At 37.0% G+C, this 288,358-nt stretch overlaps 3 protein-coding genes and 2 long non-coding RNA genes across 6 annotated transcripts in view; 3 read left to right on the top strand and 2 right to left on the bottom strand.

Moving 5' to 3' along the window:
* irx4a (iroquois homeobox 4a) overlaps nucleotides 1-633 on the bottom strand; it is a 3,341-nt gene extending 2,708 nt beyond the window's left edge. Inside the window, exons 1-2 of the mRNA XM_051131990.1 lie at nucleotides 589-633; nucleotides 1-179 (exon numbers count right to left, since the gene is read on the bottom strand). The exon at nucleotides 1-179 is cut by the window's left edge and continues 61 nt beyond it. Coding sequence (XP_050987947.1) covers nucleotides 1-179; nucleotides 589-633 — 224 coding nt within the window. The remainder of the gene's footprint in view (nucleotides 180-588) is intronic.
* Nucleotides 634-125,697: 125,064 nt separating this feature from the next.
* On the top strand, nucleotides 125,698-128,010 carry LOC127179159 (uncharacterized). The gene is made up of 3 exons (XR_007829487.1): nucleotides 125,698-125,736; nucleotides 126,379-126,475; nucleotides 127,914-128,010. It is a non-coding gene; the product is annotated as an uncharacterized LOC127179159 (long non-coding RNA).
* Nucleotides 128,011-135,194: 7,184 nt separating this feature from the next.
* LOC127177882 (uncharacterized) lies at nucleotides 135,195-138,828 on the top strand. Its single transcript, XM_051130403.1, has 3 exons — nucleotides 135,195-136,377; nucleotides 136,504-136,569; nucleotides 138,710-138,828. Exons 1-3 carry the CDS (start codon nucleotides 135,276-135,278, stop codon nucleotides 138,826-138,828), a joined length of 1,287 nt encoding a protein of 428 aa, XP_050986360.1. The 5' UTR covers nucleotides 135,195-135,275.
* A 25,504-nt stretch (nucleotides 138,829-164,332) lies between these two features.
* Nucleotides 164,333-215,291, bottom strand: irx2a (iroquois homeobox 2a). Of its 2 annotated transcripts, XM_051132103.1 has the most exons (6): nucleotides 215,261-215,291; nucleotides 214,088-214,201; nucleotides 166,627-167,029; nucleotides 165,700-166,350; nucleotides 165,294-165,363; nucleotides 164,333-165,030 (listed from the first exon to the last, which is right to left on the bottom strand). In XM_051132103.1, exons 2-5 carry the CDS (start codon nucleotides 214,124-214,126, stop codon nucleotides 165,314-165,316), a joined length of 1,143 nt encoding a protein of 380 aa, XP_050988060.1. In that variant the 5' UTR covers nucleotides 214,127-214,201; nucleotides 215,261-215,291; the 3' UTR covers nucleotides 164,333-165,030; nucleotides 165,294-165,313. The 2 variants fall into 2 exon arrangements, with proteins under 2 accessions (XP_050988060.1, XP_050988059.1); XM_051132102.1 differs by lacking the exons at nucleotides 214,088-214,201; nucleotides 215,261-215,291 and adding an exon at nucleotides 168,046-168,449.
* Nucleotides 215,292-215,576: 285 nt separating this feature from the next.
* Nucleotides 215,577-286,541, top strand: LOC127178919 (uncharacterized). The gene is made up of 4 exons (XR_007829454.1): nucleotides 215,577-215,744; nucleotides 216,553-216,654; nucleotides 284,846-284,878; nucleotides 286,417-286,541. It is a non-coding gene; the product is annotated as an uncharacterized LOC127178919 (long non-coding RNA).
* The last annotated feature ends 1,817 nt before the right edge of the window (nucleotides 286,542-288,358 follow it).

Here is a 288,358-nt window from a genome sequence, read left to right as displayed (position 1 = left end):
CCGGTGTACGGGCTCCCGTAGACTCCCAGCGCGGCGGCGGAGCTCAGCTCGTGTCTGGCGGTGGCCAGCAGTCTGCTCTCGTACACGGGACAGTAAACGGGCGTCTGCGCGGACGAATCCGAGATGGATCTGGTGCTCGACTCGCAGCAAGATGTCAGAGAGTTGGTGGTCATGAGGAACTGGAATATTTGGAAATGTCACAGCATGAATCACACGGCAAGCCGCAAACCTGTACGAGTTTGCAAAACGGCGAAAATGCAGTGAAAGTTGTTGTTTTTTTTTTTTTTTTGTTTTTTTGGCAGTGGCCGCCGTCAGCCCCCACAGGACAATGCATTTTATGGATCATGGCCAAAAAACAACTGTTGTCGTCCTTCCCCCTGTCATCGCATCTGCACTTTTGCATGTGTCTGCGGCTCGAACGCGTGTTAGTAGATTTGTAAAATGATAAGCGCAGAGGGAAGCCCTGAATTACAGCGCAGAAATCCGATTAAGCCTTTATCTGTATCGCATTCAAAGCCGCGGCGCGCCTGAGCGCCTTTCCCCTTCTAAAAATCTGAATCGGTGCAAGAATAAGCGCTCGACTCTTACCTGAGGTGCAGAAGAGTAAGGATATCCGAACTGAGGATAGGACATTGTAGAGCGATCCCCGTTTGCCGGAACGCAGGCGAGACTGCAGGTCTGCTGTGTTTCACTGTACCGATTGATTGGTAAAGCATAAAGCTGCCGGACGCTTATAGGGCGAAGCGCAATACTACCATGTTTAATTTGCTTAAACGCCTTCCTGAGAGTGTTCGATGGATGGATGCTCTCCTGTCGCTCTATTAAACTTCTAGAACGCAGCCGCGCGCATCCTAAAGCATTTGGCGAATTGCCGTCTTTGATGTCAGAAATACATATTTTGCGTTATAAAAACTAGTATTAAACACGTCAGCCCAGATGCGGGTTGTTTTAAACGCCGGTGGCTCTGACGTCAGAAGAAACCCAGTCAAAATGACCAGACTCTAACTTTAATATGCATTTCTCTGGATAAAAATCCCAACGAGTGACAGAGGGGTGGGGGTGAATTTTTAAGGCACAATGGACTCGTAATTGAGCTTATCAATTAATCCGAGTTTTGGAAAAGAGCCCGCACTTGTAAAATCTGACGATCAAACCGTATCTTTTGTTATATCGCATCTTTTGTGATATCGTTTTGGTGTTTTTGCCCCGCGTGAACAAACACCTACACTTTTTTTCCGCGAAAAAAAAAATCGAATTTTGATTCAGATATAATAAATCATATCTATTATACGATCAGCTACAATCGTGGATTAAAACTGACAATTTAATTTAAAATAATTAGTTTCACAGGCCACAAAGAAGATCTTAATTCTAATTAGTATGCATTTAGTTTCATGAACAGATGCCTGGAAGTGCTTTAAATAAAGCTTTAAGGAAAAAGTGCAACATTTCTGTATATTTTAAGATTTGTCTGTTTATTTTAACACTGAAATAATAGCTAATATTAAATGTTTGGCGAGATTAAAAAAAGTGGTTCATGTGATAACATAAAAATCTATCTATGTATCTATGTATCTATCTATCTATCTATCTATCGATCTATCGATCTATCGATCTACCTATGTATGGTGTGTCAGTGTGTCTTCATGTAAAGCTCTTGATTTCCTCCTCCAGTGAGATGAAGTGCTGAAGGTGTGTTGCTGACTCGCTTAGAGAAGCCCGGGTTCAGACATGTGAGAAGCCCCGGGGTCACAGTCAAATTAATGATGATGTACTCCTCTTTTCCCCAGCTGGAAAACTGCCTGCTAGAAACGAATCTGCCCGCAGTGACAGCTCGATTGCGGGTGATTGATGACTATCTTGAGACCGGCCAACATAATATAATATGGGCCGCATAATTGCTTTCATTTACAGATGAAGGTACTTGTCCTCAAATTGAGTTAGACTTTTATCAGGCAAGTTTTTTTTTTTCACCCTTTCCCTCTCCTTTGGCATGCGCTGGAGTTTGGAAAATAAGTGTTCTGTGAAATTAAATTAGTCAGACAATAAGCGAGCAAATGTCGCCGTGTGTGTGTTAATAGAGGCGAGGTCAAGCGCCTGACCCGCGCCGCCTCAGCACTGCCTTCGTTCTCATTCATTTACTAAGTGACGATTTGAGGAAAAGCTATTAATCAAAGCAAATAAAGTACTAATTATTTGAGAGGATATCCACTGATAAGGCGTATCTTTTACAGTATGTATCAGGCTCAAACGCGAGCGAGCTAAATGAGTCCTTTTCTTTCTCCCTGAAAATAACCCGTGACATTTTATCTCAAGTAACATCAACTCTATGATTGATTCCTCCTCACACACGCTAGACTGCAGTGAAAACAGGTAACGCATCCGTGAAGTTTGATGGGCAAGTCCACAATAGCTTTCCGTATACATTTACATTATCTTTTTTTTTTTCTTTTTTTCTTGCTGGTGTTATTTGGGTCCCTATGAAATATTAAGACGCACTAGTATAAGCTTTTAGAGGATAATGAAGTCTGCGCTGGAGTTCGTGCTCTTGTTTTTCGTTAAAGATTTAAACGAAGCTCGGCTCTTTTGGACAGATGGATCAGATATGACGGGCTGTATTTAATATGGAAATACGTTCAAAACGAACGCAGTGCTTGCAGAGGTGCGGTCCGAGACGCTTAAACATGATTTAAGAATAGCTTCGAACAATGAGACAAGTTTTGCCAAATATCTGATCGGATAAGCAGGATACTTGTCATGCATAAATCTCGTAGGAACGTCTCATCAGCATTATGAGCTGGATGAATTACACCTTGAAAGGACATGGCATCCTTTTGTTGTCTCCGACAAAACCAAGCGCAAATCAATCACCGGACGGCATGTTTCAACACCTCCTCCTCCTCCTCCTTCTCCTCCTCCTGGTCCAGCTCACAGGAGAAGTGCAGGTCTATATATCTCATAGCTATACACACAAGTCATATATCTACATCCATTAGGACCACTACAACCTTTACAAATTGATTTAATTAGGGCAAATAAAATGCAATTACCGAAAAAAATGATCCAATTTGCGCAAATTCATTGGAGGAGCAACACTATGATTAATTCATGATGCTGATTATCAGTTGCTCCTGAAATCTGCATCTTTGCAGAACATGTTCCATCACTGAAAAAGAAAAAAGACAAACATTACTTGGATGTGGAAGGTTTTGATTAATTACATATGATTAGATGCATTCATTGATTCTCAAAATGTGCCATTTACTCCCTTTCAGTTTTTTTAAAAACACACCTTTGACTCAAAATCCAGCAGTCGTAAAACTCAACATTATTATTTATTTATTTTAGAAAGATGATTGTCATCCAGTACAGTAATGTGTAAAAAAATCACTTTGTAGAAATAAAACATTAGTTAACACTGTTACAAACAACTTTGTATTAAATGTAAATTAATTGCATTTATTCATGTTTTATATATGGGATCTCTGATACTAAAAAGAGCAGTAATGCATCCTTTTTCATAGACAAAGTGTGTTGTCAAATTTATATTTCATTCATAATCAGTTCTCATATAGAGGACAGTAATTGCTCTAATAAATGGCTCTTGCATCTTTCAGACCCCAGTCAGAATGTGAGCGTTAAATAATCACATAATATTTCTAGGATTTACCTTCAGGTGAATACAGCACTGCTCTGTGTAAATCTCACTTTCAGGAATGATCCTGTAACACGTGAGGAGGTGTGAGGAGATGATTGGTGGCAGATTTCAAGCAGCTCCACATTCTCCTGTAAGTGTCTTGACAAGTTCATACACTTCTATTTTGAGTCTCTCTCTCTGGCGAAGCAGATTAGAGCTCTTCTGTTCTGAGCGCAGGCATTCGCTTCATATTCTGATGCGGCGCTTCACAGTCGTGCTTTTCAAAGGTGCTCAGTGAATCGTGCATCTTTGTTATTTTCATTAATTGTATGATGAAAAATACACAGTCACCAAAATGACAACAGCCTCTGTTTAATGGCATGCTTTGCGTTTGTCTTTCCAATAATGGTCAGCCGTGAATAATTGCTGGCTTTTCAGAGCTGGATCGAGTCTGGGATGAGACAGGTACAGCTGATGATCATCACGCCGCGAGCAGATCCCAGGCTGTCTGCAGATGAAGCTCTTTCTGCATGCACATCTTAACCTGCCGTAGGTGCAAACTCCATCCAGAGTCACTGATTTATGACTGACCTGACCACAAATGTGTTATTTCCTAAAGAATAAGGAGCTGTGCTCTGTAAGTTTTCATGATCACTCTATATTAGTGCATTTTCTCTCAGTGGCTGACAAATGACAGAAAACACTATAAAAACTGCTGCGTTTTCCCCAAAGACGCGAGTCCAGTAACCACTACAGGGAGTGTAAAATTAATCAAGCAACATAAATGTGGAGTGCTGGTTTCTGGCACGCAGATAAATCCCAAACGTGTAGGAAATTACAATCAATGAGCATTTTCAATCTTAAATGCACCGCATTTACGTCCAGCAGGTAACATCAACAGAGCAGCAAAGGCTCATGGGAGTGTGGTTGATATGATGTTGAGTTGATGTAATTACCCTTATGAAGCTGTTTTCTCAACTTCATGCTTGAGCATTTGCAGTGAAGTTCCATTAGAAATCTAATTAAGCGCTCTTTGATGAATGTATTAGTGCTCAGGGGCGGGTTAAAGGTCAGGGGTGTTCGGTTTTGACTTGGGTTAAAGGTAAACAACTTAAATGACACTTTGGAAACATGGACGATCATAAATGCATGCTTTCTGTTATATGGGATTTATAAAGATATGCAGTTCCAGCATTCATCTACGTGTAATGATGTGTTAAAATGTGGGTCAAAGAAAGTGTCGATCATGTCTGACGTGTTCTGGTGTCTGTCCCGGCCGATCAAAGTCTCAGCGATGGCGTCTCTGCTCTCCTCCGCTGCAGTGGCTAAGAGGTTTAGCATGTTGCTGTTCACTCTCCATGCATTATTGATCACGAGGGTCAGCACACGCTCTCTCTCTGCTCAGTTAAGCCGAGCAGGTGTTCCTCAAACAGCTAGTTAGAGATGCAAACACTCAGCTGAGAGCATCTGACCAGCTGCTTTAGAAGCATTTTGTATTATCCTACCTGTATTTTGTTAATAGTGCATGGACACAATGATCTTGAAAGTGTTAACTGTTAATTATACACATATAGACATAGACGCACACTTTGTTATTGTGCAGTTGTGTGTTGTACATGCAGTTTGTTTTTCACAATTTTGAGCTTAAATTATTTGCTTTTTTAGAGACAAGTGTTTTTTTTTTTTGGATGCCATTTTTAATTTTTGTTTTTCAAGTTGTCTTCACTAGTTCATTTTAAATGGTCTTGCATTGTGACAGAAATGTTTAAAAGTACAATTAACCCATGCAGTTCATCAGTTAATGCATTAATCAATAATTATTATTATTCATGCAATAATCAATAATAGTGGCAAAAATGCAATAATTTCATAGTCTTAGATAGAGTTTAGCATGTCAAACATGGGATACAAAAATATACAATATATAATATCAGCTTTCCAAACTGTCAGGGTTGTTATCATCAACAAAAACAACAGCAATAACAACAACAACAATATTAATAATAATGAAAATAATGATAAAATGAAAAATCATTACGTGAAATGAAACAAACAGTAGCTGAAATAAAATAAAATATTTTAAACTTTTCTTCAATAAATTAAAGCTAAAAATGTTCTACAACTATATACAAAAAAAAAAAAAAAAAAACATAATTACTAAATCTAAGTATACTAAAATATAAGCATAAAAAAAATTAAAATTAAAATAAAAAAATGTGAAATTGGGATAATCAGGATAATTGTCACATTTTTTTCCTCCAGGCATCTCAATGGCAAAAAAGAGTCCCGATTTAGCTGAATTCACCCATATCACTGATACTGAAATAACACTGGTGTCTGTCAGGATCTTTTCACTGTAATGCTGCTCCAGTCTAGCTGGATAAATGTCATTTTGCAGTAATTCTGTTTTTGGGACTGCATTTCTCACTGGGTTATTTCATAGTTGTGACTGACTGTTGGAATCTGTGTGAAACACATTATCATGAGATGAACATACTGAGAAATAACGTTGAGACAGTGTTGATTTGTCTCTATTTCTAATGTATCCCAGACCGTAATGAGAGACACACATCTGACTGACTGTCACGGTACAACAGAGGAGATGTTTGCTTTCTTAAATCCTCCTCTCAGGTGCGTGGGTGTTTGTGCGGCGGTTGAATAGATATTTAGGAGAATGCGAAGCGCCCGAGGCGATCTCAGCTCAAGGATCTGCTTGTTTACCAGCGGCAGAGGGAACGAGACAAAGGCAAGTAGAAATTCACAAGTCAGTGACTCCGAGCAGAACAGATCAGGAAGAAGTTCCCGGTGGAAAGAGCTTGTCCTGCTCAAAACTGCCAAGAGGATTCCCGCTTTACCTGCCCGTCTTTTCCTTTTTTCCAGCCAAATGCGGCTAAAAAAGCAACTACATGTTAAATAGCTATTAAAATTGTATAATTTTAATACGTCCAGGTAAAAATATTCAAACGCATCCCTGTTTCCCATCCCGTGATTGAAGGGACTTGTGATTGAATTTCCACACCGTGCTCCCGTCTGCGCCCGAGAGCCTATTCGCTTTGATATTAACATGGCTCTGTCATTAGAACGCATCCCATTTGGCCGATTTATGGGTAAAATAAGATGCTGAATGAGACAATACAATGCATTTGTGTTCTGAAGCAGCGTGATGAATTAATAATCGTGAGTGCCGAGGCTCCGGATAATCGCAGCCTCACGGGCTCTAATGTTCCTCACAGGCCTAAATATGAGGCAGACTATTGTAAAAGTCATGAATAATGTCTTTTTAGTGTTTTGCGCAGAGAAAAGTGGGCCAGGATGGAGAGAGAATGCATGCGCTGCATGGGTTATTTGGGAAAATGCATTTTTCCCCCAGACTGTCCGTCTCTTTCTGATGGCTTTCTGTTCTCTGCTGATTATTCATTCATTTGCGTAATGAGCTGAGCTGGTTTTAAGGTCTCGCCTGGCCTCGGCCCCGTCCGGCTTCATGGTTGGTGGGGATCTGGAGCGGTCTGGACCAGTGTCAGTGTCATTTGGGACACACAGGCACAGAGAGATGGCTCTGATTGAGAGGAGACTTTGTTAGACCTATAGGCCGAACACATGTGTTTCCTTACACACACGCACACAGTGAACGTTAACGGATCACTCACTCAGGTCCAGGTGGAGTCTGGAAGACTGAAATAAAGAAAGTCACAATGTTTTAAATTTGAAAAACTTGAACAAAGTCAGTGTGGTATAACCAGCCATTCACTTACCATGTGACCATTCAAATGAAAACATTATGGTGTTCACAATTTCATATATTTATAATATTTATAAAACATTTTATATATTTTATATCTATCTGACATTTTTGTCAAAATTGAGTTATTGACATATTCTTATTCAACTTATTTACATTATGTGATGTTTCTTTTGTAAGCTGTGTACATTTTGGGCCTTTTTTTAGAAAACAAAAATGGTTCTGTCTACAGAAGTCTATGGAACGCAAAAACTTTGAAGCTCAATATCTCAAAAGTGCTCAGAATACAGATATAATCTTACAATTCTAAGGCGACGATATTGTATTATATCTACACTGATATATATATATATATTTTTTTTTAATAATATTATTTATATTTCTTTATAATATTTATTTTAGTTCTAATATTTATGTATAATATGCTATTATAGTTTGGGTTTTTAGTTTATTTTATGTTTTCTCTTTAATTTTAAAGTTTTAGTAATTTAGTTGCTTTTGTATTTATTTATTTATTTATTTATTCACTTTCTGTTTATTTATAGTTATTGGTTTTAATACATGGATTTCACATACATTTATGAAGTTTACATGAATATATAACGTGTGCTGTATAAATAAACAAGAAAATAAAATATTCCCGGCCCACTTTGGCTGAATTTGTTAGATAAAGTGGGATTCAGGTAAAGCAGGCTGACCTTCAGTAATTACACTCAAATTAATTAAATAAATCAACATTCATTGGTTATGTTATGGCTGACATTTAAAATGAACTTTTTTTGAAAATGGAAATAAGACTGCAGTCAGGAAATTCAAGTTAGGGATGGAAGAAAGGAAAGAGAGAATGGAAAGGAAGTCGAGGCATGAAGTCGAGTGAAGAAAGGATGAGAGAAGAAATATAGATGCAGAATATAAAGCTTTAAAATATAGACACAATTAAAAACAGTTTAAAGTGTTTAGAGAGAGTAGACAGAAAAACATTTTTACATGGTTTTCATTTCAAATGTTCGTCTTATTAATGTTTTAGCCTGTTTGTTGTTGTTGTGTTATTGCAACATCTTGAATATATTGTATAGTTCATTTTATCAATATTCTGATTTCTGAATATTCTCATATTCAGATTTCATCAAATTTAATGTCAACACAACATGGTCTTTCAGTTGTTTGGAATTTAGATGTGGATTTACATATGATTTATTTTATTCATAACCTGCAGGATATATATATTTTGAGTTTGTTAAATATGTTGTTAAATATGTTTATCTGGTCATACGTGTTAATAATCATGTGTTTTTAATTAAGACAGAGAAATACACGATGGCCCACTTTACCTGAAAAGAAATTTGTCAGGAGTACATGACCTCAAAATGTTGGTATATATCTTGCAAGTAACACGTTATATGAATTCTACTCAAAGTAAAATATTATAGCTGGACTTTAAAGTTCACAAAAGTATAAAGAACAGAAAAATAACAAGAAAGAAAGAAAGAAAAAAAACCATCTAGGAATCGAAATTACACATTTTACAAAAAGTGTCCCACTTTACCTGAGTTCACTATATATAATGATTTAAAATAATATGGTTATAAATTCTATATAAATTCTAAGATTAATCTATAAGATATAAATTCTAAGATTCTGGTATGCTTGTTCTTCTTTTTTTATCTAAAATGTTATGTGCCATTGACTGATAATCCAGTTCAAACAGTTATTTCTGTGAAATTTAAACCATTAGTTATCACAGATCAGCACATAAATCACATACTAAAGATCAGTTCATATACACATTCAAAGCTGATTTAGGGCAGAGTCGTTTCCATGCTTTGCAAATGCATTGCATTGAATCCCTCTGGATTGTAAGTGGCTGTATCATGGGAAGGGTTGCTGAAACTGTGCACAACTAATGCAATATTCTGCACTATAATGACCATTTCAAATGCAGTTTTCCAGCCTTGTTGTTGAATGTCATTGTCACGTGTGTAAAACAAAGTTGTATAAATAAACTGAGCTTCAATGAACAAAAAACTCCCACAAAGGTGAGTTTGAAGTGTGAAGTTGAGGCGGCTGAAGGGAGGATGGTGAAATGACATTATCTGGTGGATTTTGGAGGACGCTGTGCTTCTCCCTCACTGCCTTGTTTATTTTCCACCTGAATAAGCACATTTGAATTGATTTGAGAGGAGTGCTGATGTTTACATTAGCATGCATTACTGTGTCACGCTGCCTACACTCTCACAACAATGACGAGCGGCCATCATCAACTTCCCCTTCTCCTCAACGCTGCTCCAAATAATATTCATAAGCCGCACGCCCGCGGCCCGTAACCGTTCGGCTCTTCTGATCGCTGTCTGTGAGATCTGAGGGTTGTGACTGGCCTCTGTCCAGGATCGCTTTGTTTTTTTTCTGTTTTTTAAATCTCCTACTTCTTCTTCCACTCAACAAACAGCAGCGGGGAATGCAGTGTTCTTGGTGTGAATCCATTTGTAATTGGATCTGTCCTCACTTCTGCTTTTTTTGTTGAACTTGACACAGAGTTCAATGGAAATTTACCTAAATCTGCCAGTCAAAGCCTCAAACGTTTCAATTGAATTCAGTGTTTTAATGCCAAGTTGATGAAGAATGAAGAAGAAGAGCATTTAATTTGGAAGCACACACAGAACTGTGTACCAATCCACAGACGGATCCATTAAAAATCCAATAAAAAAAAAAAAGCTTATTTTAAAGAAAAATGTCAGATGGATTTAGAGGCTTTTATATATATAACTTCTGAGTGGTGACATTTTCTCTTTTGTTGATGTATCTTTAAATATGACTGTTTTTGCATTTTGCTAAATTTACTATTAGTAGCATTTACTAAATATTTGAACAATGTGAGTGTAATATGTATCATCAGTATCTTTGGTTCAATCTGCTAAAGTTTAAATATTTATCTGCTTAAACAGTACATGAAACTACATAAAAAAAATCAATCAATAAATTAAAAAGAAAAAGAAAAAGGTCTACAAAAAATAGTATACAGTAACAATGCTGGTCTAGTCACGTAAAGTTAACGGAATAAAAGATGTTACAGCTATTGTTGGGCTTTTGTGATCTCATGATTTTCTCATGATTTTTTTTCATATAGTTAGTCAGTCTTAGAAATGTATAAATATTCAGCATTAACACTGGGATGCAGTCAGTTCAGCAACTATTTTTCAAACCCATTTCAAGACACGCAACTAGTGTTTGTTGTGCTCCCGTCTTGAGGAGCGAGTGCTGGTTGAAACTCTTGATGGCTGCTGTCTAATGGAGCATGGAGAGATGTTCTGCTCTTCTCAAGGTTAATGCGTTTAGAGTGAAGACACACTGTAATCTCCTCATAGATCAAAGCTTTGGCCAACATCTCCTCAGTCCACAGGGTTCTCCTCACAAACTCCACAATCTCAGCGTGAGCATCTTACTGTAAGAATCTACACACTCCTATACAAAAGCCTTTCTATTCGATTATTAATTCGTTTTCAAACAACCACGTTCTCATTTGAAATGTCTAAACATAGTTATGTTACTACATATTAGTTTTTGTTATTTAGATTTTTTTTCTGTATCTATATTAATATTATTATTCAGTCTGAGTTATACTTATTTTAGTATGTCAAGTTAAACTAAATGAAACTGAGAAATGTTGCTTTGGCAACAACACAAGTCATTTTCATCTACCAAGTAATGTAAAGTAAAGTTCAAGTAGAGTTTGTGTTTTATTGTTTTTCCTTATGGTTTTAGGTAATCATAATAAACCTTAAACATGTTAATTTAATTGCTTCTTCAGTATTTAAAATACATTATATACCCTTACAAATCATCTCATACCCAATAAATGTCCTGTTTTTCACCTCAAGCTCAACTAAATGTAGTCTTATAATGTACAAAGCCCTGTGTTGTAGTGAACAGAGTAGTTTGGAAAATGAATGGATAGTAGTGATTGGTAATTACTAATATTACAAATACTTGAGCCTCACGTTTTCCATCCGGAGGTAATATGATGCTCTTGTATTATAACAGTCCATCTACACCTTCATCCCCTTCTTCTCTGTCTCTGAAGCGGCACGGCCTGAGAATACATTCAGTGATCTTCTCCACTGTGAAAATCTGCAGAGAAGCTCATTTCACCTGACTTTTCTTGAACTACTGTAACTTAACTTAAATTTAATGAATACATTTTTGATTTGAACAAAAGCAGTTAAACTAGATTTGTCAGATGGACAAACGGTGAAGTTCTTTCTTCAAGTGTCACTCATGTCCTTCATTATATAAAGGTTCTTACAGGAAGTGCATGAGGAGTCCGGCTTCTTTCCGTAGGCCGATTAATGGAACGGAGCCGAGCGGAGCGGAGCTGAGACAGGCAGGACTGATGGAGGCCTGTTCCTCTGGGCTTTACACCTTTCCTACCTCCACCTCTCAGCGTGGACTGACATTACACATAAATGCCCCATATCCATGAAAGAGACCTCAAACACACACACACACACACACACACACACACATATGGCCTCCCTAAGCCCCAAACCATTATTCCTCCATCTCTTCTGTGGCGTTGAGCTTTAAATCCAAACTCTGCCTCTCTCCGTTCTGTGGAAAGCGAGGTAACAAAGAAAAACAAAGAGAACTATCAGATATGCTTTTCCCAGTCGTACCTTAAAGGTTATGACCTTCCTAAACTAAATGACACAATGATAAGCTAAAATATGCTTAAGCAGTAATATCTAAATGAACTATTTTTCAATACAAAGTATTAGTTAATATGACTGAATCAAGCAGAGCAGATTAGTTTACACCAACAAAAGTCATTTTGAAGGGTCGGTTGATGTGGTAATGGATCATTAGAGCTCATCAGGTTGTGTGTTACCCATTTATACACAATGGCACAAACAATGTCACTGAGAAACTATACACTTCTGTACTTTATTTATCCTTAAATGGTGCACATTAGTACCGTGAAAGCACATATTAGTACTCTTTAACAGGTACTTATACAAAATGTATTTTTTATAAAAAAGAAAAAAGGTTCAATGATGCATACAGAGATTAATTCTACAGTAAGACAGCCCTAAAATAATAATAGTTTCATTATTCTACAGTATAACTATGCAAAGATCATTAGTTATGAAATTAGTTCACTTCAGCTGTAAAGAAGATCATCCAATAGTGTCAATGCAATAATACTGCTGAATATTAAGTGTCCCCAACTAAACAAGCCAGAGGCGTCAAGAAACACATACTCCATCAAAACCAGCCTCAGTCACAGGAATAGTTCTGGCCAGACAAACTAAATTAAACTTACTTTATTTAAGTACTATTTGTGCTACAAAAGAAAACAACAACAAAAAAAAAACAAGAATATTTCCTCCAGCATCATTACTCCAGTCTTCAGTGTCACATGATTCTTCAGAAATCATTCTGATATGCTGATTTGACGCACAAAAAAAATTCTGATTATTATCAGTGTTGAAAACAGTTGTGTTGCCCAATATTTTCTGTGGAAACTGTGATGCATTTTATTTTTCAGGACTCTTTGATGAATAGAAAGTTGAAAAGAACAGCATTTATTTAAAATAGAAATATTTTGTGATATTATAAATGTCTTTACTGTCACTTTTTATCAATTTAACGCATCCTCAATGAATAAACAAATAAATATAAGTATGTTATCATTATATTCAAGTATTTTATTATTATCATTATATTTTGTGTTCATTTATTTTAAATGTTTATTTTGTTTGTTGCTAGAAAACAACAAATCCAAGCAGAAGTGTTTTTTAGACACTTTAGAAATAAATCTGTTTTGTTAACATGAGGGCAAAAGTTGCAAGATTTAAAGCAGCTCATGCATTATTTAGTTCGACCTCCGCAGGCGGACGATCAACATCTTCTGAAGGTCGAGCACCTCCTTTCACTGACCGCTTGTCGAAAAAGAAAAAGACATTATCTTCTTAAGAGCTTCAAGCCCTGTTTTATTCCTTATTTGTGGAAAGCGGCAGTATGAAGGACAAAGGAAATAACAGCGAGTCCAGGCAGACAAAGCACATTAGACATCCGTCCTGCTTTCTGGAAGATGGACCGGAGGCCGATGCCTCTTCCTGCCTCAGCGAAGCCTCGTGTCCCAGGGAGGGAAGTGTGTGAAAACACAAAGTCCGGGTCCCCTGACGCGACCGCCGCCGAGGCCCAGAGTGTGAGAAGAGGCCTACATTTGATGCCTGACTGCCCAAATCTTCCACAGAATAGTGGGCTGAATTCCCCGGGGCGTCCGGCTGCGGGGCTGGGAGAGCAGGAGATGGAGACGGGAAGGCACAGTAATTGTACCAAGGTCTGTTGAGATTTTCTTCGGAGCGGCTCTCAGTAAAAGGAAAGCAGTCCCCTGGTAGCGCCTGCAACTTGGGCAGAATAACCAAAAAAACAGTGTGCACTCACATATGAGTAACATTCAATTTACCACATGAAAGCCCATATGTTCAATACAACACATCGGTCTGCAGCAACCGGTGAGCGACCGGCTCTAGTCCTAAAAAATGAAGGAGAAATGTAGACCTGTTCCTTTTGATTTCAAACGGCTCCCGGACTGCTAATCAACCACTGAATGCTGCATGACCTTGTTATTAAAATAAGACCTAGATACAGAAAGAATTTATTGTATGAAATTAATAGACCTAGCACTGAAAATCAGTTTGATGTTCTTTTCTTACATTTGAAGCCACAGAATCATCAAATATATGTCATTGCACATCAGTTAGACTCTTATCTGTTGAATGCTTGTTACTGCAGATGCGCTGTTACTAAGTTTGTCCACCAAAACTGATAATCAGTTGATGAACAGTTGACAATCCCCATATCGACAGTTTGGTTTTCAATGCTGCAGTATATATATATATATATATAGTAATGTGAAAAAGTTTTAAGCCACTAGTATTTTCACCAGCTAAAATATGGTTTAAAGTAAGTTATTTCTATCTTTTGCTGTAGTGTGTCAGTAAAAAATATCGGTTTACATTTCCAAACATTCTGTTTGCCATTAATTGTAATAATCTAGTGAGATTTTTGTTTTCACAAGGAGTTTGATAACAGCCAGTGCTCCACACTGATCTGATCTCATCATCATCCAGTCTTCCTGGAATGACATGAAGACACAGAACAAACTGAAACAGAGTAAATCCAGAAGAACTGTGGCAACGTCTCCGAGATGCTTCAAGAGACCTACCTGAAAAGTTACCTGAAAAATTTTGCGCAAGTGCACCTAGGGCAAAAGCTGTTGTAAACGCAAAGAATGGTCGCACCAAATGTTGATTTCATTTAGTTAATAGAAGGTAATTGATAAAGAAAATCTATTTATGACAGCATCCTCATTTTACAGCATTTTTACACAAGTGCCTAAAGCTTTTAACAGTGCTGCAGCTTTGCAGGTAGGTTTCTTGAAGCATCCTGGAGACTTTGTCACAGTTCTTCTGGATTTAGTCTGTCTGAGTTTGTTCTGTGTCTTCATGTCATTCCAGACAGGCTGGATGATGACGAGATCAGATCTCTGTGCAGAGCACTCGCTGTTGTCAGACTCCTTGTGCAAACAAAAATCTCACTGGATTATTACGGTTAATGGCAAAATGAATGTTTGGAAATGTAATCTGATATTTCCTACTGACACACAACAGCAAAAGACCGACTTTAACTGACTTTAAACCATTTTTTAGCTGATGAAAATATTAGTGGCCTAAGACTTTTGCACAGTACTGTATATATATATATATAATAGAACACTGGAGTTTCCTTTGATAAATGCAACGTTAAGTGACATATTGATCATAAACTGATTGATTGATGCATTTCAACACTTTGTGATGTTCAGTCATGTTTATTTTGGGCTATAATTTGCATTAAAGTGGAGAAAATGACAGAAAAAAAATGGACCTGGCAACTTTGGTTTAACCTACAGGTGATTTGTAAGGTCACATAACCCCTCCGTTAACTGCACTTAGATTGCGTTATCACATTCTACACAAAAGACATTTTCTTCAGAAGTTGCAGTCTGGCACGTATCTTCACCCCCTTTTACCTTACAGGATATAATCAGCCCTGATTTTTAGAGAATCACCTGATGGCCAATAGTGCAGATAATTGCTTTTATTGGCTGATAACGATTAGTGGCCAATATGTTGGTTCATCCCTACTTGTTATGACATTTCATGTTGATTTATTGCCAAAGGTGGTAAAACAACTGCAGCATACAGCCTCAAGTAGCTTTTTGTTGTTTAAAATGGTAGAATTGTTTAAAAATGACCTTAAAATGCTGGGTTTAAAAACAACCCAACTTGGGTTATTTGGCAACCCAGCGCTGGGTAAATATTGGACAGAACAAATGCTCGGTTATTTTGACCCAGCTGGTTGGGTTAAATGTTTTTAAACTCATTTAACAAGCATTTTAGACATAAAAAAAAAAATAACATTTAAAAGTGGAATTTTATTTTTAGTGTACTCAACCGTTCTCTATATTCGAGAAATAGCACTAATTCTCATGATGATGTGTCGCCAAAATTTGAGCCGGTGAAGGGCTGCTGTTCACCAGGTTAACTGCAAACTTCAGACCGCGGCCTTGCGTTTCACTCGTAGCTGAAAGATGCCGTAACTGACTCCAAAAACTGCTCATAAACAAACAGTACTGAGATTAGACAACATATCTTAAGAATTAACTCAGTACAATAATGAATAAAATCCATTTATTTTATGCAAAGCAATAAAAGCTGCTGATGCAGATGACTGACATCTCGTCCTTACGTTGTGCTGCATGAAGTAATACATGTTTTAGAGCATACAATTGTATAATAATAGTAAAAATGTCCCTTAAAATAAATAAATAAATAAAAAAAATGTTTATAGGTGTAAATAATTCATCTTAAAATAAAAGAAAAAGGTAAACAAATGGTAAAAATGGGAATGAAAATGGAAAAAAAGAGGTCTAAAGGTAAAAATGGTAAAAATAATAAATATAGTAAAAAAAAAAAGTAAAGTAAGTAAATAATAATAATAATAATAATAATAAAATAAAAAAATATATAGGTATAAAGTGATGCCATAGAAGATCCATTTTGGTTGCCCAAACAACCTTACAGTGAACAGTTCCGTAATATATATATATATATATATATATACATATATATACATGTATATATAACAGAACTGTTCACTGTAAGGTGTATATATATATATATATATATATATATATATATATTTTTTTTTTTTTTTTGAATTAAAGATGTCTCAACTGCTGTATGTTGATGTTTGCATTTCTGTGTCTGTGTGTGTGTGTGTGTGTGTGTGTGTGTGTCTCAGCACTCAATGTCAAGCCCATCTGAAGCAACCTGAGCTCTATTTCATGAAGGACCCCTGCACATGTGTGTGTATCTGCATATATATGTATGTATGTACGTGTGTGTGTGTGATGCAGATCAGCTCCTGGTGTTTTAGATGGACTGTCACAGCCTCGGCTGGACTGACAGGATGTGGGAAGGGGAGACAGGAAGGTCAGCTGAGGGACAGATAAAGGAATTCAGCAGGGTGATTTCTGCCCATCCGGACGCTCTCGTCGCTCTATCCCACAATGCATCACAGATGAACATTCTGATGCAATGAGACATCCAGAGGAGATGCTGAAATGAGACAGACAGAGGCTCAGAGCTCATGAACAGGCCTCTGTGTGCTGGAGCTTTCTTTGTGTACGGGACCTTAGACTGCTTTACTATGAAAACAGAGTCTTACACATCTTATGTCTTAGACTTAAGTGGGTTGATGTGTGTTTGTGTCTTAATTTTGCTTCCTGACTGTCAGATTTACATCTATGCTCTTTACAGGTAAAGGTAGTGCTCATCACTGCATCAACTACAGTAGATGTATGCTCTGTTAAAGATGCATTCAGTTTGGTGCTGACTGTAAAAGTTTTACACTTTAAAAAATAGTGTTTTTGTAAAACACTATGAGTCATCTGATAGGTGCATTCACATGAGATGAAGACTCTACTTATATGTTTCTATACATTGATTTATATATTTCAGGTCACCTCTCTTGAGTGTATTTTGCCATGTTGAAACGATGTGACCTGCTTCACCAAAAGGATCCTCACACTCATTGGCTGCTGGTCATATGTAAACAAGCCCTGAACAGGGATTGCTTTGCCCTCTATTTTAAACAATGAACTATTTTATACAATGAAGCAATTCCCACAAACAAGTACACCTCGATATGAATAAATAAATTAATTAATTAATAAAAAAAACATCTTCTGATAACTAAACCATTGCACTTGCAACAGTTACATTTAAATAAATCAAAATGAGCCTAAAATGCAAAATAATAAGCACAATTAGTGATAGTTAAGATTCATTTCCAAAAGCACAAACATAACATCTAAAAGGTTATATATATTCACAGTTTATTAAAATTAAAATATTACATACACTTAGGACATATTAAAATATTTTATTTATCACATATTCACATATTTATTTTGTTTTATATTTGTAAAGTCACAATTTTGTTATAATATAACACTGTTTCAATCTCTTTTTGCAATGGTTTAAATTTACTATTTTTCATAGAGTGAGATTTTGGAAATTTGCTCACCTTTACTGAATATTAATGCCCAAATTGCTTCTTTTTTTGTTGGACAGGTAAGTGTGTTAATTATTGTATATGCTGTTCTCTAAAACTTACTAATACTAGTATCAATTACATTAATCTCAGAGGTGATGGTGCTGATCCACACAGATAGATGGCAGTGCAGCGTCTAACACTATTGTGCTAGCAGTATTAAAAACATAAGAAGACCAGCGTTGCGAACACTAATGAACTACTGAATGCACCTTTAAATGAGAATTTAAGTGCAATTAATCATATTAATCACTGCTCACACCATAATCATCAGGGATCACAGGTCCAGATTTAGGGCATGCACTTTATAACAGCACCTGTGGATTCACAAACTCCAAATACACAAACTGATTTTAGACTTTGAGTCGAGACTAGACAAAATTTTGAGAAGTCTAAAACACAATGACTTTTTTTTTTGCATTACGTTCTGCACAACTTCATTTACATGTATCTCCTATATCTTTCCATGAATACACTCACAGTTTACTCTTATACGGCCACAGACAGCACAAGCACTCCCAGTTATACGTACATGTTGCCCTGAAATGATGCAGTAACACACGGTCGCGTCCCATATTACTTACATGCCTATGAAAAACAGAGCCCTGGTTGCCTAGACTAGTGAGTTACAGCCACAGGCAGCCTTTCTTTAAAATGAGCATTGCATGTATCATTCATAGATTGGGCCATCCCGAAATACAATGTAGGTAAAATTTTAAGGCATCAAAAGTGCAGATGTGATGCAAAGCTGTTTTAAAAGGTAGAAATACCATCACATGTATATATGAAATCAATCCAGTCAAACCTGCTAAGAGAAAGAAACATTGATTGTAAATATTTCATGAAGTACTGAAAAGCATTGTTAAAAACAGTTCAGTCTGAATAAAAGCAGACAGTTTTACTCAATATGTATCATTGCGTTCACTTAGAAGCATGCAAATGGCAAACTGCTATGATGCGTACAGAGTGTAGAGTGTCCAAATCATGCAGGCAGTGTTGCAGTGAAGCTGCCAATGTAGGCAAGCTCAGCGAGACGGCTGGGTATCAGAACAATCAGATGGTGCATCTAGAGGGTTAACATGGCTATTAATAAAGTCTCTCCCAGAGAGTCAACTCATCCTGACCAGCTCAGTTCATTACGCTCTAACCAGCATGCATTAGTCTGACTCCTTCTCCTTCTGTCTCCTGGGGGGAATGTAATGGTTGAAGCTTTTTAACCCATTTGAAATGTTTGATGTCACTGGAGAGCTTCTGTACTCATGCAGTTCACTGAGGCAGACTTCAGTTTAACCGCCCAGTTTAATACCATCAACCCTGAGCCATATGTTAAACACTCACTGGGCTTTTAGAAACCCTTTTAATAAGCTCTGCTTCTGAACTCTCTGAAGGACAAGGAATGGTTTTCATTGTGAATGATGAATGCTTGTGTGTACATGCAACATCTGAAGGTTTTGAGACTCTTGCTGTTATATTATAACAATAATAGTTGCAGCCACATACAGATTCTCTCGACATTGACTCATTCTCATGTTGATCTCATGTAGGACTTTTTTTAGTAATTCTTGAGCTGCTTTTACTTTTAGTAACTTACGCAATATTGAAAGTCTTCTGAAACCTATGATTGCTTTGTGTGAGAAACAGAATGAAATCTGCCACCAATTTAAAACAAAATAAATGTAGAGTTTAATTAAAGTTGAGGAATTTCAGTATTTTTTTTTTTTTTTTGTGTCAGCAGAATTATGTGGGCTTCGCATAATATAACAATAGGATATCATTTAAAAAATAATAGTAATAATAATAAAATGTTGCTTAAAATCATTAATGAGTTGAGTCTGTTGAGTCATATGGACTACTTTTTCACTTTCTTGCATGAAAATAAGCAGTGTGAACATGCTGCTAAACATCTTTCATTATCCACTGAAGATAGATCGCTGATGATGACAGCTTTTTCATTTTTGGATGAGCTATTACTTTAATTATTTTGTGGTGTTTTCATTACAGTATAATTCTCTCTCCAGTAGGATGACATGTTTACGTAGCAGGCGATATAATGAATATCAAAATGATGAAGAGTTTTTAAGTTTAAATACTGCACGTTGTGTTCTTTGGTTCTGCGTGCCGACTCTCCTCAATGTAATGATGTATGCAGATTCTTCTATAAATCTTCATTGTATCCGTTATGATGGACTGTGAGAATGTTGACACACGTCCACGTGCAGGGTCCACGTGTTATTGAAGTTTATGGTGGGTGGCACACACTCTTGCTCCTTGCTTTGGCAGCTAACAGCATGTTATGATGCATTTGACAGACTGGAATTCTCTAGATCCATTTGTCTATGCAGGTCTGATTGTATCTTTGCACCTGGGACGGCCCGAGGCTCAGTTTGCCATCAGTGTTGGACCTGCATTAGGGACATTATCTTATTATGACTTACTATAAATTTAAACTCTCACACTCTTGAAACATCAAAATAAGATTTGCCATATCTAATCTAATAGCAGTTCAGATTCACAATGAACAAATGATTTAAGTCCAAAAATGCATGTTTAATTATGACATTTGTTATTTCAGTGAATAGTGTTTCATCCTGCAGATCACTGCTGCTCTGTGTTTGTTGGCAGAATCACAGGGCCTGTTGTCACTTGATTGTTTGAGTTGAGAATTGAAATACTTAAATGTGTATGTTACTTTTTTAATTAAAAAATAACTAAATAACAAAAGGATATTACATTTTTTATTTTTTTTTTGCTCACATATTTCTATCTATCTATAGAGAGAGAGAGAGAGAGAGAGAGAGAGAGAGACATACTATGGTGTATGGTGCATAACATGAAGCAAGTTGAAAGTTATTTGTCACAAAAAGCAAGAAATATTGACCTTTGATTAGTGATGAGACAAAGGAGCCTTTTCAAAACTTTCAATCGATTTGTTCAATCGATTTGTAAAAATAAAACCACTAGGTCATGGGTTTGATAAGATAGCGAACTATTTAAACATCTAGTGAACTATTTAAATTTAGAAATGTTTCAAAACCAACCCAGGCTCACTGGAAACCCGTGCCCCTACATGCATTTCTGCAACACCGTAATTACGTACCTTACTGCACGTTTCAAAATGAAATATCTAGAGAGTGGCGCTAAAACACGTTCAATACGTGACCTTGGTTTGTTTTTATTATGTTGGTACAGGCACGTATTGTTGCATTTTTATTACGTTGCTTGTGATACCTATTGCAGCTGTTCAGAATTCAAATATCTGAAGCATGGCACTAAAGGTTAAACTCAACCCTAAACCTAACCGACAGTGTTACCAAATGCAAAAGTGATTAAAAATGTGTATTTGGTGACGCAACGATTCCTCATGCAGATATGAGCTGTTTTGTTAAACCATAGTTTCATGGTGTGAAGCTCTTCATCACGCAAGTGCACCACCATATCGTGTGAGCTACTGAGCAAACTGACTGCATTAAAAAAACTCATGCATATGAAGCTGTGTATGTGACGACAACCTTAAAAAGTATCAATTTTCAAATCGCACAAGATGTTAAAATTGTTTTGAAGCCATAATATATAATCTTCTGCAGTAGTAATTGTGTGAAAATTAGGCCTTGCTAATCAAAACTCTGTATGTAAATCATAAAAGTGCCTCTAGGGTTAATTTCAACTGGAACCTGCGGTGATTTGTATATATAGGTAGGTTTTTACAGGTTTGCAGAAATGTATGTAGAGACACGTATTTCCAATGAGCCTATGTTGTTTAAAACATTTAAGAGGCAACAAAGTTTGTGACTTTGGTGGTTTGATATGCACTCTGAATCACTGGCTTAAATCAAATATTTTGCAAAGGTTTCAAAACTTCACAAAGCAGTGTCTACAAGCAAAAGAAGAAAAACAACACAATCTGCAATAAAACCCGAATCAACATGGGCTCGGCTTTTCAGAGGTGGCAACAACTCAGAGATGTGCAAGAATTAAGCAACCCCCAAATTTCCATCGTACTCAGGAGGTAAGATATTTTATTGATAAACAATAAATAGCCATGCAGCTGTATGAGCTCTCTAACACCAATGTTTCCAGGTACTCAAAACTTTAGAATAAACCTGACATTACCTGTTTTATGATTTATGTGTACATCAGTGTTGGGAATCACATTCATCTGTGGAGAACTGAAACACAACCAAAACAATGCTCTTCCGGAAGACGTGTGCAGGTATTTATGCTTTATTCAATCAAGTTACACAGTGTAGCTTTATTCTTATTCTCATTCTGCTATCCCTACTGTAAGAGTTTACTATTAATCTAACTATGTCCACCTTGCCTATAGTGTGGACAGATGAGAGATGTAGGGTCCTATATAGTGATGCAAAACTTTTATTTATATTGGATTGGTCATTCAAGTTATACATTATGGCAAAGAGATGTGTGTGGTTTGCTCCTGTGTGTACACAGATGTTTTTAAAGAAATAGTTCACTTCCAAAATGCAACAGAAAAGATGTTTAGTGAATGTCCAGGCTTACTTTATTATTGATTTAACTCAAAGTGGCACATCGTGCTGCGATATCTGACATTAGAGATTTTAACTAGACAATTACATGCTTCATCCAGGATTTAAAAAATCCATCTTCTGAAGGCTTTTATATAGCCTATGAAACATCTCAAAATCCAGTCTTGTACAGTATTTCTTAAACAAGCACAGCAGAACACAGTGTTTTTATTAGATAATGTTTTCACTTTAAAAAAAAAAAAAAATACTTATTAGCGTATGCATTATTTTGCATTTGAATTGCGATCTGTATGTTTGACGCTACTTGAACTGATGACCTGTAATTAACCTAAAGTGTCTTTGACGAATGAGTCTAATGTTAAGAGGAGGCTGATCCATCGATTCAAGAGGGACATATTTTTGACAGTCTGCTAAGTAATTGGATGTGTTCTTCAAGACTGTGTCAGCTTGACAGCTGATGATAAAAAAGATAGAGAAATCTGAATGTATGTGATAGAATGAGAACATGTCCTGCTGTTTGCTGTTAAATCTCAGACACACACACAATGTTCCACCATTAAAAGATGTGTAAGTGCATGTTTGGTAAGTTTAGCTCTATAGATTGAAAGGACAGACGTACAGCTTTATTAAAGCAATGGTTCTGTCCAGACTGAACTGATTACTAGATGTTGTGTTTGTGCAGCACAGTTCAGCAGGTTCAACACAACATCATATGTTTTAGAACAATATCCTTCTCTCCACAAGGGTCTGACGGCTCACAGCACACGTATGACAACAGCTTCTGACATGAACATAGGAGCTTGATTGATGTGGTGGAGGAGGAGCAGCTTATGAAGTTACTGCTAAATTTATATAATGCATATCATTGTCTTAATGATTTTTAAAGGCCTCTTTTCAAATGATGATTCATTAAGCCTTTCGTCTGATTCTTACAATAATGATAGCATTATTAAAGAAGAAAGAAAAGAAATGCTTTGCTCAATAAGAAATGTTGTTGTTTATTCATGCCTATTAATACAGGAATCAGTTGAGATCAATAGTGTCGAAACATATGCATTCAACAGTCAAAGATCACAGTGCGTCTCTCGTGGACATCTCTAAAAGACTGCAGTTCAAAAGTTGGGGCTTCAAAGAAATTGTTTTTCAAAGAAATCTCCATTTGATCAAAAATACAGCAAATATCTGAAATGTTTTTTTTACAATTTCAAATAGCAGTTTTCTTTGTGAATATGTGTTAAAATGTAACTGATTACTGTGATCAAAGCTGAATTTTTCAGCATCATTACTCCAGTCTTCCGTGTCGAATGATCCTTCAGAAATCATTCTAATATGCTGATTTAATGCTCAACAAACATTTATGATTATTAGCAATGTTGAAATATGTTGTTTTCAGGATTCTTTGGTGAATAGAACCTTCAAAAGAACAGCATTTATCTGAAACAGAAATCTTTTGTAGCATTATACTACTACATATATTGTTAAAACGTTAATTTGGTGTAAAGTTGCTTTGCAACGATATGTATCGTGAAAAGCGCTATATAAATAAATTTGAATTGAATTGAATTGAATTATAAATGTCTTTACAGTCGCTTTGATCAATTTAATGCAGGCTTGATGAGTAAAAGTATTAAAAGTATAAGTCTTACTGACCCCAGACCTTTGAACAGTAGTCTAAGTCCATATGAGTCTGTTTGTGTGACTTAGCAGAGGTTTAAGGATTTATTATTATTATTATTATTTTATTTATTTATTTTTTTTAAGATTTTTGGTTTAAAGGCAGTTGCATGTTTAGTTTTTGCAATGCTTCAGTGTTGTTTTCGTTGCATCATACATTTAAATTCTTGTTGTTGTTGTTGTTTGATATATATAGATATATATATATATATATATATAATGACCAGAGGACAAAGATGCGTTTGAGTGTTTTGAGAGACTCACGTGTGAATGTGTGTGTCTGAAACAGTGTGCAAAGCAAGTTGAACTCAAGTGGCGAGGTCAGACAAGGACACGCACACACACACACATGTGCTGCACTTTGTGGTTTGTGGCTCAGGTTCATGAAATCACAGAGAGCATTGTTACATTAGCAGCAGAGAGGAGAGGTGGTCTGGAAAAGACCCTCAGAAAGAGACAGCGCGAGCGGAACAGGAGAGGAGAGTGCGTTCATGAGGGAATTTCTCTCTCTCGGTCAGTCAGACACACATCCAGACTCCAGGAGAGCAGACTTTCTCTCTTTCTCTGTCACTCTGGGACTCCGAGAGCCGCATAAACTCAATGTCTATAAAAAGTGCTGGAGATTTTGATTGTCATCCTTTATAATGAAGGTGCAAGCCAATCGGCAGAAAAGGTCATTCTATTCCAGTTGACCAGAGGGGGATTATGGGTCGGGAAATTGCAGTGCATTGCTTTTGTGACACTGGAATGTAAACCGGATTCTGGGAAACGTGACCTCCTATAAGAGGACTGGATACAAAATACCCTTGGGAAGGTTATGAGTCCGACTGGGCTTTTGCTTATTTATTTTCTTAGTTGCATGAAAGTATTTGGCCTCAAACCAGAGAAAAGGAATGCAGAAAAACTGTTGTTTTTTTATAAATTGGCCTGTGCATATTTGTCGTAATATTAGTCACTGTTTTAAATAAATAGATTGGCACATACATTAATCTTGTATACAAACAAAAAACCTTATGTGCTACATCTTAACTTTCTGTTAATGATATATCCGTTTACAAGCTGCAGCACAAAATGATTTTAAAATGGTTCAAACTGTTAAATAAGATTACCTTTAAGATATCAAATATACAGTTCTTGAGGTTACACAGCGTACCTCCATTCTGTTGAAGGGAATCATACAGTCAGGCATTTCTTGACATCAGGACTAGTTTAGCTGAAACAGAAGAACAGTCTCCACCTGCTGGACAATCTGTGGAATGACAGCGTTCATAAAAATAAAGAAATCAGCTGCTTAGATCCAATGATACACTGATTCCAGAGCACTGCTATTTTATTTAAAACATACGATTAATTTCATTAATTTTACTATATGTTTTATTTTTATTTTAGGAATGCTTTTATGATTTTAGTTTTAATCATAACCCTGTTCATAGGCTTTGGTTTTTATGCAACAACAATGCGTAATATTAATATTAATATTAATATGAATAATAATAACATTACAAATTAAATAGTAAAATGCAAATTGAATAGCAAACATTCTGATGTCGCTGTGATGAAGGTGAAGGATGAATTTGAGATGAGCAACACTGAAAGGTTAGTTAAGGATAAAATGGTGTTTGTCTGCTTGTACTCTTGGAGATTTCTCCTCTTAAAAAGCTGTTAGAAATCGATCAAAACTTTAGATCTGTCCATCAGCAAAAGATACAGATCAAACGACAAATGGCAGTAAAACGCAGCTTTAATGTGGATAATACAAGATCAGAAAATGAGTAAACATGACAGAGAGGTGATGTGTTAAACTAGAGAACAAATAATGTCCAGTGTTACTGCAAATCCTTTCAACCACATTTACAGAGGGATTACGCAGTGATCTGAACACACACACACACACACACACACACACACACACAGCTTAAACGTATCTGTCAGTCTGTGTTTTTTTGAACCACAAACACGCGTTTGTGAATTTAAAGGCCGTGTGTGTGTGTGCTTGTGCATATGACTTTTGGGAGGGTCTTTCTCTCTCTCTGCCTGTGTGTGTGTGTGTGTGTGTGAGTGCAGAGCTGTAGTAGTACACAGGTCTCTGGGGTTGGGCTGTGAGTCTTGTATGACAGCACTACAGCAGCAGATGCCAGAGATGCGCAGGCAAACGTCCTCGTGACACCGGCAGCATTATCTTTCAGCACTGTCTGCTGAGTGTGTGGAAAAGGGCCAAGGGCGCAGAGCACACGCGTGCACACGCTAACTCACTACACATGCACACGCCGCTCACTTTACTACATTTTCCAGCAGTTGTTTGCAAAACAGCACAGTCTGTTAGTCACAATCTACTTTTGCACATGCAGAGTTGAAGGCAGAGTCATTTTATTGAATCGGTTCATTCAGAAGCTTCATGATTCATTAACACTTTACAATACGGTTCATTAGTTAACATTAGTTAATTACATTACACTGTAAAAAATTTTAAATTCTGTCAACTCAGATAAGCATAGTCAACTTAAAATGTTACGTTGTACTAACTGACAACTTAGATATTTGAGTTGACTTAACAAAAAATGTGGTTTGTTAAACTTGAAAGCTATGTAAGTTACCCGACTGCCTTAAAATTTGAAGTTGAATTAACTCAAACATCTAAGTTGTAACTTAGTACAACTTAACATTTCAAGTTGACTAAACGTTTTTGAGTTGCCTGAACTTAAAATTTTAAGGCAGCCAAGTAACAAATTATTTTATGTTGACTTGATTGTTTTTACAGTGTAGTTAATATAAACTAACAATGAAAAACACTTCTAAAGCATTTAATTAATTTATCAGCAATTACTAATGCATTGTTAAAATTAAAAGTAATATCTGCTAATATGATTTAATGGACCTAAGCTAACATGAACTAACAATGAACAGACTTTTATTAATATTAATAGAGATTAATAAACACAAATGTACTACTCATTAATAGTTAATTTTATTTAATGTATTACTAATAGCACTTTAAAGTGAAGTCTTAACAGTGATTCAAAAACAGTTTGAAAGATTGATTTGGTCTTGCACGCAGTTCATTTATTGTTATATAGTGAAATATTTAGTTACATGCTGCTGTTTAGCGCTGTTTATATTAATTATTTTTATTTATTTATTTTTAAATAGTTTTGTTTAGTGTAAGTTTAATTCAATTTAATGAGGTCACAAGTTATTCAATCTTGATGATAGTTTACAGGCCAATGCAGATGGCTGTTTCTCCCTTAGTTTCCTCAGGAATGTACATTTTCAAGTAACTATGTGTGTTTTCTTTACTAGATGTAACTTGCTAACAATTCATTACCCACATAAACTCACGTGCTTGTGGTAGTTATAGTCCATATAAAGCAACACAACAACAGCTTCAGAATTCACATTTGAGGTCTGTGTGTCATTTATAGCATCTCTTCAAGTCGTGTAAACCACAAACTTTATTTTAGTCATAAATCCAAAGCCGTTATTCTAAAAGTCCACAGGACATTCCTGAGGGAACTGATGGCTCAAAGATGGAATTATTTTCTGGCTTTCATAACTTTAAACCAACATAACAATGTTTCTTTTGACTTCGTCTCAGATGTTTCTCGAGACATTCTCATAAAGTTGAAGTATGTAATTACTGCAGCACTACAAGGCAAACGGCAAAAATAAATGTTCTTCTAAAACAGCTGTCTGTATACGGCCTGCATCAGCCATTGGTTGAACAAAGCGATAGTTCCGCCCCCAGCTCATGCCATTGGCTGACTCTGTGTTGTGCAGGACTGGAGGAGACACTCGGAACAAATAAGGGAATATTCTGGTTCTTGAGATAAATTAATCTATTTATCATCTTTGCATATTAAGATGGGAATGGAAGAGAAAGTAATTTAACACTGAAAAAGTTGCATACTTACGTTTTAGCAGGCCTTTGGAGAAATACAAAGACAGTCTATATTACCATACAGCAGGAGTATAAAATTATGTGGATCATTTGATCTTGGAAGAATTTGATAAGGAATGTTTTAGAAATGTTGGCAAATCTGAGCACAGGAGAAACAGTTGAGATCTCGAGTGTAATTTTGTTTTTCCTGTGGGTGCATCCACACTCAGCCTTTGGTCAATTTTCAAGCAAATAAGGTCTAAATAAGAAGTGAATGCACAAGCAGTTCCATCGCCAGCAATGTGTGCTGTAATATGTGTCCCCTCTTCCCATAATGCCTTTCATTGGCATCATTTAATCTAGGAGATGATTTAAATGGATTTGTCCTCCTCTCAGGGATCGTATGAACCTCGGGGAGCACTTTATGGATCTCATCATGAGATGAGCAGTGAAAGCGGCAGAATGAGTGTGGGCAGCTTTAACCAGGCATGGGCCGAAGTTCAGCCGTATGGACGGCATCTGTTAGTCCACTCTCTAATCAATAATGTAATGAGTAGAGCCTTCATCCCCTCAAGACCACTCCACACCTCCGAAACCAGCCTTCTCTCATTCTCCCTCCTCCCTTCATCTTTAGAGTAACAGAATATGAAAACGCAGTCATTTATTTACTGCCATTTTGTTTGATGCAAATAGAGACATTTTAAAGAATATCCTTTTTTTTTTTTTTTTTTTTTACCATGTAATGAAAATAATGAAGGTCTGGGTCTGTAAACATTTACATTTATGCACTCACAACCTTGGTGTTGCAAACTGTTATGCTCTTTGAAAAAAAAAAGGTTAAGAAAAGGCTAAAATAGATGGTAGTAGACAATAAGATTATTAGTAAAATGTTTCTGTGATGTACTGTCCTTTCTGTCCTTCTTCTTGCCTTTTTCCCCCTTTTGCATTCAGTTTTTTTTTTCTTTCTGGCTATATTGGCAGATTTTTATATATATTTGTTTTATTTTTTTTTTTGTTTCCAAAAACTCAATAAATTTTGACAATTTTCTCTTAAAACAAAACAATTTGTCTTATGTATTTTTGCTTCTCCAGTAAGAATCTTTAGACATTCACACTGGAAAACAAGACAAGAATACTGAAGAAGAACAGCAGTTTTTTTGCAGAGTGATCAGGAGGTACATTAACCCTTTAACTGTCACTCCCTGTCTTGAACATAGACATGAAAATGCACTATCCAAAGTTACATTTTTATAATTCATGAACGAAAACATTTTGTAACATGATTTTGATGTACAATTTCCATGGTAATGCAATGTCTGATTTTAAAATAGATGAATTTTGTGATTTTAAGTTTTCAGTTCATATATAATTTCTTATATATTTTCTTACAGGAGTCAGAACTCCTGTTATGATGTAGATTGTTGAGGTGCATTCTTGTCATGAATTAATCTAGTACTTTTCCCACATAATTTGTAACACAAAATATCTATTTAGGAGTCTTAGACCTTCCCAACGATATATAGTTTGTCATGATTAGATGAGGATTTATTTGTACTATGGTGAAGTAAACTTAGGTGTCAGAGGGGACGGTGACATTTAAAGGGTTAAAAGTTATTCCCATATACTAGTGTTTGGGAACAGAGCTATTGAAGCCTTGTTTATTTATTTATGTATTTATTTATTCATTTATTTAAGTAAATTTGACTTTTTTTAAGTTCAAAGTGTCTATTTAAAGTCTATTACAAGACATTTACATTTACAGGACAAATACATTTATTCCTTATTATTTATAATTTTATTTTATTTTATTTTATTTTATTTTATTTATTTATTATTATTATAATTTTTTTTACTTAAAATGATTTTTTTTAAATCTTACACCTAGAGAATATCTCCCTTTAATTTGGTCCAAGTCCTGACTTCAATGGAAATCTCTTTTCTCTCTCTTTCTCTCTCACTTATTCTCTCTCTCTTTCTCTCTCTCACACACACACCCCAGACCTCCTCCGTGGCGTCCAGACGCACAGGCAGATTGTCCAGCGGGTCTTCAATCCCCAGGCCTGTCTTTATGTTTCAACCTGTGTTTGCCGGGCCATAGATCAGCTCAGCATTAATGACCTTCAAGTGCTTTGGACAGTTGTAGACAGCTTGTTGAAGAGGTATCTGCCACAACCGTTATCGCTTCACTTCTTCATCTGTTCCCTGATTAATGCCTGCCAGAGGTCAGAGGTGACTGGCTAACCCATAACTCGCTCCACCGCTGAACTGACTTTCCCTTTCGACCAACTCCGTTCCTCCGACCACCTGTCAGATAGAGAGACTTTCTATGATCACGATCGATCCGACGAATAAAGTCCTGCCCTAATTCTTTTTTGTTCTCATTGAAAATCCTGTTTCTCTCAGAAATAGGGCGCATTACAGAAATAAAATGGATGTGAATGCCGTTTCATGTTGATTTTAACAGATCGCTTACGGAGCTGTGACAAATTATTTCAGCTTACGATTTATTGCACTGCAAATTTATATTTGCTGCCATTGTTTGGCGAATGTGATAAAACAATATTAGAAATGATGCTGATAAATTTGAAGTTGGATTTGTCAGCGTTTTTGCTCATCATCTGCATTTTTTGAGCATTCAGTGGAATGAAAAACACTCCAAATATCACATCTATCACACAGCGTGTCAGATTGCGTGAGAATCACGGGCGTCCTCTCCTGAGTGCGCTAGACTGGCAGAAACGCTCTTTAATCAAATGTCAGAGCTTTCAGACTCAGACTGTAACATTCAATTAAAACTAGCTGACAACTGTATTTACCCTCTGTATATGGATTCAGAGGAGACGTCCTCATTTCACAACTACACAGATGTTGCACTGAGTAAAAACACAGGACTTGAATGAGTCGTTGAGGAATAGGCCTGCTACGTTTTATACGACTCATGATATTAAAGGACTATGTGAACCAAACCGACAATTGTTGTTCCACGGTCATACGGATTTATGGAGATTATCATTTTAAATTCATTTTGAATTCTAAATTCATCATTATGCAGGTTAAATCACCAGTAGATGGTGACAGATGACTGTCTTTATGAGTGAGTCATTTGAATTGTTCACTCAGCTGATTCATTCAACAAGGCTGATTCATTTAAGAGCAAAACAAAAGTTGCATGCAAAATCGAACTCTGCCCTTCCATATAATGTGTAAAAAACAGTATACCAAAAGAGCAGTATGTCCGAGATATATATTTACCAAACAGCATGTCCCGGATGACCATGACCATATCAACATGGTGGATGTAGTACATTCGAATTTCATTCATACTACCCATATTCATACTATACTGTTTTTTAATGGATGTGAAGTAAGTTCACATTTATGAGTAAGTCACTGAATCATTCATTAATTCATTTTTTGAGGCATGAATTAAGTGACTTTGAGTGAGTCATTGAATCATTCACTCAATCGACTCATTCAGGAATTAATAAGAGTCGTTGAATCGTTCACTTAACCTGTTGCTTGGAAACACAGTTTCCTTCAGGAAAACACTACTGTGTGTTGCGGAGGTTATACTGAGCTTTTAATTGGAACTTTTTAAGTTGGTGCAACAAACAGACAAACTAAGTGACAACACTCTGTCTAAAATGACTGAACAGAGAGCATGGTTTGAAATGTCTCCAAAACAATGCAGTTAATACACTCTAATGACCATAAAGCCACACTTTTGATGGTGGCAACTTACTATAGTCTTTGACTTTGACCAGAGTCTGTATTTATCCTAAACGCCTCTGAATATCAGCTTACATTTCATAAGATTTGCTTATTTCTGCTTGTGTGCTGACGTGAGCTGAGTGATCACATACATTAATCAATATCCTTATTTAAAGGTGCTGACAGCAATCAGACAACGAGGACAAACTGAGGGATGGATTTCCAACATGAACCTTATTTGAACAGGTTTGCTGAACTGATGTTTTACTTTGTGATTTCTTTCTGAAAAAAGCGACTGTTCCCATGTAAAATGTAAAAAACAAGAAGGTCTCCACATGGAGTATAAATAGTGGTAGATACTGTTTACATCAAGTATAAATAGCAACAAATAGGATCTGATTACACTAAGTGCACATACTGACAGCTGCTGTTCACACCAAGTGTTAACAGAATTCACTAAAGATAAATTATAATGAATAATGGTGGGCGGAATTAGTGAAAATAACCATTGCCATGTAGGTTCACTATTTGCACTAGACATTATTCTGGCATCATCTGAGAATGTAATCTATAATAAATCATTACAATAATAAATGTTATTGTCATAATTATTCTAGGAACAGCACTTTAACCTTTACCCCACATTTGATAATTCTACATTAAATGTGTGTGGTTGCACAGAAGACAAAAGCAAGCAAATGATTAACCCTCCCCTTCCCAGTACAGACCCTATAGGGTACCAGGGGTTTTACTTGGGTTTCTAAATGCTAGCTAAAGAAAAAAAACAAGGTTGTGCTAACAAATTCATAGGGGCAGGAACTCCTGTTTTCTGATTAATGGCAGGGTCAGAGGCTGACAAGTGTTTTAATTTGATTCGACGGCCAGATAAAAAAACCCAGTGCTGTTTGAGGGCCATTTATGGAGGCGGTGCAGCACACCGACTAAATTCCCCCTGATGGTTCCTGAGGGACCTGCTCACGCCGCACAACTCTCTCTCTCTCTCTCTCTCTCTCTCTCTCTCGCTCTCGTACGTCTGCTCTAATCCTCTTCACGCAAGCGGAGTGCAGGTTTACCCGCTTTACGTCAGTGGGCTGTAATAAAATATCCCCGCTGGTTATCTGATCAATGCTTAGAGGAGAGGTCCGACTCGGCCGGGTTAATGGGCGCCATTTCACTTAAATACCAAATTATTGACCCCGGGCCGAGACCAGGGAATACTGCGGGCCGGATCACATGACACAGCAGTGAGAGGGGAATCATGGGAGGTCTGTGACTGCAGATAGGATGTGTAAAAAGGGGCTTGGGTCACAGACGTGGGCTCGAGTAACACACAGGACTGATCCTGTGAACATGTCAATAGCATTAATGACGGTTTGCGTCTGCTCTGCATTGTTTCAGCACACGATTGGTTGAAGTACCTAACCAATCAGGTTGCACAATGGAGTAAAAGGACATTTTCCATCTAAATCGACTCTTCAAAGTGACAAAAGTGTGCTTGTCTTCATTGTGCATCTGGATATATGGTGTCAGTGAATATATTATCCAGATGCTGAGTGGTCATTGATGGAAATGTGGCAATGAATGGAGGCAAATGAGATGGCGATACACTCATTTGTGTCCAATGAACAACAACAAAACAGTGGTTGTTTTAAAGGGGTCTTTGAGAAGCTGAAATGGTTCTTCTATCAGTCACTGCAAAACTCTTTTGTCACCTTTATATATATATTTTTTTTTGTATTATTATTTAGGTAACACTTTACAGTAAGGTTCATTAGTTAACATTAGTTAACTGCTTTAGTTAACATGAACTAAGAATGAACAATATCATGTATTAATCTTAGTTAATGGTAATTTTAGCATTTACTAATGCATTATTAAAATCAAAAGTTGTGCTTGTTAACATTAGTTAATGCAATGTGAATTACATTAACAAAGACTAATAAACACTGCAATAAATGTAATGATTGTTTGTTAGTGAAAAGTTAACTAACATAAACTAATGAAACCTTATTGTAAAGTGTTACCTATTAAATTATAATAATCAAAAAGCATGTCCAATTAGTTGAAATGAAGATTTTTTTTTAATACTGTTAATACCAATACTACTTTAATACCAAGAAGTGTTTTAATAAGGGTTTTGTAATAATCATAAAGCATGTCTAGTCAGCTGAATTCATACAAAAATAGAAATAAAAAAATAAATGAAGAAAAATGAAAGAAGAATTAGATTTCTACAGTAAAAGGGCCCTCTGAATTTTATTTATTTATTTATTTTTATTATTATTATTATTTATATATATATTTTTATTAGTAGTATTTTTTTTTTCCAAAAATTCTGGCAATTATATAAAGGCATAAAACATTAACAATTTAATATTTTAATCAATCAAACAAACAGACAAACAAATGAATAAATAAATAACCTTTTTTTTTTTGCCGAACAAAGTGCTGTACAACAGAGGTTTACTGTTAGAATTTAAACATGTAAGAACATAATGTGATTTGTTTCTTAAAAATAAAGTTATAATTTTATTATTATAATTATTACTACATTAAGTGCATTCTCCTGTACAATAGTGATATATTTCTGTCATGATTTGTTCAAGTTAAGCCGTACTTTTATTTTGGCGTGTTGTAGTGCAGATTTTTGAGTTTCTGTGTGAATCTGCTGATAGTTTTTCTCAAATGAAATGCTGCAATGCTGCTGAAGTGACTCTCAGATGAAGTTTATGTGCTCCTCGTGTGTTTCAATGTGTGTATTAGAGCAAACTGACAGACACAACATGCAGTACACTGCAGTACTAGTCCGTATCTCCATTTGATTAAGTGAACAGCTCTAATTTGATTTATTCATCTATAATTTGTCAAATTCCATGCTATTCAGAAAACTACATTTCTGTGACTGGATTCTGTGTATCACAGGGCCCTGTGTAGAGACGTATAACAGAAGGTAAAACCGTCTACACAAGTGCGACTCTGCGAGAGAAGAAAAGAAAGAGACGTCAGGAAGGAGTTCAAGGACCCGCTTTCCTCACGTAAGCATTCTGCCGTAGCCGGATCCTCGCAGCGCATTGATCCGCAGGCCTTTGTAATGGACTCAAATAACAACTCTATTACCGCACGCCAGCCGATCGCCACAAAATTAGCGGCAAAGGAGCCGGCGTGTCAATATTCACTGTGCAGCAGAGATGACCGGTTACAGGAGAACAAAGGTGTTCCCCGGACAGCCGGAGTCGCCGGCCTTCGATCGGGATCCTGAGAGCCTCAAAAACCGGGCGGAAGCGTCCGGGCGGCAGCTCCGGCTTGAGACCGTCCCCTCGCCGGCGTTCGCCAACATACGGCAAATTAAATCAATGCGCTCCTGCGAGCAGATGGGTGTTTTAACAGTCAGTTAGCCTTTAGATAATTGAGGCGTCGACTCCGGAATCATAAAACGGATGACTTGTTTATACATTTCGCCGGAATAGATCACGGAGGTTAAATAAATGAAATCCCATTTGTCAGGCGGTAATAAATGGCAGCGGCTCCCCTCCCCGCAAACAGCCACGTTTGGCCTAATAAATACGGAGGGGCCGACGGAGGCGCGCGTCTATTGATAGGGTAACAGCTTAATGAAACGCTCGCTCCCCGCGCTTGTTTTCCCCTCTCCTCCTGCACCCGGTGATAAGTAGCAAAGCAACCAAGCCTGTAATTACAATCTTACAGAGAACCCGGCCAATCTGTATATAAATCTCACCATCCAATTACAAGATGTAATAATTTTGCAGTCAAGCTGGTAATGAGGTCTAATACTCATGCATGTGATAATCCCCCCTGGATGCTGACTCTATCAGATGTTAGCTTTGTAATTATACTGGCAGAAAATCATTATTTCATGTTCAGCAGAAAAATGAGGTTGGTGCTGAAGTTAATTTTCTCCATGCTCCGTGAAGCATAGACAAAATTTTAATGATTTAATCATTATCCACGATGCTGTCTGCAATTGACCCGTGTTACTCGCGTGTGGCTACATTTGCACAGTTAAGAGTCCCTGATACATGGCGAGGCCTGCCAGGTAGACCGCCGCGCGCACGCGCTTTCTTCCCGTAATTGTGCCACAATAAAACTATTACCCTAATGGAAAGGAAATCTATATCGTCAAAGCCGCCGTCCCGTTTAACGGCCGCACGCATCAAAATTTTAAATGCGCGTGGTAAACGTTCAGCTGGCATCCTTGAGGTGTTTTTATCTCATTGTTGACCTAAACCAGGCGGGAAGAGGTCACTTGTGTTGGGAATGTTGGACAGATCAGGGATCACTCTCAACTTTAACGCAAAGAACGCAAAAAATGAAATTGTCATTAATTACTCATCCTCATGTCATTCCAAACCTGTAAAACCTTCAGATTATATTTTTGATGAAATCTGAGAGCTGTCTGACCCTCCACAGACAGCAACACAACTGACACTGTCAAAGCCGAGAAAGTACGAACTTCATTAAGATAGTTCATGTGACATCAGTGGTTCAACCATCATGTTATGAACCTGCAAGGATACATTTTGTGTGCAAAGGAAGCAACAAGAACAACTTTATTCAACAATTTCTTTTGTGTCAGTCTCCTCCACCATGTGCATTCCTCTGCTTGTAAACAAGGCACAGTGCATCCGGGTTCTACATCACCACACCTATGCATTGTGGTATTCTTGTGACTATAATGATGATTCACGCTAGCATTGATCTGACTGAAGCACAGTTAACTCTTGACTGTGCAGAATGAGCCAGACTCTCACCTAAAGCTGCAGCATGTACTGCAGGTGAATTTGCAGCTACTGCTGGTGTTAAGTATTGGCGTTATGGTCAGATGAAGGAAAGGCTGGAATCTGCTGGTGATGTTATCTGCGCTCTGCTGGTCTGGGGTCAGTGCATGTGGAGCGTGAGATAGGCCTGTTAATGCAGCTGATTGATGAAGGCTGACCTGAGAGAGCAGCTCACACGGGATTCGGGACAAGATTTGCGTCTTTGCTAAGATGTTAACTAATCCAGAGCTGAGAGAAGATCTGGTCATGGATGTTTCATGAATGAATGAATGAACAAGATGTTGCACAGGGCCGCAACAGTAAATCGTATTTACATTACACTGTATTTACAGATTGCAAGATCTGGAGATGTTTCCAATGTTTTTGCATACATTTAGGGGTGCGTTTCCCAAAACCAACTATGGTCGCAAGTTCTGTCGTTACCAATAGAGTTCAGTGGACCTAACCACCATAGTTAGCTAATGATGCTTTTGGGAAACGCACCCCAGTGTGATTTTAGTATCATTGAGATACTATTTTTGTTCATATTTATCATTTATAATAGTTAATATTTATCATAACAATATTTAATATGTATTTTTTTAATATATTTTTATTACTATTTTATTTCAGTTTTAGCTTTAGTTATTTTAGTCCATCTAGTTAAACTATTGATCTCTATTTCTTAAATTCAGAAATAATTCTAAGTACTTTCATCTTACTGTATTAAATAAATAAATAAATAAATGCTTATGTTTAATTTCTTTAACAACACTAGGTAATAACTAGGTACTAACTCTAAACCTACCACAACCCATGTTGTTTGTTGTTACCATATACTATCAGTACTTTTTTTTTTTTTTTTTAGGTAAGTAAACTGTAAGTACACATACTGAAAAATACAACATGATAACAACAACAACAACATTAATAATAATAATAATAATAATAATAACCTCACATGAATCTTTTTTTTTTTTCAGTTAACTTTTATTTCAAATAACAGTTTTTTTTTAGTCTCTCTCTCTCTTTTCAGTTAACTATAGTAAGCAGAACTCTAGATGACTCAGGTCATTACTTTAATGTAATCTGATTTTTCAGCTATTTTATTATCCATCATATAAAAATCACAACAGTAATTAAGTCTAAAGTGACAACCTCTCCTCAACAAGATGCATAAAAAAGGAGTATAAATTAAGTGTTTGATATATTTACAGAATGCAAGGTTTGGAAAGATTTCTAATGCATTTATTTCTGAATGATTTTTTATATATTTAATTTTTTGTAGTATTTATTTATTTATTTATATATTTAAATATCTTTTAACATTATGTTTAGTATTAATTCATAATATTTTAAATATTCATTATATTCTCAAATAAACAAAGGTTTTTACATTTTACATAGAAATGGGTATAAGTAAGTGTCCAGTATTTTCAGAATGCATACATTTTATTTAATAATATTTTAAATATTCATTATATTCTCAAATAAACTAAGTGAAATCAAGTCTACAGTCACAACCTCTCCTCGACAAGACACGAAACATGTATTTTTATAATAATGACTGCCCCAGTGTTTTTCATCATCAATAATTTACAGTATGCCTGCCTTGACGTTGTTGCTTTCTGTTTACTAAATCCTCCATTCATTCTGTACAAGCTTAAATCACACCAGCGATACGATCCCGATACGAGATGCGCCGATAAACGATTCTATCTGGCGTCTCTATTACATAATTGATCCGGAGTGTGTCTCTCTCCAATAGCTGCAAGTGTATTATTTCCCCGCATCTCATAATGTGATAATGTAAGATCCGCTGTTGCATTATATTTGTAATCAGTTCCATCTGAGCTCAGGCAGAAAATCCGTGTTGGGGATCAGACGGCGAGCACAAAAGGCCTGTTTTAAATTCCTGAAGGTGTCAGAGGATGGCGAGCGGGACGAGAGGCTGTTACTTTTGCTTTTTCCCATTAACTGTTATTTAAATGTTGTCAGTCAAACTGCCGCCTGCATCTGGCATCCATGCCATGTGAAATTTATTTATTGAGAGTTTTGGTCACACATGGAAAGTTAAGCAGATGGTGCGCAAACACACACACACGCGCGCGCGCCGCGCGTGCGGGATGTGACAGGAGGATTTCCTCCCCTCCCCGTCCCGTTTTATGTATAATCTTTATGCCTGTCTGTTTCTGGACACGAATGGCGTTGTTTTGCCATTTTAAACCGATCTAATCAGTAGGGTGTTAAACAAGAGGGGATCTTTTATGCATTGGGTGTTAGGACAAGCAAATCACTGCTGTAGATCACCAGAATAAACAACTCGAGCTGATTCAATTACAATGGTCAGGCCGCCTTTATCTGCCTCTGACATCATTTCAATCAAAATGTAAAATAATCCAATGCGGTCGATGCAATAGCTGAGATAGGCTAGATCGGATACAGACTGCTGCTTTTAGTCATTTAATAAAAAATAAAAAAAACGTGAAAGGGGGGGGGTGGATATATAAATAAATAAAGGGCGAGGCATTCTTTCCCCTGACAGCTGTGCGGAAGTTGCCCGAGCCAAACTCTATTACCCGCCGTAATTGTATTCAAAAACGAGGCGCGCCGTGAGATTGTCTATTACTTTTCTTTTTTTATGAGTCCTCCGTCGTTACTGAAGACGCAGCCCGCCGATTGTTTCCTCATTTAATTAACAAACGCATACAATTTATCCCTTCGCTTTTGAGTTAGCGACAGCCATTACCGGTCGCTCCGCATTTGCCGAAGCATTGAAATTCCTCCGGCGGCTGTAATAATCGCAGGTTGCTGTAAATGTGCTAAATTATGGATCCGATTGAAATAGGATCCAGGCCGCTGCCCTTTTAGCCTGTTTAATTAACAAAGCGAAATCCACTTTAGCAGAACCCGGGAATGTCCCGGCTCCGAGGAGAGGGACTTTCTCTCAGCCGCCGGAAATTGAATGTATGGGAATGTACGACAATGTTAATAATTCGACGCCGGCGTAATCTAATAGAAAGCAATTAATTCAGGACACAGGCTGCTGCGCTTTTTAGTCGTTTAATTAAAGCGGCTTTCGTACGGGTGCGAGTCTAAAGGCTTACGCCCTTTGTCACCCTTGAGACGCAGGTCGGCCGGCGGCGTGTGATCTGTGTTTGCGGCGCGGCTTGTAAAGCTCGCTCGCTCGCTCGGTCCGCGGTCGGACGCCGGAGCTCGGTGCGTGACGTATTAAAGGATGTGTTGCATTACAAGTATCAGGACTGTAATGAAATCCAGCCGAAACTTACTCTGTGCTTAGAGTACTAACAGCAGCCCGTCTGAAGAGCCTCTTCTCTCTCAAACTCACACAGATGATACACAGCGACACTCTCCAGTCCTGCTGCCGCTGCGGGTTACTTTATAAAGCCGGAACAACAATCACTTTCATATAGAGAGTACGTCAGTTTTTAATGGTGCATCAGAAAAAAAATCTGCTAATATTGGCAGCCTTGGTAAATATGAGCACAGGTGTCAGTGAAAATAAATCTGCATTGTTTATCCTTGTGATCTTTCATTTAAAAAAATCACAAAATTCAAACCTATCATTGAAGGAGAACCATGGAAAGGGAGGGGGGAGGAAATCTCATTACGAAATTGAGTTTTTCTCTAGTTCACGTTGGACACAATTATTGGCACCCAATTATTGCAATGTGCTTTTCCAAACACAGCATTTCTGAGCATTTTCCTATAATGCCTGATGAGTTTGGAGAACAGAGATCAGAGACCATTTCTTCATCCACTGTAAAAATAAATAAATAAATAAAAAATAAAGTGTTTGTGCTGCCTTAAAATTTTAAGTTTACTCAGCTCAAATTTTCAAGTTGTCACATACTACAACTTACAATTCACGTTGACTAAACTTGATTTTAAGGCAGCACAAACACTTACTTTTTTAAACTGAAACAACTTTTTCAGTTTCTCCAGATCCTTCAGATTACCAGATCCATGTTGAAGCGTCTTCTCTTCAGTTCACCCCTCTCATTTTCTATATATTTAGATCAGGGATCTGTGACGGCCATGGCAGAAGCTTGGTTTTGTGCTCAGTGACACATTTTTGTGTGTTGGTTTTAATATTTGTTTGGAATCATTGTCCTGATAGAAGATCCAATCATGGCTCATTATAAGATTTCTAACAGAGGCCGTCATGTTTAAATTTTTTTGTTATCTGTTGGTATTTGATAGAATCCATAATGCCATGTATTTGAACAAAATATCCAGGACCTCCAGCAGAAAAATAGTCCCACAAATAGTTAAACTGAATATGCTGGAGTTTGTTTTTTGGATGAGTGGGATCCCTCCCAAACAACATGTGGTGATGTAGGGGCTGTTTGATATATTTTTTCTGACCTCAAGACTCAACTGATCTCTGCAGTTCTCCAGCTCTGATCTTTGGAGAGTCTTTGGCCACTCAAACTCTCCTCCTCAGCGTGCATTAGGACGATATAGACACACGTCCTCTTCCAGGCAGATTTGTGACATCTTAAGTTGATCGGAACTTCTTAATCATTGCCCTGATGGTGGAAATATATATATACACTACCGTTCAAAAGTTTGGGGTCAGTAACACTTGTAATAGTCTTTAAAGAAGTCTCTTATGCTCATCAAGGCTGCATTTATTTGATTAAAAATATAGAAAAAACAGTAATATTGCAAAATGTTTTTACAATATAAAATAATGTTTTTTATTTTAACATACTTTAAAATAGAATTTATTCCTGTGATGAAAAGCTGAATTTTTATCAGCTGTTACTCCAGTCTTAAGTGTCACATGATCCTTCAGAAATCATTCTAATATGCGGATTTATTATTAGAATGATCAGTGTTGGATAATATCAACAGTTGTGCTGCCAAATATTTTTTGGAACCTGTGATTTTTTTTTTTTCAGGATTCTTTCATGAGTAACAAGTTTAAAAAGTACAGTGTTTATTCAAAATATAAATATTTTATAACAATGTAAATTATTTATTATTAACTTTTAATAAACTTTTAATTATTAACTTAATACATCCTTGGTGAATAAAAGTATTAATTTCTTAAAAAAAAAAAAAGAAAAAAAAAAAAAAAACAATAAAAATGTACTGACCCCAAACTTTTGAACGGTAGTGTATATCAACCCAATATTTTTTTTTTTTTTCATAATGTGAGTTTCTCCCCACTTTTCACATTGTTTCACTTCAATGAAGGATGAATTTCATGACTTTATGAATTTATTTAATGAAAGATCAACCAGGTAAATGATGCAGATTTATTTTCACAATTAGGGCATGATGTGTGTGTGTGTGTGTGTGTGTTATTTGATCCGAAATACAATAAAACAGTGAAATAAATATTACAATTTAAAATAGCTGTTTTCTCTGTGAATATGTTATACAATTTAATTAATTCCTGTGATCAAAGCTGAATTTTCAACATCATTACTCCAGTCTTCAGTGTCACATGATCCTTCAAATATGATGATTTGCTGCTCAACAAACATTTATGATTTTTTAGCAATGTTGAAAACAGTTGTGCTGCTTTATATATTTTAGTTCAAACTAATTATGTTTGCCATTGGATTTTGGTCATTTGTTTGGTGTAAAAGTGGTTTGGACCTGGCCAAACTGCATCTGAGTGATTCAGTGTGTAAAAGTGACGTGGTGATCTTCCACATCGGTTATGAAAGCTAAAGTAAAGTGCTGTTGATGACAAATATTCTCACATATATTTTAGTTTGATTCAGCTCCATTCTTTTGATCCCTTCCAATGCAGACAAATGCAAGTGTCCTTCTGTTTTATGAACAGAATGATGGTTTAATGAAATAAGATTTAAATGAAATGTTGTACTTTTATAGCAATCACACTGATGATGCTCAGCGTATCTGTGAGTTTCAGAAGTTTTCAGAAGTTAGTACGTTTTCCGTGTGTCTGTTATGGCATTTAATGGATTCCTCCAAAATCCCAAAGTTTGATGATGATCGTGACATTCGAGGCGCTAGAGATCAGCGATAATAGCGCTGGCGCGTCCACCTTGTGACGGATAAATGTATTAATATCAATATAGCCATGTTAGCACTGGAAAATCCTGTAGCCATCAACTTTGTCATGTTTTTTTTCCATTAAATGCATCGGCGAGCACTTCACACAGCATTATGAGATAATAACATGCATAACTCTGTCGCTTTAATGCGACGGAAAGTAGTTTTAGCTTCCTCCGGAACAGTAAAGGTTACTCTTGTAAGGTGAGCAGAGGAGGGAGTGACTTTCTCCTTCTAAACAAGCCTTTTATAATTCATCAGAAGCGTTGACAGATGAGTTCTGCTGGAGAATATTAGAAAATGTCTCAAATCTCATATATATGCTAATAGTATGCTGAGACCGGTTGGAAGTGAGGTGGACTTTTTAATCTGCCCTGACCAGTGAGGAAAGTGGAGGAGACAAGTCATTGCACTCAACAATTTATGATCAAACAAGCCGACTGTATAAAAATCTGCACAGGATGCAGGACGGGGGGAGAAAGACATTTTCTCATTTAGCCCTTGTGTAATAACAAATAACAACAGCTCCCGCTTCGCTCGTCGGCCGAGGCCTCGAATTAGTTTTCCCTGCCTTTTATTTATTCTCACATATATGTATTATTCTTTACATGCGTCGCGCTTTGTGTCCGACATAACTGCACAGTCAGTTTAAAAGAGCGCTCTGTGCTAATGATTTTTTGCATCGGATGTTTACAGTGAATGTCTCCATAACATTTAATGCATTATTAAGAGCGATGGAAACACTTGCAGGCTGTGCTTCTGTAATTCTTCAGGATGAGTTTGTGCAGGTCCAGTGTCGATTGTTCTGCGTCAGTGTTGTGATGATGATCTCAGTGACACCTAATAGATCAAGTGGTTTCTCCCCACAGAGCTGCACAACTAATCAAAACAAAACCGAAACCGTGATACGATTATCAAATCACAAGAACTGTGATTTAACTCAGTAAAACATATGTTTATATATACATTATATACATTTTGTATGTATTTGATAATGTATATAATAATGTATTAATGGTCTATTATTTTTCCTTAAATACACATTTGTTATTATTATTATTATTATTATTATTATTATTTTACAGTTTTATGCAATAATACAAAAGTAAAATTATGTATGTATGTTTGTATGTATGTATGTATGTATGTGTGTGTATATGTTTGTATGTATGTACATTTATTTGTAATAATAATAATTAATGATGATGATGATGATGATGATGCATTTATCATTATTGTTCTATAATATTTCCTTAAACCCTCGTTCTTAATGTAATTTTCTTATTTTAATTATAATACTAACATTGATTGATAGATAGATTGATTGACTGATTCATTCATTTATTCCTACAAACAAGCACAGCAAACCTGGATTTTTTAATTTAATTTAATTATTATTTATTAATTATTTTATTATTATTTTATTTTATTTATTTATTTATTTAATCACATTCTACATTTTTAAACAGTTCTGGACTTTCACTAGATTCTCCTGCATCTCGAATGTTTCTCCTGAGAAAAGACTTCAGAAATCTCTCATGTTGATCCTCAAGAGTTTCCAAAGATGTCTCAACGCTGTCTCAACCTATGCCCAGATTTAACAACACCATGGTTTCACATGCATTTTATTTGATAAGTTAACAGGCTTATTTAATTCTAAGCATTGTAGGAGAAACGTCTGAGGTAACATTCAGCCTTCGAAGCTATGAAAGAGCAACATTTGAGCAATAAAATGTTTATCTGCTCGAACTGTACATGGATCAGGTTGATCGTAATGAAGAAGCTGATTGTACAGTGCATATGTGTATCTTCTGATGAGGGCCTGCTGTATTGGAGCACTGGGTTCCTTCAGCTCTTTGCCTTGACTAACACTGGCACATCGCAGCTCTACTCTGAGACGTCTTAGACTATACATATACATTTAAAAGAAACAATAAACAGGGCTCTCCAGATCAATGAGCCTGAATCTGTTGTGTGAGAGAAGCATCCTTCACTCCGTTTCAGAAAACCTGAACGTATTTATGCAAAACAGTACACTAAAAGTGATACCATAATCAGTCAGAGGAGCCGATTCCCTGCTCTATTGGAGCTTGTGATGAAGTATTAATGCTTGGTAGCTGGTGCTTTATTTCTCCTAAATTACATGTGTCAAAGATAAAGGCTTTGTTTAGACCGTCGCCTCGGCTTGGGAAAATAAGGGCGTTTGCTTATGGCTCGGTGCTCGAGAAGGAAAGTTTGGAGAAGAAAGCCTCGTGTTTTTCTGATGGTCTGTCCAAAACAGGCCTAAAGCTGCGAGGAGTTTATGCTGATCATGAACATCTGCTTTAAGCTTCATTTTGACTTGCATAAACCTGTTAAAGCAGAGCCAACTATTTGATAAACACCTTCTTATAGGCTTTATTGCATACGGAGGATGGCGTTCGATGCGGTCGGGTTTATTTTTGGGGAGGGACTGGAGATGAAGGAGGTGTTTTGTATCAGGATATGGGGAATCTGCTGCGCTTTGTGTGGATGAACTGAGGTTATTTTTGTATAAACCCCTGAGTGCTTACCGGAGCGGGACGATCTCATGACCTGGTGCTTCTGTGAGGATTAATAGACCGGCAATAAAATTAGTGTGGACATTTCAAGCTTTTCCCAATTCTATCAAATTCCTACACCTGTTTCCTTTCAGGGCGGCATTAGCGTCTTACGCTTTTGTCGGAGGAAAAGCAGAGTTTTGGTGATTTAGCAGTGTTATTTGATTACGGCACACTTCCCGCTGGGGAAACTCTCCACATCCTCCGTCCGTTAGCGCATCACTGACGGAAAATTATTACACATCATTACGTTTTTTTAAAGCGCAATTTAGCCGGACTCCAGAGCTGATTCTCTGGTGAAAGGCGCGAGTAATGGAAAGTGTCTCGTCCGCTTTAGTTGAGCAGCGTCTCCCGTGTCACAGCGGTCAATTAGCTGTCTTCAGCCGACTGCCATATTAAACATGCTCAAGTCAAACACACCATCGTCGACTTTATCAGGAGGATGGAAATTAAAAAGAGAGCCTAACATGTGTTAAATTTAGTGTTCATTCATTTAAGATTTGTCTGAGGTCATGTGCTGTGTCAGGATTCCTCTTTGGAGATGGTTTTGATAGTGTTATATGAAAAAAAATTTTTGAAACACTTCTGAAAATACACTGCTGTTCATAAGTGTGGGCCAGTATGATTTTACAGCTGTAAAATTGTGAAATATTATTCCAATTTAAAATATGTTGTTTCTATGTAAATATCTGTTAAACTGGAATTTATTCCTGTGATGCGCAGCTGAATTTTCAGCATCATTACTCCAGTCTTCAGTGTCACATGATCCTTCAGAAATCATTCTAATATGCTGATTTGCTGCTCAGCAAACATTTATGATTATTGGCAATGTTAAAAACAGTTGTGCTGCACAATATTTTTGTGGAAACTGTCATAAATTATATTTTTCAGAATTCTTGGATGAATAGAAAGTTCAGAAGAACAGCATTTATTTGAAATAAAAAATCTTTTATAACATTATAAACATCTTTAATATCACTTTTGATCAGTTTAATGCAGCCTTGATGAGTAAAAGTATTAATTTCTATTAAAAAAAAATAAATAAATAAAATCAAATCTAAATATGTCACAGTTTTATTATCATTCTGTTATCATTTACATGCTCTTATGTTCATCCAAACTTGCATGACTTTCTTCTGTTGAAAACAAAATAATATATTTTGAAGAATGTTGGTCAACCTGTTTTGGTAACCCTTGACTATATGGACAATCAATCAGACGTTTCTCAAAATATTTTCATGTTTCACAGAAAAAAGAAAGTCATACAGGTTTGGAACAACATAAATGTAAAATTTAAATTTTAAATTATGAATTTTGAAATTAATGTCTGAATTTGGAATGTTGAAATGAATTTTGTATTTCAAACAGGTTTGGAAGAACATAAATCATTTTTTTTTAACGTAAAATGTAAAATGTAAAATTTAACATTTTTAAAGGAATTTTGTATTTTGAATTTTTATTCCATGTTCCACAGAAAACAACAGGAACAACAGGTTTGGAACAACATAAGGGTAAATAAATTTACATTTTACATTATTTTGAATTTTTAATATCGAAATGAATTTTGTATTTTGAATTTTTTGAAACATGAGGGTAAGTAAATTTTTATTTTTATTTTTGAAATAAATTTTGTATTTCAAATTTTGTATTTCATTTATTTCCTGCCCAGAGGGCCTTGATTACATAAGCAGTATGAATTCTAATGAGTTGATGGATCATGTGCTGTAAGATCAAATTTATTTAGAAAGTTTATGAAGTTAATGTTGATTTCATGATGTTCTCCAAAAGCTTATGAAATTACAAGTCTTTCTCTGACAGGACCAACAAACATTGATACCTCATTCCACATTTCTGTTCAGTCAGTCCAGTGTCCCTCCTTGTGAAGCCGCCTGATAATGACCAGCGTCATGTTGATGGCTGAGATGTGAACTAACGGTTTAAAAACAAGCCATTAAAGCAAAAGGACAAGCCGTTTGATACAGTATGATGTAGACGAGGCCGCGCTCATCGACTCATTTCACACGCTCTTTAATGGCGTTTCTCTCCTGACGTACAGCGCACACAGTAAAAATAGATGGGCTATTTTTTTAACCCAATAGATGGGTTACACATATTGGGTCACTGTGTTGGGTTATTTTCTAAAACGTTGGGTTATTTTTTTAAACATCGTTGGGTTGTTTTTAATAATAACCCAGCGTTGGGTTTAATTGGTTCCCGCGGCGACAGTTCAAATTTTAACGGTCGACAGTGACTGACGACAGAAGAAGCTGCTGCTGCATCAGTATGAGGTGAGTAACAGGGTTTTAATAACTCTTATAACAGTATACTTATACGAAGAACGTGAAATGCACTTCAAAATTGAACTTTTGTTGTTGTATGTTTGTTTTTTTAACGAAGTTGTAGTTTCCTTTAGTCAGTGTATTGTAACGTTACTGCGGAGAATGAGCTCCATTGTAAACGAATAACTTCACGTTAACTTAGCTGTCCCAGTTAGGTCGCTAGCAGTAATAAATTAAATAAACATTAGCAGAAAGTTGTAAAACTGTTAAGAGATGTATTACAGTAACCTAAAGTTAATAATGTATGGTGGAATGTATATAGGACTACTTATGTTACTGAAATCACCGTCTACCATTACTACAGGTTTAGTATTATTTTACAGCTGATGAAGGGTTGTAGACATACGGTTTCTGAATACAGTTTGTTTGGTCGCATTAATGGTTATCACATTTAACTTTATATGGGAAATGGCTAATGTTAAATGAGACATTGTTGATTTAAACCGCGCCGCAGGAACCTTTCAACTTTGGTCCAGTATATGTAACGTTAGCTCAGCGGCAGCTCAGAGAGATGCGCTCAAATTCAGTTAATTCTCTGTTTAGAAAAGTCTAAAAATAATCACATTTCCCAAAAGCAAGACGTGATGGGAGAAACGAAGCTTTTCAAAGTTTCGAATCAATTAAACGAATCGCTTCGCAAAATGATTCACTGCTTCCAATCGTTCGTGACACAACGGCGACGCCTGCTGGTCAAAACAGGGCAGGCGTCAGTTGTTTGGAAAGCGAGCACTAATTGGAATAACACTAAATGTGTTTTTATGGTTTATTTATATTGAATATTGTTATGCATATATTAGAATCGCCTCTAATTACAGCCATTTCTCTTATAAAGCTATGACAGATTTGCATGTTTTTTTTTTTTTAATGTGTACTAAATGTGTTTATACTTATTTTTAGACATTGCGTTCTTCAGTGAAGGAAAAACTACAACAGTGGAATCTCATACATTAAACATCCACATGCCAATTAACTGAAATATTTCAAGGTAAGTAAACTATTTATATTAGTGATCCATATACATTACCAGTCAAAAGTTTTTGGACAGCAAGATTTTTAATGTTTTTAAAGAATTCCCTTCTGTCTAAGCCTGCATTTATTTCATCCAAAATACAGCATTTAAAATAACCGCTTTCTATTTGAATATATTTAAAATGTAATTGTCCAGTCTTTTCAAAGCTTTTAAAATAGAAAGCAGTTATTTAAAATAGTAAAAATATTTCACAAGATTACTGCTTTTACTGTATTTTGGATCAAATAAATACAGGCTTAGTGAGTAGAAAAGAATTCTTTAAAAACTTTAAAAATCTTACTGTTCAAAAACTTCTGATTAGTAGTGTAGGTTTTCCAACAATTATGAAAAAATGTTTCTAGTTTATCTGTAATGTTTCTTCTTCTGCTTCATCTTATCACAGAGGAAGGAGTCAATGAAGGAAGTTTTATGCGACCGGATGACACCAGCATTGCTGCACTAACTCCAAGAGAAGAAGTTTTTAGCATTTTCAACGGTGAAACAGTGGAACAGAAGACCTTACTACAAGCAGTGGATCTGTGTTTCAGACATTTCTACATTTATGACATCTACTACCCAAAGCTCCTCTGCACCCATTTGCAGCACACAGTCTTTAATATCCCATGAGTTCTTTCAACACATTACCTCTTCCTTAGAAACTTTGTATTTATTGATCCATAAAAACTTTTTATGTTGCTGATTATCAGCAAGTCCAGCAGCCAGCAGATTTACTTTGTTTTATTATTATTATTTTTATTATTATTTTTATTATTATTACTTGTGTTTATGATTTTTTATTTTTGTTTTATTGATAAAAGTTTGTATGTTATGTTTGTTTTATTTGTGCACATTTGTGTATGTGTTGATATAAATAAATATGAATTGATACACATTTATGACCCTGGACAACAAAACCGGTCATAAGTATCATGGGTACATTTGTAGAAATAGGCAAAATTGCATTGTATGGGTCAAAATGATCAAATTTTCTTTCATGCCAAAAATCATTAGAATATTAAGTAAAGATCATGTTCCATGGAGATATTTTGTAAATCTCCTACCATAAGTATATTGAAACTGAATTTCTTATTAGTAATATGTATTGCTAATAACTTCATTTGGACAACTTTAAAGGCAATTTTTTCAATATTTAGATTTTTTTGCACCCTCAGATTCCAGATTTTCAAATAGTTGTTCTGTCCTATCAAACCACATATTAATAGAAAGCTTATTTATTGAGCTTTCACATGATGTTTATATTTAAATACAAAAAAACTTGACCCTTATGACAGGTTTTGTGGACCAGAATCACATTTGTTGGTTTTGAATTCAGTGTACATCTTGAAAATATGTCAGTTGTGTGTGCATATTTGTGTTTTGAATCTATTATATTTTCACATTCTTGTACACTTATTTTGTAAACATTTGCAGTATGACTGTTTTACATTTAAAAATATATTTGTAAAAAAAAATATTTGCATATTTAAATAAAATATTTATTTGAAAACAAAGTAGTGTTATAGTGTATTTTTATAAAAAATAAATAAATAAATAAATAAAAACTGATATAAATGAATCTAAATAATTAACTCAACTGTTGGGTTACTTTTAACCCAACTGGATTTTAACCCAATTCATTGGGTTAAAATAACCCATAGATGGGAAGGTGCTATACCAACCCATAGTTGGGTTACTAGTTGGGTTATTTTTAACCCAACATTTTTTAGTGAGCAGGGAGTGGAGACGCTGCGCTCACAGCGGCAGCCCATCTTTAAGACATTTGTCTAGGTTTTGTCACGAGTCATTTGTGCGACTCTGAAGGTTCAGGGAGCGAAGTGGATGCGGTCAGGGAATTAGACAGGGCCTCTCTCAATCTCCTGTCCTCCTTTGACCATCTCCATCTCTTTCTCCTCCTTCTCCATATCTCGTTCAGCGTTCGGTGACCGGCGCTGTCGGCTCCATTATGCCCGAGACTGAGAATGATGATGAATGTGCCGGCCGGAGCGGGAGGACGGATCGGCTTCGAGCGCTGGGAATTGGTTAAGTACTTCTGCAGCGCTCTGACCTCATAATCGCTCGTCGCCTCTTGGCCGGCTTGATTTATAAACTGGATGGTGATTAATGCTTTTTTAAGTGGCTGAGGCACGGCTGGGACGCCCAGACCGAATCGCTCAAACATCACAGCTCGTGTCACGCCACCATGCTGGGAACAATAGCGGCCGGCCTTTCGGTAGCGCCGGCCGTGTTTCTATAGCGTCATTCACACGGACTATAAATCACGCGCTCCTGCCGTACGGGAGCGCTCGGAGGTCGCCGCTGTTTTACAGACGTCCTGTCAGGGGCTTGTCGAGGGGCGGCTGCTCAGGTTTGGTCATGTGACGGAGGGACAGGTGCACGACCCACAATGCCTTGCTCTCATTACAGCTCATCAAACACACGCTCTGTCTGTTCTAATTCAGACCCTCAGCACACTCATTGAGGCCTGGATTACATCAGAAGAGAATTAAGGAAAGGCAAAAGGGGGGAAGGACCAGTGACTCAAACCCACAACCTTCAGGTTACAAGTCCGATTCTCTAAACATTAGGCCAAAACTGCCCTTTACAACTGCCCGTGACTGCCCTGAAACTATATGTTTCTTTAAAAACAAACAAACAAAAAAACAAATAGTTAATAAATAAATAAATAAATAAATAAATAAATAAATAAATAAATGACGTCCATGAGTGGCCGACGCAACAGAGTGGACATTTTGGAGTAATGACAGGGTGGACATTTTTAGCTTCAATTAGCATATTAGTTTACGACAAACTATGACTAGCTAGTCAGTCTGGTTGTTGAAGAGAATTTGGTATATTTAAACGTACATATTTTAAAAGTACTGTATTTTAGTCAATTCTGGCATATTTTATGCTGACAGGGTGGACGTGATAAGCTTAGGAAAAGCAATTAAGGAAACTCATACAAAGAAATTTTGTCAGTTTAAGAGTCACCAACTTACTCACCTCAGCTGTTGAGATTCCCGCCACTGAAGAGACAAAAAAACCTGTTGTCCAGATGTCACTAAAGGGGGACGGCCTTTTCTTAAGGTGACGGATTCCCCAATATGACAGGGTGGACAACCATTCGAGGGACATGGGACAAAGTCTTCTTTTTTATTAAAATAAAAATATCGTTTTTATTACCGAATGATCGATACACTCAAATTGAGTAATCTCTTATTTAACAAAATATTAACAGGAGAACTAAATTTGAACAAAATATTCTACTCTCATTCAAATGTAATGAGCAGTGCATGGGACATAGCAAAATAGCACACATCCTCCTACACAAAAAATCTAGAAAATGTATCTAACGACCCAAGTAATGCTTTTGTTATGAATATAAAAACGTATAAATATAAAATATATAAAAATATAAAAAAAGACTAATATAGCACACCCTTTCATAGTCATTTTTATGTTAAGGTATCATGCAAATTAGTTATTTATGTACAGGCATCAAAACGCACTCTACAGTGATATTGACCCATTATTATTACGCTGCATTTTACAGTATGTGCACTTACAGTTTACTTACAGAGTACTTAACCCCAACCCCCAAACACACACACACACACACACACTCACAAAAATAAGTTCTTCTTCTTCTTATATGAGACATTTGTGACAAAGAAAATATACATGTAAATGTTTTAAGTTTTAAAGTATTTAAACATATGCATTTATTTATTTATTTATACACCAAGAAGAATTAAAGACAGACAGACAGACTAGATAGATAGATAGATCCTATGTTTATGTTTAATTATTTTACTATAATTGCATAGAAAAGAACCTATACATTGCCAATAACATATAGGAACATATAGGAGTCTGAAAAAAATGCTCAGAGGATTTTTCATCTGAACTCTTCATATTGTATTTCAGGATATATTTACTTTTTATGTATTTTAATGTATATATTTTGATATAAATGAATATATTTAAGTTTTAAAGTATTTGTTCTTCATGATAGAATTTGTTGTACAGCCTTTAATTAATGCCAATATAAAACAAAAGCATTTTGTAAATCAGGATTTTTTTTATTTATTTATTTATTTTTTTTTAATACAATACGGTAAAGAGAATGTATCGAGAATTACCTAAATAATAATAATTTAGACAAAAAAAAAAAAAAAAAAAAAAAAAAATTGGATGCTTATGCATTTTAGTATATTCTTGAATGTACCAAAGTCACATTCTTTGTATTTTTGCATAATTGACTGATAAGGAGATTTGGAAACAATAATTGTCTTAAAATAGTCTCTATTATCCAGCAAATTATTATTATGATTATATTATTATTATGTTGGGCTGAACCGTGAACTGTATGCATTTGGTTCTGGACAGCAGTGTCCATACAGGTGAATCTTCAGCTGTCCTGCAGTGAGCGGCTGGCATTTAAAGTTTGTTCGACAGCGGCTTAACTTTCTTGTTTTCTTCATTCGGGGCCGAGATTGACAACTCACTTTAGACTTTCGCAGCGAGCGCAGTTTTGTGAGGAAATTTGTTTGGACTCGTCTCTCCTGCGGGCATCTCTCCCTTTCTCTCTTCCGTCTCTCTCTCTCTCGGCGTGGGCGGCCGCGTGCTGTTCTGCCCGCTACACTGGAAATGGCAGTGTCAATTAAATATCACTTTCAATTTCCCTGTTTTATGATCCCTCCACTACTAAGCACCAATAATCCCGGCCCTCCTACCTTGTCATGAAGATGATTGATTACACTTGTCTCTCCCTATATAGAGACATTTACATGAAAATAAGGGAAAGCAGGCTTTTGTTTGCATGGAACCGAATCAGAGGAAGCAATTGAAAATTTGATATTCATGTGTGGAGCTGAGGTGATAATAACCTGGGTGTTGGGAATCGGACACGTTTGGCTGGATTTGTGTGGAGAGACACTGTAGGGACTTGTGTAGATTTTATTAAGCGAGTAAAATGATTTTCTCCCGTCGTGACAGAAAGCACACGTCGTCTGAGCTAACATAATAATCTCTCGCTTTCCGTGTCTCACGGCGGATTTTTTCCTTTTGCAATCTACGCATTTTGGATTAAATGAAAGCGTACTCATGCCTAACAAAGCTCTGCTGATGGTCCTCTACGCTTCCCGTATGATTATGTAATCAAGTCCTGATCAAATCTGTCATCGCCGCGGTGGCGAAACTGCGACCGTAAGTGCCTGGGAGAAAAACCACGCCGTTGGTTCTAGTTTGGCTTTAGTGCCGCGATGACTGAAATCTAATATCGCAGAGAGACTGTCATCAATCATGTGCTTTAAAATGACATTTCCCATTCGTGTTTTCGAAGGCCTCGCTCTAATTACGCGGGCGTGCCGCCGACGTCGGCCCGTGGGTTAATGGGTGAACGTTGGAGGGCAGAAGCTGCGTTGGTTGAACAGGTGCTCAGTGATGGAGGATCAGCAGCTGCTGCGATTCCCAGACGCGCCCGAGGCTCAGAGGATCCGGGGCCCGAGGAACCCTGCTGTTCAACCAATGCTCAACCAGCCACGGGTCTGACAACCCTCAGATGTATCCATAAACACACATGGAAACAGACATTAAAACTTGATTAAAGATGCATTAAAGGAGAAGTCCACTTCCACAACAATTCACAGATAATGTACTCACCCCCTTGTCATCCAAGATGTTCATGTATTTCTTTCTTCAGTCGTAAAGGAATTATGTTTTTTGAGGAAAACATTTCAGGATTTTTCTCCATATAATGGACTGATATGGTGCCCCGAGTTTGAACTTCCAAAATGCAGTTTAAATGCGGCTTCAAACGATCACAAATGCGGTTGTAAACGAAGAAGGGTCTTATTTAGCAAAGCAATCAGTTATTTTCATAATACAATTTATATACTTTTTAATCTCAATTGCTCCTTTCCCTGAACTCTGTGTATTCTGGCTCAAGACAGTTAGGGTATGTCAAATAACTTCAATCATATTTTCTCCCTCAACTTCTAAAATCATTTCAAAATCATCCTAAATCGCTGCAGAAGTACAGTGTTTGCAAAGTGAACATGCAAGGAAGATCAAACACCCTTAACAAAAAATAGGATATAGGATGATTTTGAAGTTGAGGGAGAACATGAGATGGGAGTTTTTCGACATACACTAACTGACATGAACCAGAACAAAAACAGAGGTCTGGAAGTACAAGACAAGACGAGCGTTTGACATTAAACAGTAAATATAATATATATTGTATTATTTTTATAAAAATAATCAATCGTTTCGCTAGATAAGACCCTTCTTCCTCGGCTGGGATCGTTTACAACCGCATTTGGGATCATTTGAAGCTGCATTTAAACTGCATTTTGGAAGTTCAAACTCGGGGCACCATATCAGTCCATTATATGGAGAAAAATCCTGAAATGTTTTCCTCAAAAAACACAATTCCTTTACGACTGAAGAAAGAAAGACATGAACATCTTGGATGACAAGGGGGTGAGTACATTATCTGTGAATTGTTGTTCTGGAAGTGAACTTCTCCTTTAAATTGACAGTAAAGACCTTTGTAATGTTAAAAAAGATTTCTATTTCAAACAAATGCAGTTCTTTTGAACTTTCTATTCGTCTGTGTATCCTGAAAAATAAAATATATGATGGTTTCCACAAAAATGTTGGGCAGCACAGCTGTTTTTAACACTGATAATGATAACTTGAGCAGTAAATCAGTATATTAGAATGATTTCTGAAGGAAATCATCAGATCCTGAAGCGATCATATGAAGTCTGGAGTAATGATGCTGAAAATTCAGCTTTGATCACAGCAATCAATTACATTGTAACAGATATTCACACAGAAAAAGCTACTTTACATTGTAATAATATTTCACACTATTGCTGCAATATTAATGCAGCCATCTGAAATGACTAATCCTAGTTCACTGTTTTTGTGTGATGTTAGGAGCAGGTAAATCTGATATCAGTGATTGCACACTAATGAGCAGCTGTGATTGGAAGCTCATTCAATGGATGACAAGTGTTGACAAGTGTTAGAGTCAGAAACAGACTGTGTGAAAAGTGGTGTAGACTTTCTGTTCATCCAGCTATAGTTGGCATGCTCTGAGGCCTGTGTAAATCTCAGCACCATGATGTAAAAGTGATGATACACGGGGCAACTTTTTGAGTTGTGTTGCTGGGCAATGTTGCCTTTAAAGAGCATCCAGGTGAGACACAGTGCCCACAGTCAATCCAGATAGAAATTTGTTGGCCATTCTCAATGAGAAAGTGCCAAATTGCAGTTTCAATGCAACTGAGGAGTAAGGGTCTTATCTAGCGAAACAATTGATCACTTTCTAAAAAGAATAAAAATTTATGTCCTTTATTAACCACAAATGTTCATCAAAGGCCACAACGTGGTTAGTTCTTCATCTGTGTACTTCTGTTCAAAAAGGTAGGTTAGGGCACAAAAATCTAATTTATTTCCGGTTCATGACAGTTAGGGTATGCCGAAAAACTCCCATCTCATATTTTCTCACGTTTCTCATGTTTTCCATCAACTTCAAAATCGTCATGTATCGCTGTTTTATCTTTTTTGTAAAGGGCGTTTTACTTTCTTTGCACATGCGCATTGTAAACACTGGGTCGGTATTTCTGACCATACATTTTTATTTATTTATTTATTTAAAAAATGACTGATAGTTTCATTAAATAAGACCTTTGTTCCTTAGCTGGGATCATGTAGAGCCCTTTGAAACTGCAGTTTGTACCTTCAACCCATTGGCTCCCATGAAGTCCACTATAAGGAGAAAAATCCTGCTTTCCTTAAAAACATTAATTTTTTTTTGACTGAAGAAAGAAAGACATAAACATCTTGGATGACATGGGGGTGAGTAAATAATAAGAACATTTTTATTCTGGAAATGAATTAATTCTTTTAGGGCTGATTTTTAATGTATGATTGTAAGGTATGTACACACTGTAAAAAAAAAAAAAAAAAAAAAGTTTCAACTTAAATGTCTTTTTTTATTTAATTTATTTATTTATTTGGTCAACTAAATTATCCAAGTTGTCCCTTAAATTAACATTAAGTAACTTGAAATTTCAAGTTTACTAAACTTAAAATTTTAGGTCAGTAGGGTAACAAATTATGTTAAGCTGAAACTTGTTTTTTTTTTTTTTTTTTTTTTTCATAGTGCTGCAATTATTAACAGGCATCACTTACAGTAATATTGTTCAAGAATATATTTTTTACCTGCTTACTGCCTCAAGCAAATCTTTCATCTTTTAAAATTTCAATCAGCAAACCTAGCAAATTTTGTCAAATATACTAATCACTATCATTATAAAAAGGATCAGTACACTTAATTGTACTGAATGTGCACTTGTAGTATACCTTAAAAGTATATTTTTAAACACTCTATTTGTAGATAATTCAATATTAATATATAAAAGGGTGTTTAAGTGACTATAAGAGAGACACTTCCATGACTTTTAAGAAGTCCACATTGTAATAATTGCTAATTAAAACTTTAAAGTTAATTTTAAATCAGTGTTTTAAGAATCTTGTCATGTTTTTAAGAAGTACACTTATTTTGATGTGTTGACTAACATACTAGAGCACATGTAAAGCACTTGATTATAATTTTAACTGTAGTGTGTTATTCAATAGTACATATCTTTTAATTGTACTAAACTGCAACTTCATCATCATAAATATTTAATTACATATGAAGAGTTCAGATGCAAAACCAGCTAAAAGCCATCTCGATCAAAAAAGAGATAATGATACTGACTGAATGCTGAATATTATACGTCCATCAAATACTTTTACTTCAAACTCATCAAATTCCAGCCTCAGCCCAATCAGAAGTACCAGCACTTTCACAGAAACCTATACAAAGTAGACAGAAAGAAATGCTCATTTTAAATAAAAACGTTGGATGGATTTAGAGGTTTTTGCATCTGAACTCTTCATATATACTTCACATCGTAACCGTATATTTTTAAACACTGTATCTGCAGATAATACAATATGAATGAAATAAAGGCCACTTAAGTCAACTTCAAGTGCACTTAAAGAAGTACAATTAGTTTGACGTGTTGACTAATATTAACTAAAGCACATGCAAAGTACATGATTATAATTTTAACTGTAGTGTGTAATTTTCGATTTTTCAAGTTAATGTTTTAAATGTACTCAACAGCAACTTCATCACTACAGATGTGGTATTACAAATATATCTAAATGCATCACAATGTGTATTTGAGTGGTTCAGACCTCTACTTGCATTTAATACAAATTTAAACTATAATGAATTTATAGTTAACATGCAAGTAAGTGTCTAGAAATGTTACATTAGTTTGTACACATACATGTGACTTCAGTAATAAGTGGTTCTTTTAAAAGCAGAAAAGTGCACTTCTTAGATGTGTTCATTGCAGCAGCCTGCTAAGTGCTAAAGGAACTTCTGATAGAAACCTGTGATTCCAGGAAGCAGCAGCAGCCAATCAGAATGCAGCTGGCGGTTTTTGTCAGCTCTTGCCATTTCAGTGAAGAATCCGCTTGAGACCGTCAGTAAGCGTTCCCGGGGCGGGCAGTGGGAGAGCCGTCTGAGGCTAAGACCAGATATGACCTTTCTGTCACAGGCCTCAGTCGTTCTCCCTGTGTCTCCTGCACGCTCCGCTGCCCCTAATGGCCTCCTCATTACCACCTCCAGAGCCGCAGCTGAGCCGAGAGAGAAACTAAATCACACGGCGGACACCGTGAACAACCTGGACACTCTCCCCTGCAAGCCTCACCCCCAGATAAGAGGATGTAGTAGACAAACGCAGGGCTAATTTAATTAACCGGCTTCCCGGAGCCCCGGCCATAAGCTCGCGTTCAGGGATTCCTTCAGCGGAGAGCTGATGAGATCGTACGGCCGCGTGCAATATGACTCACTTAATCTTTAATGGGACGCTTCATCTGTGCAGTTTCAATATTATTTCACACAGGAGGCTGCCTCTCAGTGGTCAATTTGAAGACAATCACTCTGCTAAACGTCTCTTCGGCCGTGACCGGCCCGCTAATTGCGTTTAATTCCAGGTGCTGATTGTGGTTTCATTTAGAAGCTGCCCGTCAGGCAAGTCTCTCTGAAAAAGAACGCCGTTGTCCAGCATTAGCGTGTTTTATGGCTCCGCGTCGCCGTGTTGTTTCGCATTTGCATTTCCGCTGATAGGAGACGCCACGATAGGAATGCAGATGTATGAGGCCCGCTCTTTTCGCATAAGCGTCTAAGTAAGAGTAATATGCAGATAGGCAGTTCTGTGACAAAGTGGAAGAGGAGGAGAGAGATAATAGCAGAAATCAGATAGCAAGCGCAGGTATTTCTCAAGCGGAGCTCTGTCTCGCGATAGCCCATGCATATATGGAAAACAGCAGATTAGCCCAGCCAAATCTCCTCATGCCCCTCTGAAGTCCTTTGTCGAATCGCAGAGGGTAGGGGACTAAGCCGGCGAGCATGTTTACATAGCTTGTATGAGTATCGTTGTCCAATAAGTCCTGTCTCCCATGGTCTACACTTAAACAAGGTCAACCCTGCAAGGAAACAAATGAGAAGTCCCATATCACGCTTTGAACGCCGCCGCATTACCGGGCCTCTCTCTGTGTGCGAGCGGCGATAAGCGGAGCGCTAATACTGCGCGTAAGGCGCTAATAAACAAACACTGGCTAAATTGCTTGAAAAGGAGCAGCGACGCGTAGGCTGCGACTGCCGTCTGAATGGCTTAATCTTCCCTTACTTTACATTCTTATTCAAGATCGGCTGTTAAATGGGGAAAGATCGTGCGTGTTTTCCTTTCTCCGTTCCTCCCACCAGAATCAAATCTGTCCTTTCTTCCGCAATTTTCGCCAGGAGATTACGTCGCACGTTCGGATTTTGAGGGGCATTTTTTTTTGTCTGCACGGGATATGCGATTGTGCCCCCGTGTTAACATTTTTTCAACAAAGAGCGAGTCTTTGAGCGATATTAAAAGCGTTTATCGCTTGCACATTCCTAAGGAGACCATTTTTAAATCTCTAATTTGTCGTAGGAGCCAAAGACAGTCGTTCAGGCCTTTCTCTGCGTGAATCGGGTTCGGCTAAATGGCTGCCGCGCTCGCATTGTTTCTGCTAATGTGTCATGCTGTGAGATGCGAGTAAAACACTCTGCACTTTGACTGTACAAACACTACACAAGTACAGCTTTGCTTTTGAACCGACTTTACAATGAAGCGCAGTCAGAAGAAAGCAGGCCTCTGTTGGGTTGTATTGGCAGCAGCAAACCTCACCAATCAGTCTCAAACTCAAGCACATTTTGGTTTAAATTAGTCCAAAGGATGATAACTATAAAGTTTTAATAATCAATCTAATTCCTTGAGAATACGAAAGTCCACAGCAGAATTAATAACAAGCAGAGGAATAATATCATTGGAATCATCACCATTGGCCTTAACTACAGACTAACATTAAATATCTGCAATGCTATGAATGTTCTGGACAATTCCCACATTTACTGCTAATGAGTTTGAGGTATGGTTAGGTTTTGGACTAAGGGCAAGGTTAGGGTTAGGGTTGTAAGGGTTATAGTTTTAGGTTCTGGGTTACGGTAAGAGGCAAAGTTAACAGTCTACAAATGTTAATTAAATGGAGGTACTTTGAATACAATGCATCAGCAAGCATGTGCATAATAAGTATATTGCATCAAATGGTTATGTACATAGCAGTTAAGGCCACCTAATTTTGCTGGAGCATTTAAAGCAGCAGAAAACAACTACAGTGTGCAATTAAAATACACTTTATGGTCCATTGATGTGGATGTTATCCTTATAACTATAATTTTTGGTGTAAATAGACTTTAAAGTCTATTCTGCAGTGCAGTACTGCAAGTAGTATGCCTTCCTGTAGCTCAAACAGTAGAGCATGGTGCTAGAAATGCCAAGGGGTTTGATTCCCATGCAAAAACTGATCAAATGTAAAATGTGCAATGCAATGCAAATCGCGCTGCAAAAAAGCATCTACCAAATGCATAAATGTCACTGTTTTATGGTCCCCAAAGATTGAATCATTTGATTTTTCAAGTGCATATCGTACGACGTATCGTAATGGCCACTGAAGAGCTGAAATATGGCATTAGAATGAACATCTCGACAACAAGAGTTTCTGGGAACGTCGCTTCTTCGAATCTCTCCCTCTTTCTCGCTCTCTCTTTGTCCACTTCTCGAACAGCACTCAGTATTCTAGTGCGCTGATCTGGCTTACGGCGCTGTCGGACCATCTCTGGCATGTGTTTAGACTGTAGCGTCCATTGTGGCCCTGAAGAAGCCACACAAGAAAGGACATTGTTCTTCCGGGGGCCGATTCAGGAGGTTTTTCCCAGAGCCTCCCGGGTCAAGTTTTTATAGGGCCTGTTTGGTTTTCAAATGCTCGCCCCCTCCCTCGCCGGGGCTGTAGTGTTCAAACTTGTCTACATTTACTCCTTGTGTTTTTGTGCATGGTCGATGGCCTTTTAGAGAAAAGTGGCTGAAATAACTCTTTATTCTCCTTTTGTTGGCTCATATTCGCTGTTTTCATGAACTCTGGCCCCGGCCATGGCAACAGCAAGAAAAATGTTAACAGTGATTGACAGGATTAAGGAAACCCCCCGTCCCCGTACGCATTTCAAACACCGGCAGAACAATGGCGTCGGGTGTGATTGAATTAATGAGCTAGCGTAGACTGTCAAAGGAGCACACATACTTTACATAAACCTGATTATCTTTGCATGGCAGAAACTGAAGAAAAGGCGGGGTGAGGGGGAGCGGGGCGGCCTTTCATTGGGCACCTCTAACGGAAGCATCAAAGTGTGGGTCGGGGCTTAGAAAGTGTTCTGGCGAGGCGAGCCCGCGTCTGCATGGGCTCCGCTTAGCATAAATCAACCGTGGGGTTTTAACAAATCTATTCACGGAGACGCTCGGGCCCGGAAAACAACGCCGTTCCTCTCCTTCTCCGACGCTCTTCGCTCTCTCTCCCACACCGAGTGCTTTACCCGGTGCCATTGTCGAGACCAAACGGATCTCAGCGTTTCTCCTGCCCTGGCCTGAGCCCATCGAAGGTGATGAAGGTGACGAAGCTGACATCATGTGGAGCGCTGCCTCCTCCCTCCTTCCTGGAGCTGCCACGTCAGCAGAATTAGATCTCTGGGAGAATATTCTCTGCTGTTATGTATTTTCATACAGGAGAGACATGCCTGCCCAAAATGGCACATGCCCTCCGGCAGATTTTTGTGTCAAGTGGATTTTAAATGCATGCACTAGCGTTCAAAAGTCTTTTGAAAGAAATGCAGACTTTTACTCAGCAAGGATGCATTAAATTGATCAAAAGGGACTTTTTACATTTTTCAGATATATTACTGTTTTACTGTTTGTTTGATCAAATAAATGCGGCCTTGATGAGCAGAAGAGACTTCTTTCAAAAACACTCCATGTAAAGATGTTAAGATGTTAAAACCGTAAATCACATATTAGCGTGTCAAAATTTGGTCAGTTAAATTTACACAGATCAACTGCTTTTTCTGTCATCATCTACATTTGTGACCCTGGACCACAAAACCAGTCATAAGTAGCACAGGCCTGTTTGTAGCAATAGCCAAAAATGCATTGTGTGGGTCAAAATTATTGAATTTTCTTTTATGCCCAAAATCATCAGAATATTAAGTAAAAATCATGTTCCATTAAGATATTTTGTAAATTTCCTACTGTAAATATATCACAACTTAATTTTTGGTTAGTAATATGCATTGCTAAGAACTTCATTTGGACAACTTTAAAGGCGATTTCCTCAATATTGAAATTTTTTGCACCCCCAGATTCCAGATTTAAAAATAGTTGTATCTTGGCCAAATATCGTCCTATCCTAACAAACCATATGTCAGTAGAAAGCTTATTTATTCAATGTCACAAAACTGACCCTTATGACTGGTTTTGTGTAGGGTCACATTTATGCATCTGGCAAAATTTTGTAATCCAAAGTGACTTGCATTGCATTAATTGTTTATCTATCTACAGACACACAACATCAGGGATGGGTAATTCTGATCATGGAGAGCATAGCTCTGTCTGTAATTTCCTATTCATCCTGAACACTTTGGTTCAATTTTTCAGGTATGTTTGATTGGGGATGGAGTTAAACTCTAAAGAACTGTGGCCCTCCAGGATCCATTTACACCCTCATATCTCTGCAAACTCATGACTTTTTTCAAGCTACAACAGTGTCGGGAGTAACTAACTAAACTTTAACTACTTTTTTTCAGTAGCTTGACACGTTTCTCCCTAAAATAGTTCAGCTTTTCCAGAAACAAGTCATAGTGTAACCAATAAAAACTCCAAATCACCATTTCTCTTTGTCATATTATGTTGCACACATAGTGGCAATGAATGGAAAATTCAATAATAAAATGTACTCTTGTGAACTGTGTGCCTTTCATTTGTAGTGTTAGGATTTATTCTTAGAGAATCTGTTCTTTTGGATGGTTCATCCAGTACAAAAATGGCTCACTGGTTCATTTGAGGCCATGAGTGGAATGCGATGCGTTTCCCGTCCCTTGTGTAGTGAGATATTACTCTGCTGTTTATCACTGTTTGAATTTAGAGTGAATTATCACTCTGATTTTGTACCTGAAAACATATTATATCATCTGACGGTTTTATATTTAAAAATCTGATGCCTTTTTAACTGCTTCAAGGTAATTGTTTTCTTTACTTGCTGGAACTATGTGTAACTACGTCTAAAGGGTCTATTTTGTAAAAAACGTACAAAATTAATATACTTTAGCTGGATATTTTTAATGTGATCCCTCTCACTCTCAGAAGTGTCCTTGAATATTGGCGTCTTTTATTTTCCTCCTCATTCAGCTGGCTGAAGAGTAAAAGAGTAAGTCAGTGACACAGAAGCAGTTCAGTCCAAACCCTCTCAGCATTCAGGTCCGGGTTCTCAGGCCTGGCCAGGTTCTGCCCAGCGCCGGTTCACCCGCGGCCGCGCTCGGTCCTATCTCTCTAATGTATTGCTGATGCCTTGCATATTGAAAGTTATAAATTGTACTTGGCACTGCGAGTTGAGGTGCATAAATTGGAATTGTGGGATGTCAGAGAGTAATATACTTAGCATTATTCATAACGGAGCAAGATTAAAGCTCTCTACAGAGAAAGCCTATGTGTGTCTGACATACGAGCTAATGCAGGCCTTTATCAGGCCCTTCTGTCAGTAATAGATATTCCTGTGGGTTCTGTGCACTGTGTTTCACTCTGCTGATAGAGCAAAATAAATTAGGCCACAATAATGTTCTTCAGGCCGCTGTGTTTCCCCTACAGTCTTTGCGCTTGTTCCCATCGTGTGTACGAATATAACGCTATGAAAAATAGCTCCATAAATCTCAGATAACGGCCAGAATTTTGCTCTGTTAAGACATATGTTAGGGAGAGACCGGAGCGGTGCTCCTCTTCAGTTTGTGAAGCGGGTTTTATTTGGCTCCAGCTCTTTATTGTCCTCTCATACTCTGACCTGAGGGAGAAGGGTTGCTTTCCACACCACACTAGGTGTTTCTGAATGTAGATTTTGTCCAGATTAGTGAAAATTCTGTTTCTCATAGGATCAAACATTGCCGACAGTATGTTGGTTTGTTTTGCCTGCACCCAAACTGTTTGTTTTCAATGTGTATACCTAAAATATAATGCAGTCAGGGTTTGTTTGTTTATTTGTTTTATTTTTATATTTTATTTTATTTATTTATTTTTTTTAAATAGTTTGGCATTCCTATAATATCGTGTTCTTTCTCTAAATTAAACGAAAATAAAATGGTAGAGGTAAGTCTAAGACATCTCAACATTTGCCAAGATACTAAAGTCTACAATCAAAAGTCAGAGATCTCAGTATATGAATTCAATATGAACCTAAACATTTCTTATAAAACTGCTATAAAAGTCTCAGTCCAAGATTCCAAGACTATATTCTTACTGTATGTCCACAACAGTCTCGTTTGTTATCTTGTATTTGTTTTGAGACTTACATGAACCATAATTCCTGTAGTGCAATTGGTAGAACCTGCTCGCAACACACAGGTTTGAATATTCTGAAATTTCACATGAACAAATTTTTATGAAAGCACAACCTCTGATCAGTCCACATTTGTTTTTGTTTTTATTGTGATCACAATTTCTTCATATTAGAGAATGGTGTTTCACTACACCATCCAGCAGCCAATTGAAAGCTTGTAGTTGTTCAGCAGATCCAGTCGTTCGCTGCAGTGAGCAAAGCTCTTCATTCACAGTCTGCATAGGCAGATTCATTAGCTCAGCGTTACTCCATTCATTACCGTCCCATTAGTCACTACAGATTGATCAATACATCATGCATAGAACATCTTGAGCGTGGATGTCTGGAGCCATTGTGGCCCTGAAGATAATGACTTCTTTATTCAAAACAACTTGTAGGAACAGGCAGATAAAGGCAGGCGAAGAGAGCATTATTGTGGCCCGGCGCTGGGGGAGGATTCTGTGAGATTATAAGAAAGGAGTCTGAAACAGCTGACTGCATGAAGAAAGATCTGAACGGCTGGAATCGGAGCTGCTTTCTGTCTCCAGCAGCCTCTTCAGCGTCTCCGAGAGCTCTGTGTGGGAGGCACTGAAGGGGCTTGAAAGAGCGAGCAGACGCGAGCAGTTCGACGCCGCTCCTCAATCTGAGCAGAAGACGTGTGGAGACGTCAGCAGATACTGAGCTGTTGCTGCTACTCAAGTCTTCCTGATACACTTAGCTGTTAAAGCTGTAACTAGTGCTGTAAAATTGATCTAATCTCAATTTATTGACTGTTTTTCTAGTTCTGTCTCTGATTTAATATTTACTGCAATGAAACGCAGTAACCAAACCGCTATAAATTCTCAGGTGCGATTATCATTTCAGACGCAGATGTTTGGATATGTTTTCTTTTTTTTTTTAATAATTGATCCATTCTGCAGTCTGATCCTGCACTTATTCTGAGCTCAGAGAGTTTCATTGGGCTTTGGTTTACTATCTTTTTGACTCCATGGACTTTTAAAAACAATGCATTTCTGATGTATTTTCCTTATTTTTTTTTTCCCCATGTACAGAGAGACCAAAAGACAAAATGATTCTCTTTTTAAAAACATCATGTTGTGTTTTCCATATACCAATATTGCACTAGAAACAGTAATTTTTTAATTGAATGGAACCTTTAATTTCATTACTTTTCAGTGCTGAATAAATGAAGGCGTCAATATGACTTGATGATGTTTTTGAAAGAAGTCTCCTCTGCTCACCAAGGCTGCATTTATTTGATTAAAAGTCCATTTTTTGCTTCTAACAAACAATTAAAAATGGCTTTTGCCTCAATAAACTCCTAATTTGCTGTTTATTAATAGTTATTAAAGTAGTTGTTAAGTTCAGGCATTGGGTAGGATTAGGGATGTAGAATATGGTCATGCAGAATATGTGCTTTATAAGTACTAATAAACAGCCAATAGGTTAATAATAGGCATGCTAATAAGTAACTAGTTACTGAGAATTGTTCCCTATACTGAAGTGTTACCGATCAAGCACAGAGTAAAAACAGTGAAATATTATTCCAGTTTAAAATAGCTGTTTTCTATGTGAATTCTGTGATCAAATCTGAATTTTATTCCAGTCTTCAGTGTCACATGATTGTTCAGAAATCATTCTAATATGCTGATTTGCTGCTCAAGAAACATTTCTGATTATTATCAATGTTGAAAACAGTTGTGCTGCACAATATTTTTGTGGAAACCATCTTCACCTTCATTTTTGTTTTTTTCAGGATCCACAGTTGAATTGAAAGTTCAAAAGATTAGCATTTATTTGAAATAGAAATCTTCTGTAACATTTTAAATGTCTTTCCAGTCACTTCTGATCAATTTAATTCAACCTTGTTGAATAAAAGTATTCATTTCTTTCAACAACAACAAAGTATCTTACTGACCCAAACATCTGAGTGGTAATGTACTTTGGTTTAAGATCAACATTTCCCTTGAAAGTTTTCATTGATTTTGCAGTGCATTCTGGGATTGCTTTAAGCCTTAAACTTTTGGCCAAAATGAAGTAATTTTAAAAAACACTGCAACTTTGTTGCCTGTATTGTTTGAAACATCAGGAGTATTGTCTAGGTAGGCAGCTGTGATGGTTTTGTAACAGAGTTATTGGAATCCAGACACTGCTGAAGCGATCACAACGCTCACTGGTTTACACTCGTGCCTACGGGTTCCAGCATCAGTGTTTACCAGGGTGTTTTTAGTCTCTCTTTAGCATGACACAGTTGTGCGATCACCTTCATGGTTGCCCACGGTCCCAAACCAACTATTCCCCACTCATCTCGAGCTGAGCAATGGCAGATTAGACGACTCCATCTGCAGCAATTACAGGAATGAGATGCACTTCATGGCAATTTGAGCATTTCGGCAGTCTTCTCTGGGATTAGCCTCAGTGGCCCGCTGAGGTTTCTACGTGCAACGTACGTGGTCTGTTCTTTGATAGTTGATGATGTTGGAGATCAGGGTGAAGACAGTCTCATTGTCTTTCAGTTGCTAAATGTGATGTTGGAGCAGGCTGTGAAGAGGAACATGCTCATCCTGTGAGTGTTACGCTCATTTTATCGCCCATAAATAAACATTGAGAATCAAGGTTTAATTTTTTATGAAGGTGATCATGCGCGGCTCCGTCTCGTAAACCGTTCTAATCTTCACGCTGCGCTACCTGAAATCGGTCAAGCTGTCCCAGTGGACCGTTTCGGTCGAGGCGAGCGTTTTCGGCCCCGCTCGCGAGGCGGCGGAGGCTCGACGAGAAATAGAAAGGGGGAAAATGAGTGAAGATGTAATTCGCAGGTGCTGGGCAACAAAGGCTCGGTTTTCTTCGGACAAAGCCTTTCAGCGGCGCAATCGAAGAAGCCGTTGGCTCACCTTGACAGCTCCTCTACCCACAATGCACTAAGTGGATGATTAAAAAGAAATGGAGGGTTTTACTGCGGGGTATGCGTGGCCTCCCTGGAGTCCCTGGAGCCGTTGAAGCGCGGAGCTACAGCTGTCCTCCAAACAAGCCCGACATTCTTTATTTATTTCTTATGAAATATTGATGCGTGTTATGAAAGGTTTAAAATAATGTGTCTAGCCTCCTCTGGCCCGGCCACGCTGTTTTCTAATGCATAAATAATTCCGGGCCCTCGGACAGAGAGCCGGCACATTAGGTGGGGATGTAGCCGATGTATCGCATTCTTTCTGCCTGAGAGCCAAAGCGGCCGCTCGTAATTTCCTACATTTATACAATCGCTTAATAATTGATGGACAAATTTAGGGACTAAAACTCCGACACAATATGACTTTATGTCAAAGGGTTAGTCCCTGCAGATCGGGGGCCGGGCCGGCGCGGAATCTCGTTTTCGATTTCCCGGCGTCCCGCGCGTGCGCGCGTCCTGTCCTTGATGAGGTCTGGCCGTGCATGGCTGGAGATAAGCGAGCGCTTTAGCCCATTATGAGGGAAGGGGGAAATGTTTTGTTTCTGAACACAAATGGGTTTTTCACACTGACATGAACCCGGTTTGATTGCCTGGCCGACACACAGATGTGATGGGGCGACCTCGCGCTTTCTCATCTTAATATCGAGTGTGATGTACAATTACGCCCGCGATTGTCAGCCCGATCTATTCGCCCGATACGGGACCGAAGGCGGCGAGGGCCGTGTGGCAATTTCGCTCTCGGTGCTTCAATTAACACGCGGCGGCCGGCGCGGCTGCTCGGACAGCAAGAGTACAGTTCGCAGTGGCCACGCGCCATCCTGCCGCCGCTGCCAACTTGAAATAAAAGAGGTCATTTAGCCGACAGAGTTTTTAAAATGCTCCAGGCGTTATTGAAATGGCAGCGCTAATGCTTAAAATGGCATTTCGGTCTAATAAGGTGAGAGGAAATCCTCCAGATGGGATGCAAAGCGAGTGCAAAGATGAAGGAATTTTCCATTTAACCTCTAATGATGCAGAAGAATGCGACGGAGGTTTTAAGTCGTCGGTGCGAGACGTTTGTATCGACTGTCACCACCTGAGAGACTGAGAGCCGGCGCTTCCGTCTTGATGACTCTGCGCATTGATTTTGGAGTTGGAGTTTGCCTGCGCTAATGTCTCCTCTTTGTCTTTTCCCTCCTGGGGCGCCACAGACTCACTCGAAGGCCTTACTCTAAATACAGGCTATAGCTTTAGATGCTCGACAAGTTTGTTGCTTTTTTGAGGCTGATGAGACATTATGATGGATTGATGGATCATTAATAAAGGAATGGACCCACTACACAAACTCCTAGCTTTGGAAATATGGTTTATTTATTATTATTATTATTTTAAATAATGTCATTTATGGCTGCAAGTTAAAAAAAAGTGTCAATAAAAATTATTATATTATTATTATCATTATTACATGCTATGTGAGTATTAATATTAATTTAAATATTTATTATTATTTTTAATTAATTAATGATTTTATTTATTTAATAAATTTGTTTATTTTTATGTTGAGACACTTTAACATATTGCCAAAGCTAGAAATTATTTTAGGTTTTGTTTTAGGTAAAGGTAAAGTGTCTTTGGTTCATTCATTTATTAAAAGCATGTATATAAATGAAAAATTAAATACTTGCAATTTATTATTATTATTATTATTATTATTAATATTATTACAACATGCTATGTAAGTTTTAGCTTTGGCAATATGCAAAATACATTTTTTTAGGCTTTTATTATTAATGACGTTCAAGGCTATGAATAAATAAAAAAATATATATTATTACTATTACTACTACTACTGCTGCTGCTGCTGCTGCTGCTGCTACAACATGTTATGTGATTTTTAATATTAATTTGACATTTGAAGATTTTTGATGAGGTTAAATTTTAAAAATTTCAGGGTAACAGCTGATATTGATTTTTGGCATTGTGGTTTGAAATGTAACTGCCTTTGGCGCAGCATGTCAATTAGTGCATGTGACATACAATGAATACAAAAATGAGTACGGCACCTTTGTACTGGAGAGGTTGACGTTCTCTGGCATATCCTTTGGGTTTTACTCAAGACCTTTCCATAAACAGAGATGACCTCAGGACCCCGACTGACCTCTTCAGATCAATGACAACTTCTCCTCTTCTCTCAGCGCTGCCTGTGTAAAAATAGCGCTGGAGGCAAAGTTTGTCATTTTCGGTTGTGAGAGCTCTTTTATAATCAGTTGACCAATCTTTATGATGACCATCCACAGCTACACACACACACACACACAGACATACGGCACTGAATAAAGCTCGATGAGCCCAACCTGCAACCCACCGTTTCTAACCATGATTAATCTGATAAATAATAAATATATCAATCTAGCCTTCAGACAAGGACAAATTTTTAACAGCAGGAAGGCACAAGACCCCCTTCAACTGCTGCCTGTAGCTGCAGAATTAATTATTTAATGATTAATTTTTGGGGAAATGAGAAAAGTTTTGATTAATGCTGTCCGGTCTCAGTTGTGTGTTGTTTGATATATGTCAAACGCATCAGCCTTCCTTCCCCCGGCCGTCAGGCGCACACCTCGCCGCCACGTGCCATTTTTTTCCACGCTTTAAAAAAGCCTACAGGCACTTGACACTGGGATCAGATGTTGATCATCTCAGGATAAATTAAAGTAACAATTTCCAACACCTTGTGAACATGGTGGCTTTGAATAACCTCCATTCTGTCAGGGTTCACAAATGTTTGGTAATGGAAGCGTCCGGAGCTGTATGTGCATATGAATTTTTCATCAGGTCAAATTCTCATCTGCTTTTCAGTGTTTGTTGAACAGAATTGCGTCAACCGTTTCTTTCTAAGTTATTCCTCTGAGCAGATTGAAATGTAAATTCCATTTCCTTAAAGCTTTGCACACGTGTGTCCTTGGACAAATCTAACACCTTTCCTACAAGAATTGCAGTCTTAATCACAAATGAATGGAAGCTGCTTTCTGGCAACAGGATTGAAAAAAAAACATAATTTGGACTTTATATGAACTTGCAAAAAAAAAAAAAAAAAAAAAAGTCAGAGAGCAAAATGTAATTTTTTTTTGTTTGTTTGTTTGTTTTAAATCTCACAATTGTGAGATAAAAAGTCTGAATTGCAGGATAAAAAGTAACAGTTAACTTTAGATTTTTATTCTTGTTGGAAACAAACAAACAAAACAGAATTGTGAGACATGAACTCAGAATTCAGAGACAAAAGTCAGAATTGCAGTTGTGAGTTTAAACCTCACAATTCTGACTTTTCTCCTCAGAATTGCAAGTTTATATTATGCAATTCCGACTAAAAATTCTGAAAAGTCAGAATTGCAAAAAAAAAAGTGAATTGTGAGGTAAAAGGGTTATTTTTATTAGCACTGTACATATTTGCATTATTATTCATAATAATAATAAATGCCTTTACCATTATACATTCATGTTGGCAAACAGTGTTGGGGGTAACGCATTACAAGTGAGTTATGTAATCAAATTACTTTTTTTCAAGTAACTAGTAGTATGCATTACTTTTTAATTTACAAGAAAATATCTGAGTTCCTTTTTCAAATAAGTAATGCCAGTGACTTTTTTTCCCCATTTATTGACTGACTAGTCTTCTGTCCCCATGTTGAGAGAAATCAGAAGTACAGAGGCGTTTTGTGTGTTTGTGTGTTGTGTGAACAGAATGATACTGTAGTTCTAGACTAAATGTGAATTTGCATTTACTCATCTCATTTGCAAAAAAAAAAGAAAAAAAAAAAGAGATTCAGTCTTCATCAAAATGAATTAAAACAGTGAAATGCAAACTCAGAATATGATGCAAACTTGCAATAATTCAATGTTAAATAACACAAATATCCTTAATGTATTTAATCCCATGTTATTAACCAATGTCTTTGCTGCTGACCTTTGATGATCCAGTTCAAACATAACTAATAAGAAAAATGACTTTAGATAAACAAACATTAGTGCTTTAAATGTTTGTTTTTTTTATTGCTGAAGAGTGTTGAACTTCTTCTTCTGCGTTCTACTGTACAGACGTGAATTTACTTTTCCTTCAGCCTGAGGCTGATTCATTTCACTTTTGGTGTGAACGGGCTTTTACTTTTGCCAAAAATAGAAAATTTCATATTAAAAACAAGCAAGCCCTGTCCAGATTTTAAAAGTAACACAAAAGTAATGTAACGCATTACTTTCCATAAAAAGTAATGTAATTAGTAACTTTTTTAGGAAGTAACACAATACTGTAATGCATTACATTTAAAAGTAATGCAAATGCCTTAACTGAATGTAATAAGAATATTATATAGCATGACAAGCATAAGCCACTGTTTATCTAAAAGAAAATCAGATTTTGCTTTGCATTGCATTTGCACTTAAGAGGAGTAGTCATGATATTTCAGTGATGTTGATATTTTCTGCAGTGTTACTGTAAATGAAAACTGAGTGTTTACTATTGTCCTTTTACATATTGACACACTATTTTCCTATTTATTACTGTAAAGCTGCTATGACGCAATCTGTATTGTTAAAAGCGCTATATAAATAGAGGTGACTTGACATGACTTGTTACATGCTGCTCCATCTAAACCACCTTGTGAATTTCCGTGTACAGCACGGACTCTTTCTTTGCTCACGATCCTCACGCAGTCGTTTGTCCCATTTCAGTCCGTATAGAAACACAGGCCTGCCCTGAAGGCGGGTCAGGGGACCCGGGGTTTAATAGGGCCAACAACCCAACAAATCTCCCAAGGTCCTGCATAATATATTTCCCTGCCCAGAATGAAATAAATAAATGAGCAAATATCTGTTTGCGAGCAGGGCGAATCAGTTGCAGACTGACAGAGCACATTGTCTGAGGCAGCTCTACCGGTTGTTACAAGCGTCAAGACATTAGGCCAAACAATAGCTGGATTGGCAGCATCATCAATCACACGGCCTGACAGTTGACTTCAGTTTGTTTATTCCTCTCTGCATAATAAGCGATCAGATCAGGTTTAATTAGATATTGGGTAATCAATCATTGCCAACAAGGTACTTGGCTAGCAGGTCTCAGCACGTGGCGTTGTCAAAAAATAAATGACAAAAGCGAAACCCGCACGGCAACAGTCAAAAAGCAACGCGTGCTATTAAGAGGTCCAAGCGGCGCTTCTGAGACGCAGCCTGATGAAGACAACCACGTCGGATGCAATTAACTCTGCCAGCAGCATAGGCTATTTACATAATGAATGAGCAAATGCAATTTTAATATGTTTGGTTCGCACTAAAATGCAGCCGCTACAGCGGAATCCTTGAAGGAGTATTTACATGCACTGCATGTGCGCATCATGACGATTGCCACAGACATTCTAGCTTTTTACTAGAGGTGAAGTCTGGATCTTCTCAGAGCAAGATTAGAGCTGGTCCAAATCACATCTTAAGGATGTATAGCTTGTGTCGCAAAACCACGAAGTGGGAAGAACCCTCAGAAAAGGTACTGCGAAACGAAGCATCTGCGTTCGTGCCTCTGAGCGCCGCTGATGAGACAGTTACAAGTTTACAACATCTGCCTACTAATGTTTGATCAGTGATAAAATATGCCAAGGTGACAACATCACGCTGCCCTGCATTCGTGAGCCCGGGGCCTATTAAAATTTCAGCGGGCCCAGAGCGGAGCCCTGCTGGACCCCGCGCTCCCCGAACAGTGCGCGGGATTGAAACGACTTCACGAGATGTCAAAAACAATATCCGGTGCCGTTTGTCGTGCGTAACCCTTCTCTGACGTCTGTGTTCGCTCTGCTGCGCCGCTGAGAGTTCGCTTGTGGAACAAAGAAAATCTCATCCGAGAAGCAGCGCTTCAGGTTGTCCTGCGCAGTGGTTTTTGGAAGGGCTAAACGAGCGAACGCTGGCACCAGGCCATCGCAACAAAAGGCTGCTGTGTGGAGACTGGTTACGTCCTTTGGTGAGCCGCTCCCAGGTCTGCTTTGTTGCGGATCGCACGAATGCCAAGCCCATTCTCCAAGCAAATGTCAACTGTCAGCGTACGGTTCATCGCTTCAGCTAGGTGCATCAAGCAGAGATTCCTCTCGGGTGCCCGTGCCAGCAACCATATTGCGTTGGGTGAAAGAGCATCTCTTATACTATGAGAAGACGCTCGCCGGCCAGATGTGATGCCAACATCTATATCAGAATAACAGTAGTTAATGTGCAGCTTGATCTGGATGTGAAATGTAAGCACTAGATGACCTGTTTATAAGGTTTAAATCAAACGATACATTGTATCCATCCTGCGTATTGATACGCTATACTGTGATCACATGACTAGAGCTACATTTGCATGCACTCAATCAGTTTGATAACTCAATTGGAATGAAAACCCAAAGTAAGCACCTCAACCAATCAGACTAAGCTCATTCCGAATTCAATTTTGATCAGGTGGAATAGAAATAATCTAAACAACAAGAAAAAATGAAGCATGCAAACACTTTAATTTTCTCATTCGGATTCAAAAATACCTTGCACACATGGGCAGTGCCACAATGCCTATGTTTACACACATTTTACGTCTTAGAAATCTGCATATGTTTATTTTTACGTCTTTTGAACTGGATGGAGATTAGATATTTACTAAAAACAAACAAACAAACAAACAAACACAAACCTCTTCTGACATATATTTCAGTTTCTTGCAGAAGCTGTAGTGACATAATTGTGCTGGATTTTTGCAGTTGTGAATGCAGTGACGGATGTACTGCACATATGTTGAAGCTTTGCTTTTGAGGTACATGAGTTAACAAATATGTGAATCATAAAACAACTTTTAGGGTTCATAAAAGTTTCAGAATAATCGGACTTGGATTGTGGAAAATTAGTGCATGCAAATATACACTGTAAAAAAAAAAAAAAAAGCTTAATTTTAATTTAATTTTTTAACGTTTAGACTGTATAAATTTGACAGTAAAAACCTGTTAATTGGTTAACAGTAAGTTCCTTTACTATTTAAGGTAAAAAAAAAAAAAAAAAAAAAAAAAAAAAAAACAAAGAAAGAAAGAAAAAGTAATCTGTAAAGTACAGATGAATATTTTTGGAAGTAAAAAATATATATATTAAAGATTTAGTCATCTTAATAATTTTCAGTGAAAAAACAAACTGACACTCCTAAAATCTTGTGTATGACAGTGCACATTTGATGGTATTTTGTTTAAATAATTAATTTTTTTTTTTTTTTTTTGTCATCGGTTATGTACATTTAAGGCTTTGTTACAGTTCATGATGTTAAATATGACCCTGGAGCACAAAACCAGTCTTAAGTATCACGGGTATATTTGTAGCAAAAGCAAAAATACATTGTATGGGTCAAAATTATTGATTATTTTATTTATTTATTTATTTATTTTTTTGTCCTATCCTAACAAACCACACATCAATGGAAAGCTTATTTACTGAGCTTTCAGGTGATGTATAAATCTTAATTTTAACAAATTGACCCTTATGACTGGTTTTGTGGTCCAGGGTCACACATATTAGTATTGACCTCAGCTTGTGGAAAAGCTTGCGACGAACTCATGATGAACATTCTTCATGTACTTTTCTCTTTTCCACCTGTGTTTTATATAGGTTTAGGTTTTAGGTTGTTTAGGTCATTTATGTTGTCAGTATTAGTATGTTACAGATATGTTCAAAAACAACAGTGTACGTACCGATGAAAATGGTTCAAAGAGGAAATGTATGTTTCTTAGATGTTGCATTTTGAAATCGTGTTCGGGATTGACTCAAATTCCAAACTGTAGGGGACGACTACAAACCGCAGGTGTGTTGAGAATCAGGGACACCGGTGTTGATCGATGGTGATGAAGACGGCCCGTCTCATTTGCTTATCTTCAGCACATGGGTACCGGCGTGAGCGCTCACCGTCTTTTGTTTGTCCCTGTTTGTAAGAGAGGACCAGCAGCTAAATAATTCAGCGTGAGTAAGAATCAGCATATCTTAGCGAATGCTTAATGTGCCAGATGCATGCGAGGGACAGGTTCATTTCAATTAGGTCTATTGTTACCGACAATGAGTTGACAAATTCATTTCATTACCGGGCCAGACAGTCCGCGTCTCTGCTTTTGTACCTGGCTTGTATGTTTACCTCCTTTTTGTTTTTTCTCTCCGTCTCTCTTGACATGTTTCTGTCGTTTTCTCCACCCACTGGCATCTCTTTCAGCCCTCCCTCTGTCTTTTGTGCTTTCCCTCACGCAGCAGAGCGAGCGTTCGGCGAGGCTTGCGTTACCTGAGATCGAGTGACTCTCGGGTCCGAACACAGGAGCGTGTTCTCGGGGTCAGCGTGATCTCTCCGGCTAATTGGATGGGTGTAAGCTAAGCCGGCGTCACGATGACTTTGATGTGACACCGTAGAGGCCTGTGACTGTGAGGACGGGCGCTGACTCACCTCCTCCGCCGCTGTTGTTGAGCCGCGCGCTAATAAAAGTGCTGCTAATCGCGCTGTATTACAACAGGAGACTGTATAGAGGGGGGGTCATTAATTTTTCACACAGTACTTGGGCCGCTAATGTTTCACGTCTTTTTGAATCGGCGTTTTGTCCTTCTTGTTCATGAGATTGGTAGGTTTCCATTCACTGAGTCAGCCAGCTATGGCTTTATCATGACAAGTGGAGGGGGGGGGGGGACTTTTTATGTTGGTTATTTATAACCTGCATATTTTGAGGGAAAAATCAGTGTTTTATTTTATTATATACATATATATATATATAAAATAAATAAATAATAAATAAATAACGCCTTTAACAATGATTAAGACATGTTAAATTGCCAAATGATTTCTGTTTCAAATAAATGTAGTTCTTTTGAACTTTTGGAACAGTTTCCACAAAAATATATAACTGTTTTCAACATAATAATCATACACTTTTTTTGAGCAGCAAATCAGCACATTAGAATGATTTCTGAAGGATCATGTGACACTGAAGACTGGAGTAATGATGCTGAAAATTCAGCTTTGATCACAAAAATAAATTACATTTTAACAGATATTCACATAGAAAACAGCTGTTTTAAATTGTAAAAATATTTCACAATGTTACCGATTTTACTGTATTTCTCTAACTGAATTGAACCAATTGTCTTTGGTAGAGCTGCATTGGTGAATTAGTTTCATAATTGATAAATGAACATGTTGTTGCCTTGTTTATTACTGTGAAGATGCTTTGAAACAGTCTGTATTGACCTTGATCAAATAAATGCAGCTCTTTCAAAAACATTAACATATCTTACTAACTAATCTGAATGGTACATATGAAGTTCATTGGTCATTATGAGTCTTTAGTGTCAAGGGTTTTCAAAAAGTGTTTAAGCAGAAACAAGCCCACATCTGTTTGCTGTTTTTCATTCAACCTCTTGACTGCTCAGTGTTTGGGTGTATAAACAGCCTCATCGGGCCGATTGGATCAGAAGAGCTCTCCTCATCTGCAGCGCTCTTTAATCTCATCCGCTCGCGTAATCATTCCAGAGCCAGTAACCACAGGACTTTTGATTCGCCCTGCTATTTATTAGCTTGAAGCATCTAGAAAGAATCTTTGATTAATTGGGGTTAGTCACCCCATATAACAAGGTCAAAGCTCCTGAGCTCAGTGTGTTTTTTTTCATTTACATCAATTAGAAGGGGGAGCCGAGGGCTAGTCGGCACCTCTCAGAGACGCTCTTGTGTGCGCTGGCCGGGACTTGTTTAAATATAACTCTAAGAGAGCGGTAATGAAGTTAATGCAAATGAGACATTCTCTTTTTCCCTGCCACTTTCTTCTCTCTCTTACATTTCCTCAGATACTGAAAGCCAATTACAAGCTAGAAGGCGAAAGGCGGACACAGAGGAAAAGGCCTTTGGAGAAACTAATAATGGCTGAAGTTTGTATGGATTGAAAATGAGATGAAAGAGAGGAACTTGTCTGAACCGGTCGTTTGTCGTCACATATTAATGCAGAATGAAGTCATACTCGCTGACCGTATACAGGAGATCATATTCCAGCCTTAAGACCCGTGTGTGTTGATGTCTTACAGCAGAGGATTTGAAGGATTTCCCATGGCACAAAATTCAGATTTAAAAGTATGTATCCAAAAATGACCTGCTGAAAATATTTGGACATATGTCAAAATGCATTAGTGCAATTGTTTTAGATAACGAATGCCCCTTACATAAAATATTTTTTTTTACTAAAGAAGGATACATGACAGACACACTAGCTCTGTTGCTTTACACTGCAAAAAAAGAGGCTTGTCTAACTTAGTATTTTTCTCTTGTTTCTTGTCAAAATATAAAAAAATTCTTCAATTAAGATGCATTTACTAAATAAGCAAAATGGCATAAATTACATAAATAACTAACTAACTAACTAACTAACTAAATAAATAAATAAATACATACATACATACATACATACACACATACATACATACATAAAAGGCATTTTGCTTAAGATAAATTATCTGCCAGTGGGGTAAGTAAAATGTTTTTTTTTTTTTTTTTTTTTTAAACAAGAGTATTTTACTTACTTCACTTGGTAACTACTTATTTTACTTATTTTAACCAAAATGCACCTCTGGAAACAAGATTACATATGTTATGTCATTTTGTTTATCTAGTTACTATGTCTTAATTTAAGATTATTTATTTATTTATTTATTTATTATTTTTTATTTTATATTTTGACTAGAAACAAGACCATAAAAATCTGAGATGAGCCTTTTTTGCAAGTGTAGCATTTCATACAGTCTAAATTGATAAAGCAACAGTGCTAAATAAATAAATAAATAAATAAATAAATGTTTAACCCAAATTTCTGGATAGTTTTATTTAACTCAATTATTGCTATTGTTGAATTAATAATAATTAAATAAGAATATTAATAAATGTTCACCTTTTGATTCTTGCTGATGCCTCAATTAATTTAAATGCCTGATTTATTATTATTATCATTATAGATTTTATTGTATTATTATTTATTTATTTATTTATTTATTTATTTATTTATTTATTTATTTATTTATTAATTTATTATTATTATTATTATTATTATTATTATTATTATTATTATTATTATTATTATTATTATTTTACAACCTATTTTGGGCTTATTTTAATCCAGTCATATAGTAATTTTTAAACAATAGTTCAGTTAAATAAAACTACCCAGACGGTTGGGTTAAATATATAACCCAACCGCTGGGTCTAAACAATTCAATTACTGGGTTTGTCCATATTTCACCCAATTTTGGGTTGTTTTTAATTCAGCTTTTTTTTAAGGTATATATATATATATGGACTAATTTGGTAGGATTTTTGGTCACACTTTAGTTTGGGGACCAACTTTTACCTCAATAAAGCCTAATTTGCTGTTTATTGATAGTAAGTAGTTGTTACGTTTAGGTATGGGGTTTAAGGATTAAGGGGTCACGCAGAATAAGGCATTAATATGTGCTTTAAAAATAATATCAAGCAGCCAATATTCTAGTAATATGCATGCTAATAAGCAACTACTTAAAAGTGATATTTGGTCCTCACAATAAAGTGTTAGCAAATTTTCTAATCATACGAGCCCTGCTGTAATGCTGTTGTTCTTTTTGTGGTAAAATGACATGATTTGTGAGTGTGGATGAGAAGAAAGAGAGAGAGACTGAGAGGAGATTTCATGGTTTTCAGACAGAGGGCGGCCTTGTGTCACCAACACCTCTCATGGCCCCGCCCCCTTATATGCAAATGAGCTGTAAATGATCACATGCTGCTTCAATCACATATTCAACACAGAGGGAACTGCTTACTTTGGGATATTTACATCATCATTCTCATTCTCCAGCCCATTTCAGCCCATTTTCAACTTCTAGCACATCTAATGATCTAGAACTGCTTCCAGTGAGCTTTACAGATGAAAACGCAAACATTTAAATACCACTACTAACACGACTTATTTCTTTGCACAAGCGGAATCATAAAGATCCCAAAAATTGACATTTCTCTACTTAACCAACCCACCATCAATATATATCAACATCTACACTGCCTTCCAACACCATCCAGAGAAAGTTGTCTCGATGTGATGCTAACGTCACACGCGCTCCCTATGAAGGGGGCGTCTTTGACGAGCGTCCGGAGGACAGCGCTGACCCAGCAGACAGCAGCCTGATAAAGCGGCAGGAGGAAGGAGAAACGGCTGACCACAAAGCAGGCGGCATCAGATAGAGTGACAACACACGGATGAACACATGTTCTGGGCCGTAGATTATGACAGAGCACAGTTATTTCCTGTCCAGCTACATTTTCAATTTCCTGCCCAGCACTTTAGTTTTATTACAGTGATAAGCGGATAGCATCAGCCGTATCCATGGGGACGGCGCTGACAATGGCTGTAGCGCAGCGGCCTGATAACAACAGTGTGGAATAATAACAGATCTGCGCCTCTGAGAGACACTCTATTGTAGCCTGCTTTATTGTGTGTGTGTGTGTGTGTGTGTGTGTGTTAATGAAAATAATAACAATTCAGCTGCGCTTCTGATAACTAGATCATATCAATATTAATAATCAGGCCTAATAAATGTAATGAATTCCGTAATATAATCATCAAAGTCACAATAATGATTGACATCCAAACTTAGAGCATACAGAAAATATGTTCTCTGTACAGTGTATGTACACATAAATTAAGATTTCGTAACATAACATAAGCTTTCTGGGTTTATTGTGTTATATCGATATGTTATAATAGTATTTGTATATTCCATTTTCCTTTTGATTTTTAATTTGATTTTTTTCATTTTATTTGTTCAAATAATCAAATAATGATCAAATAATACTAGTATTTGTTTAGATTTCTTTTTTGTTTTAATTTTAGTCTTAGTGATTTTGTCTTGTGCTTTTTGTCATTGTAATAGCTTTTTTTTCTTCAGTTTAGTTTTAATAATTGTAACTTTAGTCTTAAACTTGTTTTATTTCAGTTAGCTGCCAAGGAAACATTTCTAATTTGCGTAGACGTTTTTGTTTTAGCTTTATTTTCAGTTAACAAACATTTAAATAGCTTTAGTTAGTTAACAATTACAACAATGAAATGAATATTTCAGAATATTCTCTTCCTAACTGATGTCCATTTATTCCTGTTAAAGGCTATCACGTGTCTACAGCATTAAATTATATTCTAATTTGGCAAAGGGATTGTATTTTTCAGTGATTGTTCTTTTATTAGATGAGTTTGAGCAGAAGCACATGACAATAGACAGCAGTCTCCATCTGTCATGTTGAATTTGAAAGCGATACAAAGACTGAGAGCGGCCGCTCCCTCAGAGTCTGACCTCTGTCATAAAACAGCTCATATTGTAAAGGACAGTGTCTCATTCAGACGCTCAGGCCTTTTATCAGCCCAACACACTGACTTACACCCCACATGCCTTTCATGGGAGAATTTGGGAAGTCTGTGTGGACCCAAACCCCTCCAAATCAATGAAAAGAAGTACATTTTCCCTTAACATATATGTTTATAAAACATCATTTCAGTCGGGCTGAATGTATATTTTCAGTTTTGTGCCAAATATAAGTCATGAGCTGCGTCCAAAAGGGCATTCTGTCTAATAGGTACTATGTTTGTTTTAAAACTTACTGAAACTTATTGAAAGTATGTTATATGTCATATTTATAAATGAAATTTGCATGTACTAATTTCACCATGTTGTCAGTGTCTGTTGTGGCGCTTCAGTGTCATTCACGAATCCTCTCCAAAGGCCTCATCGGATAATGAAGTGTCGATTAGATGCACACTTCAGAGTCTCACCAGAAGTAGTAGGTCATGCTGGTCGTTTTTGCCTACTGTTTTATGAATACTGTGAATTCAGACCTGCTACTCTTTTCATGCAGGGTACAACAGGGCTAAAGGCACACCTTAAGAAAAAAGGTGCTGTTCACTGTGCCTAAAATGTATAATTTTATAGTAAGCTTTTAGGCTTACCAGCATAGGGCAAAAGGCACACAGTATTGATATAAATAGGCAAGGCAAGGCAAGGCAAGTTTATTTATATAGCACATTTCATACACAAAGGTAATTCAAAGTGCTTTACATAAAAGGAAGTAGAATAATCATAAAAACAATAATAAAAACAACAATCACAAAAAAGGAAGTACTTTGGCTAATTTTTATTTATTTATTTATTTAATATTTATTTATAATAAGTTTATACTTGTTCAAAACAATGACTTTAGTTTGTACTATTTTCTGATTATTTAAAAAAATAATAATTATTATTATTTTTTGTTCAATAAATATACTGTCATTCAAATATGTTAATATGTTAAAAAATATTTTAAAGTACAGAAACAAAATCATTTTACAAAAAATTAAGGATTCTGAAAGATCCCATAATACTTTAATATAGATTTACAGTAATAACAACAAATGATATTTTATTATATGATATGATTAAAATCATGTTTTTAAATATGATGGTTTCATTCTAAACATGGTGATTATCTCTAAGATGGACACCCAACATAATATTTGAAAATGGTTGCTTTAATTATCTTAAACAAAACTGAAAATCATTAAGAAGACCTTTGTCTCAAGATATATTCAAGAATTTTAGTGATTCTCATTTGCTACTTAAATCTGCAACATTTTTTAAAACATCAAATATTAGATTAAGTAATCACAGAATCGACTTTGCGCTGCTGCCCGTGACCGTGTCAAAGATCAGACAAGTTTGCACGTGCATCTTGAAAAGCGAACATTTTGGAAAGTGCTGCCTCTAGTGTTTTAGAGGAAAATAATATCAAGGGCGACCTTTTACCCCGGGGTGCCTTTAGCCCCATTGTACCCTACTGTTTTTCGCCTACTATTTAGAAATAGGCATATTCAGATGCAGCGATGGTCACCTAAGGAGGTGTAAAAATTATTTGGATTTTACAGTCGCATGACTTTGAAATTACACATTTCTTGTCTCATTGTGTACAGTTCATCTTTTGTCTGTATTGACTGCTGTTCTTCTCAAACAACTTTCATTTTACACTTACAATGTCATTTTGGGCATTCAGTCTACTGGAAATAGTTAATTAGTGGTTAAATAGCCAATAATATGTTTGTTAGTACTTACATACTAGCTGACTCCATTCTGCTTTTTACAACCTATTCTATTCCCAATGGACAAAATTCCTTTTGTTTTGTCTTAGAATATTCAGGGTTTTTTTTAAATGACAATTTATGTGTTGCCAGGTCTGTGGTTTTCCTGCAAATTTAGGGTACTTTAATACTGGCATGGAAGCCTTCTGAAAGGAGGTTTTGACTCCCCAGGGCAACTGTGATAGCCAGTTTGCACTGGAATGCAATTGGGCTAATTTTGGCCTTGATTGGACTAGTTTTGAGTAGCAGTTGGGCTGGTTTTGTTACGTGGACCTGGCAACCCTGATTCACTTTCAGATTCTTTACTTTGAGATAGTAGACATTTGACATTTAGTTGAATGTAATTTTGGACGGATTGTGTCACACACTGCAAAAAAAATATATATATATTTTCCTCCTTAGCATTTTTGTCTTGTTTACTAATATAAATGTCTAAGAATTCTTGAATCAGGATGCATTTACCTGACAAGTAAAATGACTTAAGATATGTCTTGTTTTCTGAAAGAAATATTCAAATTTTTTAGTTTTTGCTTAAAACAAGTTGAACTATCTGCCAATAGGGTAAAAAAAAATAATCTTAAATCAAAGGCCAAACAAGATTATTTTTCTTGCCCCATTGGCAGATATTTTTGCTTGTTTTAGCAACATTCGGGTCATTTTTTCAGAAAACAAGACATAATATCTTTTGTCATTTTACTTGTCAGTAAAGGCATCCTGATTCAAAAATTTTTAGAAATTTATACTAGAAAACAAGACAAAAATACTAAAGAAGAAAATCATTTTTTGCAGTGCAAAAATCACCACTATAACTACTTTTGAAAAATATAGACTTGTTAAAAGTCATTGTATGAGTCACTCACTGTTCGCAACTAGTGCAGAGTGATTAAGTGAACTAGTTTGCTCCTGTTATAATCCTGTTATAAAATGCTACTAACAGAAGCACTCTAGTTCAGTGGTGCCATGCCACTTGTTTACATTGTTCGATGGCGTGTGTGTTGTGTGAGGTTTGTTTCCGGCTCGAGCCCCGCTTTCTCTGTCTGTCCACACCGGGTCCTGATCTCCACTTAGCCCAATTCAAGTCAATTTGTTATTGCAAATATAAATGTAGTGGACGGGTAATATCCAGTGGCCTGAGGAGAAATCCCAGAGCGCTCCCCCTTCACTCCTGACCTCTCATCCCGACTGCCCTCTTTTGTTAGTTAAGCCATTCAGCTGCCAATCATCCCGGGGCTTTTTCATTAAATTCACTACAGCGGTGAGTTCCAGCTATCACAGGAATGCGTCTGCGCGCTTAATATCAGACACGTCCGCCGCGACGCCAAGAGCTGTGGTTTGTTGCGGTTTCGTTGCGCGACAGACCCCAAACCGATACGACGAAGAGAGGGTCTTTTGCGGGAAGTGCTCACCTGACTCCTCGGGCCCCCGGGAGACGTACGGGCACACAATTAAAAACCGCACACACAGACGGACTCGCAAACGGAGAAGCAGAGATCTTCCCCCTCAAGCAGTTGACATTTACCCCAGTTGGATAATTGAGGAATAACATTTGCGTTACAATTTAACATGACCCCTGCCTTCAAAAGCCCTTTCATATTACCTCTCTGAAATGACTGCAGACAGGCACGGACACGGCGGGAGGAGGAGACGCGGAGGGCCGCTCGCCGATGGGTTACCGTTGATGATATAAGAAAGGGAGAAACCTTATTATGACTGTGGCAGAGTCAATGTCAAGAGGAGGCGAGTTGCCCTTTTCATTCACGGGCGAACAACTATTAAGAAAAATGTATTAAAAGCTGCGGTGGGTGGGGGGGGCGATGCAGCGACCTGAAGCCTGAGTTAAAAGCAAAGGTTAATGGATTGACTGTTACCTGCGCGAGAGGCTTAACGGCACGCCGATACACAGGGGGAGGAAAGCTCCTCGTGCAGCTTGTTTGTCGGCCGCTGAAATTAAAGGGCTCACACTTATTTGTTGGAGAAATTAGGAGGTTGATCTGTTTATTTCCATCAGAGGAACAAGGTCAAGGCGAGCGCTTAATCACCGGCCGCGTGACTGATGTCTGTTTCCTCAGCACTTGGCGTTTCGCACGCGTTACGTGGCCGGGATGTAAGCAGGTTTATTTCAGGTGGGGTGTGTGATCGTGTAGCTATACATATGTATACGTATACGTGATCCATTAAATACACTGTAAAAGTGATGCCATGCAGCTGTCACTTTAAAAAAAAAAAAAAAAAAAGCATTTCTACCTCAGTTAGCCCCCATAAAATTTTATGTCAGTATAAATGAATGTATTTTGGGAGATTCAGTAGTATTACTTGAATAAAACCAGTTAAATTGGATGTTGCCAATATTGCAAACTTTGGATTTTCAGAGTTGGAGGCATCACTGACACTTTTCATTCACAATAAACCTACATTTGCATGTAGAAATTTAAGTTGCATGTACAAAGTTTCATAGTATTGTACAATTACAATAGAATATATGAAGATAGCACCTTTTAAAATTTGAGTAAAAACAAAACAAACAAAAAATAATAATAAACACACTCAGTGCACATTTTTATTCATTATTTTGTAGATGTAGAGTTAAAGAAATCTTGCTGAATTTCATGCAGAAAAGCTGCATCGCCATCTTGCTCCAACCAAAGGTATTTGAACACATCAGATGTTGCAGTTGCGACTTCTGAAAATATAAATGTGACCCTGGACCACAAAACCAGTCATAAGGGTCAATCTACTGAAATTGAGATTTTTGCATCATCTGAAAGCTGAATAAATAAGGACTGGCTTAGGACTGGTTTTGTGGTCCAGAGTCACAAATGGAAAGTTCCCAAAAAACCTTTCTTTAGAGCATGTTGCTAGCAACGCCAAGGTTCCTTCCTTTATTCATTCTTTTGTAGAAGTACAGTTATAAATTCTTAATGTAGATTGTTGAAGATCTCAAACCAATGTTATTCGAACACATCTGATGTCATAATTGCAACTTATCAACACATAAATAATCATTTCCATTTACAAGAAGCAAAAACTGATCAAATGTATACCTTGAATGCAAAGTCACTTTGAATAAAAGTGTCAGCCAAATGCATTAATGTAGATGTGTTCCCAATAGGACATGAGCGCACCATTACTGTAAGATAGTTTGGTCAAAACAGGCAGAACTTGAAAAAAAAGTGCCTCATGTGGTAACATCTAAGTTAACTAGTTCATTCAAGCCACAAAATGACTGAATTACACTAGCAAAGGTCATTCTTAAGGCTCAATTCAGGTGGAAATACTTGATGTTTTGACTTTTTGCAGGGTTTTTTTTAGCAAATCTAATTCTGTAAATATATGCCACGAAGGCATTTAATCTTCAGAGGTGACCGGCCTGCAAGTTTGAGCCATCTGAAGTCCTCCCAGCGAGGCTGAAGATGATTTCCCCCGCAGCTCTTCCCTCAGCGCTGATGTTTTTATGCACAGAGCCATATTTCATGTGTCTGCCCCTCCACTGCGCGGGAAAACGCCGTCATCTGACTGAGCTCCTCTGATAAATGACTGACGAGCGGCTGCTACACTTTATTAAAAAGTAATAACAATTTTTGTAGGCTCCCTTCATGTTGTAAGGGGCCCATGAATCAAGGGACATTGGCTGTCTGTATCTGATAAATGCATCGTTTACCATCTGAGGAGTTATTTAGGACCGGCTATTAATTTAAATCACATTTATCTCCTCTGAATAGGGCCGAGAGCTGTGATAGGACTGCAAACGACGCCTAACTGAGGCCTTATTTATTGCTACAGCAGGCAAAACAAAAGCTCAATATGCTAAACAGTGTCTGCCAATCACTCTAGTCAATCTTGACCCACCAGTTAGACAATCTTTTCCTCATAAAATATACATTCTGCTTCTCTAGTGCCTGTAGCGATGAGGAACCGAGGAGAGAAAAAGATACGGCGAGATGGGGCGGTTCTCTGAAAACGCTGAACTGAACTTCCAAATGTTTTCTGGATATAAAACAACGTACGCGTTCAGATCCTGTACATGCAAATGACAACGAAACAGAAAATGAGGAGGCGTTGCGTTTCGACGTACTGCTAAGAATAAGATGCGGTGCATCAGACGGATCTTAAAGAAATATGTTTTAACCGTTCAGGGTGTGGTGTTACATCCAAAGCACCAAGGATTTGACCTTTGACCCTCACTCCTAATTCTATATGACTGTCCTCTTGTGCTGTTTTTTAGGACAACGTCAATTCAAAATGGTAACTCTTGCAAAATATATTATAAAATGGCAGTAGTCTTGTTTTGAAGTAACAGGAAACATTATGATTATTCATTGCGATTTAATAATTCATGTGAGTTTGTTTGGCATTTGATACAATTACATTCCGTAAGGCTCTTCTGACATATTTACCTGTTTCCTTCTTAATTCCCATGAATGAGCCTGAGGCTTGAGGTTTCTGGGGTTTGGGGTGGTCTCTCTCATATCCTGACAGGGGTTATGAAAACATCCAGCGAGACTCATGGTGCTTGAGTAAAACCCCCCTAAAATCAAATAAGTGCACAATTTTCTGCCTCTAAAGATTCTGAGAGTTTGCTTTTGGCCCCTTATGTGTATGAAAACAGGCAACAGTGTCATGTGATGAATATTTTCCATGTGGGTGTAACCACAGGTGCAGTTTATCACATTAACATCAACATCATACACTAACCACAAACACGACTGCTTCATCTTCAACACTACTGCTATTGTTTGAACATGTCAAACCCAATTCAATTATTTTGTCAAATGTTTCTTTAGAATCTTCAGATTTTTCTTTAGAATTAATGACACTTGATATGTTCAAGTACTTTTTAAGGAGGCACTGTAGGCATAGCTACAATATATTTTTGACACATTCATGCTATCCAAAACATACTTTCTAATGTTCCATGCATAACAGGACACATTCTTAGAATGTTCTGCCAAGGTTATCTGAAAGTTATGAAAAATATGTGACCCTGGACCACAAAACCAGTTTTAAGTAGCACAGGTATATTTGTAGCAATAGCCAAAAATTAATTTTATTAGGATATTAAGTAAAGATCATTTTCCATGAAGATATTTTGTACATTTCCTACCGTAAATATGTCAAAACTTAATTTTTGATTAGTAATGTGCATTGTTAAGAACTTTATTTGGAACTTCAAAGGCGATTTTTTTAAATATTTTGATTTTTTTTTTTTTTTTGCACCCTCAGATTCCAGATTTTCAAATAGTTGTATCTTGTAATATATTTCTAACAAACCATTCATCAATGGAAAGCTTATTTATTGAGCTTTCATATGATGTATAAATCAAAAAATTGACCCTCATGACTGCTTTTGTGGTCCAGGGTCACATATTCTTCCATTAATACTAATAGAATGTTCATTCAAAGTCTTTAAAAATGTTCTCAAATTGTTAAAAAAAAAAGTTACATTTGTATCAGCCAAAGTGGTTTTTTGTTTGTTTGTTTGTTTTTTTAATCCTACATTCTCGTGATATTAAGTGTTACATTCAAACGTAACATTCCCATTTTCAAATCAGTGTTATTTTGATAGTGATGCTACTACACTGTAAAAAATTTCCCTGTAAAAAAACGGTAATCTACTGGCAGCTGTGGTTGCCAGCATTATACTGTAAAAATACAGTGTGCTACTGTTTTTGAAATTAACAGCAAAATGTCGTTTTGTCATATACAGTATACAACTGTAATTTAGCAGCATATATTTGTTAAATTACATATTACATTTTATTACCTTTTAGTTCAGTTTTAGTTTTTAGTATATCAAGTTAAACTAAACTAGTTTTTTTAGTTAACATTTATTTTAAGTAATGATTTTTTTTTAATGGTTTTAATTTTAGTTAACTATAATAACCCTGTTTTAACTATTTAAATGTTCATTTTAAAACAACATTTTCCTAACTTAATGGGAACGTTAACAAAACATTCTTGTTAGCTGGGTCATTTCACTCCTTTGAAAACATCTAAATCAGAAGACAGTTTAGTAACCTTCAGGCGGTGTGTAACAAGGACAGTCATAAGCAGGGCCAGATGCAGGAGTCTGGATGATTTGTTTGTGACTGTGATGAGGTCACGTTTGCGAACGACCTCTGAACTCCAGCAACCAACAGCAGTTTCACATCTAGCATTGATCCCAAGGCTTAGAGAAAATGAAAGCGCGAGCGTGCGAGATGCGTTCGAGCCGAACACCTCGCGCGCTACGTCATGTTTGCGTAACCCCGCGCTGGACTCGGTAATTGAAACACAACAGAATTAAGTTACAAATATCTGACAGGACTCTGTGTGTACAGTAAAACCCCAGACGCTCCTCGGGTTAGCACATATTTTCTTTTAATTAGTTTTTCATTCGCTTCCTTACGTCTTGAATCAATACGGATAAGTGTGTCTTGTGAGGCTGTTCTGTGTGCTGCTAAACGTCTGTTATGACGTGCCTCACACAACGAACAAAAATAATTCATCAAAAGTCGCATGACCTGACTGAACCTCACACATGATCACAGACACACACTGATACATGTGGCTCGTGACTCAACTCCTAGGACTGAATTCCTGCCTTAATATGACCACAAAATATTTGATTTACCTTTAAACGAGTGTGAGAAAAGATGGAGACAGCGCTGGTTTCATGATTAATGGTGTGGGTCTTGACAGCAGGCCAGGCCTCGTGTTGCTCCGGGCCGTTGGGTGGTTCTCCAGCTCAGGTGAAGGTGCTGCGGGCCGCTGCTCGCCTGCGGGATGCAGGTGCGTTTGAGGAGCCCTGCATGACTCCAGAGCCACATGACAACACGCAGACTCAGAAAAAACACTCAGTGTTTAGTGCTTCAGACCTGACTTTGAAGTCTTCATGTTGTAGATTGCACACCTTTGTGTTGCTTTAAAGCTACATGTTTATGTAAATCTGTGTGCTGCTGCTTTAAATAACCTAGAAACCAACACGCTGATCTGAAGAACCTGTAGTGTAGCATTAAAAATATTTTTTTAGCACCTTTTAGAAATCCTTCGGTGAATCTGATGAGGAACATTTACTGTTCACACCTCAACAACACATCAGCTACACTGATCACTGGCAGAAACATACACTAGTGTTCAAACGTTTGGGGTCTTTTCTGCTCACCAAGGCTGCATTTATTTGATCAAAAATACAGTAAAATGTGAAATATTATTACAATTTAAAATGACAGTTTTCTATGTGATTATCTGTTAAACTGTAATTTATTTCTGTGATCAAATCTGAATTTTCAGCATCATTACTCCAGTCTAGTCTTCAGTGTCACATGATCCTTCAGAAATCATTCTAATATGCTGATTTGCTGCTCAACAAACATTTATGATTATTATCAGTGTTGAAAACAGTTGTGCTAACCAATATTTTTGTGGAAACTGTGATGCATATTATTTTTCAGGATTCACAGATGAACAGAAGATTCAAAAGAAAAGCATTTATTTGACACAGAAATCTTTTAAAACATTAGAAATGTCTTTACTGTCACATCTGGTCAATTAAACACATCTGTGTTCAATAAAAATATTATTTCTTTAAAAAAAAAATCTCATGACCACAAGCTTTTGTGTCCTAGTGTACCTTCCACTCGTGATAAATCAGAAAAATAAATAATGATACAAATCATTTTGAATAATAATAACTAAAAGTAAAAGCAGTGATGTCACATCTGTGATAAGTAAATGAAAATGATGGCTATTGTGCATACTGTTTTCGATGCTGTTACTCTGTAGAGATCATGTGTGAGATCTGAGTGTTGTTCATCTCTCAGTGCTGCAGTCTAGAGCACAAAACAGACACTAGATGGCTGCAGATAATGGAGTTGAGCACTAATGAATCGCTCAGTCCGCTGAGCTCTGGACTGTACAACACACACAACACACACAGTCAGCCTATCCCGTGATTCCCTTCTGCACGCTCAGCACACGTCTGCAGACGAAGACGGTGACCTTGTTTGAGGTGCTTTGTACTTAAAGATAGATATTGATTTTAGGTTGTCATTCACAGAGCACAAGATTCATGCAAATAAATACGGTATGATTTAAACACACCGTGTTTTTAACCTTTTGTATAATTTGTAATGGTAATTTGTTCTTCAGCACCAATTCTACAATTTATTCTGCATTATGTATATAAATATACTCACCAATAAGTCAAAATTGCTTATTCTCAGGTTAACTTCTTCTGTCAAACACATATTTACAAGTTTTTTTTTGTTTGTTTTTTTCCTTTGCCATACAATGCAAATAAATGGTGATCAGGGATTGTCAGGCTCCAAAATGAAATATGTTTTTAGAATGTAAATATCCATTGTTAAAATGCTTTAAAAACTTTTTTTTTTTTTTTGATTAGGAACATTGCAACCTTCCATTTTGCAAACATTATAGTAACATTATTTTTAAATGTTTTCTGAACATTCCGAAAATAGTAACACAGTGATTAAAATGTTTCAGGGGGAAAAAGAGGATTAATGTTTCTGGAGCTCATGTTATGAGAACATTATTAAAAACCAGATTACATTCAAAAAAGAAGGTTCTGTTAATGTTACTGGAAACCAGAGCATTCTGAGAACATTCTTCTTACAAGTTGTGCTTTATATTCCAAGTTTTCTGCAAGTATGCATTGTATGAAGAACAGAAAGAGGTTGAAGTTCTGGTCTCAAATGCTATACGTGTGATTTCAAATCTTTTATGAGATACATGAGAAATAATAATGTTTGGCATCAGTGAATATCAAACCTGGTGTACCATATCATGACAGAACAATATGTGACCATATATTGAATGAGAGTTTGAACAAAACGTGATTAGAAACAAGAAAAGAAGATCATTAGTAAATAACTTTTCAATTTTCTCTCAAAAATGTGTGTGAATGTTGTGCTAAAGTTCTCTGGAAGAATCACCATGAGGGCGAGTGTGTGATATCGCGGTCCTGAATGGTTTTTAGCCGTTTAGCTACAACTCACACGGAAGAAAAGAGCATGAAGGAGAAGCGGAGGAAAAAGATTTCCTAGGCCGCCATGACTTATTTGAGGTTGCGGTAAAACTATATTGGTGTAGAAAATGGGGATATTCATCTCTTTCCTTTGCTGGAGATTACGCTATTTCACAATCAATAGAGCAGTCCGAATACATTTTTAGTGGGCGCATTACACCGCAAATGAATTGTAGAGCCGGCCAAAGCCAATCGGATGCGTGATGGAATACGTGCGGGCCGCGCTTTGACAATGCGTTACATTTCCAGAACATGTAGATTAATGGCGTTCAACACATGCCACATCTCTGGTATTTATTAGACTCCATTACAGCACGCTCACGGCCCGCGCAGACGTATCAAGAGCAATTGATTATCTTTAAACTGAGAGGAGCCTAATCTCTCCACAGGAAGTGCAGAGAGCGCTTTAAATATGTTCCACTTGGCTCTGTAATATTTTTCACCTTAAAATGCAATTGCTGGCTTTATTTATGGCGCCGATGGCGCGGCGCTGCGGAGGTCTTTATCTGGCTGAATTTAGACAGTTTTATTAAGACTCCTCGAGGATTTCGGTGGATTTGTCTGCTGCTAGATCATAGCATTAGCATCTTTGAGAGATTACATTCAAGCACAGCAGCAGTAAATACATGTTTATCTCATAAAGCCTTCATTTATTCGCTCTGATTCCTTCCTAGTTATCTGTGCGAGAGAAGAAGCTCTCAGTGCAGAAGAAGGCCAGAAGATTCCCTCTGTTCAGAGTCTGTGAATGTCTGTCTGCTCTCCATTGTCAGATCAACTCAATTCAGTGTAACATCTCCATTTTGTCCTTGGATCGTGTGTGTCATTTTGTTCAAAATATAAAGCATTTATTTGATCACAGATTATTAGCAAAATTTTTTTTTTAAAGTTGTAAAGAATAAAAAAAAATATATATATATATATATATATATATACTTTTTCAGTATTTATATTTCAAAATCTCGTGTTTTAGTAAATGTCTAACTTGCCATTTCTTTGTAATTATTTGTGAAATTTACTAGCAATTACTGATTGTAAGTTTATTTATTTATTTCATTAATTCATTCATTCATTTTGTGAGATTAATTAAATCCAGTTTAACATCTGCATGTTATTTTGTTTAAAATGCAAAGATGGTGGGTTTGTTGAATGTAAAACCGAAACAGCAAATATTTTTATTCATGTAAACATAATTTTTTTTAATGTATTTTTTTTTTAATCTGCTTGTTTGATCACAGATATAATATATATATATATATATATATATATTGTTTGTTTGTTTGTTTGTTTGTTTTTGTTTGTTTATTTATTTATTTATTTATTTTTTGCAAATACATTGTAAATAAGACATTATTGGAGTACACTTTACAAAAAAAATACCCATTCAGTCAAGTTTCATGGGTTTTTTTTTTGTTTGTTTGTTTTTTTTTTTTTTTTTTTTACCAATTTACTAAAGTTTGAGGTCAGTAAGATTTCTTAAATGTTTTGTGTTGTCACATGATCCTTCAGAAATCATTCTAATATGCTGATTTGCTGCTCAACAAACATTTATGATTAGTATCAATGTTGAAAACAATTGTGCTGTTGTTTGCAAAAAAAAAAAAAAAAAAAAAAAAAAGGACATATATTTGTTCAAGCAAAACATTATTTTCTGTGGTAATCGACATTATACAGTCGTATAGAAGCAGAAACTAATTTTTACCCCTCTTACAGCAAGGCCGTTCCCCGGATGTGTGTTTAATCACGTTACAGATGTGTGTATTTCACACGCGCTGCACCTGAAGCCCTTCATCCGTTTCTCTATTGCAGTGGAGGCTCATGGGAATGCTAGCATGTAAGCGCCTATGGGATTAGCCAGCCGTGTCGTCTCTCCAGCCCCATCCTGCTACTTATCTCCTATCTGCAATACAAATGAAGCACAAACTTAATTCAATTTGATGTGATATACTTGCATTTTAAAGGGAACTTTCTTCCTCGAGTGCGTTGGGCATCTGAAGAGCAGCGAGAGAGAGAGAGAGAGAGAGAGAGAGAGAGCAGCCTGCTGTGCTGGAGGAGATACGGCCGTCCCCCGGAGTCAGATCTGTATTCTCTCACTCCCCCTCCACCTCCCGCAGCTCTAAATAGGATTTGGCATGGAGTTGTGCTCCTGCATACACTGAGGAAGAGCCTCCATCTGATCTACAGGAGCAAAACCTTCATTTAGACCTTCAGCTCTTTGTTTTTGCAGAATACGCCTCTTATTCTGCTGCTCTCTGTTGTCTGCTGTTAACTCCCATGTTCACATGTTTTTCTTGTTGCTGCTGTCTATTCGGATACCAGAATAGTAATCTGGAGCAACATTGGTAAAATTTGGTAAACACACTCAAACTCTTAACAGATCCATTTCTTCCTTTTCCTGAAATGTTTTGGCAGCTAAGCTCTGCTGGCACATAAAAAAAGGTTCTTCAGTGATATCCGACTGTAAACCCTTTTTGCTTCCTTCATTTTTAAGAGTTTTTAAGTCCAAAGTATACTTCAGTTTTGACATGAACGCTTAGAGAATGCATACAGCCAAAAGCGAATTCCAACAGACAGCATGTGCAAACACAGGCGGCTGACGCATGTACACTAAAAACTTAAAGTCTTTATATATAATGCATTACAAAAATATTTTAATTGCATTAATTATGCCTTGTAATGCAGCTCATAATGCATTGTATGATCTCATGAAAAATTGTAACCACAGTTAAAATACATTATAATACTTATCTATTCATTGCTACACTTGAACGTTTCCATTAGAATAATGCATTACAACATATGACATACAAACAATTTCAGATCTGCAGATACGTTAATGCATTTTAACTGGTTACAGTTGTTTCTGAAAAGATTAAAACATACAGTACATTATGAATGCATTATATGCTTTCTAATGCATTAAATGTAAAGGTTTCAAGTAAAGTGTTTTTATTTATTCATTTTTCCCCAGTGCCTGTGCTTTTTATAAAAAAAAAAAAAAAAAAAAAAAAAAGCTAAATATCAACCTACAAAAATAAATGTGTCTGTTGCCCACCTTAAAAACACAGGTTTATTTTCCACAAGCTGAACAGGGAAATGAATAGGAAACTTGCTTCTTGCGTCAGACCAAGGCTGCATCTCATTGCTAGTTTTACTTGATCTTATTTCTGCGTTCGACACTATAAATCGGGACATACTCATAGACCGATTACAACACTATACAGATATTCAAGGGCAGGCTTTAGGATTGTTTAGATCCTGTCTGACCATTATTAATATGTCTATTTAAATGGGGAATAATCTCAATTAACCCCAGTAAAGTATGGAGTGCCACAAGGATCTGTCTTAGGTCCTCTGCTATTTTCAATATACATGTTGCCCCTTGGTAATATTATTAGAAAATACGGAATTAGTTTCCATTGTTATGCTGATGATATTCAACTACTGGATATATTTTAACAAAACCAGATACAACTTCTAAATTATCTAAGCTAACAGAGTGCATTAAAAATGTATCTCCTATTAAATTAAAACTCCTATTAAACAATGTAATCTCCTATTAAATTCAGATAAGACAGAGATTTTACTTATTGGACAAACAAACAGAACACAGAATCTCTTAGATTGCAATCTACAACTAGACGGATGTACTGTTACTTCCCCTACAGTCAAAAATGTGGGTGTTATATTAGACAGCAACTTCCCTTTGAAAATCATATTTCTCATGTTACAAAAGCAGAATTCTTCCATCTTAGAAACACTGCCAAACTACGGAACATGTTAGCTGCATTCATGAGCTCTAGACTGGACTATTGTAATGCACTACTGGGTGGTTGTCCTGCATCTTCAATAAACAAGCTACAGATGCAAATGCAGTAAGAGTCCTTACCAGGTCAAGAAAATATGATCATATTACCCCAATTTAATGGTCTCTACACTGGCTACCTTTTAAGTTCCAGATCAGTTACAAAATATAACTACTTACTTATAAAGCCCTTAATGGTTTAGCTTTTGGTTGTTGTTTTCTGTAGTTTGTTGTTGAAGTTTACAGCCTGCACACTGTACACATAACTATGCAGAAAAACCATGTATGTTGTGGGCTTAATAGTAACTTGTGTATCTTGTTCTGTACATCAGTGACTACCTATTGATTTGAAAAGTTTTCCTGATTTGAAAAGTGTGTCTACCTGTGTAGATTCCTGTAATTAGCAGTTTGACATTCATTGCGTTTGATGTTAGAAAGATGCAAATATCTCGATCCTGGAATGCGCCGCTAACAAAGGCTCTGTGTTTGGCCCATTATTTCCGGCAGCGAGGGCAGAGGAGATGTTTGTCCTGTGGGACGTGTACCAGTGTTTCCAAATCTGATCTGGGTAACAGAAAACAATGCGAACGGCCTGCTGCTTCAATACGCCGTGCTTTCTTAACTCTGTAAATATTCATGTTTCCTTTCCTTTTCTTTTGTTAATTGACACGCAGGGCTCATTATTTCGGGTTTGAATTCATTTGTGGCGAATGATCTCGAAAAGACATGACGCTCTGTGATTGTAATGATGCTCTCAGATCGCTAATAGCTGCTTCTGTGAGTCTAAGAAAAACAGTTTCAGCAGCATCATCCCTTTCATCGTAACCAAACCGAGATAAGCTTCAAAGAAAACATCCCATGCTGCTCTTCCAGCGGAGCTTTAACGTCGGAATAACAGACGCACTGGAGAAAAGACCTGTGCTGTGAAGACTCCTCTGCCCACGAATGCTTCTTTGCACTGGAGAAGTCCCTTACTGGTTTCATACAGTTCATTGGGTTTTGGAGCGTTTTCAAGCAGCAGCTCCTGAAGACAAGAGCGTTTATCTGTGGTGCAGAGTCAGGGCTCCTCGAGGGGCCGCCCGGGGCCGCCTGAGGAAACAATTCCCTTCAGTTCGCTGGCCGCAGGGCGTTCAGGGCGTTCAGGGCCACCATGCAATAGAAAAGACAAAAACCATCTCTTTTATTGATATACTTCTGCTGTTCTTCAGCATACAGACAAAGACTGACAAAATTCATTGTGTTCGGTCTCTTAATGAGGCAGTTCACCCCAAAATGAACAGTTTTTCTCACCCTTACGTCAGTTCTTTCTTCTGTGGAACACAAAGAAGATAGTTTGAGAGATGTTTTGTTTCTTTTGTAAATTCAGTAAAAGTTCACGGGATTCAATGTTATTATATTTTACTAAAATTAAAACTATAAAAAAAAAAAAACTTCTTTTATTTAATTTCTCAACATCATTAAGTTTAACTAAATGTGTTAAAATAAAAATAATAAAAATCAATTAAATTAATTCAAATGAAGACTTTTTTCTCATTTCTCTTGGGGTGAAAGAAACACAATTTTTAACGTTGAGAATCCAGAATTTAGCTTTTTTTTTAATGACTATACTGATTTCTGTTTCTGTTTTGATTTATTTATTTTTATTTGTGCCTCTATGTTTGTTTGTTTTTTGTCATTTACGTTTATGTCCATATTTTTGTTTATTTGCCTTGTTAAACGTACAGATTATATGGATGTTTTGATTTTTTGAAAACCCTGTTCATATCAAAACCTACAATAAAAATAAATAAATTAATTAATTAATTACAAATTAAAATAAAAAATAAAATAAAATATATAAATAAAATCTAATTGAAACTAATTAAAAACTACAGTAGTATATCAGTACTGAAATAACATTGACCTGGATTCTTTTTAAATTATTTTTTTATGTGTTCCGCAGAGGAAAAAAAGTCATACAAGTTTGAAATGACAACAGGATGATCAATGTGAACTACTGCTTTATGGCGTCTTTAATAGCCTCCAACAGTGTTACAGGGTTAGACGTGACGTCTGTGTTTAAAACATCTCAATTCTCCAATTATTTCATCCCATCTCTACTGTTCAGTCTCTGTGGAATATGCTTTTTGTTAATTAATAGTGGTTTAATACAATGTGTACAATAAGGTGAAGTTCAGTGAATCAGCGCTTAATTAATTAGCTACACCGTTTTAAAGCTCTTTTTCCATCTGACTGCTCTGAATGGATTCTGCGGTGCTTTAGGACGTCTATTATAGCAGCTTCAGCTTTGTCAGGCATCATTATTTTCAAATTGGGCTTGTCGGCTCACAGGTTTGCAAAAGAAAGCCATTAAAATTCCCCATCCAGTAAGAATGATCACATCCATCTCGTGGACATGGTGTGAGATTTTAATCCAACGGGATCTTCCTGAAACTGCTGTTCAGATGGTCATCTTAGAGCGAAACTGCATGATGTCAGTTTTACTTGAAATGTAATCTCATAAGTGTCTTGTAAGTCTCATTCTGAGATGACAGTGTGTTGGGAAACGGTGTAGCTAGAAAAACAAGCAAACCTCGATTTACTGCGTTCTCCCCAGACAGAGCATCAGTGGTGTTTGTGAAACTTTACACTCCACGTCTGACGATGGTTTATACAAGTAAAGTTTTTACACCTCAAAGCAGACCGTGTGAGCAGGACCGCAGGTGAAGCGGCTCAGCGTTCGCCGCAGCGGATCGGGACGGCAGCGAGAGCCCGGCGGCGGCCGACAGCGGGCCAGAGCTCATGCAGACGGCAGCAGGGATCAGCTTCTGTTTGCATGTGTTTGCAAGGGAAAACAGGCACAATACGAGCTCCCTGAGCCACTAGGCTCCTGTCACCTCTGGATTTCATTGTCAGCATCCAGCGAGAGGGAATTTTGGCTCGGCCTCTCATGTAATGCTCCCTGGACAAGCGACTGGGCATGTGATCCACCAAATCCCAAAACACTGCTGGTCTTGATCTGGACTCGCCTTGCCGCTGTGTTTTTCAGTGTGCTGGGCAGATTCACTCTTGCATACAGTAGTAGTCCATCTTCAGCTTTAAAGTTGTGGAATGTCTGCACCATTAGTGACTGAACTGAATGTAATAACAATGAATTTCTTGAACAGATAGTCCCACACCAAACTAAAACTGGCTGTGCAGCAGATCAATGTTTAAAGTGCTACAGGGAGCATTGTACTTTTCAGCAGAATCAGCGTAAATGATCACTAGTTGTTTTTAGCATATCAAACTGGATTAGGAGAAAGTATTTTAACAAAATAAAATCAGTGTTGTTATCAGTAACTAAAAACTATTAAAAATGACTACAATTAAATTAAAATAAAGCAACAAGCCCCAAGAAGCTCTTAGCTGTTATAAATTCACTGTAAACCACGGCTTCACGGGGCTTATTGCTTTTATAAAACGGTTATTCCATATGTAGTAAGGTTTTACAAAATAAAACAGAGCAAATAAAGTCTAATGATATTAATAAAAACATTATTCTTCTGCCAAACAATGTAGTTCCTCACAAACGGTTGTGGCTGCAACAAAGTGGTTGCCGAGCAACACACAGACGTAAACAAAGGTGTGTTTGTAGAGTAATGTACAACAGCTTCGAACCAACCAATCAGAACCAAGGGCTGGAACTATCCAATTAAATACAGTTAAATACAATTAAATTACAGTTTAAAAAGCTCAAATCAAATATAACTAGAACATAAACTGAAACAAGTTGAAGTACTGTAGTTTAGTCAGTAAAATGACTAAACATAAAACTAAAATAAAAAATAAAGCTATGAAGAAACATAAAAAAGACTATTAACAAAATAAATAAATAAAAGATAAAAAATTGCTAAAAAATATAATCCCCCTCAGTTCATTCAAGATGCAGATACGTTTGTTTGTTCATCAGATTTAGAGAAATGTATCGTTCCATCACTGTCTCACCAATGGATCCTCTGCAGTGAATGGGTGCCGTCAGAGTCCAAACATCTGATAAAAACATCCCAATAATCCACAAGTAATCCACACCACTCTAGTCCATCAGTTAACGTCTTGAGAAGACAAAAGCTGTGTATTTGTAAGAAACAAATCCATCAATAAGATGTTTTTAACTAAAATACGAGTCAATAATCCATTATAAGGCTTCCTCTAGTGATCAAGTCCATCTCCTGTTGTCTCTCACATCAAAATCCAGCCTCATATTTGTTTAGAGCTGTTTTTTTCTCTTATAAACGGTGCTTGATCTGTGCAGATTTCTCTCCTGATTCAGACCAGACCACTTTTTCACTGGAGGAAGCATTTATATTTTAGTTAAAAACATCTTAATGATGGATTTGTGTCAGCTTTTGTCTTCTCAAGATGTTAACTGATGGACTGGAGTGGTGTGGATTACTTGTGGATTATTGTGATGTTTTTATCAGCTGTTTGGACTCTCATTCTGACGGCACCCATTCACACCAGAGCGTCCACTGGTGAGATAGTGATAGAATGCTACATTTCTACAAATCCGATGAAGAAACAAACTCATCTACATCTTGGATGGTTATAGGGAGAAGACAATTTCAGCACATGTTCATTTTTAGGTGAACTATTCCTTTGCTCAGTATTATTGTACACAAAACAGAATTCTGCGTCACATATGAACAGAACATGTCAACCCAAAGAACATGCCTTTGTATGTCATCAGAAGAATACAGTGTGTGTGTGTTGGCAGATGTTGATGATGTGTGTGTGTGTGTGTGTTGGTGTGGCACTACGGTGCAGTCACGAGCGATAACCCCACCCTCGGAGCCCCTGGGACGAGGACTGAGGCTCACCGTCTGGAACGGAGTGTGTCCTGGGCATGTGTGTACACTACAACCGCAAAATTGATTTGGACAGCTGCTCGACAGAGCCACATGTGTCCCAGGTTAACTTTACAGAGGCCGATGTCAATCCAAACTCACACAGGGACAGAAAGCTCCTAACAGATAAAGTACACTTCAGTTCAGCACACGCACCGGCTGCATTATGCATGTTTCTGTGATATTGTTAACTTCTTATGAATGTCTTACCTGTATCCTAAACACAATGACAGTAGATGCATTTGAACTCTAAAACGCACCACTGATACAGGAACAGTTCAGACAGAAATGAAAAATGTCACTGTTAACTAAACTGAATGCACACTTGTAGTGTACTTGAAATTTTATTTTTAAAGAACTGGCCACTTTAGTGCACCAGAACAGAGTTTTAGTGCACTTTAGTGTTTTTGAGACATTAAAACAATTGTTTTTAAATCAATGATCTATTGTCATGCTTTAAAGAAGTACACTTATGGTGATGTGTTGACTAACATACTAAAGCATGCTATTACATTTAAAGTTAATATATTTTAAATGTACTGAAGTACAGATTTATCATTGCCAGTGTTGGTTGCATGTAACAGAATTACGTAATTTAATTACAAAATAAATGTAATTGTAATAAGTTACAGTTACTGAAAAAAAATGTGTAATTAAATTGCAGTTACTTTTGCAAATGTTAATGATTACAAAGGGGGTTACTTCTGAATTTTTTCACACACCCACATACAGACTTAATTGACTTCTTTCATAAATTGCATTGACTGCTATAAAATCAGACACCAATGTTTCAGGAGTTTAAAAAAACAGAATAGGCACATGCTTATTCGATAACTGTTTTATGTTCTATTTGGGTTTATGCATATACTTTATTTTTTAAGATTAATTGTGTTTTTCCAAGGCATTTTTAGATGGCAGTGTCTCCTGTCATAACTATGCAAACATTTGATTTAAAAACCAGTATCATAGCTATTAAACTATTTCTTGTTATGATTTCAAATCTGTATTTAACCTCAGAAAGATCTCAAAGTAAATAAGAGGTGTTAAGTCTGAATTTGTAGCGTCTGTGCTTTAAATTAAGTTATTACACGACTCTGTGGAATGCTGGATTCTGATTGGCCAGTCGTGACATTCCAAGGTATGTTATTCCCCAATAACAACTGGTAAAAGCCAATAACTCAGACTCATCTGGGCAATTTAAGTCAGCGCTATACACTTGATAGTTTTTCTTGGTGGAAGCTTTGCGTTTGGTTAGCTAATAAAATATTAAATGTCAATTTAATATTATGTGTACAATTTCTTAATTCTGTCTCCCTGGTATCGTGGACTCGCTCTGCTGTTTCATACAAACGCAGCTGCTCCCATTTTGTTTTGTACACTGTAATGGATTATAAGAGAACTAACAAACCAGTACTGTAAGTACTAGTACTTAATTATTTATGTGGTGAAATGTTGTGTAATAAAAGTGGCGTGACTGCACTGTACCCCTTAAATGTCTGTCTGGTTTGAACTTGCCACTTGCTAGAAACTGATTTCTTCATGGAAGTTTTGCGTTCAAATATTTCAACTCAGATCAGTGTTTCGTGTCTAATTATTTACTTTTGTGGCCATCAGTTGTGTAATAAGTGGGATAATGTACGTCCAGTCAGTTGTTATTGCAAAAGATGTATATTATCCCTTACTTATTATAATCTTAATTCAAGCGATAAAGTCTGACAGTGTTGAGTGCTACTATGATGTTACTTTACTTTTGACTGAAAAGTTACACTACTTATTACATTTTAAATCAAGTAACTTGTAATCTGTAACCTATTACATTTCTAAAGTAACCTTCCCAACACTGATCATTGCAAATGTGTAATTACAAATATATTGAAATACATGACATACAAATTTTAGTAGAAGGGGCATGAAAGTTTAATAACATGGGGAGAGCCAGTAGTTTCTTCAGTCTGTCTTTGCTAACTCACTGTTTTCTGCTCTTGTGTCTGGTTGTCTGGTGTCAGTATGAGGTGAGACTGGCTCACCCAGGAAAGGTGATATAATGTGGGCTTTTCAGCTCGTGATATGCAGTCCGTCGCCCACAGCGAGCGTTGGGTTCCACATGCTCTCATGTTAACCGCCTCATGTTTACAGTGCCATCGGATCGGACGGGCCCGGGAAAGCAGACATATTCGTTACAAACAACTGCGCCTGTTTTTAACACCCGCTCAGAGATAGCGGACAAGATAACAGGCCGGGTGAGGAAGCCGCACACTTGTCTGGCTAATTATAACATTTAGAAGGACAAAAGAGGATTGGGCGCTCAGGTGGAGGCCATGAACCTGCACGCTTTTATAATAGTGCATTCAAAAAAGGGGAAAATAATACGACTGATGAAATTTAACCACCATTTCTCTTAAGATTTTAAGATGTTTAGAATTTGTAATAAATATTGTGACCATAAAGAATCAAACATGCATCTGCTGCATTGCATATTAGCTCTTTTCGCAGTGCATTTTGCCTGTGCATTCACATAAACATGAATAATGTTCAGAATCAGTGCTGTTTAATAAGTGGCAGCATAATAAGGGTGCTGTTATCTGAATAACTCAACGTGCTTATATTGAAACGCAGTGATGCAGAAGAGCAGTGACGATTGCATTCAAACACGAGCGTCTTTACTCGACACAACAGACTGTATTTTTGCATATCTCAGTGTGTTTGGCCGGATCCTGAGATGCTCATCTGCGTCCTTAATCAAGTTGACAGCTTTAGCCCTCTCATGAAGAGATAACATTTATTCTAGACGTAAGCCGTACGTACGGGCGAGAAGGGAGTTTGCGGCACGCTCAACACCTTGTAATCACTGCTGTCTGGGTTTAAGTGTGCTTCAGGATCTATTGACTCCATCTTCAGTCAATAAATTATGCCCAGGTCGGGCCGACTGCGAAGATGAGCGCCGAATGCGTACGTGACGGACTTCGCCCGCATCTGTGCCGCTGATGCTTTTGCAGAAGTCTGACTTTGTTTGTTCTGTGAAAGACAGACAGGAAGGAAGAACTTCATTATGCATTTTCATGAAAATAAAAATGTACTGTATTAACAGCCGCAGGAGCACGAGCACGAGCACGGACCATCAGGTCTGATTTCAGAAGCCAGGCAGGGTTTGGCTCTGGTAGCCTTAGCAGATAGGGAAAAAAAACTATGGAAAAATCATTCCAACATTAGGAACTTATACGCACCTCAGGACAAAAGCATACATTAATTGTTCCTTTCAGCCTACAAAAAACTGCTTGAAAATCTCTTGATGTGCTACATTATTACCAAATATTGGATTCAATGTTTTTATAAACTTGTTTTCTTTCAGTTAGCGCAGGTTTTGCATTTCTTTTTGGAACTGATTGATCCAGGTCTCAATGATCTGATCTTATGTACTTATGTTTTGAGTAAAAATGGCCAAAATTATTATTAGTAGTATTTTATTTTATTTTATTTTATTTTATTTTATTTTATTTTATTTTATTTTATTCAGAAACTTTTAAAGGGCAGTCACAAACAAATAATTAAATAAAATACACATTACATTTTTTTAAATTCTTTACCAGATTAGGTCAAGAATAAAACAAACAAATAAACAAATAAAAATAAATAAATGGTATTTTTGTCTTTTTTTCTATTACAACTATCTAAAAATGCTTAAAGAAACATTTACTTGAGTAGAACAGAAGCATATAATATTAAATCTCATTTTCTGAAGAAAAGGAAAGAAAGAAAGAGAGAGAGAGAGTTAGAGAGAGAAAGAAAGAAAGAAAGAAAAAGAAAGAAAGAAAGAAAGAAAGAAAGAAAGAAAGAAAGAAAGAAAGAAAGAAAGAAAGAAAGAAAGAAAAAGAAAGAAAAGAAGAAAAAACAAAGAAAGAAAAATCTGCTGGTTGGGTCAAAAAATAAACTTAATTCAAAGAGTTTATTTTTCTGACCATTGGTGATTTTTTTTTTTTTTTTTACTGTTATTTTAAGCATAAACTCAGTTAATTTTTATACATGTCTCAGAAAACAAGACTTAATATCTTATATTATTTTGCTTCTTAAGTAAATGTGTTTTGATGTAAGAATGTTTAGATATTTTTACTGGTAAACAAGACAAAAATACGTTGTTGTTTTTGTTTTTTGTTTTTTTTCTTTCAGTGTAGGAACTGCAGGACGAGGCTGATTTGACTATTTTAATGAAGTAAGACATTTCTCTTTGCATTAGAGAACAGAGGTGTATGTTAATGGCATTATAGTTCCTGTATATTGGCATTTGTTGGTCTGGTTTTGTTATTATAATAACATTATGAAAAGGCAGGGTTTTTCCCCAGCAATATGCTAATATTTATGTTGGCCTCAAATTTGCCTTTGTTTACCCAAGAGTTACTGTGTGTCGATACGCTTGTTAAAACTCACAGCTAACACTGCTCTGTAGACATGATTTTATCAATTCATTTGTGCTCCAAACGAGGCCCTTATGAGTACATATACAGTCTTTGAGTGTAAATAATGAATGTTGCTGAGTGTTTAAGTATCGGTTCCACCGGTTTATTTTTGTCTGTTTGAAGAAAATAAAAGATTTACTAATATTAGCGTTTGGTTTCACAGAATAGTTCATGCGTAAAGATAACTAAGCAGTTAACATCAGCCTTCTGGGAGAGACTGTTTAGTGTATTTACTAAGTTGGTAAATTTGCCACGTGTGAACTGTTTGTGCATCAGTCATGTTAAGGAAACGACTTTATCAGTCACAAAGCAACACTCTGGCATCATGGAAAACAGATTTGCACGAGCAAAAGCCACTTATGTTTCCAATTGTAAACGGTCACGTCCTGCAATCATTGCCCTGTTCTTCTTCACTCCTACTGTCTTCGTTCAGTGATGGCGGTCGTGCTGAGCGAACAGCCGGCCCGGGCCGCCGTCACTGATTGGATGAACTGTGAGGATTAATGGACATTTATATTTCATTAAATCCGTCGCTCGGCGGAGAATAATGTATCATTCAGCGATATTGAAACATATGTCAAGCCTATCCTCTTACCCATAATTCAGTTAGACTCAAATGTGATGATCAAGTGTTATTACGGGCCAATATATCATCTCGCGCGGGCCGGCGGCGTCTCTGTGTTTATCCGCTGAGCTGAAGCGTTTGCGTCTGCTGAAGGAGCTCATTACCACCTGAGTTAACTCAGGTGAAGGACGGAGCTGTGAAGTCCACACGCTCTGGTTACCTGAAACATCGACGCTATAACAGTCCCTTAATATTGATTAACTTGATCAGGTCATGAAGGACAGGTTAGATCTATACCTTAAAGATGCAAATACAGAATTCAAATAGATTTATAAAAATGTGCTTAAAAACAGCACTGTAAAAAGAAACAATTAAAAAAAAAAAGTTGTTTCAACTTAAAAAAGTAAGTGTGCATGCTTCCTTGGAATTTTAAGTTTACTCAACACTTACTTTTTTAAGTTGAAACAACTCTTTTTTTTATAGTGAGAGTTGAATTATGTCAAAGCAACGGTAGAAATTGTTAAATGGATCATAAGGGATGTGTGTTTTACATTATACTTTGATTTGTGCATTAGCTTAGGTTATGAATTTGTACATTTCACATGTCTGAATATCACTGCATTAAAGGCACAAAATCAAAGCGAGTGTCTTTTCATTGCTTCCATGTTGTGTTCAAATCAGCTGGTGTTTCAGTGATTTTTTGTATACTTATGAACTGTAAAGAATCACATTAATTACCTATATCATACACACAATACTGATGGTTTTCATTTTCAACACTACATATGTTGGTTTAGCATAACAAAGCCAAGAAATGTTTAAATAAATGAATGAATGAATAAAAGAAATACGCTTTTTTTTTTCATTTCTTGAAATAAATATTTACTAAAATAAATCAAATCAAATCAACCAATCAATCAGTTGGTTGTCAAAGCAAAATTTCTCAGTTTTATTTATTTTAATTGTAACAGGTCAGTTTAAGGACCAATTCTCACTATTAACTAGTTGCTTATTAACACGCTCATTACTAATATATTGGTTGTTTATTAGTACTTGTAAAGCACATATGAATTTTAGAATATTTTTATTTTAGATCCCTAAACCTAAAATCCCATACCTAAATTTAAAAACTACTTAAATATTAATATGCAGCAAATTAGGAGTTTGAGGTCAAATTTGTAGTTAATAGTTAGTTAAAAGTAAGGAAGTAAGTATAAATAAATAAATATTTTTAAAAAATAATAATTTAAAATGTAGTAAAACTGAAAAAAAGACAACAAAATTACTAAAACTTCAATATACAAAATATAAATAAATATTTCCATAAATATCAATATTGCATAAAATATAGATCCTTAAACTCCATACGCAAATGTAACTACCTATTAACAAGCAGCAAATGAGGGCTTTGAAGATGGAGTCCTAATTATATATATATATATATATATATATATGCATTAAAAACTATACAATTATATCACTGATATTATAATAATGTTGTGTCTGTTAGATGTTCTGCAGTTTTATTTATTTCTTTAATACCGCATCAGATCAGGTGACATTTGTGTCAGTGACATTAATTCATCTGTAGTGTCCAAATACAGCAGTTTTGAAATATTATTCTGTGTCTCGTATGACCTCTGCTCAATATTCACCGCTGCCTATGACACTTCTCACGGAGGGCGAATGAGATGCTGCGGCTAAAGAGAGCTGGGTTTTGGGACAATGGGCCCCAGACAAGGCTCAGGCCGGCCTGTGACAGGCAGTCAGTCTGCTGTCAGCTTGTGTTCAGTCTGTCACACTACACTCACCTCCTGCTGTTTCCAGTAATCAATACAGGCCTGAAATCAGCAGCGCTCTCCACCTCCCACACTAGCTGTTTTGTCCTGCTATCAATAATAAATTTGGTTCCCCCTTTCCAGTCCACACTCGGCCGACTCCACGCGCTCCTTTTTGCCAAACACACACTCGCTCGCACAACATGGAGTCTAACATTTCTATTGCATTTGCTAATCATTAATCAATAATTCAGGGCGGCTCTCTGGTGGTGAAGAGTCTGCGCTTCCTGGAACATATGGCAGAAGGGCAGGCGACTCGGGTTACGGCCTCATCTTATCACAAAACGCAGCCAGGGAAAACAAGATGTTTCAAGTTGTGTTTCTTGCGTTTGTCTCTGCTGTTTTTTCAAGAGCTGACTTTTGTTCCTCGGCTTGTTAACGTAAATGACCGCGTGACTCCGGCCGACAAAACAGCCAGTCGTAATTTGTAACGTTCGTCGACGTGATGTTTATCACACGAGACGCTTTTCATTTTCTGCTCATATTCTGTGCTTTTCTACACCCTTAAAAAAAAAAGGTTCCAAGAGACATTGGGTTCCCCAAAAACATTCATTCACTTCTTAAAAGAACCATTAATTCTATAAGCTGAAGGACCTTCTCACATGGTTGTTAAAGGTTCTTCATGCAACTGTCAATGCCAACAAAGGCTTATTTTTTTTTTCTTTCCAGTGGTTCCATTGAAGATCCATTTATGATTCCCCAAAGAAACGAAGTATGTATGTTCAAATAATTTTAAGAACCTTCTTACATAGATTTGAAAGGTTTGTCATGCAACCATTAATGCCAATAAAATATTACTTTACTTTACTTTTTACTTTGCTTTGCTTTGCTTTGCTTTGCTTTACTTTACTTTACTTTACTTTACTTTACTTTACTTTACTTTACTTTACTTTACTTTACTTTGTTTTGTTTTACTGTTTGTTTATTTATTTATTTTTTGCAGTGATGTCATAGAAGATCCAATTTTGGTTCCCTAAAGAAACTTTCACTTTTTTTTGTCTTTGCAGTGGTTCCACTGAAGATCCATTTATGATTCCCCAAAGAAATGTCAGAGATGAGTTCTTATAACAACCATTTTTCTTAGTGTGAAGTACGTTTAAATAATTTTAAGAACCTTCTTTTTTAAACGTTTTTCATGCAACTATTAATGCCAATAAAACTTTACTTTGCTTTGCTTTATTTTTATTTTATTTTATTTTTTATTTTATTTTGTTTTATTTTATTTTATTTTATTTTATTTTGTTTATTTATTTATTTATTTATTTATTTATTTATTTAGTTTTTGCAGTGGTGCAATAGAAGGTCCGTTTTTGGTTCCCCAAAGAAACTTTCACTTTTTTTTCTTTCCAGTGGTTCCATTGAAGATCCATTTACGATTCCAAAAAGAAATGGTTAGTGATCAGTTCTTATAAGAACCATTGTTTTTTTCTTAGTGTGAAACACTAAGAATCTTAATTAATATATTTATTAATATAATAATAATATAAATAATTGTATTAAATTATAATTATTTATATTATTATAATTATTAATTACTTATTTAATATAATCTTCTTACCTAGATTTCTTACATAGATTTTAAAGGTTCTTCATGTAAACATTAATGCATTTTTTCCTAATGAGTGTGAAGAAGGTGTGAATAATCTTAAAAACCCTCTTACATGGATTTTAAAGGTTCTAATGCAACCATTAATGCCAATAAAGGACCTTTTTATTTACTTATTTATTTAGATTTTGTCTTTGACCCTTTTGCAGTCATAATAAGTGTTCCTTAAAATAATTGACTTTCATGCTATTGCTCGTTTACCACTCATATTTTGCCAGATGTAATTTTCTACACTCTTAAAAGCAAAAATTGCTTAGGGGTTTTGCAGTGATTCCACAGAAGAACCGTTCAGTGATCAGATCTTTCAAAAACAGATGAATCCCACACACCGCAATAACCAAATCATATTTTAATGCAGCGGTTTGGTCATGTGACCTTCATCAGGCATGTTTCCCGTTTGTTGCCTTTTAATGGCAATGCCTGAGGACGGTCACATGACCGAAACACTGCATTAAAGCTGTAGCCGTGTGTGGGATTCATCTAAAACTCATCTACTTAAAACAACCTTTTTTTGTTTTGTTTTGTTTTTTCTTAATCTAAAGATAATTTTTCCACTATAAAGAATGGAAAGGTCAAAGGTTCTTCATGAAACCATCAATACCTTTATTTTCTAAAGTTTATGTTTATGTGGGAAATCACTAAGTGCTTAATTTTTATGTTATCGCTCATTTCCACAGTCGCCCGGCGTCTCATTTTTCATCCTAATGTCTTTGGGTATGGCGGCATAACTCATTTGGGGGGTCTGGCGGAGCGGATCATCTCGTGCACTTGTAGCGCGTCCCGCCCGTCCCGCCTGCGGTCTGGAGGTGAGGATGACCAGCGCGCAGCGGCCTGGGGTTTTGGCTGGGAAAGCTTTACATATGGACGCCTCTGTGGGCATCCATCCCTGGTGAAGGATGGCAGCTCTCACACTCACCCGTGACCCGCTGGGCCGCTGATAAATCGAGGATGCCACCGTAACACTCGCACTACCAGCCCCGCTCTCGCTCCCAGGGCAAGCTTTTGTTGTCCCAAAAAACAGATGCGCAGTATTTCACTGTTAGATGATGAGAGAAGACGTCCCACACGTTCTGACCGCTGCATTTCTGCAATGTTTGCGTGACCTTTGCAGTTGCTCCTGATTACTGGACTTTTACAGAAATTGTCATTTGTTTGCCAGGTATAAATCTGAAATAAAGAATTTAAATGATCATTAGTCATGCACAGATGTCTCTGTTAAACCTTTGTGTTTGTGAGCTAACACAAACACTCACAAACACTCACAGAGAAGAAATTGTAAAGGGTACAAAACCTGAAAATATATGATATTCAGGGTTAGAAGTTACAGTGTAAACAATTTCTAATATACACTGACGTTCAAGGGTTTAGGGTCAGTAAGATTTGTAATGTTTTGAAGGTTTTATGCTCATCAAGGTGGCATTTATTTGGTCAAAAAATGCAGAAACAAACTGTAATATTATGAAATAATATTGAGGTATAAAATAACGTTTTTCTATTTGAATATATTTTAAAATGTAATTAATTCTTTAAGGAATAAAAAAGTTAAATGTTTTGTAACAATATACACTACCATTCAAAATTTTGGAGTCCTGAATTTTTTCTTTCTTTTTTTGAAGTAAATTAATATTTTTACTCAGCAAGGATGTGTTATTGATTTAAAAAAGTGATATTAAAGACTTAGATTGTTACATAGTTGTTTGAATATGATATCATATTTTATTTTTTTATTCATCGAAGAATTCAGAAAAGAGTATCACAGGTTCCAAAAACAAATAAATAAATAAATATTAAGTCACAAATGATTTCTGAAGGAGTAACCGAAGAGTAATGATGCATGGAACATTCAGCATTGCATCACAGGAATAAATACAAATTTTGAAGTATATTAAAATAGAAAACAGTTTTTTAAAATTGCAATAATATTCTACAATATTACTGTGTTTTCTGTATTTTTGATTAAATAAATACAGCCATGGTGAGCATAAAAGTCTTCTTTAAAAATAAATAAACAAATAAATTAATTTAAAAAAACTAAATCTTAGTGATCCCAAACCTTTGAACGGCATGATTTCCTAACCGTGGCAATTGAGATGCTAAAAGCTATATAAATTAGAGGAAAGGCAGGTGTCTTTGTACACTCTAAAATGTTTGTAGTGTGACAGAAACACTTAAGAGACTCATCATATCATCTCTTTCTTCACATTTACACTACTGTTTGTGTTTGGTGTTGGTAAGATTTCCAGTTACAGTTAAGACTGTAAAAATGTGAAATATTATTACAGTTTAAAACAGCCATTTTCTATGTGAATATCTGTTAAACTGTAATTGATTGCTGTGATCAAAGCTGCATTTTCAGCATCATTACTCCAGTCTTCAGCATCACATGATCCTTCAGAAATCATTCTGATATGCTGATTTGCTGCTCAACAAACATTTGTATAATCAGCAATGTAAAAACAGTTGTGCTGCACAACTGTGATACATTTTATTTTTAGGATTCTTTGGTGAATCTAAAGAGCAGCACTGATTTGAAATAGAAATTGTAACATTCAGTAACATTAGATCTTTTGTAACGTTATAAATGACTTTACTGTCATGTTTCATCAGTTTCATGCATCCTTAATGAATAAAAGTAATATTTTCTTTCAAGTAGCGTACATATGTATTTTAAATACAGTTATTATTAGTCTGTTTAATGTAATGAGCGACTGATTCCACACCTCCCAAGTCACATTTCAGTAGCAGTGCTAAAATCAGCCGGAGGGTTGATTGGAAAAAGCACGTACAACACCAAATCCCCAGTTATTTTATTTATTTATTTTCCTTTCTTCTGCAGCTCTTCACTGGCTAATTCTAATGAAGAGGCCTCCGATGACTTCATTTGCGATGGAGTTAATTGGTTTTGCTGCTTCCTGCTGGAGCGAGTGTGTGTTTGGGCGGCGAGTGGCTGGGCGTCTCTGTCGCCCCGTTAGCTCACACTTTAATTAGATCTGGCAGCCACCTCATAATGATAAATGCTGCAGAGATGAATGGAAATGCAAATGCAGTTGAAGTAGCCCCCGCCATCACGGCCCGCCATCATTAACACTTTCCTGCTGTCAAATCTATCATTGTCACGCGAGGGAGGGGAAGGGCTGTCCCGCCGCAGCGCGCTGGGGTACGCGGAGTTAAAAGTCAGAGAGGAGGATGGGAGGAGAGATCGCAACTCCAACACTTCTCCTCGAACTCACAGACTCTCCAGAATCCACTTCAGTAAATCTGTGCAGCTCTACACCACACAACACAGAACCACAGTTTGCTTCTGTGCTACACATACTGGCATTAACTGATGTTCAGAACAGGTGTGATGAGCGCTTTTTGCTGTCTTGTTTTTGAGTAAACATCAGAATAACTTAAGAGTAATATTTCCAGATGAACACTTACTGGACTGAAGCAGCCTGGCTTTACTTGATTTTCCATGAATCGTTTTTAAGACTCAAATCTGATCATCAGGAAGTTTTGAGGAACATTTGTTTCCAGAAGCTTTACTTTTACTGTTCCTCAGTGGAGGAATGATCTTCCCAAGCCTCCAAAACATCTCACGTCTTTTGAGGAACATCTTATTTGTTCATCTCTCAATCATCATTGGATTGCATTGCATTATATGTTTGGATCATATCAATCTCATCTTACTAAGACATTATTGGAGATCTAGAGTGATATTTACATCATTTTATGTCAGTATCTGCTGTTATAAAGATCTCATTGATTTACATTACAAGCAGCAGAATTTCATTCTATAAACATCAGCATTTGCACCAAAATGCACGTTTTTGCTCAGTTTGAGTCTCTGAATAAAATAGAGCTGTTTTTCCCTCCATATTCTCACTATATGAGCCATGAAAACCTGATGCATCAAGTATGAACCACAACATAAAACACATATGCAAGCTTCCATTATTTTATCTGTCAAGTTCTGTAGGGTTAAGCAGAAGCTTTATTACAAATTAGTGTTATTTTTAGTATCATTTAGATAATATTACTGTTTTTGTTCATATTTTGATTTAAATTTGAATTGGATAGAAGTTTTAGTCAATTTGTTGTGCGTTTTACTTTTATTAGTTTTTGTTGTTTTAATATGTCTATATAATTATTATTCATTTTTATATCAGTTATCTTAGAATGCACTTTCATTGTGCAGAAATACTACTGAAGTCCACCTAAAGATAGACTGAAGTACACTTCCCTCCAAAAGTTTGGAAACGCCCTAGAAAAGTGGGGTTTTGGACACTATTGGCATGAATCCTTTTTAATTTGTGATCATTTTGCACTGATAAGGGACAACACAAACCACAAAAACATATTTTATTACATAAACAGTTCATACATAGAAAAACATTTTCGATTAATCAAAATATCCAGCATTATTGCAAGTATACTTTAGGTAAACTTTAAATATATTGCATTTAAAGGCCGATATTATTCAAAGATCATACAATCCTCATTAATAGTGACATTAAAACACATGTTAGGCTTAATATTAGAGAAATATGAATTGTGCACAAGTAGTACTCCAAAAAAGTTCATGTCTAATTATTATATATTTAAGATATTTCATAACTTAATGTACATTAGGTTAAACTGAATTAAAATGTGAAATGCTGGAAAACGAAATAGCTTTGCAAAAAATAATGTGAATGTGAAAATAAAATGTGAAATAATTTTATATTTTATCAGATTTTACTTTAATTAATGTTTTATTTTATTTTATATTATTTTACCTTATTATTATTTGTTTACGGTTTTAGTTTTAGTTTCACTTTAAAAACCCTGAATTAAAAGCTTTTTAATATGACTATAATTCAGCCACCTCCACTCAATGACTGCATAAATAATACAAATCCTAAAAAATGCCGATATTGCGAGTGAATCGATCACTTATGTGTGTTTATCGTGGTCTGCAGGAGGCATGGTGGAAGAGCTGGATGCTGCTGATATTCGAGTAGTTTTGTGCGTCTGATAAAACGCCTCCACTCATGGACGACACGTTTCGCCTCATTGCGGAGCTGCAACAGTGACACCTTAGAGCCGCACTCATGTGTTCAACATGCAGGACCTGCTTTAGCTGCATGAGGTGGAGTCTTTGATTACACACATTCTCTCTGTGTGTGTGTGTGTGTGCATAAGATAGTAAAATGGATTGTTTAAGTTGTGGGTGTGCACGTGCGTATGTTTCTGTTAATGAAATATTGCATGACTTATATTATGCATACATATGCTGTATTTATACAACCACTGTGCATATACAGACAATGCATGCTTTTGCATGTGTGAGTGTGTGCACGTAGACACAGGTATTAAATTATAGCTTACGTGAGTGCACATGTGTGTGTGTGTGTGGCATCTCCTCTCGTTGCCTGCATTAACTATAACCTTGCCAGTGTTGTCCTACAGGCCACGTTAGGCAGCAGCCACAACAACAAGGGCAACTGTCACACTCCATGGCTCCTCTTCTTTTTTTCCCCGCTAAATTATTTACAGCTCAGTGTCGGACAAAGCTGCCCTGGCTCTACTGTCGCGTAAAAGAAACCGCTGACAGATTCAGAATGCTCTTCTTTTTTACCCTCACAATGCAATTAAACATTTGTCAAAGTCAAAGGAACTTGTTAGACAAACAGCAGTATTGTGAATGATTCTCTCTGTGTGAGATGTGCTTAGTGACGGATAGTTGAGATTTGATGCAAAGACGCTGGCTCAATATTACAGTGATCATATAGTGAAGCGCATGCATTCATTTAGTACTGCTGCTTTACCTTGCAGTTGCTTATAGATTTAATCACTGTTTGAGAATTATCACTGAGCAAAACGGTTTCCTTCAGATAATTGGATAATGTGTGTGTGTGTGTGTGTGCATGCACCTCAGAGGACATTTCACTCATTGCAAGGTGAACACAGGGCCATATGATCCCTCTTACACGTGCTGTGTCCACATTAGCAATGCAGAATATTAAACATGACATTAAATGGGTCGAAACTACTGTGCAGTACACTTCACGCCTTTATCTACACTTTATCTATTATATATTTATGCCTTTAGTACACTTTATCTATTATCTTCATGTAGAAAATAAAATATTAAACTGACCATTTAAAAATATCCAAAACATATTAATTGTCTTTTATTTTCACAATATCACAACAAAGTTAATATTTACTACTTCTATTCAGAAATATTTTATATAGTTTTATATAGTACCTAGTGAAAAATAAATATACTAAAATGTATTTAAAATGTCATGCAAAGTATACTATAAATACATTTACATATTATGTACTTAATAAAAAAATACCCCGCAATTGTACTTTTAGTATACTGAACTGGTGTACCTGAAGTCTGCTAAGTTGGAACAACTAATTTTGTACTTAATGCACTTTAATTGTGTGTAAGTAGTGCTGAAGTCCAACTAAAGATATACTGAAGTACATTTGATTGTGCTAAAGTGGAACTATTGCAAGTTTACTTTAGATACACTTTAAATATTTTGCATTTAAAGGCCGATATCATTTAAAGATCATACAATCCTCATCAATAGTGACATTAAAACTTATTTTAGGTGTAATATTAAGAAATGTGCATTGCGCACAAGTAGTACTCCAAATAAAGTTTAATTACGATTTTTATATCAGTAAGTCTTGAGCGATATGTCAGTAAATATGTTAATAGACTTGAACTATACTTAGTATAAAATAAATGCATTTTAAATCTTTCTTTCTTTCTTTTTTTCTTAGGTTTCTTAATTTTTGTCTTTCTCTAATAGAAATGTTACCAAAAAATACATATCAATAAAAATGTTGTAAAACGTTAAGTCAGTTTCTTAATGACATAAGCCCAGTGCTATTTGGCATTTTAAGTAAGTAAGTAAATAAATAAATAGTAATTTTAATTTAAAATATATAGACTTAATACTAAAATTAAAATAGAAAAAGGTTTTAGTTTAAGTTTATAAATACAATAACCCTGCATCAGCCAACAGGAAGTGACATCATTTTGGAAGGAAAACAGCAGCACAAACATCAGTATTATCTCAGAAGTTTTTGGTTGACGGCAAAAGTATTTACGACCCAAAATGTAGTAACAAAAATATAAGAAATATGTTTCAGTCAAAAAAAAAAAAAGAATTACACGGAGGGGAAATTTTTTTTCGAATTTTTTAATAGATAAGATTAACTGGAAAAAAGCATGGCTCCTACCTTATAAATGTTGTGTACCCAACAAAGTTAAAGAATTACATTGAAAAATTTTGCATAATATATACCCCACTAATGAGATTACATCCAAATTTGGTAATGCTCACTTGAACTGTAATTTTTGTAATTTCAATACTGAGTCAAATCTTTTTTTTCAGATGCCCCCTTGTTAAAGAATTTTGAATTGACTTCCTTGCTTCAAAATCCAGTTTAATCATTGATTTCATTATGTGTGGTATATTCTGTTATTTGTCTCACTGTAAACATAACATAAAATATATAGGAAATGTATTTATTTTATTGGCAAAATATTATATTCATAAATGTAAATTTTCTTCAACATTACCAAAATTACATAATTTTCTTTGTGACTTTAACTACCTTATTTCAACACTTAAAAACATTAACAACAACAAAAGTGTCACATTTTGTAATGATTTGATGATTGTTATGTAATCTGATCTACTACCTCTGTTCCTCTTGATATATTTTCATCCATTGTTGTATTGATCTGTATCTGGTTTATTCTTGCAAGAAATAAAAAAAAAAAAAAAAACAGTAGTATTATCAATAGATCTTCTGAATTCTGGGATGTTTCCTGGTGTAAGTTGTTTGTAGCTCTGCATTCATCCTGTTTGAACAAATGGCTCAAATCGGTTTGATGAGATCAGCATTTCAAAAGATAAATATTAATAAGAAAAGACAATTTTTAAGTGAGCTTAAATTAGTAGGCGATGACTAACTTCCATTCTGTTCATTTTCTTGCCTTTGTGTAAATAATTAATATAATAAAAAATGTAAGTATACTATATATGGATGCATATTAACACATTACATGCTTAAAGCATTTTGCACTATTTTGCACTATTGTGCATCATTTGATAAGTGCTCTTTATTTTTCCTCAGCTCCAGCTGAATGTGGTGATGCGTGCAGACGTGTGTTGTGTTGTGTTGTGTTGTGTTGTGTTGTGTTGTGTTGTGTTGTGTTGTGTTGTGTTGTGTGCAGTCAGCAGAGGGCTCCGGGTTCAACCGGCCGCACGACATAATGAGAATGCTTAATATCACCTCACCTGCTGCGATGCTGTAACCGTAGCCTTGTTGGAAATGTTTCTAAGCACTGAGGAGCATGTAGCTACTGATGATTTCGCTCACTGCTGGTAAGTGGTTCCCTGTGCAATTACTGGAGCCAGCTGGTACCGCCGCTAACGCCGTGGTTTAATCACGGACGGCGGACGAGAGATAAATAAAAGAAGGCGCCGGCAGCCGTTTGCTCTGGGAACATTCAGAATAGCATGTATGTTTTGATTTGAGCGCAGCGTAAATGTTCAGAAATGAACGTCTACACGAGCAATCGATAGACGCGCTAAGTGCGAACAGGCCACGTTACAGATTAGCAGGCTTAATGGCCGACTTTCACGTCCGGGCCTATTTGCTACAGCTGCCCTTCGCAGCCAGACAATGAGATCATCTAATGAGGAACCTTATTTGTAATCAAATCTGTCATTAACTATTCATTGGATCAAAAGTTCAGCGGCCATTGTTGCTGTGTCAAGTAGAGCTTTAGGGCCTTACGGGATGAAACTAAATTAGAGCGGGGGGGCAGCGCTTATAAATAATTTCCGGCAGGCTGCTCTGCTTACCGGCGCCCGTCCAGGTGGAGGTCACCGCGGCGACTAGCGGGGAAGCAGCTTAGCATCGCTCACCGGGTAACCCAATCACCGGCCGTGCCCTGGCAGCCCGGTCCGGGCCCGGAGCCACACGAGACCGATTAGCAATATGCACGCGCCGTTATGCTCTGACTGGGATGACTGTGCGATCGAGTTACTCCCAGACGTGTAGCGTTAGCACCCACTTCTGAGTACTGATTCGGGAGGAATTGTCCTGAAGTGATTGTGAATTATGGATTATGGCACTTGGATCATTTTCATCGGGCCTCTCGAATAAGGTGCACTTGATTCCCGTGCTTGGGTCATTCTGAATCAATTCATTATTAGCCAAGGATCATGTGGAGTTTACAGAAGATAAAATCTTCCAGCGCTTAAATTTAGTGTGGGGTCAAGTGAGTGATTTCTGTGGCATTGCACCGGTTTCACCCGTCACTCAGCCACATAGTCCCGCCCTAAACTCACGGCATTGGTTAAATCATGTGCCAACTGTCAGATCTCGAGCTCTTCCTCAGGGCTCTCAGCTGTGTTTAGAATATCACACACATGCACAGTACATACTATTTATACTTGATACAGCATGCAGGTTTGTTGAATGCATAAGGAACGCATGTGACACTACATTAGCCAAAATGTTCCTTTCACAACAGGGTTCAGCTGCACAATTGCTCTGTTTGATAGGATGACAAAAAGCTTTAAAAGTGTCATTTTTGTTCTGTCTTAAAGGTCTAAGCTCACGTTTTATCTGGCAGACTTCACTTCATTTGATAATGTTGGCCAGTGTTGGGGTTAAACACATTACAAGTAACATAAGTTAGGTAATCAGAGTAACTAGTAAAGTAATGCATTATGTTTTAATTTTTTTAAGTTTTTTTAAGTTACTTCATGTTGAGAGAAATCATGAGTAATAGCAGAGGCATTGTGTGTGTGTGTGTTTGTAGAAAATATCCCCACAAGGATAGTAAAAACTGAATTTTTTTACATTGTGGGGACCGGTCTGTGGTCCCCACGAGGGAAGTAAATTATTAAAAATAGTAAATGATATTTATTTGAAAATGTAACAAAGCAAACAGGTTTTCTGTAAGGGGTAGGTTTAGGGTTAGGGTTGGGTTAGGGGATAAAAAAGTATCGTTTGGTCAGTCTAAAACAATAGAAGTCTATGGAAAGTCCCCACCTTTCAGGTGTGGCCTTTTATTGTGGCCAGCCTCAGGCACACCTGTGCAATAATCATGCTGTCTAATCAGCATCTTGATATGCCACACCTGTGAGGTTAATGGATTATCTTGGCAAAGGAGAAGTTCTCACTAACACAGATTTAGACAGATTTGTGCACAATATTTGAGAAATACGCTTTTTGTGTACATAGAAAAAGTCTTAGATTTTTGAGTTCAGATCATGAAAAATGGGGGCAAAAACAAAAGTGTTGCATTTATAATTTTGGTCAGTGTGTCATATATTGCAACTAGACATTACTTTACCAAGAGCATAAGACTTATTAGTTATGTTCTGCCTTGAGAGTAAATTGTGAAACCAAATAAAGTACAGAGTTAGTTGCAAACCAGCTAGTAGTTACTACTCTAGTATGGACTTTACAATCTAATTTAAGTAATAAGGTACCAATAAGGACAGTGCCCTGAGGACCATATCCCACAGTGTGATGCACGTATTTCCTGAATTATTGAAGATCTGCAAGACTGCCCTGCTAGGCTGGTTGGTTGGTCTTAGCTGGTTTAAGCTGGTCTCCCAGCCTGATCCACTAAAGAAATGGCCAAAACCCCTCTAAAGACCAGGCTGGATGACCAGCTAAAATCAGCCAACCAGCTTAGGCTGGTTTTACCTTTTTTGTTTGTTTGTTTGTTTGTTTTTTAAGCATTGTGGAATTAAAAAGAGGAATATATATATATATATATATTTAACAATTCTAAAATTAAAAGTAGGTGCCATTTGCTGCTGGAATGAGTGTTAAAACCTGGAAATGAGTTGTATTTTTGTACTTCTGGTTCCATCATCCTACAGTCAGTGGGTTTTTTGAATGTTTTCAAGGTCTGTAGTGAACACAAATTCAAGATTGAAAAGGCGGTTGTTAACAAGTGACTAAGTTGTTGAGAATGTCAAATAGGTAAACACATGTACTGTCTGTCAACTCAACTTTCCAGATTTTAAATAAAGACTGAAAGAGTTGATGGAAGCTTAGTGCTGTTGACATTGAAGACATGTGACCATGGTGTACTTCATTTATAGCCTTCATTTAGCTTTCTACTTCTGCTCATATTTAGGCTTAAGAATTCAAGTTGAGTTCATTTGTGAAGATTAACATGTTGAGCGAAACATGTACGAATCATTCAATTCTGTTACACACAGAGTTTATTTCATCCAAATTTATATCAATGACTCCAACCCACTACCAATAGGCCTAGAGGAAAATTTCTATGGGGTTTTATGAGGCAACCTGGTTGATGTGAACTTGCAGTTTGGCCTAAAATACATCATCACTGCAGCAGTATATATTAATAATATATAACTTAATGACACTTTCACAAACTACTTCTAAAATAAACTTTCATTCTGTGATTTTTTGTCACCCTCATGTGTTTATTTTTTGGACTCTTGTAATGAGGCCTGTCAGCGTTGGAGGGTGGTTGGGTTTGTGTTTGTTGTGCGTGTGATGAGCTGGAAGGACTCTGAGCTGAAGGAAGTGTTTCCGGAGTGAATATTTAATGGAGGTTTGCTGTAGTGTGTCCTGAGGACATATGGCCTGCAGCACAACACTGTCCCGTCCGCTCGGACAGCAGCTCCTCTCACACTCACTGTAATGGCTCGCTGTCAGGATGCAGCAGCTAAATTCGTAGTAACGGGAACAAATGTTAAAGGCATGTTGACAACTTTCCAATGTCAAATCGCACTAGAAGGAACCTGTGCAGGTTTGCAGCCCATTTTAAAGTTTCTTTTTTTTCCCCTCCAGCTTTGCCCATCAGCTCTGTTTATACTACACTGCAGCATGTGTGCAGGTATATAATGTAATTATTTTTAATCTCTTTCAATTTTTTTTTTTTTTTTGTATTTATATTTTGCAACCAGTGTTTTAGCCTCTTTTACAGTACGTTCTAAGTTTTTTTTTTTTTTTTTTTTTTTTTTTTTTATCATTTCTGGGTTTAATATATATCAAATTTAAATAAGCATGAATGATATTAAATTTAATTAAATTTAATTAAAAAATGGCATTGTATTTAATCTCAAAATAGTATAATATTTTTATATAATATTATATAATCTATAATAATAATAATAATTTCTGGGTTTAATTAATTTGCCAGAAGCACTTCAGAAAAATGTGTGACCACAAACACAAATAATTTGTTGTGGTTTACAGGAGCTAATACTCTTGTATATATACAAGCATATATACAAGAGAATAAAATTTAAATAAGCATGAATGATTAAAATAAAATAAAATGTTTCAACTTTTCAAGAGTCATTTAATCTCTAAATATGATATATTTTTATATAATATGATTTAATCTATAATAATAATAATAATAATAATAATAATTATTAGTAGTAGTAGTAGTTTTTAGTAAAAACAAACAGAAGTTTCAAAGTCATTTAAATTCTAAATAACAATACTAATAATGAATAACTTTATTGATTTAAGTTCCAAAATTATTTAATGTCATTTTTGAAACAAACAAACAAACAAATAAATAAATAAATACATTTTTCATACTAATTTTTCTGAAGAGCCACTGGCTCTCTTGTCTTTTGTTTTTGTTTTTGGCTTTAGGTTCCTGTTTCTTCAATATCTTGCTGTCACATACTTGTCAAATATATTTTCTCTGTTAGCTCTCATGCTTTGCTGGGCTCAGTGTCAAACAGCCCCTGAAATACTGCAGGATGAGCTGTAATTGCTTTAGATATCTTGGCTAATGCTAATGCTATGCTGAATTTTGCCAGCAGTGAAGGCCGGGGTTATTGCATCAGAGCTGATGACCGTCCTAACGCGTTCCTATAGAGTCTCCAGCCAACCCGAGACCTCCAACCCCGGCGCCGTATACAGTGTGTTTAGCCCTCAGGACACGGACCGATAGAGAAGGAAACACAGCTCAGCATGTTTGCTGGAAATCCAATTATTTGTCCAAAGCTCTGAATTCAAAAGTGGATTCGAAGTCCTAAAGCAATTACGACTCACTCGGAGTCGGCCGAGAAGGTGTAAAGGCCAGCAGCTATAGCTGTATTGTTTTTACCCGTTTTTATTCACACCGAACGATTAAAATTCTGGCTTTTCTTCTCTTTAGCGTCAAGGCTTTAGCACTTAAAGCTGAAAATGAGGCTGTCGAGAGCGGCTGTTACCAACGGGTCAGAGTTTGGCTTCAGCAGTTAAAGTCGGCATGAAACGGAAGTTGCAATTGTCTTTTCTTCTATACGAGTGAAACGGCTTCTTGAGAAAACAATGTAGGATTGACTGCATTTGCTATTGGTTTGTTTATACCTCATTTTTATTTCAGTCTCTGCTAAATGCAGGTGGATGTAAAAAATAAAACTTAAGCATGAATAGTTGAAATGCCTCTGAGGATGAAGGAGAGCTGTAGGCTAAAATCAATGGAGTCAGCCGTACATGAGCCGCACTGATGTTCCTGTAATGTGTGTGTTAATTTATAATGCGATTATTTTGGAGGCTTCTCCCCGAAGACATCCTGAAGACTCCCCTCGGCGCTCCTTCTCAAGTCAGGCTTGTCCTGTTGTAGTTTTTCGTTCTGTCACACTTTATCTGTCTTTTTGGGAAGGAAATGCAAAGCTACATTCTGGATAAAGTTTGAGGTGTTCGTCTTATTTCTGCTGTTTCTTGATTCCTGAAGAGTTTTGGCAGAACCCACCGCTTGTGTAAAACACTTGTGCTTAATTGTAGTTAAACAGCAGTGACACCGCTTCTCCAGATAATATGTGTGTTACACAAGTCAAGTGTGCAACTGACTATTTGAGTATCAGTGAGGCACTTAAACGACATCTGAAAGGTAAATACTGATCTTAGATTGGTGCAAATTTAACTTCAACTTCTGTTTGTTCGCTCTTGTTGTGATCATAACATAATTAGACCCTCGAGGCCATCGAGGTTCGAGCGAAACTGTTGAAGTGACGAGCAGACGTGAGCCCTGAGGCCTGTGTGCTTCAGCCTCCATTTGCATATCCGTTAAAGCTGATGGAAACCCTGAAGTTCCTCTGAAAGTCATTGGAATATCATGCAATCCGTCAGCGTGACACGCCAGACCGCGTCAGAATGGAATGAGCTCGTCTACCTCTTTAACCTTGCTTTCGTGATGCAGGACATGTGATTCTTCAGCCACATCCCAACATCCACATCAGCCCTGAACTCGCTGTGAGCAGGAGATGATGTTGGAGCTGTAAGTGAATGAGGATTGTACATGTGTGCATTTTGGCTTGTAAGACAGATTCAATTAGTCATATCAAACACATATTAATGCTTCAGCATCAACCGGTCCTTTTGTTTCAATAACTCATGTGAATGTTCTGTATCCGATTCCGAGTATTCATACGCAAAGGTACTTCATATGTAATTAAATCATCAGTGTCGGACAAAATTCATGGGCTCCAGACTTCAGCTGCATTATTCTGGGAACAAAGTGTTTTTCCACTATTGTCAGGAAAAAAAAAAAAAAAAAAAAAAAAAATTATTTATTTATTTATTTATTTATTTATTTTTATGAAATATGAAATGCACACTACCAGTCAAAACTTTGGGGTCTGTAAGTTTTTGTTGTTGTCGTTTGTTTGTTTTGTTTGTTTGTTTCAATTATTTCAGTTTAAGTTATTTTAGTACACTAAATAAAAAATGAGAAATTTTGCTTTGCCAACTAACTTTTTAAGATTTATTTATTTATTTATTTATTTACTTTTTTTATTATTAAGGTGAAGTGTAATAACCCTGGTAAAACAGTAATATTGTGAAATATTATTATAATTTAAAAAAGCTCTTTTATGTGAATATGTGTTAAAATGTAATTGATTGCTGTGATCAAAGATGAATTTTCAGCATCATTACTTCTTCAGTGTCACATGATCCTTTAGAAATCATTCTAATATACTGATTTGCTGCTCAACAAACATTTATGATTATTAGCAATGTTGAAAACAGTTGTGGAAACTGATATATTTTATTTTTCATGATTCACAGATGAATAGAAAGTTAAAAAAAAAAACACCATTTATTTGAAATAGAAATATTCTGTAACATTATAAATGTCTTTACCAGAACTTTTGATCAAGTTAATGCATCCTTGATGAATAAAAGTATTATTTCTTGGGGGGTACTGATACCGAAGTTTTCAACAGTATACTGTACATAAATAGATCAATGACATGACGCCTAAATTTTCTGTCCAATTGCTTTTTTTTTTTCAGTTAAAAATTGGTTTAAAAGCATTATAAAAGATGCTATATATGTGAAGTACCTCTCCTGTGTATGGACCCACTTTAACATTTCAAAAAAGATTAGTTATTTGTACTTTTTCTGTTATTCAAAGTGTCAAAATCCGTCCAGCCATAACTGTTGTTTTGGAAACATCTTTGAAATTACCCTTAATTTATTCTGATTAATTTTCTGCACTATTTGGCATCCAAAGTGTTTTGTGATCCTGTATGAAATTGCAAAGCATTTGTATTAATATTTACATCATAATATACAAAAAAAAAACTTTGTCCAATGATTTCGATTTTATGAAATATCAGGTGGTGCGACCATCAAGAAACTACCATTTTTGGGACTTTTATGTTGAAATCCATTTAAAGATAGGACTTTGCATCATATGGCAACTTGCCAATGACCCATGGAAGCATCAAGCAGGTTTGCAACTATCTTTCAAATTTGGAAAAGAAATAACCTTTTTAATGGCTGATATGTAGTTACCACATTTTGATATCATGTGGTATGACCTGGTATGAAAACAAACACAAATTTGTGAAGCTAGCTTGTTTTGTTTAGGAGGTCAATTCTGTGCTTGTACATTTTGACTGAATTTGAAATATCATGTGGGGCGACAAAATATCATGTGGTGCGACCACTGCAGAGTGTTTTCTCCCATACGGAAATGTAATATATGACATATATGTACCTATATCAGAAGTGCTACTCTCATATATGTTAAATATAGGGCAATATATTATTATCACATATATCCATCTTCTGGATATATGTAGATATATGTTTATAGCATATATGAATTTCCCATAGTACAATTTGTATATAAACATATATTGAAAGTATATATATGTTTAACTTTTATATGGTATTGTATGTTATGACCATATATGTTTACAATATATATTAAAATGGTATATTGTATTATATGATATGGCCATGTATGTTAACAATATATATCAAAATTATATATAGTACTCTATGTTTTGATCATTTGTTACCAATGTATATATTGAATTTATGCAACTTTATTAACCATATATGCCTAAAAGATACTGCTTATTGTAAATCATATAACACAATTCATTGCTTAACTTTATTAATTGTTTCAATTTAGTTTTCTGGGGAAAAAAGTAGAGATGAATATATAACCTGTTCAAAAAATGCCAATGTACTAAAAGTTACTTGTAGGAATGTATTATAGAGTTATTGAGGGGGGAAACACTTCATGTAACTGTTTGTCCATATGTGCTCTCTTCATCAATGAACTAAAACGCATTTCATTAAAATAAATACATGAGCGATTGTGCGCCAAAATTCAAACACACCCGCGCTAACGGCAGAGTCTGAGCAATGGCTGCGGCTAAACAAACAGTCATCTGCAGTAAGATGTTTTTCTTAGTGGAAGGATAACAAATGTGCCAGTACCTTCACACAATAAACGACAATGATTTTATAGACGGCCACGAAGACAGACCGACATCACTGAGTGAAAGGATGAAACGCCCTTGAATGTGGCAGCGGTGCAGGTAATTTACACTAATTTACTCAACGCTTTATTCCTACGCTAATATTACATGGAAACTAAGTATTATATGATTGTTTTGGTCTTCAAGAGCCTCTGTCTCTATATAGATCAGCTAATGTTTTAAATATTCCCTGTCATTGTTGTATATATGATGTTATGATTACAGCTGCATTGAGGTGTTTTGCAATTTGCTCGCGTTAAAGTTAATTTTAGCTATTGGGTAACAGGTTAATCTGTATGGAGATACTGTGAACTCATTGTTTTCACTGGATAAACAATGCCACATTTGGAAATTATTTAAAGCTGTCTGACAAAAATAATGGATGAAAATTATAATGTTTATCTCTGAGATGTAGTCTAGACTAGAACTATAAAACTGCAGGAAATGGAATTATTTAAATACAAGCACCTTGAATTCATATAGTAAATTACAATACTTGGTTATATTGCACCAAGTGCATTGACATGTCAGTGTCATGCCTAGAGCGGGTGCATAAGTACATGCATGTGCATGTTGCATAAAGGTACAGTACACTAAAGAATGTGATTGTGGGGTTTTAAACATATGGTTAATCTATCGTAGTAAATTTTGTTCATATCATTGCTGATAATTGTGCTATTCTTGTTTGTGTCCCATGACAAGGTAATGAGTCCCGAAATTCTCAGAAAATAGAAAGGGAGGCCAAACCTGCAGATGTGGATGGCAGTGATGTGAATGATGGAGCATCTACACAGAAAAGGTTAAATATTTTATTGAAACCAAAACTAGCATCTGCAATATACATGTAAACAAATCAAGTCAACAAAATATTTTAGTTAAAAATGTGTCTCCATGTACTATTTAATACAATTCTAGTGCATTTAATCTATTAAATAACAGTAGAGTGAGTTTTTGGATATGGTTAGATTAAACTTATTTTAGTGAATGAAGTACCACATTTCAGCTATCATTTTGTTAGGGTGGGTACACAAAATATTATTTTATCCTTGCTTCTAGAAAATCCTCAATCTATCAGCTTTCTAACAGCTTCATGTGGCCGTAAACATTTATTTTTAACGTGGCTTTAAGCACTATAGATTATTAAATTTTCACTTTGACTGTGACAAAGGCAGTAAATGTGGTGTTTATATGGAATAATTGTAATATTTATGGTAGAAATACAGAGAGTCCCCATATCAGTAGGAAAGCGATCAAATGAGCATCTTCCATCCGAAGACTTGTGTTGCATGCAGGAAACTATTAATTCGTTATTCTACAATTAATTGTACTATAAATTATACTACAATTGGAAAATACTGTAAATTGATAAACTGTTCGGCGTGATGAAGTTTAATGCCTCCGACAGGGCCTGTAGTCCCATTTAGCAGCATGTTAGCAACCACCTTTTTTAAGAAACATAACAGTTTAAAAAAATAAAAAATCAAGAGTGGGGTTTAACTGGTGTGTTTTATGTCATAGAATAAAACGTGAAAATATTATGAGTTTGTGTAAACCGCAGACTTTATTTTAGGGGATTTAATCAAAATTGTCATTCAAAAACCCATGTCATAGTTCCACCCCTCTATTTCTTTTCTCCAGGCCTCATTCTCGATGCACATATTAGGTATTATGAATGTAAACACTTTATTTCATTGATGCTAAATAGCAAATTAAATTGTAACCTTAGCTGTGAACTCTGTCATTGAGCATTTGGGTTACTATAGTTTAGTTCTTCATGTATATAGAGACATATTATTTGAATAAGCATGCAGGCTGTGCTCTGTCGTTGTTCTGCCATATCCTTGTGGTATCTGGGAATATTTTACAACTACAATTTATAATTATTACATAAATAATGAGTATTCTGCAGTTTTAAAATAATCTTTAACTTTACCAACCATGTTTAATACTCAGTATATTTGTCATCTTATAGTAGTTAATCACTTTAAGATATAGGCACAGTTCTAACTAAAAACCTAAATTAAACTTTGGTACAATGTTGGATTGCAAGATTTAAGCAGGTTTTATATTTTAATATCATGTTGACTAAAATCAAGTTTAGTTTACTGTACCACCCAACACTACCAAAGCTAAAAAGTTGCTTTTGAATATGGTGCATTTCCTGAAATCATATATGGTTCAGAAAATTTATTGTAATTATCTTATAAAAACCTAACTTTTACTATTTTTTTTTACAGATGCTGGAATCCAGAAATTTCTTCACCTGGGGCCTACTGGGGATGGCAATAAACCAAAAACTAACCAAGCTGTGGGAATACAAACCTGTAGACCTTTAGCTGAACTACTACAATTGATGTTCTGTTTCTTATGCCTGTTCAGTGTTTTGATCAGTTATTTATGTAATTGTTTCTTTTTTGTCCTGTTTGATTGTGCAGATCAGTAACTTTTTTTTTTCTATTTAAATAAATTCTGTTTAAATAAAGATGCTTTTTTGTGTAGCTTTCTGTACCATTTAACATTTAAGGCTAAAGGTGTGAAATGTGCAATGCACTGCAACTTTGTAGAGTGTAGAGTGTCTTACATGTGTCTACGACCTCTATTTAAAGATCAAAGATCACATATTAAAATATTAAATATATGAAACCATATATTTCATGCATATATGTCTAATTTGTATATAACATAATAAAAACATACATATATCTCACATATATTAATAATAATATACATTTCATATATGGCAATACATGTATTATACATACATAAACATATATTTTTGTATGGGGTAGACTTATATGTCAATATATGAAATTGTTCCATTTTCTAATAGGAATCATATATGGATATGGCATATATAAAACATGTATTCAATATATGGGTATTTCATATAAGCACATATATTACATTTCCGTATGGGCTATTATAGATATATGTCCCAGATTGGCAGTTTTTGTGCTTTTATCTTTAACTGATTGTTTGTATACATAAAATACTTTATTTTAGTATCATCTGGAATAGATTTGGGTGGTTTGTGTTTAATCGCTTACTGGATTCCACTGCCAAGCAAAGTAGGCCATGTTAATTCTGAACAAACTCCAAATTTCATTTTCTACTGTAAGAAAGATGTTCATGCTGTCATCTCAGAACTTAAGCCATCAACCTCCCGCTACTCTAAATGAACCCATTGCAAAGACCCGCCCCCCCCTTAGTTACTGTTGCTACGTCCGACAAACCTTGGCACTTTTATGCCACACATCATGTTCTCATGCAGTGAAAAATACACCACGGAGCAAAGAGGAAACTGACAACGCGCTGACATACAAGAAAGAGCTGGTTACTTTTGGTGTAAAACAAAGTGTACGTGTTCAACTTTTGTCCTTTGTTTTTTAATTCAAGCAACAAATACTGTTTTGTGGCTCTTTAATGTGTCCTGACAGATCGCTGTAGTGCAGTTCAAGTGGTACATGAACCGATCATCTCTTCATCTTTAATAGTTATAGCACAAAATAAACATAAATGAACATCAGAAGGTATCTTGTTTCAACTGTGAAAAGTTTTTTTCAAGTTCAAGTTCACCGACTTTAATCTACTCTCCTGTCTGGTTTGTTTGTCAGACAAAATTTTTATTTGGCGTTATGATTGGTCAGATTGCCTGTTAATCAAACTCCCAGTAAAGGGTCAATTGAGCAGCCAAGATTGGGCAAAGTTCAGAAATAAGTGGGGCTAAAGAAATGCCTGCTGTTAATGCCATGTGCTGCACTTTTGATTTTGGTTAAAATATGAATCACTGCTACATCACGCTTAAGTGAATGATATTTTAAAAACATTTTTATCAGTTTTATGCAATTTACAGGAAAAATAAGTCTGCTAACTACATTTAAGAATGCAACTCTGAAATTCTAAAACAAAAATATGAGATCATTATTTACAAAAACTCAAAATAAATGCAAATACTTTGTTTCTAAGCACTTTAATTACTGAGAACATCTAAAAAAATGTTAAGCACGTTAAGGAAATGAATTAATTTCAATATAAATCATGGTCGCGCCACATGACATTTTTTAGGGCTATGGCCAATTCATCGAGATGAAAAAAACAACACTAAAATCACTTAATTTTACATTTTATTATGAATTTATTTGTACACAACATTCTTAATGTTTGAACAATTACAACAGATATTATTATTATTATTTTTTGTATTTTAAAATTGACTTGTCGAAAATCCTTATATGTCAATGATCCAAATACAGATACTGTGGCAAACATTAATATCGTTGTCAGTGGAATATTTTAAACATGAATATTATGAAACACTATGCTTATTTTATTCAATTTTAATTGTACATCCTTAAATTCAAATTGCAGTTCTACGTCCTGTTTGCCCAATCCGAATTCAGAGAGATTTTTGTAATTTTAAGGATATTCTAGATTCAGTGCTTAATGGAGCACAACCGTATGAACCAAATGACCCCAAACACATTTTTTTCACCCACTCCGATTAATTTTTATTTTTTGGCATGCAGGAGTCTCATTAATGTAGTATTGTTACATAAGGCAGTGCTGGATGTTGGATGTTGGATGTTGGATGTGGAAGTTTGCCGGCGCAGGTCAAAGCAAAGGCAGCGGCTGCAGCTCTGATCTCTCCTCCGCTGAGCTCCTAAACAGCAGAGAGACGCTGACCGCTGTGCAAATCATAAACCTCGCAGTTTGATGATCAACTGAGCAGTAAATTAATTAATCATCATTTTATGCCTCATCAAGCACTCGGGCGAGTCGCGCCACAGGGGCCCGGCCCAATTAGCCAATGGAGGAGCCAATTGTTTTGTTTAGCTAGGTGAGCGGCGGGCGGAAGGGGGAGGCTGCACTTTAACAAGCTAATAAATATGTCATCCGTCTGTGTCAGGCGAGGAACGCTGGCGCACCTGTAAAGGTGGAGGTGGATGAGCGCGGCGGGACGGGACTCAAACCCCCCGCTCGGCTCGCTGCGTCCACAAATAATGTGCTTCTCCAGCAGTATCGCCGGTGACCTGCCTCCCGCGGAGCGCCGTGACGCCCTGGGATTCAGCCGGCGAGTGACTTTTCGGAGACTGTTCCTCTTTCTCTGGATCTGTGATGCAAATGGCCCAGATTAGTTTCTCCAGCCAAGGTTATTTGAGAGAGAGAGAGAGACTGAGAGTGACATATTCACTAGGAATCTACTGAGATGTTGCAGTAGGTTGATCCGAATACAGTTTCACATACATGACTGTCTGTCATCACATTCATTTTTTAAGGTTTTGTTCATAGCCAAGCATCTTAACATCTAAACATCTGGTTTAAACAGCCTGCAAGGCTGCAACCATGTCTTGAACATTGGGGGCAACACAGAAACATTCTGGAGCACAGAAACTTGTTGTCAACACTACCCTTTATTATAATGAAATAGCTTTGATACTGAATTTGCTACATTATATTTCTCAGCAACAAGGTGTTTTTGAAGTAACTAAACTTACAGCTTCATTGTTTGTAAAGAGAGACAAACAGATACAGGTCATTCACACAAGCATATTTAACCTCTTTATCTCTTCCGTAATGGTCATACACTGTAAAAAACAATTTGTTGAGTCAACTTAAAATAATTTGTAACCTAGCTGGCTTAAAATTTTAAGTTCAGTCAACTCAAAAAAAGTTTATTCAACTTGAAATGTTAAATTATACGAAGTGACAACTTAGATATTTGAGTTGAATCAACTTAAAATTTTAAGGCAGCTGGGTTACCCATCTGTTAAGTTTAGCAAACACAAATATCTAAGTAGTTACTTAGTACAACTTAACATTTCAAGTTGAATCAACTTATTTTAGTTGACTGAACTTAAAATTTTAAGGTAGCAGGGTAACGAATTATTTTAAGCTGACTCAACAAATTGTGTTTTTTATTTTTTACAGTGTATTTGAGAAAACATTGCTTAACAATGAGATTGTATTTAGAACAATATGCAAATGTGATTTTTATATAATTTTGCCTTCATTTTGCAAATTATAAGTCCTGCTGAAAAAGAAAAATCACAGTAAGGGACAGGCCAAAAACCTTACCCTTACCAGCATAAAAGCCATTTAAATTATTTAAAATAATATTTAATATTAATAATATTTATTTATTTATTTTAATGTAATATTGATGAAAGCATACATAGTATTGTTATGTTTTTAAATTGTACATTTATTTGTTGTTATATTAAATCTATGTTTGATTATTTCTTGGACAGGCAAAAAGCACAGATTTCGTGGAATGACCTGTCAGTCATGTAACATTTCTGTCATAAAGCAGTTGAATCAGTGCAAAAATTTCAACTGTTTGGGGGGGACAGTTTGACTATTTCTAATCATTTCTAATTAATAATATCTATGGCAGTTATGGCCATGGCTTCTCATAAATCATTCTTGGATTCATCAGTTCATCATGTGAATCAGTCCAATGATACACGTACAGAATAGAGCTTTGTTGTATTTTATTATTATCATTATTATTATTATTATTATTATTATTAATGTAAATAGTTTTTTGTTCACTGTTATTCCAGTTATTCTTCATGTTTTCTCAATAGCATCAAAAGTTGCTGAAGAGTCATCTGAACAACTATTTGAAAATCTGAAATCTGAGGGTGCAGAAAAATCTAAATATTGAGAAAATCCCCTTTAAAGTTGTCCAAATGAAGTTCTTAGCGATGCATAGGTGTAACGCCAAGCCAGCAGAGGGAGCCCTCACCCCAGTACTGCCTGCATGCTCCCTCTGCTGCTTCTACTGCTACTTCCTGTTTGGCAGTATATAAGGACTCACCATGTGCTCACACATTCGCGAAGTATTGCCAGTTTAACCTGCCTTACCGAGCGTTTTCTATTACTCTGTTTGATTACCTGTTGCCGTCTTGCTCTGTCTCTGGATTATTGTATTTACGGATTTCCCCTATTGGATTGTTTGCCTGTTTGGACTGATTTCAAGGTTTGACCATTATCTGCCTTTTTTACTATCGCTCTCTGGATTACCCCTGTTGTTACGGTAGCTTTATTGGACTGTCTGCTCGGTATTTGACCCACTGCCTGCCTAACCTCTCTGCTGCTGGGATTACGTTTCATTGTGTATGTTTGCTGTTGTTTTAATAAACATCCGCTTTTGGATTCCACCTCTGCGTCTTCGTTACAGAATACTTCGCCTACCAAGAATCCAGCGGAAACGTTCAGCCAACATGAACCCAACAGTATCTCGTCTCCTCTGCCTTCGTCAAGGGGACAAGGCTATAGAGGAGTATGTAGAGGAATTTTGTGGACTGTGTTACCTTGTTGATTTTAATGACGTGGCACTGAAGGACATTTTTCGGGTGGGTTTAAACGATCCCATTCGTTCATGGCTACCTGGGGGAAAGATTCATTGGTCACTAGAGAAATATATTGATCATGCCCTACTCCTAAGCGGATCATCATACACTGTTGGGATTGCGGACGAGGGACCCCGCAATCCCGCAGTAACCACCACACCACAGCCTGTTCAAGCCACATCCACCAAGCCAAAGCCTGTTCACGTCATGCCTGCAAAGCCAAAGCCTGCTCACGTCACGTTTCCTGCTCCAGGGCCTGCTCACGCCATGCCTGCCGCTCCAGGGCCTGCTCACGCCATGCCTGCCGCTCCAGGGCCTGCTCACGCCATGCCTGCCGCTCCAGGGCCTGCTCACGCCATGCCTGCCGCTCCAGGGCCTGCTCACGCCATGCCTGCCGCTCCAGGGCCTGCTCACGCCATGCCTGCCGCTCCAGGGCCTGCTCACGCCATGCCTGCCGCTCCAGGGCCTGCTCACGCCATGCCTGCCGCTCCAGGGCCTGCTCACGCCATGCCTGCCGCTCCAGGGCCTGCTCACGCCATGCCTGCCGCTCCAGGGCCTGCTCACGCCATGCCTGCCGCTCCAGGGCCTGCTCACGCCATGCCTGCCGCTCCAGGGCCTGCTCACGCCATGCCTGCCGCTCCAGGGCCTGCTCACGCCATGCCTGCCGCTCCAGGGCCTGCTCACGCCATGCCTGCCGCTCCAGGGCCTGCTCACGCCATTCCTGCCCGTCCGGAGTCTGCACCTGTCATGGCTACCCTCCTACAACCAGCTCACAAGATGGCTGCTATCTCCAAGCCAGTTCACAAGATGGCCGCCGTCCCAGAGCCAGTCCACAAGATGGCCGCCTTCCCAGGGCCAATCCACAAGATGGCCGCCTTCCCCAAGCCAGTTCACAAGATGGCTGCCATCCCAGAGCCACTCCACAAGATAATCACTGTCTCCAAGCCACGCCTCATGATGGCACACGTACTGGACTCACCCCTAATGGCTGTATGGGCAGCTAAAATGACAGCTACTGTTCCTGCAGAACCAAGTCAAGCTTCAGAACCAAGTCAAGCTGCAGAACCAAATCAAGCTACAGTTGCAGCTCCAAGGTCAAGTCAAGCTCCAAGGTCAAGTCAAGCTCCAAGGTCAAGTCAAGCTCCAAGGTCAAGTCAAGCTCCAAGGTCAAGTCAAGCTCCAAGGTCAAGTCAAGCTCCAAGGTCAAGTCAAGCTCCAAGGTCAAGTCAAGCTCCAAGGTCAAGTCAAGCTACAGCTGCTGCTCAAGGGTCAAAAGCTTCCGAGTCCAGTCGAGTTCCAGGGTCAAGTCAAGTTTCCAAGTCCAGTTCCAGGGTCAAGTCAAGCAACAGAGTCAAGTCAAGCAACAGAGTCAAGTCAAGCAACAGAGTCAAGTCAAGCAACAGAGTCAAGTCAAGCAACAGAGTCAAGTCAAGCAACAGAGTCAAGTCAAGCAACAGAGTCAAGTCAAGCAACAGAGTCAAGTCAAGCAACAGAGTCAAGTCAAGCAACAGAGTCAAGTCCAACAGTCAAGTCCAGTCAAGTCAAGCAAGTCACAGCTGTCAAGTCAAGCCAAAGCTACTGTTCTCCATGAGTCAAGCCAAGTCACAGCTGTTGTTCCCAAGTCACAGCTGTTCCCCGCGAGAGTCAAGCCAAGATACAGCTGTTCCCCACGAGTCAAGCCAAGTCACAGCTGTTCCCCACGAGTCAAGCCAAGTCACAGCTGTTCCCCACGAGTCAAGCCATGTTGTTCCTGAGTCAAGCCATGTTGTTCCTGAGTCAAGCCAGGTTACAGCAGATCTTCACAAGCCAAGTCAAATTGCTGCTGTCTTCCCTGAGCTAAGCCACGCCACGGTTGTTCTTCATGGGCCAAGTCAAGTTGCTGCTATTGTCCCTGAGCCAAGTCAAGTCACAGTTAACCTTCACAAGCCAAGTCAAGTCACAGCTGGACTGCACGAGCCAGGTCAAGTCACCGCTGTTCTTCCCAAGTCAAGTCCGGCCACGGCAGGCCTCCCTAACTCAAGGCAAAAAGCTATTATCCTACCAAATCCTCATCTGGTCCCCTATAACATTTCTGACCCAAGCCACGCAGAGCCCACGCTCCCAAGCCACGCAGAGCCCACGCTCCCAAGCCACGCAGAGCCCACGCTCCCAAGCCACGCAGAGCCCACGCTCCCAAGCCACAAGCCCATAACATCAGCACCCACAAGGTCAACAGACACCCCACTAGCTACTGTGCTGCCTGTAATGGCCGTAGCCATCCTCAGTATGTGGGCAGCATACTGTGCTCCAGAGGCCTCTTCTGTCCAAAAGTCTGCTCCCGAGGCCTCACCGGTCCACGAGTCTGCCCCGGAGGCCTCGCCTGTCTACGAAACCGCTCCAGAAGCTTCGTCTGTCTACGAGACCGCTTCAGAAGCTTTGTCTGTCCACGAGTCTGTTCCAGAAGCTTCGTCTGCCCACGAGTCTACTCCCGAAGCTTCATCTGTCCACGAGTCTGCTCAAGAAGCCTTGTCTATCCACGAGTCTGCTCCCAAGGCCTCGTCTATCCACGAGTCTATACCAGAAGCCTCTCTTGTCCAAGAGTTTGCGCCAATACCTCCTGAGGTGTCAGCATGCGCTGTAGAACCTCCTAAGGAGGTGGCGTCCATTAATGAACTCACTGCCTCGTCTGTCCACGAGTCTACGTCAGAGGCCTCTTCTGCCCAAGCATCTGCGCCCATGCCCCCAGAGGTGTCAGCGCTAGCTGTAGATCCTCCTATGGGAGCGGCGTCCTATCATGAACTCTCTGCCCACCATGTCACAGTCACAAAGGCCTATTATGAACTCTCTGCCCGCCATGTCGCTATCAAGAAGGCCAAAGAAATCATTCATGTGCACACCGCTTTGCCTGCCCTGCAATGGCTCCCTGTTACGCCTGCTCTGCCTGCCTCGCCATGGCTTCCTGCTCTGCCTGCTCTACCTGCCTCGCCATGGCTCCTTGCTCTGCCTGCCTTGCCACGGCTCCCTACTCTGCCTGCTCTGCCTGCCTCGCTATGGCCCCCTGTTCTGTCTGCTCTGCCTGCGTCGCCATGGCTCCCAGCCCTACCTGCTCTGCCTGCCCCACCATGGTTCCCTACTCTGCCATTGTTCCACGGCCCTGGCCTTCCAGTACTTCACGGTCTGCTACTGCTCCACGGCCCAGGACCTCCAGTGTTCCACTGTCTGTCATTGCTCTGCGGCCCAGGCACGTCAGTATTTCACGGTCTGCTGTCGCTCCACGGCCCAGGTCCTCCAGGTTTCCACTGTCTGCCACAGCACCACGGCCCAGGACCTCCAGGGTTCTACTGTCTGCCACAGCCCCACGGCCCAGGTCCTCCAGTGCTTCACTGTCTGCCACTGCACCACGGCCCAGGACCTCCAGGGTTCTACTGTCTGCCACAGCCCCACGGCCCAGGTCCTCCAGTGCTTCACTGTCTGCCACTGCTCCATGGTCCAGGTCCTCCAGTGCTTCACTGTCTGTCCCTGCTCCACGATCCAGGCCCACCTGCTCTACATGGACCTGGCCCTCCGTCCCACCCCCTGTTTTGCCTCTGTTTCCCCACCCACCTGGACTGTTGTTTGAGCGCCAGGAGTCGCTCCTGGGGGGGATTCTGTAACGCCAAGCCAGCAGAGGGAGCCCTCACCCCAGTACTGCCTGCATGCTCCCTCTGCTGCTTCTACTGCTACTTCCTGTTTGGCAGTATATAAGGACTCACCATGTGCTCACACATTCGCGAAGTATTGCCAGTTTAACCTGCCTTACCGAGCGTTTTCTATTACTCTGTTTGATTACCTGTTGCCGTCTTGCTCTGTCTCTGGATTATTGTATTTACGGATTTCCCCTATTGGATTGTTTGCCTGTTTGGACTGATTTCAAGGTTTGACCATTATCTGCCTTTTTTACTATCGCTCTCTGGATTACCCCTGTTGTTACGGTAGCTTTATTGGACTGTCTGCTCGGTATTTGACCCACTGCCTGCCTAACCTCTCTGCTGCTGGGATTACGTTTCATTGTGTATGTTTGCTGTTGTTTTAATAAACATCCGCTTTTGGATTCCACCTCTGCGTCTTCGTTACAATAGGCCTGTTACTAATCCACAATTAGGTTTTGATGTATTTATAGGAATTTTACAAAATATCTTTACGGAACATGATCTTGCAAGTATATGTCAACTTATTCTGCTAACCCTAAACCTAACCTAACAGTCTGCTCTGAGAGTTAGTAGACATGTAGTTGCAAATTAATGAGAATTAGCTGACATGTAGTTGCAAAGTTACTTATAGTTAGTAGAATGTCTGAAGTGGACTATCAAAATAAAGTGTAACCGGATGATTTTTGGCATAAAAGAAAAATCAATAATTCTGACCCATACAGTATATTGTTGGCTATTGCTACAAATATATCTGTGCTACTTATGACTGGTTTTGTGTTCCAGGGTCACATTTTAGATCCTAAACATATTAGATACCTAAACATAGTAACTACCTTACTTACTATTAATAAGCAGCCAATTAGGAGTTTATTGAGGCAAAAGTCATATTTAATAGTAAGTTAATAGTGAGAATTGGTCACCAAACTAAAGTGTGACTAAAACAGTAATACTGTGAAATATTATCGAAATTTAAGATATCTCTTTTCTGTGTGAATATCTGTTCAAATGTAATTTATTTCTGTAACTTCTGTGAATTTTCAGCATCATTACTCCAGTCTTCAGTGTCACATGATCCTTCAGAAATCATTCTAATATGCTGATTATTATTTTATTATATGTCATTTCCGATTATTATCAATGTTGAAATAAGTTGTGCTGCCCAATGTTTTATTTTTCAGGATTCACAGATGAATAGAAAGTTCAAAAGAACAGCATTTATTTGAAACAGAAATCTTTTGAAACATTATAAATGTCTTTACTGGCACTTTTGACCAATTTACTTGATTTTTGATGAATAAAAGTAATCATTTCTTTCAAAAAAAGAAAAAACTGACCCTAGTCCTTTGAGAAGTTCTGCATATTTTATTTATTCATTCATTTAATCATGCATTCATTCCGTAAACGTTGGTCTTTTGACAGTATTATCTATAGTTTGGAGATATGGCAGAACATGAAGAGGTTTGTAATGCTGCAAGTGTCGAACTCAAACAGGCATAACCCGAATGAGCACCATGGCTTAATCTGCTTAAATTTAGTTTGTTGAAGATTTTCTCATGTTTGAAAATATATACTTGACTGTTGGAGCCGTGCTGTAGAGAACAAAGAATTAGAGACATGTGGATGCAGGTTCGAATCTAGCATGCTACATGTCCTATAAAGACAATAAGAAGCCTCTGAATAAAATTCAAAAGCTATATATGTGTGTGTATTTTAAAAGATATATATTTACATAGCAGCAGTAATAGCGTGAAAAGCTTGTGGTCTGAAAGAGAAATAAGCAGCCAAAAAGAGCAGGACTGGCAGAAAAAAATGCAAGCAGAACGATGTGGGAATAAAAACGTGTAACGCGGCGCTGCGCTCTGGGTGTCTGCTGAAATTGAAGAGAAGAAAGAGTGACACAAGGGGCCGTATCATCTCTGCTGTGTAGGCCGGAGCTGGCAGCAAACCTAAGCTGGCCAAAGCTTCTAAAAGCCTTAACATTGTCACTACAAATTTCTGTGCTCATGACAGAAAATGACATTGTGTGCTCCAGCCAGAGGGAACCTGGAGCCATGCTACAGGCGGTGAGGGATAAGCAGATGTTACTGCCCGAGGAGGGGCTGGATTGTTTGCTTCTCCAAAGGGCCTGAGGGACGGGGAACCATTGAAAGCACGCATGAGGAGAGCCAAAACAAGAGAAGGTAACCTTGCCTGGAGTCCTCTTCACTGGAGTGTGTGCACTTACAATATTCCACCTCGTGTCTTCGCCGCTCGGCTGACCGTGTCGTGTCAAAACCCGCTTCTGAGATGGAGCGATCTGCAGAAATGGCGCTGTAAACAAATAAAGTTTGCGTCCCTCAAACAGCTTTTGCATCTGGACACAGATTTTATGCTGGACGTTAAGTGGCGACTCAACGCAGAGCTGAAAATGTTGCACAAAACTAAAGTCTGTTACACTTTATTTGGTTGCAATTTATTTTACACTACATATACTTACAGTGTACCTAACTAAGAAAGTTTGGTAATAAAAGGTGGGGTAGGGTGAGGTTTAGGGGTAGGTTCAGGGTTAGTACCTAGTTATTACCTAGTTATTGTAATTACCATAATAAGTACATAGTATGTACATAAGGAACAGCAGTGTCAAATAAAGTGCTACACTTTATGGTGTCCTTGTTACAGTGTGATTATACGTTTATGTGATGAGTAATATTAGGCTTAGAATGAGGGTTTGGTTGAGAGTTAGGGGCATGAACTTGCATAATTTATTGTTATTATCATAGTAATTACATGTAACATTGACAGTCAAATAAAGTGTAACCCAAAAATATCCTTGAACTGTATAGACTCAAACTTATGCAAAAAATATGAACATAAATAGGAAAACTGGCAAATGCATAAAACAATGGCAGATATGTGATTTGCATAGCTCATGCACTGCCAAAAAAAAAATAAATAAATAAAGAAATAAATAAAAATGCAAGTTTTGACGTGAAAAGCGTAATGACTTTTTTTTTTCTGAAAAATGATAAAAAATGTAGTTAAATTTAGTAAAATAAATAAATAAAATAAAAAAGTGGAGCAAGAAAATTAATTAATAAAAAAAGGAAAACAATATTGTTTTCCTTGCCCCATTGGCAGACTTTTTTGGTTTGTTTTGTTAAACTCACTTATTTTTTATGCTTTTTTTTTTAGAAAACAAGACTTACTGTCTTATGTTATTATGCTTTTAAAATAAATGTATCTTGATTCATGGATGCTCAGTATTTATACTTTGAAAGTCTAAGTAGGAAAACAATGCTGGTGGTGTGGTTTATAAGCATGTCATGCAACTCGCCTGAATTTGACTAGACTAAAAGACAGATAAATTTGTATCAAAGAACAGTACAGTTTGATTGGACAAACAACCTTTGACATTACCAAGAGAAGATATGACACAATGACCTCAATTTATGCAAGCTTTTATTTGATTAGTTGCATTAGTTACATGTTGTTCAGTCCTCATTCTGTCATTATTAAGTGGAGTAATATTATGTAATAGAAAAGAACAATACAAGCACTGACTTGTCAACTATTGCGTGTTCCCTTTGGTGACAGATGATCTGATATACCGTTCAAGGTTCAAGGTCTTTCTTGCAGCTGCACTGTGAGTTTCTTTAACTCGCCCTGACGGTTGACCTGCTATTGCCCTACAGACAGCACCCATTTGAAGGGTCATAGAGCAGATTGGTCCCTTCACCCATCAATCAATGTTTCTCCTTCTCACACCCCTCTGCTGTGTCACAGTGATTCACGAAGATGTGTGTGTCCCCGCAGGAGCACGATAAAAACCCCATCGGACTCCAGCTTTTGCTTCTTCACAAAAGGATGATTTTCTAACATCTCTGTATTCATTTCCAACACACGCTCTAAGTGGCCAGTCACAGCAGACTGGGGCCGGATGACCAATCAGAGCAGTCTGGGCTTTTCAGAAGGCGGGTTTTAAAGAAACCAAAACTAAAATAGAGCGTTTGTGAAAACAGGTGCCCAAGAATGAAATTTATAAGAACAATAATGAGTTTTTAAACATTAAACCTTGTAAACCTATTCTAGTAGACCCCCTGAGCAAAATTCTGACCCTGTAAAAGAGTATAGCAGGGGTCCAAATGAAGTGAAACCAAGTGAATCAGTTCAAAACATCTACTTCAGTGAATCAATTCAGGAGTCTGGTCCAATGATTCCCTCAAAAATGTTCAAAATGTGTCAGCATGGCATTTTAATAATATTTGTAAATAACGTACAACTATAGAGCATATATTGACTTAATGACATAAATAAAATATTATAAAATACCAATATGCATTATCATATTGGGAAAGATTATTATTTTTTTGGAAGATGTTTGTTTTTTCTCCAGTAGATATATATATATATTTTTTGTATACACACTTAGGCATATTCAAAAGTATATTATTTCCATAAAATTTTTGTGCAAACTGAATGTAATTTCTGTGAACATTTTATTTGCAGTTAAATGATACATTTGTTGAGCGAAATTCAAGTAATGATTAAGAAAAGTTTTTTTTCTTTCTTTCTTTTTTACCGACTGTAGTGAAGTGTAAGTAGATTTTTATGGATAAATTCATAATTAATAAATAAATCTTTGAAATATTGTGACTTCGAAAGTGTTACTGCAGAATGTACTGACAAGCATTTATGACATAACTAAACATTTATGACATAACTAAAATATACTTTAATGTAATTTCCAATGTTGGGGAAAGTTACTTCTAGAAGTAATGCATTACAATATTGTATTGCTCCATTAAAAATAGTAACTAATTATGTTAGTTACTTTATATGAAAAGTAATGTGTTTGTTTTTCGAATATAAAAGTTATATTTTTGGCAAATGTAAAAAAAAAAAAAAAAAAAAAAAGGCCTTTTACACCTAAAGTGAAATGAATAATGAAAGAAAAGAAGAAGAAGCACAAACGTTAGTGTATCTAAAGTAATTTTTGCTTATTAGTATGGTTCAGTTGGATCAGTAAAGGTCAGCAGCAAAGGCATAAAACAGAATTAAATACATAAAGGATATTAGTGTTATTTAAAATATTTAATTATTGCAGGTTTGCATCATATTCTGAGTTTGCATTTGATTGGTTTTACTCATTTTGAGTAATACTGAATCTGTCTGTGCAAGTGAGATGAATGAATCTAGTCTAGAACTACAATAATCATCACGTTTACACTGCGCACACAACGCATCTGCACTTACTCCTGATTTCTATCAGCACAGGTACAGAAGAGCTGTCAGTCAATACATGGGAAAACAAAGTAACTGGCCTTACTTATGTGAAAAAGCAACTCACATATTTTCTCGTAAATTAAAAAGTAACACGTTACTTTATTAGCTACTTGAAAACAAAGTAACCTGATTACGTAACTCACATTACTTGTAATGTGTTACCCCCAACACTGGTGACTTCTATTGAAACTTGTATGTCATGTGTTTAAAAAATGTGTAATTACACATTTGTAATGATGAAGTTGAAATTCAGTACATTTAAATATATTAACTTTAAATGTAATGCTGAATAACACTACAGTTAAAACAATAATCAAGTACTAAACGTGCTTTATTATGTTTGTCAACACATCAAAATAAGTCTACTTCTTTAAAACATGACAAAAATTTACAGTAAAAATAGCAGCTGTGGTTGCCGGAATTTTACAGTAAAAATACAGTAGTGACATTTTAGGTTTTACTGTCTTAACTTAAATTTACAGTTAAATACAGTAATTTTATTAACTGATATAATGTTAATGTACCAACCTATTGAAGTACTGAAATCTGTTTTGTACCTTTGTAATACACTGATAACCACCAAAAGCAGGTGGTGATGAGAAAGTCACATGATGAACCAAAGCCCATCACAAACAGCTTTTAAATATGAACACATATAGAAGGTGCACAGTGTCATTCACACAAACACTAAACACCATCATGGTAACACACATCAAACTAAAATAGTACAATAAGCATTCATTTAACAACATTAGATGTAACATACAACCCTAATGTACAAAACGGATAAGAAAAAAACTAAGAAGAAACAGTTATTTCAACAACAACAAAAAAACAAAACATCAAATTAAAAAAAAAAATGTAGGAATGTCAGTTTATGGTTATTCACTGTAAATTTTATGTTCTTTTTCACTTCTGAAAATGGTATACTGCTGTAAAATCACACTGTCCAATACAGTTTTTCCCAATATATAGTAGAGGAGTTTTTTTAGAGTTTTTTACTGTAGCATTTTTACAGTTTTTACCATTAAATTCACGATCATTTTTACAGTGCATGAAACCAATGATTTCAAATGTACTTTTAAGTAAATATTTTAATTTGACATCATTGGAAAGTGTACTTTTTAAGGGTATGTTAAGAAACACAACCATGAAAGAGTCTTCAACTCACTTAAGTGGCATTTAATTTCATCTGCAAGAACAGTTTTTCTTCATTTTTTTTAAATGTACTTTTAAGAGGTGAAGTACACTACAAGTGCACTTTCAAAACAATTAAGCACACTTCTTGTTTACAAGGGCAAATATCTGATATATTAGTCATATCAATAAAATCATTTGAGCTCCGGCTCAGCTTTGAACTGCTAAACAGTTTCCATTAGCTCAGCCTGGGCTAAATATCATAGTAGGAGCGTTATATGTTTTGACAGAGATACCCACAATCGTACAGTGACGTTCTTGATTGATGCGTGTTCGAGGCGTGAAGAAAAGCCTGTCTGACAGCTGACTAATTGCGTGTTTCTCCTTTCCAACAGTTCCAAAACTCGCACGTCTCTCTTTCGGCGGCTTCCCTCTGACTGACAGTCGGACGAGACGTCCGCCGCTCTCGCGCATCCTTTTAATGTTTGGGTTATTGCCTTGAGAATTTCTGCGAACGGCCCGCAACGCCATCTGCCATATCTCTTCATCAAATATCCTACAGGAGCTTGCAGATGGGAGGTTATCAAACCAGGAGTATGAGGCAATGTTAGACACAGTCAAACTATCCTAATACCCTGAGTAGCGATTTGTCAAAATGAATTGTGGTCAAGAATGCTATTAATAATTTGGAAGAAAAAAGCGTTCCTGTGTGAAAGCCCTCCGTATTCGTCTCTCTCTCTCTCTCTCTGTGTGTCTGAAATCCCCAGCAGGCACATCACAAGAGCCTGATAAATCACAGCCCAGGTGCTGCTCTAATTTGTCAAATTCTCTCACTGCAGTCGGTATTAACCTATCTGTCATTGCTTCGATCCCACCGGCCGACTTGGATGTTTTCACTCGTGTGCTTACTCATATTGCTGAGAGTATAGTTGTGTTTTGACATTGCTAAATGAGGAGCCTTGGGTGATTAAAGATTTCTTTTGAAGGCGCGAGTCACGAGAGCGTTTGTGAGAAGTGGCCTTCGGGGCAGTTTTGCGGATTGTGTTTAACCACGGGTCATTTTTGATGGAGAGCATCTGTATTGATTGAAGCATCGTGTGACGACTTCTTTGTCATTCGATCGTCGGGAGCCGAGGGCCTTCCTTCTGCTGCGTTGGCTTACGTGCGTCTGTGCTGTAAATCAGAATGTATGTAAATCTAAATATATTTCGCGTAGAAACCAGAAAGGCCAGTTGTTAAACCTGACATAACAGGCCTGATAGTTTACAAAGGTGCGTTTTATTGTGGATAAATCTACATGACAGATGTATGTTGGTAAACCCAGAATGATTAAATTTTACGGGGTAGGTGGTCCGTCTTACGCCAAAGAATGCAGACGTGTTATAACTAGCGGTTAAACCGTGGTACGTATTGCTGGATCAACGTGTATGATTGACTGTTTGTCAATGTACTAATGAAGTCTGGTGAATGATGTCGACTCTTACAGCCTTTGGCAAATATGCTTCCAGAGTCATGGTTGTTCTGCAGTTTGATTTCTAACATCACTTTTCATTTACTTGAGCACTGTGTTCAACATCAAATGTAAACCAACTTCCTCTTTCGCAAAATTCAGTGTACCTCCATTTACTTGCAGTTCCATGCAAATGTTGAGTCAAGTCAGACATACTTTGAGAGTATTAAAATGTGCTTATAAGGTCAAACCACCTTATTTGTATGTCGCTTTTCACAATGCACATCCTTTCCACGCAGCTTTATAGAAAGTCATTCTGATGATGTCTATAATGCATTATTACATAGCTTTAAATGTTATTTTGTTTTAAGTGAGAGTAAGCAGCTCTCAAAAAGTATTAAAGGAACAGTCGACAGCTGAAAATGTGCTCACCTTCAGGCCATCCTGAGTTTGTTTCTTCATCAGATTTAGAGAAATGTGTCATTGGATGGATCCTCTGCAGTGAATGGGTGCCGTCAGAATGAGAGTCCAAACAGCTGATAAAAACATCACAATAATCCACAAGTAATCCACACCACTCCAGTCCATCAGTTCACATCTTGAGAAGACAAAAGCTGAAACAAATCCATCATTAAGACGTTTTTAACTAAAATACAAGTCCCTAATTAAAATAATAACACTTCCTCCAGTGAAAAAGTTGTCCGGTCTGAATCAGGAGAGAAATCTGCACAGATCAAGTACCGAAAACATTCCAAAATGTGAAAGACAACAGGAGATGGACTTTTTTTTTTTTTATTAAATCTAAAAATCTGTAATTTTTTATGCCAATCACCTGTCATTGTAAACATCAATTCAGTTTCAGCATAAAAACATATGTAGAGTCATTGATTTTCAGCTCTGTACGTTTAATCCAGGGGACTTTAAGCAGGTTCCAGGTTTTGTCAAAACTTTAAAACAGAAGTTACAGCTTTAAAAGAAAAGAAGTTCTGTTGAAAATAATTGTTAGAAATGTTCTGATATTCATTCATTCATTCATTCATAAATAAATAAATAAATGGTTGACTATTTATCAGTTCAACAGAAATATAGTTCTGTTTGTTTGTTTGTTTTTAACAAACATATTTTCCACAACAATACATTGTGTTCATTTTAATTCCATTGATTGCTCATCCAATCAAACAAATGTCAAACTAAATGCAGTGATGATTAACAGATTCTGTTCTTCAGTTTGAGCGAAAGCTGATTATTGAGTCTGGTTTTCAGGTACAGCGTCGCTATTAAATGCTGTTCAGTATTTTGAAGGGAAGTTGGAATAAACTCTTAGTTTGGTGTTGATGGGTTTTTCTAATGAGACTGTGATGAGATTGTTAGATCATTTCAGTGAGAAAAGGATTTAATAGAATTTTATTTCATCTTTTATTTCCATTTTTGACTTGCTGTCTGCCTCCATCTCTCTTTCTCACAAGCGTCTGTTTGCACATTTTCCCACAAAAGTACGAGCACACAAATTGCGTGTCAAATGTGCAGACAGACGCACAGACTGTTCAGTATCTCCCCAAAACACTCAATCAGTCAAAAGCTGCTTTCCGTAGTTCCATATCAAAGCCTTGCCCGTGCTTTCAGAGAAGAGCCGGTTGAGGCAGAATACGGGTTTGGTAAGTGCCATCGAGATGCTTAATGCATGCCTGCAGACAGTCTTTGGCTAGTTCAGCCGGCACGTTATCAGTGGAAGCCGGTAGATCCCCCTCCCCAAACACTAATTCCCAGCCTGGGCAGAGAGACCCTCGTCGACGAGCAAATGGATTTACTGCTGCCAGTCGCAGGCCCGGATCTGCATTGCAAAACACACATGTGCTGCAGAACACGGCCGGGCTGGCACAGCGGCGTCTGTTTGTGTTCGCGCCGTCGTATTCCTGCCATCGCTCACATGACTGCCATTCTCAGACTGGATCTGTCTGTCGCACAACTGACCAAAACAAACGGTTCTCGCAGTTGCGCTGTGACTTTAAATATTTCTTCTTTTCCCCAAACCAGCCCATGCAGAAATATGTCTTACATTGATGTATATCAGAGTCATATTGCCATATATGTTACCTACATGTTTTTTGGTTAATAACATATATATAATCCCCATAATAAAAATTAAAATTGTATATGATGTACATGCAGTCATATCTATATGATGATTTATTTTTTATTTTTTATATGGTATTATATGTATATGACATATCTGTCCAAAAATGTATGTATGTATTGTACATATATAAACATAGATTTTCACTTCAAAGACAGTATATTTAATATATGGAAATTTGATATATGTACATATATTTCATTTGTATATATGATTGTTTATTTATTTATTTAATGTTGAAGCACAAACTCTTGTTCAGTAATTTGCACACTTTTGAATCAAACATTAACTTTCATAGTTTTATAGTTTAAATGTCATAGATTAAGTTTAGTTTATTTAAATTACATTTATTAAAATGTTTGTATCCATATTAATCTTCTGTGATGTTTATATTAATATAAGCATAATTTAAATAATTAATAAATTATTGGTATTACTGTTTTTGACACATAATTCTTAAAATCTTCATATGTTTAAGTTAATCCAGCGGCTGAATGATGTTGAGATTCTAACGCTCAAGGAGGATTCACATAAAAATAAGCATGCAAACTTTTAAAAAAGATTACACAGGCTTGCCTCTCTTTGGGGAGTGATTTGCAAAAGTAATTTGCAAAAAAGGCCTAATATTACCTGGTTTGATGATGCTGAGTTCGAAAGCTTTAATGCATTCATCAGAATAACGAAAGCCAAAGTTTTTCTTTTTTTTTTTTTGGAAAATATTTAAGCAAATGAGTGGGAAAAGACATTCAAATATTGGTTTTCCCCCACAAAATCTGTAATGTTTTGTTGCTGTTTGGATGTCATAAAACACCCTTCGATGAAGAAGAAAATGTTTGTTAATTTTGTGTGTGTGTGTGTGTGTTACATAATGTAAATAAAATGTATTTTATTTTATTTTATTTTATTTTATTTTATTTTATTTTATTTTATTTTATTTTATTTTATTTTATCAGCAAAACTAAAGCTTACTAAAATTAGTAAGAAACAAATATTGGATTTCACTCAGCAGTATTTTGTAATTTGTGCCATTTTAGTTATTCATTTGTCTTGAAATACATGTTGGTGTGTGTTATGCATTCATTCATTCATTCATTTATTTGTGTGTGTGTGTGTATTCTGTAGCAGTACTGTAGTTCAGCTCCAGTATGTTATGAATATGTAGAGTAAGAACAAAGGCACCCTTCATCTCATTTCTTTAATCTGCTGTGACAATGGATGAAGATTTCATTTGCACCTAATCAGATCCAGTAAGACATGCCCAGATGCATCCACCAATAACTGAGGTCATATGACAGAGAGGCCATGAGGCTAATTCCTGAGAGAGACGCCCTCACATCTCATAAACGTTAGGAAGTTCCCAGCATTCCCCTCTGGGCCCCAACAGCTCCATTGAAATATTAAAGGCTTACATCTGCCATTATGCACATCATGCATTTGATTAAAACTGATGTGTGTACAATTAAGAGACCTGGCTGCAGTCCGTATTAAACAAAAGAATCATTTAAAAGTTTATCGTTTAAACAAATTCTGGAATCGCAGAACCTTAAATATTCCTGAAATAGAGTCTTAGATCTGCTTTCCCTTCAGTTAATCCCACACAACCTGTGTGTATATATATATATATATATACATATATATACATATACATATATAAATTCATGGGTACCATTTTTAATGGTTGTGGATCATTATGGTGTACTTGTGCATTAAAACTATACAAATGTGCTTTTTTGTCCAAAGAATGAATAAAAAAATTCAAACATTTTTCTGTACAGTTATTTTAATTTGTCATTAATTTCTAATGGTTTCTTCAACACTTTCTCACTTTCTCTAAATGAATAAATAAATTAATTAAGTCACTGCAAAATACATTTGCAAAATACAAACTAAGAATTCTGATTTTTTTTTCTGAGTTATTTTACATCGCACAACTTAAAATAATAATAATAATAATAATAATAAAATAAAATAATAAATAATAAAAAGGTTTGCAACTTTTTATCTCCCTATTCTTTTTTATTTTATTATTAATATTATTTTCTTTCTTGCAATTGTGAGTTTACATCTCATGACTAGAAGTTTATATCTTGCAATTCTAATTTTTTTCTCATATTTTTGAGGGGGGAAAAAAGAATTGTGAGCTAAAAAGTTGCAAATTCATTCATTCATTCATTCATTCCTTTTATATTAACATTTGTATGTTAATAGAAATGTAACTTAAGATTAAGAAGTCATGCCTGGACATGCATTTGTTGATTTCAAGATTTCAAAATAAAAGAAGCAGGTTCACAAACTACCTTAGTTTCTTAATTTAACTCGCTGACAGGCCTCAGTTGTTTGAGGAAACACCTCTGTGTCTGTATCAGGCTATCTTAAGTTGTTCTTAACACTGCTAACTGCTCTGCTGCTAAATGTGGTCCTGCATGTTTTATTCCTGTCCATGATGAGAGACACTTCTGTTTTCCAGTCTGAAGTGCTTGTGTGATTGCTGTTTGCCACTGTTGCTTGTGCTGAACAGAAACGTCATCTGAGAAAGATGCTCAGTTCACTCAACAGTCATCAGGGTAACTCCACCGGACAGCTGTTTTCTAGGGACGCAAGTGTCCAACTTGAATATGGAAAGACGGATATCTGTGTGCTCAGCTCATGGGTCATTATAGTGAGCTGCAGGAATGACATACTTTTGTAAGCCAAAACCCAGAAACGAACTCATCTTATAGCACTTCCGTTCAATGTTTTTGTTTAAATGCCCAAAATAAGGTGATGAACACAAGCTCAAGAATACATCTGCTATATATAAAATTATAGTTTCTATTTCAACGTGATTTTGTTGAGCAGTGTAGCCAGTTGTCGAAGCATAATGTTGGTGACGCTGACGTCATATTAAAGACGCTTGTTTATAGTCTACACTTAGCTTTTTACTTCTGCCGACTGTAATAAAATCAAAAACTTTTGTTGGCCTTTAGAAGTTAGAATATAATTGAACCAGGATGATGCTAACGTATGGTTTGGCCTACAAAAATATGTCATCACTGCATCACTGCTGGAATACTGCATTCTGATTGGTCAATCAAGGCATTGAGGAAAATGCATATTGGAAATGTCATGCCTTCCTTAGTCATCAAAAATGTACATTTATTTATTTATTTATTTTTTATTTATTTATTTTTTAATGTGTAGTGCAACCCTAATTATTTGTATGATTTATAAACCTGTCTATGTTTTTAAAAAACCTGACATTATTTCATTGAATAAAATATTCAGAAATAGAAGAGCACATATTTCGTAACTGAAATGCAATGTAGAGCAACAAAGATGCAATGATAAACCACATGATGAAGTCAGAAGAGCATGCTTTAAAAACCATGAGACGTGAGCACTGGAATGGGGAAAATAATGCAAGTTCTTAAGGCATGTTTTTCTAAAAGTTGAACTTATTTTAACTTGATCGCCACATTCAGAATGTTGTCATATGTGAAAAAACGGTCAAACGTGTCCATCTAGGATGTGTTTGTGTAGAAAAACAATAGAAAAACACATTCTTATACAGAGATGCTATAATGCCAGTACAACCATGTAATTGTGTCGCAGGAAACTGTGTGTGTTCACAATATACTGATTCATATCATTGGGAACTATACAGTGGAATGAGACACAGCCTTGTCCAAATGTGATTGTCCAACTCTTGCTCTTCTGATTGAACTATTTCACTACTGACGTCCTCAGAGCTCATCCGACTCCCAAACCGGCTCCGTATTTGCGTATGTGCGTGTCTTTGCCGATTTGGCTGAGCGCGCCGTGAAGACAGAATCCTTTTGTAGCTTTTCGAGACTCACATTTCAGCTCCACAACAGATACAGATCACAAAACTGAAATATGAATGAGGATAAAAGATGTGTTTGGAGAGCAGCCACCGGGTGAGAGCGCGGTCACGGGCGCCAGAAACAGCCCCGATCCAGAGCTCCTTTAAAGCCCACAGTAGCTGCGCCTTCAGCGAAAGCGTTCCCGAATTCAGCCGCGTTTTCCCGAGCCGTCCCGCCGCAGACGGAGCGCCAGCAGAGCCCGGAGTCAGGAGGGGTTCTTTCGCCCAGGTGAAACTGCGCTGACAAGCTTTTAATTAAAGTTTTCCCACAATCCCCTCCCGCCCCGTGCCCCGGGAGTACATTCCACATTCTGTGTGGCCCTTGCCAAGCGACTGAAAGTCAAAAAGGAAGTGTTTTATTTTCCAAATCCCTTGCAGACAGCAATAGGACACTGTGTTATACAATCTGTTTAGTTTCTTTAGTGTGCTGTGAGGCAGAATGGGCACGCATGAAGTGGTGTTTATAGCAATAATTAAACACATCTGCCGTCAGAGGGTGGGAGAAACGCCCGGGCCCGTACGGCTCTCTTACCCCTGGGCCCGTGGCGGCCCGATCTGCCGCTAGCGTGTGTGTCTTTATCACTAAAACAGGTGTGGTGTATCAAGGCCAAGGGCAGCGAGTCGAGAGACATGCAAATACACACGTGAAGGAGAGCACGGGACGGCCCGCGAAAGTGTTTTATCGTGATCTTCGCCTTGTCATAATTGTATGTTTCATGAGGCGTGCGTGATACGGGACGCAGAGCGGGAGTGAAACCCTACACGCCGACCCGAGTGCAGCGTTGTCATTTCAGCTGTGCAGTTCATTCATACTTCGCTTTCTGAAGGAGGCGCATGTGCTCTTTCACTTTCAGATGCTGCACAGAGGGGGCAGTGCAACACAAACCTTCGCTGCATTGTGGAAACGGGCCTTTTGCTTCATCTGCTGGGTTTACAGAAGGCTGTGGACGAGTTTAAAACTTTTAACCCTAACCTTCGAACAGGTCTTATTCAATAGTTCAACCAAAATGTGAATTCTGTTATCCTTTACTCACCCTCATGGTGTTCTCGCCCACTGATTTTTGACATAATGTTTAAGTTTTCAATATGTGATTTATACTCCAAAAAATGTCAGAAAGGGCATCATAAAAATGATAACCATAAAGTATGTCTGTATGACTATATTTGTGAGGCCCATTGTCAAAAATAATTTATGAGGTGAAATAAAATCTTTGGTTTGAATTAAACCTGTAAAGTAGATGTAAACACAGACACATCTTAAAACCGGAGGTGTAGTTGATGACACACACTAAGTGCACTCATCTCCGAATGCAGCGATTTTAATTACTAATGTTTCCTATTTAAACGCCATTTAAATAAACACTAGTATTTATCTTTATTCATAATTATACCTTTACACTGCCGTTTCCTTGACCTCTTAATTAGTAAAATGTTAAACTCAGACTTTTTAATAGCTGACTATTTTTCACTTAAGACAACTGGTCATATCTTCATTGATGCTTTCTTTTCACTTCGACCAAAACAAACCATTATCTAAATCCCTTAATTACTTTTGAGCATCAGAGTTTTTCAGACTTTTCACCTTTGACATCTGATCATATTTTCATGAATACCTTAGAACAAAACCAAGTATTTAAAAATATCTTAGAATAATAGAATGAAACCAACAAATATCTTAATAAGGCAAAAATGACCAATATTTAAATTTCTAAACAGAACAAAACCGACCGATTTTTTAAAATTCTAAACAGAACCAAAAAGACCAATATTTAAAAAAAATTCTAAATAGAACAGAATTAACCGTTTTTTTTTTTACATTTCTAAACAGAACAAAACTGACTGATTTTTTTCATTTCTAAACAGAACAAAACCGATAATTTTTCTTTATTATTTCTAAATAGAACAAAACTGACCAATTTTTTTAAAAATTCTAAACAGAACAAAAACGACCAATATTTTAAAACATTTCTAAATAGAACAGAATTGACCATTTTTTGTTTTACATTTCTAAACAGAACAAAATCGACCAATATTAAAATTTCTAAACAGAACAAAACCAACCGATATTTAAATTTCTAAATGGAACCAAAAACGGCTAATATTTAAATTTCTAATCGAAACAAAACCAAACAATATTTCAGTTTCTAAATTGAACAAAAAACAGCCGATATTTAAATTTCTAAGCGAAACAAAATCAACTGATATTTACATTTCTAAACAACAAACAACATAAAAAGTATCAAAATGTGATTTTTAAACAGCACAAAACTGGACAATATTTAAATTTCCAAACAGAACAAAAGCAGCTGATTTATGGTGAAGCACTAAGGCATTATAAACATTAACATGACTTTTTGTAAAGTTGCTTCGAAACCATATGTATTATTAAGTCACTATACAAATCAGTTTGATTTGACTTGACCTCTCAAAGACTTTCCTGTTATATGTTACATGTTGACAGTACATATAAGACAAGGCTGTACACAGATCTGAGAATCAGTGGAAAACACAGGCCTGCATCATTTGAATAGCTGGCTCTGAGCCCCGAGGTGTTTCCAAGGCACTTCCGCACCTGCTGCTCTCATTTACACCTCTCAGACTCTTCTGTGCTGTATTTCTGCTCTGAATGCACAAGGACTGCGGAAGTAGTCGAGTGCCGACGGAGACGGGGATTTCGAGGGGAAGGCTTTCCTGTTCTTTCAACACGAAGGTCCGCTCATATGAGAGAGAGAGAGAGAGTGTGTGTCTGGAACTCAAAGAAAAGTCTGTAAAAATATGCCACAATGTGCCATGTAATAACGAAGGAATTTTCTGTATTGACAGGTGTTAGCCCCCTTTATTTGACTGATGCACTGCATTGTGTTGTGGTTTGATGTTACAGGACATGTAGGTAAATTTACAGGAAAAGTTCACCACAAAATAAAAATTTCCTGATAATTTACTCAACTCAAGGCCATCCAAGATGCATATGATTTTTTTTTTTCTAGAGCGAGAGTAAAGTAATTAAAGAAGATATTCTGAAGAATGTGGGTAACGAAACAGTTGCTGGTAGACATTGACTAGCATAGTATGAAATGGTAGTGTGAAATATAGTACCAGCAGATGTTTGGTTACCCACATTCTTCAAAATATCTACTTTTGTGTCCAAAGAAAATCATACAGGTTTAGAACAACGTAAGGGTGAGAACTCTCTCTTTAATATTTTGGAGAAAAACATTGCAGGATTTTTCTGTAATGTAAGTGAACGGGGCTCAACACAGACCATTTCTGACAGTCCAAAATCCATATTTAGGCAGCTTCAAAGTAATTTGTTGACTGGGCTCATGTGGGTTCCTCTGAAGTTGCCTAAATATGGATCTTGGGCCCTCAGAAATGTTATACGGTGAGCCTTATTCACTTGCATTGGAGTGTTTTCCTCCAAAGCCTTCATTTCGCTTCGACTGAAAAAAAGAATCACGTGCATCTCGGAAGGCCTGGAGCTGAGTAAATAATCAAAGAAATGTTCATTTTTAGCTGAACTACTCCTTTGACGGTAGAACCTGTACCTTTGCTGTCTGTTTTTCTTTTTCGCCTGACAGTGTGTCCTTTCTACAAAGAAACTGCTGTCAGGTACACGCTCAACACGGGCGCAGCATCAGCAAGTCGGGCTTTATTTGGACCTGGCCAGATTACGGCCGAGTCAATATTTTATCAGGCACGTTGAGCAAGCGCATGCAGATATATGGTTGCCTCTCGATCCCCTTAAAGCACTTCCCCTTCTCCCTTTGAGAGTGGAACACTTCTGTCCAAATCAGACACAATACATCTCGTAATCTCCCCGCTCTGATATCCAGCTTAATGTGTCTGCGCATTCCTCACGCAGACGGCCGCTGCAACTTATCACTTTGAAAAGAAGGAGCAGACTCATCCCTCCTTTCTTCTGGCCCGTCCGTGTCAGAGCCCAAGTGAAAAGTGTGAGTCCCGCAGACGCGTGGGTCTGTATGGACCTGATTGAATTAGTGTACGCAGCAGCCCGACATTACAGCTCTAATAGAAAGCTTGAAAGCGCTCTGCGTGGAGCGACGCCGTGGATTGGGTTGCCTGTCTTTCCTCACCTCGTTCTCAGCCAAGCGGCAGGAAACAGCTGGCCTGAATCGCTGAGTGCTTCTAATGAATTGAAGTCTTGGGTGTAAGGATGGACTGATTAGATGAGAAAAGACTAATATTCCTGTGTGACTTGGCTGAGTGCGGATGGGCTTGAAAGGCATGAGAGAGATGCCACGACAAACAGCCTCAGATGGGGAGGAACCTTATTTATAGAAGAGGAGGGCACGGCGAATCTCCACACCAGAGGGTTGCCTTTGCCTTTGCGGGATCGGGCAGGGCTCGGACAAACACGCCGCTGTGTTAACCTCAAACGCGAATCTCGCTCTCATCGTCCTGCTCCCTGTCACTGCATGAAATACTTCAGGGAAAATAGTTTTCTTGACAAAAAGTCGTACACATAATAAATAAGAGCACTTTTTCCAATTATGACCTTCAGAGTCCCCATACAATTGCCCGGTGATTGTGGTTTTTGCTTTTCAAAATGTACAAAAAAAAAAAAAAAAAAAAAAAAAAAAAGTTTTCATAGTTTTGGGCTCATGTTTACAGGAAATAATAAAATTAAAATAGTGTCAAAATAAAAACCATCAGTGCTAGAAATCCACACAGCTACAGTGTCTGTGTGAAACAAATCCATCATAAGGACGTTTTAACATCCACCTAAAACACGAGCCCGTAATCCATAAAAACGCTTCCTCCAGTGAAAAAGTGCTCTGGTCTGAATCAGGAGAGAAATCTGCACAGATCAAGCAAGCCAAAACAGCTCTAAAGAAATATGTGGCTAGATTTTGATGTGAGAGACAACAGAAGATGGACTTTTTTTCACTGGAGGAAGCGTTATTATGGATTATGGACTCATATTTTAGTTAAAAAAAAATAATAATAAATTGAATTGATGAATTTGTTTCTTACAAATACACAGCTTTTGTCTTCTCAAGATGTGAACTGATGGACTGGAGTGGTGTGGATTACTTGTGGATTATTGTGATGCTTTTATCAGCTGTTTGAACTCTCATTCTGACGGCACCCATTCACTGCAGAGGATCCACTGGTGAGCAAGTGATGCAATGACACATTTTTACAAATCTGATGAACAAACAAACACATCCTAATCTTGGATGAACTGAGGGGGAACTACTCCTTTAGCCAAAATCAGGGAGCCATGCAAACGTGTTGTTAAATTATTAAAATATTGACTTAAAATCTCGGGGATGCTACAAGTGAATATTTTATCTCAAGGGGGTTTGGGAATCCTTGCAACATTATGTAGATGTGTTTGTACTGTGTGTACTGTTTATAAAAAAAAAAAAAAAGCTTTGTTAAGGCCAGGAAAGTTCATCTGTTACTATAATATAAGGAAACCTGCTACAGAATTAATAGTCAGTTAGTGTAGTTGCAGCATCTGCCAGCAGGGGCAAACAAGGCCAAACCGTTTTGACCTCTTGTTTTAAGCACAGAAAGATCTTACATTGACCTTACCTTGTTTGACTAAATCAGCTAAACCAACGGTGTTGCAGATGACATCTCTTAATTTTCTAACATAAGCATCAGTGAGGATGACCTTTGACACTTTTTTCAGTGTGATCAAGTACAAAAGACACAAGTTACTATCACTACGGTCTACCAATCATTTGAAAAAAAAACAAAAAACAAAAACAGTTACAGTTACAGTTCAATCATTTCAAACAATGCAGTCACTTTAAACATGAACTGAACCAGGAAAGTCAACCTGATATGAAAACAGCTCTCTCACGTTCTCAGACCGGTTTTGTTTCTGTTGTACTGCTCTGGGCTTCAGCGTGGACTGATATTCATGTATGTTTGTGTGAATGTGCTGTGTTCCAGTGTGATGATGTGAATCTGATCCCAGACCTCTGGTAATTTACAGCGAACAGTTTTCTTTTCTCTTCACTTTGTTAAGGGCTGATGAATCACTCCTTTTCATGCGATTCATCAAAAGCACAGCTGAAGGTTTATTGCATAGTTGCACTGTGAAAATATGACAAACAAACAAAGAAAAGAGCAGGCTATGCTACCCCTGGAGATACATTTTATTTCTTCCCATAATGCATTACAAAGGCAACTCAGCAGCTGCTTTGGTCCTCGCATCTGTGGCAATTAATCGTGCTTTTAAACGTAGTTAAGAGGAAAAGTCCTTGGTTAATAACTCGCGTTTTTCTGTGCAAAAGTGGAGCGCTTCGCAGGGAATTCGTCTGCACATTTTTCAACACCATTATTGTTATTAGTGGACTTAAAACCAGTGTATCCTTAATGAGATATGCAGATTAACCTTTTTGAAGTGGTTCATCATTTTATAATCCTATCAGGAGAATCATTTGCCTCCTTGTATCTTGTACTTTGGTTGCACTCTCTAATCACTTTTCATTTTGGATAACTTAATAACATACTTAAATACGGTCTCTCGGCGCTTTTTTCACAGACGCGTCGAACGTAATTGAGAATAATGGCCGCGAGACAATAAGAAAAGGAGAAAGCGCTGATTTATGTAGCGTGTGTAAGCGCGGCTGTGCGGCCAACTGCAACAGACCAAAGTAAACACTACTTTTCATACTTTTCAGCTGTTTTAAGCTTCTCGGCTTTGAATTATATCAGCTTTAGAGGGTTTCTGAGGAAAAGAGCTGAGGCTGAACTCTTGACATTTCCACTGCTGAAATATGCTAAATAATGAGAGAAAATACAGTCTCGGAGCATGTCGAGGAAGCGTTTTGGCCGTATACTGTTTCAAACCGAGCAGTTACACATATTTTCACACAGGCAGAGGCTCGGCTGGCCGCAGTTGTTGGCGCTCCGCTTCTCAATCTTTATGACAACTCGCCACATGCCGTTTGTCTTCAAATTGACCTTAGCCCAAGTATAAATAGATGCTCGCAAGGACAGAAGATCAATGTCTGTTCTTGTTTTCTTCATTTTCTCAAATGTCAGGAGGTCTGCCCGCAGTTTTTGTTCGACGAGCTGTTAGTCATGCTACGGCTCACCTAAAACAACTTGTTTATTGTTGTGCAAATGAGTGCTTTGTCACGTGTGGAGAGAAACGCTTTAAACGGTCACTTAACACGCCGACTTCTTCATAGTGCCAAGGACCCCAAAATATGATGAACCTAGAAAACATGAGGGCAACAATCCCACTTCTACTGGGGAAGAAGGACTGCTTACTTTTCTTTAGACTAGAGACAAAAAAATGAAAATATGATCAGAAATGCACTTTATTTGTTTTTAAACAAATGTTATAAAGAAATTATGCAGAGAAACATTTGAAATGAAATTCAGATTTGTATCTATAGCATTTATAAAGATCAAGAAGCTTTACAGAAAACAGTAATAATAGTAATAATAATAAACAACATGTTAAATTAAATTGAAATATATGTTTATAACATAAAATAAAATACATTTTAAAGTAAATGCACATTTGTTTCTTTCACAACCACTGAAGCACTGTTGTTGCTTTTTGTTTGTTTGTTTGTTTACATTTTACATTAATATTTAAATTTATTTTTAATAATGTAAGTAATGACAACCACTGGCACACTGGTTTAAAAAAGTAAAAAAAGAAAAGAAAAGATATATATATATATAGATAGATAGATAGATAGATAGATATATTGTTGCAAAGCAGCTTTACAGAAAACAGTAACAAACAACCACTCAGACACTGATTTAATGACTTAATAAGAATAAGAATTTCCAATTCATACATTCTAGCAACTACTGCCACACTGGTTTACAAAGTAAAAAGAAAAAAATAAAATAAAATAAAATAAAATAAAATAAAATAAAAAATTGCATTCTTTTATATAGCTTTTTTTTTTTTTTTTACAATAAATGTTCCATAGCAGCTTTGCAGAAAACAGTAATAATGAATCATTGAGCAGCCTAAAATTGACAATGGCAGGGAAAACCTCCTTAGAAAGAGTTTGCACTTGCAATTTTGATCACAGGAACAGAAAAAAAAAAGTGATTTCACATATATGAATTGTTTTGTACTTTTCAGGTACAATTGTGCATAATCCTTTTGTCCTTGCATTCTTTTCTTCTATATTTGAAGCATTTCAAATCTGCTCACTGCTGTTCTTTCCTGCTTGCGTGCATCCTCTGTCGTGGAGTTTGACAAACATGAATCACAATGCAGTCGGCTTCTCCAGGTGATGAGTTTGTAGTCTTGCTGCACAACGGCGGATGTTGATTCAGCGTCACATTAAAGAGCTCTGAGAGTTTCTCCTGTGTCTCGGCTTCCCCTAGACATTGTTGAACACTCTAATAAACTCTCTTCAAAAAAGACGACAGGCAGGGGAAAGACAGAGGAGCGCTTTAAAGGCAGCCGCTGCTAATTAGCTGATAAACCTGACAGATAGCATTTAACAAGAAAATCTGGCAAACGCAACTCGAGGGAGGACGCGGGAGGAAAAGGTATGAAACTCTGTCATGCTCGCTTTAAATACCTCACAACCGAATTGAAAGAGAAAGCATGTCGTCTGCTTGTGCTCATCCACCTGCGGATCTCTCTTTGTGTCAGAGCTGAGAGACCGATGGACCTGATCTGAGGTCAGATGCTTCTCACGTGAGGATCTGCAGTGTGAAAGCGCTCCTCCATCATCAGGACATCATCATCCTCAGTGATGCACAGATATGACAGTATGATTTCATGAGGTTCCACTGCACTGGAGCGCTCAAAAAATCAGATTTATAACGATTTATGTCCAAATGCCCGGAGTAGGTCTTGAAATGTTGTAACGATTTGCATGCCATGAAACTCTACAGAATGTTTCCCATTTTCTCCATTGTGCTGCCCACAGACATGTGAAGGCTGAGAGATTTATGATGTCTAGGCAAATGAATGTCTGTTTGCATGTGGAAGCGTGTCAGGGTGTGCATAACAAATTCTTATTAACCAGATCTCTGAAATACTCGATTCTGATTGACCCACTGCACCATTTAGGGGTAAAATAATTCAGGATAATGACCATGGTAAAACCCCTGTAAAGCACAGCCTGCCATTGCTTATTGTAGTGGTGAAATCCAACACATAAAACCCTTCTAAACATATAATCATGCATAGTTAGTTGGCATTACATTACAGAACTGTAACAAGTTGGACAGGTTGTGACACGCCTTCATCCTCAAAAACCACAAACACTTTGCAAGAAAATATGATCCAGACTATATTAAATATGGCTTCACTTGCAACACAAGTAAACAAGGTTTGTGTCCTCGACCACAGTGTGTTTTGTGCTGAGTTATTGCTTCCCAAAGCATGAAATACACAACTAAAGAGAAGCTTTATACAGAATTTAGCCCAGTGTTGTTCTGTCTGCTGCTCTTCATGCATTTCCAACAATTCGATGTCAGTCTTCCTATTCAGTCTATGGTTAATATGTGAATTAAAGGAGAAGTTCGCCAGATTTCAATCAGCTTTGTATTCTTACAATGTCTGTAATTTACTGACCAATGTGTATTAGATATCTTGCTCGTCAGGTCATCAAAACACACCATTTTTCACCATCTTGCTGATGTTTGACAGCTTCGGGGCTTCCGTTAAAACTAGAAATTGAATTTCTGCATTTTTAGCATTCGCACTCAGAGACTGTCGAATCGAAAGCGGGACGGCACCACAATCAAAAATGCATTTATGGGTAGTAAAGTTTCTGGCAAATGGCAACGCCACAGGCCTTTTTCTCTGTTTTCTCTTGTCACGTTGCACCGAATTCTGAATTGTTTGCCTTTCTACTGCTTAGACAGCCAAATTTTGATTAAAAGCCCATCTTGCCAGCAGTGATTACCAATTTAATTAATTGAAATGAAGTTTTTACATGTTTGTTACGGGTTATGTCGGGTCACTTGAAGTCCACTGTAAAATCTGGGTCCTGAAGCAAAACTAGTTTTGACTTATTTCTTCATCTCACACACGCACTTTAATTAGTTCGCATCCTGCAGCAATAACCTTCAGTGAGTAATTACACAGAAAGGGTGGAGGGTGAAGAAAGTAGATGAGAGAGAGAGAGAGGCGGTGTGGGAAAATGAAGATCTACAGCTTTCCTTCGACCGAAGGAATGTGCGCCACGTTCACATCTCACATCCCATCCAGCCGTGGACGTCACGAAGGTCCGGGCAGGTGGAAGGAGGGATTCTGGGTTTTGCAGTTCCCCCACTTTCAGAGGCCTCCTCCTCTTGCGGAAACAAGACGGTGTAAACTTCTGTGTAAGCGAACCCGCAGAGAACTTCAAAAGGGTCAAGGATCCTGCCGGGATTTGGCCGGCGAGATGCTACCCGATAGATCCTGCTCTTCCAGTCGCATTAATTCGGGGCTGCTATATTTGTCCGGGGAAGCGCGGGCATCGGTGAACTCTCCGAGGGAGGGGATAGAGGGTTAATGCCGCCCTGATCCCCTAGGAGAGTATTGGCTTCCAAGGGAGCCACAAGCAGCCGGGCAGCAGCCGGGGGAGATCTAGTGCCTGAGCCCTGCACAACTTGAGAGAAACTAGCAGAGTAATTTGAGCTAATGACTTAGCGGCAAGCTCTGGCCTGACCCCGAGCTTGGCTGGAGCAGATGCTATCAGCTGAACAGGGCCCTGTAAAACGTGAAAAAGCGCTCCGGCTGGCCCCTGCTCGCTCTTTAGTCCACGAACCGCGAGTTAAGGCCAACTAGCCCATTAGCATTCCGGCCGGGACACGCTAAACAGAATTTTAATTAGCGGCGATATCGGTGGAACTTGGTTCGGTGGCCTCGCCGGGCTAATGGCCGCTGTCCGCGGCGTTCCCCCGCGCACACGTGGCTCGTCAGGGGATACTGTGTTTGTCTGCGAGGCATGACCGAAATGCAAGAGAGGCGCAGATGGAAGCAGAAGAGAGGAGAGCAGGGCGGGAACCGTGCGTACATGTGGCTTATTTTAAACGGAGACGCTAATGGGGACTCGCTGTTTGCCTCGGCTCGTGAGCGCGGTCTCATTAGCGCGGCCATCTTTCTTAAATTATATCCCGGTGTTAACAGCGAGAAACGTGTGACGTGCGAGATCAGATGAGATCACATCAGATCACGGGATTGGATTCAGTAAATACGATACCTGTGTGTGGAACAAACATCCATTGTGTCACACCGGTGAAATGCTGGCAGGCCGAGCTGATGTAGGCGACACAAACTGCAAAACAGTAGTAACGCATCACATTCTTCAGTATTACGGATTTATTTTGTGCATCTAAAACACTATTATTCGTTGTCTATTTTTTATAAATAACGATGGTGCATATGCTTTTATCAACTGGTTGTAATCATGTTTACGATTTTTAGTTGAACCTTTTACTATACTAGATTTTAATAATAATAATAATAATAATAATAATAATAAAAGACTAGCTGAGCGTGTGAGAGAGGATATGTTTTAACGATATTTAGTTACCTCTCTTATTAGTGCAAACAGTGACATATTAAAGAATAGCATTCCCTCGGCCTGGCCTCATCTTACAGCGCTATCAGAGCCATCCACACCCTTCATTAAACTCTCCACCAATATTTTTCTTTCTCCTCTCTTTGCTTTCTTTGTCATTTTGCCACTATTTGGGTTCAGTCGACCCTCCTTGATCATTCACGAAAATGCCTTTTCTACAAACTTAACACATAACACATTTCCACCCAGGAAAATCTTCCTTATCGCATTAAATGCTTTCCAAAAGCACGTTTTATTTTTCAAACGGACAAATTCACAAAAAGCGTAAATTGACTACGTGTTAACAACAAGAGAACGGACGAAAATCGCACAATAAACAGCAGCTACTAAATCAGCTTCCCTGAGAAACGAATATTCCGTGGCTGTCTACTGTATTTGGCAGGAACTGGAGGCCGAATGGCAAGCTGACGGCTCTAATGGTCTTATTTAGAGTCAGTGTGGACAAACTCTCTCCCGTGCCTTGATCAGTCTAATGGGAGGACATCTTCTGTGACACCTTTATGGAAGAACCGACCCAGGACTCACTTTAGAGCCTCGGAGACTTTGATGTATCTTATTAAACCCACATGTACTCGATTTGTTAATACTTTTTCTCTCCTTTCCTGACCTGAAATGTTATTTACGGCCTGACTCTAATGGTAGATTAAAGTTGTAAAGATAAACGGTGCAGAATAGAGGAGGCCATTAGAGGCAGCTTTCAGAAAGTGTCTTAATGTGCTTGCCCTCTCCACTTGGATTCACTGAACTATGTTGGATCAGCATATGTGTTGCACAAACACACACACACACACATAGAGACAGAGAGAGAGAGAGAGACGCTTAGGCATTTTTCACAGAGTAACTATCAAATGAACGTCTTCGTGCGTTTTCGTTTTGCCTATCTTGTTATTATTGACAAATCCCAACAACTGCATTAAAAGATCTTTACAGTCTTCGTTTTAATTATTTGTATTTCCACTCGTAAACGCAATATTACAGCCTTGAACAGACAAGCAATTGATAAGCGGGAAATCTACTGAAGTCGTCCAGTATCTTATTTAGAATTCAAAGCGCTGATTAAAATATCGTCTCAAATCGGCTTAATGGATAAATAAATGTCCTTATCCTCGCCGCCGCAAATCAGTCCAATAACTCGGGCTCCTTTACTTCACCTTTACCTGATCCCAATCAAACAGAGGTGGCTGAACTTCTTTGATGTTTTCAAAGGCTGTTTTACAGAAACAATAACTCTTTTTATTGAGAACAAATGTTGACATTTGAAGGGAGTATGAATGGAAACCGCCTGTGGTGCCATTTTGACAACAGTGGTCGATCCCCCCGGGATCCCACCTGAGATTAAAGGCTGAATTTCAATAATTCACCTCTAATAATGAAGCCTTTCGCTCAGGCCTGTGTATGCACAGGCGCAACACGCTTCAAATGACAAAACCGAGAAAATGACAGAATCCATCTCAACACTGACCTGAATTCTGTTGTGTGCGTTATGGCATTAAACGCGCGTTAAATATTACAGTCATCCTAAAACCAGTGCGTGCAGTGGTTATTTAATTATTAATCGTTTAAAAATCTGTATTTACAAATAGCTCTCAGGATATTCTAATAATAACAATTATATTTTGCATTATATCTCGTTATTATTATGATGATTATTATTATTATTATTAGCTATTATATTATATAATAGTGACTATACCCCAGTTTTTAATAGCGGTATCGAAAGGTTGTTGAGGTTAACACACAGTGAGCCGCAGTAATCTGTTTAACTAACGCCTTTAAAATTTTAACGGGGTGGCCCGTATAAGAGAGACGTCATTGCCATCGCACGAGAGCGCGCAGGGCCCCATCGGAGCTGGCAGATGTTTAGACACGATTTTATGGATCGTTCAATATCGGTCTATAATGAAGCCCGACTGACCATCTTAAAACCCCGCCGGGAGCTCATAACGCTTCCTTTCCAGCCCTGTATTCATCATGCTGAAAAATAGATGAAGGCCTGGATTATAAGCAGCCTCTATTATTCACTGCCATCAAGAGCACATTCAACATTCACGCTTCATATTCACACACACACACTGGATATTCTAAACGCACTTTTGTAGAAATAAAAAAAGAAAAAAAAATCAGCAGGTCTGAATTGATAAAATTATTATAGCAATTAAAATCTATTTGTTCTATTTGAGGATGTGAAAGAATGACACTACGATTAGAATATAATTGCGTCTTGAAAAACAGGCCAGTCCAAATGGTGCCAGTGCAGACTAGCGCATTTTATTTACAATCAGAGATATAAATTAGTAAAAGTCTCATTGTTAACAACATCGTGTAACTTCGGCTTTTTAAATAAAAACCAATCATAATTTATTTACAAAACAATGTTCAGTTACCGTTGCAATACAACTTGCATAAATTATAGGCATTACAAAAATAAATATCAAATGTATTCCACTCTTAGTCAAGTTTATACCAGTCCCGAGTTCTCGTTTACACTTCACACCTCTAGCACATAAAGTCTGATAGGAGGTCTAGAATGTCCCACACGCGTGTGTACAACTGGTGGCAATGAAGCTACTATAGGGATCCTGAGAAATAAGTCTCCTCATCGAAAAGTCACATATGTTGGGATAAAGTACTTCATCAATAAATCAACAGTTCATCCAAACCAGACTGGCTGAATTGTGCCTTAAAAAATTCGCTCTTTTCTTTTTTCTTTTCTTTTCTTTTCTTTTCTTTTTTTTCTTTTCTTTCCTTTCCTTTTCCACAATCGTACGTGTTATTGTTCTATAGGCAGGTGCTCTGTAGTCCGTGCGTGTACAGTGGCACACAAAAGGATCCGCGTAAGAGCAAATGTTAGTTTAAAACAGCTTGGGGAGAGAGAGAGAGAGAGAGAGAGAGACAGAGAGGTGATGGCTTGTTCGCTTTGTTCAAAGCAATTGTGACACCTACCTGTGAACCAAGGAAACAAAACCTACATCAGTCGATTTTCCAAAAGGAAAAAAATAATAATACAGCTATTGCATAAAATTTAGAAATCCACACTTAATCTACACAACCATAAAGCAGGCCTCATATTCATACTCAGTGGAACATATTAGCTGACAAGAACAATACGACTAATTAAATATGAGGAAGTGGCCTCTGGAAACATTCCAATGTTGTCATAAAAACGGCACATAAACTGCACTTAAAAGCTTATATTAGCGACTTACTTGAAAGATCTTCCTGGTCTTTAACTCGACAGGTAAGACTGGGATCTTACTGTGAAAACCTCGGTGGGGTCTGCAGAAAATACACACCCGTTTTAGTAAAGGGAAATGACTATTAAATACTTCTTACAGTGTAGACTTGACGCTAGCGTTCGATTATGAGAAAAAATAAACAGCTGCCAAAGCGTTCAAACAATAAAATAAAACAGCTCTGAACATGCGGCGATGACTCAAAAACAACAACAAGCAACTAAGAAAATCATTTGCGCGATTACATGAAAAAGTGCCTCAACTAATTCATTTAATATAGATATTTTATTGGATAGACAGTTAGTTATATAACATGTCAATCTCAGCAGTATGTATATATATATATATATATATATATATATATGCACCCTTTACGCACCTTTTTTGGATTCTGCATTGGAGGCCCTGAAATGTTGTTCAGTCTGGTTTGGATTAGTCTTTAGCAGTGACTCGCCGCTCTGTTTGTGCAGGAGTCCCTCACCAGCTGAATTATAGCGCAGTATCCCTTGGCCCTGCAGCGGGCTGAAGTTGCCATAGTTTGTGTAATTACTATAAAACGGCGAGGTGTAATAAAGCGGCCTTCCTAATATGGAGGTGGCGGGGTACACTGCGCCCGCCGGGGACGCGCTGGGCGCCGTGGAGGTCAAAAGGCCAACGCCCGGGGGACAGTTCTGCTGCTGCTGCTTTGGGTCCGAAGTGGCGATCTCGGCTAATGACCAGAGTTTAGGTTTGACGGTTTGGTTTTGGCCGTCCAGGCATGTTTTGTTGGTGCTGTTTCGGTTGTCCTCTCGGTGATGATGGGTCAAGAGAGGAGCCTCCACCCCGGTCAGAGGGGAGGATGTCACCGGTTTGGGTGAGGGGCCTCTTTGCCTATCCTCGCGGCCCGTGTCGAGATCACTCGCGTCGCATTTGTCCTTGGTATCGGGTCCAGAATCGCAAACCAGGTCCCCGGTCCTACACGTGACCTTCTCGCCGTCCGATTCCACCGAGCACGAGTGATCTGTCAGGGCATCGACGTGCAAACTGATGCCTGCAGACAAAAACCACACTGCGATGAGTTACTGCTGTCAAAACCGTGCGAAACTTGCACAACTTCTTAAAATGTACAATTATAATTCTGTACTATATAATAAATAGAGCTGCATTATGCAGATGTCAAATATTTTTAAATTACATATGCAGTGCGTTTGCGTTTTTCCGTTTTACCAATCGTAAATACATTTAAATTAAATTAGCGTATAATAATAATAATAATAATAATAATAATAATAATAATAATAATAATAAATACTAATATGTAGGCTACCTTCGTCCTCTGCAGACGCTTCACTGTTGTCCATGTTTTTATCCGTGCGTTCGTCTTTTCTCTCCCCATCGGCGTCGTCCTCATCCTCGTCCTCACTTTTATTCCGCGGTGCCCATGTCATTTTGTTCTCTTTCTTGAGTCTCCGTCTGGCATTAGCGAACCAGGTGGACACTTGCGTGAGGGTCATTTTCGTGATGATGGCCAGCATGATTTTTTCTCCTTTTGTGGGGTAAGGGTTTTTCCTGTGCTCCTGCAGCCACGCTTTTAACGTGGCTGTCGCGTCCCGCGTGGCATTTTTCCGGTAAGCAGGATCGTTGAGCTGGTACGGGTAACCGGGACTCCCGTACGGGTGATAACTGATGGCTCCTGCCATTCCCGTAGTGTGCGCGTCATACGGAGACCCCTTCAAAAATAACAGTTTTTGTCAGTCAACTGTGTTATTCATATTTTTCGTCCAGCCCTTTTTTAAAATTTATTTACAGCGTAAAATAAATATAGCGCAAATTAAACAAAATCAATCAACGTTTTGTGACATTTGAATGCACACGAACTAATGATCTATTCTGCATTGTACAACGCTAATGTTATTAATGAACGTTATTATAAAGTGTAACCAAAAATATAATACTAATAATAATTAAGCCAATAAACAATGATTAATCCTTCATGCAATTATCAGAATGCACAATTACATGGGACTGGGGTGGATAACAGATAATGGGTAATTGCAGCCATTTTGCATAATCACCAGGCTGACTTTCCCAGTGCTCTTTCAGTGTCAGAAGCATATCAGTGAAGCGCAGCATTACAAATCCTATTAGAAAACCACTGGATATGGACCGTTTTTACCCGCTTTCATGTGCCATGTCATTAGCATTGCAATTCATCAGTTGACGATTAAATAACGCCTATTTAAGCTCACATCCTTCCAAATCTCGTCTCAAAAATATCCTGTGCAGCCGCACACTTTTTTTTTTTTTTTGTCTTGTTAATAATTGTAAAATATCACAAGCAATAATTTGAGCTATTGTCTAAAAATAACACCGCGGTGTTTTAACATCAAGGCCTATTAACGGAGCAAAAGTAAATTGTAAAAGTGGGCCTGGAGGAATTCCAAGACGTATTTAGCCTCACGCCGTTATTGTTTCTTGGAAATACGCACGCATTTATAGCTGTAAATTTTACTCGCGACTTTATTGCCGAATAGAATAACTTTTAGATCATAACCAGCCGTACAGCCGAGCTGCATTTGTATTCATGACCCGCGCGAGCTTTCCTTTGAAACACACACACGCGCATGCAACTCCCGAACCCACAACCAAAACTATAACCATCCTATCATGCAATATTCATGCATTCCTATCAAGAACAATGAGTCGTGAATGGCGACGGCTCTCCATCCACAGCAGCGCTGTTTACCATGTAGGACGGGAATCCCGTGGCTGGATCTGTTGAATAGGGCAGAGGGCTGGAGAATCCGTTGGCCGAGGCTGTGAACGCCGCCGATCCGGGGTACGGGCTGAACGCCGAACCGGACGAGGACCGGGCCAGCTCCTCGCTCCTCGGGGCGGCCAGCGGACAGGAGTAGAGCGCCAGAGAGCCCGGGGGCTGGTAGAGGTAACCCTGAGGATAGGACATTATTATAGGTTCTCTCCAGAACAGGAACGCGGGAGGGCAGAAAACGGGCTGATCGATAGAATCAGCGCATTTAACCAGCGCGCGCAGGGATAAACTAATAAAAGAAAAGAAATAAAAGCGCAAAAGAGGAAGAGCGATCAGCAGAGTGCCGTCATGAAGATCCCCTAGCGTCCGTTTGTTTGTAGTGCTCGGGAGTGGAGAGTGAAGAGTTGCTGGAAGGAGCAGGCGAGTTTCTGAGAGCATTGGAGAAACAGGAGCTGTCAATCACGGCTCATCTAAATATTCCATCTCCGCCCCCTCTCCCGCGCTGTGAAATGCAATTCCGGAACAAAACCGGCACAGAAAGCAGCCCGCGCGTCCTCGTCGTCGCGTTTCCGTCGTTTATCTGCCGCATTTTTCTTGCTTTTTGATTTATTTCGGCGGCGGACGGATGACATGGTGCCATTTTCCCATTTGTCATTTCTTTATAAAAAATCCCGCCGCGGCTGTGGAGGCTTTGCTCGTGCATTACAGCGTATTTACATAGCCACACAAGAGTAGCCTACTAATAAACTAGATGCACTAAATATAACCGCGCATTGCATTTGTAATTACACGTCGTTAAGAAAGTGCTTTTTACTCTCTTCAAACTACTGCACAAAACCTGACAACGAAATGCATGCAATATGCAAATACATTTCCAAGGGAAATTATGTTAGCTGCATTTTTTTTTTAGTTGAAAAGTTACTATTATTATTATTATTATTGTTGTTGTTGTTATTATTATTTTATTACACATATTATCAGTATTGCACGAACGCAATATGAGTGAACTGTGCAGTCACTGACAGTAAATACAATCAGCCGTTCCTTCACTCCACTGACCAGGTTTCACCGTCATAATTCAGTTGTTGCATCCGTAAATATTTATTGTAACGCACAGCTCTGTAATGTAAAGAGTTGCTCTTTTGAATCAAAGGCTAATTGCCGAAATGTGCGGTGAGTGTGAGGCGCTGCTGTGTGAACGCTGGGAGCGTCAGTGCGCGTTCAGGCCGGTGGGAGGTGTGAGTCCTCTTCAGCTCAACCTGTCATATTTCTGCTCTCTAATCGCAGGAGGTCTTCCGACCTGACAGCAGGAGTTTGTCTTCCACATACCTGTAACATATATTTAGAACTAATTCAGCAGGAATAGTTTTCTTTAGCACGTCACGGTTCGTGACGGGAAAACACAAACACACACCGGGAAATTATGACTCAAATAAATAACGGGCTGTGACAACGACTGGCAAAAAGAGATGTGCAAATATGATTATTTGACTTCGACTTTTGTTACTATAAATACAAATTCAAATTAATATAAAACGCGTAAAACGGGTGGTGAGGGAAATGCGTTCGTAAAACGCTTTTAATTGTCGGCTGCATTATGGTAAATAATTTTCAAGGATATACCGTTTCTTAAATTGAAATGATTGGAATGAAATGTAAGGCACTTACTGTAATAAATAAAACACGCAAATACGATCCGTAAAGTCCTCTGGTATGGCAGTCAAATACAACAATACGAAAAATCTATTTCGCATATTAGCAATGATCATTTAAAGATTATGCAAGGATTAGTGGAAATTAATTGAAATATCGATTAAATTGACATTCAGGAGGAAGTAAACGATTGTCATGCTATGTTAAATAATGGTGGTAGTGGTGAAAAAAAATGTTCGAATTAAAACAAAGCGTTATTTTTATTTACTGCACAGGCTACAATTAATTTCATAACAAAACGTCTCCACATTTTCCATCCCTCTGTTTCTCATTCCGACACGAATAGCAGGTCTAATTTCTACCCTACGTGCCGCCCTGTTTCTACCCGCTTTCTTATTTCTGTGCTAAAGTAATTTGTAAAGACTGGAAACAGATTAATTTGGCGCTGATGGCTCACAGAGGACACAGGAGGCGCGCGGCACTGAGCGCACAGCAGGGGGCAGTAGGTTAACTAGGTTAACTTCCATACTTAGAAACCCTCGTGATATTTTAGTCCCAGCAAACATGATGGAATTATAGGAGATTCAGCCCAAGACTGCAGCTAAGTATCAGTGAAATGCCCTTATCCAATTCACCGGCAGAAGCCTTTAAACATGAAATTATGGAATTAACTGACAATGGGCTTGCATGGTATTACTGACTCACATGGCTGAAAGAATAATATATATATATATATATATATATATATATAATAGTGTGTGTGTGCATATATATATATATATATATATATATATATATATATATAATTAAGTAATACTATTGCATATATATGCACAATTCAAATAGACCCAGTTTCCATTATTACTCAGAACTTAATGAATATTGCAGACAATATGATATTATCTAATAAGACATAATTAATTCATGTTAAATAGCTGGGTAGTTTCCTTTATTTTGTTGTTCTGCTGAACAAGGCATTTAAATGTGTATAAGATCCTAATTTACATGATTATGTCATACATTTGAATGTCTAAAATTGAAATGCATGCAAAAACACGTCCAAAATAAACAGTTCTGATTATGAAACATATTGCACAATCTATGCATAATTAATTTATTTAGTTTAAAATAGCTGATTAATATTATTGTTATTATTATTGTTGTGTAAGAGCATGCAGTGAGTGAGTTTTGCAGTCCTGAACAGTAAATACAATCAGCTGGATTTCCCAACAGAACACTGGCCTTTTAGACCATTGATCAAGTTTTACCGACAAAATCTGTAATTATACGGGTCCTTATGCTCAATAAAGCTGATTACACTGAGAGCAAAAACACACACACACACACACACAGGCTCCTTACAGAGTCAGATTTATGATGCATGCCATCGATTTGGATAGAAGGAAACAACTATTGATTTTTCATATTTTTCCGGGGCCGTGTTTACTCCGGGATAATGCAGCGCGGCAGTGGCAGCTCCAGTGAGCAGCGCAGGGATTAGCAGCACTGCCTTTTGATGAGATAAATTACTCAGTGCAACTTCAATGGCCAAAGGGTACACTTTGATCTTATATTACTTCATTTACCCTTATGACTAAATGATTATTGATTTTATATTCTTTACTCTGAAATGTGAATGCCAGGCAGCTGACAGGGTTTCAAGTGCTGTTTCTGTGAAGTACAATTCTCTTCGGCCCACTCCGTATGCATGTGTTTGTGTGTGAATAAATCTTGGAGAGCATATGTGTGTGTGTGCATGTGTTTATCTTCCTCATGCATGTGTGTCTGCTATTTTAGAAATATGAAGGCTAAACAGATATTGTTTGCTGTAACCTGTGTGTCCTGTTAACATTTCCCTCTTGTGTTCACATCAGTCTGAACTTTGAAACTGAACACTGAGGTGAATACAGGCTCCTGTGATGATCACACTCACAGATATATAATGACACACAGAGGCAGAGCACAGGGTCGAAACCACCACAGACACTGAGTCTCCCCAATATTTAGAAATGACCAAACATATGTGGTATTCTTGATTTTGAACACATTTTTTTAGGCCAGCTTTACTATTTATACCAAACTGAAAAAGAGTGCAAGATGTAACTACGGACATGTAATATTTGCCTTTTTTTTTTTTTTTTGTGAATATAGAAACGTTGAATAACAGTAAGATCCATTATTTTATTTATTTATTTGGCTAAATTCTGCCATTTTGAATAAAAAAAAATGTAATTGAAATTGACAATAAACACTGCTGTTTTTTTTTTTCTTTTTTTAAATTGAACCTAAGACTGAACAGGCTGAACATAACAGGTGCAAATTTCAAAATAAAAATATTATATTTGCAAATACTTTGTACCTTCTACAAAAACTCTATGTAAGTACTGGTACTTCTGTTTGGGCTGAGGCTGGAATTTAGCGAGTTTGAAGAAGAAGTATTTGATGGACGTATACTATGTGTCAGGAGCATTCACTCAGTATCATTATCTCATTTTTGACCGAGATGGCTTTTAGCTGGTTTTGCATCTGAACTCTTCATATGTGTGTGTGTGTGTGTGTGTGCATGTGTGTGTTCCTCATGTACCTGTTTTGTTAAAGTTTTTTGAGTTGGATTATGTAATCAGATTTCTAAGTATTAAGTACTTGTATTAACTTAAACATTTTTGTATTAAAAAAAAAAAAACAATTCCTCTTTTTCATGTTTTTAATTTTTCTTTCTAAAATAGCCTACAGCTTGTATACACTCAGAAAGACTTCACATTTTGTGGACATTCACACAAAGATCAGTCATTAATCAGGTGGTGACACATTTGACTACTGATTTACAAAAATCATTTCAGGTTGAAGAAGTGTTGCAACATTACATCAACTACTGATGAACACATTGATGATTTATTTTAATTATCAAACAGAGCATTATTTATCCATGTATTTCTGTCTTTGAAACGCTTTTGTCTTTCAAACACATTAAAATTCACACAATTTGTTTTGTAATCTGATTTTTTCTTTGTTTTTGTTTTTTTTACCTTATATATACTTGAACACTTTCACAAGAAATATTTTATTAATTATCACATTTGCATGTTCTCTGAGGCTGGTTATGGTCACATGACATGCAGGTAAAGAAATAAATTATTTCAATTTTTTTGTAATTTTTTTTTTATTTATTAAATTTGATTTTAATTTTGAATTTGAACATTTATTTAATGATTTAATAAATTATTAGTTTTTCATTAAACCCCTGGCAGTTCTTTCATAAACACCAATTTGGGAAACCTTGATGTTATATAATGTTTAATGCACTTCATGATGTTTTTTGGGTGAGAACCAGAAAGATGAAGTGACATTTCACCAACTTTAGGAGGGCCTGTTGATTTGACTTTGTGTACTAATTTTTTCTAATAAAAATTGTACAGTCATGGATGACAGCATGCTTTTAGAAAGCTCATCAAGAGCTTTTATTTGAGATATATATACACATATACATATACATGGATATCACCCAAAATGTCACTTACGCCCTTCTGGTTCTCACCCCTCGAAATATATTTTCTTAATGCCAATATGGTAAAATATTATCCTATTTAAATCAATGTGATACACAAGTTACGTCAAAAGTTATCTAAAAGTAGTCTGATTATATTATATTATATTATATTATATTACCTAAAATGTGTAATGTAACAGATTACATTACTAGCTACAATTTTTGTCATGTAATTTGGAATCAGTAACAGGTTACAATTTTTAAGTAATCTGCCGCTCTGGGGACAGGTTTAGTGGTTTGGTTAGGTTTAAGGTAAAGTGCGGTTGGGTTAAGGATTAGGGGTTGGGTCAACAGTTTAATTATAGATGTAACTAAAAAATGTAATTACAATGTCAAAAAACACGTATGTGCACATACGTGCATTGTATCAATTGATAGACCGCAGTTACAATACTTAATATAATGTGGGTTCTCATCATTTAATTCGTTTAAATAAAAGGAGTATTTAAAAAAAAAAAAAAAACATGTTTACATGTCTTTTCGCCAGTTCGCTGACAGAGAGAATTGGCGAAAGGAACCTTTTCACATTCTTCAGGACTTGATTCAGTGGTGAATCTGCATTCTGGTTATCAGAAAGCGCGCGCTTCACGGAAATATATAACGTGAGGTAGCTAAAGCGGCCCGTATCAACTTACGTCTTCTTTGAACTCGCCTCTGAATGCCTGCAAATCCCAAAATGTAAGAAAAGACGAGTGTTTGTGTGTCCGTAGGCACCTTAGCGTGAGCTAGATTTGCTGTTATTTCATCACGTTTCTACAGCGAGCCAGATCTTTGACGAGAGAGAAAAAAGTCCGATATGACAAAAAGCAGCAAATTTGAGCTGAGCCGGAGCAAACGAGAGCGCAGATAAGCATAACACAAAAAGCAATTTGTCTGTGTGATAATTCACATCTCTTTGGAGGTGCCGGTGCGGCGTGGAGATACAGCGCTCTCTCAATGCTCCGACCCTGCGCTTTGGGGCGATGCGCTCTTCTGTCAGGGGAGAATGTCTTTGGTCTTCTCCAGTGGGCCCTACGGGGCCGAGGAAGGGTGGCGACAGCCGTCATCTCGCCCGACTGGCAGCGGCGAGCTCGCCAGACCTCTAATCAGCAGCTATCCATGCGCTTGGCAGCGGAGGGGTTTCGAATCGGCACCTCGCCCCCAGTGAAAACCCCGAGCCCCGTCTCCTCTGGGCGAGCGCCGTTCGGGCCTCTGATGAAGTGTGCGCGGGAACACAGATGTTTGCTCGCCGTCTCCGGCTTCAATAGAGTCGTGAAGCGCCGCACACAGTCTCGATTTGTTTAACATGCCGCAGAAGGCCATGGATGTAAAAGAGCGAGAGCGAGCGGCGTTTCTGCTCTCCTCTTCTGGGCTTTTTTAAAAGCAGGAGGAACAAATCAGCAGGATATGGATGCCGTATCAACCAGCATATTGTGTTCGACGAGAGCCAGACTCTCTGTTGATGCACGCTGGCTGCGGGGGTCTGTGTTGTTTAGGTGGCCTACCATAATCATAGGTGGGTGTTTTCACTGTTCAGCCAGAGCGACGATATCTGTCCACAGATATTCATGGGTCGATGACAAGTACGGACGGCCAAGACGATGAAAGGGACAAATCTGTTCTGTCACATTTTTGCTTTCACACATGCTTGAAGAATGTTTCAAAATAAAGGTCCTTTTTCCTTTTTTCACTGCTTTGTTTGTCACATGACAACAAAATGGCGTCCTGCAAGCTGCTTTGATTTGGTGGAAATTTAAAATTTTGGAAACACTTTAGCATAGGGACCAGTTCACACCGTTAACTAGTTGCTTATTAGCATTCATATTACTAGCATGTTGGCTGTTTGGGGGTAACGCATTACAAGTAACAAGAGTTACGTAATCAGATTACTTTTTTCAAGTAACTAGTAAAGTAACGCATTACTTTTTAATTTATATTAAAAAGTTATGTTTTCAAACAAGTAACGCCAGTTACATTTTTTTCCTATTTATTGATTGAAAGCTCTCCAGTCCCCATGTTGAGAGAAATCTGATGTTTGTTACTTTAGTTCTACAATAAATGTGAACATGCATTAACTCATCACTTCCAAAAAAAAAAAACAGTTAAATGCGACTCAGAATATGATGCAAACCTGCAATAATTCAATATGTTAAATGATACAAATATCTTTTATGTATTTAATCCTTTTTTTTTTTTTTTTTTTTAACGAATGTTTATCTTTTAATGAAAATAAACTAACATTGTTTTTATTGCTGAAGAATGTTGAACTTTCATGTTCTGCAGTCTACTGTACAGATGTAAATGTACTTTTCCTTCAGCCTGAGGCTTTTGGTGTAAAAGGGCTTTTACATTTGCCAAAAATATAATTTCTTATATTAAAACAAACAAGCTAGCCCTGCCCAAATTTAGAAAGTAATACAAAAGCAATGTAACACATTACTATCCATAAAAAGTAACTAAGTAACATAATTAGTTACTTTTTTTAGGGAGTATTGTAAAATTGTAACACATTTACTTTTAAAAGTAACTTTCCCCAACATTGTAAAGCACATATTCTACATGACCGTATTCTACATCCCTAACACCACCAATACTTAACAACTATCTTACTAATTATTAAGAAGCAGCAAATTAGGAGTTTATTGAGACAAAAATCGTAATCCATGGTTTGTTAAGAACAAGAACTGGACCTTAAAATAAAGTGTAACCAATTTACATATATATATATATATATATATATATAAACAGTTTAGAATGTGAGGAAAAATCTTACGATGGGTACTGAAAAAATATTCTCACATTTTTCTGACTCCTTTCTTTCTCATCTAACTGAAATATTTTATAAACTTTTATAAATTTTACACAATGCTTAATATACTAAATCGTCTTGTTTCTGAAGTAAATCAAGAATTAAGTTTAGATATTTGTACTGCAAAACAAGAACAAAAAATACAGAGGAAGAAAGTCACTTTTATGCGGTATAAAGAATTAGCAATAAAATATTATGCTACGCCAGTTTTTAAAGAGGTAAAATAAGCTTTTGTTATTATTCAGTTACACTTTTTTATTTTTATTTTTATTTTAAATAAAATAAAATAAAATAAAATAAAATAAAATAAAATAATCCAACCATAATATGCCTTCTCTTGAGATTTTCTTAAGATGTGTCCTCCTGAATTTTGTGTCTGAGTGACTGTAATGAGCGGACGGCTCATCATTACTGTATGATCAGGGATTTATAAGCCAGAGAAGACTATGAATGATGATTTTCAAATATTTGCAGGGCCAGAGAGAGCAAACCGCTGGCTTTATGATATACGGTGGCTTAATGATTTAAATGACCCTCGTCCATTGGCTGAGCTGAGTTTAATCAATTAAAATGACAATTTGTCGAGGGGTTAAACGCTGAGCTCCAGTGATCTGAAAGCATGATAAATGACACACTTGCATCTTCTCAACAACTCAAACTCTGCATAGAAACAAAGGTTTCAGAGTGTGTGATCAGCGACCAAATCACAGCGCAGGTACATTAATATAAAGTTAAAGTCTTCAACCCTAAAAACCTTCAGTCGTCTGATTGATAGAGTTCTTTTATCCAGTAAAAGGTCTTTTAGTGTAATTGCACAAACAATTCTTCAGAACATCTCACATCTGTTCGTTTGCTCATCTCTTAATCATCATTGCATTGCATTATATGTTCGGATCATTTCAATCTCATCTTACTAAGACATATTAGATATAGAGATATAGAGTGACCACTGATTTTGACATCATTTTATGTCAGTGTCTGCTGTGCTGTTTTAACGTTCATATTGATTTCATCTGCACCAAACTGCATATTTTTGTTCAGTTTAAGTCTCTGAATAAAACCGAGCTTCTCACTATTAGACTATTTGAGCCATAAAAGCATGACGGATCAAATACTCGACAAAAAACACACATGCATTGTGATTAATGGTTAAGTTCATTGTGCTTTGATGTTGTGGACTTCATAAGGAGCGCAGACCGCTGACAGATTGTCTCTCAAGCCCAAACACCAGCACGTCTTAAAACAAAACACATCTTCTCAGGAGCAAGTGGAAACGAGCCTTTGGTTCTCCGGGTTGTGTTTGCTCTAGCGGCTGATCCTATGGGAACACACCTAATCCATGTCATGTAGAATTAAGCTTCTGTCTCATTCATCTGCCTCTCGCAAGTTGGAGCACAAAGAGAGCTGTGTGAGAAGAGAAGGGCCACAAACGACAGGAATTACGCGCCGGACGAGTCTCGGCCGCGCAAGCGTCCAGACGGCCCGATTGATGAGGCCGGTGAATCACCTTAAATCAAAGGCAAATAAAAGGAGGCACAAAGAGGCGCAATTGGAAAAGGCTACCCGAGCCGTCCTCGTCCAGGTAGTCCAATAACGGCGGGCCGGGCGGATAGAGTTCCCTCCAAAGAGTCTGTTGACAGCGAGTGTCAGTGGTCTTTGTAAGCACTGTGCGGGGCCCGATAGGGTTACCTGTGGCTAATCCACGCTGACCTTGCCCGGGTTTCTGAACGAGGACGCTTTTGTACAGTCGGGACGCCTGAAAAGCTACGAGGATACTGACATATAACCGTCGGCGCAGGTCTCGCACCCACTCTTTTGTGGTGTTATCGGGTTGCATGTCTGGGACTGCAAATAAACAATGTTTGAGCACAAGTAAGGTGACATTTAAAGTGGCTCGGGAACGGCGCGATCGGAGCGACAGGTTCAAAAGGTCAGCCAGAGAGCGGGAGCGTTTCGATGACTTAAAAGAAATCCTATCGCGATGAAATGTTAGGGTGGCAGACGCAAACGGCGTACAAAATGCCACAACAGAGAGCGAAGCGTTGGCACACGATGCGTCGCGCCGGAAAGACCGAACTTTGAAGCCGAGAATGCCATGTAAACACAGAGCCGCTCGAAACCACGCCGAGCCGGAGGACGGGAGACCGATCAATCAAAGGCTCGGCTTTCACAAATCTTATCGGAATGAAATAAAATATCGCGTTCGCTTTCGGAAAAGAGCGGCGACTAATGAAAGCGCATCCAACTTCGGGTGCACAGACTCTAGCTTTATTAGTCAGGTCGTAAGATATCGTGCATTTGTCAAATGTAAACGATGCTCAACTTTTTCATACAAGAGATCAGGCGTCGTGAAAAACAGAGGGCGGACAGGATCGCTCTAGAACATCAGAAACATCCACAGTAAAAGACAGAGAGAGAAAGACAGGAAGTGGATGTTAGACAGACAGATGTGTTTCCAGCTGGAAGACATCAGCTGATCGTCAGCCCGTCACAAACACATCCACTTCTAGTGGAATTGACAAGACTCTGGTCATTTTTCCAGCACTTCGAGTTTGACATGAATCACAGTGTCTCTGTATGGAGGCAACCAAGATGGCCTTATTTATAAAAAAAACAACTTTATTTATTTATTTATTTATAATGCATCTGTTTGATTATTTCATGATTATTTTAATTTTTTTTTTTTTTAATGTATAGAATTTTGAATTACCATTATGTTTTGTATTATATAGTTTGTGGCTCATTTAAAAAGAAAAAAAAAAAGCCTTTTGCAATTAATGTTATGGACATTTGATAAAAATAGATGATTGCATGCATTGCCTTCTATTTCCTAACATATATTTTCAGATGCATGGTGCACAATAAGAAAAGTGGGCTACGGTAAATTACCATGCTGAATACGAAGGATTTTTTTTCTAGGTTACACTCCATTTTATTGTGCTGTTGTACAGTGCAACTGCACAAATAAGCGCTCAGTAATATTAACTGCATGTACTTACTTTAAATTACACATAATTTACTATTATTACTATAGTAAGTGCATGTAACGTGTTACTTTGTCAAATAAAGTGTTATTTTACTTTATTTAACTGAATTGAAATGAACTGAATTTGAGCTGAATAACAACATTGCTTTCTGTAGAACTGCTTATTGCTCAATGAAACTGATTTACATCAGAATTTGAATCTGAATTGTATAAAGTGCTATAGAAATAAAGCTGACTTGCCTTGAAATGTCTGTAAGCTTAATGGATGTTCTGCCAGAAAATCACCAGTGCTTTTTAAAAATATTTATTTACCTATTTATTTGTTTTTATTAGTTTATTTATTAATGAATAAATAAATAAATTGATTTATTTTTGGAGCATCTTAAATTTTATTTTCAGCATTTTAAAATGTTGATTCAGCAGTCTGGATTGCAGTTATGCTTTTTGTTTTGTTTTCCAAATTACTTTGAAAAGGGAGAATTGTCATTGTGGATCTGCTGGAAGTAAATGTATGATCCTGCCGTCCCATCAACCTGTGCAACACTTCATCCTCCTCAATCTGAGCATTTCACAACACTGCTCAGACTGTTCAATATGAAGCTGTTTGTTTTGCGTCCCGCTTTAGTCTTGTAGCGCACTGCTAAATGTTCATTGATCTGTGATCAGAGTTTGGACATGGGCCATTTGCACATCCCGAGCCTGCGCAAGAACAACAATAAATTCTGTTCGAGCAGATATACACCGGCTCATCGACACAGCGCGGTATCGATGAGTTTAGATGCAGACTACAGCGCGCTACCACAGGCCTCAGCTAATTAAACACGGGTATGCGTGTGTGTTGCATACAATTAATCCCATCAAATATCAGGGGAGAAATAAAGGTTTAGCGCAGCCAGTACTCAACACAAGCCTGAGAAAATCAAATAAAAGGGAGAAGGGGTCTGGAAGGAAGCCTCCGTCGGCAGATTGGCCGCCGGTCAAGTGCGAACGGTCCGGCGGGACGGCCCGCTTACCGAATGTGTTGCAGCTTCTGTTTGAATTCAATGATTAAATGAGCAAATACTTCCCAGATTTGTTGCGAGAGGAGCTGTCAGTTTATTTATTCATAACGTGGCCATGAATAATTTAATGGTCAGCAGTTTTTATCTGGAGGGATCATTATTGAGAGTTGAGGTGAAAGCTGTTGATTGGGCTTTTGGCAGCCGTCCACGGCCGCTGACAACGACACATGTCGCACGCGAGCGGCGGGACGCGGATATAAAGGGAACAACGTATTCCACATGGGAGTGGCGCTAATTTGGAAAATGGGTGCAAACCTGTGCGACGCACACAGCACATTATCTTCTGGAAAGTATCAGAACCAGAGCATTATGAGGCCTTTCTGAATATACAGTCAATCCAAAGATTATTCAGACACCAGATATAATTTTTGATATGTTTTCTTACTACTGGGTGCAGCACACTCTTATGGAAGCCCGTTTCTGCCACTGAATAAAAAATGAAACAAAAAAAAAGGTTATTGCGACTTGTTATCTGACAGTATTGACTTTTTTCTCAGAATTGCGTGATACAAACTCGCAATTGCGAGTTATAAAGTCAGAATTCCGGGATACAAAGTCGCAATTCTCTGAACATATCAGTCTTTTTTTTCTCCTCATAACTGGACTTCATAACTCGCAATTGTGAGTTTGTATCTCATAATTCTGAGAAAAAAAGTCAGACTTTTGAGATAAAAAGTAGCAATTACCTTTTTTATTTTATATTCACTAGCGGAAACGGGCTTCCATACACTATAGTTTATTTATGTAAGTAAACTTGTTTTTGACCTGACCATTTGTTACATGCACAGTTTAACTCTTGAGTTCTTGCCATATTTTATGACCATTTTCTGAACTATAGTGAATAAACTGTGTTAATGTGAGAAATGTAGGTGTCTGAATACATTTTGGTTTGACTGTATACTACAGGTCAAATGTTTGGAATCATTTTTACGAAGACTTCTTAAAATGTTTTTGAAAGAGATCTCTTCTGCTCACCAAGGCTGTTTTTTTTGATTTGCAGTAAAAACAGTAACACATTTTTACAATTCAAAAAGGCTGTTTTCTATGTGAATATCTGTTAAACTGTCATTTATTTCTGTGTTGCGCAGCTGAATTTTCAGCATCATTACTCCAGTCTTCAGTGTCACATGATCCTTCAGAAATCATTCTAATATGCTGATTTGCTGCTCAACAAACATTTCTGATTATTATTAATGTTGAAAACGGTTGTGCTGCCCAATATTTTTGTAGAAACCATCATACATTTTATTTTTCAGGATTCACAGATGAATATAAAGTTCAAAAGAACAGCATTTATTTGAAATAGAAATCTTTTGTAACAAATAGGTAATAAATATATACATTCGTAACAAAATAAGTGTCTCTGCTGTCACTTTTGATCAATTTGAAGCATATTTGCTGAATTATTTATCTATTCATTAATTTAATATTACTAACCCCACTGTTTTTAACATTGATAATAATCAGAAATGTTTGTTGATGCTGAAAATTCATCTTTGATCAAAGAAATAAATTACATTTTAACAGATATTCACAGAGAAAACAGCTTTTTTTTAAAAATTAGATTAACATTTCACAATTTTTACTGTATTTTTAGATTAAATAAATGCAGCCTTGGTGATACTTTTATTTATTTATTTATTTATTTATTTATTTATTTCAAAAAACATTAAAAATCTATTATTCCAGACATGCTGAAGTGCTTGTTATCAGACAGGTTTCCTGCACACACACTAAACAGTCCTGTCTGACAGTGGTGCTGGAGGTTTTTCTCCTAGTTTTCTCACGGCTGCAGTGGATTGAGTTTTCAGGTGTGTTATCTGCGTGGGCTGTGATGGGCTGGTCCAGATAACTCCAGACTGAGCTCAGATGGGAAGAAAATGAGGATCAGGAGTGGCTGATCTTTTTATCAGCTGACCCCGTCTGTTGCCATGGCAGCACGTTTTAACCCCTCGGATGGATGAGATGATCAAGAGATGATAAAAACCCGTCCTGACAGAACATTACGACACATTCCCTCAGTGTCTCAGTCAGAAATCACACATACTTCATTTCACACACGTCCTTCACTCCAGCACCGAAAACACCGAAAGCCACTCACCTGCACCAGCATTTATGCATTTATTCATTCATTAATTATGCAATAGTGATCATATTTCTCTTTTAATCTCAATTCATCCTTTCATCAGTTTGAATGATAGATTTGTCCTTATTTTGAATCATTGTTGATCTATACTGAATGATGGAAACACACATTCTGGGAAACTGAAATCAAACACAGCTGAAAATACAGTAGGTGCAGAATACAGTCGATTCATCTACATCATGCTATAATCTGTGCCTCACAAACAGCACATCTTTGATTTTCACAGATTAAAACGAGGGCCCCAAACGCCCGGATGCGCTGTGTCGGGATGCGGCGACGCAGGCATCTCGATGAGTGCGCTTGGACAGCGCAGTAATGTGACATTGGCTCGCTCTGAAAGCAGGCCTGCGAGCCGCGCGTCGCTTCAGAGCCGGACGGCTGCCAGCTGCGCAGATGAGAGCCGCAGACGGGGCCCAGCTGGCAGGCTTGAGCGGCGAAGGCCCCTGGATCGCTCGCGAACAATCCTCTTATGCAACCCAGAGGCCTGCGCTTTATCAAGCGCGGCAGAACCCCGCAATACCGCTGCACTTTTGTTGGACGCTCCATCCAGTTCGGACCGCGCTTAAATCTTGGAAATAAAAGATGGCTCATATCAGCCTCCAGGCTCTTTTGCTTTTCCCAAATGCATGCAAAACCACCAAAGATTCAAGCGATCGCTAACACACACACACACACACACACATCTTCCAGCATTCACTGCATATACCAGGGTTTATGAAGGTAACAATACCTTTTTAAGCAAAGAAAATTTAAGGACTCAATAAACGGAAAGCATCAATATGGTCTCTAAATATAAATGTCTTGTATTAGCAACGCTTCAATGTGTAAAAATACAACTTCCAAGAGATGTTTTTTCACTGTTCATTCCAGTTAATCTCAATCAAACTGCAGTTGGCTTGTTTTGATTAAGTAAAAATAACAAAAAAATACAGCTAACACAATAAAACAATAAAAACATGATACCAATAAAACAAAACAAAACAAAAAAAAAACATGATTTTTCAATTTATTTTGCAAATAAACTCTTCATATATTATAATTATTATTATTGCAACATTTACTATTGAATAAGCAACTATGCTTACTGTATTAATCAAATTCCCTGTGCTGTTAATTATACACACACACACACACACACACACACACACATATATATATATATATATATATATATGTATGTATGTATGTATTAATGTTTTTTCTTTTTTTTTTTCTTTCAGATTTTCCTGTTTGGGATGCTCAAAGAAACAAATCAATGAAAGTATTCTAAAGGCATTATGTTTTACTTTTGTCCAAATAATCAATCTATACTTCTATACTATAATAATCTATACTACATAAAAAAAAAATAAATAAATTTAAAAAAAGCTATATTAACTTAGCTTAAATGTGTGCAAATACAACTTCCAAGAGATCGCCATTACTTTTTCATTCATTTTACTCACATTCAATATTTCTGATCACACTGCCAAAAAAAATTTAAAAAACAAACAAACAAAAACAAAAAACAAACATAAAACAACAACAATCAAACAAACAAAAAACTGTTTTTTAAAAAGAATGGTGTTTATTCTATATATGCAAAATGACAAACAAATAAATAAATAAATTAATAATAATTAAAAAATAAAATAATAATAATAATACATTAATAAATAAAAATCCTAAATAAATATAGTAAATATATGCTGTAAACAGTAAAACTCTCTCTCTCTCTCTCTCTCTCTCTATATATATATATTTTTATTGATTGATTGATTGGAAATGAAGCAAGTTTAGGATTAAATCAAGACAATATCTGCCATTGGGCTCAGAAAAAAATCAACTTAATTCAAAGGGGAAACAAGTTTTCATTCCCCATTGACAGATATTTATTCTTGTTTTAAGCATAAACTCACTTAATTTTGTTCAGTTTCTCATAAAACACGACTTCATATCTTCATTTTGCATCTTAAATAAATGTATCTTGATTTAAGGATGTTCATTTATATTGGAAAACAAAACAAAATGCTTTTAAATACATGGCATTAAATACATTTAATGCCACGACTTTTTCTGGTTTAAGACCTTTTTAGTCTTCAATCTGTGTAAGGGTGAATGAAGACTCTTGAAGAGCCGCAGAAACCCTGTTGTAGAGTTGAGCACATGCTGCATGTTAGTCATGTAGGCCAAAACGGTTACAAATTGTTGTACACGTGGACCACGAGACATTAACCTTCCACTAATAACACACCTGGGGATAATGATTTCAGCGAGCCCCATCATTCCTACTTACGCTAAACATATTGGCAGTATCATTTAAATCTAAAAGGCAATTATCTGTTAATCAAATAGCCCCAGAGTACTTGTATGTACACACAATCCATCAGACAAACGTCGTGTTTCAAACATCATACCACAGAACATTAGTGTTTGCGTCGTGTCACGCATGTGAGCTGAAAAACAGAACGGCCGCGGCGGAGCGATGGATTTTCACAGGCCTTGTTTTTCATTCGGCCAAAAACGCTGCGAAAAGCTGCTAATGTGGCATTCCTGGGTTTTCCGATATATTTTGAGGCGATAAACAAAAGGAGGCGTTTTCCTCGGGCTCTTAGCTCTGGTGTAGCTTTAACTCACAGCGGATCAATAGAGTCCAGGCTCTCGTACAGTTTACCTATTATGATATTTGTCTGTCACTGATGACATGCCATCTCGTAGACGACCCGGGCCAAAACACAATTATTGATCCAGTCATCTCTGATGGATATGCTATTATTGAGAGAAGAGAGAGAGGGAGCTTTCGCCAGATATAAATGTGGCATCTTTCTAAATGCAGAGAACAACTGCATTCTTTCTAATGTACTAAACATTTGTTTTTTGATCTACTGTGACTATACTTTATTGCACAGATGGAAAAAAAGTCTAAATAACTTCATTGCAATCTCTTATATAGAAGAGTTCATTTGCAAAAACAGATAACTCCATTTTAACAATTTTCAAAAATCATGTTTTTAATTGTGCATTCCAATTCATCTCAATCAAACTGCACTTGGGTTATTTTGATTAAGTGAAAATAACTAAAAACAACTTAAAAAAATACAGCTTACAAACACAATGAAAACATCATAATATAATAATGTAGCATCTGGACCAATCAGACATACAGTTATTTGTTACATTTAACAAATAATCTTTAAAACCAACAACCCAGCTATATGCTGGAGTTTGAAGACAACCCCCCAAAGCAAATAACACCCCAAAAGGGCTTAGTTGCCACGGTGACTATCTGATAAGAGGTTTTATTGCTTCAAGGAATGCACATCTGCCCATGCTACATTTGCCATAGGAAAGACACAATGCCTATAGACATAGACTCTTTCCTATTCATTCCCAGACAAACCTTTCTTTGACCTTCCTATCACACATAGCCCAGGTCATTGTGTACAGTATTACTGCATTGTATTTTAATTTTGTCTGTTGTATTTTTATTTGTCTTTCTACTGTTTTATGCATGCGTTATGATAGATGACTAGTTGTATAAAGCACCTATGTCATGTTTGGTCTCTTTTAATTCGTATGTTGATGATCTAAAAGATGGTGTAAATTAGATGTTGATACCTATGCAACATATTAGTGTTTTAAGAAACCTAGTAGTTTTTGCATCAACACCCAGTCGAATTACATATGCAAAATACCATGCTCACGGACAAAGAGTCATAAACTTTCTCTCCAAAGGTGAAAGTTACCATTGGTTCATGGACCTCCTGGAGGCGCAGCCTCCAGAGAGCTTAAAGGCAAACGGTTGACCGCCTCCCTGGTTTTTCTTCCCTCTCTTCACTCTCTTCACTCGTCTGCAACATCTACCGATTGCTGCCCGTGTGGAGGAACCCACGGGGAGCCTAAGCCGGCACAGGGCGTGCCTGGCAGGCCCGACAGGCCCAACACTGGCTCTCGACCACTAAGAGCCAGACACTTCCACTCAACTCCTGAATTCATCTTCATGACTCGCCTCAGTCAGTCAGTGGTTCTTTTAGAACCTAAGAAGATGAGCTAGAACTCTTCAGGACTTCCCTAAGCACGCGCCAGGCCTTGCGGCCTTGTCTTTCCATTCCCCAAGGATCACAGGACTTCAGCTGAGTCCCTCTCAGCTCTTGGTTCTTCTTCACTTTTCACATGGGATGAAACTCCCAGTCACCATCGAGTCAGAACATCTTTGGAGTTCATCACTCTTCGGACCCAGAAGAACGTGATCACGATTCCAAAACCACCACTGCTCCAACCATCAAGACCTTCACCAGAGACTGCATTTGGACACTTGTTCGACGACCAAGGCAATGCAAGTATCGTACACTTAACTAAACATACAGAGGTTTAGTATAAGCTGTAGATAACACTGATGGTTTCACAGCAGGTGGTTAACTGACTCTTTCATAGCTTCATTTCCTTGTTTCTCTCTCTAACTGCTTCTCACTGACCATTCCCCCATGTATGAGTGATTTCATGTTTGTTTGTTTAGATTAGTTATGTGTTAGTCCTTCGTTAATAAACTATTGTGCACAAATTACATGAGTTTTGATTCTGATTCTGCCTTGCAAATTAATGTCCCTTTACGATTCCGATTCGAGCTACATGCTCTAATGCAATGGTACTTTAAGAAAGTTATTTTCTGTGGCCAAGAAAATATCATTTCTTAGAGTTGATATAAAGATTATACTGAATGTTCGCTGGGCGAACAGATTAGTTGATGGAAAAATTAATTCTGCTACAGTTACTACTGGCAGCTGATATAAATAATTGTAATTAATCATAATTAATTGTAATTATTTATATACATTTCCCTTTGAGCTAAAATTCGCTACAATAAAAAACATGATTTTTGAAGAAGAAAAAAAAACAGTTATCTGTTTTTGCAAATAAACTCTTTATATATAAATGTGTGTGTGTGTGTGTGTGTGTGTGTGTACTTGTTTTTGCCAATTTTTGACATTGTGGGGACCAGCCTGCGGTCCCCATGGGTACAAAAGCTTATAAATCATACAGAATGAGATTTTTTGAGAAAGTAAAAATGCAGAAAGTTTTCTGTAAGGGTTAGGTTTAGGGGTAGGGTTAGGGTAAGGGGATAGAAAATACAGTGTGGACAGTATACAAACCACTGCGCCTATGGAGAGTCCCCACAAAGATAATAAACCAGACGTGTGTGTGTGTGTATATATATATATATATATATATTTTTTTTTTTTTTTTTTTTTCCTAAAAGAAAGTAGGTGGGACACTTTAAGAAACAGATCAATGAAAGTATTATAAAGTCATTATATTTTACTTTTTGCCCACATAATCAATCTATACTTCTATACTATACTAATCTATATTACATAATAAATAAATAAATAAATAAGTAAAAATTATGATAACTGAGAATGGGTGAAAATGTTTAACACAGAAAGCATTAACTATATAATATAGTATTTTCTTGTGTAAATATTTATATATAAACAATAATGTTTGTTTTATGACTCATTTTTCATTGAATTTGTCGTTTGATCTTCTGTGATTGTACTTTATTAGAATAAAAATAGAAAAAAGTTTGAAAATGTATCACGTAAAAAGTAGGGCTGTCAAACGATTAATCATGATTAATCATGAACAAAATAAAACTTTGAGTTTGCCTTTGTGACCCTGGAGCACAAAAGCAGTCTTACGTCATTGGGGTTTATTTGTAGCAATAGCCAAAAATACATTGTATGGGTCAAAATTATATAAAAATTATTTTTCTTTTATACCAAAAATCATTAGGATATTAAGTAAAGATCATGTTACATGAAGATATTTTGTAAAATTACTTCTGTAAATATATATAAAAAAAACCTTAATTTTTGATTAGTAATATGCATTATTAAGAACTTCATTTGGACAACTTTAAAGGTGATTTCTCAATATTTAGATTTTTTTGCACCCTCAGATTCCAGATTATCAAATAGTTGTATCTCAGACAATATTGTCCTAACAAACCATACATCAATGGAAAGCTTATTTATTCAGCTTTCAGATGATGTGTGAAGCTCAATATCGAAAAATGTACTTATGACCGCTTTTGTGGTCCAGGGTCACATACGTGTGTGTACTGTGTGTAATTATTATGCATATGTAAATACAAACACATTCATGTATATATTTATGAAATATTTACAAGTTTATGTATTTATATTTTTATATAATATATATTACATATAAATAAAAATATTTTGCACATAAATAACATATTTCTCCTAAGTATATACATTAATTTGTGTGTATTTATACATACATAATAATTACACACAGTGCACACACATATATTAGGCAAACTCAAACTTTTATTTTGTATGCGATTAATCGTGATTAATTGTTTGACGGCCCTAGGAAAAAGTATGTGCTCAGAAACAAACAAATAGATAAATAAATTAATGTTGCAGGCTCTACTTTGAAGCAATTTTCACTCAGCATTTCATAAATAATTAGACAGAAACAGCAAGTAACACTGAATTAACCATGAAATTTGTAGAAAAACTGAAATGCTATTTTCTGGTAAAACATACTCTAATACTCTAATCTTTTCATTTATAATGCATTTTTAAAGCAAAGAAATCACATTAATTCTTGCCAATAAAAAGACTAATTTAAATCCAAAATTTGCAAATGCACATGGGTTGGTTTCTCATGTAGATGCCATCAGACACTCAAAAACCTGTTCGGTGAGACGTGATCAAGCCGACAGCCTCTACTGTGATGACGTCAGGCTCCTGTAGTGGATTGACAGAAGCAGACGTCCAACCACAGAAATGTGCCTGGGCTCTAATAAAGACCCCCAGCAGAAACACGGCCGATCCTCAGGAGACCAGTTTCATTTAAGAGACCGGAGTCTTTGGCGAGCGTTAAAAACACAAGTGCCGGTCGAACCCTGCGGACCATTAACACGATACCCCAACAAATCAACGGCAGCGTGTGAAACAAGCGGCCTTTATCAGAAAGCGGGCAGCTGTAGTCCAGCGCAGACACGGTTACACTCCTCCGCTTTACAAGCCCACGGCTCTATCAAACGTCCTGCCGGAGCAGTTAATCCTGAGCCGGGCGGAAGTGCGACGGGAAAGGCGTAATAAATGAACGAGGCCAGGAATCATGAGCTATAGCCGCGTCTGTGGAATCAATGCCATTGATTGTGTTAAAACAGTTGGCATGCTAACAATACGCCTCTCTAGCAATAGTGCCTCTGATCCTTTATTTACTGATCTTTCCTCTGTTCCGCCAAGGTCTTCGTTCGCTCCACGTCATCAGAGCGATCTGACAGCATTAATATTGATAGAACCAAATTGGGTTTCATTTACAGCACTGAAACGAATACGGTGAGGCTGTTAAAACGGGTGGCACTGGAAATAGATCGAGCGGTCGTCCGCTGGCCTTCAGGGCACCTTCCAGGTAGGATTTCAGCCCGGAGTCGCTCACAGATTCAGATCCTGCGTCAGCCATTTTAGTTATTTTGCCTCATCCGGACAAACATCATCAGGATCTCGAAAGCCAAGTCATTCAAACAACAGCGTTCTTTAATATTTTATCTCTGCCAACTAGAACGGCGCGTGAAGCTCGTCGTGATGCTTTCCTGGTTTGTGCTCGACAGACTTGGGTTTCACTTTGATGGACAAACTAGAGTTTCCGGCCTGTCGCTGTCACTGTGTTGCAACACCGCAACATTACACACGAACAAATAACAAACACCCCAAACCATCACACTCACAAATAATGAGTTATCAACGCTACTATTAAAATGGAATAAAAAGTATGCTTTAAATGCAATGAACAAAGCATAAATCAGCATAATATTTACAGTCAGTGATATTTTGATACTTGATATACAGTGATTAACTAGTATTCCTTAAGAAAAAAAATAGATATTTCTATCAGTAGTAGATGTTTAGTAAAGCATTTCTCAAAATAGCCATTTAGTTCCTAATTTATTTACACAAACTTCAAAATTTGCATTAAAAATAAATAAATCCAACAACTTATGTCAGTGCATTCTGCCTGAAATTGATAAATCAGGCCAGCTACCTTTTTTTTTTTTTTTGTAATTTAAGAAAGGATATTTAAAAACAAATAATAATAATAATGATAATAATAATAATAATAATAATAATAATAATAATAATAAATAATAGTTGTTGTTGTTTTCTGAAGTTTTCCCCCCCAAAGAACCATTCTATTCATAATTAATTTACTCTAGACTTAAAAAATACAAAACTTGATTTTAAACAGAAGTTGGTTCTATATGATTTTCCTAAATCTGGCCAATTTGGAAAAAGAAAGTATTAAAATTAAATTTTAGAAAAAAAAAATCGAAATATATTTATTTATGTTTTCCAGGCTATTTTAAATCTTCATTGTATAAACCATGTTTTTTCCCCCTATTTTTTTTTTTTTTTATTTATTTATTTACATATGCTGATGACATAAATCTAATAAGACATCCTTAATGGCCATTTCAAGTCTAAATTCTTCCGTTTTAAAAAAATATAATCAGGTATAATATGTATTTGCTATTATTATTATTATTATTACTATTTGTTTTGTAAAGTGTTTCAAGAGCCATTCAATACATACTTAATTTAAACAAATTTAAAATACACAACAATTTACATAATATTGGTTTTATAGAAAAACTGGTTCTTTTTGAATTCCTTAAATCAGCCAAATTAACGAACACATTACTCTAATGAAATACTCTCAATGGCTTCCTGGCTTTGACCATTTTAAATCTTAATTCTTCAGTTTGTGTTATAAAGCATGTTTTATTCATAATCAATAGTTTCATATGCATGTTTTATTCCAAATGTAAACAAACTTCACAATAAATAAATAAATAAATAACAACTGCACTTTAATTTTTAAATAGTATTTATTTATTTGCATATGCTGATGACATAAATCTATGCATTTACTATTTATAAATTGTAGCATTTGTTTTGTAAAGCATTTCAAGAGCAGTTCAATTCATAATTAATTTACACAAACGTAAAATATACAACAGTTTACATAATAATACTTTTATAGAGAGACTGGTTCGTCCTGAATTTCTAAAATCAGGTTAGTTAACTAACTATAATTAATTACTCTCTATTAATTCTGTCAATGACTTTCCTGGCAATTTTTTCTAATCCCATAATAACAGCGTTTGTCTAGTGTGTTTTCAGAGCAGGTTCCTCACAGAGGATTGTCTTTCTTGGCAGATTAAAATCACACACAGCGCGCACCAATCAGCCGTCTCCGCGGAAAGCAGGTGTGTCGCATCATTTCCTCCGCGCTCACAGGACGTCCATGTTTGGTCAGAGTCAGAGCCAGCTGGTAAACAGGGATTAGTCTCCTCCTCTAGCAGACACATGGGCACCGCTTTATTAGTTTCTCCGCTATTACCGTGTAATAACCGCATTATTACGCTGTAATTACCAAGTTATAACTTCATCACACGTTACGTAAGTGAACTCTAATTATAATGCATGTAGAAGAACCGTTGGCCTTGTGTACAACAGCGGCAATAAAACTTGTTTTGCGCTTCGCCTGGAGATAAAGGAATACGCCTCGCCATCATGAAACATTAATTGGACCCAGCGCAATTGACTTCTCCTCCGAGTTGTTGGGTTAAACTACCCTGGGCTGAGCGCTTTTATTAAAGATGAGGCACGACGACAGCTCTTTTAAATTTGGGTCTAAGCGCTCGCCAAACATTTCTTCATCTCGCCGCGCTCTCGAGTCGCACGGCAGTCACTTTCGATGTAGCCCTCTCTTCTCCTTTAATCCCGCCGTGGCTTTTATAGGCTTTGCCAACTGTAGAGAATCTGTGTGCACATCTCGTCAGACGCAGACTCGGGCTTCTTTATCTCTAGCCACTGAGCCAACAGTGTTGTTTACAAACCCCGCTGCTGTCAGCTTGAACACTTAATGAAAGTGAGGGAGATTTGAAGGCAATAATCTCTTTCAACTGCGCTCTTTTACAGGTGCGCGAGCGCGAGCCGCCTCCCCGACTCTGACTCCCCGCTCGTGGCGAACGCCAGCAGCTTCACACAATAAGGTATCTGTCATCTCCGCTTGCCTGTGATATCGGGATAACTACACCTTTGTTTCGCCATCTCACTTTCTCGCCGCCGTTGTCGCCGGAGTTTTGTTTGAAGAGCGTGCGACGTGATATCGTCGATGTGTCACGCGCAATAAAAGCGCTGTTTTCGGCGTATGGGGACGCGTTTCACACAACATCAAGATTTTAGGGTTAAATTTGAATGCGTAAGGGAAAGTATGTATTTTATTTGCCTTTCATTCGTTTTAAATGGTGTCGCGACTGTATGGATAATTCTTATGCAGGGCCTAAATCTTTCTGCCAAAATATTTGACAATAAAGTGTCATTTGATAACATGAGTTAATGTATTGACTAACATGAACAAACAATGAACATTTATTACAGTTTTTATTAATCTTTGTTAATGTTAGTTAATAAAAATACAGTTCATTGTTAGTTCATGTTAGTTCACAGTTCATTAACTAATGTCAACAAACACAACTTGTGATGTTAATAATACATTAGTAAATGCTGAAATGAACTAAGATTAGTAAACGCTGTAGAATTATTGTTCATTCTTTTTTCATGTTAACTAATGTTAACCAATGAACTTAGCGTTACCTATATACATATATATATATATCTATACCATCAACCGAGCTGCATGTGCATTATTTCATTATTATAACTACAATATAATAATAACAATAATAATAATTGTAATTAAACATGATTGCCCATTATTTATTTATTTATTTATTATAATCAAATGATAAAATAATAAAGAAATATCATTCTAATACTACTGAGTAAAGTACTTAATAATAATAATAATAATAATTGTAATTAAACATGATTGACCATTAATTTTTATTTATTTTATTTATTTATTTATTTATTTATTGCTTATTTATTATAATCAAATGATAATATAATAAAGAAATATCATTATAATACTACTAAAGTAAAGTACTTAATAATAATAATAATAAATAATAATTAAACATGTTTGACCAGCATTTATTTATTTATTTATTATTATTATTATTTAAGCAAATTAGAAAAAAAAAATCAATAAAGAAATGTCATTATAATACTACTGAGTAATGTATTTAATCATAATAATAATAATAATAATAATAATAATAATAATAATAATAATAATAATAAAATAATAATAATAATAAATAAATAAACTAATAAATAAATAATACTGGGCAAACATGTTTAATTACAAATATTATTATTATTACTATTATTTTGTAGCAATAATAATGAAATAATGCACATTATTATTATTATTATTATTATTAATTTACCTAATTTATATCTAACAACAATATATGAGCAATATGTTTTGCATTCTTATTTGCTCCAATGGCAAAGGACAAAAACACTGTTGTTTTTTTTTTTTTTTGTTACTTTACAAATATGGATACACTGAGTCAGAAGACAAAGAAGTTCAATTTGCTGTCACTCCCTCCCATGCATCAGTGTAAACTGTAATTTACTGCCTGTAATTTATTGAGGTAATTATTTTTTCAAAAAAAAAAATCATTGCTACGTTCACAAAGTTAATAAGTGTATGAACACATCATCAGTCTGTGTAAAAGGTCTTTTTAAAACAGAAATGCATTTAAATACCCTATTGCAACCTGCTGTATTAGCGGGCATGTTTTAGAGGATGAAACACGTGCGATAAGGCCACTCCAGGCCATCGCTAAGGCGTACCGTGGGCCGAGGAAGGGCAAGTGACAAGCACAGAGCAGCGGGATAAGAAATCAACAGTGACAGTGATAGAATTTACTTGATAGTATCAGCAAAACAGCCGTCATCGTCCTGGCAGATTGGAGGCCATCAGCCCATCTCTGGGCGCCGATCAGTGCTCAGCCTGCGATGTCGACTGTGGCCCTGAAAGGAAGCTATGAGCTACGATCAGCGATACAGACCCATAAATAGAAATCCATTTTCCTGCCGCGCAGGTGGAGCGAGAGGAAAGGCCCCGGCGGATCGGCCGCCACTCCTGTTCTGAAGGTGAAAGGATTACAGACACGCTTCTGAGGCCGAGCGACCGCCGTCCTGTGAGCGCGGAAAATAGCAAAAAACATAAGTCTGACGATAAATAAGTGATGAAAACAAACTGCAGGTGTTTGTACGAGGTTTTGCGGCCGGTCCTTCGGTGTAAAACGGCGCCGACCCCGTTCCTGGCATTTCCCGAGCTGCGGCGCGCCGTGGCTTTTCCGCAGATCGCCTTAACGAAACGTCTCGAATTGAGCAAGCGCTGATGAATTATTGATCCCGGTGTTACTGCATCATGCAACAGCGTCTTGGCATTTCCTGCCGCTGAATTTACAGAGAGGTGACACTAATGTGTTGCTGTCGTCCTAGACTTGTTTACAAATAGGCCGGCGCTGCCCTCCAGCTCTGGAACAACGGCGAGCAGGTACGCAACTTACTTGAAAGCTTTGGATCGGCGAGGGCTGGCGTCAACCTAAAAAATGCATGAGCCGGAGCGAAGCGCGTTTTACGACGCAGAGGGAAAGCGCAGCTAGAACGGCGCCGGGATCAGAGAAGAAAGAAGAGAAAGAAAGTTGGGCTTGCGGTCGGAGCCTACGAGGCGATTCCTCCTCTTGTCCCAGGTGAGACAGCTGAGAAAGATATGAACCTCAGGAACCAATTTGCTGAGTTTTGTTCAATAGACAGAAGCCCTGGGTCTTTGGCTGGATGGAGATGAACTGACTTCAGAGGAATAGAGCGCTCTCTTTGTCTGACTTTCTGTTTAAAGCGAGACAGGCCCAGAGCAGAGCGGCTGAAGTCCGCGCTAATCCACGCGAGGGGCCGAGAGAGGACTCAATATTATCTGCCAGTCGAGTCTGTAAAAATGCTAATGCCTTAGACGAGGTTAATACAGCCCGCATTAAAGGCCCGCATATGACACGCAAAATCTATCTACTGTATCAAAGCCTTACAGAATGATGAGCTATTTAGAAGCACTTGCTAAGACAGACATCAATACTGCTATCTGACGCATGAGAGTTTGAGCTACAAACATGAAGAAAAAAGAGAACAAGTAAATGCATCTGAAATCACAAGTTGTTCTCATTCAGTAGTATTTTAGTATTATTGATATGCTATTATAGCTATACCAAAAATATATAAAATCCTTCTTAGATTTAAAATGTTAATAACAGTGGGAACACATGCATTTAAATGCATCCTTTAAAAAACAAACAAAACAAACAAACAAACCTGCATTATGAATGTTAGTAATGGTGGAAATGCATGCATATAAATGCATCAATATGCAAAAACAAACAAACAAACATTAATAAGCGTACATTATTAATGCTAATAATAGTGGAAATGCATGCATTTAAATGCATCCTTTAAAAAACAAGACAAAAAAAACAAACTTGCATTATGAATGTTAGTAATGGCGGAAATGCACGCATTTAAATGCATCAACATGCAAAAACAAACAAACAAACATTAATAAGCGTGCATTATTAATGCTAATAATAGTGGAAATGCATGCATTTAAATGCATCTTTTAAAAAACAAGACAAAAAAAACAAACTTGCATTATGAATGTTAGTAATGGTGGAAATGCATGCATTTAAATGCATCAACATGCAAAAACAAACAAACAAACATTAATAAGCGTGCATTATTAATGCTAATAATAGTGGAAATGCATGCATTTAAATGCATCTTTTAAAAAACAAGACAAAAAAAAAACTTGCATTATGAATGTTAATAATGGTGGAAATGCATGCATTTAAATGCATCTATATACAAAAACAAACAAACAAACATTAAATAAGCTTGCATTATGACTTGTGCAGTTACACATCTAATTCCTATACAATAAAAGTTTTAGTCAATAGTTTGGATCACTTTTGTTTAATGTTTTATCTTTTTTATTGTTATTTTTTATTATTGTTTATGTTCTAGTTTCATTTTAATTTTAATCTTAATTTTAGTAGTTTTATATTTCTTTTTGTATTTTTTAATGTATCAGTATAGTTTTCATTAAGTTTTATCGTAGTATCGATACTGTGTGTGTGTACATATATATATATATATATATTCATTTTTTATATTTAAATCTTTATTTATTTCTTTATTCTAATTAATCATAAAAACCCTGGTCTCAATGATCAGACGTTCACCTAGTGGACAATCAAACTACAATTATGGGCCACAAACATACTTGGGACTTGACTGGACTGCTGAACTAGTAAGTAAAAACCAAGAATATCTAGCAATCTCACAGCAATGTGCTAAATGCAGCCATAATGTTTGCAATGCCAAGGTCATGGGTTTGACTTCCAGGCCGTGCATGCTGTTAAAATGCACTTTAAGTTGCTTTGGATCAAATTTAAGAAACACAAATAAATGCACGCTTTTGCAACACAAAATGAATTGGCAGCAGGTTTGCATCTGAAAACATACACACACTTTAGAACAAACTACTCATCACAGGTAGCGTTTCAATTATTTCAGTCCCCATAATGCAATGCATAATGCTGTATTTTCAGACCAACGTTCATTTGTAATGACGCCAGCGGGCCGAATGCAAGGAGAAAGCAGCAGTTTGGGGGCCATTGAAAGGCCTGTGATTTATTAATGCACAGCTACTTGAAAGTCACATCGTTCTCATGGCAGCCGTCCAAACGCACGGCCAGATATATTTACAGTATTGTCGGGGTGCGAAATCTATTCCGCTATCCTTTTAAATGGTAAAACGCCTCCTGTCATCTCTTCCCAAGCTCCGCTCAGTCGCGCAACAGAGCCCACCTTAAACAGCCGTTTGTGGCGCCGACTTTAAATTACCTTCGATTGAGCATTTTGATGAAGCCCCGTGCTTCTTCACACGATGCCGGAGAGGCAGTCATCAGTCGAGCACATTTTCATGATTGACTGAGGAGGAGGGGTGGAGGAAAAGCGGCTGAAGCGAACGCTTCTGAGAATTGGATTGTGAAATTTAGATGTATAGTAACAGATGGCCGACCGTGCAGAAATCAAAAATAGTTTTTGTTTTCCTTTGATTTAGAAGCGGCGATACTAAACGCTAAGCGTGCCAGGCTACGGACTGGATTGTCCCGAACGCACAGACAAAAGCAAATTGCTTCGTTCTCGTTCCCTGGAACGCAACCAAACAACGAAAATCCCGCTACCTGTCCGTTTTGATTGCTTTCACAGACGGAGCGAACAAGAAGCTGTTCTAGCACATTTCAAACAAAAAGACACTTTCTGAGACGACGCCAGAATACTTCTGAAGCATCGCTCGAAACCGGGCGGAACGAAAAGTTCTGGCTTTGTACCGCAGTCTAATTGCGGCGCTTTCTCAGGCGGCCGTATTCCAGAGCGGGTGCGAGGACCGTCCTGACCCCCGCGTGAACTCATCAGATGAAATGAACTTGTTCAGCGAGCTGGAGAAGACAAAGCAGACGCGAGCGGGAATTAATCAGCGGCGGCTACTGAGCATGTGCGGCGGGCGCAGCCATCAGCTTGACCCTGGGCGCCTCACGAGACCCTTCGGTAAATGAAAGGCATCACCGGCGTCCTTTAATGCGGCACATTATGGAGTGTGTGTGCGGTCGTACCTGTGTTTAGTGATTTGTGTGTTGTGTTTTATGAATAGGTCATTTAAAATTTTATGTAGACCTTATGGCAGGCCAGTTTCATGCGTTCGAGTCACGTGGCGTGCCGTTTGAACCCATTCATCTCGTCGAGGTCATAAAACGCCAATGCACAAGACAAACTGTATGCGTATTTACACTAAACCAAATGTGTTTGTGAATACTCAAGCATCCCCACACAGCCTACTCCAGTCAATGATATTCAGGAACGCACTTCAGTGCATTGAGGCAATGTTAATCACAACAGAAAATGATTTTGAATCATCCCCAATTTTAATAAATGAACTGCAGTTACGCCAAGTTTATTACAATGAACGTGCACAAGACCAGGGTCCGGTTGCATAAACTTGATCACACTAGTTCTTAGGACATAGTCTTGACATAGTGACTAACTAGCAGTTAGTCAATATGTAATCAGTCAAAAATAAGCATTCAAAATGCATCCACTTAACTGGGTCATTCTGTGTCAACTCAACCAGAGCTCAAATTTTTGAATTTGCTAATATTTTTCCCGGAGAAAGATACACATGTATAGTGATGAAAGCCAAAATACTAAATGTCATGGATGAATATTAAATGAGTAATACACTATTTTGTATTTTCACTTGGGATTCAGAGCCAAAATATAGGGTGGTAAAAATGACTTCAGAAAGGTGGTAGCATCATAATGTTATTTTTACACAGAGATTGGTAGGTCTATTAGTAAAATCTGTTGACTTTAGCAATCTTTGATGCATTATGTGCCAATGGTGACCATTTTGTTAGAGGGATACAAGATACAATTTTAATTTCTTCAACTTCTAAGACTTAAGACATTGTGCTTAAAATAAAAAAAGTATCAGCTGTATACAAAGTGACCAAGATTTAGTTTTTGATCACTGAAAATGGGTAATATTCAATATTGACATATTGATTATTGATATTCTATATTGATATATTGAATATAATATTGAATGTTATGAAAATGGGTAATATTTAACAATCTGGACATGGAGCCTCATTGAGACCCCCATACAGTGGCATTCTGCAAGGAGTTTGGGAACCTCATGTTCATGTTGTCCCTAGTTAAACTGTGCACTGTTCTTCAAAAACAAAAATCCTCCAGGTCCTGCAGATTCTTCAGTTTTCCAGCATCTTTTGCATATTAGAACCCTTTCTAGCAGTGACTGTTTGATTTTGAGATTCATCTTTGTACACTGAGGACAATTGAGGGACTCAAACACAACCATCAAAAAAGGTTCAAACATTCACTGATGCTCCAGAAGAAAACACAAAGGGAGGGGGGGGGTTGGGGGGTTCCCCATTAAGTACTGCCCCTCGGAAGCAACAGAAGATACTTGCATGTTTCCCGGAAGACAAATTAAGTGCAATTTACCTTGATTTTCAAATTCAAAAAGTTTTCAGATTCTGCAAGGTGATCCCAAACTTTCGCACACCACTATATCTCTGGGACTGAACGTTGTATGGCCTTGAAAATTAAGATTCCAAAGAAAAGTTTATTGTGATCTAGAATCTAAAATATTATATCTTTAATACTTCTTGAGTTATAGGCATGCAAATTTTAGAAAACTAATATTTATGGCACTCAGACAGGTATGTTTAATGCAGTTGTCTTGATAAAAGGAAACAAGGAACATCTCTAGTTTCAACATTATTTGTTCTTCAGACATTCCTCTTTAAAAGAAAAGAAGTATTATATTTTTTGCAAACTTACCCACATTCGGTTTTTGACCACTGAAAATGTGTACATTTCAATTTACTCCTGGAGCCATATTGAAATTCTAATATCTCTCGAATCGAAACATGTAGAGCCTTAAAAATAAAGATGCCAAAAGAAAAGTTTGTAGAGAGCCAATATCTAAAAGGGCATTAAGATATTTTTAAAAAAACTTAAAAAGGACTGTTTCCCCATTTTTGAATGGTCACCATTGGCACATAATGCGTCAAAGACTGATACAGTTTAAATTTGACTAACAGACCTACAATCTCTCTGTAAAAGTAACATGAAGTACATTCTTTCTGAAGTCATTTTTATCCCCCTGTAATTTGGCTCTGAATCTCAGGTGAAAATGGACATTTTGACCTCCCTCTACAAAACAGTGGATTACTCAGTGAATATTCATCCATGACATTTAATATTTTGGCTTTTATCACTATGTGATCTTTTTTTTCAGAACAAAAAAAAAAAAAAGAAAAGAAAGAACAAAAGCAAAATCAAAAATTCGAGCCAGGGAAGTTTTTGAAATTTGTTTGATTTGACACGGAATGACCCAACTTACGATTGGCAAAAGTGAAAAAAAGTGGAAATCAGGCACAAAATAATGACATACTTTTGAAAATGGTCTGATAATTAAACAAACAGTTGTGATCTGGCTCAGAGAATCATGTCTTCATGTCAGTTTTTCTGCTGATTAAGGTACTAAATTTATGCTCGTTTTAAGCAAAAACGCTATGAAATGTGTCATATTTTGTGAGAAAGTATGTTGTCCTCAAGCAAAACAGACACTATTTTTAGAATCAACAGCCCCGAATTTCTAAGCAGCAAGTGTTAGGTTTTATTTAGTAAATATGATGAAGGATGGGGTTATTAATTGGTATTGACTTAGAAAAATAGGCCCACCTTGAACCATAGACCACTTTATATCTCAACTAATAAACAGATTTATTTGCTGAATAACCCATATAAGTGAAAAATATGAGCTTCACATCGATGCCTATTCTGTAAGCAGACATTTTTTGAAGAAACTGAGGGAAAAGTAATTTATTTACACATTTATTTGGATTTCCTTTAAGGTTTATTAATAATTATCTTTGCATGAACATTTCCTCGTACATTTTTTCCTCTCACAGGAACCGTAGACAAACATCAGGCCGAATCCACGTCTAAACTGAAGTTCTGTCGAACTGTTTTTATACGCGCCCATTCCAGCGGTTTCTCGGCCCGCCGAGTTAATGTTATTATCCTCGACGGAAATGGAGTTTACGGTCCCTCGTGCTAAAAGCCATATATTATGTAGCAGGCAAGGCATGTTGCTTTGTCAAGTTCTTTATCCAAACTTTCAGGATACGGAAAGTCGAGCTATTTGTACCAAGTTTGATAGGCAAGAGAAAGAGAATGGGAAATGATCTCATTATAGTCTGGCTTCACACAACCTTGACCACATGATTTAGTCGCTGCAGTAAATACAGAGGAGGAGAGAAAGGAGACTAGTTTGAGAGTCATTGTGTTCGGCTGCGTTTCAGCGTGCAGGACTAATGCTTTGGAAAGCGGAGTAGGCCGAAGAAACGCTCCAATAGCAGCGACTGACTGGATTTGCTTGAAACGGATGTGTACGCTTTGTGCACAACTTTGCAATGATACTCTGGAAAGGAAATTTTTAATCTCACAGCCGCAAACTTTGAATGCATAAGCTCTCGCCGTCTCTTCTCCTTGTCTTTGTGCAGATTAGGCTATTGTGTTTGCGAGCGCACGGCGATGCGCCGTGGCTTTTCTCTCCCGAACACTCGTTTACACTGGAACCGCAATTTGACACAACAACTCAAACAGAAAACTAGGAAACCAACAATACAGATCGCCAGTTTCCATCCCTGCATCTGTGAAACTTCCACATCGACGGCGAACACACAATACAAACTGAAGCTCTAGAGACGTTTGGAGAAATACTCATAATATTCTGAATGTGTAGATGTTAATAATCTAATCAATAAATAGCACCTATATCTATCACATACAGTTTTATTTATTTATTTTGTATAGTATGATGGTTTGTTTTGATGTTTGCTAATGCAAACATCACAATTATTATTGCTCATGCGATTGGTTATCAAACCTCAAAACATATTTCATATGTCACGTTTTACAGGGCTAAAGTTCAGAGGTCACGAGTGCTGTTGAGGACACTGTGCTGTTATTTTACTAAGCGATTAGACACACCAAAAAATGACCTGAACAACATCTAAACACCAGATCACAAAGACGTGAGGGTGCGGGACTCTTTTCACACCAGACAGGAAGGAAACACAATAATCTCACAACAAAACCCTATAGCATCAATGCTGAGTTTTACAGGAGGACACAATAAGCACTATTTGTATACTCTAAAAATCTTGTTCTCATGCAGTCACATCAATGTCATCACTCTATGTGAAAGCGTGCACTAATAGAGACTCGTTTGTGCTCAATCTGTCTGGATGTTTGTCATCCACATCTTGCTTTCAGAGTCTGAGTACGATCTCCCTCTTCAATGCATGGGACTTTGTTTGCTGCTCACTTCATGTATTATTCACAGCCAAAATAAATTGTTAGAGTTAAGAAACACAATGCATTTTGTTCTGGGCAAACCGCTGCTTTTTAACATAGAAATTATTTATTGTTTCTCCTCCCTGAGGACTCCTACCTTGACCGCCCACATCCTAATCTGCTCTGCTGGCTTAAAGCTTCCCGTTTACACTCACCGGAGGACCTGTGCTGGAAGCACAGACACACAGACAGAAGGAGAGGATGAGAGACAGGTAGAGGATGAGAGCACAGCACAGGTGTTCTGGCTGGAGGTGAACATGCACCCTACATGCACCCTATAGTGCATTTCCCACAATAAGGATACGCAATGGTTGTCAGTGTTTTGAATATGTTATACAATGATTTGTGCATTCTTTTTTTGTATGACTGTGACTGTTAATGTCACAATAGACATTAAAGGAGAAGTCCACTTCCAGAACAACAATTCACAGATAATGTACTCACCCCCTTGTCATCCAAGATGTTCATGTCTTTCTTTCTTCAGACGTAAAGAAATTGTGTTTTTTGAGGAAAACATTTCAGGATTTTTCTCCATATAATGGACTGATATGGTGCCCTGAGTTTGAACTTACAAAATGTAGTTTAAATGCGGCTTCAAACGATCCCAAATGCGGTTGTAAATGATCCCAGCCAAGGAAGAAGGGTCTTATCTAGCGAAACAATCGGTTATTTTCATTTAAAAAATACAATTTAAATACTTTTTAATCTCAAACGCTCGTCTTGTCTTACTCTCCCTGAACTCTGTGTATTCTGACTCAAGACAGTTAGGGTATGTCGAAAAACTCTGATCGTATTTTCTCCCTCAACTTCAAAAATCATTTCAAAATCATCCTACATCACTGCAGAAGTACAGACACAGTGTTTGCAAAGTGAGATGGGAGTTTTATCTAACTGTCATGAACCGGAACAAAAACAGTCCAGGCAGAGTAAGACAAGGTGAGCATTTGACATTAAAAAGTATTTAAAGTTCAAAATCGGGGCACCATATCAGTCCATTATATGGAGAAAAATGCAGAAATGTTTTCCTCAAAAAACATAATTTCTTAATAACCGAAGAAAGAAAGACATGAACATCTTGGATGACAATGGGGTGAGTACATCATTTGTAAATTATTGTTCTGGTAGTGGACTTCTCCTTTAAGTAAACCTTAAGATAAAATGTAGCAAAACAAAACAAAACAAAACAAAACAAAAAACACTCTTTTACTTAGCTATGTAAATTAAGCATATTATTCTAAGTATATTATTTTTGCAAATTAGGATGTTCCCAAAAGGAGTTTTTGGCAGATTTAACTTCTGGTTAAAAATTTGCCCCATAAAATAAGCAGCAACACAAACACACAAACAGACTGTCAAAAAATTTGTTCATCTGTACTTTTTGGATACAGTAAGAAAGGTCAAAACTGCCAAAATTTCATCATTAAAAAAATGCATGCAAAAACAATCCATGCATGCATGCAATTTGTAAAAAAAAAAAAAAAAAATTACATATATATATATATATATATATATAATTTACGTATTTACGTAAATAACGTATTTGAGGAAGATGTCATACATACACAGTTATTGATAGGAAATGATGCGATCAGCCCTCAACTTAAACTAAATATTGTCATTAATTAATCAAAATAAACGCATAACATTGTCCTGAAATAACAAAGACTCGGTAGGAAGTCTTTCTGAACTGGATAGTGGAGGTGAAACAGACCACAACAGAAGAAATGAGCGCTGAATCAAGTGGAAAATGAGCGTTCTGCATTCGCTACGAAATATAAAAACCTTATGAATACAGATCTGTCCTTGCAGATTCTGCCGCACAAAGATAGTACTGCTGCGTCCCTTAAAACACACGAGTAGATCCGTGCAGCACCGCATTTCATTACTAAAACAATGGCGTGTAATGTGTCATTTGTAATGTGAAGGAGCATTCACGAGTTCTTTGTAATTCCCCATTTGATGGCAAGGCTTACAGCAATTATGATGTCTAATATACGGATTTAGGCGTAAGAATTCAGAAACGGGGAAGTTTGGGCGCGCGACGCTGGGTCTGAATGTTGATGACGGCCCTCTTGAAGTCTCGGCGGGACCGGGGACGCGAAGTGTTGATCGTTGCCTCGTGCTGATAAGCAAAAATGTTTCCGGAGCGTAAAGAATCGAGTGGTGTGCATGAGGGATAAACCCTAATCTGTCGCCACACGCCGAACTTGACTTGCTAATATTTGCATTGGTAATCAGGTGGAAGTTCTGCTAAGCTCCCCATTACGCCCTCATGTATGTGAAAAGGTCTCGCCGTTCATTTGAATACGGCCAAAGAGGAGGAAGCACTGGGCAGAAAATAGGATGCAGCAAGATGAATGTGTCAGGGAAAAATGAAAAAATCATTTTGAAAAGTTGCATTTGGAGGGAGGCGACTGAGGGAAGCGCCGCCACCCCGGTGTCTACAGACTGAGAGAGCTAAGGAATGATTGGTGTGGATAGATTACGGGTTATTGAAATGAATCCACTGGTCTGGAATGGAAGAGTGAAGAGCTTCATATAGGATTATACTAATAAAGTAATACAGAGATCAAAAGGGCGCTTGTGGTGGAGGGTTTCCTCAATCTATAATCCTTCCAGCCATATTGATGCATATTTGACAATGTGCAAATGGACAAAATTACATTTGCAATTGCTATGTGTAAAATATGACTCGTCTACATTCCAAATACGTCCATAACACATTCTGAAAGACTTTCATTTTTGATGCACTATACTGAATAACGTCTAATAAATGAACTATAAATTGCTTGTTCTTTATATGCAGAAAGTATTGTACATGCAGTGGAGTCCAAACGTCCGAAACAACACAGAAAATCTGTGATTTAAGCCTTGATTATTATCAACATTTAAAACAGATGAGTACATTTTTTTCTTGATTCTTTGATCAGCATTTATCTGGAATAAAAAGCATCTGTAACATTATACATTGTGCCATTCAAAAGCTTGGAGTAATTATAGAAAATAATACTTTTATTTAGCAAAGATGCTTTAAATTGGTCAAAACTGATAATAAAGACATTTATAATGTTACAAAAGATTTCTATTTCACATAAATGCTGTTCTTCTGAACTTTCTAATCATCAAAGACACCTGAAAAAATTCTACTTAGCTGTTTTCAGCGTAATAATACAAATACTAATACTAATAATACTAAATGCTTTTGAGCAGCAGATATTAGAATAATATCTAGAATAATTTCTGAAGGATCATGTGACTGGAGTAATGGTGCTAAAATTCAGCTTTGAAATCACAGGAATAAATTATATTTTAAAATATATTCAGACTTCCTATTATGGAATATATACATATTATATATATATGAATATATATATTCCATTCTCCAGAGACCCAGTTAAAAAAAAAAAAAAAAATTAAATTCAATTAAATTTATTAAGAAAATATTGACAAGCCAATAAATACAAAAACACCTTTTCCAATACGGATTTTTTATATTCAATACACTGTAAAAAAACAACAACAACAACAACAAAAAACACAATTTGTTGAGTCAACTTAAAACAATTTGTTACCATGCAGACTTAAATTTTACGTTCTGTCAACTCAAATAAGTTTAGTCAACTTGAAATGTGAAAACTTAGATATTTGAGTTGACTAAACAAAAAATTTGGTTTGTTAAACTTAAAAGCTGGGCTTGTTACGAGCTGCCTTAAAAATTTAAGTTGAATGAACTCAAATATCTAAGTTGTCACTTAGTACAACTTAACATATCAAGTTGACTAAACTTTTTGAGTTGACTGAACTTAATAATTTGAAGGCAGTCGGGTAACAAATTATTTTAGGTTGAATCAACAAATTCATAAGTTGAATCCACCCCACCCCCCCCTAACTTGTCCTCTGTAAAATGGATATGAATAATGTTTAAAGATGTTTAGAGAAAAGTTTTTTGCTGTTTTTTATCCAATTAAAGGCTTGTGTCTGCTATGAAACTACTTCTCTGACCTGCACTATGTGATGCTCAGAGATACGCCACTCCATCAGTAGAAAGTGTCTTTTTCTAAGCAGCCTTCTTAAGATAATCATTTCCTTTTGCGTCACCACTCGCCTGAGTCATATCTGATGATGCTGAGACTCTGAGACAGTAATTACACTGCTTGTCTGGATCACACAAAGTTCAACAGTACCTCATTTCATGCTAATTCATGCACACTGTAACATCATGTCAATGAACACAGAACACAATGAATCGGCACTTACGGCCCACACCGACACGAAACTCTCTGCGTGAGCCGAGCAGCCGTTTAGACCTGATTCTGTAATTACAGAATTGCATAAAATGGTGTGAAATCGTGCAGATAATCTGCTAAATCTCCCAACATGAAAAGATAATTGCAGCAGAAATTAGCCGTACCTGAGGCTCATTCATTTGGTCATGGCCAGCTTCTTACACGCCGAGGATCGGATATTACTATTAATTATGAGCAGGTCAGAGTTGCTGAAGGTCGACCATTAGTGTCGGGACCATTGAAATGCTAATTATAAACAGATTAGAGAGTTACGCTCCTTTATGACGCTTATTAGATAATTACTTGGAGTGAGGAGTTTAGTGAAGTAAAGGAGCCGAGACCACACGAGATAGAAACCGAAGAGCACACGCCTGGGGAAACGGGATTTCAGACAGCATACAGGTATGTTAATATATTAATAAATTACCTAATGAATAATTAGCGAGCAGAACAAAAGCCAAAGTCAAAAACAGAGCATCTTTATTTAATGCATTGTTAATCCATTTTCATTTTCACTTTTGGGTGAACTATTCCTTTAAAGTTTTCTTTTCAGTGCTGAAATACTTTTTTAAGTTTAATGTACAGAAACATCCATTAGTAACCCATTTGTAGGTTGACGTGGTTCTGCACACTTCCCAAAACATTAATCTGTTTGTTTGAACTGTGATGTCCAATTCAGTGAGCCAACTGCAAATCAGTTTGAAACAAACGATTCAATTTTTGAGTTGGTCAGATTTGTTAATACTGGTTCTAAAGTTACAAACTCACTGAATCTGTCTTTCAGTCACATTCAACCTGAAATGAGCCAAGGATGAACAACCCAAGAAGCAGCAGGAGAGAGTGGGGTTTTACTTATGTGGTCCTCAAGATAAGGGAAAATGAGGCAGAAGCACAATGAAAGTATCTGAAGTAATTTCAGGATCTTTCCTATCATTTTAAATGATCAGAATGTATCTATGACAAAGAGTTTTCAAAATATGGCTTCTTATAAATAAGTGATCCTGTGGTTCAGGTTAGGGGTAAGATGACCCAAGTCAGTGGGTAAGATGCACCATCTCAGTTAAAACTCAATAAATCTGACTAAATCCGAATCTGATTTCCCATGTGAAATTTTAAAGATGATTTACCTCTTTTAAAAATGAATTTAATAATCAAATTCAAGTTCACAAACAGTCATAGTTCTTTTCTTAAAGCTAACTTAAACAAAATAAAACCAATCAAATAAAGTTTCATTTTCAGTCTTTAATTGTTTGCATTTCTTAAACAATGTGTTGAACACCAAAGTTTTAACCTTTCCAAAAACAGACTAAACAGAGAGTTTGTTGAGTAAAATTAAATAAATGTCACTGAAACTAATAAACATTTTAGTCAAAAGATTCTTTGGTAGCTTTGATTCTTTGGCATGGTAGCTTTTCTGCAATGTCGAACAGGCCGTAAGAGACTATATATTATTTATTATAATGTGATGAAAAGCATCTTCTGGTTGTCAGAGAGTGTGCAGCATGTGTTGTGGTGCACTTGTGAATTCTCCCTATCAAATAAACTACAAATAATATCTGATCAACTAAACCAGTTGCACATCACATTAAAATACCAGTTTATACTTCAGAGATTTAACTTAACTTCAGTGTTTTATGGTAGGGTAAGTTAAAGTGTTGGTTCAACTTACCCCACAGGATTTGGCTCACTTTGCCCCATAGCTGGCATTTAAAAAATAAATAAAAAATAAAAAACTAGCTGGCATATCAATTCAGGATAATATTTAGCTAAATGATGTGCATGGTTTTATATGTTGCTAAATCACCTATATGCATCATAAATATTTTTAGAGCTGGATACATTTACTTTGATGTAACAGCCACAACATCTGTTATGCTAAAATGTTACTTTGACAAGCCAAAAACAGTTTTTAAAGTGAACAGGTGCTGTGTGATTCCAAAATACACGGTCACATGATAGTAAAAGTGTACAGGTGCCAAGATACAGGGGGTGGGTCAACTTACCCACTGACTCAACTTACCCCACTCTCCCCTACTGGTTAGTAACTATTTAGACGTAATCAGGGTTACGTTTTCCAAAAATGAAGTGCTTGTAATTAGATTATATTACATTTTAAAATACTTTTTTTTGCAGATTACTTGATTACATGAAGGGCCGCCCCCCTAATATAATAGCAGGGGAAACACTGGACAGCGGTTCCCAACCACGTTCCTGGATGTCACCTTAATCAAACACACCTGATTCAGATCATCAGCTCATTAGTAGAGACTCCAAGGACCTGAAATGGGTGTGTCAGACAAAGGAAAAATGCAAAATGTGCAGTGTTGGGGGGCACTGGCTTAGGAGACATTCTTATCTACTCCTGCTCTGGCGTCGAAACCATGACGGACAGCTCACAGCACACTCAGGGCGGGTCTAAGGTAAGACGGCCATGTCAATCAACTATCGTGGGAGGAGCATTGGTCTATGTGACGTCACACAGCCAAGAATCAGAGAACTGCCTGATTTGAGAATGGGGATATTATTTATAGGGACTAAAAAAAAAAAAAAACATAACAAAAAAAAACATTGGTGGATTTTTAGTATGATAGGGTGGTTGTGTACACACACTGCCAACACTTTAAACAACATGTAAAAGTGAATTTTGCATCCGATGACCCCTTTAAGCAGTCTGAATTGGAGCGTTTAAGAAAATCAAACACGGCACAGCCTATTAGTACGGTACGTTATATTTATTATTATTAATTTCTCCAAATTTCTTCCTTAGGTCAGACTTAATTTGAGATGACAAATTATGGCCTGCATGGAAATCTCCAGCTGAGAGTTTTCTTTTCACAACTGTTATTTCCATAGTAACAATTTGTAATTTAGGTCAAGTAAATATTATTCGAACAGCGCTTTTCACAACACACATTGTTGAAAGCAGCTTTACAGATCTTGCACATTAGAGCTGGGCCATAATATAGCTGACATTTTACCATGATACAAGCAATCAAGCAGTTGATATTTGCTATATGTCAGGGAGTTTAGAAAAATGATTGCTTTAATGCGTTCTTTGTTGTTGCTAAATGCGTACATTGATCATAAATAACTGCATGATTTGTATTATCTTAGAACTGTACATTAACATAAAAAAGCTATTTGATCCGCAGTACTCTGAAATACTGTAGATTCCCAACCTGCACCAGCACCACAAATGCAAAGGTACATAATACCACACTGACATATAGAATATTAGCAGTTCAGCAGATTAACACCATCCTCACTAGTGTGTAGACAAAAGCTTCTCATGAGAAAGTGCATTACTGTAGGTGTTGTGTTGTGAGAGGTGGATGATGGTGGACTCTTTGAGGGGGAGGTCGTGCGCGCTACTAAGGGAGCTTAGAGGAGAAGCCGAGGTCACTACACTGAATTCCCTTCCTGCATAGAAAGTGATTTTTCACCAGCGAACTACAAAGCCCAACGGATTGGCCTCCAACCCCGAGCCGAGGAGCTGCTTGAAACACTTTAGTCCAGTCAGCACTTCACACAGAGCTGCTGGGAGGGCAGAAGTCAACGCAAACCCAACTCTCGACGGAGTGCGGCGCTCAGATGTCGTAACACATCACACAGCGATTTTAATTGTGAAACGGGAACAGAGGAAAACGGCGATAAGCTACAATACGCAACACAACCAGGATCACAGCGCCGATTAGTCATTGAAGCGGACGCTGGGGTGGTTCGGCGTATCGTTGTTTTCCAACACAACTCGAGCCGTCCTGAAGGAATTAATCTCGCCGCTCAAATCAAACGCCTGCTTGGAAGTTACAAATAACTCTTTAAGATGTTTACCCTTTTACTCAAAGCCAGTTGTAATTGAAAAAGAAGCTAGTTGTTTGCACGTTTGCTCCGAGCAGCTATTTCTCAAGACTGATGGATAAACACAGGGTAAAACAGACCAAACATGTCCCCTGGTGTTTTGGTTCATTCCCTTCACAGAACATCCCTGGATGTCCTTGTAAATGCAATAATTAAAATGATTACCGCTGTGCACAACTGTGCATATAAATGTGGGTCGCTGATCGTACTTGCATTGTTATCATAAACAGAGCGGAGGGGTGTTTCATTTCGCTGCTAATCACCTGGAACACACCAGCTCACCTTCAAAGCGGAGCTATGAAATCCTTACTCGGAGTGCACACATGCACGCAAGCGCTAACATGCGCCGGGCTCGGCGGGTCTCACGTGTGTCTTGTAAGATGGATAGTAGATTAACATTACAAAACACTGCTGAGTAATGGTGTCTAAACACTTCTGGACACGGTATTGTTTTTACACGTCTGGGCCAGGGAGCTCTGCTTAATGCTCATCTTTGTTCTCAAAGTGCTTCTTTAAGTACAACATAATTATATAAACACAATATAATCAAGTACTTTTACTGTAGCTGATGTGGGAGACGGGTGGGAACATTAAAAACCACACATCCATGTTTTTGCTTAAAAACATTTTCTGTGTCTCTTCACTACTTTCTGTTTAGGACTGTTTAGCCCTGGCCATCAACACACAAGCTGCCTCATCCGAATTAGAACGAAGCCCGGGTTACTGGACTGGAACTGTCCCTGCCGTTAATTACTAAGTTTGTAAATGAATTAATCTTGGAAATAAAGTATCTGCCGAACATTAGCTGTTAGCGTCAGTGTTCTCGTGTGTCGGGTGTGGAATTACTGTGACTGTAAGACTGGGAGAGATAGACACAGCTCAGCGTCTCTCAGCACTGCAGCTCTGAGATTAACCACAAAGTGGCTCAATTAATCCATGTGAAGTGACACGGAATTCGAATACAAAAGAAGCAGAGCGCACGCTGAAGAGGGAGAGAGAGACAAACATCGTTTTCAATCATGTGGGCAAAAGATGGTGGGGAGCGAAATTAATTGACCTCCCTGGTTTCAATTAAACAAAAAGAGACACAAAGCCAAACGTACATCTATATGCCTGGGAAGAAGGTAGTGGTGCCGCTAAAGAGAGAGGGAATCTGAAGCCGAGCAGCTTCCTTTTACTTCCATAACGTGTAATGAATTGTTCACAATAATGCCGGTGTAAAATAAATTCAATCAAATTTTATTCCAGTGACTCAAATTAGAAGTATTTCTATGCAGGAGTATGTAATCAGATTACAAAAATTCATTGTAATATTATTATATTATTATAGTACTTATAACAACAAAACAAACAAAAATAAAATAATAATATTTGTTTCATACTGGAGATTAGACTGCATTTTAGAAATAGAAAAATTTAGAAAGATTACTTAATTACTGAATTAATATAGTACTATAGTATATATATATATATAAACTCATCTTCAGTTTTTTTTATAGAGTAGACAGTGCCCTAATTTTTCCCTAATATTTTTTCCTTTCTAAAAGCCTATCACTTATAAATGTTCAGAAATCTGAGACTTTCAAATAAAACAAATTAAGTTAATAATTGAACACCACACATTCACTGTTCTCTGGTAATTGATTATTAATAATTTTAATTTATTTATTTTGATTTTACATTTTTATGACTGTAGTTTCTTCACAAACCCCAATTTGGTAAACTATGCATTATGTAATGTTTAAATCACTTCATTTTCTTAATGACAAAGAATGAAATTTCTTTCTTTCCCTAAAGAATTTTTTTTTCTTTTCAGTATGGTAAAAGATTATCCTTTTCAAATCAATGTTATAAACAAGTTAGGTCAAAGGTATCTAAAAGTAGTCCAACGTAGTCGGATTATATTACATGAGTAATGCACACTGAAAAAAAACAAAGAAATGACCAGTAACGCACTGAATTCAGATTCTTGTTTTATTTACAACTTAAATGAAGTAGATTATGTTATGCTACTTTTTTGTAGTTTTACATAACTACAACTTTGGCCATGTAATTCGCAATCATTTGTCAACCGGCTGATATTTTCCTATTTAACACGGTAAATCTGTGTTGGAACAATCTGTATTGTATAAAATGCTATACAAATAAAGGTCACTTGACTACAGTTTGTGAGTAATCTACCTAGCACAGTTTCTGTGTATGCATAATGTGCGTTTTTATTGTTTTATCTTGGCCTATTTTTGATAGAGTTATAATTGAGGAAAGAACAGAAGAGGGAAACGATGCAAGTCTGATCTCACCGTGCGTCAGCAAACACGCGCGAGTGTCAAGCACTATACGCAGACAATGGCTCTGACAACAATTTATCGTTCACAGACGAATGTGCACGCTAGCGCAAGCTACAGTAGTAAAATTAATGTCATGTAACGTAACAGCCGGGCAAACTTCCACAACTGTTATGCTCACGTTCAGACATCAGATCGCACAGATTACCTTCAGATTTATCAGGAGAGCGTGATGTCTCAGGTAGGCCGCAGGTGATTACCACCCTGAAACATGACAAAGAGTAAAGTCTCAGTACCGCCTACGCTCTTACACCTCATGACTGCATGATTAAAACCATGCTTAAGTATAAAAGCCCTCTGAGCCTTAAATACACCAACAACCCTTCTGCAAACCTTTGGTCAACTACAAGCCTATGAGTGGGAGAAAGATGGCAGTATATCAAAACATAGATTAACTCTGTACGCCCATCAACTACTGCCTTTAATTATATCCCATTACACGTAGATGGGTACAAATCTGGCTTTTGTGAAAGCTTATACATTCCTAGCATTTTGAAGAAAGCAGCACAAGCTGGGGCGAATGCAATGTAAAGTGTACATGTGTTTGCAGATCACATTTCTCAGGTTAATCCGTCAATCATGAGAGAATTAGAAGAAATATAATCATTCATCTCTATTTTCCATTAATAGGTGGATGCGGGTAGGGGCTCAAGTACATCCTGGACAAATTTACATCAAAAGCCATCTTGAATTCACAAGACACAATTCTTTACTTGGTGTAAAAACCCCTGAAGTTCAATAGCAGCCGGTTTTAGCATCATATGGAGGCAGGGCTGGACGGGCATTCTCTCTCCATTTAACAGACACGTCTAATGGGTCCCTGAAGGACGGCATATTTGAAACAGAATGGGCTAACAAAAGCATAAAGGGTTAATTTAGCTTGGCTCAGGTGAGTTAATTATTCTTTTTGCCCAGTTCACTGCACATCCATAATGATTATTAACTAGCTTAAAATACTCAAGGACCACTGGGAGTTTACGGATAAAAACACACACATGCAGAAGGCTGGATGGAGGGGGATCATTATTCTAATGAGAGTGCTGTAAAACTCTCCAATCACAGAGTCACCACAATAATCTTCTGGGACCGTGAGGGGTCACAGTCGTCCCCTCCTCCAGAGCCTTGAGTGGAGCTGTGGATGGGCGCTGATTAAAGCACATTCATGCATGGATCCTCACTCCTGCGTGTGCTTAAAGACTGGGATAATGGCTATTCAGCTGTTCTGATTTTGGATCACAGCACACCAGCAGCAATGAGCTTCCACACATGAGAGAGGACAGAGACAGGGAAGGCGTGACAGGGGAACAGTTCACTTAAACTACAAATTCTGACCTCATTTACTCACCCGCATGCGGTTCCAAATCTGATTTTTTGTTTCTTCCATGGGACATAAAAGGACATTTTTTTGGAAAATATCCTGTCAGATTTTTTTCCAGATGAAAGTGAATGCAGACTCGACCTTTAAGGATACAAATAAACCCAAAATAAATGATTAATATAAAGAAAGAAAGAAAGAAAGATTAATTCATTATATTCTATAAAATAGTAATGTAATATATAATATTCTATAATAAAGTCTTCCGAAGTCACAGATTTGTCTTTAAGTTATTAATATTCCTCTCCTCCAATACTTTGTACCACGGTGTTTTAGTGCTAGGTATTAAAAAAAAAAAAAAAAACTAAGATTCGTAATTTTGGAAAGTTGTATTTTTTTTGTTTCTGAATTTTGCCAATATTTTGACTATAAAGTAAAAATGACAAGAATAAGTTGAAATATTATGAGAAATGAAAAAAAAAAACTTTAATCTTGTATTTTTGAAACACTTCGACTTCTTAAACAGTTCTACTTTATTCTCAAAACATTTTGACTTTATTCCCATAAATTTGACTTTATTCTCATAATTTTGACTCTATTCTTGAAATATTATGAATTTAATCTCGTGATTATATATATATATATATATATATATATATATATATATATATAATTTATATATATATTGCCACTAAATCACCGTCGTAAGTTTGAAATGAGTGTCAAATAGACAGCTGACTGCAAAAATAAACTCTGAAAACCAACAGAAACTACTCGTTCCCGTTTTACACATTACCAAATTGTGTTATCCACCTTATTCTTCAACGCGGAAGTAAGCTTACGGGTGAGACTTCCGGTTCATTAGCCGCTATATAGAAAAAATGAAAAGAATAACACCGGCCAGTAAACAGTAAAGCTACAAACCAGTGTGTTCGTACTTAAGATAAAACATTACAATAACATGGTAAGACACACCAATTTGCAATATCAAGCAGGAAAACAAGCTGTTTTGCACAGCTAAATACAGCCGGATGCGGATGAGACCGGAAGCCAGTCCAATAAAATGTAAACATGACCGCGTCTGGGAAAAATATGGTGGAATGCACTTCGAATACTTGTCTTATATAGATCGCAAAATAAGGTAGAGGTGAATTAAAATGTCCATACATTGCAATCAAATGAAAAAATGAATTTCGTACGCACCTGTTCCTTTTGCTCCCCGTAGCCAAGTTCTTGCGCATGCGCATTGCTACTCACCCAGTGTTTCCCGCGCACAGACAGCGCGAATCCAGAGATTTGGCAAAGGACAAATAATTCAATGGAGCCGCAGACTGAATCGAGCGCGATCTGTGATAAAATAAGTAAAGGTAAGCAAACACGTCTTTCTGTTGATTTAATCTTGCGGGCTTTACGCAGATATTTCTTTTAAGTGAATCAAATTCAAATCAATCATTTCATTTAACGAACTAATGACTCATATGAACCGAATCTCTTGCCGAATCATTCAAAAAGACTCGACTGAATCGTTCATTTGAACGGTTTTACTTTAATTTCTTGTCAATACTGTAGTAATTTCTTAGTATTCAGCATTCAGATTTCTTCAAGTATTGAGTGCGTACAACATATTCTTAAAAGAACATCGTATTTTGAGTTAGACGACCAAAGAAAGTCGTGAAACGGCATTAGGGTGAGTAAATGATGACGCAGTTTACATTTTTTTTTACAATTTACTAAACGCCCTGTATTTCTAATCGAATCTGTTGTGGTGAGGAAAACCCCTAACGTTACATAAAACCTACACAGGTCTCTTTTATGTACATAAATAAATGTTTTAAATGAGCTATGGATGAGAGAGGCCGAGCTGGCCTGTTTTGATCTAATAATGAAGGTGTTGTTAGATGTTGACTGAACCACAATTTGATGTGATACCAAACGAAGAGAAAAGGCAAGCTTTCAGTGACCAAGTACTAAAATGTGACCCTGGACCACAAAACCAGGCATAAGAGTCATTTATTTATTTATTTATATATATATATAAAAAAGAGATTATACGTCATCTGAAAGCTGAATAAATGATGTTTACATTAATGTACAGGACAGTATTTGGCTGAGATGCAACTGTTTGAAAATCTGGAATCTGAGGGTGCAAAAAAATCAAATAATAATCAAAACCATTGAGAAAATTGCCTTTAAAGTTGTCCAAATGAAGTTATTAGCAATGTGTATTACTAAACAAAAAAAAAAAAAAAGTTTTGGTATATAATTACGGTAGAAAATTTACAAAACATCTTCATCAAACATGATATTTACTTAATATCCTAATGAATCGGTATCGCTACAAATATATGAAGTGGTTTTGTGGTCCACGATTATATATATCAGTTTGCTTCTTACACAAAGCTACCATAATACTTCATTAGTCATATGCGCTACAGTTACGGTGAATTGTTTTAAATTTTTATGTATGTATTTATTTATTTAATTGTCTTTTTCAGAGCCGGACCACTGTGTGAACTGCTGGAGAAGAGCTGCATACATGCCGGACGCTCATTTGGTGTTTTACTGAACGTCTAATATGGGTTCGAAACATCGTGACGGTAAGTCAACAATGACCAAGTTGTCATTTTGTCTTGAATACGGCTTCAGATCATAACATGGTAAAACACACGGTTTCTTATGGCGTGTAAAAGTGGCGAGGAGTCCTGGCAGGAGGCCACGCTTAGAAAGGAGCAGGTCATGCTTTCAGGAGATCTGCACCTCGAACTGGGCTCACAATAGCGTTTTACACAATTACACACGAGGTGTAATTGACAGCGGTATCAGCGGCGCAGCGCTATTCTGACAGGCTTCATGGAGCCGTGATTAATTACCGCACGGATTCTCTGGGCTTTCCAATTTCCTTTGGCTTTCCGTTCAGGGCTGCAGGTGATAGTACAGTAACTCCTGTTCCAGCCTACGGCAGGAGAAAGAGACGTCTCTCCCTCTTTCTCTCTTTCTCTCCTCCTCTCCTCCTCTATCCTCCAGCGGATCAGAGCAGAAGTCAGCCAAACAAGGGCTGCCATGATAAGTCTATGTAATGCCTGTCCCTGCGGTGAATGCTAACTACCGCTCATATTCACTGGTGCAGGTGAGATTATCGGCACTCAAAGAAATTGCTGCTGCTTTTTTAGCTCCGCTTCCAGTGTTAAGTTTTAATTTATTATTTGCGAGACCGTTATCATGGAGTTCGCTATCGTAGGCCTCTTCATTAATCACAGCTAGGGCTTCATTTATTCCCTGATATCCGCAGGGTCCTGGCACTGATGTACATATGGGTCTGTTTATCATGAGCAAAAACGGAAAAAAAAGTTGGAAGAGATATGGGAGCAGAGATAAGTTTATCCCAGCTTACATTCATGACACTCAGTGAGGTATTTTTATTAGCAGATGTTTCGCCGTGTTGCTTCCATTACGCGTCATTTTCAACTTGTTTTTCATTCTTTGTAGTTGCGTTACACAATTAACTTGTCTAACGTTAACTTACAAGCGAATAAAGTATTCGCTTGGAAACATTTGCAGTGGAAACAAATTCATCATTTGAATTGATAATGTTGCATACTTTTTTTTTTTCTTACTAAACTAACATTGTGACATTTGTGTTAATTACTGTTTTGGTTACTCTGTTGCAACATGCCATCAAAAAAGGTCAACATTTGTAGTTCTTTAAACAAATATTGTCCTATTTTGATGACACGTTCCAATGGAATCATTTGTGAAAGTGGTAATTTCCAGTTTCACATCCTGAAACACACTTTCTGCGTTGCTGGGTTTTTTTTTTTTTTTTAATATAAGCGACGTCTTGCTCATATCAAATCATACGGTTGGGTCTCTTATCCCTGTGGTGTGTGTGTGTGTGTGTGGCAGCGGGACATATGGGACAGAACAGGGATGGTGTGAATATCCCGTGACCCCTAGCGGATCAGGGGCCGTACTGAAAGACGGCCTTGAACTGTAAGGAGCTAATCCTGTTTGGCTGCCCTGCTAACAGCCTCCTCACTGGGACCTGCTCTCACGCTGGTGCTTCACATGCTAATCAAACTAATGATGAGCAACCAGAGACCCACTCACAATGCTGGCGGGACACCAGTGGAACATGTACATATTATATTAACCATCATGCAATTGTAAAAACAGACAGTCCAGTAAAACAGAGGCATAGCGATTTTATAGCCCCCCTTAACTTTAGAATTGCTTCATTGATAATCATGTGTATAATTGTGACGTTTCAAAGACCCGTGCCGTAATGTGTCCTAGTGTTACCTTGTGTCAAAACAATGGAAAGTGGTAAACTCATTAACCAAAGAAGCAAGTTGCATCAAACTGGTCTGTTGTACACTACCAGTCAAACGTTTTTTAATGTTTTTTAAATAATTCTTTCTGCTCACAAAACCTGCATTTACTTGATCCAAAATACAGAAAAAGCAGTAATATTTTGAAATATTTTTCTATTTAAAATAGTGGTTTTCTATGTAAATATATGTTAAAATGTAATTTTTTTTTTTAGTGATCAAAGCTGCATTTTCAGCACCAATACACCAGTCTTCAGTGTCACATAATTTTTCAGAAATCATTCTAATATCAAGACACATTTATTATTATTATTATTATTATGTAGTATAAAAAACATCTGAAATAAAAAGCTTTTGTAACATTGTACACTTTACCATTCAAAAGCTTGGAGTCAGTGTGTATATATATTCATTTTTGGGAAAGAAATGATAGAAAATAATATTTTTATTTAGCAAGGATGCTTTAAATTGATCAAAAGTGATGATAAAGACATTTATAATGTATAAAAAAAATATATTTCAGAATAATGCTGTTCTTCTGAACTTTCTATTCATCAAAGAAACCTGAAAAAATGCTGCTCAGCTTTGTTCAGCATAATGATAATAATAATAAATGTTTAAAAAAAAACATTAAAAATCTTACTGTTCAAAACTTTTGACTGGTAGTGTAAATGCAAATGACTTCATTGCCTGATTCAAGGAAGTTGCATAGATTATTTTATAAAAAAATTTATTTTACATTTTATTGTATGTTGGCATTATTACCATGTCTTATTTTGGTTAATATTTGCATTTAATAATACATTTTTTATTTTATTTTATTTTATTTTATTTTATTTTATTTTATTTTATTATTTTTTTGTAATGAGAAAACCCAAGTATGAACACTGACATTTTTAAAATGTTTTTTTTTTCCAAGTATTTCAGCCCTAACAAGATGGTTTGCGTATAATAATAATAATAATAATAATAATAATAATAGTAATAATAAACATAAGTAATATATAAAAAATTTAATAATTATTTTCTAGAACTATTCAAGCCTTTTTTTTTTCTTTCTTGAATTCATGTATTTTTTATTATCACGGTATATTACAGAAAAATAAAACACTGCAGTGTCTTTTTTTTTTTTTTTTTTTTTTTTTTTTTTTGTAATATTGTGCAAATTATAGGCCGTCTGAGAGCATTTGTTTTTTTTTTTTGTTTGTTTTTTACAGACAGGTTTCATCGTCTGGTTTTGTCTGATTTCAGAAGCAAACTGAACCTTCGAACGCACGCACACACAGGTGTGACAAACGTGCGTTTTCCGAAATTGTTTAACAGCTTCTGCTGTTGTTTTTTCTTTTATTTTAACCCTTTTTCGCTGTTCCTCTGTAATGGTATCCCTCTCTGGAGTGTTGTGCTATGTTTGTGTTTTCAGCGAGTTTCTCAAATGCCCTAATTCGCCCTGAATCAACAATCCTTTGTGTGCAGCCGGTGGAGGGGTGGAGAGGGATTCCCCAGCTGTGAGCTCGAGTGCGTTCGCGCTCCCGCGTCCCTCAGGCGGGGAGATGCAGATTAGCGGAGCAAGTGAATGGAAGGTTAAAAAATGCATTATTAAAAATAAACTGTGCAAGAGAGACGGGGGAGCGAGAGACGGTGGAGGAAAGGGAAACTTCAAAAGGTGATGTTTAGCATTGGCGTAATACAACATGACAGGTTTATAAAACTTGCCACTCTCTATTGAAGGGCTGGAAATTGACTCGGGCAGCGGTAAGCGATGGCATATTCCACTTTAAAAAATGGCTTTAATGACGCAGTTATTGTGTTACCGAAATGGAAATAAAACTTTAATTCCCTCGGTGAAGAACGATCCTGCATGCTTCAATGTGCACACGCTAAAAAGCGATTCTCATGGCAGATTCCCATGGCCCCGCGCTCCTGACGATTTAGAAAAGCTCTCCCTCTCCCTCGTTTTCGGTTTGCAAAGGTAATGAGAAGCTAATGAGGCTTGACTTGAATTTTTTCAGCGCTCCACTCCTGGCAGCTTCCCAGAGGGGCTGAAGGAGATGTTTAGTTTCTATAGAAGCGGTGCTGACGGATGGATAGATGGATGCAGGGCTTGAGCCTCCGCGTTTGCTCTCCATTCACCGCACACGAGGGGAGGGCGGGAGATCGCGGCTCGGAAACTCAAGGAGGGAGAGAACGGGCATGAAGAAGGGGAGAAGAAATCAGCACTCTTGAAGCCAGATGAAATCCAGACGGCAAGCTGAAAAGAAAAGGCCGTATCAGCCTGAGACTCCTATGGATGCTGCGCTCCCAATAATACAGGGCCTGATGATGTGCGTTTAGATTGTCACAGATCTGGAAATGAAAAGAAACCCAGTCGGGGAGGCTACTTTGAAAGTGTAGCTTCCCAAGAAACAAGCTATCATTTAACCCTGTGACCCTTTTTTTTTTTTTTTAATTAAACAGTTTATTGAGCCTTTAGACAAAATATTGTTTTTAATAATATGTTGAATTTCACATTTGAGTAGTAAGATGATGTGCAATGCGATCCAGTGATAACCGAGAGATGAACAAATAGACGTTCCTCAACAGGGCTCTAAGTTAGTTACGCCTAACTTCAAAAAAAAAAAAAAAACAGCCTTCCTTCCCCCATAACAAGGTGATATTTGACCCCTTAAAGTGATTTACATGAGAATTTTGTTTTTACATTTGTAGTGTAATTTTATTAAAAGTATGTCATCTTTTGTGTGTGTGTGTATATATATATATATATTTTTTTTGTAAGCTATTAAAAATTTCTAATTAAAATAAACAGAATAAGAATATAAGAATAATAACAAACATTATAAGGATAATTCATCCAATCAAACGAAATCAGTATTAACAAATTAATTTGTATTACAGAGGTGGCACAGAAGAACACAAATGTGGCTTGTAGGTGTATTTTCATGTGTTTAATGAGGCTCCGAGGTGGCATGCAATCAAATTCATAAGTTCATGTTGGGATTAATGCTTTAAATATAACATTTTTGAATATAGAAATATTTAATGATTTAACTAAAAAGATACTTAATGAAACAGCAGGCAAGGCACTGATTTAATTACCGAATCGTTCATTCATTTGATTTGTTCAAACGACTGATTCATTCAGGAATAAAGTGACTCACTATGATTGGGAAATTGATTTATTGACTCACTAGATTTGTTTAAAAACACATGTTTGTTCATAAACGAAACACCGACTTGTTTTAAACTATTTTTGATGACAAAATAGAGCAAAATCAGGCAATAATGTTATAGTCAGACAATGTTAGTCACTTAATATTAACTTCTTGTTTGTTGTATTAAATCAGTATCTCATTTACAAACTCCCTTAAAAATCATTACAAGCTGTCACTCATCTTAGTTCATGGCGTTCTCACAAAGTTCCATTATAATGAACGAAGCTCTCTACACTGCACAATCAGTCTTATTTACAATCTCTCTACACTCTGTTTATGAAAGGATTGGTGAGATATGTCTGTGATTCATTACTCAACGCTGCAAAACACACAGAAACCTTTGAAGTTCCCCTCAGCGCAAACACAAATATGCTGATCGGGTCAGTCGCACTGGTGCTCCTAAATATTTTTTCATAGTCGCACGCAGTAGTTTTCAGAAATGGTCGTGCTGTAGAGCCCTGCTCAAAAGATGTGAGATGTTTTTGAGGCTCGGGAGGATCATTCCTCCACTGAGGAACAGTGAAGGTACATCTTCTGGAAACGCGTTCCTCAAAAGATCCTGATGATCAGATTTGACACTCACTGATTTTTAAAGACCTTTGACTTGATTAAAACAAACAAACAAACAGAAAAAACTCTAAACTATCAATAGCTATGTTTCCGTCACTTTGTTTTCATGTGCATTTTGAAGTATCACATCAGAAACAAGCGATGGAAATGCCACATTTTGAATAAAAATCCCTTAATTCGCAAAAAAAGTTTTTACGCTCGCCTGAGGTGGTTTTTTACTTAATGCGAATAATGGGAGATGGAAACACATTTGCAGAATAAAATACTCCATACGCATCAAAAAAGTCATGTGACTTTGCGCCATGGGACGGCAAAACCCGTCTAACCAGTAAACCGATCTCGTTCCACAGCATCTGAAATGTTGCTATGGTCATTCTGAGCAAAGTCTGTCGTCAGAGTATTTCTGTATAATTGCCTCTCAGAACAGTCTTACACGACTGCGTTCCCAAACAGCAGACATCCACTTCCGAAAGAAATGATCACATTTATGTTTTTCGTTTGCTTGCTTTGAGGTGCAAGTAATTTATTATATGAAGAGTTCAGATGCAAAACCAGCTAAAAGCCATCTCTGTCAAAAATGAGGTAATGATACTGAGTGAATGCTCCTGACACATAGTATACATCCATCAAATACTTTTACTTCAAACTCGCTAAATTCCAACCTCAGCCCAATCAGAAGTACCAGTACTTGCATAGAAACCTATACAAAGTAGCCAGAAAGAAATGCTCATTTTAACGAAATAAGTCAGATGGAATTAGAGGCTTTTGCATCTGAACTCTTCAAATATAAAAATTACTATATTCAGTGGCCTCTCCTATTTTTCTTAGTAATATATGGTGTGAGTTTTTTTTAGGAAGTTACGATTTTGTTCTCTTTGACTTGTTGGATGCTTATTCACAAATGTTTTATGCGGTATTCCAATTTTTGCGCATAAGCTAAATTCGTAACTTTGGCTGGAAACCTGACTAATCAGACGACAGATGAAATGGAGTAGATTGTGTGTGACAGGTTTAACAGCAAAGCTGATCTTTTAGAGACCTTAGAAACTTGTGTGTGAAGTATAATACTTACAATAGATACACTGCAAGCTAAGATGCCCCAAAAAACAATCAAATAAAACAATTTGGTAAAAGTTTAGGCCTCGGCTGTAAAGCAATGTGCAAAACTAGCGTCTGTAATTTTAAATGAACAGCAGCGAAATCATTTTCCCCATACACCGGCAGGCCAGGATGACTTCTTTAGCACAAAGGACAAAGTGAGCCTTGTGCCGAGGACCGGGCCGGACTAATGAAGTCGTAGCAGACTCTCGGGCTGATAGACCTGTTAATGAGCTCCACTCCTGTGATGGGAGATGGGGGGAAAAAGGGATGTACCAGGTAGGCGCCGGCACCGCGTCGGATCATTAGCGTAATTTAAGCAGAAAAGGTCTTTGTTTCTCGCCGAATTGCCAGGGAGGCTGGGAAGGGACCTGGAGGCCTCTCGAAAGCATTTTGCTGGCACGCACGTCGAGAATTGATTGTCTTTGTTGTGGTAATCTGAAATTAATTTGCACTTGAACCCATCTTTCTTCCAGGATCAATTTAAAACACTGTTATAATTATGTGAAACCGAGAGCAGACACTGATATGACGAGCCGGAATATTTTAATTCCCCAGGTACTTAAGAGCCTTTTTTCCCTGACTTATCTTGCGAGGTAATAAAACAAAACGTTCCTCGTGCATAGGCTTAAGGGAGAGGTATTTGCCGGAGGGGTAACAGTAATAACCGCTGTATCGCTACACGTTTACCCGTGTACCCTCTCGGTAGGTCATCGCTCGCTTTCAAGCCGCGCGAAACTATCGCGAGCCGAAGCTCTGACGGCGGAGCTCGGATGAATTCTCCTCGGCCCTTTATTCGGCCTAATCGCGAGTTTAATTGTAACGGGCGTTTAAAATCTATTAGAGACTACCTGCTAATATCGCCAATTGATCTTGGCGGCGCATCCCCCTTGTTCTCAGCACGAGTTTTTTAATATCTTTATCAGAATGCTGCTAGTTTCCATCCCCCGATTGGTGTTTGTAGCGGGGAATCTCGTTAGCTTTAGTCGGACCATCTTGAGCGGTTTCCCGTGGCGCTGTCATGTAGCACAAGGGCGCCGAGGTCATCGCCCAGGGCTGGGATTCTTCCCGGGCTCCTCGGGCGCCGAGAACAAGGCGATGGGCAGCCAGACAGACAGCTGATGACATTAACATGCACGAACATTCCCGGCTCACCACGAGAGAGGCCTTTGATTTCTGCTGAAATTAACTGCATGCAAGATAAAGCTTATTTGGGGTGGAACAATATTCATGAAGACTTCCAGTTTTTAAAAATGCACTTGGAGTTCAACACGCTCCATTTCTAATGTAAACTTGCTTCTTATTCGCTAACCACCAGCAGCCCGAGTCCAAGCCGCTAGTTTAGGGCCACGCCAAGCGTATTCGAGTTGTCGTTCAGCCCAAACATGCCTCTGCTACATACAAATTAGCCATAGGTTTGGCCTCATTCACAAAAGTGAGCACTGTTTGCTCGACACAGTTAACACTGTGCTGTTACTGCCTCAGGAAAGCAGGCGCACTTTGAGCAAATGACACATGTCTGAAAAATAATTGTCAGGAAACTAAAGGTTGTGTTTTATGTTTTGTGTCATGTTTAGTTCTTCAGGCGTTGATGGCACGTATCGTTTGATACATTGAGATTATGGAGTTTCATTCAAAGGCCCCAAAATATTAACTTGTTGCAGATGCTGATAACAAGGTCAAATTGCAGGCCAAAACGTCATATAAAATTATCTAAAGCAACTCAATGATTTAAAACCGTATAGCAGATACTTGCATAAAATGATAGAAAGTAGTCATGCTATATCTCCTAGATATATCGAGTAGTAAGATGACATTGAAATGCTTAGTGTTATGATCAAAGCTCTGTAGATTCAAAACATATAATGTAACACAATTATTCAAACACTTTAGAAACTAATGAAATGCATGAAATATAAGACAGTAAACTTTACGGGGTCATTTAGTCAATTTAGATTCCTGTGTTGCACAGTCCAAGTAAAGTACACCAGATCACGGTAGTGTGCTGTATCCTCTACAGCCTAACCCTTAGAACTGACCTGCAATATGGGAAATGCACCATGCAAATTGTGTTTGGCACAGATTTGCACTGATACATGACTAGTAAATCAGGCATTAAAACAATGCAGTATATTTATTGATGCTGCAATTCTTTGTTTTAAAAAGTGGGTGGGACACTTTTTTTGTTGTGTGCTTTTTTTTTTTTTGCCTTTATTATTATAGGACAGTATTAGAGCAGAAATTCTTCACGTCGCTGAATAAATGCATAGATATGCAATAAACATCTGTGCTCCTATACAGTCTAGTGATAGAAGTTGCGTTAGGTATATAGGAGGTTTTGGATTCTAATCCAACCATGTCTAATTTTATTTATTTATTTTTTTCTTTTTCCTTTATGTTCATCAGTAATCGTATATGGACACAGGGACACAATTTGTTTTTTTTTTTTTTTTTTTTTTTTTTTTGATTTAACCAAAATGAATAAACAGTCTCTACAACGTTTAAGCCATAGATTGAAGCGCTGGTGTGTGAGACACTAGAGAACATTCTGTCACTTAAAACATCGCAGCAAACATTAATGATTCCAGTGTCAGATCGCAGCTTATTTGACAGAAACAAATGTCATATATGTTTCATCTGCATCAGGTATGTCCTTGTGAGATGTTTTAAAAAAGTGATGGGGACAATATAGACCATGGCAAAAAGTAGTGGGGAAATGTCCCACCCGTCCCCTGTCAATTATGCCTATGCTGCAATTCATATATCTCACGAGAGTATCTGGAAATTTGGTTTGGTTCTCACACTGCACATAGTGTGACTCATTAAATAAAACTATAAATAATGAAATAACTAAAAGTGGTGATTAATAGTATTTTTGCACTTTGCCTTTGGTTATTTTGTCTTTTTAAATATAGTAATTAACAAAATAACAAACAGAGCGTGGTAATACTGTTCTATTTTAAAATAAAAGTGAGTATTATATAAACCTACAGTTATTTTATAGCACATTTAAAAATACAATGCTATGTTATATTTTATTTATTTATTTATTTTGCATTTTGACTTTATTTTTTTGATGAATTTTCTTCACTTTCAACCCTAAAATCAGCAAGCGTTTATTTTGGCGGGTTGCTGGTAAGTAACCATTATTAGTGCTGCAGAGTGAAGAGTGTAAGTGAATAAAATGTCAGTTTTGCGTTTTGTTGTGAAACCGGCAGCTTGTAACCTACATTTACGCTTTCAGTTTGAATGGAAATCTTGCTGTATTCAGTATTACAGTTAGTCAGTCTAAAACAGTGATGGCACATGAACAGCTGTCAGCCATGTAGGTACACAGAAATGAACGGTCACACATTTATTAACACAGCACTTTTTAAAAATGTTTTACACCGCTGTTTATTTATTCATTTTTGAGGGGAGACTTCATGCACCTTCATACACCTGTCAAGTTTGAGATTTTGGGCTTTTTGGTTTTTGTTTTTTTTTTGGTTGGTTTTTCATAAAGTGTTTTTTTTTTTTTTTTTTTTTTTTCAGAATAGTGGAAAGAAAATATCCAAAAGACACTGTTAAGTGTTTTTTTTTTTATAGAACTTTATCTATTCGTGTCAATAGATTTCAAATTACAAAACATATTTCTAAAGGCCGTTGTCTCAAAATGAGTTTTTTTTCTCCTACACTGAGCCATAAATCAACAGCTCAGCAGCACTTACACACACCATACTTTACATTTTTATTCCTGTTTATATCCTGAAGGTTTTTACAGAGGATTTTTTGCCCATATATAATTTGCTTGATTATATACTTTATTTCCCCAAGAATTATAAAAATATATTGTTTTCTGTCTGTTCTACTTTTTTTTTTTATTTTATTTTTTTTTTATGGAGTGACAAAAATTAAGATACCCAATATTCCCTCTGTAAAAAAAACGTTTGACTCTAATATGTCAAGAAAATTAAACTAGAATTTTGACACTGGCATCATCCAGTGTTTAGATTTTGGTACTAGAAATATATGCAAATGAGTGCACATTTCATTAAATAATGCCTTATTTGCATATTTCAACCTAACATTTTAGAAAACTTGTAATACAAAAAATGTTTGCCATTGTCAGTGTAATCAATCAACTGGGTAAGGAAGGCGATAACTATTAGTAATTTGTTTTTTTAGCCTATTGACCTGCAGTGTCTCGCCTTAAAGAATTAGAAAAAAAAATAAATAAATAAAAAAATCCAAATGTGTGTGAGTTTCTCTCCTCTGCAGAATAACGTTTGTAACCAAATGTGGTGGTTTTGAGACGTTTCTCAGAATATCATCTTTTGTGCTCTGCAGAAGAGTGAATGTCATATGGGGTTGAAACGATGTGAGTGGAGTAAATGATGACACAATGATCATTTCTAGTTGAACTGTCCCTTTAACCCGTCAAAATATTAGATTGGACAAAGACTGTTAATGGTGTGTTTGATGTGCTGAAGCAGTGACTGGACCAGAACTCCTCGGGGACCAGCATGACGCTGAGCTGAAGGGTCGTATCCCATCCCAGAATATCTGTCATCAAAAGCAAGCTCTCGGTCTCATTAGATGAGCTCCCAAAATCAGCTTCGTGCACGACAGCTCAACGGAGTCCAAAAACACTCTTCATTTGTAATACACAAACAGTTCTCAGTATACATAACTCACATTTTGTTCCCACAATTCCTCCTGTTTTGGCTCCGTATAATCACGCTGAATATGCAAACGCCTTAAATAATTAAAGACTCCTCTGTTCGTTTTTGCGCGGCGCGCTCGGAATGATTTGTTTGAATTTTGTACCAGTTTTGTTGTGCTGTTGTTTTCGGCGCACGTCAAACGCATTCCCTTCGAGAGACGAGAAGTGTGTCATTGTAACAGGCGCGCTTCCCACAAGTTTGGGCCGTTGGGTGCGAGGGTGACCACACGCGCGTGTCTTACGTCTCGTTGCTTCGTTTCCAGGCGTAACGTTTCTCTTTCTGTCGCCGTTGTCTCACGGCCTTCTTAACGTCAGGGCTGAGCGTTTATCTCGTCTGGAACAGGTCTGCGGAGAGCGCGCCGGGGTCGCGAGCGGCTGGCAGGCAGGCAGCTTCACCCTGATGATCATGCAAAACACAGAGCTTACCAAAGCCAGCAGCCTCGCTCTGCTCTGATAACATCTCCCTTTCAGCCTATCGATCGCCTGTTTTCAGGGGGCCTTTGTTTCCGCCCCGAGTTTGCCACAGGACACCAGAAGTGACAAAAGATTGACACGAGGACCTCGAAATTAACTGCTGGCCTATTAACAAGCCAACAGCGCATATTGGCAAGAGTGAAATTCTTCTGAAAACAATGGAGGAGAGGGGGAGGGTGAGAGAGAGAGAGAGAGAGAGAGAGAGAGAGAGAGAGCGCAGCAAAACAAGCCGCTTAATCTTTTCTCTTATCTCGCAACTGTTGTGAGCCCTTCCAGGCAATTTTCTATTCAGGCTATTGATTTTTATCACCTCTTCTAAACCTCTATGACAGATTATTTTTCAAAGACTAAAGCTACTTTTCCCACTCCTGCGACCCATATATTGCTTCAAATGAATGATAAATAGAGAAAAAAGTTTCAACTATTATGCTGAAAAACACTCTGTTTTTGATTAATCCTCCTGGAGCAGATTAGCTGATTCTTTTTTTTTTTTCCCCTCTCGTAATGCTGCTTCTGCTTCCGTGAAAGAGAGAAATAAGCACCAAACCGGCACATTTGCGATGAATTTACAACATGTGGAGTCTTGAGATGAGTGGAGTTTGGGGCGGTTTATGTGCTGTATCGAATAATGGGGGCCGCCGCTCATAGTTTTCACTTTGACAGGGTTTGACGGCGGGTTACGGGTCTATTAGAACTCTTTAGAGAATGTTGTAAACTTAGACTGCCGTTCGCCGTGTTTATTTATTTTGTTTGGGTGCAGTGAATACCGCTTTAACAATCACTTGTCATGAAGTTTTTTGTGACATGCTTTGGCACAGGATGTTTTCCAAACATTCGGTGCATTTTCTAAATCTGTGGTTTTGTTTCAGAACCTACAGTTTACATTTACACTGTGCCAAAACTGTTTATTGCACAAAAGTATACAGAAAATGGCCTTTTAAATCTCAAATTATATTATTATCATGAGTTGTGCACACCTATCAATATGCAAAATTATTCATATGGCATATCTAATAATTTACCACACAAAGCACATTTTTTATTTTATTTAATTTTGTTGCTTTTTAATGTATTCTATTTCATGTTTTTGTTCATGAGGGCAATCTGTCTTAACTAGAGATTGATTAAACCCTTTATTACACATTAATACCTGTGAGAGAAATATAAATGCATTTAACTAGTTAGTTTTTTCCTTTTCATTGCTTCCATTTAGTGTTGTTTAGTCTAATACTGCAGTGGTTCCCAACCACGTTCCTGGAGGCCCCCAACATTGCACATTCTCTCCTTTATCTGACACACCCATTTCAGGTCTTGGAGTCTCTACTAATGAGCTAATGATCTGAATTAGGTGTGTTTGATTAAGGAGACTTGGAGAACATGCACTGTTGGGGAGCTTCCAGGAACTACTGTATACAGGGCCAAAAACATTTCACCTCACCTGACAATCATCAGTGACTTGAGAAAATGTACCATCCATAAATATTTTTAGCAGCCATAAAACCGATATGCATTTTCTATAAAAAAAAAAAACAAAAACAAAACAAAGAAACAAAAACAAAAAACAAAAAACAAAACATGTTTGAGGACAATTTGGGGATTTCACTAATATTAATAAAAATTAAGTAATATCACAATAAAACTATTGAACTGTAATTAAAAAAAAAAAATAAATAAAAATAATAATAATAGTAGTTATTATTATTATTATTATTATTATTATTATAAAATAGTATTTTATAAAGCATTATTTTATAAAATAATAATAATAATAATAATAATAATAATAATAATAATAATAGTAGTAGTAGTAGTAGTAGTAGTAGTAGTAGTAGTAATAAATAATAATAATAATAATAATAATTATTATTATTATTATTATTGTTTTTATTATTTAGAAGTTATACAATAATAATAATATTATTATTATTATTATTAATTATTATTGTTGTTGTTGTTTTTACTGTTATTTAGAAGTTATAAAATAAACAATTACAAGTTATTTTATAATACTAATAATAGTTTATTATTATTATCACTGTTATTATTATTTTTATTTATTATTATTTATTTATTATTATATACAAATAATAAAACAATAAAATACATTATATAATAATAATAATAATAATAATAATAATAATAATAGTTATAATAATAATAGTTATAATAATAATAATAATAATAATAATAATAATAATAAAATAATTATTATTATTATTATTATTATTATTATTATTAAAAAATAATAAAATAAAATAAAACAAAGCATATAATGTTGTTGTTGTTATTATTATTATTATTATTATTATTATTATTATTATTATTATTGTTGTTGTTGTTATTATTATTATTATTATTATTATTATTGTTATTGTTATTATTATTATTATTATTATTTTATAACAACGGTACAATTACAGTACTGATATTCATGTTTTTTTCTGTCACTTTTTAAAGTTATACCACAAAGATTCTCTTTTAAAATGCTTCTCTTTCTGTTTTGCATTTTTAAGTACACATTATAAGCAAACTCAGCACTTGTAGAAATGGAGTTTGTGTGGAGCACAATTTATTGTGAACTGTGAAACGATCGCAGCACTTCACTATGAAACATGCATCAGATTACATATTTATAAAATTATAATGCAGTCTTCGCGTTTTGACGTGTTAAACCATATTGCATTCTCAGGCGGTTTTGAAATTAATACAATTTACGAGCTAAGTGGTGAGTAACACTTCCATATACTCAGCAATACTGATTTTTACTCGTTTACTCATTTGACTGTTAGCGAGTGATCATTTTAAAACTCTCACTGTATGTGACTATCAGAAGAGACCTGCAGCCTTTTTTTGGGTTGAGACTCTTGTAAAGCTGTGTTTAAAATGATAGAAACGCCGACTGATACTTCACGTACATCAGCAACCAAAACAGACCCGCTGTCGCAGCGCTTCGCCACAGGATGGGCTTCACCTTATGTTTTATTTTTCCCATCGAGCGGAGTGGCGTTGGTTATTAACATCTCTGTGCTCTCTACAGATGTAGTCCGTGACCCCGCCGGATTACTGCGCTGTATCAGCTGGCCTCTCCCTCAGCCTGTTATGATTGCGAGGTTAGCTTGTCACGATTGGAGATTGCGAACATTCCCATAGATTTGCTGTCAGGCGGCGGCGGCGGGACGGGCAGGCAGATGAGGCGGGAGGCGATCGGGGTTAAGTGTTACTTCGCCTCCTGGCCCCCGACGTCGTCCTCTCGGCACACGGGCGCTCAGACGGCGCGCCGCTACATCCGTCAGCGCGGATGATGACATGATGGATTACTCGAGTCACTGTCAGCCCAGTCAAAATCAGTCTGCCGCTGATAAGGTGCAGCAGCCGCCCGCTCCCAACCTCAGGCTCTGTTTGTCTTATTGAGACAGCGGCGTGAGGTGCGAGTGATTGGAGCCGTGTGGAATCTGCAGCGCCCCGGTTTTGTTGTCATTCATGTATGGCTGCAATAATGCATTCTGCGTGTCGTTTTTTTGGTGATTCTTTTATCTTTAATCAAATTGTGTGGAAAGAAGAGCATCTTTTAAGCTTGGTGTGATTTTATTCTTGAACATGCGCATGAATGAACTACTAACGATGTTTCCGCGAACGGGCCGTTTGAGAGAAACTTCTAATTTCTGAGTGCATTTAAGTCACAAACGGAAGTAGTGGCAGATCTTTTCTTCTGTATTGTGATGTGTGAATGTGAGTGATTATCGAAAAACAAACAAATGTATGGCGGGATGTGATTCTGTGCATCAGTTGTTGATTAGCTGTTGAGATGTGGGCGTGGCTCTCAAATGAATGCAAGATTACAGTGGATTGTGGAGGGGCCGGATTTAGACAGACTGTATAATTGGAAAACATACGGATGAATGAATAGGTCTCATTTAGAACAATAAGTCACTGGTTACATGGATCCACACATTTACCCTCCTTTTTAACCCTGTAAAGTAGGGTTTCTCAACGGGGTCGTTCGGACAGCATCGGGGGGGCGCTGGAAGCAATATTTTCGAAAGGGGGGCGTTGAGCTGTTCCTGGGCGGCGTTTGGTCAAGACGAGTTTAAACCAAAGATGTATGAGCTGAAACTTGCAAAAGAAAATGGTCTGCCACACCCTAACACTGTCTCTACTGGATTCATCAAAGCGCACTTTCTATATCTATTTCTCAACTTGTCGGTAGCGCAGGCGTGTGGAATCCCGCAGCAGAAACAGAACGCGGGTCCGTTTACTGTAGCGCTCGCGCTCGGTTGTTACTGAACGACTGATTATAACGGGATCTATGTGCTTTAACACATGTGTCGCGCTGTTCTCGGTCAGTGTAGTAGTGATGTTCACTGCTAGTTTACACCAAATCTCCCGCTCCTAGACCTGACGGTGCATCATTTCCTTAGCAACGACTTCAGTACTTTAGTGTTTGCTTGACTTTCTGTAGCGCAGCTGCAGCGTCACAACAATAGCAAACATTTAGACACATTAAAGCAAAAGATGTTTTTTCTTGTTTAGAAAAATTAATACATTTTGTTTGCTGATTGGCTGCAGTTGGTTTGAATACCTAATTTCTAAGGAGTTTATTCAAAGCTCGCAATTATAGGCTAATATATCCACGTTGTTTTTTTGCTCCTTTTTTGTTTCTAATGATAATGATACTTCAAATGATAAATCAAAAATGTGATGAATGACATTTAATGACATTAAAAAAAAATAATATTATGTATGAGCTGTTCTAAGGGTTAAGATACATGCTTTCAAAACGGGCCTATATATTATAAATAAAATATAACCTATAATATAAACTACCATTAAAAAAGGTCAGTATGATTTGTAAAGGGGTTCATAAAAAAGGTTGCATTTGTTTGTTTAAAAAAAACAGCCTACATTAAAAACAGTAAATCTACCATTTAAAAAAAAAAAAAAAAAAAAAAAAAACTTTTTTTAAAATGTGTTTTCTTCTCATGCTAAGCTATATTACTACAGCTTTCAGTGTCACGTGATCTTTCAGAAATTATGCTGACTGTTGCTTAAGAAACATTTCTTCTTATTATTATTATAGCTGGCACAACACACTGACAAAAAAGCAAGATTTGAAATTTAATTGACTATAACAAATCCAGTGTTTTCACTGGCCAACTTAGTTTTATTTTGTTAATATAAACAAATTTTGAGTCATGATCCAGCTTTGCTTGCGAAGACTGAGAAGCTCCATTTATAGCCAAACATGATTCCCTCACCTGTTACCAATTCACCTGCTTGATGTGTTTCAAAGCAGTTTATTTGGTTATTTTATAACCTTTTCTCTTTTATTTTGCCTCTGTCACAACTATTTTGGAGTGGGATGCTTACTTCAAATCAATCAATCAATCAATCAATCAATCAATAAATAAATAAATATTTTATAAATAAATATGTTTATATTTACAAAATACATTTAAGCTGGTCAGTGAAAACTTTGGAAATCTTTTCTTTGTACTTTTGTCAGTTAAATAAAAGTTAAATAGAATGAACAAATCACAGATCTCATCATTTTACAAAAGGTCCCAACTTTTCTAGAATTAGGGTTGTACTTTTTTTTAAAGTAAGCTTTGAAATATTCTCACAAAATCTATGAAATATAGTAAAGTAGTAAATATAAAGTAAAGTAAAGCATGATTAAATGTGGTATTTACTCACCAAAATAACAGTGTCCACTGTGTCATTTTTATTTAGTCTTTTTACATTTATATCCGCATCTCAACAACACTGAAGCTGTTGCAATGAAAACCACCAACATGCTTAAAGACTCTGTAAATGAATGTTATTACACTTATTTTAAAATAATTTACTGTAAAAAAGTACTTCACTGTCTTTTTTGATCAATTCAATGCCTCCTTGAAATAAAGTAATTTCCTAAAAATCATAATGACCCCATACATTTGAATTACTGTAAATATAATATCAGTCCTCATTATAAACACAAAATAATAATAATCAACTTTAATATTCAGTGAGGACAATTAGACTACGATTTACTTGATGGGGGGTGGTGAGGGACCTGGATAATGGGTAGGGGGCACTGGCCCAAAAAAGGTTGAGAACCACTGCTGTAAAGCTACTGTATCATATTTGTTCATACGTTTCTAAGGCCGTCGTCAAGGATCAACATGATAAAAACTTTTGTGTTAAATGTGTCACACACAATCTACTCCATGCCTTCAGTCGTCTGATTGATAGTTTTTATCAAGTAAAATGTCTTTTAGTATAATTGTAGGGCCTGATGATTTCCACAGTGTGAAAAACACGGATGGAATCGCGAAATCCAGTCATAAAAAGTGAAATTTTCCGAATACGACAGAGAATTTCACATAGTTTGTCAAATTTTGGATGAATAATTTAAAAGTAGTTCAGTAGACACTTAAAGTGAAACACAATACGTTTCTTTTGCGAAAAACTATTGTCATATAATGAAGACCCTAAAGGTCTTCACAGCAGCCCGTCAAAATAAAACTATAACTTGACAGTTAGAAATATGTTGATATATAACTTAATGTAAAGATAGTACTACTACTACTACTAAAAATATTATTAAAACAATGTTTAAAGGACTTTTACCAGGAAAAAAAAAATAAAAAATTGCTAGAACTTATTTACCAGAAAATTGTAAATACACAACACAGTATTTCTGAAATAAATAAATAAATAAATAAATAAATAAATAGCCTGTAATAAATTAATTCTTTATCAAATCTAATTATCCTTTATAAATTCATTAGACATGCTTTTGATTATTAAAATGTAATGAAAATAGAATCCAGAAATTTAATGGAAAACTGATTCACAATCAAAACTGAATTTGAGAAAAATATTAAAACGCATTTCATAGGGCCTTAAAAAAATGTTATATTGCTGTTAAATTCTGCAAGTTTCATGATTTCAATTAATTAGACATGCTTTTTGATAAATATGTTTTTTTTAATGTAACCATTAAGATAGTCAGGTATCGTATTGAAGTCCAAATTTTGGTATCGTGACAACACTATACGCTACTGAAGCGCACGTGACGCTCGCTGTGTTTTCACCCTCTGCTGCCTCTATGTATGAGCGAATACATGAACATAATCTCTAGAGCTGCTCTAAGGGTCACTTCATGAGCATTTTACTGTTTATTTTGAGAAACACTATCGTCATATCACGTACAAACAGAAACTTGAAGGGGATATAAAATTCACTTTTACATGTTCTTTGAACATAAATGTGTGTTGACACTGTGTACACATCCACCTTATAATGATAAAAATCCACCCTCTGTGTGTGTTTTTCTTTTTTCATCCCTATAAATCTTAAGCCCTTTCTAAAATCAAGCCATTCTGTGATTCTTGGCTGTTATGTCACACAGACCAAGGCTCCTCCCACCATCATTGATTGACACGGCCGTTTCAGCATAGACCCGCCCTGAGTGAGCTGTGAACTGTCCGCCATTGTTTCGACACCGGAGCAGGGTTAGACAGGAATATCTAATTAGCGATTGAGGTGTTTTGTTGTTGGATGTAATAATGAACATAACACTCACCATACTTCCGACATCTGAGCCGCTGAAGAAGCAGAGGATCACTATTTTATTTTTATTTTTTTTTACCGTAAAATAAAAAAAAATAAGTAGGTGAAGCTGTATGAGGGTTTTTTTTTTTAATGCATCTTTGCAAATCGCCTTTCCTAATAATGTTTTAGTTAGCCAGTTTTGTGGCTCAGTGTGGCTAAAGTTTACAGTCCCTCAGAGAGGGGCGGGGTGAGCAGAGCTCATTAGCATTTAAAGATATGCAACAAAACAGGTCACTGTGAACAGAGCTGTTTTTGACAAATTAAAAAGGATGTTGTTTTACACTATCATTGAGATATTTTAACCAAAGTATGTTGTAGAATTTTCATTAAGACCCTAAAGAATCATATCTGATGGGCGTCTGATTGAACCCATTTAAAGGTCTTCAAAGCAACCTGTCAAAATAAAACTTGAAGAAACTGTGACAGAAATATATGACTTAATGTAGGCTTAATGATAGTTATTAACTTATTATTAAAACATTATTTTTAAAGGAATATTTATCAGAATTTATTTACCAGAAAAAATCTAAACACACAACACAATATTTGTGAAAAAAGTAAACAAAATAATAAAAAATAATACATTTTTAAAATAATTAAACTAAAATCAGTCAAAGAAAATTGATTGAAACCATTAAAATGGGATCCAGAAAATGAATGGAAAACACAGAATTTGGTAAAAATAAAACTGAATTGAATTTAATGTGTAAAAAAAAAAGTTTCATAGGACCTTATAAATGTAATTTTTGTTGAACTTTTAATAAATTGTAGGTTTCATGATTTTAATTAGACATGCGTTTTGATTAATATACACTACCGTTCAAAAGTTTGGGGTCAGTAAGATTTGTAATAGTCTTTAAAGAAGTCTCTTATGCTCATCAAGGCTGCATTTATTTGATTAAAAATATAGAAAAAAAAACAGTAATATTGCAAAATGTTTTTACAATATAAAATAATGTTTTTTATTTTAACATACTTTAAAATAGAATTTATTCCTGTGATGAAAAGCTGAATTTTTATCAGCTGTTACTCCAGTCTTAAGTGTCACATGATCCTTCAGAAATCAATTCAAAATATAAATATTTTATAACAATATAAATTATTTATTATTAACTTTTAATAAACTTTTAATTATTAACTTAATACATCCTTGGTGACTAAAAGTGTTAATTATATATATATATATATAAATTGTTTTTTTTTTTTTTTGTAATTTAAATGAGAAATGTAAATGGGGGAGAAATGACATAATTTTGTGTCAGTATCTGGTCTCATTGAATTACATTACAAGCAGCAGAATTTCATCATGCAAATATGAGCATTGGCAACAAATGACATATTTGTCCTCATATTCTCACTATATCAGACTATATAAATATGATACTCAACAAAAATGCATGCAAAATAAGTTTTAATAGATTTAAAAAGAAAATATTTTGTCTAAAGGTTCAGTTGACTGTTCCATTTTAAAAACGTAGATTCTTTTTATTTTTTATTTTTTCTAATTGTTGTTTCATATGCCACGGGGCCGTGTGATAAAATGGTGCACCTAGAGAGGAAGAGTGTGATTTGTAAGAGACAAAATGCTAAAGCAGCTCTTCACACCTCGGTAGTAATTACTCGCGTGGCCTGTCATTTACCGCAGCTTTGTGACACAACCTCCTGCCAAACTATTTAGCAGTTTGCAGAAATATCACATGTTGGCTCGGGTCACTGCGGCACGGAGCTTCAGTAAGCAGCGGTAGGAGCCGCCTGCAGTTAGATTGTTTTCAAATTTATTTTAATTGGGTCTCACCAGTCCTCATCAGGGATTTGACCCCAGAAATGGGCTGTGGGGTCACTCCTGGCCGTCGTCTTTGAAGGCGAGCGCTCTCCCCGCCGCTCTGTATGGCCTTGAATTGCAAATAGTTTTAAAGCAGCATAATGAGCTCGGCGGCGCTACGCGTGCGCTTTGTCTCTGGCCCTCGGCCCTCGGCGCAGCCAAATGAGTCGCGATTACTCCGCTGAATTACAAACCATTATTTTCCGTTTCATCGCTGGAGTTTCGCATTATCGCTGTAGACGACGTGTTGCGCTAAAACGCATGTTGCAAAGGCTCAGAAGAACGCTAAATTAATCATGCTAGATGCTGGCAGCTTCCTCTCTACATAACATGAGCGACACAACAGTGTGAGTTAGTAAACATTAACAGAGATCACAACAATTAATGCTCTTCCCAGTCTCTTTTATTGTTTTTTGTTCATATGTCGCTCTTGCTTTGTTCTGTATGACAATAGATTAGATCACGCACCTCGAATGCTGCATTTAATTAACGCTTAATTCTTAATTGGTGCTTAATTACTGCAACTGTTTTTACAATTTAAAAAAAAAAAAAAAAAAAAAAAAAAAAAAAAAAACTTGTCGTTTGGTGCAGAATTTACACACGTTACCTTTAAATATTGATTTTCAGTCACATAACATGTATATGTCAGCATCCACGGTTAGTAAGTCTCTGCATTGTAAAATGCTGAATTTACAGCTACATAAATGTACTAGTTCATCTGCTTTCTGTAACTGATTAAAGCTAGTTTTAATAACACAACAGTCCAGTTCCAGAAGTTAAAATCCCATTCATTGTCTCAAAAAACATTTTTTTTTTTTTTTAAACTTATTTTTTCTTCTTCTTCTTCTTCTTATTTATTTATTTTTTATTTTTTATTTTCAGTGGCACTTAATCTTTTTGAGACAGATTTCCAATACTGAAATTCAAAAATAAATAAATAAATAAAATTGGATTTTAAAGTAAAATAAAAACGAACAAACAAATCATTTGAAATATGTTGATTTCCAATACTGGAATTCAAAATAAATACATGAAATAAATACATAAAAGCAATTTGCTTTTTAAGTAGAATAAAAACGAACAAACAAATCAGTTGAAATATATTGATTTCCAATGCTGAAATAAATAAATAAATAAATAAATAGGATTTGTAAGTAAAATAAAAACAAACAAACAAATCAGTTAAAATATATTGATTTCCAATACTGAAATTCAAAATAAATAAATAAATAAAATTGGATATTTAAGTAAAATAAAAACAAACAATCAGTTAAAATATATTGATTTCCAATACTGAAATTCTTAATAAATAAATAAATAAATAAAATGAAATAAATTGATTAGGTAAAATAAAAACAAACAAATTAGTTGAAATATATCGATTTCCAATACTTAAATTCTAAATAAATAAATAAATAAATATATAGATTAGGTAAAATAAAAAACAAACAAATCAGTTGAAATGTATTGATTTCCAATACTAAGATATAAATAGATAAATAGATTAATTAATTAATTAATTAATTAATCAATTAATCAATTAATCAATTAATTAATTAATTAATTAATTAATTAATTAATTAATTAATTAATTAATTAATACATACATACATACATACATACATACATACATACATTTTTTTTTAAGTTGTAAATAAATTAAAGATTATTGGATTTAATTTTTAAGGCAAAAAGAAATAAATAAATAAATTAATTAATTAGAATTTTTTTTGAGTAAAATAAAAACAAACAAACAAACAAATTGAAATATATTGATTTCCAATTTTCCAATACTGAGATTCTAAATTAAATTAAATTAAAATAAATAAATAAATGAATAAATAAATAAATAAATGCGTACATACATTTTTTTTTTTTTTTTTAAGTTGTAAATTAATTAAAGATTATTGGATTCCATTTTTACAGGAAAAATAAACAAATAAATTGAAATATATTGATTTCTAATACTGCAATTCTAAATAAATACATACATACATACATGCGTACATACATTTTTAATAATTGTAAATAAATTAAATATTATTGGATTCCATTTTTACAGGAAAAATAAACATATAAATAAATAAACAGAGATCACAAAAATGAATGTATACATGTTGATGATGTGCTGTTCCCAGTTATTTTAAATGTTTTCTTCTGACACTTCTCAGACATCACTTTGCTTTGCTCTTTATGATAATAGTTTTGATCGGATCTCCTACCTTGAGTGCTGTTTAATTAGTGCTTAATTTGTGTCCTTAACGATCCGTCTCGCTCAGATTCGGTGTGATAAACGAGTAGAGTATCTGGTGTGAATCTATCACACGTCCTTCAGTGGGACTTTCTAATGCAGATGCTCGTCGCACACGTGTCGTCCTGCTCGTCTGAAATCTTTGTAATCCTATAAGCTGCTGTGTACGGAGGCTTGTTTTTGAAACTTGTGTTCAGGCCCCTGGGTAAGCAGGTGAGGGCCCCGGAGGGCTGATTGATATTCATGCCAGCGGGTCTCCCGTGGCCCCGACACGCTCGTGTTTGTAATCAGCTGCTATTTACTTGTGTTTTTTTTTTTTTTTTTTTTTTTTCTGGTTGAACTCTGGTGTTTTGTGAAGTATCTGTGACTTGTGTCAGCGCTTTGTTGTGACTCACAGACTGTTGCTGCTGTTTATTATTATTTCATCCAGTGCTTATCTCCTGAAGATTCTAGAAGAAAAGACCACAGGCATCTGAAGAGGAGATGATTCATGGATGTTGGTTGTAGCTTACAGCTTTAAACACTATATAATTTTGAGCTTAACCCATCTTAACACAGTTCTTTATGTTCTAGCAGTGGTTTTGTATGTTTGTGACTAACATTTGAAACACTATATATATATATAAATATAATAAAAAACCACTGCATGGATTTGTATCATTATAGGGTATCGCGATACTTTTTTAGTAGCAGTATATCGTGCAACACTACAATAGCAATACATTTTTCATAATTTATTGATTGTCTAAATTCTTTTTTTTTTTTTTTTTTTAATCTTTTAAATTTTCTTTTCTAAAATAGCCTACTCCTTATATACATTGAGAGAGTCATCCAGTTTTGTGGACGTTCACACAAAGATCAGTCATTATTTAGGAGGCGACACAGCATTTGACCACTGATTTACAAAAATCCTTTCAGGTTTATAGAAGTGTTTCAACATCAACTACTGAAGAAAACATTGATTTTTATTTGAATTACCACCCTGTGAGTCATTTAACCTTGTATTTGTATATCTTTGGAAGGCTTTTGTCTTTCAGACACAGTAAAATGCACAAATTCACAGAATTTTATTATTATTATTTTTTTTTTTTTCATCTGATCCCCTTTCACCTAATATATTGACTTGAAATACCCCTGAGATTTTAAAATAATATTTTAAGTATAGCATTTGCATGTTCTTTGGTTCTCTGATGTTGCGTATGGTCACATGACATGCAGGTAAACAAATAACATGCTTAATTTTTTTTAGTAATTTTTTTTTCATTGATATATGGTATAAAATGATTTATTTTAATGTAATATTTTTATGATATTATTAATTAATAACTTTTCATTAAACCATATATATATATATATATATATATATATATATATATATATATATATATATATATATATATATATATAAAATAGTACTTTTGTAATTGGATTATATTATTTTTTTAAATGCTCATAATCACAGTTACAGTTACTTAGATAATTACAAATTATTAATGCTCTTTTCCATAATTCTCTCTCCCTTAATGAACCTGTTTTGGAAATTGTGGTGTAATGTTTATTGCAGTTTGTGTAGTTTGTAAAAGTAATGCAGTTTATTGTCTTTCTCTGTTTTTATTTGTTTTTTTTTATTTTTTTAATATGTTAAAAGATTATCCTGTTTAAAAATCTGTGTGCTAATGGAGTTCAAAGGTCAAAAGTAATCTAAAAGTAATCAAAAAGTACTGAGATAAGGTTGGATTGACAAAGTACAATTTTTGTCATGTAATTTGTAATCAGTAACAGACTCCATTTAGTATGTGATCTACCTTTAGATTACATCTTAAGTCACTGATTTCACTTCTTTAGCTTCTGATGGCATAATGACAAATTCCCATTTATAACCAAACGCATTTGTCCTGCATCAGCTCTAGATCTAGATGCGCTGAACTTGTCTAATTAAAACTGAAGTGTTTCCGAGTTGCCGCGGTTGTTTCATATGGCAGCAGAGCAGCATCTGCATCAATTACAGAGAGCATTGTCAGTGTCAGCCAGCGGATTCTTGTTTGTTTGGTTGTAGCCGATGTTGTTTTTTCCCCCGGAATATTCGTCTGTGTTCCTGTGATTGCAGCCCTTGTCAAAGGACGGACAGAGGGAGAGCATCGGGAGCGCAGCGCGCCTGCTGCATGCCATCCTGAGCCATGTTAAGCTCTCTTTAGTGGCTCAGTGACATCAGCAGTGGCCCAAAACAGCAGCTCCTCAAAAGCATTCACATGCATTTCATGCTCGACTGCCTCAAAAGCGCTGCTCTGAAATCGACACCTTATTTGATGTCCTCCTGCCCGCCGTTAATTGAGAAGAGCATCTCTGACCCTTTTGATGGGCCGCACAATCCCCGAAACGCTCGAGTCGGCTAAATCGCTCCGTGGCCGATGCTAAGCAGTCATATGAAGTGTCTCACTCATTTCTTTTTTTTTTTTTTTTTTTTTTTTCTCCCCCGCTCTCCTCCCCAACTCTCTTTTTCGGCTTTCTCGCTGTTGGTTTACGTCCAGGCTCCACAGAAATAAGAGATGACAGTTGTTACAGATATGCTGGTTTAATTACTTGTCAGCTTATAGCCGATATCTTGGCTGGCCAACGTGGAAGCTTAACTTTTTTTTCCCCCTTCTAGTAGCTTAAAGCATGACCAGCCTCCAGTGCTTTAGTATTTAGCAATAAAACCCAGGAAATCTGAAAGATAAAAACATGAACAGCTTTTCTAATTTTATGGGGACGAGTGGGCAGTTTTCTGTCACCGCTGGAATTGGCTTTCTCTCCCTCTGTTCCTTCGGCGTGATAGCGAAAGAAAGAGGGGGAGAGCGGCTGAAAGCGAGCTCACGGAGCGAACGAAATTACATCATAAGTGGGGTGCATCGCTGGAGTACAGAGAGGCAGAATATTTCCTTCGGTTGCTGCTGAAGGAGGCGCGCCGCTGCAGCCGTGCTAAGTGTGTTTGCAAATTGATAGATTTTCTAAAGCCTGCTTTTGGACGCACGCCACATTCCTCTCGCAAATCCCTTTAGAAGTATTCAGCAAAACACTACTGCTTCTATCGCCCGCTCCAAAGCCTTTGTGAGGACCGGCGAAAATGCTAGATGTGGCCCGTACTTGTACAGGTTGTGCAAGCTAATTCATTTCAAAGGTGCAGGTGTGCGACGTCTGCGGCTCTAGCGGCGCAGAGAGGAACTGCGGCCGGGACGTTCGGGTGCCCGTTGAGTCTGGGGCCAGTTTTGCAGAATTTGTACGCCACACCTTTAAACTCTGATATTCAATGACCTTTTTAACATGTATACCTCAGCATCCACAGCTGCTCTTTAGTTTAGGAGCTCGATTCACTCAGTTGCATTGAATTATGCTGTATGTACAAGGCAAAAATCCCCAGCTGTAAGTGATTGGTTAGATTTAGTTTTTAAAGACAACATGAAAATAAATTTTGAAAAGAAATGGGCATCTCTAAAATCAAAGTATGTACTATAAAACGAAACGTTATTAATTTACTATTGTATTTAATTATTAAATAGTATTATCAATTGATGTTTAAAATATTATTTGAATTACTTACTAGGATTTAGGTGTCATTAGAGTTTTGCTATGAATATGTGACTGTTATGTTTTTGTTTTTTTTTTCTTTGTTTTCATATTTTTCATATGTAAAAGTGTTCGTTTATAATTCTGGTGTTGGTGGTGGGTATTACCGCAAAAGTGAACGGAAAAGAAAGTCGAAGAAAAAAATGAGGAATAACTGTTGGTTAAAAAACAAAAAATGTCTTCAGAGGAACAAAAATCTCTTGCATAACTGCATTAAATGCATTTTTGAATCGAAAGACATAATAAAGTATACAAAAGAAAAATGCTGAATGTAGAAATGTAATGCATTCTAGTTCATCTGTTCTCTCAGAGTTATGAACTAGGGCTCTATGATTACCGCAATTCAGAAAACGAGGAATCCAGTTGTAAAAAACGAATTTACTGTATAGCGCAGAACGTCACTAAATTTGGCAAATTTTGGATGCACGTATCAAAAGTAGGTTATTAACGTGAATATTAAGCTGCAAAAATATCACATTGTATAGAAACAGAAACCTAAAGGTCTTCACAGCAGCCTGTCAAAATAAAAATTTCAGTTTAACTTGAACTTGAAATGAATATTTACAAGAAAAATGATTTACGAGGTTTTATTTAGCAGAAAAATATAAATGCATATAACACCGTATTTCTGGAAAAATAAAATAAAACAATAATAATTTGTTTTCTTTCAAACTTTCGATAAATTGATTTTTAATATTGTAAGTTTAATGATTTCAATTAATTAGACATAAAAATTAAAACAGAAAAAAAAAAACACGGAAATTGGAAGATTTAATAAATAAATAAATAATAAAAGAATTTAGGGGAAAAATAGCATTTCCTTAATGTTTGCAAGGAAAAAAATACAAACTTTTTAAAACTTTTAAAGAATGGATTTAGAGAACATTAAGAAATAATGTTCTCATAACTTCATGAAACATTAACAAAATGTTCTTAAAACATTTTTGTTAGCTGTGAAGTTATCTAGACTTTAATGATGTTCTCAAAACATTAACACAAGAACATTATTTGTACAGCATTCACAGGACGTTTATTTCTGAAGTGTTTAGCTGAACATTCATAACTTTTTTTTTTATGTTACTAGTTTCAGAACTTTCAGAAAACATTCAAAAGTAATTTTCCAATAGTGTTTGCAAAGCTACAAAAATTGAATGTTCTGTTAACATTTGAAAAATTCAAAAAGTTTTTAAAAGTTCTTCAGAAGCATTTTCATAACTTAAGCCAAACGTTCTTCGAACATATTTTTGTCAGCTAGAACAGTCAAAAGTAAAAATCCCTTTCATTGTCTCTATAGAGAAACAGATTTTTACCAGTGGCACTGTTGAAACAACAAAAAACAGTGGCACTATTCAAAAAAAAAAAAAAAAAATTAATTAATTTAAAAATACCATTTTAGTCCTGCTTAAGAGTCGTGTTTAAATGTTAACTGATGATTCTGAAGCAGTTTCTGAATGGAAATAGTTTTTTAAAGTAGTTGCACCAATTTTATATCAGTGTGATTTCAAAATGTCAGAAAATTCATGATGAAGAACTACATTACCCAAAATCCTGAAATGAAAATGCAGTTACTATGGGAAAATAAATTGCAGCAACCGCCCGCTCCCATGATGCATTGCAGTTGAGATAATTAAGCCGGTCTCAGTACACTTGCAGACTGTGTGATGCATTTGTAAATATCTGAATAGTTCAATCTGTTCACGGCAACGAACGGGGAGAAATGTTTCTGGAAGCGAGGCCACGGTTCGGCGATCCTCTCTGCTCCGTTCGTGTTCTTTACATGTGTTTGGTCTGAGGGAATTCTCTCTTGGTTTTCCCACCTTCGGGAGGCAGAGAGACGCTCTGTGTGCTAAGCTAGTGTGGCAGCGCTGGCTGCTTTAGCAATTAGCTCTGCAAATGTAAGTCCACAAATGTTGTGTCACCAAATGAGATTGTAATACAGCGAACAATGTCGTCCATTTGTTTTGGGTGTTTTCTGCGAGTGGCCAATCGCTTTATTTTGCATTAAGGCAGGCAGCAGGCAGCAGTTTAGTTAATTTTAGGAACAGCATGTCTGTACAGGCCCACACAACAGCGAGAGGAGGCGGCCAGCTGAGAGAGAGAGAGCATTGTTCATCCTTCCTTCTCTCTCTCTCCCCATTCCTCACCATCATACATAGTTTCCTTTCAGCTCCAGCAGATTATTGGTTACTATAGTTTCAGCGCTGCTCCATTTCATTTCATGCTGTCAGTGGGTTGCAGAGGTGCACTCAAATTAATTCTGTACTGGGAAACTTCACACAAAATTACCCAGTCTTTCATTACTTAGTCAGCCTCGTGCGATCTATTTATCTGTCAAGCCACAAGAAGGACTGAACGAAACACAAAAGCAGCATATATGGGTCTGTACGGTACGTGCTACTGTACTCTGAAGTCATATAATGACTCTGTTTGAAGAACAGACCAAACTTTAGATCATAATTCAATAATAATCTTTCGTTCTGTGACATATTTCATTTAATAGCTGCAGCAGAGCGGAAGTTTATGGTTGAATTGTTGCTTAAATATGCTTCTGCTCTTCTTGTATTTGTGTCATATGCACTGCTTATATGATACGTGTATGTGTGTGTTATTTTTTTTTTTAATTTTTTTTTTTTAAACCATTAAATTATTGCATGATTAGCATTTTGTGTTGAAGATTTGCATGTTTTAATTTTTTGGAGAAAGTATATTATTATTATTATTATTAATGTGGTATAAAATATATATATATATATTTTTATTCCTTTAATTTTTTCAATTTAAAATATATTGAATTCTTGTTAACCAAAGGTTTGCTAGTTTCTTAATCAATGCCTGTCCTATGAATTTGGGTATGTAGTTACTAAAAATTAATTGAAAAATAAATAAATAAATAAATTTAAATAAAGACAAGAAAGAAAGAAGTATAATAATAATAATAATAATAATAATAATAATACTTATTATTATTATTATTATTATTATTATTATTTATAAAGGAATGTATTTTTTTATTCCTTTACTTTTTACAATTAAAATATTCTTGAATTCTTGTTCACCAGAGGTTTGCTAGTTTCTTAATCAATATAAAATGAAAGAAAGAAAGGAAGAAGAAAAAATAAGAGTTGTTGTTGTTGTTGTTGTTGTTGTTGTTGTTGTTGTTGTTGTTGTTGTTGTTGTTGTTATTATTATTGATGTGATATAAGTGTGTGTGTGTGTGTGTACTTGTTTTTGCTACATTGTGGGGACCAGATGTCCCCTCAAGGATAGTAAAACCTGAAATTTTTGACGGTCCCCACAATGTTAAAAAATGATTAAAAATAGTAAATGATGTTTATCCGAAAGTGTAACAATGCAAACATGTTTTCTGTGAGGGCTAGGTTTAGGGTTAGGGTTGGGTTAGGGGACAGACAATATCATTTAGTCAGTGTAAAAACTATAGAAGTCTATGGAAAGTCCCCACAATTCACAAAAACAAACGTGTGTGTGTGTGTGTGTTTTATTCCTAACCTTTGAATTGGGGGTAGGTAATTATTTATGTCGGTGCTATAAATTAACTACTACTACTACTAATAATAATAATGTTAATATTAATAATAATAATAATAATATATTTTTTTTTATGTGGTATACATGTGTGAGTGCATCTTTTTAAAATGTAGTCCTTTAATTTTTACATTTATTTTTTTTGCACATTTTTGGACAAGAGTTTTCCAGAACACAATTTTCAGTTCCTTTATAGTGAATACCTCAGCACTATTTCTGATGTTTGTATTGACTGGAGTATTGAGACAGTCCAGATGTGGAGATGTGAGTGGCATTTGATAGAGAAGTAATATTTCATCAGACTTCTTTTGATAGGAAGTCCAGAGGAACAGTTTGGGAAAGCAATCCTCCATCACTGGGCAAAATCATGCTCTGGTGAGCAGACGATCATTGTCTCATCTCCCATAAAGAATCGGACAGATTTCAGACCCCATCATGAGATCCCACCCGCTTCAGAACGAGCGCGATCACTGAGCCGAGCCGCTCGTGACATGTTGTTTCACATCTTTTGTGTGATATTACAGTACTGCAGCTGTAATTTGCCCACGTATGTCACACACACACACACACACACACACACACCAACACTGGAGTGGATTATGAACATAATGGAGCTGCTTCACTGAGCAGTAAAGGGTTTTTCTAGTAATAATTGCTTTTCTTTACTGCTGTCATTTAAATGGGTTTAAGATGGCCCATAAAGCAGGACAGTGTGTGTGTTTGCCCTCTAGTCCTCGTAAAAAGCTGCTCTGTGATCTTTCTATTTACATGAGCTCATATATTAACACAGGAGCTGCTGTCAGAGCCGGTCACTCTCAAGATTTTATCAAATAGGCATGCACAGAAAGGCAAGTGTACATGCAGATATTACTTCAAACATATTGACAGTCCTGTCTGATACTGCATGTTTAGGTCACACAGCAGCCGATTGATGGTAAATTCAGAACTGAGGAACACTAGCATTCTGTGTTGAATATATCAGACCATACCTAGACCTGTTCAGTACAGATATGTACCATTTAGTACCAGTTAATATGCACCTTTAACCCTCAAAGCCCGAGACAGCCGCCCGTGGCTAAAAATAACTATTGTTCTTAAATACTGAATAATATTTGATCCAATGTGAATGCTTTAAAAACTACCACAGAGCTGAGATTCTCCTTTTTTCTGTATCACATTTGTCTCACTTGGATATTCAGAGGCTCCGTAGTGAACGTGATTGCGTCATCACATTTTGATCACGTTGATTCGTCAGAAGAAACGGATGCATTTTGTTCCTCTGAGCCATTCAGGACCGATTGTTGACTCTTAGTCCCACCCCCGTGCCCAGATTGGTTCAAACTGTCATCTGTTCAACCAATGAACATAGGTTTTGGAGTTTTGAATCACCAATTAGCATGTTTCTTTGGAAATTTAAACAAACTCAAAGTGAAAGTAAAATGTGTTGTGCGTGCATGAAAACAAACACAAAATGACACATTTGCATGACAGCACTCTCTAGAAAAGCACACTCTGACATAAAGCAAACCAAAAACAAGGATGAAACAGTGGTACATATCGGATAAAGCACTGGAATTTATGTTTTGACGTGGCTATGCGTTGTCCCGGTAAAACGCGGAATACCGCCAGCGGATCGATTTGTTTGGCTCTTATATTATGTAAATTCTTCTTATAGAGTTTATAAAGATCATTTGCACTATTTATTTTTTTTTCCGTTGCACTCTATATATTTTTCTCTCATTTTGTGTGTAGTTTGTTTGTGAGTTTTTATATTTGTTGCACAAGATTATTGTGCAGTTGTTTGCACTACTTGCTGCACTGTCTGGGTTTGTTGTTCATACTCTGATTGAAAATTATATTTCTCTGAAAAATTTCTCTTTTTTTTTTTTTTAACTGTTTTATTTACTTCCTACACATTTTTTAACTCATCTATATTGTCAGTAAACTAAATGGACTTGTTTTTCACTGAAAAGCGTCTATAACAATATTGTAATAAATAGCTATAACTTGCTTGGGGAATGTTATATGTAGACAATTTTATTTGGAAGTGTAAAACACCCAAATACAACTTTCTAAAGAAAAAAAAATCTAAACTTCAGGAGTTTCTGTTTGAGTACACTGGAAAAAACTTCCAACTGTTACTGTTACCAAAGGGGTCATCGGATGCTAAGTTCACTTTTTCATGTTGTTTGAACATTAATGTGTGTTGTCAGTGTATGTACAAATCTACCCTATAATGATAAAAATCCATGCAGTGGTTTTAATTAATCTGTAAAAATAATATCCCCTTTTTCAAATCGAGCCGTTCTCAGATGCCTGTCGGTGTGGTGTCACACCCACAGAGGCCACTCCCACCATAGTTGATTGACATGAGCGTCTTACCTCAGATCAGCTGTAACAGTCCGCCCTCTTTGTTTGGATGCCGTAGCAGGGATGTAAGTTAGACAAGAATATCTCTGATTGAGTGATTGAGGTGTTGTGTTACTGGATGTAATAATGAACATAGTGGTCGTCATTTACTCCCGACATCTGAGCCGCTGAAGATGCAGTGGATTACGTTTGTTTGTGAAGGGAATGCGCCTCCCGATCTACATATATCCATCTATGTTCACACGAATCATTCATGATCCAGCTTCACTTACAGCAGAAGTTAGTATAAGGGTTTTTTTTATGAATCTTTGCGATCGCCTTTCCTAATAACATGGTAGTTAGGAAGTTTAGCGGCTAAATGCGACTAAAGTAAACAGGCTCGTCACTCCACAGAGAGAAGAGAGGGGCGGGGCGAGCAGAGCTCATTTGCATTTAAAGCAGCCTCGACCAGAATGAGAAGATTTTTGCTGAGCTGATTCTGACAAGGTAAAAAGGGTGTTGTTTTACACAACCATTGAGACTTTAATATATTATAGCAAAGTATATTATAAACTTTTCATTAAGAGCCTAAAGAATCATATCAACGTGGAAAATGGGCATCCGATGACCCCTTTAAAATTTTGGAAATTCATTCATTCTTAGAGAAGAATTAGGAAAATTGGGACTTTAAATTAGCTAGACTGAAATTTCAAGTTCTCCTGTTTACAATGATATATAGCACTTGATGCTGACTGCTAGAATAGGTCTGAAAAAAGCAAAGAAATGTGCAGGCGTGTCAGGTGCCCCGAAAATGTTCTAGGTCTTTAAAGGTTAAAGAGAGTTCACTGAAAAATAAAAATGTGCTGGTCATCAAAAATTTAGATGACGTTTTTCTTCAGTAGAATTTTTGGCTGAAACTGTGATTCTTGGTGATTCATAAAATGCAGGTTCACAGGTACCGACACTTTGAGGGTCAAAAAACACATCAGGAAAGAAAAAAATTCATACCCATGGCTCCTGATGATGTATTGAGGTCTTATGAAGTGAAACGATCAGTTTGTGCAAGAAACTGAGCATTATTTGCAACATTATTACCTGTAATTCAGAGCCTCAGACAAACATTCATGAATGAATCATTTATTTGAACCAGTTCTTTTTTTAGTGACCCAGTTGAATCAGTTCACCAAATCGAACTGAAGCGTCTCAAACAGTTTGTGGCTGGAGCAGCACTGATCTACAAGTTACTCAATCAAAACTCACTGCCAAAAACATGATAGTCAATGTGACTGGATTTGAGCCAGAATAGTGGCGTATCTGATCCTGTGATGAATAAATCATTCAGCGCTCCAGTTCTTCCAACAGTCACTGAACTGAGGAAACAGTTTGACTCGATCAAACACTGATAAGTTGTTGATATGAGCATGTGTGAACTGAACACTTGAATAAAAGAGCCAAATGAAAATTCACACAAATGAATCATGCTTTCCCAGGATTGCTGGTAATAATGTTGTAAATAATGTTCAGTTTCTTGAACTTACTGATCACTAAATCCTCAATACGTCGTCAGGAGTCACTGGTATTAATTTGGGTTGCATGATATGCTTTTTGGCACCAACGTGCCAGTAGCCGTTGACTTGCATTTTATGAATCACCAAGGTTCACGGTTTCAGCTAAATATCTTCCTTACTATTCTACTGAAAAAAGTCACCTACATCTTGGATGGCCTGAGGGAGAGTGAAATGAACAGCAGATTTTCATTTTTGGCTGAACTGTCCCTTTAAGGTACTTATATGCGCCCTTTAGGCGTAAATAATGTGCACAAACTTATTGCTGCTAAAGAAGCACTTTCCACAGATATTGAAAAGTGTCCCATACCACCCTCACATCTTCAGGCTGCCATAGTCTTACGTTGTCAAAAAATTGTAGAATGAAATGGGATCAATGAACAAACAATATGAAATTAACTTTATTGTGGGTTTAAGTCACATTTGTATTTTCAGTTACTGGTGGCATCAGATCATACATGTATGAATATACTGTATACATTCTGTGTTGAATAAATTAGACCATACCTAGACCTTTTCAAAAGGTACAAATATGCACCATTTAGGTATTAAAGGAGAAGTCCACTGTCAAAAATTTATAGATATTATACTCACCTCCTTGTCATCCAAGATGTTTGTGTCTTTCTTTCTTCAGCTGTAAAGAAATTGTGTTTTTTGAAGAAAACATTTCAGGATTTTTCTCCATATAATGGACTGATATGGTGCCCCGAGTTTGAACTTCCAAAATGCAGTTTAAATGCAGCTTCAAACGATCACAAATGCGGTTGTAAACGATCCCAGCCGAGGAAGAAGGGTCTTATCTAGCAAAGCAATCGGTTATTTTCATAAAAATAATACAATTTATATACTTTTTAATGTCAAACGTTGAAGTATCACATCAGAAACTAGTGATGGTAACGCCACATTTCTAATAGAAATCCCTTAATTCACAAAAAAAAAAGATTTTAACACTTGCTTAGTTTGTTTTTTTTTGGTCTTTGCCTTGTTTGTCTAGCATAAGATAAAATGCACAAGGCAAACAATGAGAATAAGTTTGCATTTAATAAGACTAGTTTATATTGAATGACACTGACTTAATTTAAAAGCACACGGTGCAGCAATCAACCAGTGCTGATTTGGGCCTGGTTACACTGGTTAATGGGTGGTTAGTGAATAAGACAAAGGCATTTGCACTAATAAACTATTTGCAAACTGTTTAGTAAAATTGCCCTTTGGTGCCTTCAAATGTCAGATATAATGAAATTTTAAGATGCATTATCAGGAACTGGAGAAATGTGCGATTAGATCTTAATTTATCCAAATTATATTTATTTATTGCAGTTTTGGATAATTTAAGCATGTACACTAATTCAACTAGAAATGCAGTAAAGCAGTGGTCTATCCAGCTTAGACCACTATTTTTTTTTTTTTTTTTTTCTGTGTTTCTTTCTCTCTCAGATTAGCTTTCCCTTCCGGCCATGACTGCTATTTAGACACCCATCTCTCAATTGTTTACAGTATTGATTTATTTAGTGAGTGATTGGGGTTGGAGGGGAAATTAAAACGGCCATCATCGGAGCTGGCCCGGGGCCCGAAACTCTGTGACAGATCCTGTGACAGACAGGCCGAGTGTGTAAACGACACAGCGCCGCTGATCCTCAGAACAACACAACAAAAACACTCAAGCTCTGAAGTTCATTAGTCCTGAAGTTAATTTAACTGGGACGTCCTCGTGAACATTTATCATGCTTTTACTTCACTTATATTGTGGCACTGTATCAGTTTGTAAATGTGCTGTGGCCAAAATGCAGTAGTAATCAGTTTTGTTGCTTTTACAGGGCAGACAAACAAGGCAAACATTACTGTAGTGCTGGTGAAGCAGTCTGAAAAATTATTTTAGTAAATTGAGACACTATTATAGTTTTGTTAATATTTAGAATCAGTTTTTATTTGTATATTTTTACTTTTTTTTTTTTTTTTTTTCTTCCCCATTTTCATTTTAGTTAAAGTTTTAGTAATCCCCCCCCCATATTTTTATATATCTTTTGAATTTTTGTTTTAGATTAGGTTCACTACATTGAAATAAAAAATGTTGCCTTGGAAGCAAATTGAAATAAGATTTTGATATTTTTTTTTTATGTATTTTATTTGATTTCAGCTTATTGTATTTCAAGTTGCATTTCAAGTTTTGTTTTGTTTTTTTGTTTGTTTTTTATATTTAAATGAGATAAATACAAGTATACGCATTAAGCACAATTATTAAGACAAATAAATGAATAAAGGTTACAATCCTCTTTATTTGAGGGATTTTCTCAACAAAAATTGATTTACTGAATGGTTCATTTGATTTGTTGATTATGTAATCATATCATCAGCTTAATATTTAATCAGTTTTAATCAGCTGACTACCCTAATGATTATACTATTATAGAAATATCTGAGACCTAACAAAACCAATACCTCACATCTGATTTTACCCATTCATAACCAGTGATGGGAATAATGGCTTTACTAACAGCGTTATTTTTTTCAGTAACGAGTAATTGAATAAATTACTATTTCCCATTACAACGCTATTACCATTACTGACAATAAAATGTGGCATTGCTATAATTTATTATAATATTATTATAATTTTATTTTTCAGTTAATCTAAATGAATGCGCTGCATACCTGTATTTGAAGAACCATAAACTAGCTGTCACTTCTTCAAGATACAGAGCGAAAGAGTCTATACCATGCAGGATTGACGCGCTACATGTAAACGATATTCTTTGCTGTATGTTCCTGTTAAATAACTTTTTATGCTTTTAAGAACTGCCGGTTTCTCCATTAGTTGGTCAAAATACCTCCACAAATTACAACAAAAGCTATAAAATCTTTCCATATTCTCGTAGACACTGTTTTACAAGCCATTTAAAGGCATTTAGTAGCTTTGTGTGAAAAACAGAGATACATTTAAGGGCATCTTAGGAGGTGTATTATGTACATTACACTGCTATGCTCTCTAATCTACTCATTCCGATGGCAAAATCAGCTTTTAATTGATTTTGATACATTTCTAAGCATTTGCGTTCGATGGGCTCCGTCGGTTCCTCCAGCTTCCACCTCCAGCCTCTGAAGATCACGGCTCAATACGCCATGTGTCATTTGCCTTATTAAGGGCTTAGCCACTAATTGCATTAGGCATATTAGCATGCAAGCATTTGAGGCTTCTCAGTCACCCTAAAATGGGATTTTCCAGTCAGCAAAGAGCACATGAGCCTCATACTTAACCGTTTGGGCCAAAAAGCCATTTCATTTGGCTGCACACTTAAAGTGGACATTTAGAGTGCTGTTCACAACTGGAAACTCGGTCCAGATAAAAATGGTCCTGCATGGGTCAATCATGATATCAGCTGTAGATAGACTACGCTCAAATTATGGGCATGCTTGTTTCTAAGTTAACTTACAAATGAATGAAGTAAAATTAGATGCAAATGACAAAGTATGAGTTGAGTATTCATGCATGTGTATTTTACGCAGCTTGCTCTCTTAAGATCCAGAAGACGAGCGTTGTTTCTGACAAGTGCTCATTGTTCCCACAGGGGAGCCACTTCAATCTGAAACACACTGTGAAAGTTGCTAATCGGCAGTTGTTTTCTTAGCCTGCCATAACTAGTTAGTTTGAATCAGTAAACATGTGGCATTGGTAAAGCCCTGTGCGTCTGTGGCCTCTGCAGTCCTTCAGACAGCACACAGAGTTGCCTTATGAAATCAAACCCAGCGACTGAATTCTCCGCGGTCGCGAGGTTAAGCTTTTGATCTGAGCAAACAGATTCTTTAAAGGCAGACGCAAAAAGGGCAGATAGGACTAAATGAATGCATGTTTGCGTTCACTCTTACCTTATTTTTGTCGAACATGAGCCTTTGATGTTCTGTTTGTTCTCAAGCACTCTTAGAGCTGTAAGCCGAGAGAGAAAGAGATCCAGAGTCCTGGATTCACACGTGTGCTCTGATCCAGATCCTCCACGATCAGGATGCTCTCTCCATGTGAAGGCTGCTCCAGTAGTCAACTTAGATGTGTTGCCTCTTTTTTTTTTAGTTCAGTTCTAAGGCATTGTTGCATGAAAGTACACACTCACATAGTTGTTTGATTGATCAGTCTCTGAATTCAGTATTTTTTTGCACCGGCACTTCTTAACCTTTTTGACTCCAAGGAAAGAGAATAATAATAATAATAATAATAATAATAATAATAATAAAATACAAACACCAACAAACAAACAAATAAATAAATAAATAAAATGGTGATGATTTCTGCCCAATAAAATATTTTAGAGCTTGCAAAACATATATTTTATTGTCGCCTATAAAAAAAAAAAAATATATATAATACATATATAAAAGTATACATAAACAGTAATAAAGTGATTTTTAGTTGTTTTAGCTTATATTAATGCTTTTGACTATGAATAAGTTCAGTAGGCTGCATGATTAATCAAAATAAAAACAAATATTGCATTTGTAGATTAGTGCAATTATCAAATCGCCAAAGCTGTGATGTAATGTGGTGAATATACTGTGTGTTTCAGAGTCAGGACAAATGAACGAGCACTGTGTTCATTTACACGTGAGCAGCTCCTGATACTCGACTCTTTACTCTTTACTGGTGCTTTAGATGAACTCTATCTACATCTGCTCTGAATTTGATTCCCTTTAATGTGCTTTTGGAAACACTACATGTGCCAACCATCTTCACAAACTTAAGGAGCTCTTATCACCAGAAGAGAAGCTTTAAAAGCTGTCAACTGTTTTCCATCCATGGAATTTCCATTTCCATGTTTTTGATTTTTTTGAGAATAATAATAATTAAAACTTTGGCCATAACAAGCACATGAAACCACATTTTAAATTGCAATTGCAAATTTGATCAAAAATTGCAAATGTTCCCCAAATTGTGCAGCCCTAATTTTGTGTTTACTGAGGCCCCCTAGTGGGCCCTGGAGCCCTGGTTGAAAACCACTGAGCTGATTTTTCCTGGTTTATAATAGGCCAACAAAAAGATTGAGCCATGTGGTGATTTTTAGGCCTTGAGTGTCTTTGATTCCAAACAGAGCATGAGGTCAGACGTTCTTCTGTTTATGTATTTAACAAAGACAAGAGAACAAAAGCTGTATTTTTGTCTTGGAAAAGATGGATCCTATTGCTGTTACCGGTTCAAGACGAGCAGAAAAAAGCCACCCGTGTGAAAACGGCCGTGACGGACGTGCCTACGGACCCGTCTGACAGAAGGACTGACGTGCGGCCCTGTCGGGCTCTGGCACCCAGAGCGGCGAGAGTGCTGAGGGCTCACGTTTCGCCTTGTGGACGCTCGCAGAGGACGATTCCAGATGAGTCCCCCGCCCTGCCTCTGTCAGAGCCGGTGATAAATGAGGAGCGGGACCGGCCTCTGTGTTTATTTAGACCTCTTGTTTCTGACATAGTCCTGCTCGAATCCAGCGCTGAAGTGTCTGCTATTAAAACATAACCCGACCTGACAACAACCAGTCCTCTGGGCATCGCCCCCGCCTCGCCACCGGACTGGAAGGGGAACCGCGGCAGCCGACTGTAGCAGACTTTCCAGTACATTAGGAGTCCATGAAAGATCTGACCAGGGCTTCGGCCGCGTCCAAACATATGGGAAAGCGCTCTCGCAAGATCCCGCTCTGTTTTTCCGAGGGATTCGGCCCCTAAGAGAGACGAACGCGAGCCGGAGGGCCCGGGACGTCGCAGCTGCCGGGGCCTTCGGGCATGCGTGTCCTTATAAATAATTGTTTCCTGTATGTCAAATCCACTTTTCGCTCGACTGCCGGAGACGGGAGAGGCCCTGCGACGGTTTCGGCTTGTAAAACATCTCAATGTTCCAGTCCTGCGAGGGAAGGCAGGAGGTTTGAGCGCCGCCAGTTGTTGCGCTCGAGTCAAGCCGGCCCACTTATGTTGCGGCGTTCCGCCTCGGACCATTTGCGGGCGTCTCACATGCTCGCCTGGCATCCGTGGATCTGGGACTCGGGGTGCAATGGTGAGAAAATCTCGAATCGACAGGGGGCCTGTGAAACGTGAGCCAACTCTTACTTAGCGTTCTGTTTTTACAAATGTTCAGAGCAGACAAGCAATGACGCAGGCCATCAAACCTTAATACCTCATCAGAAGAGAGGAAGTTGGAAAGTACCGCAGGGGAGCGATTTGGCACCGCGATCCCTCGCTCGTAGGACATGTGGTGACAACTGCCTCTCGCGCGCAAAACAAACAAGCTTCGCGGGACCATTAATATGCGCGTTCGCAGACGCCGTAATTGAAAATCCGCTTCACGTGCGAGCGGAGGGGAGATAATTGTGTGTTTTGTCAAATGTGTTGGGATGGAATTGGAAGCGGACTGTGTGTTTTTGTTTGGGGACCTCAGGCGTGTGTTATTCGGCGGCGGTGTCCTGGATTCAGATCCGCCGCTCTCAAGTGGGCACATCTGAAAACCGAGGGGCTTTGGCAGGGAGATGGCAGCCTGCGCTTATATGAGGCCCCAAATTTAATGAGCATGAATAATGAATAATACACTCAACATGCTGATCTCTGAATGAGATGCCAATTTATTAGGCCAAACCCTTCCTGCTCTTCCTCTCAAATTCTGGGCTCTTTATTTTGACTTACCAGGAAAAGAGCTTTGTGAACTCGCTCTGTTTTTGCAGAATGCATTGTGCGTACTCAGCATAGCATGCACTTTGTACGTATGCGTGGAATATCTGGATTGCAATTGTCCAGTATACGAGTCCACAGCAGTTGGTCGCTCCTAAAAGCCTCTCGAACTACCTCTTGTTTGTATTTGCTAAATAGCAGGGCCAGAAATGATCTTTTCCATTAAGGGGCAATATTTGCCCCCTGGAATTGATTTCCAGGTGCATTTTTTACATTTGTGAGAACTGTGTTTATAATCACCATACTATGTTGTCTTTAATGCCGAATACTTGAATTTACCCAATTACTTTAGTCAATATTTTAAACTGTTGTCAGTAACAATAGACTGTTTAAAATTGTTTTTAAATTATACATGTAAAAAAACAGGAGCTCATAGGGCTGCAATATTATGACAAAAAAAAACAGTATTGTAGATTATACAATCTACAGTATAATCACTAGAGCTGTCACTAACAAGTGTTTTGGTAAGTGAGTAATCGGGTTGATTATTTTGACGATTAATCGGGTAATTGGATAATTATAAAATTTTTTTTTTTGTGGTAATTAAAAATAGACTTTAAATAGACTTTAAAATAACTTAATGCATATATTTAATAACAATAAGGACAGTTATAATTAGTTCAAATAAAGCATCAAATACAACTAATTATTTGGTTTTATTGAACAAAACTGTTCAAATACATAATGTATTATAAGCAATAGAACTAATGGACATTTTGCGTTATAATAAGTGACTGCAGAGGGTGCCAGTGGCCTCACGGTTGTTTTTACGCTTTACTGTGCGATCTAATCCTTGTTTGGTATTGGCAAAACAATATTTAATTCAAATATCCACTTAATATTTAGTATTGTGCCATTTCTTTGTGACAGAAATGCTAGAGTCACTACAATTTCTAGATCTAAACGGTCTAAAAAGGCGTTTTATGGATTCTCGTCCAAGGAATGTGCCACTTCTGGTATTTTGCCCATTACTCAATTAAAATCAAGTACTCAAATTAAATCGAGGAATCGTGACGGCCCTAATAATCACTGAAGCTACGAAATTGATCTGACGTAGTGTGAGTAAATCTGAATGTAATCTTGCAAATTGACACTTTTCTTTCATTTTCACGTTTCATTTTAATAGTGAACGATGTAATACATTAATTGTGCAGGGGCATTTTTTTGTTCATTTTGTGGCATTTTTTTTCCACAAGCCCCCCTTAATTTCCAACCCTGCTACATAGTGAAAATTTTTAAACGTGACATACTGTATACATATGCACAGTATTGTTTTACAGAGATAAAACTTATTTAATGCAATCATCACTGCTATACAAGGCGTCAGTATTTACATTTATATTTGCATTTGGAAGGTGCTTTTATCTGACGCGACTTACATTGCATTCAATCTGTATGTTTGATCAGTTCATGCTGTTCCTTGGAAAACAAACTAATGACTTCGGCATTGCTAGAGCTGTTTTGCTGTTTGAGCTACAGGAATGCTTTATAATGCCGTGTCCCGCAATGCACCTGACTTGACCAGTCAAAGTGGCATTTCTACTGCAGCAAGATGGGAACCATTAAAATGCATTTATCTTATACTATGTATAGTTCAACACTGTTAACATATTTACTGACGTATCGCTCGAGATTTACTGATAAAAATATTGTAATTAAACTTTATTTGGAATACTACTTGTGTACAATGCACATTTCTTAATATTAACCCTAAAATATGTTTTAATGTCACTGTTGATGAGGATTGTATGATCTTTAAATGATATCGGTCTTTAAATGCAAAACATTTAAAGTGCACCTAAAGTAAACTTGCAATAGTTCCACTTTAGCACAATCAAATATACTTCAGTATATCTTTAGTTGGACTTCAGCACTATTTTCAGCACTGCTATTAAAGTGCATTAAGTACAAAATTAGTTGTTCCAGTTTAGCAAACTTTAAATACACCAGTTTAGTATATTAAAAGTACAACCGCAGGGTATTCGTATACCTGTAAAGTACGTAATATGCAAATGTATTTGTTTGTAGTATTCGAAGCATGAAATAAATGTATTTTAAATACATTTTAGAATATTTATTTTTCACTAGGGTAGTGCTTGAAACTTGTTTGAAGACAATTTTATTCATTTTCTTATTCAAATTTTTATTTATTTATTTATGTTGTTTTTTTTTGTTTTACTTTATTTGCATACTACTGTTTAAAATATTTGCAGTTGCAAAATGCATTTTGATTCACGTAGTGTTTTTTTTTTGTTGTTGTTGTTGTTTTTTTTTGTTTTGTTTTTTTTCCCAAATTAGCAAGCTCTCCATGAAGTATATGATGTATAGTGTTTATTAGGCAGAATGGTAATTGAATTATCCATTGACATTGCTAAAAAAATTGTCTTCATTAAATAATCCTGAAAATAGTATGATAGTTTACAAAAATGTGAAGCAGCACTAGTTGAACTGTTTTCAACATTGCTAATAATCATAAATGTTTGTTGAGCAGCAAATCATCATATTAAAATGATTTCTGAAAGATCATGTGACACTGAAGACTGGAGTAATGATGATGATAAATTCAGCTTTGATCACAGGAATAAATAGTTTTAACAGATATTCACATAGAAAACAGCTATTTTTGTACATACACACACATACACACAGAGAGAACAAAAAAGCAAGATTCATAGTTGTTGGCTGATGAAAGGCAGGCCGTGCATGAGCGTTTGCTAGTGTTTCCTGACTGAATTATTGATGGCACCAATCAATATGTCTCCAGTCTTTAATACACCGATCGATTCCTCCATTATCTCCATCTTTATAAACTCTTTTGAATGTTAAGAAACACAAGGCTAAAAGGTGTGTCTGCAAATATGTGTTTTTACAGTCCCGCTGGCTGCTGCTATCAGCAGGAATGATGTGTTTTATGACTCGGTGAAGCTTGATACTCCTAATACCTGGGAGTAGCTGGCAGATGCAGGAGAATTCCAGCCAGACTGCGGCGTCTGACTCCCACTGCACACACCAAACCATCAAACGCACCGGATCTGTCAGTCAGGGCCTGTCATTCCTCAGGACCGTGGCGTTGTGACGCAAAAGGGGACGTTTAATTATTGATTCGACTGTTTTCCGCTCGTGTCTTTATTTTTGGAGCGATCTCCGATGCGTTGCTTTCGAACGGATCACAGATCCAGTCTGTTCAGATTGCGAATGCTTTTGTTTCAATTCTCAGATTTTGGAAAGCGTTTCCTCTCCGGCTCCCTTTAGCTGGACGTGCCAGCTGCTTCATATCGCTCTGTCTGCTGACGAGCTCTACCTGTCCCTTTCTCGGTTCAGATGAGCACCCCTCCCGTGCATCGCAGGCCTCTCTCGTCTCCTCAGCCTGTTATCTGTAAAGAGGGCTGATCTCTTGGCACAATTCGTGGAGTGAGCTGTCGGAGACGTGGCAGGGTTAAGGAGCGAGCGCCGCGTCGAGTCTCGAGATGAGAAATCGAGTGGGTGTGCGTGTTGAGTCGGGGAAAAAGTGAAATATCAGACAGGGAGCGTTTCAGAAATACCCAGCCTTACCTGTACGAACAAACGTCAACGGGAAATTTAGTATAAACTGTGGAAATTTAATGCAACTGTGTGAGTGTTGTTAGCATGTTCTCATGCAGTTGCTAAGGTGTTCTGGCTGGTTGCTAGGTGTTTTCGTCTCTCGTGTCAAGAGAAGTCTCGTGGCCTGGTTCATCCATATGTGTCCTTTCCACCCGTTTTATTACAGAGCGGATGAAATTCATGCTTAAAGTAACAGGTTCCCTACAGTAAATACTGAGAATACAGCAGATCCACTGTAGCACTGCATGTTCCATCATGTGACCAGAAGTTGATGAATGAATGATTGATTGATTTGATCGATTGATTGATAGATTTATTGTTTGTATTTGAGTTTATTGCGATTATCATGGGAGAAGCTGACCCCAATTTTCTCCAATACCCTTCTTTATTTGCTTTTGGTAATTGCTAATTGATTGCATTTGATGTTGCTGCATAAGTAAATAAATAGTTAAATAAATAAATAAGCTGTTTCCCAATACTCTTATTTATTTGCACCTTTGATAATTACTAACAGATTGTTTTTCTGCATAAATAAATAAATAAATAAATGAGGTTGAAGCAATCTTTATTTAAAATGATAGTAAACTAAAATGTGTAAATAAGTAATAAGCAATAAATTGACATTTTTGAGAACTAGTAAACTATAATTTCAGATCTGATGTATTGATTGATTGATTGATTGATTGTATTTTGCCTATAAAAATCTTTGTTTATATATATATATACATATATATATATATATATATATATATATATGCACAGTAATCAGAAATCTGAGAAACCATAAAGGACATTATATCTTCTCTGACCAGTGAAATGTGGTGTCAGCTGTGCTTTTGGAAATCCAATTCTTGTATCGGCACTTGTTTGCAAACCTTCTCCTGATATGTTAAAGTCTAACTAATTTCAACGACCGCAGCCTTAATTATAATGGTCATGCTCTGCGTTTCTCTTCTTGGAGATGAAATGCAAAGACAAACACACCTGTTGTCCCACCGGCGCAGTAAATCTGGGCTGGAGTCTGTGCGATGGCACCTCTACAAACACCAGCGGCAGTCAGACATTCCCAGCGAGACTTGCACAGAAACGGGCTCTGAAAGAGCGCAGTACTGCAACGCTGCCGTATAGCTTTTCAATTGTGATCCCTGTCAAACAACTGCATCCTCGCATGAAGGCGAAAGAATGCGCGAGGCTCTCAGAAGAAGCCCTGCGAGAGCCATATAACATGATATATGCTCACGGCGTTCTCTCGCAGGCCCCGTCAGCCCGCTTAAGCGCCCGCGCTCCCAGCTTCCTTTAAAGAGGCGATGCGAAAATTTGTTTGCCTGGGCGTTTTTCGCCGGTCAGAGTCGGAGCTGTCAGGTAACTCATGAAAAAGTCATCGGCTCCCTCCTCGCGTCTTTCGCTGTCAGTCGGCATCACGTCAGGGGAGCGAGCGCGGCCCGGGCCCGGCGCAGGTAAGCGGACGCTCCCCGTCTCCGACCATATGTTTCGCCCATTTCTGACAGTAAAATTGGCATTTACACGGCCGCCGCGTGCTGTTTACAGAGGTTTAAACTCCTGCGTCCTGTGTCGCGTGCTTTTAGCCCCATAGATAATACATGAGCTTGTTGGTTTTTAAGGGACGCCGCCATATGCACGAGAGCATTAAATGAAGAGCTAAACTGACAGCTCCATCTGCCAAATACGCTCTTCGTCAAGAAACGGCCCTCCGCGCTCCTCCTCCCGCCTCTCTGCGTCTCTCCGGAGGACAGCGCGCTGTCGTCAGTGCTAATACTAAATATTAATAATTTGTTGACCTCAAAGTGTTCGGGAACTCGCCGAGGGCCCGGCTGAACGCCAGGCGCGCTGAATGGCATATGCAGATGTCAGGTGAGCGCTGATTTCCCACTCTCCCGCTCTCTTTGTTTCTGTTTAGCCGCCTCTCGGAAAACAGACAAGTTGCAGCAGAATTCGTCATGAATATTGCATCGCGGGCGCACGTCAACACAAACACACACACGCGCGCACGCACATCCGCACGCATGCGCGAGCGTCCCGTAGGGTGGCAACAAAACAAGCCCAGCACTTCTGTCAGGCTTTTGTGTAAAATGAGCATTACACGCCTCCCATCAGACTCAGAGGATTCCTAAAGACTCGTACGCTCACCTCTGTGCAATCCGCTCGTGTTGTAAATAAATTGCATAATGTTTGCTGGATGGCGGCGTGATTTAGCAAGAGCGTTTCAAACTTTAATGGCTGCCGTATCTCTGTCCGTGTTTGGATCCTGCTGTAACACAACACCGCTGCTCACAATCACATGCTCTGATTCCCAGTGCAGTAAAAGCACACAAACCACAACAGGATGCTACTATATAGTAGCAGAAACCTGTTCCACATTGCATATCATTTTCTTTTCTTTTTTTTTTAAAGACTGTTTATGTTTAATGTTTCTGTCTAAAGTAGAAAGTGTATTAAATGTATCATAAATGTGAAAGACTAAAATAGTATTTTCTTGTAAAAACAAAACAAAAAAAAGAAGAAAAAAGAAAAAAAGTACTGCTAAACCTGAATTTGAATACTGATTCATTCATTCATTAACTGAGTAATTGTATTTCAATTTTATTGCTGCATCAAAAATGGTGTAGAAATATGAAACACATCAAATTGTTCTTGTAAAATTGTTACTTTATTGTTATTTTGCATATCATTTTCCTTTTTTAAAAAGATTGTTTATATTTAATTTTACTGTCTAAAGAACAAAATAGTGTATTAAACGTATCATAATCCTTAAATACAATAATAATAGTAATAATAATAAAATAATGAACAATAAGTAAAACTGAATTACAAAATGTAAAAAAAAGGAATATTTTTATTATTATTTGCAGAAGTATTAGGCCTATTTTCAATTAAAGATTTACAATAACACACTATATTAATTTTATATTAAATGATTATTTAAAGATTTACTGTGTTCATATGTTCAGATAAAATGAACATAAAGTAAAATGAAATGAAAACCATCCATGTAAATTATAGATTTTATAAAAAAAAAAAAGACACTAAACACAAAAATGACACACAAACACACAACAAAATTACACCAATTTTGAAGAACATTGATTGAAAACAAGAAAATATAAAAATAAGAACTGCTTCAAAATATTAATAAAAACTACATTAGTACCTTAGTTATACTAAAACAAAACTGTTGCATTTACATTATTCCAATTCAAGGGAATTCAACAAAATGATCAAGGCCAGAAAACTCCATAGAACCCGCTTCATGTTGTCTTGCTCCATTGTAAATTCAAAAATACAATGAAATCTATTTAAAATAAACCCGTGTTAATTTTGACAGCAAATTTTGATTTAGTCATATTTTAGTCATCTGAATTTTTTGTTTTAGTCTAGTTTTAGTTGACTAAATATCATAAGGTTTTAGTCGACAAAATCTACAGTGCATTTCTTTTCTATTTAGTAGCGTTTCTCCAAAATGACCAAACTCATTATATAGGTTTGATATTAAGGTTTGATCATGATAGACACAGATTTAACCGCCGTGACATGCAACATGCCTTCATATTATCATTAAACAAAACCACTTCTAATAAAGAAACAAGAACATGATCTCATTTTCAATGAAATGCCAATGGGTATATAGGCTGATTATGCATTATTTATAACAACTTGTTTCCCACATTCTTCATTTTTTCAAGCAGACATATATATTTATATAAATAAATTTAGATTAATTTTTATTAGGGCTACTAAAGTGAGTCAAGAGCAGTGAGTGATTTTCTGTCTTTCTTTTGTTGCTTGATTAACAATTTAATTAAATAGGCTGCTGTCCCTTTAAAACTGAATGCACGGATGCATTGTACTGATACACGTCTGATATTCTCACAACTGTTTCCGTTCACCTAAGACCTAATAACTGAGTGCGTTTATGTGAATACTCGTCAAAAAGCTGTGTATTTTGTGTGTATTTCTCCGTTCGTGAGATGTGAAAGAGTACTTGTATGCAAAACAAGTTCTTGTTTTCACTGGTGTAAAAATGTTGCTCTTTTTCGTTGAATCTTAGTCCAATTTGAATAGAATCACCAGTGCAAATTCCAGTTGTGCATTCGCCTCAGTTAAATGCTCTTCAGAGTGGCACACAGCCTGGTTTACTCTCTCTCTCTCTCTGTCTTAATGTGTCTAACCCTTTATTTAAAGACGGCGTCTGTCTTGAAACCTGACTGCTGTGTCTGAGAGTGGAAGTATATTTACGGCGTGTCTCGGGGATCTACGGGACGGCGCTGCTGTGTTTTCACAGCTCTCTCTCAGAGCTCTAACGGCTTTATTGGATCTTAACTGATGGAGGATCGTTGGGAAGTGGCTTGATGAGTGTCAGGATGTCAGCGAGACTGATTTACTGCTCCTCACGGCTGCGTCTGACGCTGCCAGTGTCGTCCCTTCAGTGCCGCGTGTTCGCTGAGAATAGGAGCGCCTGGTGTAGGGTTTCTCTCAGAGAGACAGCATTAGAGAAATGAAGCATCAGCACGCAGCAGATCACCCAAGTGTTGGGGAGGAACTGACTCACTTTTTGGACAGTAAATGAACCGGTCGGAAATGAAAATATTTGCCAGTTCAGTTCATCCCAGCAAAGCAAACAGTGCTAAATACTGCAACAGAACAAACTGTACGGAGTCATTATGTTTTCGACTCAGAGTTGGTCTAGTTTCATTTCCGTTAAAGGGGTAGTTCGGCCTCAAAATGAGTCATGTCTGAAACAGAAATTAAGAGATTTTTAATCAAATCCCACCACTGAAAGTATTTTCAAAACAAGAATCCATATCAATCAAGTGGTTTAATTAACTCTTCCTAAAAGAAACACTCACTTTATATGATTAATTTAATTTAATTTTGGCTTCTGTTCACATAAACATTGATCATTGAACATTAACAGAGGCTCGACTATACCTGCGTAACAGACAAGAACAAACCTCATTGGTTCTCACGTGTCAAGCGAACATTCAAGCTCTGACCTGATCTGTATGATGTAAACATTGTTAGGTGATCAATGTTTATATTTTAAAAGCCTAAATTAAACCTGTTCATCATATAAATCAGTCGTGTCTCTTCAGCAGGCTTCAGATCATTCATTCATTTATTCATTTGTTTGTTTGTTTGTTTATTTATTTATTTATTTTATGCCGTTTTATTCTTATTATGTTTTATTCTCAGTCTTTTTGTTATTTGTTTGTTTGTTTGTTTGGTATAAACTATCCCTTTAATGGCGTAAGTCATATTGACATTCTTATTAATGAATTTGTGTAACTGTAGAATAAATCAAATGTGATATACATTCAATATAGTCATCTACCGTTTAAAAAAAATAAAAATAAATATTGATATATTTTTTATTTCAGTTTTATTTATATTTGTATTTATTTATATAATATATATATATATATATATATTTTATTTAGTTATTATTTAAGTTTTATTCTCATTCTTATTTTTAATTTGTATTTATTTATTCTTATCCTCATTATTTATATTTATTTATTTATTTTATTTATTTATTTATTTATTTATTTATTCTGTTGTATTTATTTATTTATTTATTTATTTTGTGCTGTTTTATTCTTCTTATTCTTTTTTTTTTTCAATTTTATTTTCAGTCTTTTATTTATTTTATTTTATTTGTTTGTTTGGTATAAACTATCCATTTAATACTGCAAGTCATATTGACATTCTTATTGATAAATGTATGTAATTGTAGAATAAATCACGTGATATACAGTCAATATAGTCATCTACTGTAAAAAAAAAAAAAAAAAAATATTTAATATATTTTTATTTCAGTTTTATTTATATTCTCAGTCTTTTATTTGTTTATTTACGTATTTATTTATTTATTTTTATTCCTATTTAGTTATTTATTTTGTGCTGTTTTATTCTTATTCAGATTTTTTTTCAGTTTTCTTAGTCTTTTATTTATTTTATTGTATTTGTTTGTTTGTTTGTTTGTTTGTGTGGTATAAACTATTTATTTATTTATTTATTTATTTATTTATTCATTCATTTATTCATTCTGTTTTATTCTTGTTCCTGTTTGTTTATTTATTTATTTGTAATTGTAGAATAAATCACATCATGTGATGTACATTCAGTATAGTCAGCTACCGTAAAGCTGTTTGACTGCACTACTTCGCTTTAGCTAATTAAAATGTACTTGGCAGCTACTTTGAAACTGTAACTTGCCAAGCTACAAGATCAGCAAGCATGAAACGCAGGCGTCCCCCTGTATTAGCGAACGAATGATGTTTAGGCTCTAAATTTAAGCGCATGTACTTGAATCCAAGCAGCCGTTTACACCTAGCGAAACATTTCCATCAGGCACGTAAAATGACACCCTGCTCCCGGAACGCCGCCTCACCCTTGCAGCCGATTGCGTAATGTGGGACTAATTCTTTCCTTGAGCTTTCGTTACCTCGCTACTTCGAGCGCGCGGGATTCTCCACGCTAATCAGCCTTTAACCGCCAACCGGGGAGACTGGAGCGGGCGGGCCCGGACGGACGGACGGACGGACGGATAGAAGGAAGAGCGAGCGGGAATACGGCGCGTGTCGCCGCGGAACCCAGAACAGCTCAATTATCCCGCTGCCAGTCTCCCAGCCAACGTTTTGTGCTCCGCCATTGATTGGACCGACTTTCAGCAACCCGGCGATGCATTTGCGGGCATGCTGCCGAAACCAGCACAAAGGGGGCGGGTGTCAGCTTTTAATTGTAACTGTCTTGCAGAATGGTGTTGTTTTAATATCCTGTATAGATTTTTATGTAATACACTTACTTGCAGGCAGCCCCGAGCAAGAATCAATTCGGCACAGGAATCTCCTTTTGTTAAAAGCCAATCTTGTTTTAATGATGCATGAAGAAATATTCAAGCATTGACATTTTCCTGTCAGGTTCCTTTAGAAAAATCAATTAAGATGATTCTGCTTTGACCCAGTTTATCCAGTTAATGCTTATTAGGAATGTAATATGATTTACTGTCAGCATAATATGTATTTTTTGGATCTCATCTCATTAGCCCGTGCACATTTCAAAGAGCAGCGTTGCATCAGATCCTGTTTACAAGTGTCTGTGTATGTAAAACGGAGACGGTGGGGCGTTTGTGTCGAATGGAGGTACGAGACAGGTTACACGCGCGGCCCCGGGCATCACCCTGTCATCTCTGTCTGTCTGTCTGTCCTTGTTATTATTCCTAAAACAGATGCAGCTGACATTTTGCATGTTATGGGATAGACATATATTTGCATGTTGCATCTGATCAACTAGTACTATTTGCCTGCCACGGTTAACATGGCGATATTAAGCAGGCGGTAAAATGAATTGCAGACGAGCGCTTTTGTTTACTGCACACACTGAAGCGCGTGTGACGCTCGTGGTGATTTCAGCATTTGACCGTTCCATTTTACGAAAACTAGCGTTATATCATTTACACACAGAAATGTAAAGGTAGATACGGCAACCCGTCAGAATAAAAGTCTGGTTTAACTTGAAGACATTGTGCCAGATATATATTACTACTAGTACTACTACAGTGAAACAAACATTATTTTTTAGGGTATAATCACACAATTCTTCCATGTTTTAATTTTAATAGTAAATTCCCTTTTTTTTTTTTGCCAAAAAAAGTTTGATTTTATTTTCAGTACTTAAAAGATAAATAAAATAAATGTATTGTATGCCTTCATTTCATAACAAGAACATTTTAAATACACAAAGAATTTCTGAGGGTAAAAAAAAAAAAAAACTTTCACAAGGCTATTTTAAGAATACATTTGAATAAATTAAGTATGCATTCAAATAATCAGACATGCTAAAACAAAATTTGATAACAATAAAACATGGTGAGAAAAAATAAAAGATTTCATACGGCCCTAGGCATGTAATTTTTGTTAAACCTTTATTAAATTGATGTGAAATTGTATAAGTTTTATGATTTTAATTAATTAGACATGCTCTTTGATTAATAAAATGTAACTAAACCATTAAAAAGGAGTTGAGAAAAATTAAAACGGAAGAAAACGGAATCCAGAAAAATTAAAACGGAATTTGGAAAAAAATAAAACAGAATTTGGGAAAAAATGAAATGGATTTCATTGGGCCCTACTAAAGGAACCATTTTAAAGAACATTTAAAAAATCTAAAGAACCTTTTTCAACTATAAAAAAAAAAAAAAAAAAATACATTTTCTGTATTTGAAAGGTTCCATGGATGTTCATGGTTCTTCACAGAACTGTTGATACCAATGAAGAACCTTTATTTTTAAAAGTGTAGTGCAAACAAGTTCACTTTCAGCCCTTTAAAAAGCAGATTCAGACGTCTGGATTTTAGAGTTTCGATCCCAATATGCCAGATCATGGTGCTGCATGTTCCCTCACACTCAGAACCACAAGAACGGCAAGACGCGTTCAGCACAGAATTTGTAGGAACTGGTTTGCATAATCATTTTAGTGAATTAAATGCTAAAACACTGTAGACAGTACATGCAAATAAACAGCACTGTCAGAGGTTGCATTTCATACCTAATGAATTCCCCTTCAAACATTCAAAAAAATAATATTGATCAGTGTCTGAAAAGCTGTGTTTACAGCGTTGCTGTCTTAAAAAGTCTTAAGTCAGAGCAGAAAGTCTTAAACTCATAAAGGCATGGCATGCACTGCAAAGAAAAAAAAATATCTAAACATCTTAAAGTCAAGATGCAAACTGAAGATATGAAGTCATGTCTTCTAATCGTTGTTGTTTTAAATGCTCAGAACAAGAGCCAATATCTGTCAATGGGTTATTAAAACCTGTTTTTCCTTCGGTTCCTACAAGCCCTTGGTTCCTATGAGAGACAAAATTAGGCGCCAAGTTTTTTTTTTTTTTTTTTTTTTTTTTCCTTTTAGGTGCTACAGAATAAACGTGTTTTATTTATTTATTTATTATTATTATTTTTAACCCTTTAACATCTCCGTCATACTGTCATGTGTTTATGTGTCATCTTTTTGTCTTTATCAGCATTTAAATCCATCGTGTAGATGTCTTGGGAACTAAACGTCTTTTCCATCTTGAGAACTATGTACAGTCACACAGAATTGTTTGTTACACAGAATCTGTGGCAATATCATGGAACATAACTATGTCAGCATCACTTAGGAGTGTAGTTTGTGCTCCTCCTCAATGCATCCTAAATGTTGTCAAATGTCCTTCATCCAGTCTGTTTTTCTGCATTAGTAACATGCAGTTTTATAGGTGTTAAATTTTAGCTTTAGATCCTTGCATTGTTTCTTATCATGTAGATAACAGGTTATGTACAAATATGAACGTGCAATGTAGTGTATACATTTATAAGTTATTTTTCTAGCTGACTGATGAGCTTATGGATCTTAAATGATTATTCTGAGGTAAATGTATTGTTAAGTGACACTGTTTATGCTTTACACGTTTTCCGAAGTTTGAAACGCTGAATGAGCGATTACTTACTGAAATGTCTCATGTAAGACTTTTTAAGTCCATTCATGTTCATTTTGTACTATAGTAATGATAGTTTCACATGCCGCTTTAACTGAGGTGATAAACTAAAGCTATGGTTCATGCCGCATTAAGAAGCGCCAAAACCGTATTTGTTCTTTGAATTTCATTATGTTCGTTAAGTTGATACTTTGTTTGTTAAAAAGTAACAAAGCGTTATTGTGATTACTGGACGGCTACAAATAATATGATGTTCACGCATTGACTAAAGATCTTGATAAGAAGCCATAGTATCGATTATAAACCAGATTATAAAGCTGCCACACAGCTGGCAGCTTTACCTGTTGCAGTTTGTTCAAGTTGTTCACAAAATAGACATTTAGGCTTTTCGGTGCTTTCACTTCGCACGTCTTCATCATGTCAGTCCTTCTCATGCTGCACAATGGGAGCTGCTTTCAGAAGTTGTGCCATCAACGCTAAAGTCCGGCAGAGATGACGACTGTTTGAAACACTTTTTTTCCTCTAAAACTTTGATGCGCATTGTCTCAGATTTTTATGTCAACATAACAAACGATTTGATCGCAAAACAGTCAGGAAAAAGGGCATTACATGCACATTTTAAAACCATAACATATTTTAAATTTATGTAGTTGCCACTGGCGACCTCAGGAAAAACTTCACTCAAATGCAGTTGCAGTCGTTTTAGTCGCAGTGTGGAGCCCTGTATGTGTTATATATATATATATATATATATATGTATATATATGTATATGTATATATATGTATATGTATATATGTATATGTGTATATATATATGTATATGTGTATATGTATATGTATATGTATATATATATATATATATATATATATATATATATATATATATGTATGTATGTGTATATATGTGTATATATGTGTATATATGTGTATGTTATGAGCCCAATGGATATTTGTTCTTGTTTTAATCAAACTTGCTTCATTTTGATAAGTTTCTCACAAACTAGCCTCAATCTGTCATTCTGTAAATGCATCTTGATTCAAGAATCTTTAGACAATCTGTTGCATTGGAAAATAAAGACAAAAACAGGCCAAACATCACATTTTTGACATTAGCTATAATAATTTCAATGCTTTGTATTGAAGGGGTTCTTCAGTGTTGACTTATGTCATCAGAAGAAATTGATAGAATTCCTGGAAGGGACGTTACGAGAGAGATGTCAGGTTAGATGCCATCCAGCGATAAGATTCCCAATTGCCAACAAAGCAGAAACGGGCTCTGAGGAAACGCTAGACGCAGCCGCTGAAATTCTCTGACACGAAAAGGAGAAAAAGAAAGAGAGAGAGAAAAAATGACAAAATTAGTCATCCCAAAGCATCACTCGAACAAAGTCCTCTGTCCCAGGGGCTCGAGGATCACTGGTGTCTTTATAATGGGAAATGTTAAACCTGTTTTACGCTGTTTAATGCCTTTTCTTTCTTAAGTCCTATGACAGTCTTTGTTTTACTCCTAATTATCTCGTCTGAATGTGAACAGTCAGCTAAGATGATATAAAGCTCTCTCTCTCTCTCTCTCTCTTTCTCTCTGTCTCCCGCTCTCTTTCTGCTGGCACAGCCTGAACCCATAGACGTTCACTGGTATTTGATGCTGACAGTATTGTCCTTACAGATTGGGTGACTCAGACAGCCAGAACGGAAAATATTGTGGAAACGGGAGACATAAAGACTGAGATCTCAGTTTTCCTCAAGTGCACTTCCTCCTCCTAACACACGTTGCCAAATTCTACCAAAATGCCATCATATCTCTGGGTTTTAATCCAAAATCAGCGCCGAGTGTTTTTAGCTTTGATCGGTGGAGGTGTTTATGAAAGCGATCTCCTCTCTTTGACACACAATCCAAGGTTTGCGTCATCTGCACAAAAGGAAACGGTGTCTCCAGCAAGGCAGAAGTCTGTCATTTGTGCTCGCTTTGAAATCACTGACAGAAAGCCACTCCACCCGAGGGTCAGGACGTCCACCGAAAGAAGGATGCTCCACCTGGGGGGCAATATGCCTAGAGATTCTCCAGATCGCCTTTCAGGAAGGTCAGAGGTCAAATGCTACGGAACCTGACACCACTTTAGCCCTCTGAAATGTTGAGTAACATATTGAGTGAGATGATAGCTCATCAGGGAGCCGTAGAGGTCAACTCTAATAAGAGGAATATTATTCAAGAAATTTGACTACTGTCTAGTAATTTGCAAAACCTAGTGAGCTGCCTACTCTCTTCAAAATAACACTTCCAAAAAAAGGATCCGTTTTGAATTCAGTTTTAGAACCTCAAAAAACACTCTACAATAATCTAAAGAGCCTTTATTCTCTATGAAAATGGATAGGTTCCATGAATGTTAAAGGTTCTACATGGAACAGTCGATGCCAAAAAGAACCTTTATTTTTAAGAGACGGTATTTTTAGGAATCTTAATACAAAGCCTCACCCTAAAGGAAAGCTTCACATTTTTGGTAGAATGCATCCTTTGCAGAGTATTGCAACAAGCTAAGGTGGCAAGAGAAATGATCAATTCTTTTGTAATTAAAACCATTGGTTAAAAAATGCTATTGTTTTATCAAATAATATTATCGCGTTTGCACAATAGAATCACAGTCTATGTGAAGTGAGGTTCGATTGATGTGTAGAAAGGAAGGCTAGTGTGTATACTAGAGGGAAAGGATATCCAAAAACATGAGTCGCTCAGTTTCAAAATAAAATATTTACGCCTAGGCATTGATTCGGTGCGTTTATGCTGATCCTTGCAAAGATGAATGAAATCCGAAATGTATTAATGAGATTCTAATATATTAATGAGGCGTAAACAGACAAACATGGAGAAAGGAAGAATTTCATTTGGCTAAAACAGCATCTACGGCTACACAAATAAATTGGCCAGTTGTCTCCGTCTCTGTCTATCTGTCTAGCTATCTAAGCAGCAGTTATTTTAGATAGCGAATCTCGGAGGGCTCATCGTGTGACCAGGGCCCATCTGTTCTACAGCAGGAGTTAGGCAGCTAAGCGGCGTACTTTGATCCCAATGTAGATTTCTCCAAACCCGCCAAGATTTGCCGTCCTCTCCAGCTATTGTATAGATGCCCCCGAGTACAAATGCTAGCTTCATTATAAGTGTGGGCGGTAAGGCTTGTATTCCCTTAAGTGCACGTGCCTGCATCGTATTGATATTCGGTCGCTTAAAAGCGCGGGCGTTGCGATATTGTCGTGAGTGAGCGAGTGGATAAAAAGGTAGGTCACCAATGTATGCGTTTTTAAGTTCAAAAAGTAAACCCCCTGGACCCCAGTGTAATTTCTTTGAAATAGCATGTGTGTTTAATGCATTGAAGCAAAATAGCGTCGATTTGTGTTAAATCGTCCCGTCCGCCACAGGTGTGATTAATACGGCAAATGAAGAATTAAACAAATATACGTTCACTTGTTATTGGGAAGGTACGCGGGGCTGGAGCGGCGTCATCCCCGCTTCTCGACGCCATTCGTCTTTGTCAGTCGTCGGCGGTGGGCCGAGGGGGACTGACAGGCAAGAATTAATTCTCTAACACATAATTATGGAGCAAAATGTTGACTGGCTTGCAGAAAGTGCGCGCTGACACTTCTGCAGTTTCGGCGAGACATGGCAGCAACATTAGCATTGGTCATTAGCGGCAGACATTTCCACGTCTGTGTCGGATACGGGCTCGTGTGCAGACCTATTTGGTTACCTGCATGACAGCCTTGTTCAGGACACAAGAAACAGCTGTCTTGGCCTGTGTGAGTCGAAATAATTAGGCCTGTCATCTTCTGGCTCTGATTTTCCCCACAGCCCGCTCCACAAAATGCAAATATTTTGCTTTCATTGTCACATTCACCTTGACACGGATATTGCTCGGGTGCCTAACTGGATGAGATGACTTCTAAATTTGCATTGTTCGTTCTAATAAATTTGCTTCCCTCTATAGCCGCTGGCAGGGACCCATCAGATAAACTCTCTCCGAGCGTCATCAATCACAGGCGCCCTGACAGACGGCTTTCGCCTTCATTTGTTACATACGCGAACACGCTTAATTATTTGTACTGTAATTAGTTGGGAAAATGTCAGGAAATGTCAGCTCTCTGTTCGCCGTGGAAGGGCCCCTGCTTGAAAGCTGCGGTGACTGAAGTGTCATTAATGCCAGCGAACAAGATGAGGATCAGCTGGGGAGGAGAGCGGGGCCTTTACGCTGTAATCATGGAGACTTAGAGGGGGAGCGCTGCAAATCAGCCCGCCGAGCATGATGGGCATCTTATTAGCGAGCGGCAGCATTTCTGCTGCATGTCTTGTATTTTTTTTTTTTTTTTGTCTTTCTTTTCCTCGCCCTCTTCACTTTTCCTCCCAGCGCCGAGAAATAAAGGCAGCGAGCAGCAAAAATAAAGTCGGGTAAACAATTGCTGCTCTCCACTCAGAGAGCTGCTGTCAAACTGGGCGCATTTTACCGGGCTGCGCGGCCTGTCACAAACAGACATTATGCTAAAAGCCGAGCGGAATGGGGAAGCTCTGTGTCAAAACTGCTCAAGTTTGCCTTTTTAAATAGACCGCATTAAATCCGCAGCTCGAAAAATCCGCAGGCTGGAAAAACAACGAGAGAAACCGCGGCTTTTGGCGAGCAAGCCAGGAGCGTCCTTCGTCGCGGTCACGAACGCGACGGCTCTCGGGAGGTTTCGCTCGCCGCTCCTCTTCCAGGGCCTCGTTCGGGGCCACCTTAGCCGGAGACGCCACTGATGGTCATCCAAGAGCTCCTTAATTAGCCTGCAATCTGGCAACGGTGCGTGTTCCTGGCCTGTTCGAATAGCACGCCAGATGCAAGACCACCTTCGGTGTGTCATTTCATTGTGTAGGCAGCAGGGACGGGGCATCAGCCGGCCGTCCGCCGCTCGGCCCGCCGCTCTCTTCTCTGGCACAACAGCTGAGAAAGAGGACAGCAGAGGTGACCCTGACCAACCTCGACCTTCAGTCGCAGACTAATGGCTTGGCGGGGGACGTTAACCTCTGCGCTTCCGAACCCGGCGGCCTATTGTTTCCCGACTTATTATCTCTCGAGTCGTCGTCGTCGATCTACGTCGGTCTGTCGGTGTTTGTCACTCACGCCGGGATTGTTCTCCCGGTGTTTTGCGCCGGGTTTCATCCGTAGACAGTTTGTCTGAGCGGCAGTGTGTTGTAGTCTTCCACCCGTCTGTTAGGATTTTCAGTTCATTAACAGAGAAGATGTCCGCGCTCTTGGCAGCTCGGCGCTGGAGAGCTTTGCTTGGCTGCGTCAAGACGCTCCCGATTTGCTAGGGAAAAATTCACGCCGCAAACGCCGTCTTTTCGAGGTTTTCATCCGTGCGTCCCAGATTAAACCCCAGCCTAAACCCAGTGACCACAGATTCCCGATCGAGTATCCATGTAAAATTAAATTCATGGAACCGGTTCGGGGCAAACTCAAAAGACATATCATTCAACATTAGGCTAATCTGTGGTTCGATTTGCAGTCTTAAGCTACACAAGCATAAAAGCCTGTGTAAGCATTCTCAAATCTGCCCCGCGAAGCTTATAATAGTCTTATTTTTTGCTGTGTAGTTGTGGCCCGAGTGCAAAGAGTTTTCCAATGATGAGAACTCAGCTTAACGTTATTATACGTTTTTTTTTGCAAAGGCTTTATGAAAGCTGAGAGTTGTCGGTTCTCTAAAAACAGCAGAACTGCAGGACGGCATTAACAGATGGGCAGTTTCCAAACGCAAGCAAATGCTTCCTTGATTTATAATGCTGTAAAACCTCAGTCTTTTCCCAGTGCTGTTACAAATCAATAAAACATTTAAGTTCTCTTATTTTTATTAGCAGGTGATACCATATCTAAAACTTTGTGGTTGTTGCACCATTTTATTTTACTATTAAAGGACATGTACTTTATTACTTCTCGCTTCTGTAGTCAGAAGTTTGAGGAGGGACTTTCTCACTCCAGAGCGTGTTTGATTGGACAAAATGAGCGAGTGCAAGATGAGTCGTCTGTATTTTTCAGAATAGACAGAGCGTATACTGGGCCTCATAAATCAACTTACGACAGGGTTTATGTATGATTCGTGAAACATTCGTATGCCGCCAATCCAGTCGTACGAATGTGGCGGCTGAAAACAATCGTCATTTAAATATCACGCCCCTAAAAACACCCCGATTTAGAAGCCTTGCCCCTAGAGTTTACGACACGGAGAAACGAAACCCGGCCAAAAAGAGGAAGTAAACACATGAAAGAGAAATTGATCTTACTCCAAAAACACCCCTTAACCTTATATTTGCAAACAATTGTATTAATCTATACAGTAGGCTCATGTAAATACCAATAAATATAACAAAACATTATTAACATATTGCTTATTTAGTTCTCTTTAATCCAATAATTAAATTGAACGGTATTACAGAACAAGAATGAAAAATGAGTAGTTATAAAAATGTTATATTAAACTGTAAAGTAGCCTAAAACACAAATTAGGCTATAGTGAATACAGAATACAAACGCCGAGCTAAAATGAATGAATGAGTAAATCGAAACCAAACGGCATTGGGCTCACAAGCCTCTCTCATCGACATCCAAATGTTTCTATTTTTTGCCATGTAACATTTGGCTGCTGAACTATTATCCATGATGTAAACTTTGTACTTTACTTGTGTTCCAATATCCACATAGGTAAATCATTCTTCACGTGCGCACAAATGTTTATTTTGGCGCTGCACGCTGATTTTACCTTTTAAATTAAGCAGTGTAACTTTTATGTTTGGTTGACTGCATTTTGGTTTGATTAGTGGCTGAAATGTCCAGTTAACAATGCTGAAATGTTGTGTGTGTGGCGCCTGTGAGATCAGTTACATTTAATAAACTGAAGATATAAAGAAAACAAATAAAATGCATTAAGAGCATCACAAAAACGTGAAATTGGCCTATACTTGTCACAGATTTTTTTTCTTCTTCTTCTTTTGTTAATATGTTAGTTATGTAAGAGAAATAGCCTATTTCGTGTAGGCTAGCCATATTTATTTTATTCCTTTTATCATTTCTCTTTTTCTCCGTTCACCGAAGTGCAGTAGGTGGGTGATGTGAATCCACATGGTCTGTTGTTTATGCTGCTATTTGCGCATCTAAATCTAACGCCCTAATGAATTTAAGAAATGCTGTCATTATACAGTTCTCCGAAATCATGTTTATGCTGCATGCAAATGCAGGTTAACTCAGAAACTTGCGTACATGAGCTCAGACCTGACGTGAGATTTGATCGTAGCCACCGCTCAAGTACATATTGATAAATACCGAGTTTCGCGTAGAAACCCTATTTTCTGTCGTACGTTTGTTTCGTAAATGAGGCCCACTGCATCTACTAGAAGTTTTTCCGTCAGCTGTTAGGAGTAGTCGTGCCATCAAAGCTATATGAATGGTACGCGAGCACGCTAGCATATAGCGAACAAACCACAACATTTCTGAATTAAACACGAAGTAATGAACAAAGCCTGGTTTGTGGCTTTGAAGTAACGATAGTGTTTCTGCGAGGAGGACATTCTCATCCGGCCCTTTTCAAGAACGCGCTATCAAACCGGCGCATAAAAGTCTCCCATGTATCTGCGAGAATCCGAGAGGGTTGAAAATCTAATGAAATAAAGGAACAGAGACGGGAAACAAAAGACAGAGGACTAATCGATTAGCACATTAAGGCGCTCTCAGAAATACCCGCCGACAAACGGCTGGAAGCTCCACAGGCTCTCAGAACGCGCGCATCATTATTCACGACGAAATTATCACGCGCGAAGATGACTGAAACAGAACGCCGCGTGCCGTTTGTGTCGTACGTCTTTATAATTACACCTTAAAGCCATAACTGGATTTCTGTCCTCCTTCCTCCCCCCAGCCCTCGTACTACATATTCATGAAAAACAGAGTTGTAATTTGATAAAGGGACGCTTGTGTTGTGGTCCTGGGCGAGGCGGCGGAGGGGTATTAGAGTGGGCATCTGTGTTCTCGCAGCATTAATCTCCTAAAGCAGATTTCTGCCGCTATGATGTGCGGCAAGGAGATAAGTCTTAAACAGTCTAAAGCTAAGCAAACCCGACAACTCTATTATTGCCTTCATAATTGCTTAATTAAACTTTTGTCACTAATCATTATGGGGGCAATAGAGCTGTTATACAGGCCTCTGTCGAGCAAAAAAAAAAATCAATAAACCGGCGGAGTTAATTTCAGCGTGTTTTTTTCCCCCGTTTTTTCTCTTTTCTCCCTTTTAGTATTTTTTTTTTGTTCTGCAAATGAAATTCATTGCTGGTGGTTAGTGATGTGTGGGGCTGCAGCGAGGCTGATATGAGCTGCCATCACCATTTGAATTGAGGGTATTCAGTAGCACATGAATATGAACAAATGGCAAACATAAATCTCCTGCATGAAGTACACCTTCCATCCTTTTATTACAGAACAATTGACCCATCTAAAATGAATTCTAATGCCAGGAAAGCATTTAGATTTAAATTACACCGTGCTCTCCCGGACCTGAAAGATGACGGCATAAAAAAGATTAATATGCTAATTATTTTCCCCCCCTTATTCCTCTTTTCGACATTTGCGGCGGGTTATTGTGGAGCGTGTAAATAAGATGACTGTTTTGTCAACGAATGACTGCGAGGCCCGCGGCCCGTGCCTCAGATCAGCCGAATGCATCTGCCCGGGACATTATCTTTATTATTTTTATTAGTGGCTTTTCAAAAGGCACTTCATAAAAGGGACATTTATATGCGTATAATTCTTCTTTCGCCTCCGTGACCCAGGAAGCACATCAGATGGAGGCGGAGGGAGGGAGGGAGGGAGGGAGGAAAGCACAACGCTTGCCCAGATGAAATAGACCGAGCACGGCGGACCGCGGCGGGCCCTTCGGAGGAACGGGCTTCAGCCACTTACTCAAAGAACAAATTAATCTGTTTAATGCCGTTTAATTAGCCAGGCTTTGAGATTAACGCTCCACTTTTGAGATATTACCAAACGTGGCCAACTGGCAAGAGCGCAAAGGCACCGATAGAAGCGTTTTAGATTTTAAAGGCACTTTATACTTGGCTTCGGATCAGTATTAACGGAAAAACATCCAGCGTGCGACGCCAGCGTGGGCTTCCCTCATCAGATCTCTGTCAGGGTCGGCCATTTTTAACTAGAGCTTTGTCAAGCGGTGTGACATTTTCTGATTTAACACGCAGTTCCTTAAGACACAGATAGATAGAGCTGAAAGCGTTGCGATTACCACTTGTTCTTTTGCAGAAAAATGCATGCTAGCAGTATCTTCACACATGGTCAATAATCAATATTTTGTGCCATAATTTTTCTAAAATGTTATTGCATTCGACTTAAACTTATTGACTTTACTTATACAAGGTATATTAATCCAAATTTTTTTGGCCTTTTCGCCATCTTGTTACACTTGTGGTGTTTCCAGTCAAAACTGACCTGCAAGTAGGGCTGGGCGATAATTCGATAACGATAGTTATCACAATATAATTTTCCTGGATAAAACGACATGAAGAGTTTAATAATTGTTCCATATAATGTTTATGTGCCAAAAGCGGACTCATTTGAATCGCGCCACACGGAACGTTTATCCACTCGGACCAAAGTTCAAACTGCTGCGCTGCGTGAGCTCACTAGAGAAGATGCATTTACTCCGTCACGCGAGCACTAAACAGCGCTGTGAGATCCAGTGTGAAACGCTTGGATTCAGCGATGAACACAAATGACAAACTAGTTTAAAGCTGTGTGCAACGAGACAGTCAGAAGGCTTTTCAATCTACACATCGCCATCATTTACCATGGATTTACTGTAGTAACACTCACTGCACCATGGTATTGTGGCAGCAATGTGGGATTTTCACACTGAATTGTATTACAGGAGTAATGGCATATAATTATAGTATGTATGTATTTGTGATTAAACTATAGCCTATGTGCATTTATACTGTATGTTTTTAGACTACAGAATAAATTGAACCATATAAAATTATTATTATTATTATTATTATTATTATTATTATCTGACAACCCAAACCTGTTTCTTGATTTGAGTCAATATAACTCATTAGAACATGCATAAATTAATTTAGATATTTCTTTTGTTAAGGAAAATAATGGTCTGGTTTCTACAACTTTCACTTTGGGGCAAAAATCTGACTTTAAACTTGAAAGAAATAAAGATTTGACATTTATCATGATAATTATCGATATCGACTGATATGAAAAAAATGATCGTGATATATATTTTTTTTTTTGCCCATATCGCCCAGCCCTACCTGCAAGTTGGTTATACATTTTTCGTTATGCTATATTATTATTATTATTATTATTATTATTATTATTATTATTATTATTATTGTTATTATTGTCAAATCATGGCTTCAGTACTTTTTTCAGCTTGTATTTCTTTCTGGAACTGATTGACCACAGACCTTATTGATCTGAGCTTACGCACCGCAGTTTTTGCCAAAATGATCCACAAATAATGCTTTTTTAACTCAAAAATATAAGTGCATAAGCTCAGATCAATGAGGCCAGTGATCAGTCAGTTCTGAAAAGAAATACAAAACCTGTGCTTACTGATAGAAAATGCATTGATTAAAAAGATTGAATGGACGATTTGTTGATCATATAGCATAATGAGAGATTTATAAGTAATTTTTAAAAGGCCACTCAACAGCAAATTAGGATTTTCGGCACAGCACAAGGGTTAAACACAAAGGTTTTTCATTTAGAGCTACTATGTATGCATGCTTCTAATAGTTGATTAAAGATGTCTTCAGGAATTTGTGGCTCCCTGTAGGGTGCTAGTTAGTGACCTCCTTTGGGAGATTATTGAGTCCTGAACAATTCATCATTTTGGCGCTTTCCAACTTCAGTTCAATTAGAGACCAAAGGGAATTCAAAGATTCCCATTTCCAAACTTTCCTCTCCTCCACCGCCGTAGTGTGGTTGATCTGCGCTTTCGGTTTTGAAGCGCGGTCAGTTTTCTGACATGTGGAATTAAGTTTCCTTGAGCTTCATTAAAAATAAAAACTAAAATGATCTGAGGCCTAGTAAACTTTTTGAAGAAAATGGAGGCGGTGGTTTTGATTTCCGGGCATGAGATGCATCACATCAGGAACGTTCCAAGGTTTGTTTACTTCATCACTTTATATGACAACACGTCTGATCGACACAATCTCAAGTTTTGCTAAAACTCGAAGAGAAATTTTGAAGAAGGCCCTCTAGGGAAGACTTTCCGTATACGCTCAGAGGGATTGATAATAGCAGTTCCGTCAAGTGTGTGAGAAACGTTGTTGATGTCTGCAAATATACGTAGTTTTCGTTTTTAATACATTTGCTAATTATTGCTTTTGTCAAAAAGCAGGCTTAATTTCTGAACAGTTTTATTCTGTGCTCAATAATACAGCCAATTTGTAGCGTGCCCGGTGACATTCATTAGAAACAGAAAAGCAGCAGTCAGAACTTCTTAAGACATCAGATAGGAGCAGAAGAGTGTTCGCTTAAAACTATTGTTTCTAATGACTCTCAATAGCGAAGCAATTAAAAATCTCGCGTCGGCAAGAGACTAATGAGAAAGCGTAATTACGCTGTAATACGTAACAAAGTCGTTCAGGATTCCTCCAAAAAAGTTGAGCTCTTTAATACACAAACTTCTTCAGTAATTACTGATCTGTTTTAACACATTTAGCAGGAGTGTGTTGAGTTAATGAATTGCTTGGAAAGCATCTGAAGACAGACTTAATTGCAAAGCTGACAGTTCTCGCAGCATCATTATGCCGCAGTCCCAGTTGAATAGCATTCTGCAGCTAGATAAACAATTTTCATGGCAGCTTCTATGCTGCTACTTTCTGGCCAGCCATTGATACCACTGTTTATTCTTTCAGATACATGGAGCGTGGCAAGCATGAAAATGCGGCATTACGGCAGGAATCCTTTATTTTCATCTCATTAATAAAACCTGAGCAGAATGCAAAATAGCAATTTGGGACTGTATAATGCACAACACTAATCCCAAACCTCAAGTCCAAATATGACAAGAACCAACGTAGAAATGTTCAGTGCTCAGATATGCAAGAGCGTGTCGATTAAGACGGTGAAGTGTGTGTTTTGTTCTGATGTTAAAACACTTGCTCCCATCTCAGTGTATGGTGAATGACAGGAGAGTGACTCTGTTATCAAAACATTGACCTGTTCGAGTGAGCCAGAATGCAGGGTTAACTTACCCACACTTACAGTTGACAAAACCATTCAACATTGTACTACTCGATTCATAGAAGGGCAATTGATGCAGAGCCAAAGAAGGTTAAGTGAGAAATTTGATCAAAGAAACATGAGGTATTAAAACGTCTGAATAAAAAGGGATCTGTAAATATTTCATTTTGAAGACTTTGTGTTTTGTTTACACAACTCCTGACGGAAATTAAGAAATGACTGTAGCTGTAAGATTAAAAAAATGAGCTTGGAGTATTAGACCTCTTTAATTTAATTACATTCTTTTACATTAAAACCAGCAGTAACTTCAAACTAATGTAAACAAAGAACGCTTCTGTGCACTAGCATCCTCGTCAATACACATTTAGTTAACCAAAAAAAAAAAACAATACGCATTTTAATGCAATAAAAGTGTGCACTTTGAGAGAAATAAACAGCACATGTTCATGTTAGCAACTTCTTTAACTGGAGCAAATGCAGTTAACATACGTATAGTTAATAAAATGAAGCCATGCATGTTGTAATGCTAGTGGATAAAAGGAAACGATCCACCCACATGCGTCTGATCAGCTGTGATGTGCGTCTCAGGCCGATGATGTCCCGACACGTTCTCACTCCCAGCTTGTCACATATCGATGCTTGGTCAAAACCCCTTGTTGTCACTTTTGCATGTGCAGGGTCCTCCATTGCTTCTAGTTGTTTGCATTATGCGTCACATTTATTGGTTTGCATGCATTTGCAAAAATCATTTTATATAAATGTATAGTTTTGGAGCACCTAACCCCACCCCTACCCTAAACTACCAACACTTCTGAACAATATAAAACAGGCACTAGGCAAATAAAATACAGTGACAGGTATTTATTGCAAAAAACTGACTATAAAAAGCAGTATAAAAGTACTACAAACAAGTCACATTGCGTTCATTTTTGTTCATTATTATTCTTTATTTTTGTTAGCAAAACTTCTTTTTTTCCTGCAATTCTTTATTTTTGTCTGCAAAAAGGAAAAATCAGTATTGCGAGCTCACACTTGCCTGAAATATAAAATAAAATCAGCATTGCAAAAGAAAATTAGTAGCTATGGATATAGAAAATGTTGCAAAATCATTGTTTTTTCCCTGTTGCGTTTATATTTTGCAATTCTTTATTTTTACGTTTTTTTTTTTTTTTTTTTTCTCACAATACTTCATTTTTTCTTTTGCAATTCATTCTTTTTGTTTGCAAAAGTTCTTTTTTTTTTTTTTTTGTCTTGCAGTTATTTATTTTCTTTTGCAATTCATTCTTTTTGTTTGCAATAAGCACATTTATTTTTTTCTCAGTACTGTCATTTTCTTTTGCAGGTGTATGTGGCATTGTTTTGACTCCATAGTTATCGGCCCACGTGGTCCAACCTAGTTATATTTATTGGTAAAATCCACTGTCAGTCGATCTCTACTCTAGATACAACAGTTCATTTGAGAGTGAATGACCACGTACTGTATTTTATTCTGGTCATAAGCCATGATATCGCTTCAGAAGACTTACATCATCTTTCATATTTGCAGCTTGAAACTGATGGACCTTTTGTCTTTGCATTGTATGAACAAAAACAGCCGGATGATTCATCAGATATCTTCTTTTGTCTTTTGCAGAAGACAAAGTCATACAAGTGGAACAACAAGACAGTGAGTAAATTATTTATTTTATTTTTTTTTAGTGATTTGGTTAGTGAACTATCCTTTTTAAACTGAAGCATTATAGACCAAATAATACAGCTTATTTGTTTGTCTGCATAAAAAAGCACAATATATAAATAGGAGGAGCATTTATATTCTCTGCTTCAGCTGCAGATTGCAGCAGTTTACTGGACAGCATCTGTACAGTGAAACAAGAAGCACATACATAATGGTATATGTGTGTTTGCACGTGTGCTTCTGTGAACTGAAGTCACGAGAGCAAAAGGCAGGAAGGGAACACCTGGCCCACAGTGCCCTTCACTGAGCAGCACTGAGCACTTCCTGTGTAGGTCGGCCTCTTTCATGTGTCTGCTGTGCATGTTTAGCAAGCTGCCAACATTTCCTACCTCAGCCACAGATGAACTCTGAACCCTGACCGCTACAATGAGGTCAGAGGTCACGCTCTACGCCCTTAACACCACGTGACCTCATAACATTTCAGAGAACACTGATTTCAGACTGCTGTGAGATTGATATTTGTTTTCATAATAAACAAGATTGCTAGAATATCTGAATATTTAGAATATTAGGTTTTAAAATGTCAAAATACTGTCACTGTTTCAGATATTATGGGATGGCATACTAGTGCCTGCATTTATACATTATGTCCATGTATTTAAATAAGTGTTTTAATATTAATATACCAAACAGCTTGAAATGCCAAAATGTGCTTTTTACCTATATTTGTATTGATGATAATACAGCAGTAAAACAGAAAGCCACAAGTTGAAGGAGACTTTATCCAGATATATACAGATGCTGCATAAAAATAATGCATACAGTACAAAGACAAAACAGCATACACATGTACAGTAGCTTGTTTTGCCATGGAATTTAAAAAAAAAAGAGAGTAATTGCAACATTTTATCTCACAATTCAGACTTCCTTGCAGTTTAGAATTGTAAGATGAACTGTTTTGCAAGTTTTTATTTATTTATTTTTATTCTTTGGGAGAAATGGACTTCCATGCAATTATTAACATTTTATATTTTTCCCCATTGTGCAATAAAACAAAGGTAATCGGGAAGTCAATTCAGACTTTTTTTCCCCTCAGATTTGTGAGTTAAACTTTTGTCAACTATGCGTTTATATCTTGTTATACTAACAAAGGGGAAAATTGCAGTTAGTTATTATTATTATTATTTATTTATTTTTTTTTATTTAGAGGAAGCAAGCTTCTATTAACATGGCACTAGGGCTGCACAATTAATCAAATTTCTGATCGTGATTACAATTACAGATGCCACAAATAAAAGAAAATATAACACAAAACACCCGAATGAGCATTACTGATAACAAAAATAATCAAAATATAAACCTGTGTGATGTGCCACACTTTTGGGAATACCTTTTTTCAATTAACAAATAATGATGTAGCAGTTTTACTTATCTTTTTCTGTAAAAATGACAGTGTTTTACAATGTGGAATGTGATTTCAAGGCCTATTTTGCGGTTTATATCCTTTTTTTCTTCTTCTTCATTTTTAGATGAACTATTTCTTTTGCAGCTGAATCATTATCCCTGCCATTGCTTTACTAAAGAGACATTCTTGCTGCATATGATGCCATCATGCAGATCAACGCTGGAAGCGCTTGTTCCTATCCCATGTTCCTGTCCCACGACTGACCTCCTCAGTGAACGGGTTCAGCGTGAACATGCATTGGGTCTGTGGTGACCCGTCTCCTGCGTCCCGTCGTTTGCCGACGGCATCACATTCCGTGACAGCGCGGCTCTCCAGCCTCAGCCAGCTAGCAAATAGTTGGAGAGATAAAGCGGGACAGTTGCGGGTCAGCGGATCAGCCGTAGCGCTAAGATGATTGTTCTGCCAGCCTTCTGTTGGAGCTGATGTGGCTGGAGCGCGAGGCCTGGGCCAAAGCTGCTTTGCTAGAGGCGGCTCTGGCTCCGAACGCCTCTATTGTCTCTGGGCTCGTCCCCCACTAGCCCCGCGCCTGCCTGGGACGAGGGAAGCCTGATGGCTGATGGAGAAGCCAGCCAAACCCGCAGCCTGCCCGCGTCTACGATTGTTCAGGCCTGGTCTTTGGCAGCGGCGCCTGCGCTGCAACATTTCGACACAACAGTGAGGAATTCTCTGTGTTAAAGAGGACGTGTTTGGGGGGCATCTCTCCTGGATCGTCCTCACGCGGCTGACAGGGGATTTGCGGTTGTTGTCGGCAAACTGTTTCGGTTGATGTTTGGTGCGCTGATAAACTTGATGTGTTTTCCTTTTTATAGTGGATGAACAATATGTTTTGTGCATTTATGCATTTGGCAGATGCTTGGATCCACTTAAAGTGCATGCATGTGAGGTCTGTGTTTTACCTGCGCATGCATTCAGTGCCATGATCTTGGCTTTGCTAGAACCACAATGCTTTGCCACCGCAGGCACCTTCAGGTTGATTTGTATACCGCTTTTCACCATTTCACACATATTATTTCAAAGCAGCTTTACAACAAAAGTTGTTCCAGTGTTACATTTAGGAAATATTGTGTTATCAGCCAGAGATGAGTGTGACAAAGCAATGTCCATAATATAATCCATGTCATGTGGTTATTTTACAGCATGTATTTAATTAAGCATACTGTACAGATTATGGACAGTTACAATTACAGCTTGTAATCATAATGATTACAATATAAGGATATTATTTGACAGTTTTGTGTGTTAAACCAAAGTTTGCATTATCTGAAGTCTTCGCAAGTGTTGGAGTTTCATTATCAGCAAACAGTAAGAGTGGGGCGCATTAATATTATATGCATTATGTTACATAAATGCTGAAGTCCCTGCTGCTAGATGCTGTAAGCTTTCCTTATACAGTATCGGCTTGTAGTTTGGTCTGCTTATTTGCACTCAGAATAATAGTTTATGTAAATGAGATTACGTTGTATTTAAAAATGAGGCATCTAGGAGCACATATGAAAAAAAAAAATCTTTTATTACTGAGCATACATGATCCTTAACACTGAACACAGATGTCTAGCTCTTTAGTCCAGTGAGCCTGAGTGAACTGTGTAGCCATGCCACATTCAACGTCATTTAAATCTTTTTTTTTTTTTTTCCCCATCCTGATGCTTGGTATAAAACTTATCATATCATTGACTATGTCTACATGTCTAAATGCTGCCATGTGATTGGCTGATTAGAATATAGCCTTAATGAGCACTTGAACGGGTGCACTGTACCTAATAGAGTGGCTGGTGAGTGTGCATGTACAAAATTGACCAAAATAAAAACAAAATAAAAAACATAAAAATGTGAAAATATATTTCACAACAATCACTATAATATGTAAATACAGAAAACACATTGAATTTAAACAAACAGAAGAAGGAAGAAGAAGAAAAACAGCTGTAATGCTGCAATTAAATAGTATTTTAATAATTCTGCATCCAATATATTGAGTATATAATATATACTTGCAATTTGGACTT

This window comes from Labeo rohita, chromosome 16, assembly GCF_022985175.1.
Source record: "Labeo rohita strain BAU-BD-2019 chromosome 16, IGBB_LRoh.1.0, whole genome shotgun sequence".
NCBI lineage: Eukaryota > Metazoa > Chordata > Actinopteri > Cypriniformes > Cyprinidae > Labeo > Labeo rohita.
This window is presented reverse-complemented; position numbering and strand designations above follow the sequence as displayed.

Bases quoted from the DNA above. Each gene is read 5' to 3' on its own strand.
- irx2a (XM_051132102.1), bottom strand. From the start codon at position 168,264: ATGTCCTATCCTCAGGGTTACCTCTACCAGCCCCCGGGCTCTCTGGCG. The intron at 167,030-168,045 runs GTAAACAGCGCT...TTATTTTTGAAG, and splicing joins CGGGATTCCCGTCCTACATG to GGGTCTCCGTATGACGCGCA. The intron at 166,351-166,626 runs GTAGCCTACATA...TTTTGTCTGCAG, and splicing joins AGCGTCTGCAGAGGACGAAG to GCATCAGTTTGCACGTCGAT.
- LOC127177882 (XM_051130403.1), top strand. From the start codon at position 135,276: ATGGCCGTAGCCATCCTCAGTATGTGGGCAGCATACTGTGCTCCAGAG. The intron at 136,378-136,503 runs GTCCTCCAGTGC...TCCATGGTCCAG, and splicing joins GCCACAGCCCCACGGCCCAG to GTCCTCCAGTGCTTCACTGT. The intron at 136,570-138,709 runs GCCCTCCGTCCC...TGCTCATGACAG, and splicing joins ACCTGCTCTACATGGACCTG to AAAATGACATTGTGTGCTCC.